This window comes from Nipponia nippon, unplaced genomic scaffold (assembly GCF_047370975.1).
Source record: "Nipponia nippon isolate SJK-2023a ecotype South Korea unplaced genomic scaffold, ASM4737097v1 scaffold_3, whole genome shotgun sequence".
NCBI classification, from domain to species: domain Eukaryota; kingdom Metazoa; phylum Chordata; class Aves; order Pelecaniformes; family Threskiornithidae; genus Nipponia; species Nipponia nippon.
In genome coordinates, this window is record NW_028262347.1 from 17,523,043 (window position 1) to 17,811,400 (window position 288,358).

A 288,358-nucleotide genomic window follows, 5' to 3' on the forward strand; every position below is an offset into this window, starting at 1 on the left:
GACCGTTTCCCAGGTGTGAGAAATGCCGCGGGTTTGGATGGAAACGCAAGGCATGCAGTGCTACCCTGTGCCAGCCAAGGGCACTGGGCTGGAAGGGGGATCGCGCGCGTGTCTGTCCGTGTCCACCCGGAGCAAACCCGCCCCGAGACACCGCCTGGGGCTGGAAGCATCCCGCAGGGAGCGGCACCGGCAGCTGATGCTTTACAGCCGCTGCTTCCTCGGCAAGTGCGGTGGGTACCCGTACATCCCCTCTCCTGCTATGTTCTAAACCCCGGGAAATGTCATTTGGACCCTCAGCATCTGTACTGCACTTAAAATAAACCACCAGAGGAAGGATACAAGTTCAAAAAAAATTCTTAATTTATTGTAAATTCTCCTTTCATCTGTGCTGCAATTCCAGTGTTCTGCACATTAATAAATATACATTTGTTAAAAAAAAAAACAAACAACCTCCAGTGTCTAATCTGCCATAAAGCTTTTAAAAAGTCATAAAAATAGGTTTTAATTTTTTTGTCATTAATACAACTGACCCTCATTTACTGCAACAATTCTGATCAAAATAAAAACTACCTACATCTCACTGGGACAAAATATACATACACAAATGTAAGAACAACTAGCATGGGTTATACACAACGCCTGAGCACACAGTCAAGTGCCAGACCCTTAAAACGTTCAAAACTTTTTTCAGTCAGAAAATGTCACACAGTATGTTGCATAATTTTTGAAGGAACAGCATCTTTCCTCCCTCCCCCCTTCCAAAGGCCTCCTCGATACATTTGAAAATGCATAGCAATATAATGAAACCAAGATTACAGTATGTATTATTTCATTTTTTCCTCAAAACTCCTGCATTTTATTTAGTCTGATTTTCTGTTTTTTCCCTTTCACACACACAGTTACACAAACGAAAGCCAGTATTTTCCCAAAAGGGCTGCTACGGTGCGCGAGGAGCTCCTGAAAGCCGTGGTGGCAGACAGCAGGCCACGGCCACTCCACTGCTGCCCTTTGAGTCGCGTGTTCCCACCACGGGGAGCCGCCAGCAGAGCTCTGCCCCATGCTGTTGGATGCAAACTTTTTCACATCTTATTTTTTCTTTTCTTGTAAACACTGCAGGAAGGTGAAGATGGCAGACAGGCCACGCTTAACTTTCCTATACTTCTGAAACCAGCATATTTTGTGGGAAACATGAAACCTTAAGCCTTCCATGGGCTTTTTGAAACACCAGGAAGGCCAGGGCTTTGTCAAAGCGCTAGGCAGTGAAACCTGGACATCCTTGAAGACTCGTATTTCTGCTTTGATTAGGAACGTGCTGACTCCAGCGGGAAAGAAATTAACAGTAAAATAAAATACTGCACCTGAGGCAGAACTTGCCCCACAGGAGGAGGAAGGCCCTCTTCTTGGGACACGCAGAGTGCTAGTTTGTCGCAGAGCCAGACCAAAGTCAAAACCTGCCATACATTGACACCACTTGTCTTCTTGTTCTTGGTAAGGGAAACATTGATTTAACTTCTTCTAGACAAGGACTGTCTTGAAGTCTCAGATGAAGATATGACTTATTTTTAGTCCTGCAGTTGTTGCTAAACATTTCAATGCACTTGAGAGAAGAGGTCAAAACACCAAGAAATGAAAAAACAAAACATTTTTTCTGGGTTTTAGAATAGGTTACAAAAAAAACATACTGTGTCCTTAAAGTGTTCCAAAATCTGTCAACAAAACTTATAAATTATAGTCATGGATTTCGATGTAATCTTTACTGTATTACTTTGAAAACTGCATTGCATCTTAAGGTGTCTTCCATGCAAACCTCAGTTACTTTATCAAATGCCAAATTCAAGTAAAATTGTGCAATGTTCATATAAAAAATATCAAAACCTCTTTTAATTGATTTCCTATTATCAAATTAAGAAGATCAGTATAAACGTAAAATATACAAAGGAGCTTTTTCTTTAGCAACACCATACAAAATATATAAAAGTATCTACACTTTTTATATATATATATAAAGGATTTTTTTTTTCTTAAGACAACGTGTCCATAGGGGGGTAGAGAGAGATGCTGGCATAGAAACAAAAGGACACTTGTAGGGATATTCCTTCCTAGAGCCCAGCAAGCCGAAGGGTTCACACCGTAGCCGGACAAAACTCCATAAGAGACGTCTCCTGGTGCTTGTCTTAAGGCTGATGGATTGACTTACTGTAGGTCCACTGCGATAATAACGTGTTTTTCCTTGGTTCTCCCCAGTAATAAGCAACCCCTGCAGCACCGTCCGCACTGTGAGCAGGTATCTGTCCCTCACAGTGCATCCCTGTGGCCATTTCCATGCGTTTTGGCATGGGTTCATGCGGCGCGGAGCGTATCACACAGCAGCCTTATCGGAGGCACAGCTGGGCACTGTGTCTCTGCCGTGAGCGGTCAGGAGTCTGCCATAACGTGAAACCACGCGGGAGTCAATGCCCACCTCGTCCTCCTCGCTACGCGGTCACTCCGACGAAGTCCGAGGCGGGCAGGCGGCACCCCGCGGTGAGGAGTCCAGAACCGCGCAGTAGCGATCACAGTTTCCTGATGGTTCAAATTGAAGTTTCGTTACTGCCTCTGTTAGTGAGAAGAAGTAATCATGCAGGCTTAGGGTTAAACAGGCACAGGCAAACCACTCCACCCAAAACCCCCTAATGCTTTTCAGTAAGGGCTCCTGCTCCATGGAGTTACCATGCCTTGCCAGTCCAACGCTTGCAAGGGGGATGCTGCCCTGGAGGGGAAGACCAGCTGGGAGAAACAATTCCAGGTAGGCGCACACAAGAGATGCACTCTTTAGAGGAAGCTCTACGGAGGGCTTGTGTTTGGCTAATGCTTAGATGAAGATGTGAGGTTCACACACAAATCTTACAAGCTGTTAGAAACCTGGTATTTCAGACAGATTCATGCATTTTGCTGTCAAACAGCAGAGTTTTACGGTATGCAAAAGGTGTGGAGATAAAACAGTTGCTTAGTAAAAGTTGGCTAGTTACTCTCCAGTGATGAATGTATTACCTGGTAGCAGCAAGTAGTTATTGCTTGCTAAAGACATCTCTGTTTCCTGGCTAACCAAGATGTATTTCAACAGCCCGTTCCCAGCAACCCAAGGATGTACTTTTACAGTGAGCTGGGAATGGTCCGTGCACCCAGACAGCATAGGTGTCTAAAGCATGGTGGGACAATGTCAGAGTTAAAGCTGGGTGAGAAATTTTCTCTTGGTTTGGAGAAAGAATGGGACTATTATTTTTGTTAATACAAGGAAGGCTATGTGTGTAAAATGTTTGCACAGACTTTACATATGGCTGTTGTCCTCACTTGAAATGTGAGAATTATGATGAGTAACGAGGTTTCTGAGAACACCCTTTGGCTGAAAGCTTGCTCAGCCTTTTGTTAATGTTTGATTTAGCTTACAAGGGCAAATACACACACCGATCGCCATGCAGTGGGTGCGAATCACACACCTGGTAATTTAGGGTCACGAGCTTGACATGGCACTTTCTCTGCAGCCTTTGGATCTCCTGCCCCAGCAATCGTTTCCCTCTGCCCAGCTCGACACCCACCCCATACCCCCCCCGCCTAACGCCTTTCCCCCCCAAAACACTGGGCTTCCTCAGGGGTCCTCTTCACTGGGGTCTTGCCCCAACCTGCCCTCCTCCATGCTGGCTGCCAGACACCCACAACAGCTCTTGCTGGCCTTACTGGACACACATCAAGAAGTGCTGCTCCATGTTTGCCCTGTACTTATCCTCTTCCTTGGGTGCCTGCTACTGGCCACATTATAATTACCTGTACCCCATTAGTGATAGGTCCCTAATGGCCCCAAACACTCTCCCTGCTGCAAAAGGGGAGGACAGGTGAAAAACAGAGGAAAAAACAACTGTTCCCATGGTCCAAGGGGGGTGAAAGTGAGGGGTTGGGGGCAGAGGAGCAGGAGGTAGCCCTGAGCAGAGCACCCCTGAGGGCATGCACAGCTCCTGGGGCCATGAGTGGGCATTGCTGAGCTGTCCTGGATGCCTCGCAGCATGAGGGAGCGGAAAAACCCCATCCTTGTCCTGGTGATGGGCTGGGGAAGGCGATGACTTCAGCAGCTCACCAGGCAAGGAGGGGATAGATAATTTGTGTGGACATGGGAGCCTGGTTTGCTGTGACCAGGGGTCACCACGCCAAGCGCAGCAAGTCCCACAGCAAGGGGATGGGGCAGAGCTAGGTTGCTCTAGTCCCCAGTGCCCCAGTAACACATCAGCTTGCCAATTCAGAGCACGCCAGGGTGACCAGCGACAGGTGTCTGTCACAGCACCTTGCTTATGATACCTGGTTTTGGCCTTCTCATCAGTGAAACACCGTGGCTTGTAGACATGGTATGGACAAGCACTCAGGACAGTCACTGGTGAAGGACTCTGGCCCAGTCACCAAATGAAATCTTTCTTCAGTGGGAGTTTGGGGCTGGAAAGTGGAAGGAGGGGCCAGAGCCACAGCAGGTCTGCCAGGGCATCCCGATGTGACACTTACTCTGAGTCTGAGGTGTCAGCATGTCCTGTTCCCACATGGACATTCATGGCTATGCCGTTGAGCTGGTCTCGAGACTGCTCCCTCCGAGCATTTTTTACTGTCACCCCCGAGTCTGAGGGAGAGCGGACCCCATCATTTGTCCCCAGGGAAGTAGTCCTGGATGAGATTGTGGTCTGATTGTAATCCGATAGCTTTTCCCGCAGTCGATTCTTCATATTCTTATCCACCAGCGGGGGAGGGTAGGTGACTTTATTTTTTAAGATACCTGTTACAGAAAAGAGGGGATAATGAGAATTTTGAAACGTATCAGTAATTTCATTTATCAAGCTGAACACATCCAAGAAGTGACATTTTATATTTCTTAATCAGACTTCTAGTTCATCACTTTATTTCAAAACCAAAATATTAGACTTAAGCAACTACCTACTAGATTCTCATGACGTATCTGGTTACACAGGTTGGAGCCATTTGGAAAGTGCTCCTCCCTGATAGAGCTACCATATGAACTAATTAATGCTTATTAACCCCCCCGGTCTCCCAGTCCAGCTGTGAGGCTGGGTTGGCCATGCTACCTTTCCTCTGCTCCGGCTGCTGGTTATTCTGGTGGGACAGAGGTCTGTTCTCCTTCTGCTGCCCCTCGTTCTCTTTGTCCTGGGGCGCTTCGTTGCTATGGTTCACCTGGTTTTCCCTGTGAAGCTCTACGTTGACCTTGGTCTCAACTTTGAGTTTCTGTTTCCCGCTGGGGTCCTCGCCATCACTGGCCGTTACGCACTCTGTGGGCCAATAGGGTTTCACATGATTGGGAAGGGTATCAACTGCAATGCAAAAAAACACTAGCTCGAAAAACACTTTTGACAGGTTTTCTCAAACGCCGCCCAGCCAGTCCTGTTCCCTGTGGCTGGGGAGGAGTTGTATGTCAAACCAGAGCAATGCTTCAGATGATCCTTGCTGGACTGCACTGCCCTTAGGGTGCAGCAACACCCACAAAACACGCCTGGTAGGATGGCAGGGTGTCCAAACCTTTCCCAGAGCAAGGTTTTTGGCTTCATTACTGAGAGGTGTGAGTCAAACCTGTGCTCTCAGCTCTCCAGGGCTGGCGGTCCCACTAGCTCCCGGCGGATGCTGGCTTCTGAGGGGTGGGGGCACCTGAGGCACCTTGTGCTGTGTCTGTGCAGAGCACCAGCACACAGCCTGGACATTTGTCACTCTAAGCTGACTTATCTTTAGGACAAGATGAACTGTGCCTAGAAATGCCTGCGCTCTGCCACACAGTATTGATATCAATGGCCAATGATCTCCCACTCTTTATGTCCATGACCTTCCCAACCCCACTAAATCCATATGCCTGTGTATTGCATGAGGAGAGGCAGGTATTTCTTCCCCCTGCCCTCAAAATAACCAGCTCCTTCCTCCTCTTCCTCTTCCTTCACGTGAGACTTTCCTGGCTGTGTAGCACCTGCCTGCAAACGCACTGACTGCTGTCTGTCTGAGCACTCTAAGTCGCAGATTTGCTCAAGCATCCTTTTACTTGCACTCAGTCACCCCCGTGAATAAGCCCTTGTGAGGAAGAAAAAGCAAGGCACAGCGGTAGGGATGCTGTCTCAATTGTACTGCTAGTCTAGCAAAATTGTCCCAGCTACTCTAAAGCTATTTTAAAGAACGGAATAAGCCCATTGCTCTCCCCTCGCACTGGGAGTACCTTTGGGTGTGCTGTGGAGTGGGCCACGTTCGTTATTTTTGGAAGTGGACGTGTTCCACTTTTTCTCCGGCTCGAGCCCATCCTCCTCACTGTCTGACGAATGGGAGGAGGCGTAAGAGCTGCTGTGTTCATCGAGGGACAGTTCGCTGTCAGAGTCTGAATCGTGCTCTACAAATGCAGAAAGAGGAAACACAGCGATGAGAGTATGGACAGGAGTTGAACAAATCTATCTGACAAATGCACAAGGAGAAAGGAAAGGCAGGCGTCTGGTTCAGGCCATGCCAGGGATGAGCTCTTACATCCGTAAGTGTACATAGGATTAATTCACAAGGACTGTGGCGTCCATCTAAGTAATTATGGGAAGCACGACTGCATGGCTCAGCTAAGAGGCAGGAACTTATATGTGCATGGGAGGTGCGGAACAGAATGGGGACACTTTTTACGCTATTCAATATGCAGAACAGTAACTCCACAGGATCTCAATCAACACAAAACACAGGCAAACCACGGTACCTAGAAATATCAAGAATCTGCAAATGCACTCTTAAAAACTGTTACAAGGCAACAAAATTTAACATCAAGACCCCAAATGAAAGGAAGTCAGGTAAGAGACACTTCTCGTTTTCTTGTACAAAACAGGTAGCAGTAAAAGAGAATATTGCCTCAAGGTCTCAAACATTAAAAGATCTCCAATTAAAAACCAAGAGCAACAGCACATAATCTGTGAGAAAGAAAGGGGACGCCAGAAACTGTCAACAGCCGTCACAGCTGTCAGATTAAAACCGAACCATCACAAGAAGCTGATACATGATATTTCCATTCCAGGATTCCCTAGTAAAGCAGCCATTGCATAGCTTGTTATGCCAAGAGCATAATGAGAATCAGACACACGAAGTCAGACTAACTGTTCTTCCTATTACAGAAGCCTTTGAAAAAAGTGCTGAGAAGGAAAAGGTGCACAACTGGGTCAAGGCATTTAGAAATAATTCTTACCATTGGATTTTGATGGATTCCTATGAAAAATGGAGGAATCTGCTTCAGTCTGACCAGCCCTTGCTTGACTTGAGGATCCACTGAGCTTATGAGCAGCCTCATCCCTTAGAGAATAAAAACAGGGGACAACTTTCTTTGTCACTTTACTGTTCTTAACAAGGCAGACATGCCAATGAGATTCTTCTGGTCAAATGCAGACAGCTGCAGTGGACACTAGTCAGCCTGTGCTTGACTGTCAATGTGGTCACTTTTACAGCAAGACATAGGTGATCCCAATGTAGCTGTCTGCCTTTGGCCACATGAATCATACTCTGGAAAAGCCTGAAGTTAATAAGCTAAATCCCACTCCTTGAGACATGACTGAATTTTAACAGGCAAGCAGCACAGCCCATATAGTTAACCTAATGTTTACATTAACCACTGCGCTGTTGGAACTCCCCACCGAAGATGCATGCAAAAGAAAATGCATGGAAGAAAATGACAGTCACATAAACCAGAACTGTTAAGACATAAAACATGTAGCATTTGAACCAAAACATTTCTGTTTTCCACAAGAGCAATGGAAAGGGGAAGGCAAGCACCTGAAAGCCATGCATCTGCCACCTGATTACCTGAGAATATAAGCAAGGTAGCTATTGTGGCTCTTGGCTGACCTGACGGTGCTTTCTAGGGAGACAGTGGATTCCCCAATAGTTGTGCGATACATATTTGGCTCTTCTATGTATGTGTTGTTACAGTTCAGAGATCGCTGAAGGAAAAAAAAAGACACAAAACAATAGTGAATGATCCTACCAAAAACCCACATTACCTACAAGTGCATTAAAAGTCTTGAAGGAACCAAGTGGTTTTTGATGCCGAGGAAAAAAAAATTATTTCCTCTCAAAAGTTTTAATTAAAACAGTAGTCAAAACTTTTGAGAGAGGCCATCAGTAATCTTTGTACAAGTCACTGAAATCAATCAGACAATTCACTTAACTACTGACAAGCCACCGATAAGTGTATTTAGGTAACTTCTACCAGCAAGAGGATGTTTTTTCCCAGTGTTTTTTCCTTACAGTTAATAATGTAGCTCTTGTTGCAGTGGAATCATCTGGAAGAGGTTTCTTTCCAGTTAAAGTGTTCTTCAAGTGCTTCCTGACTTCTTTGTTAAATACGCAGTGGAAGAAGAAAATGAACAGCCCCTGGATCATTTGAGAGAGAGGAAGGATAAATCTAATGATTCATTACTACCAAACTGCAAATGCAAACAGATACTAGAGAACAGCCTTTTTGAAATAACCCCTGAATTCTAGTTTATAGTCCATGATTTCAATAGCAATAACTATTTTCTGTCTTTGACTGAAATGGCATTGATTGATCTCCTAGGACTTCTTCATAATTTGCTTCCATGTTCAAATGTGCATAAAGGGCCTGGGAAAATATCCACAACGATGTGTTCCTCCAGGACTTACAGAGCAGAGCTTATGGTAGGTGTCACCCTCCCTCGTTGTTTGGGAGGAAACGTTTTTCTTAAAATATCTAATGGGGACCTCAATGTCCCACTGGAAGACACTGCAGGGTGTTTCAGGGTTGTACTTGCATTAAGATTTTAGAGCTTTTGCACCAATGATGAGATAAAATCCACAGCAGCACATAAAAATATCATAGCCTTTAGTGAAAACCTCTGGAAATGGGGAACTTCTGTGGTAGGCGTCCTTAATACTGTTGCTTAGAGAACTTTAGAAAGCCTTGTGAAACACGGAAAGATACTGGAGGCAGAGAGGTCCCAGCTTTTGCCCCATATGCTCCTTGGTTCAGGAATACCTCCAGGTGGGAAAATCGCTGAAATCCTCAGGGCTGGGCAGCTGTTGGCTGCCAGAAACACACATTAACAGCTTTCGCTGGGGTCAGGGGGCACACATGTGTGTGCCTTCAGATGTATTTGCTCTGAGGGAATTCATGCAGCTGCCAAATTGTTACCAATTTTGGTTGAAGATATAGTATAGAGAAGCCAATCACTCATGAAGTTGCAGCTGTACCAACATCACAAGATGCCTCCATTTCATGATTTCAGCCAAAGCAATTGACTTAGAGAAACTTTAAATTTCAAGCTCACTTTCTAAACCTTCAATCAAATGCGGTCTTAGCTGGCATTAGCACTTTGGGATTATTCATTAATAAAATTCACATAAATGTCTCTTTAAAAATACAAGTTCAAAGAAGGCAATGACGTGAAACGCCACATACCACTGTGCCTCTCTGGGCAAGTTTGGAGAATTCCAGCTGCTGACTTTCCTCCCTCTCATCAGGTTTATATTTAATTTAATTTAATTTTATTTTAGGCTTGTGGAAGCCTGGTTTTACAGCCTGAGTAGGTGCATTTATTTCAGAGCATACCGACTGCAGTGGCAAAATAACCTTGCTCCAGGCTGGCCTATCTGGTGTGCTCCCAGGGCATGGACAGTCATCTCCGGAGGAGACCCATCAGACTTCTTTTTCTCTTTGGTTGCAATTTGTGGCTGTTGTGCTGCAGCTGACAAGAGTGGCCTGCTAGCAGTAGCTGTTTTAATACTGCAGGCACTTGCTATGACAGTTACTGCCATCCTTGGTCACATTAAAATTGTGACCAACATGAAGCTTCATGACTACTTCCATGCCAGGTCTCCTACAAATAACTATGTTCTGCATCTTTAATGAATAAGTGTGCACACTAGGACAGGCAACCCAGTAAATCCCTAATGCAACGAGTTGTATTTGAAAATTATTATTTGGCTCATTTCCTTAAACAGTAACTTAATTTGTGAAAGCCTTGAACTTGGAGCCATCCACTCTGAGTGAAATAAAACAGTCTCTTATTTGCCGTAGCAACATAACAACTGTTAACAATGAGCAGGCAGAAGACAGTAACAAAGATTTTTGTCTCTTGAAAGACAGAGATACAATTGCCTTCTGTTATTTATCTGTCACAGGTTACAATAGTAGAGCACTTATCTTTAGAATGACTAAAAGTGAGAGATGCAATTACTCAAAGATATGTTTTTGGTGAAAAGAACCCCCTCTTTGAGAAAAGAGAGCAAAAACTGTACTTGACATCTCTGTTCGTCTTAAGTCAACTCATGTTTAGCGGGTTTTTGGAGGTCTGGGTGCAGCAGTGTGCTCACCAAGGTCTGCCACGGACAAGATGCCATCCAACTTACCTGCAGGCAGCTGAAAATGGCAAAGAGATAGTGAAACGTCATGACGTCGCTGTTCACCGCCATCAGCCCCAGCAGCCATGTGGCACTGATGAGCAGCAAGAGCAGGAATGCTGTTCGCAGCACAGAGCTGTAAAGCAAACACAGACGGGCATTTGCAGCATGACAAGATACAAGAGAATAGCCCAACTTCTCCACACAGGTGGTGGCACATGCCCAACGATTCACCAACTGGGAAGAACCTTTGGGAAAATTAGGGCAGTGTTCACCAGCTCCTTCACCAGCTCCCAGTTCCCAGCTCTCTCATTGCACTACTCAGTGACTTAGCATATTCAGGTAAAAAAAAGGTATTTTCTTTTCAAGTTCGTTTCCAAGGTTTTCTTCAAACAAACCAGGCTGTTTGCCAAGCCCACAATGTTCAGCCTTGTTGACTCTGAGGAAGAGATCTGGGCGGTAAATGGCCACGTCCGTCTCATTTCTGTTTGCTGAGCTCACTCTCACGTTCCTTCTCAACATTACAGCCCAAGGTTTTGGATCGAGGGCACTCAGGGGAGTATTTGTTTGCTTAGAAACATTATTTCCATAGATGCTTTCAAAAGATGGTCACAATTCTAGTGGCAAAAGTTTTGTATTATGAGTAAAATAGCTGCCATTGAGTAGTAATTATACTCCATCTGTTTAGGGAGATTTAAAAAAGAAACTTAAAAAAATTACCCAACAGCCATGGCTGGATAAATAGCTAGAAGCAGCCTTTTGAAATCTCATACAGCTACCTATTTGAAAAAAAAAAGGGGCTGTCTTGCCACTAGCTAATCACATTTCAGTTCACAGGTAAATTCTGAGCTTTGGGCAAAACAGACGTTAATGGGAACAGGCTGCCACAGCAGCTCAGGAAGGCGGCAGGTTGCAGCTTGTGAGGCTTTCAGCTTGTCCCACGGGGAGCGGGATGGGGGGAGGCTGGCCCTCAGCACAGGAACCTCAATGGGTCTCTGCCACAACATGGCTGATCACGCAGGCATTCGTGGGGAGAGACGTTTCTGAGCCACGGGCGAGCACAAGGAGACCCAGAACTATGTTTACCAGGGCATGCCACGGGTGGAGGTGAAGTGACAGTGTAGTAGGGAGTACAGTGAAAGATCTGGAAGGACTGTAACGATACCATCTGGGCACCAGACCTTTCTCTCTCCCCTCCCTTCTCCTGCCTACACTTGGTGGTGGTGTCCAAGGAAATCCCAGGAGTAGGTGCTGGTGAAGCAACTCCAACTGCCTCTACCAATGCTGACTGTCTCCTTCAAATATCTTACTTATTTCCGACCCCAACACTTGCTTTTAGGCAATTCTGTTCTTGGCCAGAACTTTTTCTACAGGTTTTTGAACCCAAACTTACATGACTCCAGTTTTTTCAAATGAACGTTGTCTTCGTCTGCATGATGCTTTCATTGCCAGTATAAAGATGACAGTATTTATCTGAAAAGGAAATTGAAATAACAGCATGGATTCCTTCTATAAAGTTGTTAGGGCTCAGTTTTCAATGACAATGTCATTTTTATCCTAAAATGGTTTGTGGTGCCAAGAATATGTTTCCTTCAATTTACACATCTCAAAGTTCCAAGATTCATCTCGTTTCAAGCCAACATAGTAAAGAACATCCTGGGACTTGATCTGGATGAAACCCAGTAAGACGGCCCTGTGCAAAGTGGCTTGAGTGAAACATAAAAACTCAAGAATGGCTGTCCTTGTCCAGACCAGAGTCCACTCAGCCCAGCATCTTGTTTCAGCTGGGCCAAGGCAGAATATAGTAACAGAGCAGGCAATAATTCCTCTGAGTACTCCTCCAGCCTCCACTGATTTCTAGAGCTGGGATGTACTAGGTGGGGTGGTGCATTTGTACTTAATCATTCATTGTGAATATGGATGCCGGGAATTTGTCCAGTTACTTTCTGAAACCATGCAAAGCTTTACCACCGCCATTGTCTTGTTTCTGTGAGTTTCTAACTTAACTGCCTGTGGAGCGACGATGTAGCTCGTCCTGTTTGTTCTGAATCTGTCACTTCCTACTACTAATTGTGCTGGAAAAGACACTGAACGGTTGGCTCCATGGTCATATTCTTCAGGCCACCATGCTGCCACAAGCTCCTCCCTATCCCTTTCTTTGCAGCTTTCTCTTCTCTAGGCTGAAGGCCCCTAGTCCACTCAGTTGTTTCTCCAGCAGGGGCTGTCCCATCTCTCTGACGACTTGTGACTCCAGTCTACACCACTTCCAGGTCTACTTCATACTTTTTGAGATGAGGAGATGAGACTTGGTATTCAAGATACAATCACACCATTGATAGGTATCTTCTGGTGCTCTGTTACTGAGGGATGTTTTAAGGGAGAAGTTAAACACCAGCCAATTCTTTTAAATTCCTGAAATTGGTATTATTTAATATTCCTTTAGGATTTCTGGATAAAGGGACTTGTTATGGCTCATTTTGTTGATTTGTTTTATATGCCCACCGACCAACCCTTTGAACATGGAACAAAGGAAATGGGAAAAAATAAATAGGTTTCTGGCCATACAGCCACTGCTCCACAAGCAATCTTCACACTGGCAAGCAGCCCTCTGATTTCCAGGAGCTTAGCTCGTGTCTTATCTGTTTAAGCAAAAGAAGCAAGCTCAAGTACATCAGTTTCAAATGTAAAGAATACAGTCACTTCACATTATGACTACTAGTTGATAAAACGTAAAAGAAAAGGTAGCAGTCAGGAAGAGACAGCTCAGGATGCCAACTCCACCGTACTTACAACTACAACAATTACAATGGGCCCAGCGAAACTCCAGATAAGGGTGTCATGAACAGACAACCAGCAGAAATCAGGGTTCCCATAGCCTTGTGGATCCAGACCAACAGCAAGCCCTGGGTCACAAAAGGGAGAGAAAGTACATCAGAAAGGTGCTGCTGAGATCTTCTATATAACCAGGCACATTTTCAAATTGCTGTCTGACAAACCAAACGATAATGGCAAAATGTGTTCAATAGGACAGTCTGGGAAGTCAAAATCAAGGCAAGTATTGAAATAAAACTTTTATAAATCAAAACCTTTACACTGACCACTCCATATCAAATGATACTATAAGTTTTACCTACCAGAACAAAGTTCAGCTGCATAAAAATGACAATAAATGGAAGTCCCACATTAATTTTGTTTCAGCACAGTTTTACAGTCATACTCACATAGTGTGATGAAGCCTTGAGGGTGAGTGACATGTTGAGGAATTTCAATAAGCCTATGCAGCAGAATGACATGAATCATAACTGAGGAGATGTCTATACTACGAAAAAAGTGCATTCTTAACTGCTGTGAGCTTGCTGTCACTAAAATAACACCAGAGACAAAGGAACCTGGGAACTCAAGGGAGTTAACTGCTTGAGCTCAGGTGGGATTCATTTTGAGCTGCCATCCCAGGTACCTCACATTGCTTTCAGTGCTATTTGAAATGGAGTTTGCTAATGCCCCCAAGGCAACTGAGTTAAGAACACACCTTTTATTGTTTTATTTTTCAAAGCCTGGACAATTCCAAGGGAGTCTCTGAGTTCAACCTCCACCAGCTGATTTACAGTGCCATCTGATTTGGTGACCTACACTTTGCCCATATGGTGATGGACTGGGATTGCTGCCTTTGACCTGCAAAATACTGCAGAGGTCTTCTTCAAGACACAGAAATTGATCCCTATGAGGCCTGTGGCCAATGACATATGGTAAATGGCTGCAGCATGCTGTCTGGGCATCGGGGGCACCTATTGCGTTGAGCGTATGTCCTGACTCAAGCAGGTGGCCAAGGCTGACGGCAGTGCCTTTCTCCAGAAGGAGAATTCATGTGCATTAATAAATGCCTTTTTTTTAATTGAAACCTGTGTGCTTTGATGAAAAGACACTGAAAAAGGGAGAGGTAGCTGTGTTTCACTCTCACTGCTTAAAGCTGGCCCACAGCCAATATTCACATCTGGTACAAGCCTACGGTCTATGAAAATTAAACTGGCTATTTGGCAAAGCAGTGGATATTGGATCTGTTTTCTCTGAAGTGTGGAATGAGATAGGACTGGTCTCCCTTCCTGCTCCTATTGGCCCTTCCACCACCCCTTCCGCACTTGCCATCCAGAAAGAATTAGCCATAAATGATTAAGGGACCATAAAGTATTTTATACAGATGTAATTCTATAGACACAGCCTGTTTCCCAGGACTTGATTTCCCCATTAGTGGGACTTAAACTACGCTTTGACCAAACATCTGGCTCTAAAAGTAATTGGCAGACAGCAACATTTTTTCACTCTCAAAATCCTACCCTGAAGTTCTCCATTAAACTAATGGGGCGAATTGCAGTCTTCAGGTACGTGGTTCAGATTATACTGGAGTCAACGATATGTGAAATAACACTTTACCCAAAGGCAGAGTTAAGCCAATGCAATGTAATACAGAGAATAATTTTGGCACATCAATTAAACGCTGCAGCCTGGTTGTCCTGAGCAGACTAAGCGTGTGGGCTGCATGGTAGGTCACTGACATTGGCAGAAACGGGGGTCAGTCCTATGGCTGAGCTGAGCGTCCTGTGGGGACCGGCACTCATCCCGGGAGCGTGTCAAGAGCATGCCGTGGGGAGGCGCTGCCAGAGGGGCACGTTTTGAACCTTCTGAGCTCCTGCAGGCTCTGTAGCTGCACGTGACTCAGGCGACTGTGGGTCAGCCTCACCTCTCACCTGACTCATCGCCTTGCTTAGTATTCATGGCAAATAGCAGATCTGGAAAGTGACATTTCTTGGGGGATACTGGTTCTAGGGCTATGTAAGAACCTGTTTTAACCTGAGCACTGCAGTCTCCATGGCAAAGCAGTTACAGCACACATATGCCAACCCGTCACCGTGTTGCCATGAAGACACATAGAACTGGAGGGGTCTTTCTGGGTGCCAAATCCAGCCCTTTGCTCCCGAGGCAAGCAAGTGATAAAATCCTTCTCCTAGATGGATCAAACTACATTTTAAAATGAGCAAGCTTAAAGCAAATTTAAAATGTTCCACTATCGCTCCCCATGGAGGAATATTCCAGATCCGCACTCTTTTGATGGCTGTAAGCCTTCTCCCAACCTCTATCCTACTTTTATTCATGGCAATTTGCTTTTCTATGTTGTGGTTAAATGTGGTTCTTCCCTGCTGGAGTGTTCCCTATGTAAACATTTTGCTAATTTTTTCCCCCACTAAAGGGCAAGGTTCCCTTCTGCAAGTAGCCTGGGCCCATCACAGATGCCTTAGGGCCACTGTGTTCCAGCTTGAAATGAATGTGGATTTGAGTATGGAAAATAGAAAAAATAAATAAACAAAACAGAGTAAAGCTGCTGCTACTGTAGGTCCATTTTTTTTTTCCAGGATAGCTATGATAAAGATGAAATGGGCTAGATATTTATCTTTCAAATAAAACAAAAAAGTCCTTTGGATGTTCAAGACTAAAATCCCTTCCCATATCTAGAGTTTTCCACTATTAAGAAACATACACAATCCCTCTCTTATAAAGCAACTTAAAAGAAATTGCATTTAAGACCATGTTATGAAGTTGGAACCTTCTTACTGTTTAGATATTAAAATTTCAAATTTATAAAAGAAGCTTATTTAAAATATGTACAGTAACAAAGTTTTCCAGGGGCAAGAATTTAACATTTTGCTATTTACAGTGAAATAATTTTCTCTTCAGATGATTTCTACACCTGGAAGGGCAAACTAAAGGCTTAGTTTTCTTTATCCTTTGTTTCACAAAATCCTCTGACTTGCTCAGTAATAGGGATCTGACTTCTCATTTAAATGAACTGCAAATTCAGCTGATTCAGAGTTTAAATTACAGGAGACAACCTGGAACCGTAACTCATAGTTTTAAAAGTGCAAAATAGTTCCATATCACAGAGACTGATATCTAAGTAGAAAAATGTAGTAAAAATGGTGTACTTGTAATATTTAGATTGCAAATAGTGCTGTTGAGAAGTTGTTTAGTTTGTCTCCTGAATTTTAAATTAATTCACATGAAACAGAAAATCCTTCTGACAAAGTTCTTCTAAAGAGTTTTGTCTTCTGAAACGCAAATTGTTTACTGCTATTTAATGATAATACTTCTTTTCTACCAGAAATCATAGACTCACAGAATCATAGAATTGTTAAGGTTGGAAAAGACCCTTAAGATCATCAAGTCCAACTGTTAACTTAGCACTGCCAAGTCCGCCACTAAACCATGTCCTCAAGCACCACATCTACCCGTCTTTTAAATACCTCCAGGGATGAAGACTCAACCACTTCCCTGGGCAGCCTGTTCCAGTGCCTGACTGCCCTTTCTGTGAAGTTTTTCCTAACATCCAACCTAAACCTCCCCTGGCGCACCTTGAGGTCGTTTCCTCTCGTCCTATCACTTGTTACTTGGGAGAAGAGACCGACCCCCACCTGGCTACAACCTCCTTTCAGGTAGTTGTAGAGAGTGATAAGGTCTCCCCTCAGCCTCCTCTTCTCCAGGCTAAACAACCCCAGCTCCCTCAGCTGCTCCTCATAAGACTTGTGCTCTAGACCCTTCATCAACTTCGTTGCCCTTCTCTGGACACGCTCCAGCACCTCGACGGGTAGTGAGGGGCCGAAAACTGAACACAGTACTCGAGGTGTGGCCTCACCAGTGCTGAGTACAGGGACACTATCACCTCCCTGGTCCTGCTGGCCATGCTATTTCTGATACAAGCCAGGATGCTGTTGGCCTTCTTGGCCACCTGGGCACACTGCTGGCTCATACTCAGCTGACTGTTGACCACCACCCCCAGGTCCCTTTCTGCCAGGCAGCTCTCCAGCCACTCCTCCCCAAGCCTGTAGTGTTGCATGGGGTTGTTGTGACCCAAGTGGCACTGAGCCTTGTTGAACCTCATACAGGTGGCCCTGGCCCAATGATCCAGCCTGTTCAGGTCCCTCTGCAGAGCCTTCCTACCCTCCAGCAGATCAACACTCCCGCCCAACTTGGTGTTGTCTGCAAACTTACTGAGGGTGCACTCAATCTCCTCGTCCAGATCATTGGTAAAGATATTGAACAGAACTGGCCCCAACACTGAGCTCTGGGGAACACCACTTGTGACCGGCCACCAACTGGATTTAACTCCATTCACCACAACTCTTTGGGCCCAGCCATTCAACCAGTTTTTTACCCAGCGAAGAGTGATGATGCTGCCAACTACCTGATGGCACTTAAACATTCCTAAATATATTGCAGTAGTCCTGTATGTAGTGATAAAAGTTACACAGATCTGATATGTTTTAGAAGCTCAAGGACAATTTCTATTTAAAATATCAGAGATATGTCTGGAGTGGCAGAGCCTTCTGGGCTGTACCGTCCACTGTATTCTGGATAAACTGATAGAAGCAGAAATTATTTATGCACAAGGTGATACGGAAAAAACTTACCAGCTCTCCAGAATGAAAGCTAACCTGTACTAACCTACATTATGTTTCTATATGACACTTTCTTAAGCCACATAGGAAAAAAACCCATATATTTTAAAAATTCTAACTTGTTCCACAGTATTTTTCCAAGTGTATATGAGTGATAGCTATTCGTTTGATCTGAGAGACATCTAAACCTCTGCCGTTGCTGACAGTATGTTGCTATCTGTAAAAATAAAAGTAATTGGATAAAAGTTAACTGTCTGCCTATGATCTGATTTCCCATATGGCAACAGATACATGCTGAAACAGTTGAACCAAAAAACCCCACTCCAACTGTTCTGTGAAGTGCACTTCCCAAGGAGCTGTCTGCCTGAATTAACGCAGCACCATGTGCTTAGGGTAGCACTGGAAATGTCTGATTGCAAAAATAGGCATGGTGAGGGCGGAGATGGATGTGCTCCTGTGGATCACCCTGGAACAGTTTAAAAGATTACTGCCTCCAGCTTTTCATTACTTTTCCTCAACTGGAAGTTATTGCCTTTGTATCTGAAATGAAGTAAAAGGCTGCTTGAGTATTCCCAGCTCATTTTTATGCCAAGTAAAACAGAACTGCTGAAATCCCCTTCAGGGAGCATTTACTGCTGGTCGAGGGTAGGCAACGGGAATGTCCAGTGAAGGGCACTGATGCCCTGTGGGCAGCATTGCCCCTGAAGCCACTGCAGCTACCTTCCTGAGAGACTCTGTGTCCATATCCCAAGGTACCAGCACAGGGAAGGAAAGGCTACAAGCAAAGTTGTTAAAATAAAAGTACTGTTATTCCCAAGCAATGCTATCAAGTCCTGTTTTAATCTAGGTGCAATTATGTTTATGCTATTGTAAAAGTCTCAGTATCACTTCAACTGGGGCAACAAGACATTTGGTATACAGATCTGCCAAATTCAGGCTGACTTCTCCTAGACATGATTTGGCATTGCTGTCATTCAGAAAAACACTGAAGTGACAGCAGCAGTTGAATGCACCCATAGCTGTCTTGGATGGGGTAACTTTCCTGAATCTGGCCAGCGAAGATGGCAGGGAATGTAAACGAAGCTGGTCTGGGGTGGTTGAGGGTACCTGTTATGATGGCAGGAATGCCCCAGCCAACGACGTAGTAGAACCGCATGTGTCCAAAGTTGATGTTCCTCACTTCAGTCAGCATCCGGTAGATGTGGAGCTGCTCCACGAACATCCATGCAAAGGTGCTCATGTAGAAATAATGCAGGAGGATGGCAATCACGGTACACACAAACTGCAGAAGGGAAAGGGCAGGGAAATTAGAGTTGCTCTTCTGAATCACAACCTGGTGAGTCACCAGCTCCCCCATGCAGCTAAAGGCAAGCGTAATAAAAAGGTTTTGGCAGAACAAATAGACTGCCATTAATTAAGTTTTTCAGAGTTTCAGAAAAGCTGTTCATATTGTGAAAGCTTTTTTTTTTTTAAATTATGTGGCCTGTTCTGAGTCTGGTTCAGCTTTACCCTATCAACCCAACATGCTTTTGGTCACTGCCGTTGCCCTCCATGTTCTGTGGTTAATTTCTCTGTGCATATTTGCTGCACAGGTGAGGATTTTGGCTATTCTGACCAAATTCCTTCTGCTCGCAGGAGGGGCAGGGCTTGCAGAGCTCCTGCCTCTTTCTCCTGGTGCAGAGCAGGAGGTGGGGATGCTCCTACAGAGGCTGCAGACCCTCTGCCCTGCCTCCTATATGAGTCTCGCCTGCACAATGCCGCTACACTGAATTCAGCCACAGCGTATTTAACTGCATCAGCTAAACTGGTCTCACTGCAAAGCCAACAAATTGCTCCTGAGAATGGCCACCTTCGGCCCTGCATGGACTCGGTGCCTCCCATTTCCACATCAAGGGCCATCCTATGGGTTTTTCTGCTACTTCATTCTTTCCAGAGACAGAGATATCTCTCCAAGGAAGTGTGCTATTTTGCTACAGTTTTGTTTTGTCTTAAAGTGGACCATGTTTTGTGCCTGATATTAGTAGATAAAAAAGTACAAAGAAATTCTTGTGTTTGGCAGAGGTGGAGGAGAGGTGTGAGACAGATCTTAGGTCTTCAGTTTAGGACTAGTGCCTGAGAAAATCCTTCTTGCTCTGAAAAACTTCACTTCTGTGGACAGAAATCCATGAAGCTTCAGCCCAGCAAAAGTGAACATGCTGAACATGAGCAACAGATGATCTATAGACCTTAACCAAAGAAATCTAGCCTTTCTTCGAGCAATTTTCTTAGCAGTTAAGTGAAATGTCTGTCTCACTAATAGGCAAAATTTGACGTGATCTTATGATCTAGCATAAGATCAGCAGACTATTTTGCCCCTGTGTGACTGTGCCATAGGTCTGAAAAGGTCTGTTCCATCTACAGCTGCTTTTCTGGGACTCTTTTTAAAAAAAAATTGAGAAGCAGAAGCATGGATGCATCCATGAGGTAAGGCAGTGGCTGTCTCTTTTGTTCTTGCAGCTCTGCCCTTCACTGACCTTGCACATCTATACTTCAACAAGTCATGGAGAATGCCTGGCCGTTATCACGGGATTAAATTGATGCACCCAGAAGCAGATCACCACCTACTCCGCAGATTAATCCAAAAAGTGGAATCAACCTTTTATCTAATGTCAAAATCAAAGTATTTAACTACAAAGTGGAAGAGTGGCTTCTAAGCCCTACCTGGCTTGAGCAGGGGGATTAACCCCCTTCTCATCCACTGCAGAAAACCACCCTAACCACCAGGCTGTAGGATATTCTGGATCCAGAAATGCTCAGCTGTACCCTCCTCTTGAGGCTGTGCTACTTGCAGTCAGGCACAGAAGTCATAAGGACAAGCAGAAAGCAGGCTAGTGCTGACCGGGGAGTTTATGTCTTCGGCTGCGAATATGGGGATCTGGAGCTTCCAGTCCCAGTTCTGGATTTGGTTTTTATCCTATGTCAGCAGTACAAGGTGGATCACTCAGCTCTGCCAGGCTGAGAGCAGCAAAAATGAAGGACCTGCTGAAACCAAAGACACTGAGTCCTTAGTGTGTCTAGGAGGAACAACTACGGTGGGCAAACTGGTAGCTGAAGTCATCTTTGTGACCCAACGGCAACCTTGAAACCTCTGACCTTCATTGACTTGCATTTCTGTAATATCTGCTAACCAGCTTTGCCTCCCAGCTTAATGGTTTGATGGGTGAAAACAGGAATGACCACAAGCACCCGACACCTCAAAGGAAATCTCACAATTAACCTTCTCCTTTCAGAAGCAAAGCAAGGGATTTTGCCAAGGATCTGTTGATAAGCTTTAATTAAGAGCACTTTGTGTAACCATTCAATTTTTGTTTCAAGATGTTTTACATTGTGTTTTGGATCCTTTTGTTCCCGTGCAGCACTGACCCTGCTTTCAGATTTTAGCATGACTTTTTAGTGTTTTTTCATGGTATAATGCTCAGAAACTTCAGTTTCCCTGTTTAACTTTGCTGAGTGAAGGAATCATACAAAGACCGCCAACTTTCTGGATTCACTTACTGCATCAGCTTTATTATAACACCAAGTGTTATTGAAAATGTAGCTCACCAAATAAAAGACCTTTCTTCCCTCTATGTAAGCAGGGCTTTTTTTGTTCCTACTGGCACATGCATATGAGTAGGCTGCTGCCCTGAACATTACCTTTTTCAGGTAGAAAAAGAAAAAAGAAAGAAAATAAATCACTTTCTATCAATAGTCCAGGGAAAGATTAAAACCTCGCCCAGAAATGTGACTGTTAATTTACAGAAACCCATAAAAGCCAGGCTGGGTGCCAAGCAGCGCAGCATTATTTGTGCTCCAGCATTCCTTCCCTCTTTATGTTCATCAGTGCATGACTCGTTAGACAACTCTCATTCCATACAGACAGATGAATAATTGTCTCAAGCAGACATGGCTTACAGCCCTCCTAACTTCTCAAATTGACTGGGTAGGCTGTAAGGAGCAGCTTTCTGCTGTATGAAATATATTCTGTAACTTAAAGATCTTTGTAAGTGGGTTAAAGGTTTGGGGTGTTTCACTGAGTCCTGGTAACAGTACAGTCCATAATCACACCATGAGCCCCAAAGCATGAAAATGAGAAGGAGCAAAAGAGAACAATCTCACCAAGTACGACCATTAGTATTTGTGGTATTGCTGTAATGAACTGTTTTACTACTCTTATAAACCTTTGCTTGGTGCTTCATGATACTATGAAAGGAATCTGGAAATGAGGAGCCATCATTTACAGCATAATTTTTGGTAAGATCCTGCAGGGATGTGGGCTTGGCCCCCTGCTCCTCAGTATTCATGTTGGAGAACTGAAAGAGTGTAAACTCCCCGCTAGTGAAATGCAGTGAAAAATGAGTGGTGTGCTCAAGAAGGCATGGGAAAGGTCAACTTACATGGAGTGCTGTGGCTCAATTGGCAAGGTGAGTTCATTTGGCCAAAGCTATTTTAATATACAAGCTCGTATATTATGAACCAAAGACATGGGTCACACATGATGTGAGACCATATCCCACAGGGCAGGTCAGTGCAGAAGACCTCTCCATAGCAGCAGATAACTGGAGTTCCTGGTGCAGGGGAATATTGGAATATGGGACTGGAAGCGACACTACCAGCTGGAAAGCTTCGTCCAGTTTAGCATTCATAATTTTTGGAAAGATAAAGTGGGGGAAGAAAGCCCAGAAAAAAGGCAACAGAATAACCTGAACCTTAGAAATGGAAGAATTTAAGCAGCTTAATTTTATTTAGCTTTCTGAAAGAAATACTACTGAACAGAGGCTTCCTGAGAAGACAATTTTTGTAAGAGAGGTCTCTCAAATTTATTAGGAAAAGGTCTTGACAGCACTCAGTTACTGGAAGTTGAAATTAGACAAAATCTGACAGCATGTTTAACTGGGATGAGCCACTACGACACCTTACACTAACAGGCAAGGGACTCTGCCATCATTCCAAACCTCTAAGTCAAGGTCAGTTACTTTCTAAAATGCCTGTTATAGCTCAAATGGATATCAGAATCCAGGGTGACATTTCGGCTTATGTTACACAGTAAGTGAGGCTGCATGGTCAGGCACAATGGTGTCGTTACCATAACGGTGATGATACCCATTGAACGTAGGCATTTTCTCCCATTTCTGCTCCTTGGACAATGTGGAATCAGCGTGGTTAATATTTCTTTTGTAATCTCAAGATTGTACTTCCCTCTCAATTTAGATTGAAACATGTACAGTAAAGGGTTTCTAGAATATAATTTTCTTCAGAGCGTTCAGATAATCCCTACACTAACATTTTGAATATTCTTCACATCTGTTAAGGACGTACTTTTTATTGCATGTCATCCCCCATCTGTCTACTGACCAGTAAAGGCGACTGTGAAGCTTGGCAGTGCTGGAACCCCTGCCTGCTTGTCTCCTACCTGACTGCATGGTAACCATGACTTGTGAGACGAGTACTACTAAGAATTAGCAGCAATACTACATATAATGCTACATAGTTAAGACAGTAATGAGGTCCTAGGTACAGAACATACACACTTCATGTGTGGCATCTATCTCATATTCAGCCCATTCATAGCTTGCATTTCTTGACGTGCACGATGCTGGAAGTGCCTGCACTAAGCTTTGGCAACAGATAAGATGGGCTGAAGCCAACAATCACTGTGGCTGGAAGGCACAAAGCCAAGCAACAGGTTTCCTACTGATTCTTGGGTGTAGCAAGCTGTCCCATGCCTGGCAAGTGGCTTCTCCAGAATGGCCATGGTGGGTGTGCAACATGCATATTAGCACCTGCACAGCAACACATAGTCGACAACCTACCAGTCAACACAAGGAGTCATTTGGGCTTGTGAGGTACCTACTGCAGGAGAAACTGGAGAGCCTCCTACTGAACAGACAAAGCAAGACAGAAAACATCCTGATGGAAAGGAAGGAAGAAATCAGTATTCAGGGTTCAGTTCCTAAGATAAGCCTTCAACAGGGCTGCTGTCATTTGTTCTCTGAAAATAAGATATAGTCCTATCTCTTTGTATTGCTATTAATCATGTAAACCACACAAGAATATATTAGAAGTCTGGTGTTTTTCAAATGACTGTTGAGGCCAAGCAGAAGTAGAAAAGAAGAAAAAGTGAAACAGCTGGGAGCAGGTAAAAGCTGCAGCATGAACCCCTTGATTTCAAGCTTGACAACTCTAGCAATAAGCACAGAGTAACTCTTACCGGGTTTTCAGTCTGGTTGATTCCAATAAGAAAGACGAGCTCAGAGAAGAAAAGAGCAGCCACCAGGTTTTTGTGGATACTGTGCAAGTTGGAACGTAGCGTGCGGATCAGGACCAGCAGTATGAAGGTGATCAGCAAAGCCACCAGCGAGATGGATACGGTTGTGTAAGTGACGATCTTCAGCGGAAGCACCTCCCCATTCTGTAGAAAGACAGATTGACAGGACCTCTGGGAGTTTTTAATTCCTTTTCCTCCAATTAAATCTACTACTGAGAAATTCAATGTTTTCATTACTACTGAGCCAAGGTACAGATTTGCTTTAGGACCAACAGGAGTGGACGATGCCACCTCTTAAGTCACTCAACATGTTGAGTGTGTACAGGCAGTACACAGAGGGAGCGGAGAGTTAAACAAGAATCCTGGTGAATTTGATGCTGGACTGCCCCTGTTGAGGCTATCCCGAGACGCTGAAAAACCTATGGTGTTTATGTCATTGTCCCTGCTATTGTAATTCTAGATGGACCTAATATCAAGTCATGCCACAACTACCACGCGTCTGTAATCCTTGTCTCACTACCGTCTCTGCACGGCTCTCTGCAGCACAGTCTGGCGCAGCTCTGCATTCTTAACTACACCGTGCACCAACCAGGTAAGAAGCTCCTTTCAGCAGACCCAACGGCTGGTGTTGTAAGGCACGAGGTAATGTGCTTCTGACACACTGCAACATGGGATCGATCCGCTGACGACGCTCTGAGTCATGTTCAAAGCTCAAGCTCAAGCTCTGAATCAAAGCTCTTGAAAACCAAGGCCCTTGAAAATCATGAGTCTGGCATCACCCACCTCTCGTTTCGAAATGTCCATCAGGACAGCAAAGCTAGTTATATGGTTGCACTGGCAAGCGATATGGCTCTGGTTTCTGGAAAACAGCTCACACCCTCTGGAGGACCAGGCACCTGTCCCACCAATCCTGCAGGGAAAAAAAGGCATTTCTGAGAGCCGTCCTCTGATCCCCCCTCACTGCCTGGTGCTATTGCAGCTCTTGCTCTGCAACCAAAGGGGACTGTAAGTACCAAGACAGAAATGTTTATAGCTGTCACCTTCCTGAAAGAGTATCATTAACTTAAAAACCCTTCAGTTGAAGTAGTTTCTGCTATGACACCTGGCTTTTCTGGCCAAATTTTGTGGTTTTATAACAATCTGCTTTGAGTTTCAAAAAAAAAAAAAAAAAAATCTTTGCTTTTGTGTCAATGACCACATAAGCAATATGGGGAAGTGATTGCACAGAGCAAACTGCTGTAACAAAGGTAAAAAAATAAACACAGAGATACACATGCTTTTGAGTCAACTCTATTTCCCTAGATTTAGACACTGCTTGTAAAACTCTTACGTGAAATATGTTTCAGCAGTAATATGATTTGATCATAGTGTTCCTCTAAAAAGTAGACAAGAAAAGGTTAAAAACAGTAAACAATATTTTCTATCAGGACATCTCTTTTATCAACATTGGGTTGAAACTGCTCCCTTAAAAATTGTTCCCTGTTCAGCCTTGGTTAACTCCAGTGACTTCAGACATTACTTTGTTTCAATACTAATTATTCTATTCTGAAGTCAATGAGCAATAAAAATACTCTTGTTGTTACTGAAAGAGTTTTTGATTAGATATTACAGGAGATTTTTTTCATTCAGCAATAAAATATTTGTTAAACAGTTTTAATATCACTTTCCCTTGAAAAGTAATCACTTTTTAAAAACTCCTTTGTTACATGCAGTTTAAGAGCTGCTTTTTAACTGTGGCTGTAGGAAGATGTAACGCAGACAACAATGCCATTGAAGTTGCCAGCAAATAGCTAATAGATGAATCACTTCAGAGCTAATGAGTTACTCAAGCCCATACAATGTTTCAAAATTTATGAAAAAGGACTTGCCATTCTCTCATAGTTGGCAGAATCATCTGTACATAGCAGCAATTACACTACTTTACATGCAGCAAATAGAGTAGTTTATTATTGCTAACATAACAGATTTCTGTTGCCTCTTCGATCCTTTCCATGATATAATTGCCCGAAGCTTTTGACTAGGAGGCAAACATTTCCTAGGTTAGTTTGCTCTTTTATTTCCAGCACAGGATATTGCCTTTTAATGGATTTTTCCATAGGTTTACTAGAGTTTTTGGATCATTAGGAAATGAGTAACAGCTATTCCTCTTACCCTGGGCAGACAATATCATCCTCTCACTATATACCTGGTTTTATGGTTGAAAATTGCATTATATATGTAACAGTTACAATACTGTGAAATCATAACATGCAGAGCATGTAGTTACCTCTCAACACATTTTCTTTTGTTTTATCCATACTCTTGAAATATCTCCAACAGGACTATGCTGTTTCCACAATGCCATAAACCCAACAAAACACGAGCATATACAGTTCTTCACATTTTTCACATTTTCAAGAAAAATATGTCCGTATCTTTAACTTTACTGAATACAAAAGACCTAAATGAGCCATTTTCAGAACATTTAATCTCTTCCCTCACACTTGCCTCCTAGAAAGTCGAATACTTCTTGCTTATGTTCTGCTTATGTATTAGGATTGCTTCCTAACAACTGCAAGAGGTCTAAGGTCCCAAAGAAGGTATTCCCTCTCCCTCCAAGTTTTCACTAAAACAAATGAAAGCAAGTCCACAATAGTTGACGGAATGAAAGATAAGTTGCTTCTTATCAGTGCAACTGTCTTTGGGTTGACTTTTGATTCAAAAATTTGAGATTCAAAAATTTATAATCTCTACTTATATAATTTTATCTGCAAAACCTCAGTCCTCCTTTTTACCAACATGAAGACTTGGTTTTGTAATTTTTTGCACTGGCCCTGGCTGAGGCACCAAGGGTGGGTGCCTGCTTGCCATGTACCCTGCCCATAGTCTCTGCAGTGGAACAAGAGAAGATTCAGCCCATGTAAGAACTGAAACATCTCCTGGAGATGCCCTCCTTAAAAGAGGGTGTGGGGAAATGAGAGTTCTGACTTATGGACCTCAGACAAGCCATGAATTCAGGCACTGGAGTCAGACTACGCCTGTCCAGATATACATCTGTGGGCAAAAAGCATGAGCAAATAGAAGGAAATTGTGAGATTTATTATTGCTGGGTGAAAATGAACCCTGCAGGAACACATGATGGCACTGTGTTTGTTAGAAACCACATGGCTAATCCTTTGTTTGAGGACTTATGATGATTATTTTCACTTTTCTCAGGTTGGTGGGAAGTGATTACATGGCTCTATTCCACCAGGAATCAGTTGCCAGTTGAATAAACTGAGTAAAAAGAGTTTTCCTCCAGAATTATCCTCCTGGGTGGAACTTCTCTGCCACTGAGACAGTTGCCACGCACCGCCCTAAAGCAAGCAGGATACATACGTGATGGAGTGATTCCAGAAGACACAGACGGGCTTCGTTCTCTCCTCCGTTTCCAGCATGGTGTACTCCACTATGATGGGCTTTTCCATCAGGTTGGGAGGAAGCTCCCCGTCACTGTGAATGGCTGTGCTCACTACAGGTGTGTTAATAATAGGGCGATTTGGCAATCTGCAGAAGGAGAAAAATTGCAAAATGATCTAAAAGTTAAAATGCAAAGCGTTGATTTGGTAGGTTCTGCAAATCAAAGATTTCCAGTAGCTTCCACTCAGAAAATGAAGTAGATGCACCATCAGCCTTCCACACAGCTGTGCTTCCAAAAGCTGCTGGCACTACTGACGTGGTTATTCTCCCACAGTGTGCCAGAGAGACAACTGCAGCACAGATGACAACTGGTCAGTATAAAAGCAGCTCTGCCTTCCCCGCACACTCACAGCAAGCTGAAGAAGGGATCTGCACAATTCACAAATAGCTTTGAAGTTTACCTCAAGCTCCTTCGGTCAGGATCATAGTTTTCAGGCAGGAGATGTCCCAGGGATCGGTATATAACGACCATGGCAACAGTATGATGTGTCGAGTCATCTGGGTGTCGTTTCTTTCTCTTTGTAAATGCACTCTCAGAGCTTAGTGCATCACTGTTCACCTTAGAGGATAATTTTTGATTTGAAGGCTTCATTGTAGGCACTGCTATGGGATTAACACAAATATTAAATTCTTTCCACACAACTTTGGAGATATCATTTAAACTGGTAATTTTGCTTTGCGTGATTGCAAAGATACATAAGTGTTACTGATGTTATAACTCTAGGCTTATAACATTAACATTATATTTGGTATTTTTAATAAAATTTTTAATCAAATAACCATAGAACCATGAATAACCATTTAGTCTAGCTAGAAAATAAGCCATTTCTAAGCTAGAAGATCCAGAAGTATATAAATATTCTGTGTATGATTTAAGGAGAACATTAAAACAATATGCATGCTATTAAATTGCATGTACCTTTATATGTGGCAAAGCTAGTGTTACAAATACAACAATTGGTCACATGGGATTTCTCTCTGCTAATTCTATCACATAATGGGCTTTCAATTTTGGCAGTATGTCTTAAAATTCACATTCCCTTTTTCCTTACAGAAAAGATACAAGTCATACAAACAGGTGCCCTTTTTTCTGAGGAAAAAGTCACAAAGATCTATTAGCTTATTCATTACTATGTGTTATCTTCACAAGTGTTACTATTTCCCCATTTGGAGGATATTCAGCCATGGTATGTGTATAATAATTGCACTTTGGGTTACCCTCTCTCTCTTCCCTTGCCCAAGGTAACTTGTGGTTCCTCTCAGCCATCTCCAGGTACTTCAGAGACACTGGGAAGCATGTACTTGCCTATGTATTCTCCCTCATCACCCATCTCCCTGCGCAGCTCGAGGCTTTTTATTTGCTGTCAGGTTCTGATAACACAGCTCTGCTCCCAGATTTGGATTCTCCATCTCTCACACTGCCTCCCCTCCATCTCTGCAGGGACTGGGGGAAGGTGGCCATGGGGCTGCAGGCTCCAGGCAGCCGTCCCATCCCGGTGGGAACGGAGGCAGAGCGTTTCTCCCGCATTGACAGGGCGGTTTGAGGGGCCATGAGTGAGACCTGACAGACAGGTACAGCCAGTTACGCAGCCCCCCATGCTTGTCCTTGCTGCCGGCAGGCAAAATGCCTCAGAAGTATGCACAGCTGCTCCATCCCTAAATAATGTTCGCTATTGTAGCCAGTTGCCCCGCTCTCACCCTAGTACCACACTCCGTTTCATGAGGATTAATCTCCCTACTTGAGAGTTAGTCAAAATTGCCCTCTGAGTGGCAGCAGAAGGGTTTTACCTTTCCTATCTGAAGGTCTGAACAAAGTATCAGGGAAGACAACAGATGACTCCAGATCCTTTGGATAATCTTCTTTAATCTCATGAAATCGTGGTATTCTAGCTCCCGTGAAATTAGACTTGTCAAAGATGTCAACAGCAATAACTGGGGGGGAAAAAAGTTTCCCATAAAATTAACTTCAATGCTTTCAGATACGATATTGCAACAAACCAAAACACAACTGAAAGGTTAAAATAATTCTAATTTCTCTCAATACTTTAAGTGACAACTAAAAGCTTACGTTTCAACATTATGTTACATTTATCAAGTTACAAATACATTTTGCATAGGCAGTGGAAAGGAATTCACAAGACGGTATCTCATACTAGGAAAACACTGCCGCAAACACTGGATATATAGAAATGGCATGTTCCAATTTCAGACTTGCTTCTTGTAGGGAAAGATAAATCTGCTGCTTCAGAAATATATTTCTTCTGCATCTGTTAAATTGCAACGTCAGCTAAGTAAAGAAATAACCTCGATTTTACCTGGGACTACTCCTTAGTCCTCCAGTTCTTCCCCTACACTAGCAGTTCCTCTCTGGCTCACCTCATTAGCTCTGTCTGTTGTCTAACTGCCAAAATATTTAAAAGCAGCTGAGTTGGCTTGAACTTTCCTATTTAAGAGAAGTCATTGAGTGCCAATTTAGGTGTTCTAATAAAAGTGAGAAGCTGGAAGTCCTGGGGGTAACCCTACACCGAAAGCTGTGATCCACTGCAAGTTTCAATATGAAGAAATATCCAAGTTAAGATCTGCAAATTCCCATTCCTTTCCTAGTCTCTAAATAACTCCCAGATGAGCCATTAGGAAACTCCATTAACACCATGTTCACCTGGAAAAACTGTTCAAAAGAAAACAGACCCCTTTCAGGCCAGAGTTGCCTCATCCCTCCCAAGCTCATGCCTTTTTACTCAGGAAGAGCTGGTTGAAAAAAAAATCACGATTTACAACCTGCAAGAAATTCTGTTTTTTGTTTTCATCTCAGTTCAGTTGGGTTAAAACACTGAGCATACTTTTTTCTGAGTGTGAAGATAAAAATGTTTTGATTCTGATAGTTCTGAATCAAAAGGAAACGTTTTGGGTTTGGTTTATTAAACAGAAATCGAAGTGTTTCAGTTTGGCTTAGTTCAACAATAATCCGTCCCCCCTGGAGTTGATGCAGGACTTTATAAACTTTGTAGTTTGACTGTCTCATGCCTTTGCTTTTTATGCCCCTGTGACTGTGGACATGAAGCACTCTCAGGACAAGGTTTGTAGGCAAATGTAAATTCACTTCTTATACCAATGGGTGTAGGTGGGAAAATAAGACAAGCTTTTGGGCACATAAGCCCTTCTTCAGGTCTGAAATAAAAACCAGGTAGCAATGCCTCTGAAGGTCACGCAACTCAGTCTCATCACCTGCTCAGAACAGGACTATCACCAACACCCGATCAGCTCAGACTGTCGGTACCTGGGGAGAAAATGATATAGAGAGGGTAGGGGAGAAAATGGGTAAAGAGGCCGACCAGGCTGTGGTTGCTGTGCTTCACTTGTAAGTGTACCGCGGGGACATCTGTGAAGTACGTCACAGTTCGGGAAGTGCAGGAACTGCTCTTTGCTTGTTAGAGGAGGCATTTGCTGTGATCGATGGGGAAAATATCTGGGTATGTCTGATGTTTCCTTCTCAGTTTAGATCTATTCTGGATATTTTGGACCCCAAGGATTTTGCTCTGATGATGGGTTTTGCAAGGCTGGGAGTGTGTTTGAAGGCTTGGATGGGTGATTCTGAGAAAATACCTTTCAGCATAGGAATTTCTACAGAAGATGATTTTCTGGATAGGTTCCAGGGTAGGAAAACGTATGAAAATCGGAAGTATACAATCAATAGTAGTTTTTTTCTTGTACTGTAGTAATTCTTCAGGTGGTGGTGGGGTGATTCTTTCAAAAAAGTGATGTACTTATGTTCAACCATACTAGGTGGTCTCAAAAGGCATTACCTTTACTTACAAACTTTGTCCTTCCTACCATCTGTACACTACTGTGACTGCAACAAAATGCCACAGGGAGCAGTGGCATGGCCCAGAGGGAAAACAGATCGGACACCTCCCAGGAGGCCCCCATGGCAACTGAGAGATATGGATCAAGGCTCAACTGACTTGAAATGAATGCACTGATTACATTAGAAAATCCAAGTACGTTGTTTCTCAGTGGGTACTATTAAAACAAACAGCTAGCATCTCTATCTAGCAAATTTTTAAAGCTCTAATACAAAACGGCTTTTCAACACAGATACTCACTCATGTTAGCGGCAACAATGACAAAAGGTCTCATGTAGGTTTTCTTCATGTTCTGGGCCACGTTGTTGAAATATGCCTCGTAGTGCCTGAGCAGGTGAGCAGTGCCACCCTCCGTTCGCTGAATTTGCTCCCAGTGCTCCTTGTTGCTGGGGTCCAGTAGAGCACTACCCACTTTGATAATATTCTGAGAAACAAAGTACAAGCCTAAATTACGAGGCAAACAAAGCACTGGGTTTCAAGCGAGGAATATTGAAAATGATTGGCACTACTGCCTCAGGTGAGTGTGTAATGAAATATTTTAATGTAGGCAAGTTCTACAGCAGCCTTATGAAAATATGCACACCAGTTACTCACCCTGAGGTTTTTTTGTTACATAAAGCAAATCCCTCCAAACTTTTTATGAGCAAAGTAAGCCAAAATTGGAGGCTATAAGAGAACTGCCTACTTTCTTTCCCCTTTAAGACAGGAAACCTAGCAAGAAAATGCAGGAGCAAAACCTAACCATATTTTCTTTGTCTCTGAGAGATGAGAGACAAGAAAAGCAGAGTGCTTGGTGTATACACTGAAGAATTCCCCCAGAGAAATCAAAATAATGTGATACATTAAAAAAAAATCAAAAGAAAGCTATATATAGCAATATCGCTTTCTTTTTTTTTTTTTTTTTTTTTTTTTTTTTTTTTTTTTTTTTTACTTTGTTGATTCCTGGATAACTAGGACAACTTACATGGTGAAGAATGACAAGAACGAATATTAACTTGCATGTACAAACTTGAAGATACATAAGAAAACTTAAATTATGTTGTTTCCCCCCCATTTTTCTGTTGCTTACAAATTGTGTTAAAACAGAAGTTCTAGCTGAGGACCTGCCCCTTCTACCCTTTCTTACAAGAATATGCAACGGGACCCTCAGGCTGAATGGAAGAAGACCCCAAAAGAGAGTGTTAAATGGCTTAAACAGGAAAGGTGCTAAGTAGTTTTTCATCTCGGTGTACATATGAACTACATTGTTGTGCCAAAACCTAACTAAGGTAAAATTTGCATAAATGATGGTAGGAATTAATCATAAAGCTCTAAAATAGCCAAGGCAAATATTTGGATACACGTAACCCTTCATTTAGAAGCAAATGGGGAAGATGCTATATTCTCTAAGTATTGTCTGAGGTTCCAAGCATGTATCTGAGATAGAAGAGGCTGCCAGTATGACTACCTTTATCTAGAGTGAGGAGCACTACATGGTTCCCCAGGAACGCAGGAGACACATGCTGTACTTGGTACCAGGCCTCCTCAGTGTTTGTGAACGTTATTTATGTTTTTTTATTATCTATTTTTCGGGCTTCTACCTGAGACTATTAAAAAAAAAAATCCTTCTCCCCTTGTGCTCCCTCAGCCCAGGATGTTACCTCCTTTTTCTCATGAGCTTTACTGATTAGTGCTCAAATCCCTGACCTATCCTAAAAATATTTAGGGAGTTCTTGAAAACATCATCTGTATGAGTGTCAGTGCCAGGTGCAGAGAATAATAAATTAAAGCAGAGGTTTCCAAACCACTTTTTTTGCTTACTGTTCTTATTTTTACTTAACAAAACATGCTAAAAATGAAGTTCCTTCTCAAGATCTGAATGGGGAAATCATTCACTCCACAGCCTCCAAGTACAAGTTTGTCAGCACGGTTTCTCCTTAGGAAAGGAAAAACGGAATCTCTTAAAATCTGGTGCCTCTAAATGTTCAACGTTTCAGAAGTTCTCCACTCTGTGTTGACTGTACAGCCCAAGACACTGCGGAATTTTCTCAGTCACATTTCCTCCTGCTCCCCCCTCCCCAGGGACGTCCTCTCCTGGTGCAGCTTGGCCTTGCACAGGGTCTCTAAGTTCACCCCAAAGTCTGCCTGACCTGGTTGGTCCTCCTGGAGTAGTGTGAGCAGTGAGCTGGGTGTAGCACACCTTCAAAGGGAACCAGACCACCTTTGGCCAGCACAGAGGCCAGTCTTGGCCCATGGAGGGTTGTTCCACCATCCCTATGCTGGTGCCCGAGCTCCGGGCTCTGCTAGCACAGGTCCAGCAGGATGTTTTAGCTTGGACTCTGTGCTTGCCATGGTTGGGATCTTGGAAACAGTATTGGCAAGTGTGCCCTGCAGCACATATGGGAACATGGAGAGATCTATGAGCCTGACATGGGTCATCCAACTGTCACATTTTCAGACCACAGAAAACTCCCAACTTCCTCCACATCTCACGTTTTTCCACCACAGTGGTCTTTGGTAATAACTGGGTCTTTCATGAGTGCCCTGACTAGCAGAAGCCCTCTGGCACACATTTTTGTATGTGCCTGCATCACTTAACATATCAATACAGTATGGAGTGTCTTTCAACGTACCAACTCTTTAGTAAACATGACTCAAGTGTTTCCAAACTGAATTATAAGAAACCTTCAGAGTCAGTAACTGGCTCAGAATTAGTTCACTGCACATTTAAATGAAAATGATCACATTAGGCAGGTTTTCCAACAAAAGTGAATATGGTACACAAAACTATTTTATCCAGGTATAATACATCAAGTTGATTATTTTTTCATTTGGGCATTTTTCCTTCTGGTTGTTACTATGATGATATTCATTCTAACAGCACTTTCTGCGACATTTGGATTACACATGTGTGTGTGTGCATACACACATGCATAACCAACTTTCCATTCTAAACTGAGAAGACTGACTCATTTGTGAAACAGATTAAGCAATTACATGATATTCACTCCACCTTGGTCAAAGACAAATATAATTATCTACTGCCATAAAACTTTTAAGGGGAACTGTAAAGGCTCAGCACAGTGTATAGTATCTCTCTTACTTCATTGAATTCCACGTCCCTCGTGGCTGCCAAGTCAAACCCTTGCTGCTGGCTCTCATATTGGAGGACCCGGATCATCATCTGGTAAGCTGTCCTCACATCGTTGCCATACAAGCTATGTGTGTATTTGGTGGCATTCTGCAGCACTCTCACGATACGTATGGTTTTGTCTCCATCCAACTTGGTCTCATTGTGGTGTAACTTCTCATTCTGAATCAGAGACAAGAAGGAATTAAAAACCCAATGATTATCTCTTTTTTTTTTTTTTTTTTTTTCATTCTAGTTACAAAGACAATCATCATTTAAGGATTTTTGGCACAAAGGAGTTGTTTGATCAAAATGGTGTTTGTCTTGAGAAAGGGTTGACACGACAACTCAATGGAAAATGTAACTGAGAGCCAGAAAAGCACAAGGGTCCTGCTGGGAAACGAGGGGGTTCAAGAGCTCAGTCAAAAGATGGAGTGCAGGGATATCAAACTGGAGTCTGAATTGATGATCATTTACAAAATAAAGGCAAAACCGAGAAAACATAGCTTACCATGATTTTTAGATCCACAAAAGTGCTGGTGGTGCAGTTGAAAAGCTCAGGAGGCAGCCAGCCTTTCTCAATGTTACAATGGCGAACCGCGTTTCCTGAAGGAAACAAAGTGTTAATGGTAAATATTTTTCTGAATTTGCTGGGTAAATCTTCATAGATTTCAAATATCCTAGACTTTCAGATTTCCTACATTTTCAAGTTTCTTAGAGCTACACACATATTTCACTTTCCAAACTGGGATTCCTGTCTGAGAAAAGTTAACGACTACTCATCTTCATGAATCATTTTCCTCAGGCTTTAGAGAAAAGTTAGGCAAGCTTCAACATCTGCCCAACTGCTCTCAGACTCCCTGCCCTAGTGTTCTCAAATGAATTCAGCAATTTATTTATACCAAATATAAGAAAGACTGTGCACTTCCTAAATATTTCTGAAAACATATCCCTGCTCCGATTCCTGTGCAATAGCCTATACAGGAAGACCTCCCAGATAAATGCTGTCTTCATGTCAAAACATGCTAGCACCTTCACACGCTGCATGCAGTAAACACTTCAGCCAACAGGTATAATTGCCTTTTGCCACTTGTGAATGGTCTGTGAGCAGCTTACTGTTTAATTTAGCCTATTATTTTGTACTATTTGTCAAACCCTTTTAAAATGTGATTCTTGGCTGTGGATCCTTCACAGTGAATTTCAAGTTATCAAATGCAAAATTTATATTGTGCTAGTTAACTTGCACATAACATATTGCATGTGTCTAAGCCATTCAACTACTAATAGCTAAACAAGAATTATATTTAATTGAACAATATTTAATTATATTACTTCCCTTCCATGATTAGGTGAATACAATTAAGCCTCAGGTTTTAAGCCTCAGGTTCATAGTCTGAATATTCATTATTATAAAGCTTACTGTTTTGAATTTTCTGTAAAATTCACTTAAAATGTGCAGTTCCTTTAAGTACCCTTGCCTGCTAGCCTATTTGCTAGAAGAGACACTGGGGTCAACCACAAGAACAATGCAGAAAACTTACTTTAATTCAACTTTATACTGTTCAATAATGTAAATATTCTTCACTTAAAAAAAAAAAAAAATCAATTCTATCTCCTAAAATCCTCAGAACAGGAGCTTGGTTGACCACAAATTTTCTGCACACCTACAGGCAGTGATCTCCCCCCAGTAATATTTGGGGAAGCCACATAACCATTTATAACTCATGGAGCCTGAGGAGCGCTCGCAGCAGAGAGTTACCAGGCCCAGAAATGAGACAGAGGTTTCATTTCCCACAGAACAGCCTTCGAAAACAATTGTGAACTCCGTTTTCAAAAATCTGATAAACATTTTCAGGGACACACGTGAAAAAGCACATTGCCATTTGCTTGCTGTACAAAACGACACAGCTCATGTGCTTCATAAAATGCATTTTTCAGCTGTCTGAATTATGGGTTAGAGAAACGACGTCAGGTGGAAAAATGCAAGTTCTGTTGTAACTCTTAGCTTTATTAGCCTGCAACGCTAGTAAAGCAATCATCACACAAATGATTTTCCTCATTTTATTTTTGCCCAAAGGAGCTGTATTGCTAAAGAACATGTACAAGTCGCTAGAAACTAGAAGTTACATGTGTAAGAATTGCTTGATGAAGTAAAGAGAAAATAGAAAATTGGACTGTGCTTTTTTGAAAATACAGATACAGAATTTCTGTTCTTCATATGTGTTTATCTCCTGCACTTTTGTATTTATTTTTTGCTCCTACTCCAAATGTATTTTAACAGTTCTTGAGTTTCAGCTAGCTAGACTTTTCTGGTTGTGATATGCATGAGCTATGCTGTAATCTCTAGACGCAATGAATTAATGCCATTCCCTATGTTCACTTTTTTTTTGCTCTTTTTTCCCCCTCAAACAGGCATGCAGATAAAATAGTTAATGTTTTACCCAGGGAACTTACCCACTGATCCCTTAGGACATGGCACAGCAGCTGGCTGGCCAAACTTGGTCTGTGGCCACCAAATACCAGCTTCGAAAGCTTTGGGACAGCCATTATAAATTACTGAAAACAGAAAAAGAAATGATGCAATTTTTCTGACAAGATAAAAATCACAACAAGGAGATATTTCAACCTGCCTAAAGGATCTTCCTGTAATTCCCAAGTCCTGTCAGGATACCTGCCCTCTGCAGTGCCTTCCAAGCTATAACCCATCAGCTGCTCCTTATCCATCAGCGTGGGCAGACAGGTACAGGCAGAGGAGAGCTCAGGATGATTATGGGGCTCTGGATTTTGGCTCTGCCTATCTCTGCCTTCTCCTTTATTGTGGGAAAATGTCTCCCTTTCATTTCACCCACATGCTGTGGTGAGATGGCTGCTGCAGCAGCTTTGTGCTGATCACAGGAGGAGGGTGGGTGGGTGAGAGGAAAGGCAGGATGGGCAAGACGGGGAAGAAAGGCAGAGGGCACCAGGCGTGAGGCACAGCCTCTGTGGGCAGAAGGCATGAGGGCTCTCGCCCGCCTCTTCAGCTGCAGCACAGCAATACAATGCTGCACTGGCAGATGAACTCAGGTTTCAAGTAAAATTGGGATTAGTGTTATGCTCTCCCCCACTAAGCTTGCTATATTTCCATTTGATGAAAATTAAAGAAATATGAGCTTTTTTCTTTTTCCCCAACCCCCATGAGTCATATTGGCACAGACGTAGGAGGGGGGGTGCATGTTTAGGCTGCTGCAGCTCCCATTGCCTGTGCTGGAGCCACCCCTTTGAGCTCACGTACACCCCAGGATGCAGCTGCATGCCCACCGCTGTGCACCCCGCCATGTCCCTGCTGCTAGCGGCTCTGATCCCACAGCTACAGCCCAGCTGATCAGCAGCGCTTGCTGGACAGGAGGTACCTTCACAGCCCTTCACGGTAACTTCAGCAAACGGGTTGTCGCAGCGGTTGCACTGCCGCCCTATGACGCCAGGTTTGCAAGGACACTGTCCCGTCTCCATGTCGCAGGCACGTGTGTGGGAGCCAGATGGGAAGCAGTCGCAGGGGTAGCAGGTGTCACTGCTCTGGGGCCTGTAGTAATTTGCCTACAAAAAAACAAAACAAGAGACACAATGTATTTGACTTATATGCCAAATTTCTTGTGTTTCTGAAATCCTGCTCTAGCAGCATGTGCATCATAAAAGGGCTAATTTTGCAAAGCACGGGATAATAATGATATTACCATTAACAGAAAACGTAATAGCTATGGGAAGTGTGCTGTGTGAGCCCTGGCAACACGGAGGGGCAGAGCTGAGCGCCAGGGGGATGCCTGGGCTGCCCTGTGCCGCAGAGACCCGGGGTTTGGACCACCATTTGCAGTGGGGGTCGAAGGCCCACGTTACTCCTCATGTACTTGCAGCCAGCACCCAGCAAACATATTCTTGGAGGATTTGCAGTTTTCTCTGCTTTGCAGTTCCACTCTTGTATGGCATGAACAAGCCAGTAAGGAAACTTTTTGCATCGTCCCTTTATGTTTCATGTACAGGGTAGAGAGCAACAAATGATCACTTATTCAGATCGCATCTGTAAATGCTTTTGATCTGAGGCATTACGCGATTACACAAGAGCATGGTGCTGGCGCCCCACTGACTTGATTTAACGCAACAGTGGCTGTGCGTCCTGCTGGCATTTTGGAAAGAAGTATGGGGCAGAGTCGCTGCTGTCGGTCTGCACAGGCACAGCTCCTCTGATGTCATTTAAGCCTATTGTAAAACCTATTGTGAGAAGTCCTTTGTAAAACCTTCGGGAGGGAGGCGTCTCCCCTCCCGCATCCCCTGTCTGTCCCTGCCTGTCCACAGCAAATTCCTCTAAAACTTGACAGAGCTGTCACTGAGGAAAGCATTTAGCCGCTCATATTATTTACCTCTCTCCAGCTGCTAAGCCTTTTGCTGGCCATTGCACAGGGGAGAGCTTCACCCAGCTGGCCCAAGCTGTTTCATGGCTGTTACTTACTTGGGATACAAAAAACACCACCGGCACTCCTCTGCGCACAGGTCTGATCTCCCCCGATAAACCATGCTGCACTTCAGAGAGATCAGAGCCAGGCTTTCATCCTCTCAGTTTTGCTTTCCAAACGCAAATAAGATAAGAGCTGCATAGTATGGTTTTGTGAAGGGCAGTGCCAGCAAAATGTTTAGGCAAAAATTAACTACACTGCGCACATATATATATGATACATAGCACAACTGTGTGTACTTCGTCTCAGATACCCCCTTGTTGTAGTTATTAGTGGTATAGTTACTTTTTAAACTAAAGAAATTTCGTGTTAAGACTGGTTTCTTTTGCTTACCTTGCAGTGGCATTCTCCATTGGTCTTATTGCAATCAGAATCAAACCCTTTACTAGTCTCACAATTGCATGGGCCACAGATGGGATTTCCCCACCAGCCTCTGGGACAAGGCAAGTCGATCCTATAAAAGAAAATCAAATTGAAAGAAGGTCTTAAAAGTTGAAAGAAGTTCTTAAAAGCTCTTAAAAGAAGCTCTTAAAAGGTGGGAAAAAAGAGCTTTGGGCCAAATCTGCACTCAACTCCATCAGCTTATAGAGTATAATGTATCTTACTGTAGCAGCCAACAATCATTACATATATAAATAAATATACACTGTAATAAAAGAAAATAAAGATTATCAGTGCTACGAAACCCTAGATGGAATGCTTGTCTACATGTTTTCAAGACCAGCTCCTCTATGTAAGGAGTATATGCACGAGCAAATGAAGTGCTCCTTCCTCTGGGAGAGGGTGATGGGGCCCACGCTGCCTAGTCCCACCTAGTCCCACACTCCCGGTCCCACCAGCTCCTGCCCCATGCTGGGGAAAGCGCTGGCCGGGGCAGGCTGGACAGCCTGTGTCGGGCTATGCTAGCACTTCAACAGCTCCGGCAGCTGCAGGCGGTGCTGAGCCTGTGCCCTAGTTTACCTACCACCACAAACAGCCTTGGGGTACAGCTCCCCAACACTTTATATCCCACCCCCCATCCCCACGGGTTCCTGTCCCAGCCCTGCTGTGGGCAGCAGTGCTTGTCCAGCCTGCGGGGACACCAGTGCAGATGCAAAGCTGGCTGCAAGCTCACCCTACAATGAAAAGTCAATACTTTCAGCCAACCTGGCTTTCTCAGCCAGCTCACCACAAGGTCTGAAAAATCCTGGTCTGCCACAAGGGAGGAGGATGAGAACACATGTGGTTAGGGTCATGGAAGAGGGAAGGGTGGCAGCTTTGACCCAGACTATGAATCAAAGACTATGATTCAGACTATGAGTGAAGCAGCACAGCTTGTTGGAGGCTGTGCAGCAACCCAAAAGCCACCCCTACTGAAGGATAACCCTCATTTTCACTGCTTCTGTTTCTTCTGGGTGAGCTTCTGAGCAGGTTGTCCCACAGATGCCCCAACACTAGTGCTGGCAAGGAGAGCTCTGGGAAGGGGCCGGGGCAGTGACCAGGGTCTCTGCTAGCTGGAAGTCTTCGTCAAGCAATAGCCTGAAGGATGACACTGCTGAGTCTGTGATCAGCATAACGCACAAGGAATCCCCTCCCTGCTGCTCATTTTAGGAAAGAAAAGCTGTTTGCCGTCTGTTTCAAAGACCATGCTGGATTTTGTTTATGGTAATTGCCAGGTTTGTACTTCTATGCTTTATAATATGAAAAACCACAATACTGCACTTGACATGATGGCAGCAGATAATGACAAGGGACAATGTCTCTGCATCGCTAATCCAGAGGAATGAAGGATGAATCTGGCAACAGCATGGCCAACATTTGCAAGCCCATACAACAAAAGGCGAAGGAAGAAGCTTTTGGTTTTCAAAGGGGGGGAAACATCACATGAGCTATTCCTAAATGGGGAGACAAATGCACTTCATTTGCACATCATGAATGGCCCATATTACAGTAAATCAAAGTGCCGTCTCTGGGATAAAAGGAGGTTGGTTGCTGAATGCTTATCTGAGACAAGGAAGCTGGTGATAGGGGAATCAGCATGTTTCCCCTACACACCAACAGGGCATAGGCCTCTCAGACTGTCCAGAAGAGATGGCTTTTTGCCAGCCCAGGGACTAGACCCAAACTGTAAAGCCATTTTATTTGGCCACAGGCCACCTAACTGGGTGCATCGCTCTGTGTGTGTGCTGGGGGAGCCAAAGGAGAGATGCAGAGCAAACTCAGGCCAAGCCCACCACAAGGTACAGGTCAGATGCAGTGCTGTGTAACACAGCACAATTGGTCTAGCCCCTGAGCTGCTGCTGAAGAAAAGTGGCCCCTGAGTATATGGAAGTTTGCTGGGTGTCTGGGAAGAGAGCTCAGGAGTGCCAAAGGATAGGGAGCCTGCAAATACCATCTACTACCAACACTTAAATTGTAACTGAAAAGCTAACTGAAGCAGAAAAGGAATGGGGAGGACTGCTGCCTTAGGAGAAGAGGTACCTGGAAGGATCAAGAAACCAAGAACAAAAATAATTCTCTTACTTGCTCTCGCAGTACTGTCCATAGTAGCTTTGTCCACATTCGCAGGTGTAGCCATGGGATGAGCTAGGTTTGTGCACGCACGTGGAGACATGCTCACATGGGTTCAAGTTACATACATCAACACAGTCTCTCCCAAAGTACCCTGGGGAGACAAGGTCATAAAATTACAGCAACCATTGTAATTTACGATTTGCATGTCTCCAAAAGACCATTTTAAGCTTATACACTAATAACACATCTTCAATAATCAGTAGATTCCCCCTGAGATACTGTCAGAAAGAAGGTACTCTTTTCCCTCTCAGCAAAAAAGATAGTGGGCTGTTCTTTTCGACAGTCTGTTAACATGCTTGAGGCACCCTTGTGCCTTTGGTTCCCAGTTTTATATTCAGGGCATGTGTTACAAATAGTTTTGTATTCTCTCCCTGCGTGTATGGGAGGTGACTGTGCTGGGTGCTGACAGCATGTGCTGGCTACATGCACCAAAACAGAGAAAACATTCAAAGTATCTCGATTAGGATGCAGGGTGTGAGACTGAAATCCAACAGCAGAAAAGGCTGGGAAAGAAAAAGAAAAAAAGAAAAAGAAAACAGACAAAAAGAAAAGGGGAGGTGCGTGGAAAGAGCCCTTTGGACCAGAGACCATCTTTCTGTTTGGTTGATACATTGCCTAGAATAAATGGTCCTTAGTCCATGACTGCAGTTTCAAGGGTGCTACAGTAAGACTGAGAAAGATAATACTGATTGGAAGAGGAAGAATCAGAAGATGAGCACTTTGCAAACATGCTGCTGCTGCTGCTCGTCTTCTGACGAGCGCATGAAGATGTGATCCAGCTCTTGGATGAGTGCATGGGATCGTCACTGGGTTACCTGGGTCGCAGATGCAGGAGTAGCTGTCCCAGTCATCACTGCAGTAGCTGTGCTGGGGACACGGGTTGGAATCACAGGGGTTATCCACTTCGCAACCCTCCTTCACATTGATCTTGATAGCCTGTTTCATGTTGAGTGTAGCTATATTTGTAGATGTCTCTCCCATTCTTACTCCCTGGTGACAAAAGACAATTATTTTTAAATTAAGAGTCTTCATTCAGAATACAGTACTATGTGTTTCACTACTTCCATTAATCCATGAGGCTACGTTTTAAAGAAACATCATCTGATAGGCCAAACCCAGATTATTTTCCAAATGCTGTTCCCCTGTGAGACCAGATTTGTACCTGGGAAAGTGGGTGAACTTCAATATTTTGATTCTTAGATATTTTGATGGAGGAAACAGAAATGTTCAGGGATGGATGAAAAAGAAAACACCACATTTTTACATGGGTATTTTCTTAAAAGTTCAAAGTTTGTTGCTACACTTTTCATTTCATACCTGCATACAGCCATAAAATCCCTGCTGAACAGAGACTTGGTCTCCAGAGACACCTCCCACAATTATGCTTTTCATTTTCAGTCCAGGTAGTTGATTTCCAATCTGCACAGTGCTCTGTTGAGGAAAAGAACAGCCAAAAAGATGCACTATCATCCTCTGTGACACAGCCAGCCTACTTTCTGTAGTGATGGAGTCAAGCAGTAGCTGACAGTAGATTACAGAAGAAATATCAAAGCAGTGAGGAGCTAGACATCTGACTGCGGCTTTTTACAGACTTGTTCATAAGATATCTTATCATTAGGCTTAATGAATTAATGTAACTTCATTAGGCACAAATCACTGCAGAACATGACTCACAGCACAAGTATTTAGCCACAATGCTTTATCCTACTTTCTCCTAAAAACATTTCTGGAGTACTTAGTGGCAAAGTTATGATGCTGCCTTACCTGGTACATCCCGTAGTCTAAGGACATGACAGCGAGGTACTTGATGTCTTTACCATCTTTAGCACTTTTCAGCTCTATTAATAAATGATGCCATTCCCCATCACTGACTCGCGACTGGCTCATCTTCAAACTAGCAACCTGGCTCAGGCCACTGTACACTTCAAACTGCACATAGTTGTTCAGTATCTGTTGAAAAAAAAAAAATCGTGTCTATTTTTGCTACATATTTGTATTTGATGCCACAGGGGGCAAAGGGCAAGATAGTAACGCTTCCTAAGACAACCCAAAAGGGGAGAAAGCCCAAACAGTAAAGAAGGAAACACTTGCAGTAACTCCTCATATAACTTTGGACATTCAGACTCTAACTTACCCTACTGACAAAAAAATCCCAAAACAATCAAGAGACACATCTTTTTTCATCTATATTAATGCATGCTACTACCTCTGTTTAAAAAATAATCTTAAACCAACAAATCTGAATTTTACAATGAGCTTTTGATCATTGATCTTGTGATCATTGATCTTTTGACCTTTGTAAAAGGCTGAAGAAATAATTTGTATTTATTGACATGCATTTAGCTGGGTGGACAAAGCTAAGTTCATGTGGCCATATCCACCGATGGGGGAGAATTTCTTAATTCTTTTCTAACCAAAGGCAGCCACATTTTTACCTGAATGTTGATCTTGGATGCAGTCCCAGCATTGGCTTGCATTAACATGCCATTCACTTTCCGGGTTCTGAACATTAGCCCAATGTACCATGGCACAGAGATGGTAATGTCGAGGTCGCTCCAAATGATAATGCTTTCACCACTGAAACGCTGAGGCGAAGGCATTGCTGTAAATCAAAAGACAGGAGAGAAACAGTTGATATCCTTCAGGACAAAGGTTAAGAGGACAGACGCTATGTTGCAGTGATGGCACAGGGTGGCTAGTCCCTCTTCCATTGAGCTATTTTTAATCTACTATGGAGTAAGAGCCAATCTAGGGGAATTACTATGAAGCAGCTGATAGTAGTGTAAATTCACAACTTGCCCTTGTTGTGGGGTAGGCACCTTGTCTCGGTGCCTGCAGGCAAAGGCAGCACCTCCACAGTGCTATGGCATTACACAGGTGAGAGGTGTTCCTAGAAAGGTGAGCTCAGGATCTCTACTGATACCGTTCTGCTGATGAGTGGGTGGACAGAGCAGGAAGTATGAGGGCAACACTTGCTGCAAATGTTTTCAACATATCCTTGATTACCTGCTTCTAATTAACAGATTAAACAGAGAGGAAAAGGCTGGGAGGCAACAGGAAATATTAATTAATTATAAATACTCCAAGGCCAGATTATTCAGCTGTCTCAGCTATGCAGCCTTTTCACAGGGAGAAAGCTTGTGTGGAATTGCCTAAATCATCTGCCTTAAATATCTCGAGGTGACAGCTGAAGAGTTGCCCTCCTCTCTAACCTTGCACGAACACAGCTCCTCCAGGGAGACAACGATGACAGCCTTCAATGGAAAGCACTTTACTGATGGAAAATAGGGTAACACCCATCCTTTGGACTTTTAAAGTAGTTAGCTCAGGTAACAGGAGCTACAGTACCACGGATTAGTTGATGCCACTGATTAGAAGCACAAATTAAGCCATGGGAACTCTGCTATTTGCAGCACATCATACGGCACCTCCACGATGCGTGGCACCTTGTAGGGGGATCTACAGTCAGGCCCTGCCTGATGTCCTCACGCACAGGCATGCTGGTGAAGTTCATGGCAGCTTTTAGCAAGTGGAAGCAGGCTTTAGAGACTGGGTACAACCACCACGGATTGGCACCCAGCCTTGTATCTTGTCATGCACTGAGCCCATGTGGATGGTCAGTGAGATGACAGAGGTTAAGTTTCCTTCCTCTTCTGCTCCACACTACATATCTGCTGACTCTTCTGGATTTTCTTGTAGTAAGAGAGATCATGTATATACAAATGTGTACCTGTTACTTTAAAATGGCAAGTCCTTAGAAAAAGGTAGAGGGACAACACCATTGCAGAAAATGGAGTCAGGCTGATACGAAGTTGCATTTTTTGGAGGTGAAAAAAAACCCCAAACCCCAAATTCTGATTTTTCTGCCTGGCTAGTCTCCACAAAAGGAAAAGCTGTGCATGCGAGAGCACAGGGGCTGGAGAAAAGTGCTGTTTGCAAGCCCTTCAGCTCCCTATTTGTGAGAAACAAGATGTTCGTGACTACTGAACTACCACTAGCCAAGCCAGAGGTGTAACTTGACTTGCCCTTCTCTAAGGTGTAGTTCCCTGACCACCCCACCCTGGGGTAAATGCAGGCAGTCCCCCCCAAAGGGCAGCCCCTCTCCCCCTTGCTCCAGGCTGTGATCTCCCCTTTGCAGTCACACTCAGTCCTCCACGAATGCTAGTGGGGGCATATGGTGGAACAACCGAAGCTTAGCGTGCTCTTGAAACCCAGACAGCAATTTAAATTGGTTTGCCACCAGACACAGGTGTCCCCAGCTTGCTTAAAACTTGAATCCAGTGCTCAAACTCTGGCTGTCTGGGCAAGGGCATGATGCCAGCTTGTACTGCACTACATCAATGTAAAAGTAACCGGGACATCAGTGTTGAGCACAATCATTTCCTCCTTCTGCTCCGTGCGTGCAAAAGTCAGCCTTCCCCTTCCTCCTCTGCCCTGCCGACCTTCATGACGACCTCAACTTCCAACTTCTTTGCTAGTGGTTTTCTAGACCATTGCTGAGATTTTTAAGTCTGCCTGCTTCTGGAGAGCGGAGCCAGGATGCAAAGCTTGTGGGCTTCCCACCTGCTGGAGGCTGGGAACGCAGCTTGCAAGCGTTGTGGCTCAGCTCCTGGGAGAACTGGACTGGCATGGCAATTAGCCACCTTCTTCCTTTTCTCACCAGTGGTGACTTTCAGTGCTTGCAAATACCATTCCCTTCCCACATCTCCTCCCAATTCCCCTCCCTTCCTCGGGGCCAGGGTGCACCTTCCCTTGCTAGTAAAACAGAAATCCTCATCTGTCAGCCCCCTCTGACCTCCCTCCTCCCCCCAGCCCTTCCCCATGCTTGGGACCGGGGGTCTCCATGGAGGAGCTGGTGGCCACATCCGATGTACCCAGATGGGACCTGGCCACCCCTGTCACCACTGAGGCGAGCACATGTGCTTCCAAGCACAGCATCTCCCTGACATCAGTGATGCAAACTAACTGTTTTCTCAGGTTTTGCCACTTTGAAGTGCTGCCTGTGTATCTACATACACTTTTAAGAGACTCCTACATTTAAAAGGCCATCAGAAAGACATGAGGGCTATTCACTGCGGAGACAGAGGGCCTGGGGAAACACACTGCCAACATCGGGATGTCACCTGCAGTTTGGGTGTAGGACACATGACAGCTTATGTTTTGGTGCAAACCTGTAGTGTTCAGCCCAAGGCTGGCACAATGACATTAGCCATCCGAGAGCGAGTTGGGTGCAGCTGCTAGGTCTTCACAGCATCGCAATATCTCAATTTTTAAAAGAATTAAACTACAACAAAGGTGAAACTCATTTTTCCCTAATTTTATCTCCCTTCTATAGGCCAGCAGAGGGAGATGGGAACTGTCAGAAGGTGAGGGAGCAGGTCCTAGGAGGGTCGTGAAGGTTAAACACCCCATCCTCACTAGTGCAGACCAGATCCCAGCGTTTCTGAAGAGTGGGCAATCGAAAAAGTTGAATTCTCAACTTGCCAAAGCCATTGCTGTCTGTGAACCTGAAGCAGATCCAGCACTGCCAAAGGGATTGAAGAAATGCATCAGCCAATCACTCCTACACAAGAATGCAAAAATTCTAGTGAAGACTTTTTAAAAAATAGCTGCCTAATAATGGCTAATGCTGTTAGGATCATATCTGAACACTCGAATGAGCAACCTGAAAGCCAGGAGTATATCAGTGATTCCTCCCGACTTTAACTTCAGGCTCCTGAAATCTTAAATTCTTTTCTTTCTTTGCTTTCAATTTTTCCTTAGGGACACTTTGCCCCACAAATATCATCAAAGAAGCAAGCAGCCTGCTGCCCTCAAACTATAAAAAACCCACACCAATTGAGGCACCAGCAAGAACACGGGGTTGCCGAATGACAAAGGGGACATGCAGGAATGCACAGCGCTGGAGGCAGAGGGGACCGCTGGGGCCCAGGGGAACAGTGGTGCTGTGGTTGTCATCATCTGTATTACTTGAACTTAAAATGAGTTTCCAGTGATGGCTACAGGGCAGTTCTGAGGTGATTTTCTAAATCCCAAACTTCATGTTTTGGTCTTGAGTTTGGGATAAGAAAATGATGAATAAGACACACATTTGATCGAATTTTGAAATTCCATTTCAAAACTAAGATAAAGACAGAGGGAAGGATAGTCTTCGCATGTGATAGCACTACTACCCATTTACCCCAGTACAGGTCACACCAGAGTTGGGCCCTGGCACTCTCTCAGGAGACATCAGCGTGGGTTTGTACCTCAGAGACCAGCCTATCATGAAGAAAACACCAGAACTTCACTGACAAAGATACTTGACATGAGACACATGGAAAAATTAGATCTTCATACAAACCTGGAGAGCTCAAAATACTTGACGAGCTGCTATAGAAAGCAGGTACCTTGCTAGGGGCAGTAATAGCAGTTCTGCGCTCTGCATGAGGTGGGACATAGGAAGAGGCCTCCATCATTTGTTTCCCCCATCCCTAACCCTGCAGACCCTTATTTCCAAGCCAGAAACTTAACTATGTGTCCTCTCCTCCTAAGCTGCTGCTTCTCAGGCAAGGGGAGAGCGGTTGCCACCACCTAGATCTGGCCCAGGCTGAGGCATACTGTGCTAAAGTGGTTTGCAAATCACTGCAGTGTGTGCACCTCAGCTTGGAGACCTGCTGTTCCAGGGTCCATGCCCTGCTGAGAGTAATCAAGAATGTTTGATTTGGGGTAGATACATCAAAAGAACAAAATCCTTGATCACACTGCAAACTATTCTGGGCTAAGTGTCACGGGGGGATAATGGAAACGAAGACCTACCACGTCTGCATCAGAGGCCAGAATTTGGCCTTCTGTTTCTAGGAAAGCCATGCCTAGTTTAAGCATGTTTTCTTTCCTGGAAGCCTCCAGGAAGACTCCAAATGAGCAACCCTTCACCAGATGTGGAGGTGCCACCTTACAGTGGGCAGCCCGCTGCTGCACTGACCCCCTGGGACCCCTAACGCAGATGTCTCCTCACTTCCTTGGGAAGAAACTAACTGCAAGTTCTTCACACCCTGTAAAACACACCTGCTGTTCCTTCCTCATCCTTTATTAATGAGGTTTTACACATATACGCACATTGTGTTCAATCAAAGAAAAACCCAATAAAACTGAAAGCGCTCATACTCAGCAGAGACTGCCTTCTTGCCAAGAAAGTGGTGATTAAAACTGCACATTCATCCCTGGTTTGAGTCAAAGCCCAATAAAGTCAGCAGGATTCTTCCCACTGATTTAAAGGGGCTTAGGATCAGGCATTTTTACTATAAACAAATTACTAAATACTGCCAAGTTCTGTGGAACTACTTTGCTTAGGTAAGTAAATCAATGAAAGCAGCTGTTATTCATGACAGTATGTCAGCAATCGGATTTATTATATAGGCGATCTCTAAAATTATTTCAAATAGATAATGGGTGATTTTTAGTCTTAATTGCAATCTTCTGTTACCTGTCCCTTAAGCATCACAGTTTGACATACGTGCTATGAGATGTTAATGACGGGTAATGAAACCTGCACACGTGACTACGCATGAAGAGGTCTTTGCACCCTACCTTGCTCGCAGTTTTTCCCTCCGTAGCGTACGGGGCACTCACAGATGTACGTGTTCCACTTGTTGACGCACGTGCCTCCATTCTGGCACCAGTTGGTTTCGCAGTAGTTCCGCTGCGCTGCACAGCCTGAAATTCAGGAAAACAGTTACTTTGCATGGTTTTAACAAGAAAAAGGCTCTGAATGATTGTATCTGAGTTTTTATGTATAAAGAAGACATGACCATTATAGGTTTGTGGGTTTTTTTTTAACATCCTTGAAGTCAGTGAAGCAAAATGTGGATGGCAAAACTTTATGTGACCTAAGCAAGTGTCAAATTCATGAAGACAAATCTATCAAAGGCTATTAAATACATTCACTGAGCTGTAAGTCTCCGGGGACTAAGAGAAAATTTTGGGGAAATATCACTGTATGCTTGTCCTGTTGTTATACTCTTCCCCTGGCACCCGCTGCTGCAGACAGGCAGATTGACTGGTGCTGTGACTCAGCAACACTGTTCTCAACTTACTGTCGTCTAACCCAGACACTAACCAGGGAAAGCCAATGCACAGTGTTACACAGTGGAGTAACACTACTATGCATCATTGTTTTAAACTATATGGAAACATGTTTCCAAATGAGGAAAAAAAATCCATCCTAAAGAAAACACTTCATGCCCCTCCTGATGTATATTTCCATAAGATAAAAACTCGTGTTTAACTAATATTAGAGACATAACTGTTAAAAAAGGGCCTCCAGACAAAATAGCAATTTGAAGCTTGTGCTACGACTCCCTTCTTAATCCATCAATGCAACATACCTAAGAACTGCAATTTAGCTCTTACACAGACCTTCAGCACGGTGCAAGGAAGGGACTTGCCACTCTTGCGTGTTTTATGATGCCAGTTTTATGATGATGAGAACATTTTGTACACCACAACTAATCCTGATCAGGGATCCAGGGACTGGAAACCAAATCAGAAACTCCAACAGGCTGCTTCATGAAGCAGGTTTCAGATTTGGAGGACTGCAGAATTTGATTTACAGAACAAACATAATTTATTAAAAGGTCATTAAAAACATTGTCTTTTTCATGAAGTAATCCCACTGGCTTTCAGAGCAAAGTGACATTTAAAAGGTAATTAAAAAAAAAAGAAAAAAAAAAAAAGAGGAAAAGTGCATTTAGGAGTAAATTCCTGGGTGAAACTCACAGCAATGCAGAAGGCCTAAACAAGCCCGGTCCTTTTCTGCACGCCACTTAATCCTGTAAGTGTGCGCTGCACCACAGGCTATTGTGTGCGTTCCTAGCATGGGCGCAGACTGCACCTTGCTCAAACCAATGAGGTGTGTTGAGCAGGTCTGGATGTAGCTGTGCTGGTGACGTGGTGGCAGTGCAATGCCCAGCAGCACTTCAAGCCCCTGCCACATAGCTCAGGGCAAATGCTTTGCGCTCAGCGGCACTAACGGGGGGACAGGGGCCATTTCAGACCCCTTTGTCCCCTGCCCCCTCCTGGGATTCCTCCCAGTGCCAACCTCTTTGACATCCTCAGCCCTGTTACACACACAGCTATGGCAGAGAGCTTCCTCGTGTTGACTTTTGAGGTGGTAGTCGCTCATACCTGGCAGAGTGCCGTTATTGGCAATGAAACTAGCCATGTCGATCGGCTTGCTGTCGATAGAGAGGTTCCTCATGCAGCCGATAAACTGTCTGTTGTGCACTGGGAAATCTTCAGGCAAGTTTGGGACACCGCCAAGGAGGAGAGGGCCAGTTAGGTCCAAAGATCTGAAGAAACAAAGAAATGCCCATCATTTCTTGCACATAGTTTTTTTTTTGTTTTGTTCTTTATCTTACTGTTTCCATAAGCACATTTGAGCTATTTAGTTTACCCATGTTGCCATGCACTTCCCCCTGCTACATCAGCACTTCCAGAGCTTGTAATCAAAGGACCTTCCAGAAACACCATAACTTTTAACTTAGCAGCTGTCACGTGCATACAGAATCCAATGACCTGTCCCTAACAGTAGCCAATATGAAGAAGAAAATGGAAATTACGGAAAAATGTGCAGGCGCAGGACACTTCTTTCTGACTCCAGTCACCCAGGGGCTGGCTTATGCTCCTCAGCACAAGGGCTGAGATGCTGCGGATTTTGATATAATGACTTAAATTATTATACAGTGCCAACCTTTTTAAAATCCTCTGAAGATCTTAGTCTTAATAACATTTGGCGGTGGCAGGTTCCACTGAGTGACGCCACACTGTCTGAAAAGCATATCATTTGGTCAGTTTGAATTAGCCCGAATTTTTATGGCCCCTCATTCTCTTGGGATTTTAGAGCAGCATGTGCATCTCAATGGTCTTTCTGCTATAGCTCATTATTTTATACCCCCACTATGTCCCTTGCTGTCCATCTTCTCTTTAAACCCAACAGTACTAATCTTTTTGGTCTTTCCTCACAGGAAAGTTTTTTTTTTTTTAATACCTAATGATTTTCCATGGCTTTTTCTGCACCTCCTTTATTTCTATCACCTTTTAAGACAGGACTGTTAACCTAAATGATGGAAGTAATAAACTCTTCAGCCATCCCCTTTATTTATAAAGTCTAGCATTTTATTTGCCCTTCTCTTTACATTTTCATACAGAGCAGATGCTTTTTGGGGGCCATCCACACTGACCTCCAGGTCTTTTTTTTTTTGCATTTTACAAGTAATTTGGGCACATGTCTGTATCCACACAAAACTGTGCATTCCACCCAGTGTACTGACACTTCCAGTAGCCTCCAACAAATTCCATCTACCAAACTAATCCTTGTTACTTTTTCTTGTTAAATTCTATCTGCTTTTCCAACTTAATTTGCTTAGTGGTTAATCACATACTGTTAACTCTCCCCTGGAAGAACAGAATGAGTGGAAAATGCAAATATAGGGAATCCTTACTTCTTTGAGCCGGTCTGAGTCCCCTGGGCAGCGCAGGTGTAGTTTCCAATGAGGCTCCCGAAGCGCACAGCCACTGCTGTGTCACAGTCGTCCACGGTCACCACGGCCACCTTCTCTCCTGAAGGCCCATGAGGAATTCCTAATCGCCCAATGTTGGGCTTCAAGAAATAAATGGCACATGTCCTACAGTGCTAAATACACATGGCATTTAAATGTTGGTTCAGCCAGCTCACCAACGTACCTCTTATTCCCCAAAGGGGACTAAAATAGCATGTGCAAATAAACTAGCAGAAGTTAAGTTGACCTGTGACATCTAGGCAAGAAAAAAAACCCAATGGATGACTTTAAAGAGGGTCTATACATGGTTAGTTTGATACACAGCATGGTCAGAAGTGGCTTTAGTCTTTTCCACTGCTGCACCACTTTGGCCCAAATCACTTCAAAGAGGTGTTTTCTTACTTGTGCACAGCAAACTCTAATAAATTCTGCTAATTTTGCAACTTTTCACCTCAAGTGAATGAAGTCACTTGAATTTTAATGTTGTTTCTGCCCAAAGACAGAAAAACGTAAAATGATGTAATATCACAAGTGAGGCTAAAGGCTTAAATCAAATTTTCCCTCATGGGGGTACTGTCAGGGCAACCACAAACTGAGTGCAGGTTCCTATAAAGGCTGTAGCAAAAGGTTGTCCGATGACCAGGAAGGAGCTTAGATGAAGACTGCTTGTGACTGCTGGGAGTGCCTCCCAGCTACAAGATGGAGGGCATAGAAACCCACTGCCTGTGGCTGAGCTGGCTGAGAAGCCCCCCGGTTCCTAGTTATAGGAAAATAGGGATCATCAACCCACAGAGTTGGACAACCAAAAATAAGGGATGGATCTGAGCTTGCTCACACAGCCGCTTTGGTCCAGGCATGCAGACCGACACCGTGGGTGATGCATGGAAGATGGGAAGAAAGTGTGTTTTAGAGTGGCAATAAATGCTCCGGCTTGTCCTGATCTCTGGCTTCACCCAGGCAGCAGGAAACTCCTGCCCGCCCACCCACCCACAAGTGCCCTGGTGAACATGGGCCACAAAACAAGAGTTACCACACTCAGCTTCACACCTCCACCGTTAGTGGCTCACTCTGGTAATCACCCTGCTGGCAGGTGTTGCTCTCCCCACTTCAGCAGCCACTGACAACTGGGGAAATTCAGTGATCCCAACAGGCAGGAAAGCCTACAGGACCACTGGGAATCCAACACCAAACACCAAATTTCTGTGCCTCCACCCCAAACACATCCTTCATCTCCTTTAATTTCCTGACAAGATGTACCCCAGTGCGACTGACAGGAGACGACATCTGCTACACAGAAACTCAAGAGACAGATTCCTCCAGTGGAAAAGTGCACCATGACTGTTAAAAAAGGGCACATGTACGAACACCAGCATATCAGCCTCAGTGAAGAACTAGTAAATTCTGTAAGAAAACCATTTTCCATGTTTAGTGTTCGTAGAGAGCTACAGAGTCGTAATCTACCACTGGTGCAGGATCTCTGAGGACTTTATGGGTACAAGAGAAGCAATGTGCTGAACTCCCCTGGCTTTGCTGCCGTTCCTCTATGGGCAAAGTGACACCTCACAGGAGTGAAGTCACCAGGATCTGACCCAGACACTCTGAAAGCCAAGAGATACTTTTATGATGTGTTGATCAACAATGGTTGTAACCATATGACAACAGAAGATGGCTGGGCATCCCACTGTAGTTTGCTGTACACTCGCTTCAAAACATATATTGCTCAACTGCGTACTGAAATCCCTTATTTGTACAGCAAACAAGGAAGCAGTAAGGGGATAAATGCCTATTCTTTCTGTTTCGCTTGTACACACATAAATTTGTTAAAATACCTGAGGCCACTTTCATCATGTGTAAAGACATACAGATTTATTTCAAAGGGCAATTATCCCAATGTATAAAAAACATTTTTAAAAGATGTTTCCTGGTGTCAGTTCCAGTTGGAAAGTATTTTCCACTTCCTCTACCAAGAACTAATGTGACCACATAGTTTGGCAGTGATACAGTATAAGGTTTTGACCTCTCTTCAGTGATATTAAGGCAGATCTTATTTTTCCCAGTACTCCCTGGACTTTGCCACTACCCAGCTTTGAAAGACAGGAAGCATACATATTTGCAGTGCTGAAAATGTTATTGTATGCAATGATGGCAATGTGAGCAAGCAGCTTTTCAAAGTACATGAAAAAATACATAGAAAATTAACCAACTGGCAGGCAGACTTTCCCTTCCAAAATTAAAATGTTTGCATTCTTGGGTGCTACTTCTATTCATTTGGAGGAATGATTCGATTAACATTTACGTTCTTGTGCTTCACTGAAATAACCTATTGTTTCTTACATGGGAGCCTTGACAAAGGCAGGGTATTTATTCTCGCGGCAGGGGGGATCTGCCCAATGTTAACCAAGATTGCAACCTGATGAGACTCAGCAGTTTGCAGCTGCTCCTTCACAGTCAACTAGCTGCAGTGGCAAATTGATTTTTTTCCCCTACTTTTATTTAACATAGAAATTGCAAAGTGTTTCTCTAGATGCCGACTGCTCATTGCAGTACAGACCTCTGGCTTCTCTTCGGCTCTGATGACCACACAGAGCCATAAGCTGATGAAGAAGAAATGGAATATGCCTATGAATGAAGAGACCTACTGGCTGTTCAAACCATACTTAGTTCAAACACGTCGTGATTTTCTGACCATGTTAAAAGGCCCATTTGAAAGAACAGGCTCTTGGCAAAACGGAAGAATATGTTGCTGGGAAAGGAAAGAGAGATTCTCTGAGTGATTTAATGTGACATGGGCTCTTTTTTCTCTTATATATGGCAAGAACTACACTACTCATCTTCTCAGCACCTAGCCTAGGGAATACTTTATAACTGAAATAATATGAAATAAATAAAAGACTGGAACAGAGGGAGCCTAAGTTAGGAGTTCCTTCAGAATTCACTCATGAAACTGATTTTATTCATTTAATATTTTAATTAATGCTAAATATAGTTTGCTGGTGACACAAAGGATATTTAGAGTATCATGCATTAAAAAAAAGAATCACTTTGAATAGCTGAGAAAGAGAATTAATCATGGAACATGAAACTTGGGATCTAATCACAAGAATTTCTATTGCAGGCTCAACAATCACCAGCTATAAATGAAGAAAAATAAGAAAAAATTAACTGTATTAATTGACTACAAAACAATTATGAACCATGGTGTGATTAAAATATAAAAAAGGCAATACAACAGTGGTTTGTTGCGAAGATGGGTATGAAGGAAATTTTATGACACTGAACAGGGTAGAATATTGTGAACAATTTTTATTTCATTTATTAAAAATAACTTCCAACTAGAGCAGATGCACAGAACTGCAGCCAGGGCAATGGAAAGCTTACCTTATCGAACAGAAAACAAGGACTTGCCAGGTTTAGCCTAGCAGTAAAGGCTAAGGAAGAGTTTTGGAAATGGGAAGATGCTATCACTGCAATGGACACAGTACAAGAACAAATGGGGATAAGATGCCCATGAGTAATGTAAGCTGGAAATCAGCAGGTGATGCCCAGCCATAGGAGGGGTCATCTTTGGGAAAGTAGCAGGGGTGCGTATTATAAGAAAGAACTTAATTTGTTTGTGATTATAGAAGCTGGTGTTACCAAGAGGACCGGACTACATTTGAAAGAAAATAAGTAATGGTAAGTAGTACGTGGAAAATACACAAGAAAGCGAATTGCCATCACTAAATGATAGCACACACATTTACGTTTCAGGCATCATCTCTGCTTCTGTGGAATCCTACTGGAGCAGGACTGATCCCTAACAGTAGGAACAGCGAACACTAACCAGCATTAATTCACACTATTATTTTCTGGAAATATGTTCAAGGAGTTAAAAGCCAGACTTTCATCTGGGTACTTAGCAGTCCTTTCTGCCTGTCAGACTCATCTCCTGAAACACCATGCTACCCGAAAGGCAAGTTTCATTAGCTGTGCCAATTCTGCACTCATGAATAAATGTTCAATGTGGTGTACAGGAATTTACCAGCATGACCCCCATTAATGGTAATGCAAGTCATGTAGCTGAGTTCCTGCTCATGGGGCTGAAAATTTACTTTGCGCTGCCTAACCCTAAAGGCTGCCTTTTTACTTAGTGCTTGTCCAGAAAGAGGTTGGAATTCAAAGTTTGAATTGCTGTAAAAGTGAGTAGCAAGAAGAGGTACCAAACAGTGCCACAGAGAGAACTTGGTCTCCCTTAAACAAACTATGAATGAATTGGATTCATCCTGAACTCAAAAAAAGAAAGGAAAAAAAAGGAGCCCTGAGTGTCGCAGTGTATTATCACCATCACATAGTGATTCTTCAAACATTCTGCACACCCCATATTAAAGTACATTCTGTTCATTGTACTGACACTTATGTTTGCTGGATATAATTGCATACAGAGTCACTTGGAGAACAGAAAGAAGCAGCCCTGACTCAGGAGCCACATGTGAGAGTAGAAGCCACCTACCCTTCTCTCTAACTGTGAAACAAGACGAACCATATTTCTGTTCCTCAAATTAGTACATAAAATTGTACACAACGTCACGAACCTTAACTTTGCCTCTTTGAGCTTTCATGAAGGAGATTAGTGGTTCCGATGTATGGGTGGACAGTCTCAAATCTCATGCCTAACCCATGACATTCTCCCTTGCCCAGACAGAGTCACAGGCAGACTGTGATTGCAGGAATGACAGCCTCCCAGCATGTCTTTTGAAAATTGCAGCTCCCTTTCTGACGATACCGGAGTTAACAGCGAGACTCATCTGCTGTCCTCAGCGGTGACCTGGACGAGTGACCTTCTCAAGCCGCAAAGGTGCGTGTAACTCCCTTTGGCCACCTGCAGTGACCTTCTCAGGTTGCAGTTGACAGCGGAGTGAGAGAACGCCACTGCAAAGGTATTTTACTACCGATGCCAAATCTGATTTTCGTGAAACCCAAGTATGGAGCAATGAACTGTTTGGACTTCTCCCCACAGCTTCAACAGAAAGAAACACATGTAGATTCTTCCAGGTGCATGTAAAATGCTGAGAGGCTTAATCTGTGAACTTGCGTTTTATAAATGGAGACCAGATAGAGGAGAGAAGGTCATCAAAACACATCTGCTTATAGTTTGCAAATCTACTGCACAAATCTACTCCCATTCCACTTAAAACATCAGACATGGATATTCTCATGTATCTCAGTTTCATTTGGATCCTCTATTATTTTAAAGTAAATATTTAAACTGTGAGAGCCCACACAGTTACTTATTAAAGACACAGATGGTCTAATGATGCACAGTGAATGGAAAAGACATACAGAATAATGGACAATGGAAGCCTTGTCTTAAATACTTAACGGTTACATTTTTACATTATAAATGTTGTTTTCAAAAGCCATGATGCAAAATTGTTGGAGATATTTAAGCAAACAGTCCGGTCTTTGGCAGACTTCTTTTGAATTAAACCAGACTAGATACTGTACCTGTAATAGTAATACTACAAAGTGCAAATGTTTGTTTAGTCAATCAGCAGCAGTGACGACACGCAGATTGCTGGATCTCACCCTTTTATTAGTTAATCCGCAAGATAATAGAGCTTTTCCAAAGGTCCCACAAGCATTTCCTCCACCAGAAACACCTTTTTCCAACTTCCATTCTTAGATAAAAAATTGCCACTTGACTTTTCACACAGATGGAAAGAGGGAGAGTGGTTTTGGTCGGCCACGGGAGAGTGTTCCAACTTCCGAGATATTCCCTGAACTCAAACTGAAAGCTGTGCTCTCCAGCCCGAACCTCGGCCGCGAGGACTTCTGTCTGCTTTAGCCACCCCATTGAGCCTTTTGAAGGAGCTGAGGGGACGACTCAGCAGCAGACTGCAAGCGTGGCCAAGACTTTGAGAACACAAACTGGGAACCCTTGCAAATGAGACACAACCCATCTCTTTATGCTTGGCACGAGGAGACTTGTTTTCTTAGTGGACAGATATAATGTTGCATATCGTAAACACTGCATTTGCTCAGCTCACTGTACACATTAAAAAATACATCTATTTTAGAAAGTTGGTCTTCTAGCAAAATGCTTTGTGTGGCATGGCTTAATATGCAGAGCTTGGCTTGTTTGTCTTTTTAATAAGTGCAAATGTGTAAAAAGAAAAGCCATCCTGAAGTCTGTGCCAGCCTTTCAGTGCTTCCAAGAGTTTGCTTAGTGGACAATGTCACCCTTCTGTTTTTGTTAATCAGTAGCTAATGATTTATTGACTGTTTGGAGTGGTTAAAGGTTAAAAAGAATCTGTTTCCTAGTTATTTTTAATACAAAAAAAGCACCCTTCTGCATTGTTAATGTGCTGGTTCAGACCCCACCGTCCCCAAAAGTGCTGGGTGGAAAATGCCTCACGTTCATACCCTTTGGGGCTCTTTGCTTCCCAACGCTTCCAGCTACAGTAACAATGGGAAAAAATGGAGCAACTGGCATCAGGTCCCGCTGGAGGCTGCTGCTGGGGCTCTGGCCACCTCCAGGGTCTCCCCTCGCTGGCTCCCTGGCGCTCATTAGGCAGCCTGCCAGCCGCCCCGGTTCCTTCGTTAACCTGCTGGCCTCTGCTCTGCTATCTAACACGGGGAAGGGAGAAACCCTCTCCGATTCCCAGGCGATGCTGTGCTGCTTCAGTGGTCAAAAAGCTCATTAAGGGCCGGCGGTGGCGGCAGTCTCCCTGGGCAAGTGGCCGGAGTCCAGCCCCCCGCAAGGAAAATAAATAAATAAACAAGAAAAAACAAATGGGGAAAGCACCGTGCTTGCAATCCCAGGGGGAGAGACTAGGAAATGCCGGAGAAGCTTAGCGCCGTGGCATGGATTTGCAGACCATTCTGATCAATTGGGAAACTCCAAATTAGGCCAGATTAAGAGAAACCATTAATATTAATCTCTGTTTTTTAAAGTTTCCCCCTGCAGCTTTCCAGAGAACCTTTAAAATAAGGTGGTGTGAAGAACTGAGAATCTTTTATACATCCTGATTACTCACCAGGGAAAGGCAGGACAAATCATTTCACATAAACCCCTTACTCCTTTGATGTATGTATCCCCTTTATTCCCTGAATATTTTAATGGCATTTCTTTATACAAACTTGCCTCGAGTCTGTCGAGAAACATGAGAGCCTGTGACAGTGAAAAAGAAAACCAAAAAGCTTCCCATCGGTGAGTCAAAAATGCAAATCGTGAAAAGCCACCAGACCAGTTCCCTTTCCTAGACAAACTCCCTGAAACATCGATCTCAGGATTCAGGCTGTGCCACAAAGTCAAGCGAGTTTTACTAGCCTCATTCGTTATCTCCTTCACGGCCGCATCCAGAGGCTAAACTTTGATATTTAAAGCAGGAGGCTTTCGGCACAGCCATGAGACCTGGCACACGTGAATGGCGCTGCCTGAATTGCTGCTGCTCTTTCAGTGGCAGGGCAGAGATGGGGGGCGGCCCTCCTGTCCCACCATCCAGCAACGGCATGGCGAGCCTGTGAAAAGCCATGGTTACACACACACGGCATCCAGACATGCGCCTTCCCTCCACAGAGTGTGACCAGTATCTTCACAAATATCATCCAGCTCCTGCAAAGGCTGTATACTTGGATTTGACTAATTTTGGCAAAGGCTGCTGCAGTACCGATGGGAAGAATGAGTTTTCCCTGCCTGCAAATGGAAATTTTATCCTCAAATTTGTATTCCCAGATGCTTCTCAGCTCTTCGATGCTGCATCAGTGACACAGCAAGAAGGACCTGTTTTGGCTGCCGAGAGACCGTGCCCGCTCCTTAAGACAACATCCACCTTTCCGCGTGGGAGACACCACTCACCTTGGTGCTCTGCTGCTGCGGGTCCCCTCATCTGCCCTCTGCAGCGCTCTCCTCCCCTCTGCTCTGCCCCTGCGGCTGGTATGCCTTCTCCCTGCCCTCTGAACCCTTTTTCTGCCTATTTTGCTGCCTTCTTCCCTTCCACCAACAAGGATGCTCTTCCAGCATCGCTGGAGAACTGGGAGAGGAGAGCACGTGAAGGATGCTGGAAGAGCATCCTTGTTCTCCTTCACGTGCTCTCCTCTCTCAGTTCAGCAAACCCTTCTCCCTTTGCCATTTGTCCCTATCTACCTGCCAAAGTACCACTCTCAAATATTTTCAGCTTTATGTAAATCTTGTATGTTTTATGACTTAATTTTGCATCCAGGACGCAAATGTTATCGATGTCAGAGTCCAAGAAATACCTAGAAATAGCACAATGTGACACTTTTCACAGCAACTAACTCCTTCTCCTTGGACTCATCCCTGGTGACACCTTGCCAAGCAAACTGCTGCTCAGTGTGGGTGATGGGGACACAACTGGGTCTACGAAGCCCAGGAATCCCACAATGCTCTATGGGCTAACCGCCCATGGCTGGATCTTTGCGAGGGTCTCCTGGTACACACAGATCTCCGAGTGGCCAGGGAATTGCAAAGTGCTGCTTCCCCTCACTCCACAGACAGATGCAAAATACCTGAAAAGCTACTGCAAATCAGCGAGCCACTGTAGATTTACCATGTGATTAAATGGAGATAACAGTGCACTTCAAAGCACTTGCACCAAATTCCTGAGGTGCCATTTCAATGACTCTGCTGGCTTTGCAGAAGCCCTGCCAGGCTGTGCTGCACAGCACAGCACGGCCCAGCACAGCACAGCCTTCAAGCACCGTCCTCAGGGCCTTGGTGAGCCAACAGCCATTCAGACTCTGCCAGCTCTCACCGAGGCCCCTCGCATCTCCTTAGCCTTCAGGAGGAGCTGAAAATCACCATTTTGGGAGGCGTCATTAAACCTCCCAGGAGTTTCTCAGCATGGAGGTGTCAGATGGCTCGAGCAAACCTGGGCTCAAGGAGCACTGCTGGGTGCCAGGTTCCCCAGGGTGATCTGAGAGCCCTGCACCATGGGGAAAGCCACGCAGCTGAGACCCAGCTCAGGTGCGGGGTGAGTGCAGAATTATGGCAGTGCTGTAACTGGGCACGCAAGTCAAGCCTTTTAAAACCTGGGAGGAGCAAGAGGAATAAGTGCTGAGCAGCCTTGCCGAGGATGAGGCTGCCAGAGAGTGGAGGCTCGGGTTGGTTTTGACACAACATGGTCCCTACTGTTACTTGCAGAGTGAAAGCCCTGGGGATGGTTTCTGAAAAGTTACTGTTTGCACTTGCGTATAAAATCACTGCCACAACGACGAGTGTTTTCAGGTGGTGTTTGCAAACTCTGTGAGAACACCACTTCCAAAACCAAGTGGGGGAGAGCGAGCGAGCCAGGCACTGGGTACACAATTGCCCTCCTCTTCCCCAGCCGACTGAGAGATTTCTCAAAGCTGTCACAGAGAGCTGAGCGACTCAGGGCTGGGGAGCAGGACACACTTTGCATCTCAATGACCTCCAAATGACTTTCACTGCTTTACACTTTCATTTCCCAAGACACAGATTTAGAGGCAAGTTATTTGTTATTTCGTGTCAAGACAATGGAATGTCGCTCTGCCGCCAAATCCTGATTTCCTTTCCCAGATATCAATCACTTTGCACTTACCCTCTACCAGAAAAAAAAAAAAAAATCAACAAAACCAATTACTACTAATTGAAATCCACGTGAATAAATATTGGTGGAATTGCAGGGAGGGGCTTTTAAAGTCCAGGCTCCCATGTGCCTGTTCTGGAAGGGTAGATCAGCTGCCCCCGTGACACCCACTACCACCTGCAAGGGCTCCGCAGCCACGTCCGAGCAGGACCAAGAAAAAGTAAATATTAGCCAGGCAGCCCTTCAACGCTTTTCAGGAGATGTTATAGGAACGTAAATGGTTGCCACAGGCCAGAACAAAGTCCCACTGAGGGAGCGGTAGACCCGGTGGAAGAGCGTAAGAACAGGGCAAATGTGCAGCAACACTTCTCCTGTCCTCCTGGCTCTCGGCTTCTCACCTGCAATACTGCAGGCTGGAGCTTGAGATGGGTTTTCACAGGCTCCTGCCACATTTTATGGATGGAAGGGACTCATGTTATCGTCTAATCAGCCTTTTGCCTTATACAACCACAGAACATCACCCAGTGAGTCCTGTCTCAATAACGTGGCTTGCACCTGAGCTAAAATTTTCCTTTAGAAAGGGAAATACTAACTTGATTTAAAGATTTCAAAGGACAGTGAGACCATCAGAACTGAGGGCAGATTATCGTGCAGATTATATACCTTCACTATTAACGATATTGTATATTATTTCTAATCAGAATCTGTCAAGCTTCAGTTTCTATATATCAAAACTATAGTCTTATCTAGACTAGGACTTTCATTGATGATCCTCTGGATTTGGGTGGAAGAGGATGAATTGGGCCTCAGCAAGGACGGGAGTCTCTGAATCTTCAGACAGAATGCCAGGAAATGACTCATAAACTGAACTATTTTTGCAGAGATTACCTTTTCTCATGGCATTTTAAAAATTGAGTTCTGAGCATGTAGGAAATCACATGTTTTGCATCCAGACACGAGGAACATATTTTATGTGTTTGACTAGAACAACATTTTGAACTTTAAATGTAAAGTCCTGGCATGCATTCAGCAATGGAAACTCTAATTTCTTTCCCTTCCTTTAGGTGCTTGTAATTATAATTGCTATAGTTTTTTTTAAATGACCATACCCACTAGCACCAAAATGCACAGTACAGACAAATAATACAGATGCATAGCTACAAATTCCTTGTACCCTTGTATTGTACATGTGCCTCCAGCACTACCTACCACCATGCTTCATAAGTATACAAGCCTGCCCACCAAAAAGCACAATAATCTGCTGATAGAGTAACTTTTGTTCTTGTAAGAAAATTGTGAAAACCTATCATAACCTGCATCTGGCTACCACTACTGCTGATTCTGTAAAAGCTCCCTGACTCCTTGAGTTGGAAAGTAATTTAAACATGCATGTCCCTCACGATGCTGGTAAAAATTCTGGTCGTGACTAGCAAAGAAAGTGACTTTTTCATTTGAATTGCTTTTTTTTCTTGCATAACTGAAGAAACCCCAGCAATTTTCTCTGTGAAGAAGAGGCCTTGCACTACGCAGGTAACCACAGGTAAGTCCTTCTCAAAACTAGAGCTGAAGACTTGACTGCGGTCACACTCCCTATGGTTTTGGTGTCCTGCAAACTTTCCTGTGCTTAAGCAGAACTTTTGATCCCATGCAAATGCTGTAGAAGGAAAGGCATCCAGCACAAATTGATGATCTGGTGAAGGATATCATCAGCGCTCCACTGGAAATTAGCACTGTCCACTGCCTCCTCCTCACTGTGCCACCACTGACCTCTACAACCTTGCAGTACCTTCTGCTATTAAATATTAAATATTCACAATGAGATGGGTGATAAGGAAATGACAGAATTAGAAATACGGCTAAATCTTAAGTAAGAATACGTGATTTATTTTAAGAAGAAGCACTAAACTTTAAGACACTTTCTACCTTGCACACTTGAGGGAGCCTTTAAAAGCTATATTGGCATTTCTTAGAGATACTATGAATTTAGGTTTGGAGCTGCAGATCCACAAAATTGTATTTCTTCCTGGAAAAGTATGCCCAGAGAAGTACGTTGTTCTTAACTGAATGACGTTTTCAGTATTTATAGTAGCTCCCCGCTCCCCCCCCCCCCCAATATTTGCTTAACATTGCAATTAATGTTCTGCATTTTTCTTTACCAGCCAATGCCAAGCAATGCTAGAGCGGGCCTGTGTTGATCACGGACACTGTAAACAGAGCAAGTCACTCTGAGCCAGCAAAATCCAAACTCTGGAGCGCCGACATTTGATCAACTGTGGCATTATCATAATCTTCAACAATTGCATTGTTTATTTAGAAAATCTCCTTCAATCCCTTAACAAATTAGTCTGGAAGCCACCGGGAGGATTAACTTCAGAAATTCTCCCTCAGATCGCAGTTATGTCTGCTCAGATGTCATGAGCGACAGACATTTGCATAAGTCATACCCAGCCTTTATTACTAATTGCATTTGCAGTGATTTGACTTCTGCTGGGGTCTGTCTTTTCCAACCAAGTTACAAAATGCAGCACTCGGCAGGGGCAACCATGCCCCGGTGCGAGGGGTGCTCCCCGGCACAGGGTGTAATACTTAATACCTATCTAAGAATTTAATTGCCAACCACTTTTCCTGACCATTCCGATTAAGAAGTAAATGACACTGGATGGTGTCCTGGATACTTTCAGGGTAAAGTCTTTCACCCTGGGTCCAATGACTAAAAGTTATGCCTGACTGGTGGCAGCTACGTGGCTTTTCTCCAAGGAGCTGGCAATCCCTATTCAGCTACAGGCATGTGCCTGCCTCATAAATCACCCGCGGTGCTGGCAGCCTCCTTGGCAGGCTCGGCAGGGAGACCGAGAGCTGAGCAAACAAGGCTTTCGTGCTGGAACGGGAGCCTCCCGCCCCACAGGCAGCGTGGCGGCGGGGTGGCATGGGGAAGCCTGTGCTGAGCAGCTGCACGATGTTCCTGTTCGCCTGGCAGTCCTGGGGGGACAGGGCACCACGGACTCAGCACTTCTAATGAGAATTAGTCCCCTTTATAGGAGAGGAAGCAGTAACCAGTGTCGTCAGTGTCTTTTGACACAGCTGTCACAATCAGAGTTTCACTAAAATGTTGGTATCTCCCTTTTTTTCTTCCCAGAGGCAAAGGAGCGAGATCAATTATTGTCCCTGAATAAAGGATAATTATATTTCCATAACAGGTGAATGTGCCATCATCAGAGAGGGTCTGTGTTTTCAGAAGGAAACGAGATAACCTATCTGTCAGCTTCACAGGCACTCGGCGTGGGGGCATGTGTGCTGCAGCCAGCAGGGCTCGTACCCATCTCTGCAGCAGACCATTCAGAGGTTGCTGTATTTCAACCCACCCTTTTCAAAACAAACTGCTACATTAACCTCTCCAACAGAGCAGCACCACTCCCACCGCCTGCGACTGCCCGTGCCGCATGTGCTTATGGAAGGGGTTTGGATTAAAGGGCAGGTTCTGCCTGCCCATGGCAGGGGAATGCAAGTGGCCACCGAGCTTCCAGGTGCCCACAAGCACACCAGCATGCAGCCCTGTAGGTGTTGACTTTTAGGGTACGGCTGTGTCACCCCCCCAGTGACTGGTGGATGGATGAAATGTGGTCTCAGCCGGCTCTTGGGTGGGAGAACAGGGGTGGACTTGAGTTTTCAAAAGGGAAGCTTTGCGTACACATCCTTAAGTCCTTCAGAAGTGCTCTGCCTCTGGCCACTGCTAGGTAATTGCACGACACAGACTCCCGGAATCAAAACAGAGACTCTAGTAAAACAAAGGCAGTGATGAATGTTAGAGATTTGCTATAAAGATAATCCTAAAGATAATTTGCTAATGAGTTGCAAGCATAATGTGTGTAAGAGAATGAGAAAACGCAGGGGTTGTACAAGACTGAACCTAAGAGCTTATGTTCACCACATGATCAGCTGAAGGACAGGGTAAATTCGTGCCATCCTTGCTGCAATGTGCAGCACTGTCCCCTCCGCAGCTGCTGGTGGGCCCTGCGGCCGCTGCGTACTCCCCGTTCCCACCAGCTCTGCAGCTGCCCCGCGAGACTGCTGCTTCCTCGCCCACCTCTCCCTTGGGAGCTCAATGGGTTCATTGGGCTTTCTGTCACGTCTGTACGTTTACCCACCCTGTCCTTTTGCTAGACCAGAAGCTGCCATTGGACTGAAGATCTGGAAGGCACCTGTGCAAAAAAGCCTTCCAAGAAAAGAAACTGGCTTGATTTTTCGCTTCGTTTAGAAAATGGGGACTCCCCCTGCAAAAAAAACCCAACAAACCCCAAACCCAACAACCTTCCCTTTACATCTCCAACTTTGCCAGGCAAGTGTTGCAGTTTTTATCTCAAGGCCTTTGCTCCTGTCCATTATATAAAGTCTTTATGCTGAAGCTACTAAACACCAGGCCTGTTGTAAAGTGCTTCTTATTTCTTGCTTAGTGTTGCGGTTTAACCTCGGTGGGCAGCTAAACCCCACACAGCTGCTGGCTCACTGCCCCACAGTGGGATGGAGAAGAGAATCAGAAGGGTAAGAGTGAGAAAACTTGTGGGTTGAGATAAAGACAGTTTAATAGGTAAAGCGAAAGCCATGCACGCAATCAAAGCAAAGCAAGGAATTCCTTCACTACTTCCCATGGGCAGGCAGGTGTTCAGCCATCTCCAGGGAAGCAGGGCTCCATCACGTGTAACGGTTACTTGGGGAGACAAACGCCATCGCTCTGAATGTTGCCCCCTTCCTCCTTCTTCCCCAGCTTTTATTGCTGATCACAACCTCATATGGTGTGGGATATCTCTCTGGTCAGTTGGGGTCAGCTGTCCCAGCCGTGTCCCCTCCCAACTTCTTGTGCACCCCCAGCCTTCTCGCTGGTGGGGTGGGGTGCGAGGCAGAAAAGGCCTTGACTCTGTGTAAGCACTGCTCAGCATTAGCTAAAACATCCCTGTGTTACAAACACTGTTTTGGTCACAAATCCAAAATGTGCACCATACCAGCTACTATGAAGAAAATTAACTCTATCCCAGCAAAAACCAGTACACTTGGCCATGACAAAAATTGCACATTGAGATGGAGAGTGTGCATGGAGTGAGGGTGGGTGGTTTGGAACAGACCTGCAGATGGTTTTCATTTTATTTTAACAGTAAGAGCACTGACAAATATTATCTTCCAATAGGTATACTCTCAATTTATGCCTCTTCAGACATCTACATTCACAGAGCTCCCGTACGACATTCCTCTTTCTGACCAACATATTGCCTGACTAACTACAGGAACAGCAGCAAATGAAGCCCTGACCTCGCCTGGGGCTGCTTTTTTCTTCCTGTCTTTTCCGCCCTGACCCTGTCCCTCCTTCCACTTCATTCCCCAAGTCCCAGACAAGTGCAGATGGGATCTGTTCCTCTGTTGCAAGCTGCTTCATCCCAAGCCTACCTGAGCTGGCAGCAGTCCCAACTCCACGTCGCCCTCAAGACCCTCAGCTGCCCCCAGCTCCATCCAGAGCCCAGCAGCCAGGGAGGGCACACAAACTCTGCACAGCAGTGCTGGAAAGATGCCACTCAGACTGCACTGGGAGCAAATGGGGCTCCCTGAGGTCTCCCCAGATACAGAGCTGGTTGGTTTTGCCCAGAGGTACGCCACTTCCCGGCATGGATGGTCAGTCTGTGATCCACAGTATGGAGGATTTGTGGATGCAGACTCAAAATGGTAAGCTCTGCTGGCGCCATAGCACAGTTGTAGAAGCACGGTTAAACAACCCTTTGGGATCAGCTTCGGCCGAGGAACCCACAGGCAAAGGAGAAAGCCGCCCTCCCGCCCACTGCCTGCTGGCTGAGCAAGCACAAGGGGAGAGCCGCAGCATGCACCCAAGGTACGGAAAATCAATTACAGTGCAGGTCTTGGCACCGAAACAGAGGGTGTTTTGGTACCTGGAAATAGCTTTCAGCCAGTGGGTGAGGGATAGATCCTCCCCGGGAAGGAAAGGTACTGGCAAATTCTAGTGTGCAAGTGGGCTGAGAGCTAAATCTCTACAGCATTAGCTCAGACTTAGGCGATACTCAAGCTCCAGCTTGCCCCAGATGAAGGCCAGTTAACTCAAGAGAAACCATCACTTACCACAGGCAGGCGATTTTTGAAAGCATATTGAGTCTGATTTAGAGCAATGCACCTCCTGTGCTTTGAATTCACAACGCACTGAAGATCAGCCCTAAGTAGCTCTCATTTCTTTTAAGTTTATCTCTAACTGAAGAATTTGCCTGTTTTCTCTGGCGGCTGTCTTCAGGCTAAACACAGGTCTGGGCTCTGCTGGGTGGGAAGTGCACAGGGATGGAAAGGAGCAGGTAACTGCTAACTACAACCGCTGTGAAAGGGTGGGCTACTCCTAAGACAGTCAAGCATGTGAAACAACACCCACGGCACTCTTCGGTCTAAAGAAATGCAAGGAAGGAGTAAAAGAATGGCAGCTTACTATCGATTATCAAATATGAGAAGAAACCTTAGCTCAGTTATGGAAAAAGGGTAATGTTTGTCTTGAATATCTCATCCCAGGAGCCTGCAGGCTCAAGTGACCAGTACAGCTGAGATACCCCCCGAGGCACCCATCATTTTACACCTCCTGACCATGGAAGAGGATCCCACGCACACACACTGCCTGGCCTTACAGTCGTGACTTTTGTGAGTCATTTGGGGATTTGTTCATCCCACCCCCCAGAATTACTGTACTGCACACCAGGGATAGCATGTTTCTCTCTGCTCTTCTCAGGTATTCTGTCATTTAGGTAAAATTACCCTGTGCTCCCTTAAACAGATGTAGAAGGAGCTTCTGCCAACAGAACAGTAACGTCCTTAAGTGACTTTGATGTCATATATGTATAAGTAACATATAAGATACACAGTATATAAATATACTTGCATATGCCCTTTCTAATTAAAGGAACATGTCCATACAAAAAACATTTTTATCTTGTGCCAAATGATGAATTCCACCCTGAGGTAATGAATCAGGTAAAACATTAACATAAATTTGATGGTATAGCTCAAATTCTGAACAAAATTGTGTTTCTGTCAGAAGTTTGAGAGAGTGGCTTGAAGTTTTCACTTAATTAAAAACACCACCCACTACTGGGCTCATTAAAATCTCCTGTCCCAAGCACTGCCTACAATCATACATGATCCTGCAGGTGCAATGAATGCCGGATAGTTCATGTGATATTATCGATACTGAGCATCGTTACCATCAAGCATCCTGGTGGTTTTGCTCCTATTCCCAACAAATATCAGCACAGCTAAACCTACTGACTGTCACTCATGCTGGCAGGCTTAGGAGAGCCAAAGGATAAGGACCAAACTCTATCAGAGACTGACTGCACTCTCATCATGTGGAAAGGAAGCACATTACCAAGGCAAAGAGGGCAGCTCACATTGCCGCTGCCCCTTACGCCAGCTATCCTGTCAACAAGCAGCAGGTTGCTTCTGCTATTTTTCATCAGTTTTATTTGGCAGGCTGAAATCTTCCCCCTTCTCCCACCTTTCCTTCCAAAATAATAAAAAATTCCATTTCTTCTGAATTTCTTATCAATATATAAACCTCTTGAGAAAGCAGGTCACATGCAGGTCACCTTTAATTTAATACCTCTCATTGATTTTAATGGCTGCGAGATCAGGATCCCAGAAGGTAATGTGTTTGAGCTAACAGAGTCAGCGAGTAGCTTTCCTCCGTGCCTTCCCCCCGCTGTCAGCAAACATCTATAACAGCAAGTAACACTGCTAACAGGTAAACTGACACCTTGCTACTGTATAGCTGACAAGACTTTTAATATACAACTGAAACAAGAGAATGGTTATAAAACACTCCTAGTTCACTTCTCTCTTATAGCTACTAATTCCTTCCCCTTGGTGTTTTGTCTTCCAGAAGTTCAATACAGAGCCAACACTTCCTTAGTACAACATCCATGTGCTTCCCTTAGGCACATCCACTGAAAGCAAGTGTGTCAACTGTTACCAGGGGGGAAGCATCCAATTCCATCACTACACGGTAAATGAAATGACATTGCTTCCCTTCCTCCTCTGATACAACCTCTTTCATTACTGCAGTGTTTTACAGTGCCTGTACATACTAGGATTTGTAAGAAAGCATCAAATACTTGAGCTGATAGAGAACTGGTTTGATGCTTCTCTGCAAACACAGTGGCGCAAAGCTGGCTCTGGACTCACCTCTTGCCAATGATGTTCCAGTGTTTGTCCCTAAGTGGCAGGGGACCCTCATGATAAGGAGTTAATTATAAAACAACATTTTTCAACAGCACTAAAGATAAATATTACCAATCACATCGCTTCTGAGCTGAGTACAGAAAATAATTTACTGGAGTCACTTCCTCACTTACTTATTTCATTATCGTTATTACCAAACTGACTTTGCGCAGGGTGGCAGCATCAGCAGGATGCCGCAGAACTGCGTGCTGCGGTAAGGAAATAGCTGCTGCAGAGGTTTCCCACCAGAGTCACCCCCCACATCCAAGTCACCCACTCCTGGAGTCCAAATTCCAGTGACGCTCAGCCAAGTATCATCCACAGAGCTGCAGGTGCCAAAAACCACTCAACCTTTGCTCGTATCTGGCCATGACCAACTCAGATTGCAGGAACAGCTTTCAGAGCTGTGAAAACTCATCTATGAAAATTTGCTTTGGACTGAAGTGATTTAGATTATATATCAAAGCCGTTAGTCATTCTCCTCAAAAACTAAAAATGAAAAACTAACCTCAGCTGTGATGAAATCTAATAATCCTTATGTGAATTACAGCATTATCTGAAAGCTCCAAAGACCAATCCCCTTTTTTTTTCTTGCTAGATACTGTACAAATGCAGAAAGAAGGAAATAACTTGAACAGTTTCTAGCTTAGTTTTTAAAAAGATACTTTAAAGAAGCTTAACAAAAAAAGGAACTGGGAAAGAAGGATGAAGCTAAGAGTGCCTGACCCCAAACGCTGGCTGTGAGCACAACAGGAAATTTCTGAATTGCTGTTTATTTGAACCTGCACCACGACATGGCTCACATTTCCAAGGCAGGGGGAAAGGGTCCAGCTCGAAGAAGCCCGTCACTGCCCGAGGGCACAGAGGTGGGTAGGAAGAGGACAGGCACAGCTGTAATGACCCCAGTAGCAGGATGAGCAGCCTGGCAGCACTCAGATGTAGAAGTGTGAATAATAAAAATAGTTTGAAATGCCTGTATGGGTTTCACTTTGCAAAAAAAGCACAGAGGCGACACAGGAAGGGACTGCTGAATGGATAGGCAAAAGTGATCCTATCCATTAAATAAAGAAAACCTGCTGAGAGAGCAAAAGGCAGAGGGAGGGAGATGAAACTCAACACGAGTGAGGGATAAGAAAGAGCAGGTATAAACACCTCTTTAAGGGTTTTTTAATGTGGGACACGGACAAATGAATAAAATGGATCTCTATGGGTATCTGGGACGACGGGTTACGCGTTTCCCATGGAGAGCATTGGGAAGAGATGTCCGAAAAGGAGCAAAGACCAGAAGCTCCCTGGGCAAGGAGCGGAACAGAAGGGGCAAGGAGCCCTGTGGGGACGCTGGCAGAGGCAGCCCCTGTACCCCGCAGCCAGGGACAGGGTGCTGCTGCAAAACGCCCGAGCGAGCCGGAGGGCAGAGGGAGGGAGGGGAGTCCAGAAGGGGCTGGAGGTGGGGGTCAAACATGAGCTGGAGGCAGGGAGGAGGCAGTCGGCTCAGGGGAGCTGTGCCTGCTCAGGGAGGCTGCGTGGCATCTGAGCGGAGAAAAGGGGCTGAAGTAGTGACGGGATGAGGACCTGACACTGTGCGGAAGGATTGTGGAAAGAGCGGAAGGATGCAATACCTGCAAAATAACATGAGTGCATAATTTAAGCAAACTCTTGAGTTTTGGGTCCTCTGTTATTCAAACACGTCTTAGCTGAGTCAAGTTTAGACACAGCATCCCATTTATCTTGGCACAATCCAAATCCCTGAATTATCTCTGTCTTTTCAACCTCCTCACAGGGATTTTTCTTCCAGCTTTGTTAAAACATGAAGTAGCCAAGGAACTGCTTTACAAACAAATACCAGCCGAGGCGAAGGCTTAACCCTGCTGCAGGGCGCGGTGGGCAGCCCGGCGAGCAGACCTGCAGAGCTGCCTCCGGCTGCCGCTGTCCCGCAGCACCTGCTCCTTCTTTCACTACTGGAGAGCTGGCGCAACATGCGCAATTCTCAGACATGCTGGAAAGTCCTGAGAGCACACTGAATACATATAGGTTAGCATATCCTAGTTGTGCCATTTACTCAATATTGTGAGCTCCCCTCTGCCAGCCCAAATTTAACCATTCTGGAATAAATACTGCTAAGGGGAAGGTGATGACCTCGGTCTCTAACATGGACAGCAAAGGGCAACGCGCTGCTCTCCACACAGTGACCTTGCTTTTCATCATTTTTACGTCATGTGAGTGCAAAGGTAATGATGTCAGTGGTGTTTCCTGGCACGGCCCCTCTGCTCTCCCTCTCTCCTGTGAGTTTCCTCCCGTGCAGTGGGGACTGGCTCGTTCCCCTTCGAAAAACTGGGGCAGAAGAAGAAAACGATGACAGGGAGCATGTGTTAACGATAGGAAAACACCACCTGCTAACATGGCTCACCTAACAGTCTGCTTGAACAGCAGTAAGCCCTGAAAATGAGGCAGGGGTTTATTTTTAACATCCGTGTCAGATCTCTTTGCCTTTTAAAGAGTGTCCTGGGGCTGCCCGGGCCCCTTATCTGCTCAGCAGCACTTCAGTGAGCTGCTGCAGCGGCTGTCCCCATGGCTGTGCCCTCCCCTCCTCATTTACTGAAGCGCTTGAAAGCTGGAGTGTCCCTCCGCTGCCTCAGCAAGTGCCGTTTACTCTGCTAAAGTGATTCACTAAGAAATATGCAGACTACGGAAACATGGCATGTTGCAGTTTGTAAGGAAGAGCCTTGCAGTGTCCACAGATGCACGCATGGCAGCAGACCAAGTTTCACTTTTATTTCTCTGTGCTCCGGATAGTATAGAGTATATCGAGAACAAAACTTATAAAGTAAGTTTTAAAAATTTATTTTTTAATATAGAATAAGTAATAAAAAAGGTTTTTATTTCCTCAATAAAATATCCTTAGGCTAGGAGACCCTATCTAGGAGTCCAAAGAAAATTTTAATCCTCCCATTCAAACTGCCACACAAACTGTGATGAAAGGATGCAGAGCTGGGAAATAAAGACCTTGCTGATCATATTAATCCTTCATCTTCCATTCAGCTTCCTACACCAGTATCCTGTTTCCTTTTTAACAGCCAACAATGCTCCTCTATTTCCTCACGCGATCCCCCATAATGCTATCATGTCAGACTTAAAAGCAACGCTTCTCAGTAACTAAATGAATTCTCTAATTTTTGTTATAGATTATAGAAGAGCTCTGACATCTATCTGTAAACAGTGACACCGTACACCCTAAGAGCCCACTTTTTGGCTCATCACGGAACGGCTGGTTTGCACAAAGCCCCCGCCTTTGGTTCAGTCAAAGTGAACCTGCTCCTGACAGCTACCAAGGGCGCCGCTGTGGGACAGGGACCCCGGAGCCCACCTCTGAGTGCCATGAACTGCGCGCAATGACGCTTTTTGCATTTCTCATGCGTATCTTTTTATACAGGAGACAAAAAAATGATTTAGTAAGATAGTCCTCAATTACTGAAAAGTGTCAACCATTTAATAACCGAATTTTCCAAACCAGAGACGCTTGCACTAGCTAAACTAGTTGTTTTACACAAAAGACAGTCATAGGGAAGAATTTGCTTTGCTTCAGAAAATTCTGCACTAGTGGTTTGTAGTTACTACATTTAAGGCTTCTGCAGTGCACAATTCTTTAAAAAGATCCAAATCAGTGAATCAGTTGTTTTAGATATACTGACACTTGTAAGGGTTTAAAGAACTGAAAACTAAAATAGTTCCAACTACCTGAAGGTTTCCCTGGTAGTACTTCTGAAAAGGACGTACTAGGTCTGATTTTGCCTTCCTGAGACAAAACTCAAAAGCCCTCAGAGGAAATTTTTGTACCAGGCAAGGTGAGCCAGACCAGCACCATTTGTGCAGAGTTGTAGCAATGTGCCTGGTTAAATAAATAAAATTCAGGTCACCTGCACACATCAGGTCAGAGCTAAGTGAACCACACCTCTATTACTTTACAAATAACAGGCTTATCACCAACACAATTAGTCTTACCTTATTGTAGTACTGCACCTGGACCGAGTGCCACTGCCCATCGCTGACCCCTCCGGGAACGAACGGTGCCACTGTAGTGGTTGTCTCCCCTGCAACGGCAGGCAGAAGGGAAAAAATTGGTCAACATCACTGCAAACTCTGCTCTGCACCAAACCAAAACACGGAAAGACCCTCATCGGGCACAGGATGCAGCCGTCTTACTTCATTATGGAGGAATTTGGGGTTTTGTCCTGTGAGAGAGTAAATATCCCCAGTTTCATGGAATTATTTTGGTGCACAAATATAAAAATAGCTTCTGCCACATTTGGGCGAATTACGTTATTTTTTATTATGCTTCTGCAGAGCGCGGTAGCAGATGCATTGGGTGGATACAACTATTGCTGAAGTGGTCAAATGAGGAAAAAATTTACATTAATTTTTCTGCATTTCTGCCAAAAGCAGCACTTAGAGATTTTTTTTAATATGATGAGTATCATGCTGGGGTATTTTATCAGGGAAGGGAAGCCCACTCCTCATCAGAGCTGAGAAAGTGAAATCCAAAAGTACTCTAGTATAAAACCCATGGATGGTAACCTTGGTCCCAGCAAAATTTTACCAGTGATTAATGAAATTATTGGCAGCCTTTCAGTATATAAATTTGAAAGCAAGTCCTTGCCATTGCAACTGGAAAGCTGAAGCTTTTAAGTCAGGTCTGAGTCAGCAGAACCAGCTCAGTAACCAGGCATATCTGTTCTGAGGTAGCAGCAAAATAAACATTCGTGTTGAAAGTACATAAAAGTCCTAGCATGGAGAAAGGATTGCTAGGTTTCGACTTTTTTTTTTCTCTTTCTTTGTTTTTTTTTAACAGTTGGAAAACTCTGCATAATAAACCACAGGAAAAATAACTCCCTCCCATAAGTTCACAGTACTGTTGAGCTTAAAATGTACTTTCTATTTGCAACAAATACTTTACCCTGTGTGGAGTATTATTCCTGTGTCCCCTACTCTCCTTTAACTCCCATCCGATATACTTCTGTTATTTAAACAATACAGATTTCAGCTTAGCATGTTTGACATCTTGCTGTGATGTTTTTTATCATTTAGTGATAAAAAATCTGTGGTAAAAATTGGGCTTCTTATACAGCTAGCAAGCTTCTGCAAAAGGAAGATCACCTGTCTCCAATCCTTTTGCTTTGCTTTCTGTGAAAAAGTTGTTGCGACAGGTAAAACAGTCAGATCAGATGTCCAATACTTGTACTGTTCGTAAAAAGCCACTTAAAACTATAAAACATAAACCATTCTCCTTCCAAAGAAAATACCATTTGCAATATACAGGACCAGACCTGCTCTCAGGTGCAGTAGTGCAAATCTAAATTTAGTTTCATGTATTTTAAAGGAGTTCCTTCACATTTAAATGCATATAAGTGCAAGTAGAATTTTTTTTTCTCATTCATCCTCAGGGTGCCTTCCGAGCAATTTGATTCAAGTTTAGACAGGCGGAGCAGAGCTACAGAAGAAAGCACATCTCTCCAACTGCAGCATGTTATTTCATTACAATAACCCATTCAAAAGCCTGCCTTAAAATCTAATTTGGACAACTTTGAGGTAATAAAGGGGAAATGAAACCAGATATCTTCAACTCAAAGGGCCTAGATATGCACTTAAGCATCGCTGGTAAATCGATGGGGTCACATAGGATTTACCATGTGGTCTGAGGGCAGCAACCATCACTGGCGATGAGTGTGCAACACCGCTGTGTGTTGCGCCTCTGCTTCTGCTGCTTTACTACTTGCAATGTCTCACTCTTCACAAAAATAAAGGAAGAGCTGACTAGAGCCTGCATGTCTATCCTGAATATGGAGAATGGGAAATAACAGGATTATTTCCTGAGTTACGTGCCCAGTACAAAGGTACAAACATCTCACTTGACCTACACGTAACCCCACTTGACCTACATGACAACAGCCCTTTCCAGATACTTGTTTCTGTCCCAATGGAAAACATCCCCTAAACCTGTGATAACTAGAGGTTGTCTGCCCTGCTGAGATTTAGTAAAGCCACCAAAGCCTTCCCACCGAACCCACAGACCTGCTCCTGGGCTGAAGCAGGAATGCAAGTGGTCCATCAAGAGGTCCACCAAAAGCCTCAGCAAGCCTGCTGAAATCCAGTGTGTGATTCCTGGTGGCTTCAACGTGCTTCAACCACGCTGTACAGCTGCGTGCTAACAGCTTCACCTGCTACCCCTGTCATGGAAATTAGCACAGCTGGGCATGAGTTTTTGGATGAAACTTTACTTAACTCAGGAGACACTCCTCTGCTAAGGCTGGAATGGTCAGGGTTTGTTCTGATCACACTTTTGTCAGGAAGAACTTTGGCACTGCCAGGAGGAAATCTCTCCTCTGGAAGAAGGCCACGGTGGCAGGGATACATGCCACCCTGAGCTTCACTTGCCTTCCGCTCTCTCTGCTCCCACGAGCACCAAAAGAAACCGGCTTTGTCCTAGCGCAGAAAGCAAGCAAACGCCAAAGCCTCTGTTTCTTGTTTCCTAGCCCACCATAGCAATGAGTGGGCAGCTTAGTTCTCCTAAGTTCCTTGTGGGTTACAGCTTCTTCCAAGGGGACATGCTTCTACTGTGCAGCAGTGGAATCCAGTGACAGCATTGCTCCTCACCAGTCCCTAACAAACGGCAGGTAGTTTTCACCTGTCTGCTAGCTTTTCCTTTGGCTTGCATGCATTTTTTAGATAACATTTACGCACCTAGTTTCACTGATGCTGTAGTGTAAAACCGCATAAACACATGACGTTTATCACAGCATGATAAAATGAAGTCTCGTTTAAGCAAACATTGGCTTGGAGGCCAACTTTCAGGCTAGTGACAATCTTTTACAGTAGTCATAAACTCTGGCTATTATAACTGATATGTTGACAAGCTCCTGCCTATGACACCGAGTGTTACCACCACAAACCGCTACAATCTGGAGTACTTTGCAACGCCCAGCGTCAGTTGTTCACTGTACAATGTCAGCAGGTTACCCAATTAACGAGGCAGCAAATAGCTGTATAAAATCATTGAAGTGCGTTTCCAAACGAGTTGAGAAGATCTCCTGACTGTAAGCAGAAACACTCGACTTGAGCAACACCTCACCTGCAGAGAATGTGAGCTGGATCTGCTCCTCGATGATCTCCAAGGCAATGAAGTCGTGCTTCTCGTTAAAACGCCCGTTGTAGAGGAGGAGAGCATTCCTCTCCCTGGTTGCAAACCTAGAACACAGAGAGAAGCGGTTGTTCATGCTTAATGGCTTACGAATTAAGGGCTGATGGTCAAGTTGCCCAGAAGAAAGATGGCATTATATTTAGCAGAAAAGCAAGCCTTTGAATCTTTCTTCAGACAGAAAATTATAAAATTGAGGAGTCAGCCGCAGGACAAATCTGTTCTTTCCCAATCAACAGAGGCAAGTAAGATGGAAATTACAGAAATCTGCTCTGCAGAGATCTGCTGCGGATGCTGACCCTCACAAAGGGTAAAATTAGGCAGACACATGATGCAGCACGAGTATCTGACACTCGCCAAACAGTAGCACTTACTACACTTTGCAAACAGTCCGAAAGCTAGAAAGCATTTTCACATCAAAGGGGGAATACTTGCTGCCTGCTTGCTGTCTAAATGCTACAGGGTACAAGGAGAGTCATCAACTGATGAAAAAGACCTGATGGGGAGGCAAGGGGGAAAGAAAGATAAGAGTTACTTTAATAATGCCGTGTAGACAATCAGGGTTCATCAATCAACAGGTCAGTCAATTGGAGGAAGGAAAATAAACACTTAAATGATTCCACTAAATCAGTGCCAATGGGTGTTTTTTGGTTTTATTTTTCTTGTGCTTCTAGTATGGGATGTATCACACCTTTCCTGCAGAAAAAGAGGCAACCCCGCTTTTAAAAAAGCCGGTGTTTTTTTGTCAGCACAGAACTTTTTTTTGCAAATTTCTGCGTGTTGTGTGTATTTTATAATTTTTAATTGAATCCTGTTATCTTTGGGGATTTACACACAGCTTTCATCTACTTAGAAATGCAAAAAATTTATTACACCTTACATAAAAATTTTTACAAAGATTAATATTATATAAAGAGAGAAAGAGAGAGAGAAAGAAACCATGGGAATTTCTTGTGTTTCCAAATGGCATTGTAGTTCGATTTGAATCTTGAAATTCAGGAAATATGCCTGATTTAAATTAACCCACTTTTCCTACAAATGAATCAAAAGCTGAACACAACTAGTGAATACTGCCTTCCACGGACAGAAGAAATGATTCTTGTGCCTGTCATTTCACATCTACTAGCAAGACTCTCATGCAATGAACGCAACAAAATCTGCATTCAGAGAATGTGAAAGAAGCAGTATTTTAGAACATCAAGGTCTGGTATTTGAAATAAAAAATTTCAAAACCAAAGAATATTATTTAACAAAAATTGTTTGTCAGACATATGTATGTTGTGGATCACAGCGAGTAGAGACCTTTCAGAACCAGGAGCCTGAATTCGAGCTACATGGAAATGGCAGGTTTTATTCCATACATTTTTTAACATTTTTGAAGGAGAATGAAATGTTCTGGATCAAAAAAAAAAAAGAAGTAAAAATTTTGACATTTCCAATAAAATAGAAACTCCAAAGAATATCCATTATAGTCCATCAAAATATTATACTATTGATTTGATTACTTTTAATCAGTTCTAAAATATATCTTTATTTCTAAATTTGTTTAACATAATATAAAATAATATTATAGAAGTAAAAGGCAAACTAAATGAATTAAGGCAATACCATTGAAATATTTCAATATTATCAAAACACCGATCTGGTTTTCACTTTTCACTATCAAACATTTCATCCAAAGGAATACAGTTCCTCTAAAGCATTTCCCAAGACTGCATTTTTCAGTCCATAACTGCTTCTTCAAAACTCTTTTGATCGGATCTATCTATCCAGAACATACATGAGCAAAAGCAATGAGAATAATATGAGTGACACCGCTTTAGTGGGCAGAAGGACTTAGTTTGATCAGCAACAACAGGAACCTTAGTTCTGTTTGAATATATTTTTCTGTTATGGTTACAATTCTCTACCATCATTTTAATTATTAAACTATTAAATTATTAAGCTATTTTTTATATTTCTTTACTCAGTGTGTGCCCAGTTCCATTCCTTGCCACTAGTCAAAAGCATCTTTTGTATCATACTAATAGTTAAAGCACTACTGCTTTGAAGTTGTCTGGTTATCACCAGCAGGGGAAAAAAAATCTATTTTTTAATAGAAGGGATATTTTTAATCTCAGGACATAGGAAACAAAAGACACTTTCTCAGAGAATTTTGAATAAATAGTGAGAAAAACCCCTCCACTGACAGTGTCTCTTGGAGTGAAGGAGTAGCAAGTGTTGCAAGGAAGCAAGGAAGATGCATAATGTTGGGAGCAGAAAGACATGCCTGGTCAGTACCCGGAATACTTTTTTTTAAAAAAATCACATTTTTGTTATGAGGCTGAACAATGCAAACATCCTGCTCTTTGCCAGGAGTGGGTCATGAGTCACTTGACGCAGAGGGAAGCTAGACACCCTGGGATTTTATGAGTGCTCCCAAATCACAAAATATGTAATGGCAAATCACTGTCTAGTCAAACTGCTAATTCTTGCTTATCTTCACATAATGTTTTCCACCTGCACTGAAGGACAATAAAAGACAAAGAAATAACAAGTGTAAATAAAAGTGAACTTCAGGTATGAAAAGTTAAATGTGTCGTTATCCCAGACAGCCTGGGATGAACCCCATGATGGTCTAGAATTTTTATAATCACACTGAGTGGACTGAAGAGTGTTTAGCTCATGACTAAATATGCCATCTTGGTTTTAAAGACAGTGGAGAAACCCTGCTGTAAGCACTACCTTGCTACAGTAGTTTACCATTTCTCAATAACCCCTACACAGAGCATTTGAGTCACTTTAACTTGAGCACCCTACACGTCAAAGATCTCTTCCTGAAAGCCTGAAAAATGACACCGCGTGGCTGCAGGGACAAGCCAAGGGTAGTGCAGGGAATTTATGCTGGCAGCCAGCCCAGGCTGCTCCCTTGTTTGCACTCACTGTAGGTCTGACAAGTCCAACAGAGCCTTTTGCTCCTCAGCTTTCCATGTACTTAGATCTGATGCTCTAAAATGATCTTCACAGACACAACTCTTCCTTGCCTCGACTTGCATGGAAACCATGCCTGCGCTTTCTGATTTAACCAAAATGTCCAGATTCCATAAAATTTCAGACCTTAGGATTAAGGCAGATGAAGGATAAAACACACAGAAGCTGCCTGGCTCCTGACAGATGTAAAACACCAGGTAACTGCTGGGTGCTGGATGGGACGTGTGCCTGGTGGTGTCCCCCCCGAGCACTTTCTCTGGACAGATGCACAAACACGTCTGTCATTGTGGCTGTTGTACCTATCAACAAATCCACGGCCTTGCCCTTTGGGTTCGGGGCTAACACATTTTGTGCTATTTACTCACAGTCAACTGTGAGGGAGAACCAAAGGTTCATCCTGACCAGCAAAACCATGGGAAAGCTGCAAACCCACACCTTCTCAGAGAAGAGGTGTGTGTGCACCTGGAGCTCTGGCTCCATGGCAGGCAAGCCCCGTGTCTGACCCAAGAAAGTCTTCTCCAGAAGAGGGTTTTTTCCCCCGGGATATGTGAGTTGAGGGAGGAGAGCCCTGGTCCACGCAGTGTGGCTGCCGTCATTGCTCCCCTCACCTCCCTGTGTGCCCCCACGGGAAAAGTGACAGCCAGCCCAGAAGACTGTCCAACATGGGGACATCAGGGCAGATGGGATGGGGATGAGGCTGGTTGTGCCTGGCAGCTGGGATGGGACCAGAAGCAGAAGCTGGGTGTGAAGGCCAAGAGGAGCGAGGCGAGGAGCTGGGACATTTGGATTTGGGGTTGTCCCAAGCCCAAGGCTGGGACCCAGCAGACAGCAAGGACCTGAGGAGGACCAGCCTGTGCTCAGCCATGGCCCGAGGAGACCAGGTCCTCTCACAAGGCCGGGAAAGAGGAGAGGGGAAGAGCGCTCCCAAGCAAGCAGCATGAACTAGCAGCCTGCGCCTGAAAGTCATGAGGCCACAGGCACAACTAGAAAAACACCTGATGCGCTCGCAAGGCGGCAAACCCGCCACCCAGCCTCGCACCTCTGCGGCTGAGGGCTGCTGAGAGGTGGCCAGAGAGGCCCTGGTGCCACCTCGCTCCACACCATCGCCCCGCGTTGCAGCAGAGGAAGGTCGGCAGCGAGCACCTCAGCAGCATCCTCAGCAGGGCAGAAACCAAGTGCTTTCAAAGAACACGACTGCACCCCACTAGCAGGAGTCACTGTCAGAAATACCCAGAGTGACCTCTATACGTAGATAATTTGGTTGGTGACAATATTTAACAAACACCCCTCAAGCTCAAGTGGAGAAGCCACCAGCCACAGAGCCCTTCCCCACCGGGACTTACATGAGGGAGACGGTGAAGTGGAAGCGCTGCCGCAGCCCCTTGAAGGTGATGAAGGACTGTGGTGGGAAGCTCCTGGTGGTCATCTCGCAGTATGGCCGCTCGTATTCGCCCGGGGGACACTCGCACTTGAAGCCGCCGATGAGCAGGTTCACGCAGGTTCCTCCATTCTTACACACCCCCGGAGCACAGCGGCCGGAGCGAGCGTTCACCTCGCAGTACTCTCCTGCAAGGGGAGAAGCAGACGTCAGGGAAGGCGACACCTCGCCGCAGCAGCAAGCTGTGACACTCAGCTACCCAAGTGTTTCTGATACAGGTTAAGCTGCTTCCAAACTTCTGCACCTGACCCCCTCTGCCATCGAGGTACGGGCCTGTAATTGCAGGGGGGTAAGGATGCTGCATTGTCTTTCAAGTCTGAATTTTCAGGGGGGTGCGTGATATGATTTGCTGAGCAATCCTCTTGCAAATATCCAACAATGTTGGCTCCAGTTTTCAGATTCAGACCCGGTGATAAATATAAAGCTGGTGACAGAGAGATCTATATGGGAGGATGTAACACCACCAGTTAAAAACTTGCACGCTCCCTGTCAACCAAAATATGCGTAAATTGTTCCGACGTTTCACTATGGGTTGGAAATTGTGTAAACAGATAAGTGTTTGCACTTCGCCTCGAGTGGAATTTCACTTTGCTGCCCATGGAGGCGGCAGGGCACGGCTGAGCTCACAACAACGCTTGCAGAATGTTTGCAGAAAGAAGAAGCAGAATGCCGATGACATACGTATTGCTTCCACGTTTTCCCATGTATCCTGCAGGTGACAGTCATTTTCTGAACCTTTCAGAGAGGTGCGCAGTAACTCTCCGCAGGAGTTACGGATTCTGCATACCGCTTGCTGAAGCTGTTTTCCCCCCAAATGCTTCAACTTTATTCTATTCAAAAGTCTGTATCAAGATGTGTTAAATGCAAGGACTAAAGGATCAGGTGTCTTGCTTTGTATGTACGCTGTAATTTTTCCTGCGTTTGCCTAAAATCTGAGAGTGAATCACAATTTAAAAAAATAATTCGTGATAACAATAATTTGTGCTCATAATGTAGAGAGGATATCCACTTAAAAAATCTGCGGTTGAGACAAAAGCAGCTGCTGAATTAATCATTGTACAGAAAGCTAAACCCTCTATGTGAGTTAATTAGTTAACATTTATGTTTTGGCATGTGTCTTCCTGAGATATAAAGTGTGTTCAGATCCTGCATGTAAAATTGTTCAGAGAAACTGAAGATGGCATATATAGTTGAATTTTATCCAGTAACAATGTCTGAGAAACAAATGTAGAGCAAAACGACACAACAGAGCCAGATGAAGGAACGAATACCTTTGCAACAGTTCGATATTTGCATGATTACTTGCTACCAGATTATACAATTACATTAATTCAAGCACAGTGAAAACTGTGCAAATGCGTTCCTGGAGGAAAGTAAAAGCAGCAGGAGCTGTGGGCAGTGACTCACAAACAAAGGCAAATTAAAATGGAAAGTTTTGCTCCAGTCGCTGCTCCCGCGGCCCTGCTCCCAGAGGTTCCCACGCCAAAGCCTCCTGTGCTGGGCGGCAGGCTGCAGCCAGCAGCATTGCCCCATCCAGACCTGCATCTGCACCTCTCTTCTATGCCAGGCTGTAAACTGCAATGGTTTGCAGCTGGTTTAGCCGCTGCCCCAGGGGCAGCGATCTCTGAGACAAGGTGAGGTGGGCAGCCCAGCCGCTTTGGCTCTCCAGCTTTGCTGCCTTTCTCCTCTCGCATCAATATCACGTGCCTTTCAGGCAGGTACGATGTACGCTGGCAGAATGCAGGAGCAAACACAGGAGTGCTGTGATCACGCAGTCAGCTAAATGCACGCCCCAACCAGGTGGGCTCAGCTCCAGAGGACAGACCTCCGGTCCCGCTCCATGCTCCCCACGACAAGCAGAGCCGTTGTACAACTGCCCCAACGAGCACATTTGTGGGTATCTCCTGGTGAGCAATATACTGGGGTGTTTCAGTATATGTAAAAAGGATGTAATGCAAAGCACAGGCGAGTTGAACACATCTCTCTATAATAATAATTCTCACATTCTCACAGTTAACAAATTATGAAATGAATCTTTCCCATCATCCTACAGGGAGTGCAAGCCAAAACCTCTGAAGTAATAAATCATATAGCTGAGAATTCAACTCCAAGCCTATGCTTAGAGCTTTTCTGATTCAGCACCAATGTTCCTATATTCTCACTTCAACATACTAAAATGAAATGCTGTGAAAACCACTTGATAAATATCTTCCTGTTTCCATTTATTAACTGTGAGGAAGGGAAGTATCAGACAAGATTATGTGAATACACCCTCCTTGATACTTTGAAATGCTCTACAATGTGTTTCTTTTGGGAGAAATTGGATCCAAGACAGAAAATTCTCTCAGTGTATTGGATATGCCAAACAAAGCACACACACACATCAGATGCTCTAAGAGGACACTACAGAAAGCAATTCTTGATGATCCGCTGCATAAGCACAGCCAATCCCCCTTAACACACACACACATCTTGTGTACCAAAACTCTCAAAAAGCTGGAAAACCACAATTCCTATAGAACGACTAAACACAGGTTTGTTGCTTTAAAAAAAGTAGTAGAATATTTTGTGAAATAACTCTCCAACTCAGAGGGGAATGTAATCTTCAGGGCTTTCTGAAAACAGAATGATATATTTGGCAAAAGCAAATAACACACAGGCTTGAATACACAGGGAGAAAAAGGAGTGAGCTAAAAGGAGAGATTCCTGGCACTGTAGCACGCTGTAGAAATGCCATGGCAATATGGAGGCAAAATACAAAAGCCTAAGCTGGAAGTCATTGATGGATCTGTATTAATTCTGTGATATAACAAGAATGTATAGACCATTTGTTTAGATACCTATACAGGCATAAAACTATTTAAGAGAAAAGAATGCTTACAGAAAAGTTCTATTGAATTATGTTTATTACTGCTTTTCATTATGATGCTTAAAGAAGTAATTTAAAAGAATGTAGTTCAACTTTAAATAAGATCCTTTGTCCTATATTCATTCAGCAGTAGCATTATGGATGTCCCAGTTACTAAAATTATTCTGAATCCTCTTTAGTCTGCAATGTAAATGAGAACTGCATTTGATGCATATCCTTTGATGTTGAATTTTCATATTTGATGTATATTTACCAAAATATATTAAAGTAGTGGCTTTGAAATCTCTACAGTAACTCCAAGACATCACTGTGCTTCAAGGCATAAAGGTCTACCAAGAAACTTGACCCTTTTTTCCAAAAGTAAAAAAAGTGCCTGATATTATTTAGAAACATGGCATATTTGGCTTTATGAAGTAGCCATCTGAGCAAGTATTCGAAGCAGGGCTTTGATCAGGAGCACCTAACCCCTTTTGGCCACACAACACACCTCTGTGTGGCTCTTGGGTTTGTCACTGCCAAGGGCGGCCACGTCATCCCGGACACACTGCCTTCCCACAGCACTGCCCCGCGGGAGCTTTGAGGCACGGCCTGAAAAGTGCCCTCAAAATTTGAACTGAAGCCTGCATGGACTTGAAGGATGGGCTAGTTGCTGGCTGGAGCCGGAGTCGGAAGGCCCTAAGGGAAGAGCTACTTGAGGAGCTGAAAAGGAAGGGACGTGCATCCGCCAGCCTTCGGGATGAAAAGCGCCTGTGTGCCTGCTCGCAGCTGAAGGTCGGAGGGCTGGGATGCGCTGTTGGAGGGGATGTCTCACAGTCTGGTGGGAAAAAATAGTACAGAAGGAGGGAGAGCTGCTGTGCAGCGAGGGTCTGGAGGGGCTCGGGTGATAAGAGCGCAGCCCAGATAGCCACTGCACACAGCCTGGGGACGGTCTGTGACACCGGCGATGCCGGCACAGCTCACCCCCTCACCCAGCCCATGAAACTCCCTTTCGCTCCTCACAGCATTCCCTTTGCTAATATAATTTAATGTTTCACGCTGGCCAGCATTTTAGGAACCACTTAAAAAATTAGTTACATATCACAGCTCTGTGAAATCCAAGCAGGAGATGTGAAGCTTAGTCCCTCCAGCTGCTAAATCTAAAGCATGCGCTGCCAGATAACACGGGCCATGGCTGCCTGTTATCTGCTGGGACATTCTTGGGCTTTGAAAAAATCCTGGCCCAAGCCAGCAAATGGTTTACTGTTGCAGGACAGTAGCTGATCTTATATGCTCTCAGCTAATACTGATGACTCCTAAAGCTACAAGTCCTGTGGCTTTTACACAGCCCTTTAGGTAGTGCTTCCCGCTTTTAAAGCTCTTGAGATCACAACGTGATAGTTGCTTTCGACACTGCTTCCTACTCTCAACCATCATATATCTCTTCTCCAATTTTAGGATTAACTTTACAAAGACGTTAATCATAAAATTTCTCCTATTCATTTTATGTAAGTGAGGACACCACAATATCAGGTGTAACATAACCAGAACAGGCAAAGCAAAAGATTTGGTCTTCCTCTGACCTATTCCAAGCAAAGTAATGGAAGAGATTAATGAATAAACAATAAATGATGATAAAAAAGTGAAAAGAAATACAAATAGGAGATCTGAAAAATGAAAAAATAATCTCAATTGCAAATACCTTGTAAGCTGAACATCATGGGTTTCAAACAGCACATTGGTGTGCATCAACGAGCCAGTCTTTGCAGAAATCTGCCTGTGGTTTTGCTGGTGAGGTGCTTGACCTTAAAACAACTGACGATGTATAACATTGGAAAGCTTGCTGGAAACAGCATGACGGTATTGGAATAAATACAGAATTACTCTACACTTCAGTTTACAGCAATGTGTTTCCACAATATCCCTGTTCAGGGACTAGTCCTCAAAAATTTGTACTATTCTCTGATTGTTTTCAACTGCAATACTACATTAAATATATATTCACATGAAGCAGCAGACCTACACTGATGTTCTTGTTTCTTTTTTTCCAGTTTCCCTAGACACATGTTAATTTTTCACTCAGTATCTGTAATTGTTTGACTTGAACTGATTCTTCTCTCCTTTCCTCCATCCTGCCATTTGCTCTAGATACATATTAATCTTCTCCATGTTTGCAGTTGCTTCACCAGAATGGAAAGCATTTTGAGAAGCTGATTTAAGCAGCCAGGCTAAAACGATGTACTTTAAAGTGGAAAGGAGAAACAACAAGAAATAGGGCAAAAGGAGAAACAACAAGAAACAGGGCAACTAAATTCTTCAAAGAATTCCCATTGACCCATTGCCCTAATAAAGAACCAACTATCATTAAAAATGTATTTGCTATCTCGTACTTTATGGGTAAATCAATCCTCCTTTTCTTCTAGTAACTAAACCGCTACTAACCTTAAATGACAACTGGTACTAAAGCAATCAGTGCACTAAGTAATAAGAAGGATGTTAAAAACACATTAGCTGCAGAATCAGCCTGGAAATCTCTACTGGGACAAGAGATAAAGAGGCTGAGATCCAACACACCCACTTTAGGGGTGGTTTCACCATAGTTTAGGCTGAGTGGGAGTTACCATAGTCCCCTCCTTTCCCCAAACTCATTGCACTTTCCTCCCTCTCCCTTGTGCTGGCATTCACATAATCCTGCCGTTGACTGGTTTGTGGAGCTAAGATGGCAAAACACCATTCATTTCTTTATTGTAGGGCTAGTGATCTTCTGATTAGGTCCCTCCTAGGATTGATGGGATGAATAGCACAGCAGGCACAAGGGAAGGAGGCAGGACCATGCATCCAGGAATAAGAATGAAGGAATGGTCTTAGAAAGGTTTAACTGTTATGGAAATACAGCTGTAAGCCATTTTAGGTGGCTCATGTGTGAGTGTAGTGGCTCATGCCTGACTTAGATGAACGGGATCAACACCTTCCGTGGATACCCACCTCTCTCCACTGACTGTGCAGGGATGTACTGCAGGAAAATCTGCCTAAAATGTAGGCGCAAGTCAAATAATAAAAATGAATATTGGATTTTGCTCATAAAGGGAAACTCACGACTTCAGTGGCTCTGTGGCGCATGAGCCTACCCTCAGAATCAAATGGGAGAAGTCAGCCTTATCTCCCAGCAAATAACACTTACCAATGAAACATTATATGAGCAAACAAACAAAATCTACTGGTTTTATGAGAGAAGTTAGAAAGCAGTTACCCAGAAAAAGCAACTAAGTCATTCTGAATGAAGGAGAAGCTGGATCAAATAGAAGTTAGAAGCCACTGATGTACTAGTGATGGTGATTAATTAGGGGACAACTATATTCATGTACTATTTTACGCAGATAACTCAGAAGCGCTATTTGAAGAGCAGAGGTAAAATCTGGGTCCTTTAGAAATCAACAGCCAAACCCCTACTGCCACTTCAGAGAGGCCGTGCAGACACTTTCGTTAGACTCAATACTGACACTGACGGTTGTCACTTTGTGAGGTTTCTACCTTACGCTGCTACTAAATGTTCAGATTCAAAAATATATTTTGGTCTTTCCTTTTACCTATTCATTTATGTTTTTAGAATTGGGACTGACCTAGGAAAATTAAATTCAGCCCCAATCCTCTTACAGGGAGAAACACCAGCTTAAAGGTCCACTTTGGGGTCTCCCTCCTCGCCTTTGCTTTCTGCTCCCTTTGCTGCTTCCTGCACTATAAAGGCAGATTATGAGGAAACAGGCTGAAGTAAAATAATACATAAATACATAAACACACACAAGCATACTCTACACACGGAGACATACACTCACACTGTTCAGGACTAAATCCCAGTGACTCGTAATGACAGCTGTCCTTCATAATTTACGTTGCTAACCGTTCCAGATTTAACAAGATGTATTTGCAAGAGAGTAACCTGAATTTAAAACACTAAGCAAAATAACAACAAAAACACTTATCTCACACACAATATATATATATATATAGCTTGCCAAGTAGCTCTCTGAGGTGATAGATAGAAAATGATCCTATAATAAGATACTCAGGAAATCAACATTTTATCTCTGGATCTAGTTTAATTTTTCTGTGGGCATAAGCAGTAAGCTCTGAGCTGGTGGGAAGAGAGTGTGCAGAATTATTGGTGATTTCGCAGCTATATATCATCATCTCTCTCCTTTACCATCACACTTCTCCCTTCCCTGTGCCTTCTTCCACAAAGTTCCCCCCAGGCATCCTTGATAACTCACAAATCAGATTTCCAAAAATCATAAGACTGGGTTAAATAAAGGTCGTGGGATCTTTAATCATGAGATGCTCCAAAATAATGAACATGGGAGGCTTTCTACTTTCTTTTATTTGCCTCTGAAGCTGTGCGTGGCATCTGCTGGCCCCAAGGCGTGTGAGAGCTCTTGGTGGTCAAATTCCAGCCCAAAACACATGACCGAAACCGGCTGTGCTGAGGGAGCTTCCATTCCCACTCGCAGCCCAACAGGAAGATGCTACCCGACCCTTCCCAGCTTTTCTTCCCACGGGGGTCCTTGGGGACAGCATCTGCGCTCCGGCTGCTCTGGGGTCCTGCAAGTTTCTGGGAGGAGGAGGACCACAATGAAAAACTCCCCTGGCCAAACAGGCAAGGGAAAGCCCAGGACCCCATCCCACCTCCTGATCCTTCCCCGCTAGCAACCAAGCTAAACTGTATTTTACAAAAGCAAGAGCAGGAAAAGCTCAGGTCTCCATCTCTGAAGCTGCTTTGGGCTGTGCCTGCCGATGCACTGCACACACAGAGCAGCCACTGAAAGAGTACCTGCCCCTTGCCAGTCCAAAATCAGGCCCAAGATCCTACGCGCAGCACCAGCATGAGCAAAGATGTTCCTCTTCTCCTCGCCTCCTCCCCTTCCCTGGTCACAAAACAAAGCAAAAACAAAAGACAGCCTGCAGGGATGGATGGGTGGATGGATGGATGATTTGGGATTTGGTCTTTTTTGTGGTTTTGCATTTAAATGAGAAGGAGTAATTGGGGAAAAAAAGAAACAATACTGAGGAGGATTAGTGATATTTGGGGCACATCTGTTGGAGAAATGAATTAGTCTGTAGATTCCAGAAATTATGAGCATGGTCTGAAGATGATATATGCTCAATCTGAATGGTCACTGGACCTTGTCCTCTCACGTAACCTCCACCAGTGCTGGCAGGAACAGAGCACAGACAAAAGTCGCAACTGAGTCTTTAATACCTGTGCTCTCTTCCTCGTATATTTGTTGAGGATTAAAAATTCTCAGTCATTAAGCTTGCACTCTGTCTACACCAGATAGCTCACCTTTCACCTTCCAGCAACGAGGCCAGGAGGGGTGCAAGCACCAGAAGCGCTACCAACACTTATCACAAGTACTGTGATTTTTTTTGCCTATAGCACTCTGATGAACAAGGAGCCAGACGCTACAGTAAAAAAGAGGTGCACGCAACGTGCCTGCTTCTGCCTGCTCCCACGGCACTGGACATAATCACCTCCAGGCTTCTGAGGAAATGTTGAGGAAAAACACTTTTTTGCAATGTGTTAGATGTGGTGGAGGAAAACAAGAAATAAAACATCCATGCCTTCAGCCTGCCACAGCTACCTACTAACAATTTTTGCTCTATGGGATCCAATGGCTAATTTCTTAATGTCTTAATCTTTACTCTTGGCTGATTTTACAACTATCTCTAAGCTCCGTAAATTACTAAACCATTTGTTGCAATGTACAGTGCCCTCACAAGGTGTCATCTCCCTCTGCATTTGACCGGTAAGTTGAAGCTTTAGAGACCTTTTCAGGTCCTGTCTCTCACTCAGGACTACACGCAGCACAAATCTGCACAAGAGAGAAATGCACCAAAATTTCCAGTTTATGTTGAGTTCTGTGGCTTGTTTATATGTAAGACTATTTATCATAATGCAAATTGCACTTATTTGGGGTAAGATACGGTGATGAAGCAGTGCCTTTCAAAAGCCTAAGCTTTATCTCTGGATGTATTTAGTAGGGGGAAAACATTACTGTAGATGTCAAAGATAAAACCCAAATTAGATTATGCCATTGTGTCTGCAATTTGCATTTTTCCTTGCTTGGAATAAATTTCTTCCTAAAAATCCCACCTTAAAACCAATGAGAAACCTGGAGGTGTAAGAACAAAACACACCTCTGCATAACATACTTCTATTCATTTACAGAGGAATATCCCTCCCTCCATTTATTTTTAAGAGAAACAATCATCCTCTACCTTGACTATATATACCTCTGATATACTTTTTTTCTCTGCTCTCTATGCCCCTTGGTTCGTCTCCAGGAGCGTTACTCGAGGAGGGGCACATGGAAGGAACTGAAGGCTGGAGCAGCCACCACGGCTTGCAGGACAAGCTCCCTTAGGGACAGCCTTTGCAGTCTGGTCTGTACTTGCATCCCTGTGCACCTGCAGGCATGGCAGCATAGGAACCAGCTGCCATGCCTAGTTCTCACCTCCTTCCACAGGCAGCAGTGAGAAAGAAAAAGGGCACTCATAGACTCAGTGTGCCTCTGCTCAGATGAAAAAAAAGACTATTTCATCACGCAAAGTTGCAGTTTTTACTGGGCACTGAATGCCACCACTGGCACCATTAATTCCCTGAGGCTGTTGTTCCACAGGCCACACCAGCCTTTTCAAAATATGTTAAACTATTTATGTGAATGAGGAAAGCAAGCAAGGCGTGGTGGCTGTGCCAGGGGTGTGTGTGCAATAACATCTTTTATCAACAAGAATTCAGGAGTCAGAAAACCAGACATGCTTTCAGGCACCGTCAAGCATCCCGCTTAGTTTCAGCCTGGTCTCCCTAAGCTGCTTCCAGAGAGGAGGACACCAAAGGGCTGCAACTCCCGGTTCCCAAATTTGTAGAATAGGGGAAAGCTCTAGCACTTATTTTTGAGCAAGTTAACATCTTGAAGCATTTGAAAAAGGGAACATACCTGCAAATAGACCTCAGGAAGAGAGGAAGAAAGAAAAGGGCTCAGGAATACGGGAAAAAAGAGATCAGGGTCTCCCTTTCAATGGCAAACATCACTGTTTTCTTGAGAAGAGGCCAGCCCTTATTCCACTAAGATCCTGTTTAATTTTCTCCATGTAGCTGTTACAGACTTGATGTTTTGGCTCAGAACAAGAGACAAAGCACAGAAGAAACCATCTGCCCTGGTCCCCAGCAGCACGCTGGGATTAACTGCACAAGCAGCTGACTCTGCACACCTCCATTAAAGGAAGATTGGCGAGAGCCTGCATTTTGTGTTTTCCATAAATTAGAACTTTTCACAGGAAAACCTTACTCTCACATCTTCTGTGTAATCCAATGCTATGGTAAAAATGATGGCATTTAGAAACAGGCAGACCTCAAACCAAATCATGCTCCTTAACATCCTAGGTGGTCCCAGAAGCTCTGGTGGAAAGAAGCATAATGGCCAATTAGTGAGAATAATTGAAGAGTAGCCATAAAATATTAATAAAGCAACTGAAAAGCATGCTTAAAGTAAATCTACTATTGTAACTACATCTTAGGAGGCTAAGATTGCAGAGCTTTATATTTTCATTTTATATGAGAAGCACTAGGTTAAAAGAAAGTTATACTTAAAAGTACTGTATAACTGTCTTTATTGTGGATCGTACGAGTTCAGAGGTTTTGCTTGACGGAGCAGATAGAACTGGCAAAAACAATCTGATGCTCATCAAATTTCCACTGTTATACGTTGAAGGCAAATTTTGAAAAAAGCAAAAATGCCCCTTTGCTTGTCAAATTAAAAAGATTAGGGTTAAAAAGATAATCCCATAATCTTATGTTCTGGTAGTCTCAAAAATATTTCCTAAACAGGTCAGTAAACATAAACTGAAAACAAAAAGCGACTTAATCAGTGAAGCCGACTTTTTCTTAATGACTCTTGAAAAAGCCATTTTAATGTCTCACTCAACTCACACAGAAAATCTCAAAATCAATGTATTTTTAAATCTACAGAACAGGTAGAAATTATAAAGTTGTTTTTTTTTTTTTTCATTTTTAAACAGACTCATCGAAAATGAATCCAGCCAGTTTCCACAACTTGTACTTAACTCTTGTTACAACAGTTTAGTAGATTAAAATTCAGCCTTTGTGTAAAATATGATTTCATTTTAAAGTCACGTCAAATGATTACCATCTTGTTAGTTAATATACTTTACTGTGTCATCTAGATTGTGTTTAATTATTAATATGAGACACTCATCTTCATAATAATGTGTCTTACAATACACACATCGGTGTGCTGACCCCTTGAAGCTGGGTGGCCCTATCTAATTAAAGTATGGGTTTTAGTTATTATATTGGAAAATGCTGTATAATAGCTCTCATATGCTTAGATATGGAGGATTTGAGAGACAGCCTGAAGTAAAGTATCTTCATCTTGGTTTTCAGAAACTGAAAATTGGGGCTGACGACTGCTCAGGAAGCTGCGATTCGAGGGCACCGTACAGCGCGGGTCGCAGAACAAAACCTGCCCCAGGAGGAGCAGGGGCTGGGATGCAGGCACTGAACCATGATGCTCTAAACAAAAGAGCATTTGCAACAACAATGAAGTTGTGGTTCCCACCATGCTCCGCACAACTGTACCGCAGGACTGTAATTATCTTGATGTTCAAGGCCAAGTGCCTCAGTCTGGTGCTCAACTGTCGAAACTTTCAATCATCGTAACACAAAGAACAGACACACAAGAAAATATACTTTTTTCCTCCCTAACACGACATCATCCTGATACCCTCATCTTTGCACCCAGCTGTCCTTCCTGCCACTTTCCTGTTGTTTATCTACTGATGAAAATAAAAATTACTATCTTGGGAATTATAAATATGTACAGAAGCCCAATATGTTCTTCGTAATTCAGTCTTACTGAATTGTAACGGGGCTTCCCAGTTTTGTTTCCCAGTTTTGTATTTACAGCCAGGAGAAAAGGAGCCCCGTTACCTTGTTCCTTGGAAGTCAAATTTATTTTTTTGTTTTGGAAGATCTAAAATATTTATTTCCAGCCTTCCTGGAATTTCCTTTTTTAGCCTTCACCCCTGATCGGCTGTGAAAATTGTGAGGGGCTTTCCAGAACATGAGGCATATTGGAAAAAATCTCATTATGATTTTATCTTCCCCACAAATACCTTCAAGGCAAGTTGCTGGTTTTTTCCTCCTCCTTTCTCTTCTCCTTTTTCCCTATCCGATTTGTTTTCAGGAAGAAAGAAACAACCAACACACCTAGCCATTGGCAAAAAAATCCACTTAAAGGGTAGTATAATATTATGGGCTACTTTGACACTTAGCAAGTGCATGTTTTGATGCATTAGAATGCATTTGTGTGGCTTACATTCAGTTTAAAATTTTATCCAGCTAACCTACCTGATGTAAAAAAACCCAAAACTATGAGAAAAAAAAGCCATGTCTTACATTACACAAGGCTCAACTTGGCTAAATTAATAAAAACACAGTTGCAAACACTTGTCACAGAGAAGTTGGATGTTGTTTAATAAACTGCTATTTAAAATATTTTAATTAAAACAAACCTCTGCGTGTAGTTTCTCTCAGGTCAATGTTCTGCAATGCATATATATGTTCATTATTATGAGAGTGTGTGGGAATTTAGCTACATCAGTGAGCAGGAGTTTTACGTGTACCTAGAAAATTATAATAGCAAATAGCTCCACTTTGTGTAATTATGCTCCACCTTCTAACTTTTTTTTTTTTTAAGTTATACCAACGAAGATAAGCAAATGCATTCTAACAAAGGTTTTCAAAAAGCCTGGGAGAATTGCGACTCCCACTTAGGTGTGGTAACAGAAATCCCATCAATATAAAACCAGGAGTACAAGTCAACAGCCTAAGAACTGCTGAAAATTGATGGAGTCAGATAATTCAAAAAGAAATATAGGTACAACAGGTTAAAGACAATTAAAGAGATTTCACATATGCTAGAACAAAGGGAATCCTAAATTTAGACTGGTCCGTTGTTAAGCAGAATGCCAAGAAGAAACCCGAGGTGCTCAATACCTACCTCTCTCCCACTGAACACCACTAACCGATAAGCTCATACTCGTAGGACATTTTCTTGCCAAGAGGTGGGAAGGAGAGGTCAGGTGCCAGAGGTAGGCAGGTACCCGCACCAGGTTAGCAGTCTGCCTTGCTCATGTAAAGCCAGCGGCCTGACAGCAAACACGAGCTTAGCTTGGCACAGCTTCAGGGTCAAACGTGTTATTTTCACGTCAGGGATTTAACAAGATTTGACTTTAAAGAAAGAGACTGAAACCAGTGTTAGCCATGGCAGGGGACTGGACGAGATGATCTCCAAAGGTTCCTTCCAACCCCAACCATCCTATGATCCTATGATTACACCTGGCCATTAGGGCTTGATATTAAACACCTACATTGTAGAAGAGCTGGGGCAGCACTTGTTCAACAGCTGCAACGCTGTCATGCCACAGTGTGCACTCACAGGCTTCTCATGCCTGCAAGCTCCTTGACTTCATACTGTACAGCCTGCAATTAAGAACCTACCTTCTCCCCATATTGTAATGTAATGTAACAGACGTCAATGGCATTAATAGCAAGTAGGTGTAAAAATGTAATTGTAAGCACGGAACTGTCCTCAAACAGGTTCAATGACATAGACAGCGGGATCAAGTGCACCCTCAGCAAGTTTGCAGATGACACCAAGCTGAGTGGTGCAGTCGACACGCCTGGGGGATGGGATGCCATCCAGAGGGACCTGGACAGGCTGGAGAGGTGGGCCTGTGTGAACATCATGAGGTTCAATAAGGAAAAGTGCAGGGTCCTGCACCTGGGTCGGGGCAATCCCCAGTATCAATACAGGCTGGGGGATGAAGGGATTGCGTGCAGCCCTGCCGAGAAGGACTTGGGGGTACCGATGGACAAAAAGCTGGACGTGAGCCAGCAATGTGCTCTTGCAGCCCAGAAGGCCAACCGTATCCTGGGCTGCATCAAAAGAAGTGTGGCCAGCAGGTCGAGGGAGGTGATTCTGCCCCTCTACTCTGCTCTGGTGAGACCCCACCTGCAGTACTGCGTCCAGCTCTGGGGTCCTCAGCACAGGAAAGACATGGACCTGTTGGAGAAGGTCCAGAGGAAGGCTACAAAAATGATCAGAGGGATGGAACACCTCTCCTGCAAGGAAAGGCTGAAAGAGCTGGGGTTGTTCAGCCTGGAGAAGAAAAGGCTCCAGGAAGACTTTATTGAGGCCTTTCAGTCCTCAAAGGGGGCTTATAAGAAAGATGGGGGCAGACTTTTTAGCAGGGCCAGTAGCAATAGGACAAGGGGTAATGATTTTAAACTAAAGGAGGGTAGATTCAGACTAGATATAAGGAAGACACTTTTTACAATGAGGATAGTGAAACACTGGAACGGGTTGCCCAGAGCAGTGGTAGGTGCCCCATCCTTGGAAATATTCAAGGCCCGGCTGGATGGGGCTCTAAGCAACCTGATCTAGTTGTAGATGTCCCTGCCAATTGCAGGGGGGATGGAGTAGATGACCTTTAAAGGTCCCTTCCATCCCAAAACATTCTGTGATTCTATGAAACATTCAAGGTTATTGCCCAAGTTCTTTGGACACCAAATTTCAGCTATATGTTGATTATCAACAATGGGAGAGAAAGTGTAAAATCATCAGTGATAAATTCTGTAGGTGACAAATAAGGGGAGTGGGTAAATGAAGAGAAGAACAGGCCAGCCGCACAGTCATCTCAAGGAGAAGCAAAAGATAAGCTGTAATCAGTAAGGAGGATTTCCTAGACCCTGAACTGTTTGGAAGAGCTGAATTCATCAGTGTATTGGAGATGAATTTGTAAGGTAGTTTCTGAAGCCAGGGCTAAGTCATTATACTGGTGTGTGATCTGCTGCTTGCTTTTACAAAGCACTGTGGGAGCACCCAGTAAGAACGGAAGTTCTTGTCAAACCGTTCTAAAACTAATTAAAAAGAACAAACACAACATTAAGTCTGTAGCTAGGTTTCCACAGGACACCAAAGCACTTTGATCAGTGCAAGTATTTCCACGGGCAAGGAGGACAAGACGCAAGGCTCCGGAAGAGGCATCCAAACCCCTCGCACTTGCAGCAGTTCAGCTGAATCAAAGATCATCCCATGTGCGGCATCTTGGGGCGGGGGCAAGGAAGGCTTCGTACATGACTGGGAAAACTTTCAAACTTTAAACAGTAGCTAGTTTATGCACATCAGGATGAGGGTAATGCGATAAAAGTCTTTGCTTGGGTTTAGGAAAAGGCATAGCAGATTGATGTGAAGGCTGCAGGCCATTTACACTGTTTGAGAACCAAACTGTTAACAAATACACCACAGTAATCCAATTAGAAACGGCTTTTTGCATCCTGACAAGTGAGCATAGGTTGAAGATTAGCTGAAGGACATTTCCTCCAGATAAAAACCCACCTATGGAAGTGGTAGACCTCTTCAGTGAGTCCTTTGAATCTGATGTAAACTCCAGATTTCCAACATTCATCTCCTGTGACTTGGTGACATGGACAGAAATATAATCAGCAGAAAGACGACAATATTTACAAGTCTAATAGACATCAGCTTTTGACTGTGTTATATAAAAATGTAACTCTACTCTGTTTTTCTTGTTTCAGTTATCTTCTGGAGCAAGCAGTCATGCAGTTGTGCTGTCTGGGCCATAGCCTCAGGTCCAACCCAGCATCACTTGGGTCCAGCCGTAAGGCTTTGGCATGCTGGCCCCATCCTTGCATGCATTAACAGCGAGCCTTGCCACAAAAAGAAGCAAGGACCCATTTTAACATGCACGATAAATCTCTGAGTTAAACACAGCAGGCGAGTGGGCACACAGGCTTCTCCTGAGAGCCTGTGTCAGGAAAGAAATGCCTTTCACGGGGATCTCCCCCAGGTTTCCAGCCGCGGGCAGCCCAGGAATGGTGCAGAAGAGCTGCCTCAGCTGCTCTGGACTTGTCACTGACTGCTTTTATGTGACCTGGAAGAGACGGAGATGTGGCTTTCCATCCCTTTGGTAAGGGGGACAACACCCTCTTGCTCAAAGGGGTGTCTCAGAGGGTTCCTTTGCTGTTAGTAACTTTTGCAGAGTCCATAGCAATCCTTAGATGAAGAGTTTTGTACAGGTACAGCTTGTAATGATCTGAAGTCATAGTTCTCTGACAATATATATAGACTCAAAAGCAAGATTTTTGCCAGGTGATGCCTCTTAATCTGAATATCCAAAACCAATACTTATTTTCAGGAATTCATGACACAAAATGGACATTGCGCTAAAAGGAGAGAAAGGACAGTAAATATCACAATTGACTGCTGTGCTCTTCAAATGCAGCATGCACTGCCCAAGAGCCAATGGAAGACTTATTATCCATGGCTAATTGCAAAGAATAGGTTGTACGGGTTCCTTATATGTTTAGATATCAAGTCAGCTCATGAGACGACATCTGGGGTTCATTGCTGTTTGGCATGGGAAAATGCAATGGTCATATGGGGAAACTTCAAAGCACTGAGAGTAAGATTTATGAGACACTATGTCTCACAGTACATAGCTGAGTGGTGAAGATCATAAAAAGAGAAAATGATAGGCTTTTTCAGCTTTTGCACTGGTCATGCTCTGAAAAATGTTTGGAGGAGTTAAGCTCTGCTTCTGGACCATCCACTGCACTGCTTACGGGGTCCCCAACAGCCGTCCAAGTGCTGCGAGCCCCTGGGGGCTTGGAAGAGGCCACAGGCTGGGAGGAAAGAGGCACCCGTCTGTATGCAACTGCTGCCGACCACAGGGACACAGCTTGCCACGTCTACACCAACGGAGATGTCTGCTTATTCAATAAAGGCAGAAGAGGGTTTTCCTCACAAAAATTTCATGCTGATGAGACAGAGAAAGTTGAAGATTGATGGAAAAGACTGTGTTGGGATATGCATAATATGATGGGATATGATAATGAAGGAGTACTAATCGTAAGGAAGGATCTGATAAGGAAAAAAGCATTCATCCCTCCATCAGATGTGAAAAACTTACCTCAGCTGCGGAGAGTGACAGGCCCACAGCAATCCAAGGGAAACTGTGTTGCAGTTATACAGACTTAGTTTCACTACAAACATCAAAGTAACAGCAGGGCATAGCACTGCTGAAAAGGAAGAAAAATTTCTAGACCTGCAACATTATACAGACCTTCACTGGGATGCAACCACCCTACATAAGCTTTCTCACAGTATTGCCATACAGAAACTGCAAGGAAAGGCAACCAGGTATTCTCCTCTGAGGCACCAAGAAGCAACAAAAGTTATTAAAAGGCTGACAGTCAGCACTTGACTTTTCCTGCATCCAGAATCAGCAGAAAAACTTCATAAAAAACTGTTAAAGACTTTTGTGAATGGGAAAAGATACAGCCTTTAAATTGTGAAAATGGTGCAAATCACCCAGTGCCCTAATAGCTGTAATTAAACTCTTGAAAATTAATATACTATTTTTAATAGTGTTAGACCTTGCCACTGTTTTTGTATGTTTATTATATAAATGCACCTGGAGTCCAGCAGCGTAACTTTGAAGACCTGGACTAAGGGACACTGTTAAGGCAGCAATGATACAAAACATTTTAGTGCCTTCACTGCATCGCCTTACTATTTGATTGAGGTATCTGAGAGATGACCCACAAAGCTGTCCCATACCGTAGACAATACCCCTAGATTTATGGGAGTGTTTCGGAACAACAGAATTTCTTTTTTGGTGTTTTGTGGCAAAGACAAACTTGGTCACAGCTGTTTGAAAGTGCCAGCAAAGCCCCACAACCCTGTGAGGATAATCTTTGTTCAGCCTTGCCATTGCAAAACCATGGCCTTTCATAAGCTAAACAAGGAGTTAAAGATGCAGTAAGGAACCTGAAAGAATCAAATGAAGGTTTGCTGCGCAAGATTTTGGCTGTTATGCACCTGTGATCCCACTGCTCCAATGGAGTTGCAGAAGTGTAACAGAGAGTGGAATTTCAGACCCTCTCACCCAAGATAAAACCCTCATTACGGCTACCCTGGCTGCCAGATTTCTCTACTTGAAAGCTGAAATTCTCCCAAATAAATCTCTCTGGCCTGAAAAATGAGAATCTGCTATCAGACCGAGCTGGGAAATTACTATCTAAAGGATGGATATAAGTAAAGATAACACAAAAGCAAATCTTCACATTTACTTTTACTGCTATGTTTGCAAGAGCCAAACGCTGAGAACTTACTAAATGGTATCAATAGGGACTTCTGGTGTGATGCTGTGAAAACAGCTATAATTACCTTCTCATGAAACAAAGTCAGAATTCATGGTGGCCAAGTTAGATGTCATGATTCCTCATATCAATATGGTATCACAGAAATAAATTAGGAGAAAAAATGTATAACACGTAGAAGATCTCTAATTGCTGTATTTGATTACTAGAAGATTTACAACCACTTAAGTTTTCTCCCCTCTCTGAAGTGAAATCCAAGGAGAGATGCAGAGGATATGGCAAATTCTCTGATGATCTTTTTCCCTAGAAATTGCTCCTTGCTAGGGGTTAGGTAGCAAAGGAGTCAGAGAGAATGCCCTGTGCTAAGGAGAACTGTGGGAACATTAAATCTCTTCCTTATTTCAGGGGTTGGGTTTTCTTCCCCTTCGGAGTGCTTTTGTTCTGTGAAAATTACATTTTACTTTTTAGGAGCACAACTGTAGAGGAGAGCGGTTGCGGTGGATGCTGAAAAGACGGACCGTGGTCATCGAACTGCGGCGAGAACTGTGGGAGGACCCAGCAATGGCAGGAGGTACCCGCACACAGCAGGGCAGGAATTGTGGGGACTCACACCCAAAAAGGTGGTGACTTATGGCCACAGTGGTATGTTGTAAAGGAGGCATCAGGATGGGGCTGGAAGTACAGCTCATTCAGGAACTGCTGTGGCAACCATGCCTCCAAAACCAGTATGGATGACACGATGCATTTGCTCTTCAGGTGTTTGCCCCTGGGGAGTACAGACAATTCCACCTCTGTCCAAGCCTCCACCTATAGTTCATCTCAGGTGCTTCTGCGGCGCTCCAAGATACATGAAATAAAGCTGGAAAAATCACACAGGCTTTCCACAGTGATCAAGTTCATTAAATTTGTTTCCTTAACTTAAATTACATTCTTTAACCCTTTAGCCATGCACACAGCTCCCGCCATTAATAGCACAATTGTTAGTGTGTACATTGTTCACTTCTCTACACTAATTTGTGTATAAAGAAAAGATGTTAAAGGGGTTGCTAGTCCGAAAAAAACATGATTAAAAATACATCCTTCTTCACTCCCATCCTTATACCACAGGAAGTGAAGGTAATTCAAAATCACCCCAAACTAGCTGGTACTCAGGTTTCAGAAATATCTTGTAGAAGCTCAGTTTACCTTTGTGCCCGTAACAGAAGACTCCTGAAGAGAGAGAAACTTTCATCATGTATAAATGACTAACAATTACATCAAAACAAATGGAGGGCTTCAAAGCGGGGTGGAAAAACGGGGGGAAATTCCATCTGCTTAAGATAGGACATAATTATCTTCTACAGGAAATAAACGCTATATTTTTAACAGGTGACCAGTCGGATAGACTCAGTACAGGGTTATGATTGTGTAGTGATTTCTCATCGAGTTGTAGAGTATCTCCCCAGAGGGATGACAGATCTTAATATTTTCTTGTAATTATTTTTCTACATAGGCTCTTAACTGGGAAATGGAAACATGAGAGCTCCCAGAGCAGGCTGCATTTCATTGATTATTACCATTCATATTTCATCTTTTACAATTAATTCAAAGATTCATAAGTACCTCATACTGGTATGTTACTACACTGAGTAATACTGCAGTGATATTTTGGTAATACCAGAATCTCCCAACTTTCAGCCTTAGCAATTCTCTGCTCATTCCGATTTACGATTGCTGTATTCCATGAGCCGATACACACTGCTGCTACTGAAACCAACCTATGCTGTTTAACTATTAAATAGATATAAAATCTGGATCGTTGTAAATGATAAATGTTTATATACAAGCGAAAAACACATATTAATAGATATAAACTGAACTTGCAAATGGATATGAACGTATTTAAAGAAAGGACAAAAAAACATAGGTAAAGTAAAAGTTCTTAAGGGAGATTGGGATGAGATTCAATAATGCATCTTTGTAAAATATTTCTGGTAATAGATTACTCGGTGATAACATTTTCCACCTTCTTCTGTAAAGGGGACGAAAATCAACCAACTAATGACCACCATACACGGGTAAGTATGTCAGGTTGATGGAAAAGACATTCTCGTGCAACATGGAGCCTAAAGACACTAATGTAACATAAACCAACCACAGAGTAAATACTAAATTTCTGCTGCATTCATTCAGCAATAAAACAGAAATATTCAATAATATTTGTATCAGTTTACAGGATAAGGGGATTCCAGAGCCCTCTTGATCACGATTGCGTGTGTTTTCCCCTGACCAACCTGACTGCGATCACAACACAAACTGTCCTTCCAAAGAATAATGTGTTTCACTGAAGTAGTTAACTCTCAAACCTAAAGACGGCAAGGCTATAAGAAGTGCTCGCTCCTTAACTTCTGATCACTTTAATATCCTGGCAGCAGGACAGTTAATTTTTAACTCAACAACTATGCACTGAAAATAAAATTACAGATCAAATCTTTCTTTATGTATGAATAATATGGCACCTCTCCTCTAAATATGTACTGGGTCTGTTCTGACTACAGCATTAATTATTAAATATATTCATAAATTATTAATATATGATTCTCTTTCATTTTTCAAGTATATTTAGCTTTTTTTTCTGAAGATTTCTAACAAGAGACCCTTGTGTGTGATGTAGGAATGCATGTCATTCCAAAACCTAAGACATGGATGAATTAACTCTATTTATTACGCATATCTTTGTTTAATGAAACTTGCTACTTCTAACCATTCCTTTTTACAGTATAATAGTACACAAACATGTTAAATGAAATCAGCTGGTCATAAAATCTATTTTGTGATGCCCAGTGCTGCACGTATTTCGCATTAGCTGTATGTCATGGATAATGGACCTTATAATGTATTTCACTGCGGAAGTCATTCATGAGAAGCCTGGTAGGAAAACCACTCCTCGAGAAAGACCAAATATCCCAGCCACCTCACAGCTCTATTCAGGGTTTCACCGGTCAGGTATAAAGTTTGTCTGCATCTCCTTAGGAAGGTCCTGCTGCCCTAAGCCCCGCTCTGATCTCGGGGAGCACCTCCTGTCCCCCTTGCTGGGGAAAGCCCAGCTCACTTGCTGCTGCCATGTCCCTGCTCACTGACTCCTGGCGCCTTCCACCGTCACATCTTTAATTACAGCCCTGAGCCAAAAGCCACGGAAAGTGAAGAAAAATCCTTCCACCTGGAGGGCTGGATCCAGCCCAGTAGGCATACACATCGTCTAGGTCTTTTTTTACACGGAGACTTAAATAATTTATGTTTTCGATTTTTTATAACTTCAGCAGTGAGGCGCAGCGTTGGGGACAGCCCCCTCTGCTTCACCCCTTGTTTGTGGCGGTCACAGAAGACATTGCTGAGCCATCAGCATGAATTACAGCTGGCAGCACGTCAGTGCAGAACACTTAACTGCGTGTGCAATTTCAAATACATAAATAATCCCACTGACTTTACTGAAGCACCAGAAAACATTCAGCTAATATTCTTCCATTACTTCTCAGGAGTATTTGAGAAGCAGCACTTTGATGTTTATTAGCTGTCAAGTCCATGATGAGGCAAAGTACATTCCTCAGCAGGCTGCTCGAGACAGGCCTGGAAGCAGCTACGTCCTTCTGGAGTTTATCTGGACGTATACAAACTGGAGCTGACTTTCAGTACTTCCCATAAATGTGTATTACCACAGTTTCTTGGGACCATGAACCATGCTTGTGCTCTGCGCTTGTTGACAACCAAGCGCTGACGACCTCCTACCGAGGGCGCGCACCCCCACTATACCCTGGTACGAGTGGATTGCTAAGGGGCCAGGAAGGTGTTAACATGCAAAACCATGAACGAGGGGATGTGTCCCACCTTCTTCCTTCCAGGTAAAAGAAATATGTTTGCACAAAGCATTTTGAGAAGAAATTCACACAATGTGAGTTGCTTCAGCAGCTGTTGGCCCCCGGCATGGCCTGGAGCAACGCACGGTTCCTACCACCATGTGTGCCCTAAGATACAGGACTTGCCCTACGTGACACAAGACTTACCCTAAGTGATGTGTGACACTCACAAGCCTTCTCCCGACCAGAAGGCAGCACCAAGAGTTTTTCTCCCTTTGACTAAGAATGTCAGCAATTTCAGCTTGACACAGAGCTGGCCTGGCTTATAAATAAGCTGGCCTGGTCTAACATATAAATCATGGGTCAAAGATAAGATAAACACATACCAGTGTAGTCCTCGTAGCATTCACAAGTGTAGCCCCCTTCTCGACTCCGGCACAGCCCGTTGCTCCCACAGGGGTTGGAGTAGCAGAGGTCAATCTCTGTCTCACAGTAGTCGCCCGTGAAGCCAGGGGGGCATCGGCACCGCAGCCCGTTGATGGGGTGGATGGGGCGGAACAGGACGGTGTTGGAGCTGATGAATGGGGCCGAGCTGTCAAACTTCAGGACAGAGACGCACTTCATGTAGTTCTCACAGGGCTCGCGCAAGCAGATGTTGTCATCGAAGGGCAGCACTCTCTGCGTGGAAATCATGGTCAGCAGGGTCCTGTTGAGGTAGATCTGCTCCTGCAGATCCTCGGAGGGGAAGAACTTGTTTCGAATGCCACCAGGGAGCAAAGCCGAGAAGGTCACGTTCAGAATATTAGAGCTGACGTCTGTGTCATTTTGGATGTTGAAAACGAAGATGCCATCCTTAGTGGTAGAAAGCACTGTTGCCACCCCCTCCACGAACAAGGACAGGAGAGGGGAAAGGAACCTCTCCTGGGACATGTTCTCCAGCCGCACCGTGATGCTGTTGGTGAGCATGTCGTCCGTGATGATGGTGACGCGCAGGGTGCAGACTGCTGTGACACTGTGGACACCATCTGAAGGCAAGAGAGAAAGATAACAGTGACGTCAGAGAGCAGGCTTCAACCTACAGACAAGGAGGTTCCCTCAGTCTCCTGGAAATAAAACAGACCTGCGAGGCATTTCAGGGCACTGGGATGGGAGAGGGAAATGTATCCACCTTCTGCAGTGATTACCAATGCCTTTACTCAGGGAAACAAAACAAAATGCCTTAAGGATTGCAACTCAAAGGACCAGAGACATCTTGAAGGGCCCAGAACACCTGGAGAACATTGCAGGCCAACAACTGCCAAGAGCTAGTGAGCAAATGGACAGGCTGAGAGCCCCAGGATGGCCAAGGGGAAGCCAAGGGGAAGGGGCCTCTCATGACAGTGACTGAATGCATCTTCATACAAGTCACTGCTAGCCTACAACTGGTGCTGGAAAGCTGTTGCTTTTCACAACACAACACCAAATTTACTTCTCCAGGCATGATCTCAGGCTTAAGGAGCCAGAACTATGCACAGACAGAGAATTGTGACCAGAGCGTTACATAAAAGTCAACGAAGGAAACAAGTCCTCACATTTGAACACCTGAACTTCTTCACTCCTCACACCTAACGTCTTCAAAATACTTTATGAAAATTGGAATAAAAATCAAATAAAATACATCTGTAGCGAAAAGCAGACATTTAAAAACTCTTCAATTTTATCCTTCCTTTAAAGCATTTCTGATATTGCTGTGGATGTTCTGCAATAAAACCTGTAAATACATAAATATAGCACTAATACCTGACACTGGACTGAGAGATGCCACCGTAAAATCTCAGTACACCCTGAGGCTTCCAGTAGTGCTGTGAATGTACAAACTCTAGAGCATTCTATCATTACGAAATGTAATTATGACACAGTGAGCGCCATAATTAATCCAAATTCAATGTGAGCATGCAATGGGAAGTTGCATCATCACTGAAACCAAGCCACTTGGTTCAATTCTGTCTCCTTGCTAACATTAAGGACTCATTAAGAAAATAGAGATCGCATTACAGAAAATATGGTTAGTATTACAGCAGCATCTAGAAATCCCAGGAGAGATCAGGACTGGCTTCTGATAGGAAATGTTCCTTCTCAAAGACCTCATAGTGTAAATAAACAACCAGAAATGGGGGTGAGTTCCTCTCATGAGAGAGATGAACTGGTTTGAGCGGCCAATATCAAGCCCACAGGGGGGTCAAGAAGTGAATCCACTTCCCTAGGTCCCAGCTCAATGCCACAGTCTTGGCCAAAAGTATCTCAGAAATAATCCTTTCACAAATGACCTGCTATTACATTTATTTCAATTAAACCGTAAGGTACGTGTGGAAATGGATTTTGAATGACTTCAATGTAAAATAGCAGCAGAAACTGCTATTGAATCAATCTAAACCAGTATGAGATCAAAATTCTAGTAGCACAGATTGCTAAAGGTCATTTTCCTAAGGTTTACTATCTCAAAGTGAAAGTTTATGACCCATTATGGTCTCTTATTAAAGGTCTTTCAAGAACAGAAAAATCAGAACAGCTCCTTTCCTATTCACTGTCACCACAACACCTCAAGTGCTGTTTTGTTTTAAAAGGAAATGTATTGTTGGAAGATTTTTCCTCCAATAATATAGCAACAATATAGTAAATTACAGCAGCATAATTAACCAAATGGCTTTTGACTCCTTCCCCTGATCAGGTTATCTGTAAAAGCTCAGCTGTTGACTTTTTTCCACACTGAAGCAGCTGTTAGGCAAATAGAAAAATCTTTTCTCCTGTGTGCTACTTTACTACTGCCTAGCTAAAACCAAACAGTGAGAAGAGGTCATTATTTGGGGTGATGTGTTTGATGTGCCCCTCACAGAAGCTCATGCGCCAGCTTTCACTTTCTCCCAAATTTGCAGAAATCTTTATCTCCTCTTCCTCAGACTCATTCTAGAAACGTGTAGTTTCAGCCTCTACCAAGACCCAAAGCAACCTTTAAAAATGATAGGTAGCCAAAATCCTCATTGCAACCTCCTCCTCCTCCTGTGCAGTCTGTGGACTCCTGGCCACCAGACCATACAGGATGCACCGTATTTTCATAAATGACATCCTCAGACGAGTTTACCCACTTCTGTCAACTGCATGGCTCGTTCCCCTGAAAGGCCAGAAGCAGAACAAACTATTCACATTTTTTTTTTCCTAAAGCAATTGACATTTGCCTGCCTGTCCCATAGGGTGCCTGAACTATTTTGCTATTTGTTGCACAATACGCTACAGAAGCTCTCTCATACCAGCGAGAATGCTGCACAATGGGTCCTTTTCTTAAGAAAACACTATGATCTATAGCCCATGGTATGTATAGTAAAAAGACAAAATACAATCCACTGTCTGACAACGCACTAGAGTCTACAAACTGTCATAATCAATATCAACTGTCACAATATGCAAGAGCTTCCCAGCATTCACAACAGCTATTCTGACACAGTTAATAAATCACTGGAAAAAGCCCAGTGTCAGATACCACACAGCCTCCTTGTTCTGCAGGCAGCACAAAAGAAAACCGGGCACAGACGTATAGCTGCAAAATGAAGTTGTGTTTTAAAAGCCAGTTCGGCTTTCTGCGGCCCTGTTGCAGAGCATTAAAATAAAAAGAGTAAAAAGGAGCTGAGCATGTGTACTACAGGCAACAAAAGAGCGGCATGGCTATACAGCCTGCTGGACAAGTGCCTCTTTCATATCACCAGCGAGTCTGAGAGCAGCATCACAGGATCCGATCATCTATTCATTCAGAAATTCATGGAAAGTTGAAACAGTCTGTGGTTTTATGGGACAAAATTAGTATCTATTCTACTTTCAACAGACAAGATTCGCTTTGAGGGCTGGAACAAGTGCAATAAAGAAGGTGGAAATTTTGTCCTCGTCTTTATTGGGAATCAAATTAAGCCCTAAATACATGGTAATATATGTGTTTTGAGATTCACAGGCGAAATACCTCACAGAAGTTTCAAATGTTTACTGCCAGAAATGTGAGAAAAATAATATTAGGAGTACTGTTTTATGGAGCAGTAACACTTTACATCCTTTCACTGTCTGACACGCCTACCATATGCAGCTATCAGATATACATGGACAACCAATCTGTTATTCTGCTTAAAAGGCTCTAACAACCTGATTTTTCAAAGGTCTTATGACACAGCTATGAAAAGTCCCTATCATGTTTTGGCAGATGCAAGATGGCTTCAGTCAGGGGTGTGAAACACCCTTCAAGTGATGCTACACAGTAGGAACTCTGGCTACACTTGACTCTTTGGAGCAGACCTTCGCACAAATGAATACATACACATATGCAAGGCTTAGCTGTCACTGGTTCTCACAGCCATCATCTGCTTGGCTTCAGCAAACCGGCTGGGTGCACAAGCCACGCTGGCAGATGGGATGCATAGACATCCTGCTACGAGTGGCTTGAGCAGACAGCCTGGATCTTAGCAGCCCAAGCCCCGGCCACCCAGAGAGCCTGAGGAAAGGGAAACACAGGGCGGACCAAGCAGGAAGATAGGATTTGATCCGTCATTTTGCGGGGTTGGCTCCTACAACCCTTGTACCAATGGCTTTTTTCACTCTGTCCTCAAGTTTATCTTCCATAAAGTGGGGATAATGGCTCTTACATGTGCATTGTGGAGTAGTGGGTGCAGATGCTGAAATGCTGAGATACTGGGCTAATGAAGGCAACATAAATATCCTACACAAATCATAAAAGGTTCTTTCAAAAGCTGTTGCAGCCCAGTTTATCAAAAACAAGGTGGAAAGATTAAAATAAAAGACTCCTAGCATCTCACATGTCAGTGAATGGACAAAGAGGATTGTGGACGGCCGGGTGGCCACGCAGGAGAAGAGGTATTCATTACAAACGCAGTCCCTGCACACTGAATTTATTTATATCCTGGCAATATTATTTTATGTATGCTTTCTACAAAAGAAATCTCCAGAAGGTGGAAATCAAAGCAGGCTGTTGTCTTTTGTGTCATTGTCATTGTCACTGCTGAATACGCTCCTTAAAAACAGAACTACCCATCTTCATCCTCCATCAAACTAATGAAAAGATGTAATAGCAATCACATACCCTGACGCATTACAAAGAAAAAAGAAGACAGTAAGGCTGACAAAAGCTTGAACCTCTCTAAAATACACTAAGAATTGATTAAATAGTAATTGTTTCATGATTACCCTTACTTCACGACAAACCCAATCAAATCCGAGACTTTAATCTCGGTTTTCTATCTTCTGGCAGTCCATAAACCAAAGAATTCTATTATCGAGAAATGTAAACACAGCAAAGTTTAACTGAAACGCACATTTGGCAATGGCAGTATCTGGCCAGAAAGGATCTTTTTGTTTGTTTTTTAAGTTGGCAGAAATACAATAATTAACACTTTTTTGGTTTATTATATACAAAGGTCTTAGGACTGCATATCAAAGCTCAGTATTTTATATAAGTACTTCAGCATCAGAGCTTTCTTTCATAGATAGCCCAACCCATATCTATTCTAATTCTGCTTTATAATGCATCTGGAAGTAACAGATGTCAGAGTTTATGACAGCCATACAAACTCCTTGGCTAGCAAAACGTACAATAAGGACACTCCATAGGTTCAAATAACCTCTTGCTCTTCCCAACTCATAAGAAGCAGGCATGCCCAGGGGTAGCAAACATCGCTTGGTAACATGCCTTTGAATGATCAAACCTCCATCCCCATTGCTTCCAGCCATGTCTTTACATATGGTAGTTAATACACACCTAGTTCGGTACTAAGCCTTGATTTAATGATGAGGATGTCATACTTTTAGCTTGGGCAGCAGTAGCACGTAGAGTAGCATCAGCTCGTAGCAATGGAGACCGCAGGCAACACTTGGCTGCCTGAGCAGAGCTGGAACCCAAACCAGGCTTCCCGCTGAGCAAACAGCAGTAAAAAGTCAGCAGACGTCCGTAAGTGAGATGCATGAGCTAAGCTTGTTTGCCTCAGAAAGTCTTCAAGTCTTGCAGGACCCAGTCCCTTCCTTACATTGTGCTTCCACCACTATGGAAACAGATTTAAAATGCATAAAATATCAGTATATTAACATCATCCCTTTCAAACCACTGCTGTAAGCATTACAAAGCTTCACTTCTATGAGTAGAAATGAGAAGTCTACAAGCATCCATGAGAAAACTCTTTAAAATATGTTCTACGTTATGCAAAAGTTCAGGGGCTTATAGCACAGAGAAAATACCCTGAAAGAAAGTAAACTGCACAAAAAATGGCAGGTGGGAACCTAAGTAAGATGCTTTGCCAAAACAGCAGAAAACATTACTGGAAAGGAAAATGAAAACAGGCATAATTGTGAATTTGCAGAGACCCTACCCCAGGGTCTTCCCAGTCAGTGAGCAGCCTCACTGGAGAAATGTTTCAGGACAGAAACTGTGTACGTGACCCCAGTTTGAGTGCCTTCAGGGCACCGTGGCAAAGGATGTGGGGGCTGGTGTTGGCCTTAGATCTCTGAAAGGCCAGAGCGATGGGCAGCGGCAAATGTCTGCTGTGCATCCCTAAGTAGTTCCTGTTTTTTGGTAGGAACAGATGAAATCACAAATTTCTCTTTTGCTAGAGAAAAGTGATACTAAATAATGCAATAACAGAAAAGTAATGTCCTTGAGATATACACCTCCTTTTGGAAAAACATAAAAATATTTTGTATAATGTCCTATCATTTCTTAGACAGGCACTAATGGATTCTGTCAAAGCCTCTCTTTCGTTGGGATTGGAAAAGCCTCTGATGAGCAATTCCTTCTTTATATCAAGTCAGATGAAATGACACGGAAATGATTCCCCTTGGCCACATGAAGCTTATGTCATTGCTTTTGTTGCTTCCTTTCAGACTGCCCGTCTCAGCTTCGCGCATTTAGGAGCACTGACTGCCGACACAAGTTGTGGACTTTGGAAAGGATATATAAAAATAATTATCTGTTATTCACACAGTGCCAAAGGTTCATGTTGGAATCACTGCTCTGAAGAACGGCGAAGCCCAGGTCTGCTCCAAACCCCATTACGTCAACAGGAAGATTCCCATTGACTTTGGTAGGCTTTGCTGCTGGACCAAATTGGGCCTAGAGACTAATTCCCTGAGTCCTTGCCAGTGTGCTCGTGCGGAGCTTCATTCCTGACCCGGCAGCCCCAAAGAAGAGCAACAGTCTGCCCAGGAAAAGACTCGGGGTTGAAAATCAAGATGGCAAGAGCAGAAAGCAAAAGACAAGGGACGAGCAGGGCAAGCATGCAGACAGTAGAAGCATGCAACATGGACTGCACAGCACAAGTTATAAAGGTTGTAAGGGTTTACCTAAGATCAGGTGTCTGAATCTGTACCTCGACATCTCTAAATTTCCAGGAAGGATGAGCAGCTGCAGCCCCCCTCTGCAGATGCTCAGTTTTGAAAACACTGGCCAATGTTGCCTGGTGTCCTTTGAAAGAAAGAGGATTCACAAGGGCCACAGGAAGGGGGAAGAGAAAGATGTGTTACATGGTGTTCTGGGGGGATTTTATATCACAGGGCAAGGTAAAACAGAAGGCCCGGCAGGGTATGCAAGCACACCAGCAATGGGGGCTCGGTCCTGACTGAGCTACATGGGAGGGGAGTGCCCTGGGGAAAACACGTCTTTGGGTGAAAAGAAGGTATCTGGGATTAACTAGTCCAAGCCTGGAAGATTGCCAGAGGACAGGCAATGGTCCATGCTGGCACAGAGCGAGTGCCTACGTATGACTGCACCAGTGACCAGCTCTCCCTACACCAGCATTAACCACACTGCCTCCAGCACCTTCCTGCTGCCACCGCGGCAGCTCAGAGCACCCAAGGGGTCTGCCCCGGCTCACCCAGGACACAGGGTATGTACCTGGGTTGCAGCTATGCCAGCCAGTGCCCTGCCGCTGCACTGCCCCATGACAGCACTAGCCACACCTGCACTTGTGAAACGATGTCAGGGTCAGCGCAAGCAAAGGATCCCGACAAGTCTGTCCAGACATTTCCAGGCAAAGCCACCTCTAATGCTCACAGGCTGCAGACACTCTTAAAAACACTTCAAGTCAAACTTTCAGGTACTTCTTTTTGCAAGATGAGTCATCTCTTCATCCTGACAGAGACGGGTATCTGGGACACCGAGGGAAGGTGGGCAGCAGGATTTGGGGCTTGCGACTCACAGCAGCTCTCATTCCACAGTCCCCTTGGCAGCAGCCAGAGCAGTACCCGCTAAACTGGACAGCTAAGAAAAAAAACAAGCTGTGGGAGGAGAAACTGTGCATAAAGCAACTGTGAATTCCCGATGTGTATAAGAGAAGAAAACAGACTAATTTTGGCATCATTAACTTTAACGTAGCCTGTGCTCTTCAGGATTATTTACTTTGTACACGATACTGAAAAGAAAAAAACATATTTCGGTTTGCAGCTTGAACAGGGGATTAAGAATAAACTGATGCCAACTGGATTGCTCAACATTGTACAAGACTGCCATTAGCTTTTCTGAAACCAGTACCTGCAAGCTGAGAATTTTGAAATGCTAATTGGGTTGATAACACTAGTCTGGGGGAATATTTCCAGAGGGTGGGAAGTGAGGCAAGTTGGATCTGCTGGCAGGAATAAGCACTCTTGAATTCTGACTGCAGCGAGGCTGAAAAGACACCTTACTTCCCCCAGCACCCTCCTGCAGCATCACCTCTTGCTCTTCAGGTACCTGGAGCACATGGGGTATAACTGCTGTGGGGAATGAGATGCAGGCAGGGGAAGCTGGCAGGGATGCAGCAGCGGCAAGGCAGGCAGGTGGAAACAAGTCCCTGTCCTGAGCAGAAAGCACAAGGATGAAGGATACTTAGAGGGAAGTACGGTATGTGGGAAGATAGTGTGATAACCAGCTCCTTCCAGACCATTTTACTGATGAGGAGATTTCCCTGCTTGCTAAAATGCAAACTGATTTTCATTCCCAGGCTCTGCACCTCTCTGTGTACCTCAGCTGGTTTTCCCTGTTGGCAAGGACCGGCAAGACTCCTTTGCCCGGCCATGCTCGGCAGTGGGGCTGAGCCTGCCCCCGCATTGTGGCTCAGGCCGGTTCCCTGCCTGCCATCACCGGCAGCGCTCCCCTGCCCGGCTCCCGGCCGCACAGGCCCTTGGAGGGGATGCACAGGCCAGGAGCCCACCCTGCTGCTGCTCCACAGCCAGCACGTGAGCTGCGACACAGCTTTTAAACTCCAGCTGAAAAGGCAGGTTTCCATTTCATGCTAATGTCCATGGAGACTGCGCGTCTTGTGGCACTCATCGGACCTGTTCAGATGAAAAACTCCGCTCCAGATCGCTACACCAGATAGATTCACAGACTGACTTGCTGGGGGCTCCACCACCTCCCACAAAGCTTGATCTTGTTTCATATATAATCAAAACTATTGCCTAATTACTGCGATAATTTTTAAGCCTCTCTGAACTTTAAAGGGAGACAGTTTTAATATAATTTACATTTTCATTCTAATTAAATGCACAGCTAAATGTCCATAGCTAAAAGACAAGCCTTGGTTTCCCAGCAGGCTTGCATTGCCTGCAGCCACATCTGGCAGCGCACCGCAGCAGTGGCCGCAGTGGCTTGGACGGGCACTGCCGGGCAGGGGGAGACGCCGCGAGCATCGAGGTGCGCGAAGCCCAGGCACAGGGAGCCCAGTCACCCACTCACCCCACAGCCAAAGGGCTATTCTTGGCCGCCTCTACCTTCCCAGCTGTAACCAGTTGTATATAGGACTTGAAACAGGTTTCTTAAAGATCCATGAAAACACCAGACAAACTAAACTGCAGTCATGGGATGCTCCATGATCTCCATTCCGGGACAGTCTTCAAGTAAATGATATATTTTGCACAGAGTAAGGTAACAGCAGTGTGTTTACCTCGAGACACGCTTTTACGTCACTGACCCCACTTCAAAAGAGAGAGCCCCTGCTCAGCATGCCCGGCTGTGCTGCCGGAGGAGCAGCCGATGGGTCCCCACAAAAGCCTGCATTCTCCTCATAGCTACGCATCCCCTTGCAAACATTTGTACTCACTCAGTCTGATTAAAGCAAGAACTTCCCCAGGCCAGCCAGGGCTCCGCTCAAATATCTCTCTGCAGTTTCAAAGCAGGAGCAGATGAAAACTATTTTGGGGATGGCAAAGCGGGTGGGAAGAGTTGGGGTGGGGGCCTGGGAGTTTCAAAACTGGGAGCAGCAGTAAGGAAACAGCTTCTCTGCCTCAGTGTTTGCACCCATACTGCGTATTAGTAACCTCGAAAGGATCCTTTCTGAACAGTGTCAGCAAAATGAAATCAGTCATGTTTGTTTTTCTAAATGTCTCCATATTCCTTTTGCCTGGAGATACACTCTGCTCCTTACTGCGACCCACAGTGAAATCATGGGGACACTTCCCGCTGGACCGAGTTCAGGTTTGCTATCTCAACTGGAAAACAAAGGAGGGAACAACGAGAAAAGACGATGGTCATGTTTTTCTGATGTCATTTCTGTTTACAGCCAAGCTTTCAAAACAGCTACATATCAGCTGAAAGAGTTATTGATATATTGGGCAATGCAGAAACTTGCCCAGCTCCCTGAAACAGAAAAACCACCAGAAAAATGCAGCTGTGGTAGCTCAACGGGTTGCTGATGGTGCTTCTGCTCTGCTGAAGCACAGCCTGGGAAACTAAGAGGGTTCTTATGTGTATTTTTTTTTTTTCAGTTTTCTGTAGCCTCAGTCATCGTAAGACAATTTGCAAATTAATACAAGGAAAAAGCAGAGGGCTATCCATCCGGGGAAGGGCAAGTAGTCATGGCTACGTGTCAGCTTCCACATGCACCGGGCACAGGAAAGGTTGGTTCAGCTGCTCCTTCTGCCCCAGGAGATTTCAACACGCTCGAACACAAGGGACCCACACAAGCAGGGTAATGCTCTCATGCTGCTTCAGTTCACATCAAATTTGTTGATGGGAGCAATGACTGGGGCACGGATGTCCCACCTGTAACACGCATGTCCTAAAGGAAAGGTTTCAGAGCCTTTATAGCTCTCTCTCTTCTCTCTTTCTCTCTCGAGTTCAATGTTTAACAATTTTTAATAAGCAGCAGATCAAAATCAAGAGAAGCGATGGGGAGCATCAAGGTCCATTTGCTGGATCCGACACAAAATACACCCATCTCCCACAGTCTGAAGAATTTAAACTTTCAATTAGCTTGACTTGATTAGAAATCCCTAGAATGAAAATACTTGCTTCAAAAAATATCACATTTTTCCCCTTTTTCGGTTTCAAAGGGAACAGGTTTTCTTTTTTCTTACCAGATTTTCAACCGACCAGTTTTGCTGATCTTTTCTGTTAACTGAGGTCTGCTGAGTTAAGCAGAATAAGAAGCAAATAAGCAAATAAGAAACTTAAGGAAATAGAACTTAAGCAAATAAGAAACGGAAATAAAAAAATATTTGCTTGCATCATGTGATTAAAATAAAGAAATAAGAGCAGAAAGATAAAATAAACAGGCAAAAACACCCTTACCAAACTTTTGTAGTTTTGGGAAAGACTCACCGGGCACTGGCAATATTTATAGAAAAAATTCTGTGTACTTTGTCCAGATTCTCTGTTGACAGGCAACCCACACAATCTTTTGAAAACACAATGTAAAAACAAAGAAGAACTTTGCTTAGCTAACCATCTACGTGTCACTTGCCACTGGCAATGAGATCATCGTATTTTTGGCCACACGGTCAACTGAGAAGATTATTCTTGGATCCCTGCCGTTAAAACTAGTATGCTGGACATGAATCAAGAAGGACAAAGCACTTGTTTCCTGTTTCTATAGTCCTGAACCTGCAGTGGGTATTTTTCTCTCCAAAACTTTCCCAAAGAGAAAAGCAGCCCCACAGACAAAATCAGGAGAATGCAAGAGCTTGACTCCTATCGCCGTACGTCATCTTGGGAAGCTGATGCAGAGAAAGGGCAGGTCAAGTTATGACAGATTAAAGTGGGTAACATCAGTGACTCGGAGCCACTGGTGAAACGCAGAAACTACACTGATCTTCAGAAACGATACTGTAATCTCAAATGCCTATCTAATGATTGCTATTCAGCTGAGCTGTAGAAATGGATTCAGAACTACATGATTCACTTCCTTAAGAATCAGATAAAATTTTCTGCCAGGCACTTTGTAAGACACAAATCTTGAGTGGAACAGGTATTTTGCGTTCTAAAACTAATATAAGGCTACCCAACAACTTCCGTAAGCAAAAGATCATTTTTAAAGGAATTTACTGCACTGGACAACAGAGGAAAACACTGGTGCTCTCAATGCATCCTTGACTTTACCACAGCATTAGCAGGGCAGCACCAGGAGGGTTAGACTCTGCCCAGCAGTCTCGTGTTTCTGGCCAAGGGCAGGGTGACCGCGTCTTTCTCTTCTGGGTGATGGTTCTTTCTTTCCTACTCCGCCAAGGCTGCAGGTGATCCAGACAAGCACTCATGACGGGCGAGTGCCAACACCCAGCAGGCACACACCCGCCACCGAGCCATTGCCTCGGCAGGGCAGGATGATTCCTCATGCCACCTGCTTCAGCACAAAGTTTTACTAGTGCAGTGACAATTTATCCACCATTTCCAGACATTCCATTGAGACTATTGCTCCTACCAAACTGCTGGACATCCTGACATCCAGTAGCAAAGTCCTCTTTTTCAACCCAGGCAAAATTTCCAAGTGGAAAAGAGGATATGTCCAGTGAAAGCTGGACATACAGTGACCTTAACAGTGCCATGGATGAAGCACTTTTTGACTCCCATTGAATAAACTACCCATGGAAAAAAGCGTCATTGTACACTGAGTTTTCTCAAGGCTGTTCGTATTTTCTACAAAGTCTAACGAATATATATCTTCCCTTCATTACAGTAGCAGTGAATTGCTATTAATATCTTTGAAGGCATTGTTTTAGTTGTACTTTATGGAAAAATACAAAATACTGAGCCTATGCAAAATATCCTCAAAAACTGTCACTGTTAATATTGAGCCTTAAAATGTAAATCATTCAGGGAAAACATGAAAATCCTCATTCTAGGAATCCTTACCCGTATAGTCCCACTGGTATCAGCAGAGCCTGAGCATTACGCAACTGTTGGGACATGAAGCCTTTAGCCCGAGCTCCCAGACTGTACTTTGGTATGACTCCAAGAGAGCGCGGCTTCCCGAGAAATCACTGAGTCAGAAGGGCGAGATTTCACCAAACATTAGTAGAGGTCCTATCACCTTTCCATGGAACATACCAAACCCCTGTGTCAGCCATCTGTATGCACGCAATGTGGGATAAATATTATCCCTGAGTGAGTATAAATACTAATTTTATATTTAAAAAATTCTCCTTTTTAAAGTTTTGTACTACACACTGTGAAAAGTGGCTGCCTGTAAATCAGGATTTTCTCTGCAAAGACCTTATCTGAATTCCTGCAGGATGCTTCATACTGTGGAGTCATTTCCCAAGAGCTCAGATAATTGGTGAAGTTTAATTAGTAGAAAGGATTTGCTGTTTCAGTGTCCACAGCACACTTTTTCACCACCTGAGCTCCTGGGCCATCTGTACAGACAGGACATCAGTTCTGCAGAGCATGCCCTTGGGTGCAGCCACTCCTCTCTCTCTCTCCACTGACAAAATCAGGCTTATGTCATGGCATCAATCCAGTGATACAGTTCTCGGAAGGAAAATGTATTTTAGGTATTTTCTAAAATTTCCTCCGTTTTCAGAAACCTCTTTAGTCCTCTTTAGATTTAGGCTGATATTACTATATTTGGCCAGTGCTGAGCATCTTCATGAAGGAGCTTTCCAAAGGCTGACAGGGCACCCAGTTATAGCACCCACAGTCACTGCACTGGGTCCACAACCCCTGCAAACGTCCCATGGGCCTGTGTGGAGACCCGCTCCTTCTTTCTGCAGGGCACACCAGAAACCCCTCCCTGCCTCCCAGCCTGCAAGAAACCCGCTGATGTCGGAGGTGGCCAAATCCTACCCATGGTGGTCCACAGCTGCAGCACCTCACAGCGCTGGCTGCTTGAAGCATTAATTTTCTTGAATGTCTCACAGGTGGACTCTTGGGAAAGGGAAGCAGAGATTCAGGATTTGCATGGAAAGAAGTATTTCTCTCTGGACGTGACAGCTGGTGACGGGCAGGAAGGCAAAGCAGCTGCAACCCGGATCAGGAGAGGTTTATAGGGCTGCTGGGGTGCCTGAGCAGCGCAGGCAGCAGCGGCACAGCATGGGGCAACCTTAGTGGAAAGGACAGAAAAATTCCCATACACGCATGCCGGGAAGGGAGAAGGCTTCGGCACGCTCCAGGTCAGAGGCAGCACAGGCAGAAGGGCTGGGGGCAGCGCAGGGGCCAGCAGTGATAGCTGGGTGTCACCCAACCCAGCTCCACAATTCGTCACGCAGACGTCATCCCTTGTGTCAAATAAACACAGAGCAAGATGCACACAAAGGTATCATGACAGCTGGCTGCAATGTCTGCAGAAAGCATCTAGAGGAGAAAAAACATTTCTACCAGAAATCTCCCAATATTGTGTCAGCGAAACCAATATAAATTAACAGAAACATATCCATTCCAGTAAGACTTCCATTGCGAATGACTCAGACAATTTCTACCATCCCATATATATATTTTTTGATACCCATATATAACTCAAAATCCTGTACTGGTAAGGATGACTGTATAGAGTCCCTGCTCTTGACCTCCAGCTCAGGCGGTCCCCATTACAGCCAACTCCCGTGCTAACAAGAGGTGGAAGCAGCTCTTCCTCCAATACCCCGACAAGAGCAGGGAATTACCCCAGAGAAGCTGGCTTTTACTCTTTTTATTTTCTTTCTTCCTTCCAAGCCAAAACAAACCTGCATTTGTAACTACAAGGAGGTGGAGAAGGATGAGAAGGATGAAGCAGCGACACAGAAGCAAACTTTGACACTGCATTTCGGGGAGGGGGGAGAACTGTTCACGGGCATGAAGCCTGCGGGGGTGGGGGGGTGTGTTTAGCCCGACTTGAGCCTTGATGACCTCTAACTTACTTTAATTTCATGACAGTAAAATTGAAAAGGGCTTCCCCAGTTGCCAAATGTATCTTCTACTTCAGTTTCACAAAAAAAAAAAACCTTTCTAATTAAGGATGGATGTGTAATTAAAAGTAAAAAAAAAGTAGTAAAATTTCAAAGAACTTTCAAGCTCAAAATAAAACATTCTAGCCCCCAAATAACCACCCATTTGTTTTTGCCTCTTTTTCAGAGACCTGTTTCACAAAGAAGACGTTTCATAGTCTCCTCTTAGGGAAACCCAACTCCATGTTCTCGCTCCAGGACTGCTGCCAGCTCCGTGTTTAATGGCTAAATCCCTTCACATTTGTCTTGAACGAGGCTCTCGTGAACAGGAAGCTGTGCTATGACACCAGGCTCCTGCGCTGGGCAGGAGCCTTTACTTACTCTCTAAAACAGCTCAAGCTCTGTAAAATGACCTCTCTTGACTCGCTTTCTCGGTTGGCTCAAGACATCTCCTGCATGTTGTTTCTATAGCAGTAACCCAAGGCTTCAGAAAATGCTGTAACAGGTGATTAAAGTTAAGTCAGCACCCAAAAAGAGGAAACATTTTAATATTACCTACGTAATACACTTTTTTCCTTACATCCACACTCTTAACCAGAGTTTGGAGGGGTTTTTTTTGTACAGGTCCATGACTTATATCCAGACACTGCCCAAGGCCAATAGATAGGATATTGCAATTTATTAATATATAGTATCATTTAACATCTGCTGCATTTCACTGACTGATTTGTCTGGGAAGTGGAGGGTGCTTTGGAAACCGTGGAAATACAGGGAGGCTCCTTAGGTCTCTGAGCGCATCTTGTACCTCTCTTTCAGAAATGTTTTAACTTGCCAATCAAGCAATGATGTTTCTGTAATTACTTTAAAAGTACTGATCTCAGTCAGTGCACACTGTGCACCGCTGTGTAAGTGGTGGGATTTGAATAATTATACCATCCTAGAAAATGCCAAATGTAATCCCAAGTTACCAGCAGAAACTGAGTAGCAAGAAGTAACGTGACACTAATGAGGTCATACGAGCATGAAACACAGAATAGTTCTCTACTACCACTTATCACTGTAAAATTAATATGGTGCTTCCCTCTCTCCGTTCTGAGTAGAGTAACGTGCTCAGCAGCACTGAACTCAAACAGTCTCTACTTGAAGGAGCAAGTGGTGAAGGGACAGGGATGCTGAATTGCCTCAAGCAAAATAACTCTGCTCTGCAACATCTTCGGTGTACTGGGGTTACTCCAGATTTGCACACAGGTACCAGAAGGCAGAATCTGATCAAATAACTTTAAAAAGACTGAACTGATTGCGATATTAAGACCTGAGAACCCACCTCTTAATATGCCATTGCTCTAATTTCTCTTCTTAAAGCATTTGCACCAGTAATCAGAGGTGATCACTGAGCTCCATCCTGCACCTTTAATTAAAGTCTGTTTCTGAAAGCCCTGTCTAGAGGCTAATCCCTCTCTACTCAGCTGCCAGATTTGCAAAGCAGGGCAAGGAGGCAGATGCACACTTGGGGAGGTGAACAGGGCCCAGTTTGGCATCCCAAACTGTCACAAAACATCTATGAATACTGAAGCCAACTACTTCAAATGCAAATTGTCAACAGTCAGTAAAGAAGTGGGGCAGAGAAGCACAAGCAGGGGAAAACCATGAATGCAGATATGAAAATTAATCATTCAAGGGTAACTACATATTATTTTTGTTCAGTACTACCGGTGTGGGCTCAGGTCCTGTCAGCCCTTGTCTGGAGCAGATGCTTCTGCTGGAGCAGATGCAGAGACCTGCAGAGCTTGTAAAGAAGAAAGCAGAACTGTAGGAAATCCTCCCTCCAAGAGCTCAAAGGAGGTGGGAAAGAAAGGAGAACTGGCACACCAATAAAAGCAAATTTAGTCCTCAAAGCAGTAGTGTAGCGGCTCATAGAATCCTCATGAGCCGGGGAACTGCATCAGAGAGCTCACATGTCGCTGTAGGAACGGCGCATTGAGATTTCCGCACCATCATGGCCACTCTGTTCGTGATGCGTTGCCACTTGCCCTCTGCTCTGCCAACATGGCAGGGCTCCCTCTCCCAATATCAGACTTCCCTTACGTTTCATCTCGTCTCACGTGTCTGCCCCTTCCTCCACCTCCCAGAGTGGCCACGAAGTCCTGCCTCCTGTTCTCACTGTACACTTCTCTCTTCTGAGGCACCTATGGGAAACTGCCTGCTGTGATGGCGGGTGAGAGCAGGCACAAGCGCCTTAGGTCACTGATGCCTTCTTCACACGCTAATGTGGATAAAGAAGGGTGCCAACTGCAAACACAGATGTAAATGTACATGGCTGACTGTTGGCCTTGCCCTTTTACCACCCCTCACCCTGAGTGAGCCTGACAAACTTTTACCGTCTCTTTTCTCAGCCCCAAGGGATGGATGTCTGTTCTGTGTTTGTACGTCTTGCTCTGGCTCTCAGCAGGCTACTAACATACAAGAAGATAACAGTAACACAGCAGAAGAGTCTGCAGAAAAGGATTTGTGGTCCTAATACACATGTTTGTGGAGAATTTACTGTGAGGGCTTAGGGACTGCTCAGACTGACTTGAGCTGCAGCTCCCACAGAGACCACTGCTTGGACAGAGAGACACGTACCCAAACCTCTCCAAACTCACAGTCAAGAAGCAAACAGGCTATGGGGGATGAAATAAGTGCCCGTGACTGGTAGCTTCATGGTGAAGAGCCAGACCTCTGGTCTGCAACAAGAAGAATGGAATGCCATGTTACCTTCTGGGAGCTAGGATGGGATTAATACAATAAATGTATGGAGGGAAAATAACCTAAGGAATACATGGGAATTTTCTGAGTCACTATTTCCAAGTGAAAACTAATGAGACGAGCAGCAGGCAAGTCAATGCTTAATAGGATCACGCTAGAAATGTGAGACTAGAAAAGCCAAGGGGAAGCCCCCTCCGAGATTGCTCTGGTACCCACTGCAGGTCAGCAGGCACCGCACAGCAGCCAAGGGATGCAGGAGTGCTGCAGAAACGGACCTGCATTGGCAGGGCTCACGGGTGCTTTCTGTGATGAAAGGTTAGTACTAAGATTAAATGGTCTTAAGCAAAGAGGGTGCTAACCTCCCTGTGTTCACAGCTGACAATTCAGAAGAGCTTTAAGATAAGTGGAAAAAAACAGGGGAGGCACTTGGCTCAGGGGTCTCATCACTGGCTCCAGCATAAAGGAAAAGATAAGTTAATTATTTTTCTTGCTTCCTAAATATATATTCTCACTTCGCAATTGTACACCACAATACACATTATAAGAAGCTCAGACACACACCATATGCTGATGGCTGGTGTTTGCTTCTGCTGCTGTCAGCCCTGCAGTATGTAAACATCATCCTAACACACATGTGCCTCTCAGGTCTATGTAATCTGGGTTTTCTGCAAGGCTGGAGGAATGGCTGAATAAGTGACTCTGCAAATCCAATTCTCCGCTGGCACTTTTCAGGGCTTAAAAAACCCTTTAAAAAAATACTAATTAAAAGAGGAAAACATAAACTCTTGGTGACAGCTACATTAATGTACGTGCACACAATGTAGAGGGTATGGGAAACAAGCAAGCTATGGTAAAAACGTTAATAAATGATGCAATTTGTGACCTAGGCAACATCACTAAACAGAGAACAATGATTCTTGGACTAGCAATGGAGAGAGAGAACAGAGACAGAGGCAGAGGGGTGGGTGATGCAATGATAGACATTGCTAACAAAAAAATCCCCAACCAATAACACAGAAGAATAAGGAGGTGAAACATTATGGGAGTGAATAAATGGGGTGAAAACCAAAGCAACTATAAGAGGCAACTGAATTCGGACATAAGGAAGAGATCACAGCACAATATAAACTTGCTTGGCTTTTCACACCATGCAAAGAGGTAGGAAATTCTAACACACTACGTGTTTTCATACTCTGTAACAAAAATAACTTTATTTTCTGCTAGCAGAGCCATAGAACAGTTCTGTGATACAGAAATAGTAGAATCTAATGACAAGAAAAGAGACTGGAGAGGTCTTACAAATGAAAACAAGAACTAGCTGGCGATGCAACAACATGGTTGCTTCAGTAATCATGGGCTAGTAATGAACACAGCAGACAGCATATTTAAAAGTGATTTGCCAAATACAACAAGAAAATCTTTAATTCTAGTGATGCCACTATCTCCAGGATTCAAACATGACACAAGCTCATTTAACCCAACACAAACTTTGCTGGTTACACTTGCCTTACGTAGACTAGTTACTGATTTTAATGATACATGATAAAAGTTGAATATCTTTAGAGTGGTTTTATTTGAATTACAGAAGTAAATTCCAGTCCATCTGGACCCAAGAGATGGCTGCAATATGTTGAGTTTGCAATGGCTGCATGTGCAAATCTACCTGGGAGTGACACAGCTACTTACTTTAACTGCCACCTCCTCTAGTGTAACTTCTCTCGCTGATGGTTGCAGTGCAGCATGTGGGCTTGGCTCTCGGCACTTCATGAAGTCATCCGGAGAATGCACATTCAACATTTCAAGCCAGGACTCCTCGCCAAGCGCAGGTTCCCCAGCCAATCCAGCCACCCCGCAGGCCAATGCTGCTCTTCCTCCAGCAGCTCCCCCCATGTGGCGCGGCCCCCCGAGGTACCGCTTTGTTCAGCTCAATTACACAGCCCCTCGTCAACGTGCCTTGGGAAAGGACAAGCTTTCCCTTCCAGTGAATGACAGAGATTGAAGCTCCTGTATTTATCACATTCTGGCTGGTTTCAGAAGGACGTATGCCCATATTTAGCCCAGTGACACAGTGACAGGCACCAAACAATGTTTGGGGATTCCAGGGGTAGGAAACAGTTGGCTTCTCTTCTTGACACCTTCGTTACAAAAAGATACTAAGTGGTTCATGTAAATCATAGAATCATTTAGGCTGGAAAAGACCCTTAAGATCATCGAGTCCAACCGTTAACCTATCACTGCCAAGTCCACCACTAAACCATGTCCCTAAGCATACCTACACGTCTTTTAAATACCTCCAGGGATGGGGACTCAACCACTTCCCTGGGCAGCCTGTTCCAGTGCCTGACTATCCTTTCGGTGAAGAAGTTTTTCCTAATATCCAACCTAAACTTCCCCTGGCGCAGCTTGAGGCCGTTTCCTCTCGTCCTATCGCTTGTTACTAGGGAGAAGAGACTGACCCCCACCTTGCTACAACCTCCTTTCAGGTAGTTGTAGAATGAATCCAGAAACACCAGACTTCCTACTTAATCTTGATAAAAGTGAAATAATAGATTTTTTTTAAAAAGTGAATATTTACTCAATTTCTGATTCCTCTCTAAGGTCACCTCTCGAGCCAGCTGGTAACGCTTTCAGATTTTAAGCTGCATTTTACCAGTAAAGGGTCTTTTTAAATGATGCCCACCAAAAGCAACACAACATTTTGCTGTTTCTCGAGCAGGTACACCCCGCGGTTGGCTGAGCAAAGACATGATCTTCTACCTTAAACCAAATCCCAGCCACCCAAAAGGCTCCAACAGGCATCATGTGCTTTGCAATAAGGCACACAGTAACCCTCCTGCTGCGGTGTGGCAGCTGTGTCCTCATCTGTCATCCTCAACCACGAGAAACCTTCTGCCATCCTACCTCCGACTTGACAAGCTCGGGAGCCTGTTCATCTTGACACTACTGCCCCGGAGGAAAAAAATGACAAACGCCGGCTTACTAGCTGGAAATTGTTTAAGTGTACTGCTCCTCCTTGCAGAGCTGAGAGCGAGGAGCTGAAAGGTGATGTGCGTGAGAGTGCCTTTGATAAGAGGCCAAGAACTGACACCAACAAGATAATCAGGCCTTCAAAGCAGGCGTGCGCATCTGGGATGACTATCTCCAGCTCCCATCTGACAAGAGTATAATCCTATTAATATGAGTCTTTGACACCAGGTTGAGTGCCGTGGCAAAAGACAAATATTAAATGAGTTTAAGTTGGCTTCTCTCTGGCTTTTGTTGGTGTCCCAAACACCGACTCACACAGTGTGAGGAGGGGGGGATTTTGCACCAAGGAGTTTTTTCATGGATAGGTTCAATCCCCGCTCTGTCACTCTGGAACCTTTTGCACTAAAATTCCAATGATAGAAATTTTTGGGGAAAAAAAGGTGGTCTCTCAGATATGACTGCGGGACTTCACATGGACCATCCAAAAAGCCAAGCCCTGCACGCTGATCCCCAGCTGCCCATTGGGAGGGAGAGCAGGCCTGTCCCCACGCCATGCTGGGTAGGACCGCCCTCAGCACCCAGCGCGGGGCAGGGTACCACACCTGGGTGAGGATGCCGCCAAGGCCACAACACAAGGCCTCTTGCCCAGTGTTATGTCCAGCAACAGGAGCATCCACCCAGGCCTTTCACTGGCCTCCCTCATGGTGGGCTCTGTGGGAGCAGCGGGTCATCGGACACAACGAAAAGAAGTATATGAAACATCTGTCCCCAGCTCGTATCAGCAGGGAGGGAGGGAGACAGCCTCTGGAGCGCGGACTGGGTCGGTCGGGAAATGCGCTAACCCCGAAAGAATGAGCGACTCGGCTCCCGCAGCTGATGTCAGCTGCTCCTGACTTTTCCTGCCTCAGGTGAGTTGATTCATGCATTTTATAGCCATGAAGCATGAAAGATGCCATTGTTCCTCGAAGATCCCCACAAGATGCAGCTTCCACCCTGTTTGTCCCTGTCCTTGCCTGCTTACCAATGGGGCCAAAACACAACTTTGCAGCCCAACACTGCCAGCTTTGGAGAAGCTCAGCTTCAGGTCATCCCTTGGCTAATCCTTCTTTTCCTTCTCCTGAATCCAACTAACCATATCCCTGAGCACACAAGATACAGAAGAAAAACTGAACACAGATGAGGCTTCAGCTCAGCCCCAGGTCTTTCAACTGTTTTCCTGATCTGGTTTTTGCTGCCGCCCCCGCCTTCATTTTTTTTCTCACCAGTCTGGTGTGGGTAATGAAGACAGAATATGCATTTTGCCTCAAGCAAGAGTTTTTTTAGTTCAGATCAGCTGCCTCTGACTGGAGTAGATGATTCTGGTACAAAAATGGGATGCAACCCACAGCAGACTGAAATAAGAAAAACCTGATGGGTAATTTACTGGCTACTTCAAGAACAGGCTATACCCTGACCCTTTCTTAACTACAACAGCTTGGTGCTTTGACGTACTGCTGCTCTCCTGCAAGGAGCAAGACCGTACATGCACCTATAGCTGTTCCAGAGGTTAATCTGGGGCTGTGATGCACAAAGGTCTGTGCTGCTGGAGACAGCTGGAGGTCTCCACACTCATCGGGTGAAGGTGATGGTCCCGCAGGACATGTGGCAGCCCGACAGGACACTGGGACACCCAGCCTGGCCTGGGACACCCACCCTGTGCAGCTCCGCCAAGCCCCGGACAACGGCTGAAATCAGAGTCGTGCATCGTAGCCTCCTCGGCGGAAAGCCAGCATTCAGGTGAAACCCATTAAAGCCAGCCCAGCAATTAACGTCCCACGGCTCTCAGTACAAGAAAATCAACTACTGCACCACTTGAAGTGTAGCACATGTACATACATGAAAATACTAAAAGGGAGCTTCAAAAGATGCACTGAGGAGAGAGGAGGAGCTGGGGAGGCTGAGTGCTGCCCAGAAAAGGAGCCTACAGCAGTTTTTGTCTTGCTGCCTTTGCCAGTTGCCTTTCATAAACAATGTTTGGGAGAAAAAGCCTCCATAAATGTCAACAATTGCAGTTTATTACATGCTCCATGACCTATTTGCAAACTGACTCAATTTCTTAATTATATTTGCCTTTAGATGGTAAGAACCATACAAAAAATTGGTATCTTTTGTGGAACTGTAAGTGAGCAAATTACCAGCTTCCGGAGCCTTCCTAACACCTCAGCGACTTCTGGCACAAGCTCATTCAAGGAGGAGTATGGAAAAAAGAATACGTTTGTGAGAAAGAATGTATATCATCTGTTATTCCCATATTGCTCCAAACCAGAGCAAACAACCGAGCTCAGGTAAAGCTCAGACACATGCAGCATGCCTGCCAACAGCATTGAAGAGGGAGAAAATTCAGCCGGTTAACTTGTATAGACTAGCATTTGGAAGGTTGTAGCAATGTTTTAAAACATGCTGGGAGAAGCACATTGATCTATCTCCACTGGACTAACGCATGTCAGCGCAGGGGTCGGCAGCCGTTCAAGGCTGGCACCCGGGGGATGTTCTTCCTCCTGGCATCAGAGACTGCCTTTGCCACGAGAAACGAAGCAAGTTCTTGGACAAGATGCTTCTGCGAGGGCTAACATGCTGTAGACCCAGTGATCACTGATCGATAGTGTTTAGGTCTGAGCAAGCCAGTGGCACCCAGCTCCTGATAAATTTTATTGATCATTACCCTATGTTTCTTCTTCCTCATTTTATTCAGTGGGTTTCCAGAGTTGTTTTACAGGATGCAGAGAAGTAGCATAGTTAAGCTGCAAATGTTGGTCATTGAAAGACTTCTTAAAAGCAAAGTTAAATAACTAAAAATGAAAAAATATTCGTGAGCTGACCTTTTGGCACCGAATTAAAGTTTACCTGGCAAATTAAAGAATAATAAATTGATTAAAATAATACCTTCATAGAACACAGCAATTAGGGAATTTAAACAATAAAAAGACACACCGAACATATTACAGCTGAAGACAAGAACACCAATGTAACATCCTTTCCTGTACAATGGTCGTTTCATTTGCCACCCCAGCTTATTTGGCTGATCTTCGTAATTCTACCATTTTTATCAGAATGTAAAAAAGGATTAAAAAAAGAAAATGAAACAGTTTGCAGATTTTTTTGTCTAGTCTGGAGTACACAGTTAATTATTATTATGAGGTGTAGTCTGCTCCTAAACTGCCCCTCACTCCCTGCCTCCAATGCTCCCAGCTTGGGCCACTTAGCTGCTTTACACTCCAGCACTAAATTTTGCTAAAATGTCCTACGTAGAAGCATCCCCGGGCAGGGCACAGGGCCACCGCAGTGGCGGCTCCCACTCCGCTCCCATCGCCTGCCCCGTGCCACGTCACTCAACGCTGCCCAGGTGCCACTTCTGGCACGCTGCAGGTTGCGCTGCCTCAGCGAACGTCTTTCAGAGCCCCCTCTAGATAAGATTTGCAGAAGCAATGTCCGTGCTTTTTGGGCCACCTGACTTCTCTGAGTGCCAAAATGCGACCTTAACAGCAAATGTTAAATTGAAAACACTATACAGTTTCCAAAGTGCACCAAATGGTCTCTCTGTGCTGTTTTGCAGACCACTATTTCAGAAACAGGAGCCTAAGAGACTTCAAACAGCCTTGTGTTCTGCAAATGAAGCCTCTACTGCAGATCTTTTTCAGTGCAAGGAAGGAGAAGACAACCAAGTGTTCCTCTGGTCTGCATGGACACGGAGAGAAAAACGCTCCTTTCTGGGATTTTTGTTTGACATGGGGGAAGACCCACAACTGCCGTTGGTGTAGAGCTCGGATACCCTCTTTGCTAAGGTCTGAGATACCCCCCCAATTCACACCAAGCCTTATTTTGAAGACTAAGAGGCAGACAGAGAGCTAGCCATATTGAAAAAAATAAAAGTAAGTAACAGGAAAAATTATTACAAGGTCTTGTATCCTACTGCACGATTTCAAAAATGCTGGAGAGGAGTCTCATCTTATTTTCCTTCCCAGTTCAATTTACAGCTGAATTTATACTTCTAGATCTCTTCAAGTAAATTTTTTTCCTAGAAAGATACACACACACTAAAAATGTCCATTAAAAATTTGGGGATGAAAGGTTTACAAGATTTTTTTTTTTTTAATGTGCTGAAAATCCCACTTGCTGCATTCTAACCTTTCAGCATTTTAAAGGGTCTTGTTGCAACCTGTTTTCGGTGCACCTCTGCTTGCTTGGGAAGCAGTAGCTAACGTGTACAAAATACAAGACTGGTGACTAACTAGCACGGGAATGGGTATCTTCAGGGCAGGAGTGAGGTATAGCCAACCATCAGCCCTCGGAAATAGCAAGCATCAAAGTTCAGAAACTAAGTCCCCCATCAGCAATCTACGCTGAGGAGCTCGTGGAGGAGCCAAAGGGCATTAGCCTCTTCTCAAACCTGTTTCAGAAACGCACTGCTTTGGGAGGTGGCTGATGTGCAGGCTGTTCCCCCAAAGCTTTTCTCTCCCTTCGCGCTCAGCTCCGCAGAGCTCATGGAGTCACCAGAGATGTGTTTGCAAACACGGAGGGAAGATCGGCCAGGATTCTCCTTTCCATCCTGAACAGGGTATTTTTACCCTTTTTTTTTTTTTTTTTCCTTTTTCTCTGCTCTATACATGGCAAACGGCCTTTCCAGTAAGGCCTTTGTTTGTGAAGGGTGGAGACATTTGTTTTTACAGTCCTTACACAGACTATTTAAAAAACACAGCTTTCTAGCGTTGTTATGTTGTGTAAATAGAGAGAAAGGTTCGCCTATCACTACTTGACTTCAGCTGTTAACAAGTAACCCACACCTTGATGAAGCCTTTTGTGAAGAAAAGGATTAAAAAATATTACTATCCAAACAAGCACCTGATTACTATTTGAGCTGTTCTGTTCTACTAAGCTTGTGTTCACCCACCTGAGAGGCCTCCCAGAGAGCATACAGGACCAGGGGATGTTTTTAGGCAGGTGACACCCCACACTAGCCACAGAAAGTTATCTGTCTCTCCTTTGAAAGGAGAAAGCAGAAAGCTGCCGGCAGTGGCTCTGCTGATGTCCCTGCAGCTGCACCAGCCTGGATCACACCTTCCCCCCAGCATTCCCTCCTCAGTGAAATCCCTTTGCGTAGCCCACAAACCTACTGCAGTCAGAGCAGACACAGATTTCTCTATACATGCATGTATAATGATTAAAAAAAACCCTGAAACTCTGTTAGAGAAATTCAGTAATGCTGTTTGGGGCTGCGTACATGGTACTGGGGCAGTACTATTTGCTGCCCTAAAGGAGCAGCAAGCAGGAGCTGCCCCTCATGCCACAGGTGCAGAAGTCACCCGAGTGCTGTGTAACACCTAAGATTTGTCACCACATGCCATTAAATAATGTACATTTACTTAAAAGCGGAGCCGAGAGACCTTTCTAAATCTGCAGGGAAAGGACAGTTTTATCAGCAACTTTGGGGCAGACTGTTAGAAGACCTTTGAAGAATGAAACCGCGTTGGTTCAGTGCACGTTTCCAGGCAAACCTGCCCGCCTGTGAGCATGTGAACAGAGCTGTTGCAAAGCAAGGGAGCACGAGAACTCGAGCAGAGCAGCTTTGCACCATGCTTCATGCACGATGAATGAAAGACTCAGGCCACCAAAACTCACTCAAATCTGGTTGGAGAAAAGCTCGTTGGTTTGTAGCAAGGCAAAAGAAGCCAGTTCCTTTTTATTCGTGTATATGAAGTCTGGCGGGAAGCTAACACATCACTGTCCTTGCCCCCAAAGATGCCAACATGAAGCAACTCCATCGATTTTGATGACGTTTACACGGCTGTTACTGAGGAGAGAACTTGGCATCCCTGATTTCAACAGTAAAGCTAACTTAGCTCTCTGAGTCTCAACCAAATGCTGAAACAGTAATACATATGCCCTGGGAATATGAGAATGATCTGAACGCCCATCCCAGCAAGACCCATCCCAAAAGTGCTTTTATAGTTCAAATAGGGATTTGCATGTGGGCTAAGCCTACCCGGCCTGGCGCCCCGTGAAGGCTGCACCCCCCGTCTCCCAGCCCTCAGCAGGCTGCGAGATGCCGAATTCAGGTTTCATCGTCCCCGCATGGCGCTCGTTCCTCTTGGCAATTCTCATTCTGCTTGAAATATATGTAGAATAAAATGTATGAAAAGAAGGGGAAAAACCTAGGTGTAACGTGTCTCTAATATTTCCATTAACTGGATTTATCTAATCTACTCTTCTTTTCTTGGTCCAGCCACACAGGGAAAATGCATGAACCTGCTCATGCTCCCTCATAGCCACCACAGATCCAGCACTGGGTGAACGTGACAGGCTCCCTAGCCCCATGTTATCGCTATTAAAAAGCTGCCCTGTCATAAGGACAGCCAAAGTTTTGGGGGCCGCACACATCTGCTTCATTAACCAGCATATGTACTGGCCTGAGCTTCACAGGGAGCAACAGGCTGCCGGGACTGACTTAAGACTCTGCATCTAATGCTTGTGTGCCTTTATGTACAGAAGAGGGAACGATGCCTCTTACTGTACCACTATTTACTCAGTGTCTGTATGTAATGTAGATAAGCGGTGGAAATGTCCCAAAACAGATTCCACTCCCGGCAGCTCGCAGGGAGTTGGCACTTGCAGAACTTCCCTTGTCTGCGTCAGGCACTACTACTTGGTGTAATATGAAAGCTGTACTGCGTATTAACTGTGGACAAGAGGCTGGTCTATTCACAAAAGCTCTTTCAAATCTGAACAATACAGTAAATTTTCAAACTGTCTTTAATTGTCTGTAGTATTTGCCAAATGCAGTGGTAAAACAGTACAGCAATGCTCCTACAGCTATCCTACGCAGAAGCTGGAGGCAAATGAACTCACATCATGGAGATCCACAACCAAAACGGAAGAAAACGCTTTGGTTCTCCACCACAAACATTTTAGGCACAGTATATCAATTTTTTTCAAACCATATCTTTGTATCATATCTTCAAATTTGTATCAAAACCATATAAACAAAAATAAATCATGATCAGTCTGAATGACAGCAAAGTTGCACACTGAAAGCCAACAGCAGCTCCAGTTAATACCCCTTTATTTCTACAGGCAAATTCTGAGCCAATAGTGTTTAAAATGAAGTTTACGATTTTTCAGAATTATGTAAATACATAATATGGAAGATCTCCATATTGAGATCACCTGTGACTGAATTTATTACGTTGATATAGACTAAGGACTATTTACTTAGATCTACATATGGTCCCAAAATAAACACCTTTACCTCAGTCCTAGAAAAAATGCCAAAGCAAATGAAGAAGAGATGTAGCTGACCCAGCATCCTCTGACACTTGCAGCCTCTGCGCTGCCCCTGCTCCCAAATCTCTGCTGCAGCAACTTCTCCCAGGGAAAAAAAGCATGGTTCAGCCTTTTTATTTTTGCTTCCTTGCAGAGACTCGATAATAGCAACTTCAGCTGCTGCCAAAACACAGAGGGCAGTTCTGTGATCTGGACTGGTCTCCGTCCGTTTGGGGCTGAGCGCTGCCAGGCATACTCCATAGAGGCCACTGAATAAAGGCCACTGAATAATAATTAATTGTTTTAATAAAATAGCACATGCATAATCTGTTTCATTTTTAATTATCCAAGTACTAACTGTAAAACAACCGAAAGACCAATTATTTTCAATTATTTTGATACTCAAAAAACCCCTAAAAAAAAAAAGACAGTGAACAAAAAATTGATTAGCAAGTGAAAAGAACAAAATATAGATTCTATTGTTTGGTGTAACGAGAGAACTGCAATGATGTGAATGAGTTTAAATTTGTACCATTTGCATAATAATTCAGGTGCATTAAGTTATTTTTTCACTGAGTTTTATTATACTGTGTTTTAAATCTCTAATGGAACTGTAATGGAAAAAGTGATTGTCAAGATCAAGATCAAAAGAAGGTATTCAGACTGGCATGATATCAATAAAAGTCCTAATCCAGCTCCCAGTGAAAACAATAGGAGTTTTGGCATTAGCTATAATGGAAGCAGATCTGAGCCTAAGTATCTGCATTTTAGGACTTTGCATAATTTCTCCTTAGCTTTCAACTTTAATGGTACCGTTCCACACATTCATTTTTTTCCCTTGTGAATTCACACTTTCACAGGAAAATATCAGTGTGTTTTACCCGTGGATTTGAGTTCTGGTGAGGAGCTAAAACATTAAGATCACAAGCCAAATATTATTCTCACATTCACAGATGCCAACATGAAGTAATCCCAGCGGTTCTGATGAGGTTTATACTACTGCGACTGAAAACAGACACACGTGTATGTATACTGCAAAAAGACAAATGCCTTCACCTTTCTTAGAGTGTTAAAGCTCAAATTTCTAAAATTGAATGTACATCTCTGGGTTTACAATTTTTTTCTTTTTCTCCAACTCCTTCATTTTAAGAAGTTTTCACTTTCAGGTTTGAAGGTGAACCATTTCCAGCTGCAGATGCTGAATATGATAATTTTTAATTTATAGGAACGTTTTGTTTTGTTTTTTTAACTCAAATATTTTTGTTCACTATTTTCCATCTAGTCCAAATGCTACTAAGTAATTATATAACAATATAGGCAATTTCTCACTCAACGCTCTCTTTACAGAACTGGAAGTTGCATTGCCATATAAAATCCCAACATATCACTATATATTACACAGACAGACATATACACAGAGAGAGAGAAAGAGAGATGTATTGAGGACAAACACATATATTGACAGTCATATCTTCAAAGCAGTGAGTCTAACTCCTGTGTCCTTCGCATGCTGGGAAACACAAGACATTCCCTAAGACCCATCACGTATTCCTCCCCTCCCACTCTCCCCTTCCATGCATGCCCTCTCTTAATAAAGCTGCAAACAGGACTCTCTCCACCTTCAGAGATGGACATTTTGCCAGGCCCAGGGTACCCGGTACTCCTCACCCAGGAGGGCTGGGAGGGAACTCTGGGGCAGTCAGAAAAGGTAAACCTTTAGGATTAAGTAAGCGTGTCCAACACCAGCAGCTTCCCACAACAGCCAGCCTTCACCTTAGTTCTCACCCTCGCACCTCGGGGGGCCGCTTTGCTTCACAGCCAGCTCCTGACTGCCTGTGGTTCCCGTTTGAAGGAAGTCAGAATTAGACTGGCTTGTCTCTCAAAGGAAGTGTACTTTCTTTCTTTTGCAATATAAACCCAAAGGCCCTGGGACCTCACCTTCTCGAAGCTCCGTATATCACGACTCTTCCCTCCAGGGCCAGGCTGCTGTTTCTCCCCCCATTCACTAAGTAGCAAAGGTTTTCACTACGTTATTCAATACCACTTTGGTGAACCAGAACAAAATACACTGCTTGATTTCTTTTAAAGAGGCTTTATCATGACCCAGGGCTGGAAACACTTCATGCATGTGTTTGTACAAAGTAGTCCATCACAAACTTCAAAAGACTATCACCCAGAAAACTATGTACCTAAACACAGATAAGTCTTCACAGTAGTGTTATCTTCAAAGCCAAAGTAGCAGGCGTGCTAGTTACTGTTCTGGTTCAGGACTGAAGGATGCAGTAGAAAGTTTTCATCCTTTTAAGCAGCTCTTCTTCTGACATGACAGTCAAACAAATGTGGAAGGTGGGTCATTTTGCATTACTGCTGTATGGAAATGTTCAGTGACTGCTTAAACCAAGATGAAAAACTTAAGCAAACCTAAGAGCTGTACATTACGGCGAGGTTCACTCTTTAGAATTACTGCTGTATTTCTTCTTGCTCCTTTTTCTTTCTTTCTGTTTATACAGAGAAAGAACTTCCATAAATATCTTTAGTGAATCTGCCCTAGTGCTTGCTTTTAATTAGCCTAATTATCAAATACCCCCTTAGGCAAAATTTTCACACAGTTAAAAGTACATATCTAAGGGCCTGACATACCCGCTTTCATACAGGCAAAGTCCTGTTTTTCCTCCTGGACAAAATTGCTGGGAAGAGAAAGGAGACTTGTCCAAGAAAACCTAGAAGTGTGATGGCTTTGTAGATAATTCTTACTGAATTCATAAGCAAATTAGAACAATTTACAGCCTATCTGATTTGCTAGTGCTTTCCGAAAGAGAGTGAAGTTGAGACAGCACTTCACATATTCCTTTTACAACTACTGTATTTAAATTAGCCAATTTCTACTACACAGTATATGCAGTAGAATAAAAAAGAGGCTTAAATGCAAGGTTTCTGCTATGAATAACTCGGCAACATAAGATCAGATGTCCCATAACTGACTTTGGATCTAATAAAAGGGGAATCTCAGTAAAGTACGCTGTTTTCTTTCTCTCAGCATCACAGAAAGGGAGTTCTTCATTCACCAGGACAGCACAATCAATGAACTTAAATCCTAGGTTGGAGAAGACCATTGTTATCAACACAAAGATAAAGACCTCCCACACTGAACAAAGTACCCAACATTTTGACATATTAAGCCTTCACAGTCTTAATATTTTTCCTGAAAGCAAATCTCTCCTTTTTACACTTTTTCCCATTACTGCATTATCAAAGTTAACATGCATGTATATAATGCCTGTGGTTTCAAACAAGAGTGCACCTCTCCAGTATGCAAGGCTGTCACTATTCCTATTTCGGGCTTAAACAATCGTATGTAAAATAACTTTCTGGGCTTACACAGCCAGTAGTTGTTTAAGGTCTTGTGTCCCTTTACTGGTGGAACAATGATAAATCATCTGACGTTAGCTCACGCCTTTCTGCCTGATCACTTCCCAAAGCTAAGAATGTGTGGAATTACTTTCCCCCAAAACACTCAACAATGCCAAGAATGCGCTCCTGCCCAAAGGTTTATAAAAGCAGCACAAAAAGAAAAAAAAGAGGGCCAACATTTCGAGTTGAAGACAATGAGCTGTGACCAAAGGGGACAGTTGCACTGCCCCACGCGTCACAGCTGGGAGATTGATACGTGGCTCTAACTGTGTAACATGCCATTTGTGATCACTTTAGTTCTTAAACATCTATCTCCACGTGCGATACAGAAAGTTCATCAATCTCCATATTAAACACTTTTCTGTTAATCTACTCTTTTGATCCTAGAAACCTTCACACCTCTGAGCAACCTCACTGCAAGGCTTAAACTGCAAGGAGCTGTGGCCTATGCCAGAGAAGTCAACTCAGGTCCACCCTTGTAAGAGTTACTTCTCAGAGAAACACTCTGCAACGACCTCTGGTCTAAGATGACAAATCTGATGAAGTAAGGCTTGTATGATCAAGTTCTTACTCAAAGTGGCATAAACCGAGCTCTTTTACTGCAGTGTGCATCAAAGCAGCATGGCTGCCACCAGGATGAGAAGTCAAGCAGTGTTTTCCCCCAAGCAGCTCCCACCGACACCTCAGGAACAACGGGCACCTACTTGACGAGCCGCCCCGAGCGGGCCCGGGGCCATCCATCTGCCACAGCGATGCGCTCCGCCAAAACTTTCATAGTTTTCACTCATCGTCTTCAGGTGAAAACACTTACTCATCAAAACAGCAAAATACAATTCATGGAAGAGATCTCTATTAATAATTGAAAGCGGTACATGGCACATCATTAAAATCTTTACATAACTTCCTGTATTATGTTGTTCAAATAATCCTATTTTAATAGATGGAAGTTTTAGAAGGGAATTTATAGATTAATTCTTTCTCTGTTTACTTTAGTAGACAGAGATTCCTGCTGTGAAGGGGAACATATTTTTGTCCTTCCATTATCATCTTCTTTTCAACATTTCAGCGTTGCCTGCCACAGACTTCTCAGTCAATACTTTGGAAAGTGCAAAAGTAATGAAATAACAAGTCTGTTTCCCTTGTGTGGGAACGAGAACCACCTGAGATATTTCTCTGGCACAGGGTAGGAATCTGCTGCATGACAGTCGCACTATGCAGAAGGTACAGTAGACTTGGTGTCTACTGTATTCCAGCAACCTTGCACACACATTTGGTGATATATACCGCAAAGCAAACATACCAACACTGCATATGAATCCAACCACATCTGCAAGTCAGGCAGTAAGTCACCTAGGTTAATTGTAAGTACATTATGATGTAATTAATGGTTAATTGTAAGTACATTTTTTCTCTGCATTTCTCTGAAGGCCAAGGTAAGACACTGATAAAAATCCCATCCAAAAAGGCATAGCATCTATAGGGACTTATGGTCTACAGTACTGCAGATAACTATTTGCCAAGATAAAGTCAGAGAAGTTAAACAAAATTAATGGGCTGATATTTATGAATAAAGAGAATGTAGACAATGAACTTGCCTAGTCAGGCAAATTTTTCAGACAATGAACAAAATGATACACTGTGTAACCTTCAGGATGAGTGACTTGGGAAGCAAAAGTGACTCTAAAGCTGGACAGCTAGTGGCTGTCCCTGCTCTTTGTGGGCTCACGTCCTGCCACAGCATTTCCAGGCACTCTTTCTTCACCCCGGCATGTGCTACAATGCTAGCTGCAATACAGTCAAGTGGAGAAGACGACAGGCAACCTGGCTTGTCTGCAAACCAGAAAGGACTCAGTGAGGACAGGAGGCAGATCCTGATTCCTCACCCCATGCAATCAACTCTTTAACTATTAGAAGATAAACTGTAAAATGCTGTTGGCTAATGCTGCTGCTCTAAATCTTTTCAGTGCACCAAATAAGTTCCATTAACAGAAGCAAACCACATGTAATTTGTTTTTTTTAAAGGAGGGAGCACTCTTCCCTCTGAGGCCAAAACCTCCACCCTATAATACCCATTCGTCTCGTCTCTCCCAGGTTTGCTTTCTGTGGCTCTCGTGACCTGAGGTCAATGTAACCGCCACACCACGGCTACACCCAGCGCACCCAGCAACTGTCCTGGTCGGAGCCAGCTCTGTGTGAGCATACACCAAGATCATCTGCTCCCTTGGCTTTCAACTTCAAAACCACCATCTGAGGAGATGCACCTCCAGAGTCAGAAGAGAGCTTAGCTGAGAATCCAGCTCGACAGCTTTATAGCGACAAACAATAGGGAAATCTACAGGGCAGCAAAACATCTTTCAAACAAAAACACTACGACAGTCAATGAAGAACAATCAAAAAATTAAGAAAACCATGTGAGCAATGAGTGGGTTTTCTTTACGTCAGTCTGATGAGAATAAACTCTACGGCATGTAACTCCCTCCTTTGAGCTACCTGCAAACACAGCACAGCAAGAGTTTTGTCGTCAGAAATTCTTGCCGCTCCCTCTGAAAGAAAATCTGATGAAAGGTGATTAGTGTATTGTATCTAAATAGACTTGAAAGGAGAATTTTGATAATAAAGCATAGACTGATTAATGCCCAGTTAAGACCCCTAAAAATAAGGTATGTGTAAGATATGCTTGCAGACTGTTGCTCTCCTCATTGGAGTGCATACTTCACTCTTCTGTTATAAATCTCTTCAGATCCCAACATGCTAAAATATGGCACACAACAGACATTATTTACAGTAAAGGATTAGGTTAGTTAATTTATCAGTGTTAATTTAGAGGCACTTGTTGAAGTAGTTTCAAATTTAGTCCATAGGCTTACCATGAGAATGCGACCAACACCAGAGTTGTTTAACTGGTCCCTCAGAGCTCAGCAAACTGATCTTTATCTTGCTTTCTGCCAAGGCAAAGGAAAAATTCCCATCCCTGGGAATGGTGCAGGCTCCAGCCTGTACCCCACTTCTTCCAGAGCTGTGCCCAACTTTTCCCATCACATTTTTACAAGGAGTTGCCAATGCTCAATGATACTTTTAGATAGAAAACAGCTTTATCTAGTTTTGCTAAACTTCAGGTATTAGACTTTGGAAAGGTCAATATGTCTTTTTACACAAATGAGAATCTTCCACAAGGTAATTAAATCACATGCTTACTCACGGTGTGCAGTAACATACTCCTGGTAATTGCCATATGACTGCTCCTGGAACAAGGTGTTGCTTAATGCAAACACGGCAGAATTAGGCCCTAGGACTCTATTAAAATGCAGCACAACTGTCGGAGTATGGCTTTTTCATAATAACATGTGATTTTAAAATGAAATTGCAGCAGGTTGGGAAATCTTGTATTAAAGCTATTAAACGTTTGCTCATTAAAGTGGTTTATTTTTTACACCCAAGCTCTCAGTCTCACCCAGGTCAGAGTCTTTCTTACAAGGGATCACAATAGCAGTAATACCCAGGAACAACAGGCAGAGATAATGATGCCAAATCCTCTTGTTTTTTGAGAGTTTAAGTTAGACCCTTAACAGTAGCTTAACACTGTTTTTTTCTCCCCCCCCCCCCTTTTTTTTTTTAAATTTAGTCTAAGATGCTCAAAGTGATCTAAAGGATTAGGATGTGCAAGTCCCATTAGCTGTAACAGTACTTCAAATTGTCAGAGGAGCTTTACAGCCAGGCTTAACCCAACTCGTGCTGTGCGTGGAGAAGAGGCACCGCAGCAAAGCACAGTAATGCTCCAATAATGATCAAAGTTGCTAGTTGCCACCCAGCCCGTCATGCCCAGAGCTGGTAAAGTCCCCTGACCTTCCTTTATTGTAAGGGGACGTACACTTCTAGTGATACCCACGTAAATCACGTAATTCTACAGATTTCCATGAAGAGAGGTGTCAGCTGGACTGGTGTAAACTGAATGTGATGGCTAATTAGCAATGTCTCACCCATATAAATCCAGACTTAATGAATCTAGAACCTGACTCTAAAGATGCTTCAGATGGTATCAATAAAGGAGAAAGGAGAAAGGCCTAAGGCGCTTCCATGCTAATGTAAGAATATTAGTTCTCCCTGCTTGCAGCCCGAGATAATTAATTTACAAAAGTATTTGAATGTTTATGATTTTTTTTCCAATGCTGCGTATTCAAAAATCAGGAGCTAAGCCCCAAAAAGAACAAGGAGGTTTATCCAAATAAAAATAAATATTGGTATCTTACTATTTGTGCTATAAAATTAAGCCATTAAATGAAACTGGGGACTGGGGGCTCCTGAAGCTTCTCTAGAAAACCACGTTTCTTAAAATGGGAAACAGATTCCTGTGAAATAGCAGAGCTCCAGGTGTCAGGGCATTAAGAAAACCTGTAAGTGTGCTTGCTTGCGAGAGTTTCACGCCAGAAAAAAACTGGTAATGTTGTCTCCAGTACTCTCCTCTGGCTAAGGAACCTGTTTTGCCATCCTGACCGTGCCGTGACTGCCCAAGGAGCGAAGAGCAGCTCAGAGGGAGGAGGAGATGCACAGTCTGTGTGCAGGAGGCACCTGCGGCCCTTTGAGGCTGGACAGTGATTTGTGCCAATGCAAATATCCTGGAAACCTGAACATCAACTTTACCAAGAAAGGACTGGAAACTGCTAACTAGGAGTCTACAGTTACCAAAATGCGTTTATAATAAGAAATGTCCATACTTAGAATGAAAACAACTTTTTAACTATTAGCAAATTTGACATATTTTAAAAAAGGAAAAAGGAGCTGCTGAAAGGCCAATAATTCATATACTTCATGAATTTGCTGGCTCTGTGAAATCCAACAGACTAACTCAACAAGTCAAAAGTTCTTGGGCATGAGTCAGGATTTGATTCACAAACTGATTTTTTAAGACTGCTAATGCACTCATTACCTCCTCAAAGCCCTACTAAATCACTCTCCGCTCACTGTAATTTTGGGCTAAATATAAGAACAAGGCAACATGTTCGTGTCTTAATAACACCATAGTTTATGTCATTGCCTTAAAAAGCTCTAGGGAGTTTTAAACTTCTTATAGGAGAAATATATATAGATATTGATACATTCACAAATATAGAAAGATAATTTATACAGAAAAATACACAGAGGAAATGCAAGCTTGTACACTACGTAGAACTGGGCCAACTGCATGCCATGGAAAACAGACTGACCTAAAGCTACAGCAAAAGAACAAAACGGACTCTCCTGTGAGCTATGGTTACAGTCCTTTGTCTTCTGTATTTGGGTACACATAAGGATCCTTCTCCTAGATTGCCATCCACATCCAATGGGAAGGAGAAAGGTCCCATGAGGGTGCACCAGGAACTCAGTTAGCAAGAGCTGTGTTAGCCCTGGCAATATCAGCAGAAGCACAGGAAGGAAGTTTAGGAGAGTATTTGGCATCTGAATTCATGGGAGGGAGGTTTTTGTTTTATTTTAACCGCAGTTAACTAGTGCATGTCACCTACCCTGAGGGAACTACAGTCAAGATAAAACACTCATATTTTCTGTAAGGTCAGCTTACAGGGCTCAGGTAGGAAAACTCTACTGACCTCAGCAAATTTGCAAGAGGATTACAGAACTCCCTCATCTTCTTGATCCTGTGCCTTGGGTAACTGAAGTGAATTGTTTGAACCAAGTCAGAAAACATAACATACTTTCCATAGTGAAAACAACCCCAAGAAGTAGGTATTTTAGGCAGAGAAACTATGCTTGACATCGCACATGATTTGGAGGAAAAAATACAGAATTCATTCACTAATAAAGTTTTTGCCTCATTTCTGAAGCACAGGTGCCACGTATGTGTGGAAAAGATCCACCCCAGATGGGGCAGATGTGGCTCCTGGTTGCCCCCTCTTCACACCCTCCCTGAACTCTATCTGACAAAAGAAGCACTAATAACTGCTATCAATCACCGGTTATTTGAATTATGCTCAGCCCAAGGAAGCTGCATTTCAAAAAAGACAAACCCCACCCCAACAGGGAAAGGAGACCTCGTATTTCAGGGCAGCTCTGCCTGATGCACAGGTCTGGGCAGCCCGCTCTGCATTCACTCTGCAGCCAAAGCCCCGCAAGCCTACCCTCTGGCTTCCTACCCGCACAGCGGAGGTCTCATCTTCTCCTCGATGTATCTCCTGATTAGAAGGCATATTCCATCAATGCACCTTTTAAAAAGTAATTGTACCCTAAGGAAGAATTGTGTCTACTACGTTTGTTTGCCTTCTTTTTCATATGGGCACCACTGGAAATGGCACTTGAAGTGCAGGTACCAAGAGCAAACTGCGCCTCTGATCTGTCCAACAACCTATGATGCAAGTATAAAATAAAATTAAGAAAAGCAAGAGAACTCATTGATTCCCTCAAGTGATCACACAAAAAAACCCCACCTAAATAAACAAATAAAATTACCAGGACCTCAAATACCTTTCCACCAGTAAACCACAATGCAGAACAGAACCTGGGAACGTCCTGCAATAACAACAGCCAGCAGGACAATCTGGCCTTTTTAAAGTAAAAAAGGACGTTCTGGAGATTAAAAGCTTGACATGGAAAAGTCCGAGTTCTCTCTACCCCAATGACCTTTGTGGGAGAAGGCCAGTTCCAAAACCCTTCAAAATGACACCATGGATTTTCTGCTTTTTATGAGTACCAACGTAGTATCTGTGTTATTATCACTCAGAACTGTAGCTGGTTAAGCACTGGCTAAGTTCACTGCATTGGCCAAGAGAAAAGTCAGAGACAGCCCCAGCCCCAAGGTGTTTACATGCGTTTGAGATCGTTAATGAAGCTGCCAGACAGCACAGAAAAGACTGACAGATGTTCCTGGTGGCATAGCAAGAATGGTTAATCCGACAGGGAGACAAATACGTGAGACACGGAAACCTAATGGTATCACTGTACAAGCGACCTCAGCATTTTAGGTATGCAAATCATTGCAAGCGTATGGCTTTTACCAAAATAATGATTCTAATAAGAATAGATCTCAACAGAGGAAAATGTTACAAAATCCCCAGGCAGGCAAAATCCATATGAAACGAGGACAAACAACAGGGTCTAGACTGCTTACCAAAAATAATCTGTCCGCTTAGAAATTAATTGAAAATGGCAAAAATCAGTTTGTTATAATAAACTCTAGCACCCTGTGGGAAAGGAAGTCAAACCGTTGACCTGGTCTTGCAAACCTCTTCCTACCCAGGCAGTTAGAGTGAAGTTAATGAAATTGCTCAAGGAAGAGAGGACAGCTCACCCAGGGAAGAATTTGCGGTGTCGGTGCCCGGAGAGATGTTTGTGAGGGATAGACAGAATTTTTAGACCTAGAAATTATTATAATAAGCTTCTGTGTCTCTGCGCTCTATAGTGAATTGACCTGTTTCTACCTGAAAACTGCTTTACTGCTTGCAACCAAATTACACGTATTCTAGTATTTTAGGAAGAAACAGCGGAGGCCATCATTGCTAGCCACATTGAATCGTGCCAAATATCCCTGCAAATTTATCCTCATTAGCACTGTTCTAAACTGTCTAATTGCAGTAGTCTCTTTGCCGACAGTTTCTCGAAGCAATTTATTCTGAGCGTCAGCATTGGAGAGTCCACTTTCTGCAATGATGTGTGATGGCACGACTAATTACAAGCTGTTGGTATCTACACAGGAACTAAAAGGGCTCCATCAAAAAGTGAAATTAAATTAGTATTTACTTCTCACAGCAGAAGGACCACTCAAATGTAATTCAGTGAGATTATAAACAGTTTTAAGATACTTTTACACACAAAGGTTTTTCTAATGCAGACAAAGCTACTAACATAAGAGTGATATTGCCTATTATCTACTATTTTAATTTTGATGATACAACATTTGGATATTTTGGGTGCTCTTTCAATTAAACTAATGAATAATTTTTCTAACTTACCATTTCATATACAGTAGTTAACATTTGGAAGCAAGCAAATATTTTAACAAGCTCCTAGTCCAGAGCGACGTGACATTATAGGAACTAGAAGGTGCACATAGCCAGTATTATAATGTTTATAACACAGTAAGACAGTTGCTTTCTCAGTGTATTCAAAGGGAAGAGGTGGGGGATTTCTGTCTTGAAAATGGTATAGACGTTCAAAAATAACAGGAAAGGAGAAAAATATTTTCTGTAGGTCAAACACCTCACAAAAATTTAATCACTGGGTACTGCAATGCTGCAGGCTGTAAGGCATCACACCCCAGACCACTTGAATCAATTTGATGTGTTTAAAGCCCCAAGATTGTGCTGGACAGGCTGTGGTCACACCAGCAGCCAAATCCTGCTCATCTCCCTGCTGGCAACAGACCCATGGAGTCAGGCAGGACACCCTGTGTGACTAAGGCTCGTAGGAGCTGCTTGTAGTGAAGTGACGGACTTCACTGTAATGTGAGCAAATGTAAAGAGATGCGTTTTAGAGCTAAACCACATAAGATGCACTATATTATGCTAGGTAACTAAAATGTACTGCCAATGGACAGGAGACAGGTTGCTGAGGAAAAGAAAAGGCTAATGGGATTCTTGGCTGCACTAAAAAGAACCCTTTATGCCACAGAACAAGCCCCGGTGAAACTGTATCTGGCCTATCATCTCCATTTGGGGCTGTAATCCCACAGCGGCACACAGCCCCTGCCTGCTACACCAGCCTGGCTGCCTTCACCTGCACGTTTGCCTTGGGACGTCTTTCCTCGCAGCACCCCTCAAGCTCTGCGTCTGCAGCTCCCAAGGCGGCTCAAGGAGAGCATCTTCCAAAACCCAAATTGTTGGGCCCCACTGAATCGTATCCAGTTTGGGAACTTCCCACAGAAGCAAAGAGCGACCTGAGAAAAAAACCGGATACAGGTTCAACTGCATTCACTCCCATGGTTTTGTTCCTGACACCATCCAAAACGGAGCGGCTGTTCACCCCCTTCCCACGACCGGGAGCCAACGCAGCGCTCTGCTGTTGCCCCTTCTGCTCCTCTGACCCAAGGGCAGGACCTCCACTGTCTGCAGCAAGCTGCCGTCTTCCCCCTGTAAGGGCTGAGGATCCGCTCAGAGCCATCACCCAGATTTTAAACTCAGGCAGGCGATAATTTCTTGGGTGTTTTCATTAACTGCACACGTGCCAGCATATTTTCCGTGTAAGCATTGAAAGAATAAAGGCAGCGAAGACCTGAACTCTGGGGAGGTACTAGGAGTGATAAGAAGCAAGGACCACTCCCAAAATCCTAAGCAGAGCTCGGAGTGAGCGTCTGAAGCAGGTAGGAGGGGGGCAGAGTCCCAGCAAGTGGGGGCATCTCAGGACTTACACCCCTTGCGCTTCCCCTTCTGCCAGAGCACCACTGGGGAGCACCAGCCCCTTCCCCTGTTAAACCCACACCTGGAACTAAACGTTTTAAGTAATTCAAGTAAACAACCACGCGATGTGGAATAGATACATAGGGTCTATGGATACAAAATCCTCTGAAAAATAAAGTCATTAAAGTAACATAACAGTGAATGTAAGACAAAGTACAAGGGTAAATGAAGCAATATTATCCCGTCTCCAGTGCTCTGGCCCCAATTTCTGTTATCCAGTGACATATCTTTTTGCAGCAGATAGGAACAAAATAAAAAAAGTCTTGACTGAGAACACCCTCCCACAGGCAGGTGACTGCAGCCTTTCAAGCTAAAACACATTTATTGTGAGATCCTGGAGAAACTTACAGTTCAGTCGCGGTTTTGTTGCTGTGACTACGCGGACAAAGTCTTGAGCTTACTTTCTGTAAGTTCAGCCCCTAGCTCAGGGCATCCAATGCGCTAACTCTGCTGGGCCAGATGAGTGATAGCCTGGAGCAGATATGATCTGGCTACTACTGACGAAAGACTCATTAAAATTTTCTTGCTGCAAACATACAAGCACAAGAACAATTTTGAGTGACCTCATACATCTGCAAACGGCCAGCGACCAAACCCCTACCACCATGCACGACCCTTGTACCAGAGCTAGAGAAAACAAGTTTAACAAGACCATAGCTGCAAGGGAATACGCCTGAAACTTAAAAACCTTCCAACATTTCCCTCATTGCAAGGCAGATGGATTTACTTTTCCGCAGAACAAGCCTCCGCTTCATCCGCCTTGTATCAGATAACCTTTTACATCCTGACTCCCGGAGTTCTGTCTTCTCCGGGAGCTGTGAAAATTCCTCTGGAGCGGTGGCTACGGTCAAAGATCACATTTACAAGCGCAGCACGATGCCGCCAGTAACCACAGTAACCGGGCGCCCCCCGAGCCCTGCCAGCCCCTCCGGTTGATGAGTAACTCGGGGACAAAGGCGCGCACCCAGCGCTCCCGCCAGGTCCCTAACGCCGGCCGGGCCGGCAACGAGGGATGAAAGGCTGCAGCACGAAACAAACCCCGGGGAAGGCGGACCAGGAAAGTCGCCAAACTGAAGCTGCAGCTGGAGAGACACCTGTAGCTGGTGGGAGTTGCCGTAAAGCAAATATTAAAGCAAATTTCTCCAAATGCCTTTATTATTCTTCCTAAAGGATTCCTGAATGAGCGTTTACAGCAATTTCTCATGTGGAGAATAACATGTAAGAGGAACTTCAGCCACAAAACTCTGAATTGGATCCAGATTTTGGTCCTCCTTAACTTTGGGGTTTTCAAGAAGAAAGGGCAGACAAAAAATTGTTTCAACCGCAGTTCACCTGTAGAAACCGCTTTGCCAAGTGTAACTCCAAGTCAGACCATGTTGCGCTGCTTTAAAAATCTATTACCAAATATATTTCAATTAGCCCAGGAATATCTCTTAAGTATTTAAAGCTTATCTGAAAGGAAAAATTTTCTATGAAAACAGTAACCCTGCTGCAGCATCGCAAGGGCAAGAGAAGGTAGACACTGGGCGAGCACCACTGTGTGCTGAAACAACACAAACCGTCTCTCGCTGTCGAAGGTCTTGCGAGCTCAGTGACCCTCCTGTGGATTTTCCTCACCCGAAGAGAGCCCGAAGACTTGCTCCAGGCTACAACCCAGGCAAGGACGGGCAACCAGGAAACTCGGAGTTGAACACATATTCCCTTCCAGGCTGCCCTGGCAGCACAGACGCGTGATGTAGACACGGCAGTGCAATAGGATCTGTAGGGTGAAAGAGCGGGGGCTGACAACCTCTCTGTACGCATTTCAGGGGTTCCTGGTCTCGCCTGCCCTGGTTCCGTCCCAAGGACTGTCTGACAGCGGTTACAGCGCATCCTCTGGGCTAGTTTCATCTGGGAGGAGCCCAGTTTGTGTGCTCCCAGGCGACTCCACAACGCACATCAAAGTGGAGTAAGTGGGAATGATCAGCAGATCTGCTTCAAAAGCACGCTTGTGATACGAACTAAAATGGTAATGCAGATGCACCCACTGTGAGCCAGATTTAAACTACACCGCAGCTTTGCCCAGTTCCCCGGACACCCTGATGCAACATAAAAAACGAGCCCCTGTTTCTCGCTCAGATGGATTTTCCCATACCCACAAACCCCAAAGTCACTATTTTAGAACTGATGAACTCTCACGCAGGGGATGAAAGTAAAATAAATGGCTCCCAGGTCCTGCTCCTTTCAAGTCGATTGCAGAAGTCCCTTTGACTTCAGAGAGAACAATAAGAACAATAATAGGTTCTCATTAGGCCCCGTTCCCAGCAGGGCTTTGGGTACTTCCAGAAATAACAAGATCTTCCCAAAGGTCTCTTTCTTTGTCTCTTCCTTTAATCCCAACAGGATTGGAATTTGGGGTTAATTTTGTTGCAGGAGCAGGCATTGAAATCCAGTGCAGCTCACATCAACACCTCTCATTCTGCCACGGTCTCCAAATGTCTCAGGATTAGACCTTTCTTGTTGGGCAGCCAGGTAAAAAAAGTGGGTTTCTAACAGATGGCTCTGGGCTAGCCACGAGTTTAGTTTTCCTCTAATTAATATTCCTTGCATGTGCATCTGTTATGAAAGAATTGAAAGTAAGCGTATGGAATAAGGCACATCCAGAGACCCCGAGCACTGAAAAATGTAATCGCTAGGAGACTTCTACAACCTCACCCCATCCCCTGCGCATATTTCCTTCCTAGCTTAATTCTCTTCTGATCTTTTCCCAGATTATCCAGCATATATTTCGCTTCACTTTAGAGTGAAGACCCTACCCTAGAAACACATGCTTCCTCATTTTATTTTGGTAAACAGAAATATAACACAGATATAACAGTGATTCAAAGGAATAATTACATCTCTAGATAAAAAACATACTGATTAAATGCTGTATTTCTAGATTTAGTATAAAAATTATTTGTTTATATTCCAAATTCTCTCTTTTTTTTAATCTGCACACAGTTCCCTCCAGACCCAGATACACCAGTTATACATGTGGATCTGCCTGCTCGGGAGATAACAGTGAAGTCCCGACCTTTTTTAGGTCTTTTCAGGCAAAAACCCAAACATCTACAAGGACAGATTTCCCAGGCTGTTCTTTTCAAGCCTGCTCAGAGCCGGTCATTCAGGGCTCAGTTTGAGTGTCTTCCTCGAATCTTTTCCTATTAATCTAGGGAACCAAGCTGTGATCCTGGTTTAGACCTAAAAAACCTGGAGCCTTGCAATAGCAAGAAATTGGAACTTAATTCCCATTGAGCCATTTCTTGTAGAAAGTAATTAAAATAAGCATTGATACACAAACAGCACTCCAGAGTCCTATTGTTTTACAAGTGACAGAAATCTGCATTTAGACAATGAAATAGGCTCTTCAATTTAAAGGGTCCCTTACTTAAAAAAGGGACTACAAAGGTGCATCTTGCAGCCTACTTTTCCTGAGGAATGTCTATGAGGAGGTTTCAATCACTATGACAACCTCTTTTTAATGCCAATGCTTTTCTAGCCCAGACAACTCTTTCCTGAGAAAGGGCATGTTTCAAGGCTCTGCCAAAACTGTGGTTAAAAGCCTTACTGACAAGAAGATAATCTATGAGGTTACCATTTTGGCAAACATCAGCTTTCAAAAAGAAATGGGAATTTTGCATTATTGCTGGCCAAAAGATCGCCGCTGTAAAGGGAAAAAACAATAGAGAGAATAAGGGAAAAAAGAAAACAATCTGCCATAAGCATCATTTGTGTAAAACATGGGCGTTCTGGGGTCTAACAGTTTTGGCACTTGGGGAGTTTGCAAACCTATAAAGATGCATTGCATAGGGACAGACAAGGAGAATATGAGGTACCCTCTCCAAATGTGCGTTTTACTTCAATCCACATAAAGATTCTTTAACATTTGTCAGTCTTTATCTGCTAAGTCTCTGCTACGTCTCCATCAACAAAATCAAATGCAACCATTTCTTGCGACTCATATTTACAGAGCATTTCTTGTACTATATTGCCATCTCTCTCTAGAATAAGCAAATAAAGGCTTTCCTTTTCATCAGTGATTTGATGTTATTCTGTAGGAATTACCTCATGGGGAATACGATAAAAGAGACTCTTCAATATTCACAGCACAGTCCAAACCCGGTGTCAATTTAGAGGCACATTAGTGCAGCCCCATACAGGCTTTGCATTCCCGCGGGATGGTTTGCAGCCATGTGGCCGCCTGGTTTTCCCGTTCAGTGAGGCTTTCCACCCACCCAAGTTCCAACGAGCTCATTTTCTACTCTGATTTCTGACCTGTTACTATGTTCACAGGGAAATAAATTAACACAGGTTACATGGCACAGCTTGCAGTAAATCAGTGGCAGATGCTGGAGTGCAAAACGAGGATTTTGGAGTCTCACCCTGTACGAACGGCCTCGCCACCCAGAGCTTGCCACAGGCAGCCTGCTGCAGGGGTGGCAGATCGGCATGGGAACAAACAAGCAGGGAACAGTTTTGCAATCATAGCCGGCACAAAAGCCCTAGCAGCTGTTGCTATTGAATCTGAGGGATGGAAAGGCTATACACACACTCAAACAACCGCCTGCATCGGCGGCCATAACAACGCTTTGCAAGATTTGTTCGCTTTTACCACAGTGTTCTTCACACGTGTATGTATGCACACAAAAAAGAGGGTTTCAGTGTTATACAATAACAATACAGTGGTATAAAATACACAAGAGTTAAAAGAAAGGAGGTAATTTTATGTAAGATGTGCCTGAGTAGAACGTACTCCTGCAGGGTAGCCTTTGACTTGCTAAGAGTACAACTACTGTACTGAGCCTTCTCCTCCAGAAGCAGCACATACATTACAAGAAAAAGAGATGTTACAATGAAAAACATAACAAACAAAGGGGTTGGGGAAACACCTTTGGTTCTGGAAGATCCACATAAACCTGCATATTCGTGCCTGTGACTCTCACTAGGATCTGTTGCTTCAGATTGCAATTGAAAGGGTCAAACTAATACAAGATCTTGCCTCATGCTGCTGCCACTATTTACAAGTTATTTTTGACCTCAAAAATAGTTGCAGCGATATACTGGGATACAGTCACACACAGAAAACATGAAAAATGTTGCAATATAAGGATATTTATAGACCTCTCAGAGTATACAAACCACCAAGTAACTGGTAATACTTGTGTTTGCCATGCTATCATCAGAGAAAAGGAAACTAAGCTTCGAAGTGTTCAGCCAAGGGATCTGAGGAATTTTTCTACAAAACATTTATGAATGCCTATACATTTGGCTAATGAAAATAAGCTTTGTCAGAAAAATTACACCAGTGTAGGGACTGGCAGCCAGATCCTACTTCAAGACATGACATCCAGCTAAGGCTGTGTGTCCACAGCCCCCCAGACCGAGCAAAAAGGCCCTTTAATGAGGACCTCTGGGAGCAGGCAGGACATGCCGACGGGGCAGGACTGGCGATGCTGCTCTCCTCTGAATTATGAGAGCGACAAATTCCTTTCCTGAAATGCAGCCTCTTGCTCCAAGGGCAGCAGAGCTATGCGAGCATACATTTAGCCCTGGGCTATCTATAGCTTCCGTACATAGATGACATTGTCTCTCAGCTAAGACAAAGGCTGGTCCTTGTCTAGTCCTCCAGGACGGATGCTGGCCAAGCTGGGAGTAGCTTGAACAGTGAACAAAGTTGTGCATCCATCAAAGTCAACGGAGGCACAGGTGCAGAAAGGCAGCCACAGCCCCACCGATCTGCTGACAATGATGGAAAAAAATCAGCCCAGAAGGCACCACCTCCCAAGCTAAAGCTGAAGACACAGACCAATCAATCTAGAAAAGAGACGAAAAGGCAAGAGAAGCCGAAAGTCACAAATTTTGCTGGCATAGTGCCACCGACCAGGTTATTTCAACAAAATGTGTTCATGTTTGGAGACTCCTGTCAGGATACCCTACCCACACAGCACCAAGCTCCACTGGCAACAAGGGTGTGCAGGTCTCCAGCTGGTCCTCTCATCATCCTCCAGGAACACATGGGAAAGCCGTGGTCACATACTCAGGGCAGCCACTGACAACATATGGCTTTGGTAGATGAGAGCAGTTGGGCAACTGACGGAAACCCCTCCAGTCCCCACTGCTCTGCCCTGTAACTGGCCTCTTGCAGGCACCACTTAGACATTTCCCATCGCAAGGTACAAGAGTACAACAGGTTTCAACATCCTCCAGTTTCCTGGACAGTGATCTCAACCTCTCCAAGAGCTGACAGTGAAGAACAGTTCCTGATTCTGCCGACTTTCTCTGTCTCCGGGGGTTTAGCAACCTAGACAAGTTCCTCCTGAAATGATCTAAAATCCAGATGTCACAGATATTGGCATCAAGGACATCACTTCTACAGTGCAGGATGCTTTAAATGACAATATGAGAAACAGGGGTTGTCCAGCCTCCCAACTCCAGTTCGATTTGATAAGAAAGGCTTGGCCACAATGCACTGAAGACCCTGTTTTTGATGATATTTCAGGCTCTTCTGCTCCACAGGAGCTACAGCACTGCAATGTCTGAGATCCCCCAGAGCAACGCAGGCTGTTCAGAGGAGGAATGTGCAACGGAGTGGGCATCTCTCAACAACAGTGAGGAGGGAACTGGTGGCCATGGAGACTTGTTCCCCAGACCTCAACCACACAAGGTGCCTTGCAGATGTCTCCAGCACAGCTTTGGTTTGCTTAAAAAAAGATGTGGAGCCTCATCCGGACTGTCCAGGGTCCAGAGTATTGCTCTGTTTCAATGATATATCAACCTGGCACTGCTCCCTGTCAGCAGAGATGTCCAGCTCAGCAGCGATGACCTTGGTGCCAGCCATATGAAGGGGTCAGCCAGCAGTATGTGGTGAAAACCAGGTTTTATGATTCAGGTAAAGATTGAGGTAGTCCACAAGACTACAGGAGTTTTGTATTAAAGCTGGGAAGACCTGAGTCACACCGTTACCAGGTTCCCTCCTGAAGTCTTTTGGAAAGACACTGATAATCAATTTTAATACCCAGACACTGAGGTAGGGGAAGGTAACTAGGCTGTAACTCTGGAGCACAGAGCTAGCATTGCTCAGTTTAAACAAAATGGGTTTTCTTTGTGAGCCCTGCCTGAGGTGGTCAGCGTCTAACAAAAGACCACTGACAGTCCTTTGGCACGATCTCAAGCAATTTGAACTTTCCACAGCTTTTGCAGTAACACAGTTCACTTAAAGCTGACACAGGCAGGAACTTTCCAGTAATCCTCATGTTTGCTCTTATGCTAGGTTAATAATTCCCTGCTCAATCAGCTATGACTGAGACACCACCAGTAAGATTCCGGTTAAGTCTTACCTACTAGAAGTGGAGTCAAAAACATATACGGAAAACTTTAAAAAATTAAATAAAGCAAATGCTCTATCATACTTGCGTGCAAGGCAAAGCAGAGCTGCTGGCTTTTTTCATTATAGTGATTTATAATCCAAAATGGGACCAAAACCAAGACCCTATGCTCTACAAACATAAACACAAGAAAAACAGCAAACACTTTCCTTTTGATGTCCTTTGAACAATGTTGCTGAAGATTTTCTGGTTTTTGTTTTTTTGTCTTTTTTTTTAAACCAGTAAATAGAGACAAATTTAAACCTAACACCTAAAAATAATACGCATCCAACATTGTTACCCTTGAGGCAAGTTCTGAGCTCCCATTTTGGGTAAAGCTGTTCTCCAATGGGCTGGTGACAGAGCCCCCATGAAGAGCCCCTTCCCCAGCACCATAAGGCTCCCAAAGCCCTGAACTCCTTATGCTATCTAGATAGTATTCTCACTGCTTTGGTCTTTTTTTGAAGCCTAAAGAAATCTTCTTTCCTGAACTGATTTTGGCTCAGTAAAGAAATTCAGCGTGTTCTGATTTTAGTGGAAAGAGCTCTTGTAAAAAAATTTGGCCACATACACTTGCCTTGGTCTTTCTATCAAAGGGGGCTCAGCAAGGGGTCTAAGAAACCAGGCAGCCGTACACGTCCCACCTCAAAGCAAAATCCCAACCAGGAAGGCAGCATTAGTCGTTAAAGGAAAATACAGGGATTTTCCTTAGCGATTCAAAGGCAATTCATATAGCAATTAAAGTATCAGGTTCAGATGCACTCACAATTAATGTGGTTATAATAGCAAAAGTATCCAGACAAATAAATAAACTGACAAATGGAGTGAAATGTTTAGCTTGAGTCGAGCTCTTCCCCTAGGGACGAGAGAGCCAGGACGGTCCCTGCTCCCAGCGCTGCCGCCAGCGCAGGGGTCAGCTCGGCAGGTGTGATACGCACGCGCTGGCTTAAGGCGAGCAGAGACCCTGAAGTCATGGGTATCTCCCGCCCTCCCCTTCTCCTGGTTGTTTCTACAACCAGCAATTACCTGGAGACGGGCCCGAATGAAATTAAAAGTCAAATGGGGACAAACATCTTAATTTTGACAAGAAACTCAGCCCAGGTCACAGCTATCCTGTATCACCTGCAGCGCGGGGAGGAGAGCAAACCCTGCTCGGCGCAGCTCTCCTGCCCACGTTTGTGTTGGCAATCTGCAGGCTAAAAGGCTGCCAACAAATACAAATAAAGATGTAAAAATACATTGGCTGCACCTGATTCTTTATTCTTCTCTGAAATATGTGATTAAGCTTTGCTCTAACATGAGTGGGGAGGCAATATAGCTACTATTTGTGTATTGAAATGGGTATTAGCTGTATCCAAAACACCCCAGTTAGAGGGATGAGCAAAACGAATAACAAAAAACTAGATAGGGCACCCCGCTGCTTTTCAGACAGCAGCCAGCAGCCACCAGCAGCAGGGTGTTTCTGTGGCCGAAGCTTTGCAAGTTTTGCAAAGGAGTTTTAAAGAATGATGTAAACACAGTAAAAATCTTGCAGAGAAAAACGATGCTCAACGCATCTTAGAACACTGCAGACAGTTACCACCTCTGTAATATGACTTTTCCCTGGAAATGGTTTGGGCATAAATACACCCATTTACAGTGGGATGCTTTATTTACACCCTCCTGGGCAAGTCAGGCACATCTGGAGAAATCATCTTCACAGTACGTTACAAGACTAGGAGCACGCCTTGTAGGATGGGAAGACAGATGGCTAAGGGGAGGCATGACAAGGAAATATAAAATCACAACAAAAAGGGGAACAAAGAACAAATAATCCCTGTTCCTCACAATATAAAAACTAAAGATTACCCAGTGAAATGATCAGGCAACATGTTTTAACAGAAAAGTGTGTGCATCTGAACAGTGGGGACTGTGATCAGGCACTGCGGAAAGCAGAAAACTCAGAGAGGGATTACACAAATCGGGAGATGAGGGGGCCATGGATTGCAGCACTGACTTGCCCCATAGCAAGTTAACACCATGATCCAGGGGAATCCTGTAGTCCCAAAAGCCCTTAAACATCTGCCTGCAGGGAGCTGGGACAGTGCAAGAAGGGAAGGACCAGTCTGTACTTGTCCTGTTTCTCATACTCTTTTCTCAATACTTGTTACTAGGCAGAGCTAGAGTAGGGATATTAGCTTAGACATCCCTTTGGCCTCATATAATTTAGCAGGTCTGAGAGGTGATGCTTATGGTAGTAAAAAAACCAAGGTGCCGCATACGATCACCTGCAGCAGCGTCAGCGCTGGACCGGGTGCAGTTTTTGGCCAGTGCAGTAGCGCCCTGCCAAGCTGGCTCGCTTGCAGGGACGGATCCTGGCCACACCGGGATGGGATGGTGCAGAGGGAGCCATGCCGGCCCAGCCAAGCTCTGCCATTTAGCCTCCGGAGCAGGCAAGCATCCCTGCCTTGCTTAATGAGCTTCTGTAAACATTAGCAGGGCAGGTCTTTTCTAACTTTAAACTACTTAAACATGCAAAACAGTGGTTAAAATCATCCAGACTCTTTTCTGCTATCTGTACGGCAGTTGGGCTCATTGATCTCAGACATCAGTAAAAGGGCTGCTTAGGCTAATTGGAGGGTATACCTTAATTACCTACACATGGTGCTGAATCAGGCAGCCCAGCTAAATCCCAGTCCCCGTGTGGCCTCCTAGCCCCAAAATGAGCCGTGCCAGGAGATCCTCTTTCACTGTTTACCTGCCTCTCCTTCAGACTCGTTTCTCCTGAAACAGAAGGAAGGCAGTGTACTTTTTGACTAACAAACACATCCAAAAAGGGTGTGTTGTACCTCACAGAAATTGTAACTCACAGAGCAGGATACGCCCAAAAAACTTCTCCGGTGAGCACCAGCTTTTCCCAGAGGCTGGTTTTCTGCATGTTACATTCAAGACAACATTTTTATGAGAGACTGTTCCTGTCTGCAGAGATCGGTGTGAGGGAGCCCCGGGGCTCCGGCCTGCCGAGCACAGCTCCCGGCCGCCACACCGGCTCTGCGTCCGCAGGAGCACTCATCTGCAGATCGAACCCAGTTCTCCTCCCAGGGCTTCGCAGCTGCGTCTACCTTCCAGTTCACCTCTTAAGGAAGGTTTCTCCTGTAGGAGAAAAGCGTCCCTGACTGGATTTCTTCCGATAAATCCCAGGGTGAGGAGCACAGTAATCCTGGTGTCCATCTGGCCATGCTTCCTCTGCCTTTACCTGGCTCCTCCGAGTCCATTAAGATGAAGACCTGTGACTTTATGCCACAAGAGAGGTGGGGATCTCTGCATGTGGTGAATATCTTTAACACAAGGACGCTCGAGAGAAGAGTGAGAGGGAGGATGGTTTTAAATCAAAACACAGCTCAGGAGACATGAAAGCAGCTTTCCTCATTGTGCTACACAAGCCTGGCTTCAGGGAAGCAACTGCCACACTTTCTAAACCAAACCGATGAATAATTACAGGCCACTTAACCCAGTGCTGCCTATTGTGCAAAGTCCTCTGTACACGTTTCCACACAAACGAGTGGTTTGAGCTTTTTTGGTCCCCTTCGATGATAGAGACGGCAAAAGGGAACCCCAGGTGCAAGGACACAAGCTCAGTCTCGGCAGCTGCCTCGCAGTAACGTAAGCGTCCCTGCCCAGAGCCCCGGGGAATTAGATATCAGCCAAGCAGTCAACCTTTTTCTGACTGTGGCTCACACAGACTTTACAGGTCTTCAGCAGCTCTGAAGAGCAGCAACCCAAAGGCAGGTAATGATTTCACGACCATGACAGCCCATTTCCCAACTCCGAGCGTTTTTATACACACAAACCATTGCATGTGCCCGATTCTGATGAATCACCCTGTTTCGTTTGACTCATCTCCTGTGCTCCTCACCAAACGCAAGCCAGTACAGGCCAAATCCTACCCAGTTGATACTGTCTCGTGAAAGCAATTACAGCAAGCTGCTTCTCAGATTGTAAGGCCTTTGGGTGCAGCGGACAAGCGCAGTGAGGGAACGCGTGTGGATGCATCCTGCACACACGGTTTGTCTCCATCCAGTTTTTTTCCCACCCTCTGTCTTTTTTAAAAACATTGATTTCCAGCCCTGTAGTTCTGAGGAGACAAAGTAGGGGGAAAGAGAAAAAGGGAACAAGCATGGACAAGGCTCGAAGTAGCTCTAGATAAGATGAAATCCCAGCAGCCTCCTTGGAGCCACCTCTCTCTCCCCTCCTCTAGCAATGTGCCTACTGCTGGGGCTGCACCTGTCTTTGCAAAGATAGAAATTTGGTGGGGTTTTTTGGTTGGGTTTTTTTGGTTGGTTGGTTGGTTTTTTTGTTTTTTTTTGAAGTATAGGCAGCGTTATGAGCCAGCAAGGTTTCCTAAAGCGTGAGAGAGGCCAGAGACCAGCCTTTTCTACTCCCCCTCTTTGTTCGGATCAGGAATTTGCAATCCAAATCCCAGCCACACCAAGGGCAGGCAATGAGCCCAGCCACTGTGAGTAAGAAGCATCTTAAAGAGTTCATGAGGCTGATTGCCAAGGAGCTGCTGCAAGACAAGGTGAACAGAGCTCGAAAAAACTGTATGTATATAACACCATTAAGATAGCAAATAAAAAACCTGTCCTGCAATGCAAAGGAATGTGATAGTTACCGACTGCTCCCCTATAGTTGCAAAGAGTCCTTGAAATATTAACAGGGTTATCAGCATTCACTTATCAGTTACAGTAGTGCCTAGATAATTCAAAGCACTAAGCCAGAGCTCAAATACACTTTATCAATGCAAAATTCTTACTACCAGAGAATTTCTTACCTTTTGTAATGAAAATTTGTTAATTTTTTTATTAACAAACCTAGAAAGGCAGCAATCTACAGGGAATGAAGAACTAAAATTATTCCAGTGTTTATCTTTGCATTCATTTATTACAATATTTTCTTGCGCTGTGTGTTTCCAAGACAGGTGTTTTTAAACGTGTTTACTGAATCTCCTATGGTTTTGATGTTAGCACAATGCAGCTGCATTTTGCATCACAAAATCTGTGGTAGGTTCAAGCTGTAGAACTTCTAGGTCACACAACTTCACACAAATGAAAGTCGGGAGTTTTGTACCCACAGAAGAGAGTGGCGAGTGCCGACACAGTTGCCTACATGGGTTAGGTGCCGAGTATTGCGCACAGAGCACTGGAACAAATTCTCCCCTTAGTTTGAGTCAATGTGGCGACGCAGGCCTAAGGGAGGGAGAGCATAACCTTCTTATGTGTTGAAAGGACTTTCTAGAGACTTTCTACCTTCCAGAAGGAACAAAACGCAAGCATAGGAAAACATATATAATCTCCTCCAAGAAGAAGCAGCAGAGAACCCACCAAGCCAAGGGCAGAGCCTAAACCCACCTAATTACTGCCTCCTCTTTTACACCATCCCTGGTACCTGTCCAACCATGCTGAACTGTTCCAGCACAAGGTAATAAAAATCCTGCTCAAAAAAACCCAACAAAAATGAATATTTTTCTTTAGGCTTTGGTTGCAAATGCACAGCAGCCCTAAGCTAATCTAAGGGCTGGCTGAGACAGTCCCTCTCCTCCTCTGTGCTGGCACTCATCTCATACTGCATTGAACTGTTTCTTCACGTTAAGTCAGAACTTTTTTTGTTTGTTTGTTTTTTATTGGTAGTTTGGCTTTTTATCGACTTTCATCCTCCCTTGCACTGTCTCTGATACTCGTTTGATGGACTGAGCTGTTTCTTCATGCTAAGTCAGAAGTTTGTTTTGGTTTTTTTTAATGGCATATTGGCTTTTTAGCAACTTTGTGCATGGAAACAGCCCAGCACAAGGTCATACAGGTGTTGGAAGGGAAGGACTGTAACAGCCAGAAGCAAGATTGGCTCAGATTTGCTGCAACTTGCAGCCTGTGACATTTGCGAATAACTTCCAGCCCCATTCATTTATCTGCCGAACCACACTGCCTTGTGGATTCTTTATCTTCTTTTGATACCAAGTTTAGGAGAAGATAGCAATGCTGTTATCAACACACAACAACTTACACAAGCTCAGGCAGTTCAAAGGGCTAATGCATTTACAATTTGTTAATATGTGTGTTTAATTTCTGCAGCAAAAAAAGAACGGGAAATAATTTTCCCACCAACAAGTTCAATTTTCTATTCAAGGAAGCTTCTCAAGGAAGTGTGTTGTATATACATAATACTACTCATAAACTATCAAGCATTCATTAATTCATCAAGCTTCATCTTAAATCCAGCTACACTGCTTTGGATCCCTTCACAGAGAGGCTGTTCCAGAAATTTGCTTCCCTAAAGGTTTCAAACTGCCTTCTAACATTCCACCTAAATTTATTGATAGTCAGTTCACTTACAGATTTTTTCCTTTAAACTGCCCTGCTCTTAGCTTTGTTTTCCATAAGTACTTCAGAGTGGTAGGTAGCAATCATAGGCCTCTTTGGTTTTCATTTTGCAATATGAAAGATGCAATCTTCTACCATAAATGATACCTCCAGTGAAACAAATTCTCTGTTCCCCAACTTGTCCTCTTTACAATATAAATTAACTTTTCTTGACAAGGAACTATGAGAATAGTACAGAGATGAGATATTTACAGTGCTTTGTACAACAGCATGTAATACCTCACTTTCTTTAATAAACCCATCCCACTTAACAAACCCCTGCGGCGGAAGCCCCGTGCACCGACATATTTTTCAGCTGATCTGTTGCTTCCATCTTTCTGAAGCAACTCATACACATAGACATTGGCTGGAAAGAAAAGTAAGTCACCCAAAATGGAATAATTTTCCATCCCAGTATTTGATAAGCACTTTAAATACCACTGAAGTAGCTGGAGAGCCTGTCTCCAACGAGAGGGCAGCGTGGTCCTGGCACATCACACCCAGATAACAAGCTTTCCTTGGGGAAGCAGCAGCATTGCCTCTAAACAAGCAGCAACACATGATCCAACCGAAGGAAATGCAAGAGGTGCTGAAACACCATCACTCAGAGGCTAAACTCTTCCAAGAGATTTCATGACTCGTAAATCATTGTAGAGAAAATTAAATGCTATGAAATGCCTAAGAACAGAAATGGAAAAGAAATTAAGATGTCTAATAAGGAACTGAAGCAGTGGAGGTTTCTTAGTGTGGGATTATTAACTATTGTGCTTTCCAAGAGTGATTAAATTACCCTGAAGCTCTAATGGATCAGCATCTCATGTGCTAGAGGACCAGCTCTCAGCTGCGAGCTCGAGCCCCTGCCCCAGAACCTGAGCATCTCTGCAAGGTGCCTACACCCATTGGCCTCTCCCACCGCACCACGAGGATGGAGCGGGTGTTCAACAGCAAAAAACCCATCCCTAGGACAGACCACCTGTAAAATTAGCTGCTGACTGCCCAGAGCGGGAAGCAGGGAGGGATGACACTGATTACAAAACGAGTCAGAGCCCTGCTTTTCATAAGCACTGTACTGTAAAAGGGAAAACTACTGCAAAAAGGAAAAGGCACTGGAAATGCAAACGCAGATGCATGGCCATAAAATCATTAGGCTGAGCTCTCTGCTGAGTACATGGAGGGATTCAGTGACCCTGAGGGAGCCTTACCTGCTGAATGAGCCAAGAATACTCTTTGCTGGGATTAGGCAATGTCGTGTAATATGACTACAGCAGTAAGCACAAAGGCTCTACAGTGCAATGAACAACACTGCAAATTTCACAACTGCTGAAATCTCAGAATGATTTCTTTAAAGTTCAGTTTCAGCACAGGAATAAAATTTAATTCATCTTTTCTTATCATTAGTCATTTATATAAGTTCATTTAAATACTTGAAAACACACAATATCCCAACTTTACGCAGCACTAAGCCAGTAAAATACCATCCTACATGATCAGAATGGGATGTGTGGAGTGTGACTAAAGTTGTTTACCCCATGGGACACTTTCCGTTCTAAGAAAGCTTTCAAATTGGCCATCAAAGTTGTCACTTTACTTTCCCTTTAGGCCTTGAAAAGAGCAATTGGATCTTTTGAGAGCTAAAGTCTGATCAAGGAGAAGCAGAGCAAAAACCCAGGGAGTCACTGACACCACCTCAGAGCATGCAAACAGCCTCTCCTGGAGGACGTTCCCCCAGGAAAAAAAAGGGATGGATGCTCAACTGCCACCGGTGGTGTGAAGAATTCGGGTAATTTTATCTGATCATCTCAGCACCTCAGCTTCGGTGTAGACTGATGTACGTTGGCTGAGCCAAGGAATGAATCAGTCATCTCAGCTTAAGAAATCCCCAACCATTTGGCAAGGGATATATTTTAAAAGCAGATCGTACAAAAGTTCGTAAAATTCATTCATACAAAACAAACAAGTTCACTGCATACAATATAAAAAAAATCCTCATCTCTCAGGTCTCACCTGAGTTTATTGCCATTAATCGGTCATGTCCATCAATGCTGTTGGTAGTAAATACGAATGTCTTAGTTTAAAGCTTCTTATCGCTGAATAAAGACCCAGACACCGTTATTAGCTGAGCCATAAGGGGGCCATGAAGGAACCAGTCAGTAAAGGCGACTGCAACTTCTCACAAGGGATAGGAAAAAAAACAAAGTCACCATTTATACCCAAACTGGGCCAAATTCCAGTTCATGGGTACAGGTATTGCTCCCATGGACTGCAGAGACAACAAGCACCAATACTCAGTGTGCACTGTGCCCCGCAACCTGGGGCTGGCCACAGCCATCCTGCAACTGCCCGTGCCAGGCAGCAAAACCTCTGTGGGACCATCATCACCTCATGCCATGGCCCCTGAGACACTGTGTAAGGACAGGGCCAAAGGATTGCGGCTGCAAAACCTCTGGAAGCTGCACCTGACAGCCAGCACCACTGAGGTCACAACCCCACAACAGCCACTGGAAGTATGAGGGCTGCATGGGTGATGAACCGGCTGTCACCGGTTCACTGGGGGCATCTCATGGGGCATCCCTGGAAGGGACAGACCCTGCCCCTTGCCTTGGGCCAGTGAACCCACCTAATAGCAAGTAACAGCACAGTGGTCAGAAGAGGGCGAGGGATGGATGAGAAACCTGCCCTGCCTCCCCAAAGGCAAGAGGGAAGGCTGTCAGAAAGGATGCCACCACACCACTGGCAAGCACCATGCCTGGTGGGCAGGTGCCAGCCGGCTCCCAGTGCCTGCCGGACACACCTGGGGCGGTCCCCAGCACTGCTGTCTGTATCTGGCTATCTCACAGGGATGTTGATCAGTCGATGTCTGGTGGTTATCCTAATTATTTACAGCAGATATTACAAAAGCAGTCCCTGCAAGGTCTCCGCTGTGCACAGCCCTGTACAAACTTGCAGCAGGCAAACTCCACAGACGCGGCACCTCGCTGCAAAACAGCACATGGCGAACAGATCCAATGAATGCAAAGGCAGAGGGGAGAAGAAGATAAGCAAGAAGGAAAGAGGAACACCAGCGTGTTTTGTGTAACAAGCTTTCAACATCCACCAGGTCCTAAAATGTAGCCAGGGTTACCACTTTGCATAACCAGTGCAAACAACCAGCGCCTGCTGTCAGCAGCTTGGTCAACAAACACAAGCGTTAGATTGCCAAACTCAATGCAGAATAATGTTGTGTAGCTTAGTAAAGGGGACCTAAAAGTTAACCTGTGTTACCTAACATTCAAAAAAACTCACAGATATCTGCCCACATTACTTTAGGTCATAGCGAATCCTTTTGCAAACAGCCTGCAAAACCAACCAGAAGGCACCAGCAGGTTTCATGATCTCGAGAAACTGAAGTTAAGATGGGATTTAAATTAGTAGGCAATTATCTGCCAGATGGAGAGCTCATAATGCAGAGCATACATTGCTAAATTACACTGTGCCAATAAAAGGAGGCCAACAGCAGAAATACACCCTGTGAGAAGGGAAACCGAGTCAACCGACAGGATAGTTCAATCCAGTCATTGCTGCCAAGAGACCTTTACCGTATGTGTCAGGACAATGTCAGCTAGTTGTAGCGTCAACGAGCACATTGCGGGAAAAGCCACAGGATCCAAGCGACAAGCGGCAACATGTTGATAATTACTAGCAAGTCTATCATCATGGCAAACTGCAGTGAGAAAGAGGATTAAACAGTAGGTGAAGACGGGACGAACTCTGGATATTTAGCAGCGTAATTTAAGTCTGAGCCTGTGAATCCTTCCATAACTGACCCTTCAGCTCATCTTGGGGCTGCTCCACATAAAAGCAAAATACATTTACAAATAGTTAAAGCCAGAAGACAAAAAATCAGCTCTGATCAATAGGAAAGTACTCCCTGGAAAGCCCTGGGGTTCTTGTTTATTCTGCCTTTGAGTTCCCAGGTGGGAAGAGCCAAGTCCCTGGCTACAGACAGAACTGACCTAGTCCTGACGTGGCCTGAATGGTTCATGATCCAGCTTTTATTATGGCCTAAACAAAATCCGGCAGCTGAGGGTCAAAGCCAGACTGCCCACACTGCTGCTCAACTGAAGCGGAGGTGCCCACATACACGAATGTGAGCCAGAAAGCCTCCTCTCCGGCGCCCTGCAAGTATGAGCATGACCCTGTAGCTTATGGCACTTACCTAAGAGATGGGAAATGTGAGTCCCACAACAGCTTCTGTACCTTATTCGGCTCCTCTTTAATGTATAGCACAGTAAGAGCTTTGAGATCAAGGGCTGGAGCCCAGCCCATCTCTGCCCTCGCTAAGTGTCCTGATCGCTACGCTGAGTGAAGTGCGCAAGCTGTAGTGGGATGGTATTTCAAGTACTCCCACTTTATAGGACACTTAACTGCCTAAAACTGGATACCGCTGCAGGGAACGGGCGCCTAAAAGTGAGGCGCTGTGGCATTTGATGGTTAGGTATAACTCCTCTACTGGACCTAAGCTGCGAAAGGTGTCAACTGCCTCTTCCTAGCCATGCTGAGCTGCGCCTGCAGTGGCTGGTGGCTGGCAATCACGTGCTGCCAAAACAAGCAATGCACTAGTGTCGGATAGCTTTTACATGATTTAAACGAAATTCAGACAGCTAAATAAATAAATACATTTGAAAAATAAAAATCACAGCTTGAATGTTAAAGGGTCTCCTTCAGAATCAGACCCAGCATGAACATGACTGCAAGCACACAAATAAATGAGAGGCTGGGCTGGGCTGGTTCCTGAAAAGTCCAAAAGTGCTATGACACTTCAATCCAATAAACTCAATGACTTGGGAACATCAGTTTTGAATAGGGTCAAGGAGTCTGATGTGGAGCTTGTGAAAGGAAAGAGCAAACCCAACCGATTCAGCAGCTCTTTGCACCCACGATGTGTGCTCCAGTGGCATGGCAGCTACAGAGAATCATCTTGAGTACATCTGCTTCCAAACCTAAGAGCCCGTTGGGATTTAACAGCAAAGACAGACTGCTAGGTGCTGGCCATCATGTCTGTGAAACTCAAATCTGATAATATAGTCCCTGCTTCGCCCCTTTTGGTGGGGTCCAGGTGCTTTTGCTTCTCCCTGAAACTGGACCTAGCCCACAGATTCCACAGCAGGCAGGAGATGGCATGTTGACAACGGTTGTTGATGATGGCCTCTCCTTCTCCCTTCAGAAAGCACTGAAATATTTTGACCAGATGCATCATTTCCAAAAGTGCTGGAGACCTGATGGAATGTAGCATCTATCACACATTCGACAATGGTGTTGAAAACAGATTACTTTCCTTTGTATTTGATAAGTGTAACATGTCTATGTTTATTATGTGGTCCCCTGAGGATTTATTACAGGTTTACCGTTTCATTTATTTGCTTTTTTTGTGCTTGTCAAGTGTAAATACTGGAATAAATATGAAGGTGGTTACAGCTTAGCAGCATTAACGACTTGTTGAAACAAAGCCCAAGTTTTCCTTTCTCTCCAGCAAATCCCACTTTTCTGTCCAATTGCTTTTTTTTCAAGTGCAAACATCATCTTTCTGAAGGATTTTAAAATTTTATTTCTTTGTTGAATGCCAAATCCCCATAAAAGCATACTTTCCCCCCTCATTCACTCAAACTCTTGACAATATTTGAAGTCTCTCCTAACATTATTCATGACAAAACATTTTCCTGTCTGCAGATTATAGCCTCCCCCATCCTTTCCATCTAGTCTGCTAAGCCTGTTACTACAGGTAGTTTGCTGTAACAGAAATAAGTACAATCATCGCTACAAAAGAAAACAAACCCTTCTGTCCTGGCACACACATTCAGGGTGGGTTCATCCCACTGAACTTTAGCCACCTAGCCCAAGTCTGTAATTTATGTTCCCTCTTTAATCAGTGGGGTGAGATGGGCATCTCCAGCCAGCTGCCCTCCTGCCTATCAACCAATCATGGCTGCAACCTACATGACCACCTTTGCAGAGATACCTGATTTCTTGGGCAGATCACGGTAGGTGATACAAATCTTTCTGTAAGAGCCAAGCTGTGCCTTTGATTACGCTGTTTCAATCCAACAAAATCAACACATTGCAATGAAATCTCAACTGAAGTGTATGCACCCGGGTCTTACAAAAAAAGGTGTTAGGCAAATCCTTGCCAAACAAACAAGAGATCGCTCAACGGCAGATTTCAAAATTTTCCATGAAGATTACATCCTGCCCCTTTTGGAAACTTGTGTTACATCTATAAATAGTTCAGTGTTTTTCAACATTGGAAAAAGAGTTGCACTGGGGTGGGGGAATAATAAAACTGTCACTTGTCACAGGAACACAAAGTGGCAAAACTGAATTTAATCAGGGCTCAGATGTTCTTTCTTTCAAGTGGACCACTACTGTGAACACGGCTTTGAAGAACTGAGCCCATCATCAGCTCGTTCTGTACTCTGATTTACGCAATCTTTTGGCCAAATAGTCTTAAAAAAGGAGCAGATAACAAGAAAAGTCTATCATTCATAAAAGGCAGCACTGCTGTACTTGTTTCTTAAATGGCAAAGTCGATGTCAAGAGAAGCTAGAGTACTATTTTACCTAAAAAACATCATCGTTCCCACAGAAACCAGGACAGAAAGACTATAACATGGAAGACTGCCAAAAAGCATCAGTAGATCTGATCTGAATATCTTCAGCTCTTCTAACCCTCCTACATTTCCTAGAGACTCTCCATAGATGTTTTTGGAAATACAAGTCAGTACGCCAAAGGAAGCCAAGAGAGACAGTTGCCCAAATCCTGCAAATTAAGCAATACTGAGGTCAGCAGATAAGTTGTGTTACCTCAAGCACTCAAACGTAGTGAGTCTGTCCCCACTAACTGGCTCTCAAAATCCTGAGGTCTTAAAAAAGAGAGGGAGAAGGCATGGAGAGCGCAGATCATGTGTCTGACACTTGATCCTCCCCTTACTCATCTTCCATGCATGAGCGTTACAGGTAGAGTTGCCTACGCTGCTAAATATTGAAAAGGAATTTGTAGCATGTAGGTTTAGAAGAGGTTTCTACTTCACGTTTCCTTGTTTCCTGCCCAGAAAGTAATTCTGCTCCCAACTTCAGAGGAGACACGTTCCCACAATCTTTATATCAGTCTCACCTGACCCACAAGGGAATCGAGGGGCCCAGTGAAATTGCAAGCCGAAGCCATGCTACTGTGCAGTCATCGCTGCCTGTACCCAGAATAACCAGATGAAAGCGAGCTCAGCTATGCCAACGTATGCAGCAGCTACACATCTGGCTGAACTGTAAACACCGTCATAGATGTTGCGTGCTATCACATGCCCCTGAACGCATGAACCCTGAGCACCCAGCCAGCCAAGACGCCGGAGACAACCCGTCAGCTGCAGGGGTGTCTGGCAGACCTGCAGCACACCCTGAGGAGTGGGCAGGAGACCACGGATGAGTCTCCTCAACCCTCCCTTGAAGATGCTGGGAGACACCAGGGCCACGCTCTGACCAGACTGGTGGAAATGTGAGGATGCCTGGGTTCCCATCCAAGCATCCATTAAGGGTCCCACCAGTAAGACCCCTACCAGAAGAGTGGTGAGTACGCTACCTACCTTCACCTAATGTCATACTTTAAAACCCAGCAATTACTTTCCTCAGTCATGGGATGTCTGAGAAAATCCATTCAGCTCAAAGATGGGAGTCAAGAATGAAAGGGAGTTTCAAGATACTAAGTATATACACTGAAGGAAAATGGACCATTCAATGAGCAAATGTAAAATAATACACGTTATCAGGAGCCAGCCACTTCCTCAGGTAGTGCTTGGATGTTGGAGATAATGAAGTACAAAATCCCACTGCTTCACATCACCTACTTTCCCCACCACTAATTCTACTGCAGGTTTACTATCATCCTAACATCCAAACCTAGAAAACTGTTCCTGTATTCTAAACAAAGGCTTCTTTTGTCATTAGCCTTGGCAACAATTTCATGTTTATTCTGTATTTGGCAGCTTGCAGCAGGCTCCACAACCCTAGCCTAAACCAATTCTGAACTGCAAGGAAACGTGCGACCAGAACAACAGAACAAAAGAGAATTCTTCCCAACCCACAAGTGCAAGTCAGAAGTAAGAGCACTTCGGTGACTTCTAAGAAGGAAGCAAATCACAGCAAGACAATACACCAAGGAAACCAATTCATTAATACACCCTGAAGCATAAAAAGTAATCAAAAAATATAAAACAATTACTAATCCAATTTAAAAATGGTTATTACAACTGTCTTCTCATTTGCAAATAATTTGAAAACAGGGGAAAAAAGTTTTCCAGGCAATCCCACCATCATACTTCTCTAAATTTAATTTCTATCCCTTGGGATTTGGTTATCAAGTAAAGCCTAGTAGATCTTTCTCCCTCTCACATCTTCAGTCTCATTCTTTTTACACCTTCTCCTTGTTATCCTAAAGTCTCCCTCTTTGCCAGAAATCACTGAGAAAAGCATCAATATTTAGGCAATAAAAAAATAAAATAAAATTATCGGTACACTGAGCGAAGTGTGCACAAAACCAGCCAAAACCCCCTGCAAGCTCAATAAGGCATTTCTCATACCCTCTCAATCAAGGCAACCCAACGGCTTGTACAGAAATCTTAACAAGAAGATGCTGCAAATACAAACACACGCTTGGGTTTTTAAACAGCACTGCTGAGTTGGGGTTTATGTAGGGCTTTGATACACACTATTTTTTTTTCCTCCAGGAACCGACTGTGACCTCTAGTATTTATCATTCAAAGTTTCACTTTGTGGGATGAGGTTAAGTGCCATCTCTGTATGCTTCAACCACCAAGACATACTAAGGTAGAAATATCTTGCTGAAAACTGTGTAACAAAAAAATGGGAATATACAGCCTGCACTGCACACAGACAGAAACAGGGAGAAACAAACATTTTTAGTGACAGCTACACTGCACAGTGGCATTTTTTGAAAGAAGCTGACTGACAAAATAGCTTTTATCTGAGATAAAACATCTCGTTTACTTTCTAAAGTGTGCTGTGGTAAACATTTCTTTTTTTATTACTGGGAATAACCATTTTAGCAAAGAAATTGCTTATTTACAGTAGCTTGAGCTGCAGATAACTCCCTATTTTATTTATTTCCATGCAGAAGATAGCTTTTATCTCAGTAAAAAGTTATTTTGTCAGTCAGCCTCCCACTAAATATTTTCCTCTCCTAGCCACAGACATTTTCCTGTCTTTTGAAACAAAAATACACCACTCCTATGAAACCCAGGGATGAAGTGGAAGGAAGCACGTACAAAAGCAACAAGGCAGCTGCAGCTTTTTATCGGCTGGAACAGATCATACAGCTGAAGAGGGAAAGTCAAATTCCTGCAGGCTGGAGAGACGCACATCTAAAATGCATCTCACCTACAGAAAAGAATATAATATAAAACCTAAATGGACACAATAAAGGATTTAGGTAGCCACAGCAGATCCAGAAGCTACCCTAACTTTAAAATGACGGGCACTATTCTTGCTTTTGTCTTTTAGGAAAATAAACATCAGTGTTCAAAACTACTGCTACTGACCATTCATCCTTCACTTCAGCTCCACTTAATACACCAAGTAACAACGCGGGCTGCAATCTGACAGCTCGCAGTATCACACCATCTTTCCAAACAAGGTCCCTCATCATTGCCTCCCTGGTCTTTGCAGCCTTCGAGCTGCTGCTTTCTCTCCCCTTAGCGCAGGATGCACGCGCGAAGTGCAAGCGCCCAAAGTCACTGGGAACAGGAGCGTGCAAAAGCCCTGCAACCACGTGACACACCGACACACCTCCTTCCACCCGGAGGGAGGGAGAGAGGAGCCTCCGTCCGTCTGCTTCCATCATCTCCTAATTGTATAACCCACAGGGATCCCGCCGCAGCCGTGTGCGGGAATGTGTTTCCCTGGAGAGAGGTCCATGGAGAGCAGTTCGGGTGCCAACTGCCCCTCGATGATCCTGAAAGCAAGTCCTCACAGGCAGCCAGAAGCATCACCCCTAAAAGAACTGGCTGCCCTGTGGTTCTGCCCCCCAAAACTCACAAGGCCCCAGCAGCCCCATCCGCCCTGCTCCCCAAAGGCAGGGGCAGGAGGGCAGGGCGCACCCCGATGCTGCTGAGACGCCCGGCCCGCATCCCGAATGGTCGCCCTGCGCTTGCCCTCCGTGCCCAAAGGTGCCCCTGCGCTTACAGAGACGCCTTTTCCCTCGAGCTTCTCTTTTCCCTTTAATCTCAAATCTTCTTCACACACACAAATACCCACCCCCCCCAATGCCTTGTACCCTAGGCACTGCTGTGGCCTTACCTCTTTATTAGAAGGGCTAAACCAAAGTATTCCATCTTCTGTTACATTTGTATGGAGAAGGCACAGAGCTGGAGATCAGGATCGTTAGCATAATGACTTTTAAATTACAATAATAATGAAGATCCTTTAACAAGGCTTGAGTAAAAATCCCAAGTTTACTGCAGCACAAACGAGTTCTATCTTAATTTGTATTTGCTGATAGTCAGTAACCTCACTAAATGCCACTAGACATTAAAAGCCAAAGAAATGTAAAAGGCGATACTTGAGCTTGCATGCCCTCAAAAATGCTTGGGTGTCTATCCCTCACTGCTGAAACCAGCTCTCCTGAGGAGCACTACCCTCCCAAAATTGTATGTTATACCATGATACTTTACATTTAGGTGGACCACTCGAAAGCTGTAGCATACAGTCAGGTTGGGTTTTGTCTGCACTGGTGAAGTAGGCTGGGTTCCCAGAGGAGTCTGCGCACACATCTATTGTATCCCAGCGAGCTGGCATTGATGATAAGTGGGACTGCTTGTGGCAGCACAGCCAAGCAGGTGCCAGCAGCGTTTGCAATGCGATACCTAAGCAAACCTGTGCAACATTTGTGCAAGGTTGAGGCTAGCACCAGCCTTCCCCGCCAGCACCAGCGGACACCGCAGTATAATGTTTAACATGGGCAAATGCAATGTGACTTGAGCAATGTTTAACCCGTTTTTTTACCAGATCAATCCCAATGTGATTTGATTGTGAACATCACTGTGGACAAAAACTGACTTTTTAATGACCCTGTGAATTTAAGCCATATATTTATTAATAACACTAAGAAATCACAGACTGATCGACTCGTGACCACCTGTTTCAGAAGCCCAGAGTAAAATCCGGCCCCCCTGGAAAGCAAAGGCAGGATTTCAGCAGGGTCCAGACTACACCCCAGTTGTTAAAACAACGTAAACCTAACAATGCTATGTGCAGGCACGGGAATACAAAGCCAAGCTCTGCTTTTCTGTAGGAAAGCCTTGAAGGTACAATGGAAAAAGGAAAATGTGTCTTTTTAAGGGACCCCTTGGGGCACCCCTGGAGAACATCTGGATTAGTTTCATTCAAAAGGGGTCCGGTTTGCTCACTCAGACGGCGCCATGCAACAGGCATGGGCAGAAAGGCACCCAGAGAGATCCACTTCAAAAGAGACCGACTTCAAAAGCTCCCCCCCCATCCAAAGCAAAATGCTCATACCCACACCACCCACACTCTTCCCCCTTCGGGTGGGCCGGGTCCCGACCAGCTGCGGGGGCACAGCCGAGCAGGTACCGCGGCACCAGGGCGGAGGCAGAGCCACGCATGGGCCGAGCCTGCCCAGGGCTGCCCACCGTCCCACGTAGCTTCTGATTATGTTTCTGAAGATGTTTACACGGTTAAGGTAAGTTTTAAATGCTGAGCGTGCTGTTCTCAGGTTTTACGAAGTCTATTCTCTTCGTTTGCTTGGTTTTAGTGATTCTTAAGGCTTTGTGTATATGCAGAAGGCCAAAATTACCATGCTTATTTAAATAATCCCCAAATCAAATGAAAAAAACGCTGGGTTTAGCCAAGTATCAAAGTCCCAAACTAATTTAATCGAGTAGCGCGGCTCCTCACTAACATACATACACTCCCATGCCTCCACAGCGCAACACATCGCTAGGTGGAAATAAGATTTTTATAGCAGCAGTGTTACTTCCGACTCCTATATAGATCAAATTCCCCAAGTTCCTAAAGAGCTCCAATCCTTCCCTGACCTATGAGCAGCTGTGAGTAGGGAAGGACTTTGTGTTTGTCTGGGTTGAGAGGTTAATGGCTACTCCATAGACACGTTTTTCAGTTAACTGGCAGGTCATTTTAGCAGATGATTTGCAGGTATTTTGCAACACTTAGAGATAACCCTGTTGGAGTACTTCTGTCTGAGCTGCTTCTCTTTTTTTTTTTTAAAGATTGCATCAGATAAACCATAGAAAGCAGGCAGGTGAGACTTTCCTGGACAGGATCACACACTGCCAGACTCTGTCCTTTCAATTTCCAAACAGCGAACTTCTCCAAATTAATGTCAAATGGAGTTCAGTGCTTGTCAAAATTATTTTAAAATCCTACCCATAAAAAGCTTTAATCTTTCAAATATCTCCAGATGTGCAGCGGACAGCCAGTTTTGATCAACATCACAGCAGAGTTTCAAAGTTCACACCTTCACCAAACATGAAAACGATGCTTGAATGATCAAGCTCCTGTTACTTAAGAAAACAGAGGTCTTCATTCCTACCTGAGACTTCATCCACTTAAACTGAGTAAATCATTAGATTGAGAAAGGAATAGTTCATGTCATCTATTTTTCTGTTCTGAACACTCTCCTCATCTAGTCTACCGAAACATCTGTTCCAAGTCCAAGCTTCTTGCTCCAAGTCGAGTTCTTATCTTCTGCTACTAGATAAAGAGCTACTGGTTCAGACAGACAATGACCACGCAATCACCTGCACCTTAATCCGAATGTTTTTCTTTAAGGTCACAAGCCAACTGTCTGTTTTTTCTGCAAGTCCTTACAGGACATGGAAACGGCATTTATGAGCTACCTTACCACATTAGGTGCCCCCCAGCATTTTGGAAGAAACGGGAGTGGCTTGTCAGGTGACACCACAGTAAATTAAATCAGTTCAGTTATATCACTTTCATTTTCCTGAAGCAAAAAGGACCTCAAGCCTGCGAACACAAGGGAGAGCACGGCTTGCTCCCCTGAGGCCCCGCTGCACGCCATGACTACTTGAACAAGTGCTGCCAGGATTACGCCACAGTTTGATTATTAATTTTTTAATACAATCATCTGAAATGAAGCATCTCCCAAAGCGTCATTTTATGTACCTAGTACTTTCAGCTATTTTTTTCAGAAAGAATACAAATATTAGCTTTAGGTTGCAGAGAGAGGTGGCAAGGAATGTATCTGCTTAAACGTCTGAAAGTCAACAGAAGTATGGGATCAGGTCCACAGTAAACTTTATAGAGTGGCACCTGCAGAGGAAATTACTCATTGCATGATTGATGCCACAATTAGAGGCATAAAAAGTAATTCCATGATAAACAAGCAACAGAGCAGAAAAAGAATAATATCGTAAGAGCATACACGTGCTCATAAAGCAGTATATACTGGACAATACCGAACAGTCTCCACACACACGGAGACACAAATTCTCTGAGGAAGTTAATGGCACAGTACCTCTCCCCTCCTCTCCCTTCGCCCAACAGCGCTGATTTTGGGGCTGCATTTGGCCCGTATCTGCACCTAGCTTGACTAAAGCAACTCCAGTGCAATGAGCAGCGTTACACAGCTATTACACAGCCATAACTCCTTGCTTTCAGCACCGCCATTCCCACAGGAACACACGCCAGCAATGCAAACCAGCACAGCCCTGCCAGTGTCATATCCACCCGGGCCACACCAGCGAGAGACTGCTCTGAGGTCTAAGGATCTACCCGCCAAACCTCCCGGTACGCAGAAAGAAACAAACGTGTTTTGTTGCTAAAAAAGCAGAGATACCAAATCTCAACTTTTCTTTTTTTAAAAGGAAAAAAAAGAGGGAGGGGCGACAGCATTACAGATACATGTGCATTCCCTACATCTTTGCCAGTTACATCATTTATTACCTGTATGCAACCACATCAGAAAAGCTTCAGCCAAGGTACTGCCTCAACTGAGGGAGTATACACCCTTCCATGCACACTCCTATTTATTTACCCTGGTGATCCATGTTTACTAAACAACTTCCACGCACTTCAATCCACAGCACATGGGCTTGATACATTTTTGTGGTTCCTCTCCAAAAATTTCACAGATAACCTGCTGCCTCAGGAACCGAAAGCTGCGCACTAAACTGCAAGCGGGTTATTTCTGCCCATGCCCCCGTACTGGTCTGACAAGCAGAATTACGCACTTTATGAGCCTCGAACGCTTGCTTACCTGAGACCGACACTTTCATGAGGGCTTCCAGGGGTCTGTTGTTGTCCAGATCGCGACTGAGTTTGAGTTCCCCAGTGGCAGAGTCCAAAAGAAGCAAGTTTAATTCATTGCCTTGCACAAAGGTGTAGGCCAGGCTGTCAGACACATCGGGATCATGAGCTGGGATCTTGCCAATCACACCGGAGGGGAAGCTGTTAGACTTGTTGGTCACGTAGTTGTTGAAGAGGATCTGGAAGTCCTGCAGCATGGGCGGGTTATCGTTCTGATCCAGGAGGCGGATGTGCACTGTTGCCCGGCTCACAAGAGGGGCAGAAGTGGCCTGCACCACGATCACGTACTCTGTCCGGCTCTCATAATCCAGATCCATCAGGGCTGTGAGGTCTCCATTGAGCAAGTCCAGCTGGAAGACCTCAGGGATGTTCCCCTCTACAATCTGGTACATGATCTGTGCGTTGGTCCCCTCGTCGGGGTCAGCTGCACTGATCCGTGCCACAATAGAGCCCACAGGGCTGTTCTCCTCCACAAAGATGTCAAATTCATCCTTCTCAAAGACAGGAGGGTTGTCGTTGATGTCCAGCACAGTCACTTGGATATCCACAGAGGCTTTCAGCGGTGGGCTGCCCCTGTCCACAGCAAAGGCCCGCAGGCTGTAGACAGCCACGTTCTCGCGGTCCAGCTTGCGCAATGTGCGTATCACTCCAGAAGTGGGTTCGATGTAGAAGTCTCCATCTCCATCGTCACCACCTTGGAACGTGTAGAGGAGACGGCCATTGAGACCTGAGTCGCGGTCGGTGGCAGACAGCTGCAGGACGCTGGTGGAGAGTGGCACGTCCTCGAAAACCGAGCCCTGGTAGCGATCGCGCAGGAAACGGGGTGCGTTGTCATTGGCATCCAGGATGAGGATCTCAACATAGGTGGTGTCCGATTTCTGGGGGATGCCATTGTCATGGGCTGTAATGGCCAATGTGTAGGAGGCCTGGTCCTCGTAGTCCAGCTCCATCAGGGTGGTGATGGTGCCTGTGTCAGGGTCGATGCGGAACTGGGGGATGTTATCATCCAAAATGTAAGTGATTCTTGCGTTCTCTCCCGTGTCTTCATCGGTGGCACTGATGGTGACAATAGAGGTGCCGATGGGCTTGTCCTCGCTGACGCTCACTGTGTAGTGGGAGCTCTGGAAGACTGGGCGGTGCGTGTTGGCATCCGTGACGTTGATAAAGACCTGGACGGTGTCAAAGCGAGTGCCATCAGAGGCAGTGACTGTGAGCACATACTGCCTTTCCTGCTTGTAATCCAGGGGCAAGGCCAGCGTGATCAGCCCCCCTCCGCTCTGACTGGTGATGGCAAAACGGTTCCTGGTGTTGCCACTGGTGATCTGGTAAGTCACAACACTGTTAACATCCCTGTCCACTGCTGTCAGGGTCAGGACGCTGCTGCCCACAGCCGCGTCCTCATTCAGTCTGAGGTGATACACCTTCTCTGTGAAGGTGGGGTTGTTGTCGTTCACGTCCAGGACAGTGATGGACACGCTGGCTGAGGAGGTCATGACTGGCACGCCATGGTCCCTGGCTTCCACCCCAAAGTGATAGTTCTCCACAGTCTCTCGGTCCAGCTCTGCAGCCACCGTGATCCATCCCGTGCTGTTGTTGATCTGAAAAGGGAACCCAGAGTCACCTGCTACAGGGGCACCTCCGGTGGAGGGTGCCGTCTCTACGAGTTTGTACTCCAGGCGGGCGTTCTCCCCAGAGTCAGCGTCCACGGCCTGGATATGCAGCACCGAGTAGCCCAGAGGAACGTTCTCCAGCACCGTGGCCTGGAAGGGAGTGCTCACAAAGATGGGGGCATTGTCATTCACATCCACGACCTGCACCGACACCATGCCACTGGAGTTGATCAAGGGAGGCCTGCCCCCATCCTGGGCTTTGATCCGGAGTGTGTACTCCCGAATAGTCTCATAATCCAGAGGGTTGATCAGGTCGATGGCGCCGGAGAAAGAGTGGATGTAGAACTGGCCTTTCAGGTTGCCGCTCACGATGCTGTAGTGCACCTGGGCATTGCTGCCCCGGTCCCGATCTGTGGCCTGCACCTGCAGTATCTGGCTGTTCACTGGGGCATCCTCTGGCACCTGGACCAGGTAGCGTTTCTCGCTGAACTGAGGGTAGTTGTCGTTCTCATCCTCGACGGTGATGTGCACCATAGCCGTGGTGCTGCGCGGTCCCGGATCCTTGCCCTGGTCGTTGGCTTCCACCACCAGGTGGTACTCAGAGACCTCCTCGCGGTCCACCGGGGCTCGGGTCCTCACAACCCCGGAGCGCGGGTCGATCTCGAAGACCCCGTCACCAGCTCCCGGCTCCAGCAGGCGGTAAAGCATGTTGGCATTGGCTGGGGCATCGCCGTCGGTGGCGCGGATGGTCAGCACCTCGTAACCCACCTCCAGGTTCTCCCGGATGCTCTCCCGGTACTCGGGCTGCTCAAACACCGGCTCGTGGTCATTGGTGTCGCTCACGGTCACCGTCAGATAGGTCGTGGCCGAGCGGCGGCGTGGGGAGCCGTGGTCGGAGGCGGTCACCTTCAGCACGTGGGTGTCCTTCGTCTCCCGGTCGAGGCTGCGGGCGGTGACCACACTGCCCGTCTCGGCGTCGATGGAGAAGTAGTCGTTGGAGCGCTCGTCGAAGAGCGCCTCCATGGAGTACGCCAGCCGGCCCGCTTCCCCCTCGTCGGGGTCCTGGGCCCGCAGCACGATGACCGCCGTGCCGGCCGGCTCGTTCTCGGGGATGGAGACCTGGTAGCTGGGCAGCTGGAACTGCGGGGGGCTGTTGAGGCTCCGCGCCCGCCGCGCTCCTCGCCGCCCGCCGCCCTCCTCCCCCGGCGGCGGGGCGCAGCCGGCGGCGGCTCCGCGGGGCTCGGCGGCCGCCCGCCGCCGGGCGCGCCGCGGGCAGGGCCCTCCGCCGCCGCGGGGCCCGCGGGGGTCGGCGGGCGGAGCGCGGCGCAGCGCGGCGCCCGCCGCCCTCAGGCGCCCGGCGGGCGGCAGGGCCGGCGGCTCGGCGGCGGCGGCGCGGCGCCCCGCGGCCCCCGGGGGCAGGTGGAGGAGCGGGGCGGCGCGGGGCGGCCGCAGCTCCCCGCCGGCCGCCGGCGCCAGGGCGCAGAGCAGCGCGGCCCAGGACACGCAGGCGGCGGCGGACAGCCGCAGCATCTCCGGGGCTCAGCGGGCAGCGATGCCGGGCAGAGGGCTGCCGCACAATCCATCCACCCGCCGGGCTGCCCGCCCGCCCTCATCCATCAGCCGCCGGCTCGGCCCCCCCCTGCCGCCCTCGCCGGCGCGGAGCCCCGCGCCCCGTCCCCGTCCGCGGGCAGCGGGCTGGAGAGCTCCAACTTTTCCACCTTAAACTTTGAAGTGAGTTCAAAATGGCTCCTCTCCTCCTCCTCCTCCTCCCACCGCCGCTCCCGAGAGGGTGATTAGCATAAACCTGCTGCTCGTCTCCTTCGCCAAAAAAAAAAGAAAATTAAATACCGAAGGCGCCCCCCCCGCCGCGGCGGGGCCCACCCACGGGCGGCGCGGTCCCGCGTGGTTGCGCGACGGAGCGGAGCGGTGCGGTGCGGTGCGGTGCGGTGCGGTGCGGGGCCGCCCCGTCCCGTCCCGTCCCGTCCCGTTCCTGCCGCCCCGCTCGGTTCCGCGGCGGCGCTGAGCGGCGCAGGCTGCGCGGAGCGCGGCGGGCGCTGCCCGGGGCGGGGTCTGCTGCCGGCCCCGCCCGGCCCCTCCCGGGCGGCGGCGGCGGCGGGGGCCGGGCCCGGTCCGGCCCCGCGGGGCTCCCGCCCCGCCGCCCGGCGCCTCTCGGCGGCCGGCCCCGGCCCCGCGCCCCGGCGGAACGCGGCCGCTGCTGCCGCCCCCGCAGAGCCGGCGCTCCGAGGGGCCGAGGAGCAGCGGGAAGGCCCTGCGCTGCCGCTCCCCGCCGCTTCCCCGCGGAGCAGCCACCTGTCGCCGCGGATCCGTCCTCCAGAGCAAAGTTAAACGGAATTATTATTTTTAATTCTCCCTAGGGAGGAGGGGAAAAAAGTAAAATTACTTTTCAGGGCAAAATCAGCATCACCTGCCCGAGTTAGGGGCTGCCGGCGGCAGGTTCTGCTGACGTGCTCACGCTTTGCTCCGAACTGTGCAAAACAGCCGGTAGGGTCTGCAGCCTTGAATTAAAGATTTCTTTGGGGCAATTGCAAGCAATTACATGCAAGATGCAAACTTAGGTAGTCTGTGGGAAGGAGCAAAGCCAAACCCCGCATGTAAATGTTGTACTGGTGATTAGAATGTCAATTCTATGAATTTATGCTAAACACTTGACATCGCTTTACTTTTTCCTTCCTAAAGCATGCGTTGAAGCGGTGCTCCCGCGCTGCGCCTTCATCCCTGCGGCTGCAGTGTCCTCTTGCGGGAGCGGGGAGCAGGACGCGGGCCCCACGGCACGGCGGCCGAAGCAGAGGTGGGCTCCCGGCCTGCGGCGCCCATCAGGCCACCGCCGCCCAATCCCGATGCTTTCCCGGCGGAGACCTGGCGTACAAGGGCTTTAGGTACGAAGAAGACCAGGGGGTGGCGAGCGATAAACCGCCAAAGGTTGCCGACTGGGATTTTGCAAAGCGCTGTGCCGTGTAGGAGCTGGAAGGCAACTTCTGGAGCAATCTGTTACTGCCAGTTCAGGCTCTTCAGCACTTACAAGAAGACCGTGAAAAAAACAGATTCTTTCAACTGCTTTCATCCCCGGAACTGCATTATTGAAAGGAAAAAAACCCCACCTGGATTATTGCCAATATGTCTGTCAGGGAGGGAAAAAAGCTTTATAAATTGCAGTTTTGGAAGATGTTTAGCTGATTCAGCTTTACTCAATCAGATTTTTTTTTTAAATGGAATTTAGAAGCTTAGTTGGCTTTTCAGATCCTCTAATGAAAATGATAGTTCATGAAAAGGAAGAGGAAAGAAATAGGTTAAAAAAAATTAACATAACCTCCCCTTTATCAAGTTTGAATGGATGCGGTGATCTGTTTTATCCTCCAAAAATCAAGCAACTCACTCTGTAGCTGGTTTAAGTCATATCAGTGTTAACTTGGGATCTGCATAAGACAACCCTCATTTAAGTCCGTATTTTTGTCACCTCTCTCTACATTTTCTTGCTGAGATGCTTAATGCCCATGTTTTGAAAAATAAGCTTTTGTTACAAATGAATCCTTTTCTATGGCTTTTTAAAAGTGAGATCCAAGTACCTGTTTCCAGAGTTTTTATTAGATGAAATAGATCACAGGAAAAGACAGTTTAAACTTTTTTCCTTTCCATTTTATTGCAACAAGAGGCAACATCCCTGAATCTGGAAAGGGAAGATATTGTAAAGGCATCTGTATGAAGCCAATTACGTGCATAATTACACAAAATCCTCCATCCTATTCCTGTTTGTATGACTTGTGCTCTATTTTCAGTTAATTTTGTCTTGTTTATCTGATGTGTTTCACTGTTTTCTCATTAATTGTATAATCCCTATTGTTCCTTTCATGTGTTACACCACTCGTCATATAATTTTACTGTAAAAATAGATTTCAAATGGAAAATGGTGAATATAGTATTGAAGGCTGACTTGTTCATAGAATCATAGAATAGTTTGGGTTGGAAGGGACCTTTAAAGGCCATCTAGTCCATCCCCCCTGCAATAAGCAGGGACATCTACAACTAGATCAGGTTGCTCAGAGCCCCATCCAGCCTGGCCTTGAACATTTCCAAGGATGGGGCACCTACCACTGCTCTGGGCAACCCGTTCCAGTGTTTCACCACCCTCATATTGTAAAAAATTTCTTCCTTATATTTAGTCTGAATCTACCCTTTTTTAGTTTAAAACCATTACCCCTTGTCCTATTGCTACTGGCCCTGCTAAAAAGTCTGTCCCCATCTTTCTTATAAGCCCCCTTTAAGTATTGAAAGGCCACAATAAGGTCTCCCTGGAGCCTTCTCTTCCTCAGGCTGAACAACCCCAACTCTCTCAGCCTTTCCTCATGAGAGGTGCTCCAGCCCTCTGATCATTTTTGTGGCCCTCCTCTGGACTGGCTCCAACAGGTCCAACCGCGTTGCATGATCCGTTTCTGCTGCTGCTCCTGTGGGTCCAGAAGAGTCGGAGAAGGCAATGGCGAAACCAAACGGTGGGTAAAGGCAACTCAAGGTGGAAAGGAAAATCAGAATTACGCGGTCTCATGTTTTATCTGGCAAGTTTTCAATGAAGACTGATCCTTCTAAGAAAATCAGATAGCCCCTTTGGGTCTGGTTCTGCAGATTTTCTGGTAGAAGGCTGCCGTTTTCTATAGAAGAGATCACACTGACATCACCGTGATGGGCGACGTCCATAAAAATATGCGAGTGGGCGAGGTTTTGCCTGACCCTTTGTTTCCTTGGTACAAATCGATGACATATTCATTTCACAGTTCAAAAAATGCTCTGTTTCGACTTGTCCGGGAGTGAAGTATTTCAGGTTTCTTTCCAAAGTGAATTTAAAACAAAACTGAGAAGCTAACAAAAACCCCCTAGCATTGTAGCCCAGCTCCATTCCATGCTCAGCTCTAAAAAAAAAAAATAAGTAAACTTAAAGGGATTTTCTTAAAACACGAAGTTTACAAGACCAGGGAAGAGACCAAGAATCATTCCTTAATTGAAACTCCGCTGTGAGGTCTGTAGGCCAGAGGAAGAGGAATGCAGAGCTGGGGTTGCCTGCACCTAGATCCGATAACGTTTTTAAGGTCAGGAATGAAGCGATGCAGTGTAACATCCATCCCTGCGGAAGACGGGGTTCTCTGGAAGGAGACGGAGCTTTTCTCATCTCGGGCCACCAGTACTTTGAGGAAAGACTTTAAAATTCACATTCAGTAATGCCGTGTTACAAATAGTTCACTTTTTTCTTAAGAACAAGAGTGGTGAAAAGCTTTTTGTCATGGGATTTGTGAAGTATGTTGCAAAAAGGTGATATGCAGTGTGTCCCCCACCCCACCAACCAGTGGTTTTATCTTCTAAACTCTTGCTTGGGGGGAGGTTATGCACGAGAAGAACAATTATCCTCAAATTTAGGCATCCATGCAACAAAAACTATATCTTCTACAGGATCCCTGTATACGTAGTGTTAACATAAATTGGTACATGTAACACGTATTCAAAACAGCGTTTATTTACTTCACAAATGCAGCAGTGATCTATTCCTGCTAAAGTAACGCTTTGAGAAAATAATCTGCGAAACCACAACAGGCAGCAATAAAGCAGCCTTTAACCACACTTTATTCTTCAACCTTCCAATTTTCCAGCACCTGGAAAGAAACTGGAAGTTTTGTGCCACACGTTAGAAGTGAACAAGACTAGGTTCTGGAGGGGAACGTTATTTATTATCCATGATTTCAAATAAACTGACAACATATTAGACATGAAAACAAAAACTGAATAACAAATAACTTGCTAGTTTTTAGGCTGCTGCCTGTGCTGGCTGGTGTTACGTCCTACCTTCAAGTCTGGGTCTCTCCGTTGTCTGGGACCGCACATCAGCAGAGATCAGTACGCTGTCATCCCAGACAAAGTCTAATAAAAAGTCTAATAAAAAAAAGAGAGGGGCAAGCTAAGAGGAATTCCTCAGTTTTGAAGGTGAGCCTTGCTCTGATGTTGTTCCCCCTGCCCAGGGCAGGAGGCAGGGGGGAGCCCCAGGCTGCCGCCGGCTGACTTGCCCCTGGTTCCCCAGGGCTGGGCACCGCAGAGGGGTCCCCGTCTGCCCAAAGCACCCGCAGGAGACCTCATCCCAGTGCAGCGTGCACACTGGTCCGAGGACAGGAGCTGAATCCCAGTGTCACTCTGGAGAATTTAAATCAGATAAAACCAGGATGTTAGCCAATATGTCTCCAATCACTACAGAAAGCAAGCATGATAACAAGTTGCTCTGTGAACAGGCGTTTGGACTTCCAGTCCCCATACGAGTCTGTTCCACGTCCAGCCCAAGAAAGCTCAAACGAACAAAAGTAATTTTTTTTTTTTCACATTTCATCTGAGTTTATTTTAAGAATAGAAGAATTAGTTTGAGCTCCATAAGGTGAAACTTGAACCTTCACCTATTGCAGGAACCACACGGGTTTGGAAATGTTTCAGAAAATACTTTTATTGCTAACATTCATTATTCTTAAAGCCAAGAACGGATTCCAAAATGCTGGGATCCTTAATGCAGGAACGATGTTCAAGGCTTCTTGGCTGTACATAGCTTCTCTTTTGTAGAAAGAGAAGAAACAATTTAGAGCTCTTAGACAGCAAGGTTCTTGTAGCCAATCGTACTGTTGCTTCTTTTAAAATCCTCAGCAGAGATAGCAGCGATTCGGTGTTGGAACTTGTTTATTTCCTTAGACTTAATACCATCAATTTATAATTTACCCTAAGGAGCTCAGCTCCACCCTTCTCAAACACTGCCTGTGAATTTCCTCACTCTAAATTGGTTTGGGTATTTTTTTCCCTCCTCACTTACATCATTAGCTAAGGGCTCTACTAGTTACAACATGCAAATAGACAAATAAACCAATAGCACATTTCATGCCCAAAAATTGCACGGTGGCCAAGAACAAATAAAAGCTGAATATGGCTCGACTTTTATTTATGGGAAAAGTGATGCAGAGGCTAATGCATCGGAAATGTAGTTCTACAAACTAACAAGCTCTGTAGCAAATTCTGTAACAAACTCGTGTATGAAACCCGAGACTGATGACCCAGTGCAAGTAAGCAGAGTAGACAGCCCAGGTCTATAGGTTCATGTGATTTTTCTTACTTTGCAGATCTCCTATGCATTAACAGAGGTACTGAGTGAAAAACAAACCCTTGGAAATTACCTTTTACCGTTTGTTTTGCAGGACTTGCCCTTTCTCTCTCACAGGGTCTCACCCTACGTTGTACAAACAGGTGAAAAAATCAGCTCTCGTGGCTTTGCCTGAGAGGTTCAGGTGAGTTTGCTGCAACTTTGCTGTCAGCCCATCAAAATAAAGGTGCAGCAGGGCACGTTTCCTTGCTTTGCCAGCTTCTGTTATTTAATCAGGGGATTAGGGGACTAATTAATAAGAAAGGAGTGCAAAAGGCAGACACATCTAGCTTGGCTAAGAGGCAGGTTAGGGACTGGGGTGGGCTGCAGTCTAACAACACGTTACAAACATCCAGGTGTGGTCACCAAGGAGCAGTTACTGCTGGTGGTCCAAGAACATGAGGAGCAAGGAGATGACATGGAGGACGAGTAGATTGAGTAGCAGGGTTCAGGTACTGACAGAGATGTTTCTGGCTGTGGAGCAGCCTTCCGCAGGACTGCGGACCATGCTCACAGGGTAGGCGAGCTCTGGGTTTACATGGGATTATGGGGATAATGTTCTTGTACCACCGTCAGTAACTGCTCCTTGGTGACTACGCCTGGAGGTTTGTAACATGTTGTTAGACTCCAGCCTGCTCCAGTTTCTCCCCAGTAATTTCTTAAGCTCTCTCTACTCTTTTGACACCCATTTAGTATTGAAATGTTGTTTTCCAGGGATTTTAATGCCTCCAAAATATTTATTTCTGGAATGAACTAATATTTTCTGAACTTTTTATGGTTTACATAGAGACAATATTAGGTTTTTTCCTCCAGTCTCCATTACTTTGTGCTTATCAGCAGCAAGCATCATCTGCCATTATATTGCCCGCTCGCTCAGCACCACGAGATTCTTCCTCACCCCTTCAGAAGCCGTTTAGGTTTGATGCCATTAGATTCAACAATCCTGGCTATTTTTGTAACATCTACGCACTCAGTCACCTTTCTGTTCAGCTCTTTCCCAGCAGCGGGGCTTTGTAGCCTGTTTTCCATGAACTTGCCGTGGGCTCCTTGGACACAGCAACCTTTGCACAGGAAAACCATGGAGGGAAATTCTTTCAACTGCTTATAAAAGAGTATTCAAAGAGCTTCTGGTGGATGGGCATGAAGGCGGAGTGAAAGCAATGACACCGTGACTTTGGTCTAAACTGTTCCTTTTCCAGAAGTTCAATTACATTCAAAGCCAAGCTAGTTCAGACTCTTAGGGGAGGAAAGACACAGCTCTAATGAAACACTTGCAGGCAGGGGATTAGTTGACCTGTTGGAAAAATGAAAATGTCAACTGAAATGCTTAACATGGGAATATGAAGTCAGTGTAACAGGTTGCTCGGATAATGGTGGGGTTTGAGGCTCTGTGGCTGTCTCAGCAAAAAGACCGAGAAGGTGACATAGGTCTTCAGCATCTCTCTTAATCACTGTATTTTTTGCAGGTGAGGTATTATGGCTATCGCTATTTCCTCCCGTTTCTTAGTGTTATTTCACACCTAGAGTTCGATGGGAAGATACAGTCTTGGTTTCTAGTCCTGGTCTGGAAGCACACCATGCACCACAATTACTTTTCATGTTTTCCCAAGAGGCCTAGGAATAGTAATTTTTTTCTCGTAGATGTGTTTTGTAACATATTTCTGAACCTTTGTCATCATCCCTGGGGCTTGGCACCTCTGAATGTGGAAAAATAGAAAGTGTTTGAAAAAACAGTATACCAAATCACTTTAAAAACCATCAGTAAGACTGCAATGGGCCCCAGTTTAGGCTCTCTTTGGCTCTGGGACGGGTACACAGAGACACCACGTACTCCTGCAGACATCCAGAGGGACCAGGCCCGAGGGCTGGTGCAGGACCGGTGCGTTGCACCGCTGCCATGCTCTCAGGCTGAGCTTTGCCCTGTGCCAGCTCACCCCCTTGGCCAGCCCATGCCAGGCTGGGCTTAGCACAGCCCTGGGACCATGCCCAGTGAGAAATTTGGATGGGGTTACCCTGTGTATGTTGGGAAAGTTAAAAGAGCTTTTCTCTGGGTGCCAGCCATGCTCTACCATTTGGCCTCTGTGCCAAAGAACAGCTCCTGCTCTGCTTTATTTCCCAGTCTAAACAAAGTGAAAAGATAGGTTTCACTTCAAATGCATTAAACATATTGCATTTTCAAAATGCAATGTTTTAACTCTCCACTTTCTGCTCCTCTGCTAGCTATACAGCACCAAGGCTCTTCCTGGGGGGATCGGTTGTCCTGCCTCTCCAGCAGCCTTCACCAGGCTCACCGTTTATTAGCAGATCATGTCTCTGGTTGCTGGATTTCTTCAGGGATCACTCAATATTGTTTCATAAAAGAGAGGAAGAACATTTGCACTCTTAATGAATTTAGTTGTCATCACTTGTCAGCTTTGTGCTCCAAGGTCTCGGTTAAGTAGCATAATCATCATTATATTTATATATGGGTAATTATGATCTGGGAAACGGTCCAAATTCTGCTTTTTAAGTAAAATTGGTCAAGCCTATGTGCAGCAACTGGAGCCCCTCTGCACACAGCGGTCTCACCGGCAGCGCCGCGGTGGCTGTGGGAGGATGCATGGCGTGGAAACAAGGGGACCCGCTTTCTTGCTCAGGTACAGCCAGGGGTCGTTTCTTATTCTGCCTGGCATTCCCTGAAACACCATTTTCTTCAGAAATTCTAGCCTGGAAGCTGTAGTCAGGAAAAAGGACAAAAATAATCACTGGTTACACAGTCTGGGGAGTAGGAAGGTCATTAGGCTGTCAGGCTTGTACTCCATCTCTACCGCTGCTGCCAGGATGATTTTCCCTATACCGACAGACACGGGTCCCACTCCTCAAAGAAACAAGAGTCACACAAGATGGTTTCTCATGGAGTGGTTTTGGTTTCAAATCCCACCGTCGCTCTTGCCACAGCAGCTGTTCCCGGACGAACAGCACAGGGCTCTGCAGAGCCGAAACAGTACCATAAGCACCCTGCCTGCTTCTCCAGACCTGACCTACAGCTATAAATGCTGTCTTGATGATTTCTTTGTCCTCAGGGGCACAAAATACATTTTCAGGTGAAAAAAATCCTCTGGGAATACCTCTAGCCATTCCTACTGGAGTGTGCAGCATCACCCCTAGCTGCTGTCTCTACAGTTAGTTGCACCTTTTGCCATGTCACGTTAGGAAAATGCAGGGTGCCCCTGGGTTTTGCAGGCCATGTGCAAAGTGCTGGGACACCCACCATTGTCTCTGCTTCTCACCCAGGGAGCATCACTGTAACATTAGAAAGCGCTAATCTCCATTTCCACCCACAGTGCAAAAAATGAAATATTTTCTGAACTATGAGGAGGTTGAGAGACTTGGAACTAAAAATATTCCTGCAGCTGCCACTGTCACTGATGAAAAATGTTGTCAAAATTGGCTTATTCCGAAAATTTTAAACAGCAAACCATGCTGTCAGCACAGGCAGGGCCAGAGGAGGGTCCGGGGTTAGTCACGGGGCATAGTGCTGGGGTGCTGCACTTATGGGTGGATATCACTGGGTGCTAATGGGTTGCTTCTTGGGAAAGGGGATGAAGAGAAGCCCTCAGTCTTTTTGTTTGGAAGAGAGAATTCTCCTATTTCCCCTTTGCTTTCTCACCCAACTGTGTGTTGCATATACCCTGCAGATGCCAGAGCATCTGGGAATAGTAGGGCTGCTGAAGGCATATTGCCCTGTACCTGCGTCTTATTCTAATACAACCAAGACTGCTTCCTGTCCTAATCCATGATCTCCATCTGTTGTACAGCCATACGGCTCTCTTGGAAAGGCCTTGCTTTTCTCATATACTGTAACTTCTGATCAGATGGTTTGTTCACCCCTAAGGCAGAATTTTTCTAAAATACAGAAGGGGTCAGCCTTGCTAATCCATTAGGTAGGAACTTGGTGGCTATTAGAGTACATTCAATGAAGCCTCTCTTCTCAGGTGAGCTCTGCAGCATTTTTCTCCTGGTCCTGTGCAGTGAAGGGATGTGCTGTTTATCAGGTTTTCTGCTCATTACTTTGCAGAGTGTTTCTTTGCCTTATTTTCCTTGCTACTTCTGGTGAGGAACAGTTTGATTTTGATGAGGTTGCACAAGTCTTTTCAGCCAAACCGCAATACTGAATGTGTCTGCCATGAATGAGCTCAGAGCAAAATCTCTGCTTTTCTAACCTGCCCTGTTGTACTGACCAAGCTAATGGAGCCAAATTCATTCTGATCCAGAAAATCCCCTTAAATTACGGGAACAGCTGAAAGCAGAATATGGCCTACTGTGCCCAGGGCCTGGGTCAGGGCCAGGACTATGAGCCAGTGATGTGCCCTCATGCAAAGCAAGCAAACAGTACCCTGGGCTGCATTAGGCAAAGTATTGCCAGCAGGTGGAGGGAAGTGATCCTTCCCCTCTGCTCAGCGCTGGGGAGGCCACAGCTGAAGTACTGAGTCCAGTTCTGGGCTCCCCAGTACAGGAGAGACATGGACATACTGGAGAGAGTCCGACAAAGGGCCACAAAAATGATGGACTAGAGCATCTCTCCTGTGAGGAAAGGCCAAGAGAGCTGGGACTGTTCAGATGGAGAAGAGAAGACTCAGAGGGATCTCATCAATGTATATAAACACCTGAAGGGAGGGTGCAAAGAGGACGGAGCTGGGCTCTTCTCAGTGGTGCCCAGTGACAGGACCAGAGGCAAGGGGCACAGACCGAAGCACAGGAGGTTCCCTCTGAACATCAGGAAACACTTTTGCACTGTGAGGGTGACCGAGCACTGGCACAGGTTGCCCAGGGAGGTTGTGGCATCTCCATCCTTGGAGATATTCAAAAGCTGTCTGGCCATGGGCCTGGGCAACCTACTCTAGGTGGCCCTGTTTGACCAAGGGGTTGGACCAGATGATTTCCAGAGGTTCCTCCCAACCTCAAACATTCTGTGATTGAAAACAAGACACTGAACAGTGGAGAAGAGGCAGGATAAAATGGCAAGAAAGATGGAGCGAAGTGAATTACTGAGGTGGAACAGAAGAGAGGGACAAGACTGCCAGGCGGGATCACTAGTTAGCGTTCCCTCTCTTCTGGCCCTGTCTGAAACCAGTCTCTCTTAGGACTTAATGAGATATAATGCTGCAGTAGAAAGTGGCTGCAAACTGGAAAATGGCAATAATCTCACAGCTTGGCAGGCTTCCTACCTGGAACCGAACTTGTCAGGATGGTTATCAGTGGTTTGTGGTCAGCCTGTGCCAAGGCAGCCCATCCTCCTGAGATACGGAGCCAGTGAAACCTGGAAGTGCCAGAAGAGCTGCCCAGTATCTGCCCCGTCCCTGCGCTTCATCACCTGGGTATGGACACAGAGGTTTCCTGTGGATGTGCAGAGGTGATGGCGGGGTGATCCAAGAGACGTGGCTCCTAATCAAGCATTTTTCTGTGGTTTTCCCTCTACCTCTGAATCCCAGCAACTGGAACTGCTTTGGGGCACGAGCTTGCAGCACTGCAGTGCTCAGTCGGAAGCAGCTGGCACGTCAAACACATGCAGTGCTGGGTGAACCTCCCCGGCAGGCCTCACCAACAGTGTTCATTTAGCTTGCTAAATTATCCATTGACCGTTTTGCTAAGCGAGATATGCTGGGATGTGACAAACATAGCTGACGTGTTGTCTGCTGGCAGGTCTGAGCCCAGCTTCCTTGCTTGGGCTGGATTGCCGCTGTATTAGTGTTATTAGCACTGTCATTGCAAGAGTTTATCTGGCACTCATCGGCATATCTGAAAGCCATACAGACACATATTCTTGCTCTTGGTGCTGCCAGAGGCTGGTCACGCAGTGAAGACCATGGCTGCAGGGGGGGTGGCCATGGCAGTGGGTGCTCAGCATCTCTCAGGCTGAGCCTGCCAAGCACCAGTGCTCACCATGGACCGCGTTCAGGGTTTCAGTGCTGTGGGAGCCCTGACTGCCCTGACACACGGTCTGACTGAAGGCTGCAGGCAGACAGGACCCTCCAACGGGTCTGCGTCCGCACTTTGCCTGCACTTACAGGAAGAGAGCAGGCAGCTTGAGCCACACCGGGCCTGATAAAGGAAAGTCATCTCAAAATGAGTGCAAAGGCAAAGTGTTGCTGATTTTATAAATGATTCCTGTTAATTATTCACACAAAAACACACACACAGACCAAATGAAATGAACATTCCTGCCTTTGCAAAGTCAACTGCTCAAGAGTATGCCAGAATTAAGGTGACCTATGCATGCTGTACGGCCTCCTTAAGTACAGGCATTATGGGAATATGTTGCCGTTTCTCAGTGTAGCACTTGTTGTACACTATGGACTTAATCACAGAAAAGATTTTAGCCCTCTTTCACCTTTAGTTGAGGCTTTTCTGGCTATTTTTATCCATTCCTATCATGGACCCTGTAGATAAACAGCTCCTGCTGAGGTTTGAAATGTAATCTAGTGGGAGATGAGATTTGCTCCAGCAAATGCTTAGTAGCCTTTGGGATTTTTCCTCATATGTGGAAGGTACTGGATGTGAGTGGTACATTAAAATCAAGAATAAGCAGACCAACAGGCTTCCTGGCTTGTTACCCTGTCTCTGGTGGTGGCCAGTAAAAGGTCCTGCAGGCAGAGCGTAAGCAGGGGACAAGCAGGTACTGGTGCCTCCCGAAAGTGCTTGCAGACTGCAACCATCTGTGGTCCAAAGGCTTCCTGACCAGAAACGATGCCTTCATTTTTAATAGTGCCAAATGGATTTTTCTTCCACAAATTTGGCCGATTGCTTTCCGAACCATGTAAACTTTGGCATCCTGCCGCAAACTGTTGTGAAGCTTCAGCACACGTTGTGTGAGAAACCCTCCCCTTCCCTCCCTGTAGCATCTGCCACCTGCTTGGGGTCTCAGACACCCTCCGACAGTGCCCTCTGCTCCCTTTCTTCATACCGCTCATGGGCAGCCATCACAGTCCCCCCTCAAGTATTTATTTTCAGGGTTAATGGCTGTAATTTTTTTCTGTACCTGCTTTTTCCATTATATTTGCCTTGAGATGGGGACCCAGAACGGCGCATCATGTTTTGATTTGCAATAGCTGGTTCAGGTCGTATCTCTGCATATTGGAAGTTGGAATCGGGTTTGCTAATGGGTTTGACTTAACTTACCTACCTTTTATCTGCAAATCTCACCTGCCATTTTACTGTCCAGTTTCTGGGTATTCTGAAACCCTTTTGCAACTGCTGAAGTAACTTTCATCCTTATTACTTTGGATAGCTGTGTAGAGTTGACTGATTTTACCCATTATCCCTGAAGGTCTATTATTCACCTTTGTTTGCAGATTTTTTAGAAATTGGTTGCTCAGAGCAGGCGCAGCACGTGTCAGTGTAGGACTCCAGGTGGGACGCCCCTTCCCTGTGAATATTGCTGGTGTATTCCTGTTTTTTGCCAATTGCTTGCTCACATGAAGACACTCTCTCTTAATCCACGGCAGCTACTTTACGAGCTGCTGTTGAAGGATTTCCCCAATGCCTTTTGAAAATGGAATTGACTGTATCTGTTGGATTTTGCTTGTCTGTTGACACTCACTTGTCAATGCTTTCAAAGAAATCTTACACATATGTGAGTCATGACTGCTGACACTAACTGTGATGAATACATCATATTTATTCACATATCCACACCACCAATTCCTTCCAATAGTTTCTTGACCCGACTGTGGAATGGGAAAAAAAAAAAAAAAAAGGAGTCCTTAGATAGTGGTAGCTTAGAGTGTTTTTTGTGTTTCTATATATATTCTTATCAAAAAAGACTGCCTGCCTCCCATCGAAGAAACACTGGGAATCATGCAATTCATCTTCCAGCCACCAGGTAGAGGCAAAAGCCATTGCAAAATAGCTACCCGGGCGATAATATAACAGTATTTCCAAAATACCAGTCTGACTGACATCGAACGAAAGCTTCTAGCCAACCTGTCTTCATGGTTCTTAAAATAGGTCTGGCCAAATTCAGATATAAAAATTAATTTTGAATCTCATTAGCTCTGTAGTCAATTAGTTAATTAGAAAGCAGTTGCAGACAATTGGTATGAAACACTCTCTAATTATCCCTTCCTACCCAACGCATGAAAAATTAATCATGGTAGGGTTGCTCTGCCTTTTAAGACAATGATAAAAACAGTGGAATAAGTGTTTGCTCTCTCAAAGAGCATCCAGTGAAGCTCTTTAGAGGGAGGTTTTTTCTTTTTTTGTAGGAAAACGTAATATTTTGCGTGTTAAGAGTTTTTAAAATAACAGATTTTTCAAGTCTGGCCTTATGAAGGGAGTCATCAAAAAAAAAAGGGGCCAAATCTTAGCACCAAAACTCAAAGGTATTAAACACTAAATATGCATAACAATATCTATATTATATTAATGTTTTTTTCATGAGTTTTCAGGGGTTACTTACAAGGAGGAGAAACATAAACAAATGTAAGTTATTGGGCTACTGAGGACAAAATTGACATGTATCATTTATTCTCTGTACAGGAGCAGCATCAATCCTCATCTTTCAAAGACATAAATCTTCTCTTGGCCTTGTATATCAGCTGTACCTATTATTCGCATTGCAGCAGCTCAGTGAAGCCCTTCATGTGGATCAGGACCCCATTACACCACAGACTATGCATGTATAGGCTTCAATGAAACTACTCATAACCCATGCCTGTCTTGGAGCAGCAGGGTTGTAGATGTTCGGCTCTCCCCCATAATTACAGCATACAGAACTGCTCATTCACCAGTAAAAAAAAAAAACAAACAACAACCCCCCAAAAAACCCAAACCCCAAAAATGTACTTTTAAGTAAAAGCGTTTGAAAACCTTGGAAGTCTATTAAAACTGAAATTAAAGTACAGCAATATTTCAATTTGGTGAAATTGATAGATACTTTAAGATTTTTTCAGATGTCATAGGATTTTGAGCTTAGAAGTACTGTATGAAGAAGAGTGAAATGATACGCTTGCTGGTTTCCTAAAATCTATCAGAGGAGCAGAATTTGATACATGCAAAATAGTGCCTCTGATGATTAATTTTATATGAATATAACTGAATACAAATGACTGAAATTTTATTATTAATAAGGAATATAAGATTACGCATTTTGGATAGTCTCAAGGGCCCTGGGCAGAGGGTGCCGGCAAGGGGGAGCGGTGGCACACACCTCCCAGTGTCCCCTGGCACTCCGGAGGCGAATTTCCCTGCCTCCCCTTGCAGCACTGCTGGGGCTCAGGAGGGGAGGACACCGTTCAGCTGGCTGCTGATGGTACGGGAGGTGATGGATTTCTCCCTGCTGACAGCGCTTTATTCTAAAGATTTCATCTCACCTGAAGTATTTGCTGGTTTTACCATGTAAAAAACTGAAAAGACATCCAACTACATCAGGATGGGTTTTGGCTATAGGTGCTAGGAAACTTCTCTCAGCAACCCAAAATTCAAAGCCTAGACACTCTTTGAGTCACTCATTTGCTTTTCTCAGAATCAGCCCAGAAGGAAAAGTCATCAGTGGGCAAGCTTTTGCCTGAGAATGTCATCTCTCAGCCCCACAGAGCAGAGGGTGTAAATGCCGAGCCCAGTCCCACATCTGGAGGGTGCTGAGGGTGCTGTAGGACACCCCGGGGGTGGGGACATGGGTCATGGAGATGTGGCTACACCAGCCAGGTGCTGCTGCGGGAGGTCCCAGCATGGCCACACAACACCCTCTCTGCCATCCGAGCATGGCGGGCAGCACTGGGAGATGCATGGCTCGGCAGCACACTGGTGGCACTCAGCTGGCTGACACTCCTCTCAAAAAGCAGCCTCTGTGTTTCTTTTCACGCCATCCTTCTGCTGCCATAGATCCCTGAAAGCTTGGGATCTGGCACTTACTGAGGTCTGGTCACCTCCCTGCAGTGCAGTGTGGTGTTTTGGTCTGACGCCCCGGGACTGGGCCTTTAAATGCATTTTATTCCATTTGCTGGTAATCACTCTGAAAACCGACCGTGCCTTCCAGGGTGAGACCAGCCTGCTGGGTCAGCCCTTCCAGTCTCCTCACTGCGACGTGTTTACAACAGTAATTTAATGTGTTGAACCTGTTTTTTTCATCATCTGAAAGCTACACAAGAAGAGCAGAAACTTCTTTTTTGTCTGATTACTTAACAGGAATAAACCAGAGAAGGGCCCTGTGAGCCAGCAGCGAGCCAGTGATGCCAGGCAGAGCAGGAGGACCATGGGGAAGGGGTCCAGTGACAGCCAGCACGAGAGGTAGAGCTGGCAGCGCCTTGGTCTGAAGAGCATGCTTCTTTAATTTTAGCTTTTGTTGCATATTTAGTAGCGCAAAAATAATATCTGGCATCTAATAATATCCCCAGGATAAGGGTGCTGCTTCAGACGTAGCATAGTGGTGCAGGCCAAAACTTTGGTGAAGATCCACAGCTGGGGCCCCAGGTCCTGGAGTGATGTGACTGTATCCATTTTTGAGCTATCTTCTGTACAAGTTTCATTACATTTCAGAGGAAGCCCCTTCCTTCTCAAAATGGAAGAGGGATCATCAGCGCTTACTTCTTCTACATGAGCAGGAAGCTCTCTTTTTCCTGATAGAGTCAGAGATGAGATGATGTGATTTACCACTAACAGCTGAAATTTGATTAGTCTGAAAAGTGGATTCAGTAACAGGATGATCCAGCACTTTTAGGCTTTGATCAAAGCAGAGAGAGGCTTAATCTGTCTTCTCAGATGAAGGAGAGGGGTGAACACATGATGAGGAGGAGGAGGACAAGGAGGAGAAGAGCTGTTGGGGAGCAGGAGCAATTTTTGGGAGAGCCTGGGAGGCAGAGGAGAGCGCTCAAGGTCCTTCACAGGCGAGGAGCGAGGTGAAGCAGTGGGAGCCTGCGAGGTTGGTCCTGGCTCCCATGGGAATTTCAGCATTGAGACTTGTGAGGGATGAGGTCCTGGAGGGAGGGCAGGAGAAGAATAACAGCGATGTACAGGAAAGGCAGCCCGGAGGAAAGACCAGAAGGATTTTTTTTTTCAGTTTTTCCAGACTGATAAGATTAACTGAGCCTCAGGAAAAGACCTGATCAGCCTGAGGACTTGCTGTCTGAAGTGGACACATCCCAAAATGGGAGCTGTGATGCAAAGTGCCAGCTGTGGTACCCTGGGGGGGCGGGGGGGGGAGGCCCAGCATGGGCAAGTCCCAGCTATGCAGCCTCACGGAAAAACCCTATTTTTAAGCCCCTCAGTGGGACAGCAAGGGGTGAGGGTCCTGTGCTGGCAGCCACTGGGTCAGCGGCGTGGAGATGCAGGTGACAGCTGCCTTCACTCCCTTAGAATCATGGAATGGTTTGGGTTGGAAGGGACCTTCAAAGATCATCTAGTTCAACCACCCTGCCACAGGCAGGAACATCTATCAGTAGCTCAGGTTGCTGAAAGCCCTGTCCAACCTGACCTTGAACACTTCACTGATGGGGATGTGCCCTTGCTCTGCTCAGATGAGCTTTTTGCGCCCAGAGGGCACGTGGGTCACAACAAACCATCCTGCTTCAAAAAAGGGGCTGACATCCCTCCGCTCCCTGCTGGTAAGCTTTTTTCAGTAATAGCTACATCAAAATTCTTCCCATAGATGCCCAAATGAGCCAGATAGATGGACGAGGTAGTTATTCTGCAGCTGTCAAGTATGGCTTTGCCTTCACCTCATGGAGTGTTTCAGAACTGACAGCAGCTACAGCCCTATTCCTTTCCTTTCTGTCTGGCTTTGGAAGAACTGCAGTGAGGCCTCTGAGCTCCACAACATCTAGAAATCCTTCAGTGACCAGAAATAACACATTACTTCCCTGCTTCACCTGAACCGTTTGCTAGGGGTGGACCTTCTAAAAGGCAAGTGGAGGTAAGAAGGCAAGAAAGGTTACTTTAAAAAAAAAAGTGTAAAAAAGTGTAAAAGGGTAAAAAACTGGCTGCATGGCCAGGCCCAAAGAGTTGTGGTGAATGGAGTTAAATCCAGTTGGGGGCCAGTCACAAGTGGTGTTCCCCAGGGCTCAGTGTTGGGGCCAGTTCTGTTCAATATCTTTATCAATGATGTGGATGAGGGGATCGAGTGCACCCTCAGTCAGTTTGCAGACAACACCAAGTTGGGTGGAAGCATCGATCTGCTGGAGGGTAGGAAGGCCCTGCAGAGGGACCTGGACAGGCTGCATCGATGGGCCAAGGCCACCTGTATGAGGTTCAACAAGGCTCAGTGCCAGGTCCTGCACTTGGGTCCCAGCAACCCCATGCAACGCTACAGGCTTGGGGAGGAGTGGCTGGAGAGCTGCCTGGCGGAAAAGGACCTGGGGGTGTTGGTCAACAGCCGGCTGAACATGAGCCAGCAGTGTGCCCAGGTGGCCAAGAGGGCCAATGGCATCCTGGCTTGTATCAGAAACAGTGTGGGCAGCAGGACCAGGGAGGTGATAGTGCCCCTGTACTCGGCACTGGTGAGGCCGCACCTCGAGTACTGTGTTCAGTTTTGGGCCCCTCACTACAAGAAGGACATCGAGGTGCTGGAGCATGTCCAAAGAAGGGCAACAAAGCTGGTGAAGGGTCTAGAGAACAAGGAGTGGCTGAGGGAGCTGGGGTTGTTTAGTCTGGAGAAGAGGAGGCTGAGGGGAGACCTTATCACTCTCTACAACTGCCTGAAAGGAGGCTGTAGCGAGGTGGGGGTCAGTCTCTTCTCCCAAGTAACAAGTGATAGGATGAGAGGAAACGGCCTCAAGTTGCACCAGGGGAAGTTTGGGTTGGATGTTAGGAAAAACTTCCTCACTGAAAGGGTAGTCAGGCACTGGAACATGCTGCTCAGGGAAGTGGTTGAGTGCCCAACCCTGGAGGTATTTAAGAGAAGGGTAGATGTGGTGCTCGAGGACATGGTTTAGTGGTGGACTTGGCAGTGCTAGGTTAACGGTTGGACTTTATGATCTTATGGGTCTTTTCCAACCTTAATGATTCTATGATTCTATGATTCTGTGATTCAAGTTCCTTACTAGTACTTATAAATAAAGTGCATGCAGTCACATTACAAGCCTGTGATGCCTGGTCCAAAAATCAGGGTGGATTTTATTTCTGTGCCTGCTTTGCTCTAAGAGCAGGTGGTGTTGAAGCTGTCAGAGTGATGGAGGAGGAAAGCTGGAGGGAGCTGGGCTGTCCTCCCGTGCTACACATAATTAAAGAGAACAAATATTTGTCATTAGCTTGTGACTCTTCCAACCTGCGTACGAAGAAGACTCATACTACTCAAAGAACTGTGTAATTAAGTGCTTCTAATCCCCCAAACTCCCACTGTAGTAGAATCATGTTAGTTTTAGGGAGAGATGCAGCATGTCAGATTCTGTTCCCACAAGTACCTTATGAAGTAAGTTGTAAAGTATGGGATATGACTTGTAAGAAGAATCAAAGGAACACAAATCTCTGGGATCTAAACGCAGAAGAAGGAACACAGACTGCTCTGCTGCCTGAGGAAAGCACCGTGCTAAGGTGCTAAGGGAAGCCAAACTCAAATGGAGCCATCTTCTGCCCCTCTGCCCCTGCCACACTGGTGCAATGGGAGTAAGCCCTTCGGCATCAGGAGAAGCGACGCAGGCTTCCAATAACTGTCCCTAATCCTCCCGCTGCCTCTATGCAAGTGCACAGATTTGTCTGCCTCAGGGCATCTCCAAGACACCAGTAGAGGAGAGAACCTGTGCTCCCACCTTCAAAATGATGACGCCAGGTGAAGCTAACGCCGACCTCTCAAAACAATCAAAACTCTGCTGCAGAATATGCCCACGAGGGTATGCCCACATTAGCACCGTGGGTTTGACCAGTGCTGTTAGGCAAAACAAACACTGGAGGGAGAGTGGGGATGGCTGAATACAACGTTTGGTCAGCCTGTGGCGATATTTAACCACCCTCCATAGGCTTCAGGGATCTGTGCTTTCCTTATCCCTTTTCTTACAGGAGGCAGGATGAGCGGAAGGATAATTTTCCTGTTTTATTTCTAACCAGAAGATGAAAGGGTGTGTGTAGGCCACTCCATGACCACTGGCAGTAGGCATGAACTGAGTCCCTGAGAAACTGTTGGCTGAATTTGGCCAGCTTCATGCCGCTCCTGCCATGGCTCAGTGCAAGAGAAGCACAGCCAGGTGGCTTAGGGATTTCCTTTTGGTGTCAACCCTATGCCGTAGGCAGGGAAAGCTGAAGCTCCTGAAGTCTAAGCCTGTTCTCAAGGTCCTGCCTGTGCCCACGATCTCTGAAAGCAGAGAGACAACCTCTTCCAGGACAGATTTGGGAAGGGCAAAAAACTACTGGCAGCAGCTGCAGGCAGGACAGATGTGCACGACTGAAGCCAGGTGTCTGCGAAAGCTGCCTGCAAAACTTGCATACTCTATTTCTTCTTTTGTTCCCACAGGTGGATTTGTCTTGTTCTCCATGGGTTTCAGAAACAAGCACTGAGTTTTTCCTTTCAGTGGAAAGGCTTCCCGTGGGGAAGGCAGGACAGCTCTGCCGGCTGAGCAGGTGACTGAGAGCAGAGCCACGGGCATAATCTTCTCAAGGGGCTCTCCACTGCCCAAGAGGGCATGACCTGAGTCCCTGACATGCTGCTTTCAGATAACCCTGCTGAGAGGTGGCTTAGGCAGAGTTTCTGCCTTAAAATACACAAAGGTGATAAAGGGAAGCCCAGAAGGGCTGTAGCTCTGGAAGGGCTTTTGGCTGGGGTATGTCCCTGGTCCTGGTAAGCATCGGGTCATGCTCTACATGCTGAGCTGGACCAGATGTAGTTCAGCATCTCTCAGCACAGCAGCTTGCCATGGCAAACAGTTAATAGTCTACATATGACTGCTGGTGGGAGGGTCAGGGATGTGACATTCTGGGGGATGCACAGCCAGCAGGCACTGCTGGATGGGCCCTTTGTGGGTCTGTGTTCCTCCTCTGCCACATCCTACCTATTACAAACTTGCCTAGTTTCAGATATTGTTCCTCAAGGAACGTTTTCAGGCTCCCTCTATTGTAAAATGAGAGAAGTGTGCACTCCTGGGATGTAGGTCACTTCATCCTAGTGCAGGTCTGCTGGCTAGCACCATGGAAATTGCTCTTCGCTCCAGTGACGAGACACACCAGCGCCAGCACTAGTCATGCAGGCAGAGCGGAGTAAAGCAAAGTGATGTTACTTCATCAGTGCTGGGTTTTTGCAGCTGCCAGCGTGTGTGGGGACTGCAACTCCCCTTTCAACCGTACCTTAAGTGCTTGGCCTGCTCCATCATGGCGGCATGATGAGCAACCCTTTGAGGCCTTTTCACCTCTGTTTTGTGGTGAGGGACTTTGAGACAGACAAAGATCTCATTTCTTCAAGTTTAATCTACTTCTGGAGACAAGGGCTCAGACAGAGAGGGAAATGGTACCGCCTTGCCTGTTAGGGAAGAGCTGGCCAAAGTCACCTGCAGTGAGGAGCAGAAGAAAGAGGGGGAGGCTTGAGAAAACTTTGCAGAAAGGGTTTTGAGTGTGACAGAGACCTGACGAGGCCAGCACTTGGCTGAAGAAGCTGCAAAGCTGTGGGGGACAAGGTAGGATATAAGCAGATATGTTGACTGAACAGCCTGCAACAAGGGGTGCCATGCACGTGTCTGGAAACAACTAGAGACCTGCAGAAAACAAAATGGAGGCAGTCACCAGGATCTTCTCTGAAAACTTCCTCAACATGCTGGGATTGTCAGTACTAAATCAGAGGAGTATCTGTAAAGTCTAAGCTAGAGGTGGCCAGGTTTAGCTCCACGGTCCCTCTGGCTTTATTCTTGAATTGAAACAGCCGCCAGCCCCTGCCTGCTGGGTCCTGCCTACAGCCTGCTGCTATTGCAGACCATGAAATATGGGAGTAGAGGTCATGGACAACACCCTATAGAGCCAGTTTTGCCTAGAAAGCAGCCATTTTCTGTGCTGAGCAGACCAAAGCATCAGGCGTAGATCACCACTATCCAAAGTCACCTACAAATGGCTGCACGAGCCCGGTGCATGTGTAGGCTGTGCCTCATCAACAGGGCACCACTGGGACCTGGCGAAGACTGAGCAGATTGCAGAGTGTCGGTAAGGGGCTGGGCAGGTCAGCGGAGCCAGGGACAGGCACTCGCCTTTGCTCCCCCGGTGCCTGGCAGGGTTCCTCGGCGCGCTCCTCCCCACCGTGCCCGTGCTGTCCTGCCAGCCTGTCCTTGTGCCTGGCAGCAGGTTCTCTGGCACAGAAGCTGTTTTCTTTGCTGTCGAGACCTGCTCTCATTTGAATTATTTTAGCACTGCTGAAATAAAAATAAAATAATTGGGATGGATCACTTATTCTTTTCAGTTTTATTTCAGCCCTGACAATGAGTTGGCTGAGTTTCAATGAACTGATTTATACCAAATACTGCTCTGCCATACACACAGCTTATCTTTATCTATAAGACTGAAAATAACTGTCAGCAGCAGGCTTAAGCCAGCTCACACAGGAGCTGCTGGAAGGAGCTGTGTCTGTGTTGTCCTTCAGGGTCAGGGCTTTGGACTGGATTGCAGGTGACTGTATTTGCTGCGCCCAAGGCCTCTCTCCCTGTGGTTGTCTCAGTGACTCAGCTTGTCAGCACGGCACGGGCACTGTTTCAGCTCAGGGTTCAAAATCCAGATGATATCACACCCATTTCTGTAAGGACAAGATGCTACCATCTTAGCTCGTGTGACTCAGCACCCTGGTGGAGGTGTCTTAGCTGGCTGACTCGAAGGAGAGAACTGACTCTCAGAAGATGAAAAAGGACTTTTTTCCCACCTTGCTAAAAATAAGTTCAATTCTTAGTGAAATCTCACTTAACTATAACCTGAGAATCTAAGTAGGATCTCATACTGGAGCTTACTGAGCACAGGGACTGGGCCTCTAGCAAGGCACACAGGATATAACACATGGTATGGTTTAGACTACGCACATCCACATCTTAAATCTCAATTGTGAGTGCTCAGTGACAGAGCCAAGGAGATGCCGGTACAGGAGAACAGCAGCCCTGCACAGTGAAACACAACCTGACATGTGCTGTGTCAGGAAATCCCACAAGTGATCAGAGATGTCAGCTCAACCACATATCTTCTGATAAATCTTTTATAATACCCAGTCAAACCTTATACCTGGCTGACTCTGGGGGACTGAGAAGACTGTCTGGTGTGGCTTCTACCTCTTCTGGGTCATCATCTGACAAGTGCAGGAACGCGAGATAACCAAGATATGGAGAGGACGCTATTTTCAGTAATGAAATAATACCAAGGGTTTCACTGTTAAACTGCCTTCAGGGACAGGCCAAAGACCTTTTATGAAGGTTGATAACCACAACAACAGATGCTATTATTACTAGTGCTCAGATCTTCAGACCCAGCTGAGAAGATGACTTCTGTTTTGAAGCTAGAATGAGAAGCAGAGGTTGGATTTCCCCCTGTGTGCAGGCACTTAGCTGTGTTAAAGAGATGTGGGGGAGATTTAAGGAATAATACCGTTGTGCCTAATTTCCAAGGAGTCCTCACCCTGGTCCCCCTCCTAAATTGACCCTTTGTCCAAAAATGTTAGAAAGTGAAAGTGTACCTGATGCCGAGCCTGGAAGAGATGGCACCCGCTGGGGAGAGGGCTCCTGCTCCAAGTCACGGGCACTTTTCTCATTAACCATTTAAGGGATAAAACCAAACAGTTTCCAGGGTACTGATCTCTTACCCCTTACTTCAGAAATACTTGCTTCTTCCTTCATGTATTTTCCCTGATTTCTTTTTTCCAAATGGCGGCCCAGCCTCAGCAGGAGGGGTAGAAAGGCATGCTCTGGGTTAGGAATAGAAGTAATTGCAGGGCTAGGAGCTGTGAGCTGGGAAGTGGGTGGCTACAGCCAGCGATTCCTGTGCTCCTCCTCACAGCCAGCGGTCTTATTTCAAGCCTCCTTTCCCACTCACCCAAACAGAGGGAGGAAAGAAACCAGGGAGCTTTTGTTTTCCTGAGCTATAGTATTAAGTGAGCAAGCAGTGGCTCCATGCTCTTGCTCTTCCTAAGACAGCTTCCTAGAGAGAAACTGGAAGAACATCAGGGTTAAGTATCAGTACAAAGTTGTTCAGCCTAGTATAGGCACAGGTGCTTTGGCATCTTTGTGCCCAGAAACAAAACTGCAGTTAGTTAGGCTGACTTCACATTTTTCCAGGTCACTTCAGAGCTGTTCACTGTTCAGAGCTCTGGCCTTGGCAGGTGTGTAGCTGGGTGTTGAAGTTATCCACAACCAGGCTAAGCCCTGAGATTCTGAAGAAAACATGAAAAATGTGATCCAAATGGTAAATTACAAACTAAAAAAAAGAGGGAAAACTTGCAAAAATTGAGTATTGCTGTCCAAACAGTCTGAACTGACTATTCAGTCATACAAACAGGGACCTTACAGCACGAATTTCTGTTCTGCCTCTGCCTAGTGGAGGCTCCTTGCCAGGGCTGACAGGTACGGGCTGTTCCTGCCGATGCTGCAAGCCCCTCTGCAGCTGGCAGGGTGGGATAAGACTTGTTCCTGCTGTTCCTTTGTATCTCGTGTAACTTTGCAATAAAGCGGAGAGCTCCTGTTGCTTGCAAACTTGCATCTATTTAGTCTTTTGTTATTAAAATTCTTCTTGCCATCTATGCACTTCTAATCCCTTTAAAATATGGCTGAGCTCTTGGTTGCTGTGATACCCTTCGGCACGGAGGACCTCCTGTTCATTTTTCATGACACGCAGCTGCTTGCATCGAACTTTCTCCTGCTGCTGTTCCGTGTTATTTGGTATCCTGCCCTACAAATGCAGAATATCACAAGTGGTGATTAGCTTATGCCAGAGAAGGTGCTGGCTCTGAGAGAGAGAGATGGTGCATGTGGTGTCCCGTGATTCCTAAGAGCTCTCACTTTTCCATTTAAAGATACTTAAATGCCAGAAACAGCATTACAGGCATATGCTCAAGGAATTGACAGGGGTTTACAAGAACTTTTGTCCCCTTGTATTTAAAACCTGAGAAGAGGCGTGATGAGAAGAGGTGCGAGATGCCTGCTGCTGAGCTATAAAGGCTTCTTTGTGCTGAATCATCTAGGCTAAAAAGAGCCCTGGCTCTTTCCTGCTAAGTGGCCAGGGGCTGCTGGTGGACCCCACGGAGACAGCTTTTGTTAGCCGAGATCAGCTGCGGTGAGAGGTGTTTGGGTCCCCTCACCATAATGCCAGCTGCAAAAGGGGTGGGGGGACAAATCTGTGTTTTATTATATTGCTCTCCCACTGAGCTTTCCACTTAAAGCTGCAGTTTGGGCCAAAGTGCAAGTCAGTATGGGAGCAGCATGGGCTTAATGTGAGTTCACGCGGATGTGACCGTAGAGACGTGGCATTGCAGGGAGTTTGTGAGAAGAGAGGGGAAGGTGCTGCATCTCCAAAGTCAGCACTCAGATGTGACTTTTTATTACCTTGACGACAGGAGGAAGTAGCTGTGGGATAAATGCTCATCCCAACAAAGTAACCTCTCAATGAAAGCAACCATCTACCAGCAGCCCCTGCCATCGCAGGCTTCCCACTTTGCTAGAACTGAGCCATGCCTCAGAAAGCTTCCTGCAAGGGCAGGTTTTATGGAGATGGAGCAGTTCAACAGCCTGTTTCCATCAGTGCCCGCAAGCGCAGGCTTCCTGGGAACCCTTGAATACTGCAGCACTCCAAAGAAACAGAAGGCCTACAAAAAGAAGATGGTAAATAGCAATAGGAGCCTCAAATCTCCTCAATTTTAGTGAAATTGGATGTGGTGCACTTATGTTCTCTCCTTTTGTTGGTCTTCCCAGACAGTCTCAGGTGAAGAGAGGAGACTGAGTGCTTTTATCGACAGCATTTATGGCTCTCCTGTCTGTAGCTATGTTCTTCAGAGGCAGCCTGGTATTCACTAGGACGTGCCCTAGCCCATGGGGCAGGCTAGGTCAGAAGCACCTGGTTTATTTAAAAAGTTGTGCTGAACACTTTCTCCAGTGTTGGCAAATATGGATGTACTTTGTATAAAGAAAGCTCTCCCACACCTGCACAGGAGGAGGTTCAATGGGCAATAAATTGGAGAGGCGCACACAAGCTGGATGTAGGTGAGTAATCAGTGAGCAGCCACAACGTAGCAAACTCAATGCAAGTCCCTATAGGAGGGTGACTTTATCACCTTATAGGCAGGTGAATTTATTTTAAAGCAGTACTGATTTGACTCACGTTCATCTTCTCGTACCTATGTACTCACCAGATGTCTGACCAGCACGCAGACACCAGGATGCCTGTGTCCATCTTCGCGATGACTTTGAGGATGAGTGATGGTGTCATTGCACCCTCATCGAATTTCCTGGGTTCCCCTTAGATAGGTGACCATGTGCTGTCTCTGGATGTGCTTTTTCTACCCTTTAGTTGCTGGCAGCGACTCCACTGTCCGTCCTGCTCCACCTCTGGGAGTTATCAGGATTTACTCCCTGCCCTTCGTTTCCTGACTGTGTCCCGAGCAGCTGCAGGCAGGGTGTGCTGGCTTCTTCGTGGGCTCCTCGCTGAGGCCCCACCAGCACCCACCACTCTTACAGCATTCACTCACAGTCGCCTGCCTTTGGCCCCTTCTGGTGCCTCACACCCAGCCATTGCCCTTCCTTCCCCACTCTTACCAATGTCCCGTTTCTGTTCCTACTACAATCTCCTTCTGTCTTTAGGAGACAGTTAAATCCGTAAGAATTTTTTTTCTGAATGAATTCTGTAAGAAATTCTGTAAGAGATTTTTTTTTGTGGGGGGAATTAGCATTATGGACATGAAAAGGCAGGAAATGGTGTATTTTTTTTTTTTTAATCAACTGCTTCAAGGGAGAAAATGAGAAATATTTTTGAGAACAGCTTTCCTTTATATGAGAAAGCAGAAACTCCATTCCTCTCTCTTTCTCACATCATCTGTGTTTATTAACTCTTTTAGAAACAAAACATCTCTTACATCTTTCATGTAAGCCAGGCTAACACAATCCACACAACCATCAAGGCAAGTGCAGGAGCCTTGTAGGGAAGGAAGATAAAAAGCTTTCTTTTATGCTTTCTTCTAAGCATCAGAGGCCTAAGAAAACTGCCTGAAACCCTCCACAGTTCATGTGTAGTACAAGGCAGACATTGCATGAATTTATGCAGACAACCTGGATCAGCCCTTTGGTGCATCTAACCCAAAATCTTGTTTCCAGCAGTGGCCATGAGAGAACAGGCAAGGAAGACTGTAGGAAGAGGGCAGACACGTATAGTAACATCCTCCTCCTACTCTCCCAGCCTCTAATCATCTTTGACATAGTTTATATCTGTTTAGCAACTCTCAATGGATTTCTCTTCCATTAATTTGTTCTTGAACCAGACTGTAACATCTCCAACATCTGTTGGCAAAGGGCTCAATAGGCGGACTGCTTGCTGCACGAAGTGCTGCTCCTTTTTATTTATTTTAAACCTCGTTCTCTCATAGTTTTTTTTGATGCTCCTGAGTTCTTGCATCTGGTTCTGCCAACAGCCTCAGCCATGTGGCACATGAGTCCAGCTAATGGTCTTTGAATAACCAGTCAATAATAACTAAATAATAACTGAATAACTAAAAAAACATTAGAAATCGCCCAGCACCCTGAAGAAGCATGACCATAGGCTATGCTCTACCTTTTGTAACCTGGTTTGGGTGTTTCTGAGGCCCAGGTGTCAGCTCTGTTACGAAAGTGCATTGTGGGTGCTGCTCTGCAAAGGGGTATCAAAATGGAAATAAGCATTAGATGTAGCATAATCTATTTCTTTGGAAAGAAATACTTCAGATCAGTTAGTTATAAGGGTTTTCTTTCTCCAAATACTGTTTTTCCCCCATTATGTTAAGTTTATGAGTCTATCTTTAAAGAGACTCTAAATCTTTTTAGCTCCGATTTGTGTTATATGCCGTATCCGAAGTCTTAGCTTGTTTCTCCAGCACGCAGCGTCTAGCACGGCACATGCATTTCACACTCCAGTGAGTGCATTATAATGCTGATGTCCAGCAGGTAAGTGTTTCACTTGAGTGTATTTACCAATTATTCTTTAAAAGAACGATCTTTTTCTTCCTGAGTTTTTCAGATGCTACATCTTATTCCATGTTTGTTGCCTATAAACTTCTCATAATCCAAGGAAAGATGTTTCTAGCGGCAGCAATTGTTAATTCAGATAAACAGAAATTCTGAACGTGCATAAAGCACTTTTCCAGCCACAAAATCTCACAGTGCTTCAGTCTATGCAAGTCAAAAGTGGTGAAGTGCTGGGTGCCAGGCAGAGGGCACCCCAAGCAGGAGTGTGGCAAGGACAGGTTGCAGGCTCGGCTCTGCCCGGGGCAAGCTTGCTGGAAGCGCTTGAAAACACACACAGGTTGCACTCCTGTTTGGGGTGAGCCACAGCCCCGCGAGGACTCGCGGTGGCAGCCTGTGACACCCCCTCAGTGGTGGGGCTGCTCTGGTTTTTGACTGACCCTCTGCCAGGAGCAGCTGGGCTCTCTCTCTGCTGGAAGGGCAGCTGCTCTCACCCTGGGTCTGGAGAAAATATGAAGGAGAAAGAGAAATGTAGGGCTTGGGGGGGCCCTGGTGATATGGCAGAAGCAAAGACATCCTGACAGCTGGGTCTCATCTGACTTTCAACAGGTTGGCATTTACATTTTATTTATACATTTAACAGAAAACAGGTAATTAGCTGTAAGATAGGTCATAAAACAGCAGTAATATAACATAGATCATACTTGATGTAACACTGTCAGAAAAAACATGTACATAAGCCCACAAGATACCATGCATGGAGAGTAAGCATGAGAGACTGCTCCCCAGGTGCTGGTCCCAGGGAACTCCCGAAATTCTGGCAGCAAGTGATTTTTATGGTTCAGTTCACATTCTTCCTTTCCCTGTAAACAATTTGGTCTGGATGTAAACTGTTAGGAAATGCTAAGACAGGACAAACACTCAGGGCTGTGCAGAGGCCATGCCAAGCTGGACTCCAGAGGTGGTTGGGACTTGGGGCTACCTCCACACGGCTGCCTGTTGCCAGGGCAGAAGGGCACACAGCCATGTGGCTCCTCCGGGCAGGGCTCTTCAGCGGTCTCAGCTCAGGCATCCCTTCCCAGGACACGCAGCAGCATCCAGGACAGGCACTCATCCTCCATGCTTGTTTTTACTCTTGTTTTCCCGGTGCCTGACTAAAGACCTGTCCGTCCTGAGCAGGAGCAAACCTCCATGCACATGGCCACTCGGTTCTTCTGTAGGTTGAGGTCTGCTGCGAAGGGTGGGTGGACTTTAAGCCCTTCTAGGGAAGCAGGGTGAAAAATCAGGAGTAGATCTATAGCAGCTAATTTTCTCTCTTAAATTGTACCTGAAAAAAATAACTCAGTGCAGTGACCTCCATGGGGTTACTATGAGGTTAATTTCAAGGCTGTATTATTCTTTTTTAGCTCCCTTTTCCAACTTCCAATCTGCAGTTGATTTTTTTTTTTTTAATTGGCAGAACACAGGAATGTCCCAGAGATGCTTCTGGGATTGCAGTAGGAATCAGGTAGGGACAGCGGGGCTTGGTATATTATCTTCATTTTTAAAATGTTTTATCAATTCCAGAGCTGAAAATACATTTTTAAAAGCACAGGCCCTGAAGTGCAGAATCCCTTTTCTGCAGCAAATCCTTTCACCAGGGAACTGTGGAATATGCCACACCTCAGGTAACTGAGTGGACAACCAATGCTTGAACTTTTAGTCCATTTTATATTGCCTCTACTTTTAAGGCCCAGTCTAGCTCATCACAGTCAAAATAATTGCCATTAAACTGCTCTAAGTGTCTGCCTATACAGTAGCAGGCGGCCACGGGAAGGGCATGCCGTTTGCCTGCTGAACAAGGAGCCTCCAGCCGATACGGTTTGGTGGCTGAATGGGAGCAGAGTCCCTTTCCCAACCTGCTGCCCTTCCCTTGTGTAACACTTGAGTCCTCTGGGGTCTGCAGAAATGGGATGTGTCTGATTTCCAGCATGAGGACTGTCAGAGAAACTGCCTGTGGGACACCGCAAGGATAACACCCGTAGTGGTGTATTTAAAAGCCACATCTTTTCTGCTACCTGGACCACTGCAGGAGACAGAGATTTCCTTTCTTGATTTCTCCATTGAAACTAAGGCCGTTAATTTCCCAACTGCTTTCTGTGGCAGTCCTAGCTTATGCCAGTCTTGCCTTTCCTGGATCAGCCCTTCCCTTGGTTGGCACAAGTGTCTATGTGACAGTGACAGATCAGAGCAGCCACCAGAACTGGGTTAAAATGAAGCTTGCAAGAAAAGAAAAACAAAAAGGTTCATTTTAACCTTGATCGGTTCCTCAATCCTGTGCTCCACATTGTCAGGGGCAAGTAAAAGAGTGATGCCATGGGAGAGTGAAGAGCAAATGATGTGTGAAATGACAGCCTAAACTATAAATGGATGGAGATGACCAGTCTCAGTCACCTGGCTTTAGACAATATAAAAATCCTCTTTAAGTATTCAAGTATTTTTATATCCTTAAATTGCTGTTTCTCCCCTTTCTGAAACAATATCTCCACAAATGGAGAGTGGCAACTGTGGCAGAAGAAAATGAGACCGGTTCTGTGTGCATGTGTCTGGGGCCAGCAGCTCTCGGCCGAGGGCCCAGCCTTGTCCCTGGCTCCCCCAGCTGCCCAGGAGACCCTGGAGGGACAACATCTCATTTTATTTTCCTGACTTCTTGCAGCCTGTGGAGACTGGAACAGGACTCTGCTCTCCTCGAAAGAGCAAGGATTTAGAGGCCGTGCCAGGTAATCCTGGGAGATGCGTGTCCTAGCTCGCACACACTGCTTGAACTGGAGCGGATTTATTCCACTCTGAATTCCTACCTTCAGGAGGACGCCCCAAGGGGATGAATTCTGACCTGCAGCTGATAGGGATGGGAGGAGAAAGCTCCAGTGCTGCCAGCCAGCCCTTCACCCCTTATATTCCCCTTATGCATCAGCCGCTGTCCTATTTCTGGAGGGAGAGGGGCCAAGGATGGTGGCTATAGGCCCACTGCAGGTACCTTTTCATCTTTGGTATCTCATTTTGACTATTTGATTGGAAAACAAAAGGAGGCGCTAAGCTGTCACCGCCGAAGTGTCCTGGACAAGCGGTCCAGGTTACCAATGCTACCGAGTACAGGTACTGCTGCTGGCAGTTGCTCCTTGTGGGCACGGACACCTGGGGACCCGGCTTTTGCTCCTTCTGAAAGATACCACTAGGGATTCCTGCTGGCATTACAGTGCGAAACGTGGCTGGAGTGTGCTATCACTGAGCAAAGTATGGGAGGAAAGCCCCTTTTCGGGCGTGGGGTGTTCAAACTCCAAGCTGCAGCAGGGGGATAGGAGCAGCCCATAAGCAACTTGACCTTTGCTCTTGCACAGAAGTGGGACCCCACACTGCTCTCGGGTTTCTAAGGTGCTCTTGGTTGAGCAGGTCTATGTGGTCCTTTCCTCAGACCAACTGGAAAATGACTGCAACACTGTTATAAAAACAAGAAATAAGTGAATCTTCTGGAGCTGCAGAGTCCTACAGCTCCAAAAGCAACATAAATTTGTCAAGGGTCCCCATCACTCTCAAAGTGTAAAGAAACAGGATAGAGATAAATGTAGGGGAAAGTGAGAGATGTACTGCAAGGTTGTTATTTTGGGGTATGAATTTACCTTTTCACTAAAAACAAGGTCTTGGAGTTTGCCAAGAGCCTGCACTTAGTTCTGGATCCTGTGTCTTTGCTGCCCTTTTTATTTACAGAACACGCTGCAGAAAACAGTTGTTATTTTAAAGACATGAATATTTTTTATCTGAGTGCTATTGCCTACCAGAGATTTTGCTATTTTTTTAAAATGTTGGCTAATTTTGTGTTTTGAGTAGGAAGCTTCAATTTCACACAAATTCTACACATGCTCTTCTTTTGATATCCAGCAGTTTGGGCAAGATAAACCTGCAACTGAGACATCCCTCCACTAATCTCTATGGCTTTTATCAGGATTTTATTATTGCTCACCTTACTGTGGACTTTGAGAAGACGTGGGGAGTATCTGAAGTAGTTTAAAATCATTTAACCTTTAAAATATCACTGGGATGCAGGCAAGTATCCCTATATATCCACCCAGCCCCAGTTTTTGATTTTGGTTTCTAACTGGTGAATAAAACAGGGAAGGCAGGGCCAGGTGAGGTGCTGGCAGCGATCTCTGTGGGGAGCCTGTCTCTCCCCCGCACTGTGCTAACCACCTCTGCTCCCGCTCCAGCTGCCTTCCCAAATCCTCAGTCCCCTCCCGACACCTCTGTGCTGTTTGTTCTGCACCACCCCAGTGCTCGCAGGAGAGGGGACCCCCTCGGGCACCACCCCATCTCACCCACGCTTACAGTGGAAGGGAGCACCCAGGCAGCGTTGAGGGAGGAAAAGTCTCTGAAAAGCAGCAGAATAGAATTAGCAACGTCTTGCACATCAAAGCAAGTCCTAAAGCAGGCAAAGCAGTGGCCGGGGAAGATAGCGACCCAGCCCCAACATCCCCCCTTGTCTGTCCATCCACCTCGGCACAAGGTGGGAGGCAGCGGGCAGCTCCAGTGCCGGCACCCTTAGCCTGCTCCATGGCTCATCCATCAGGAGCGACGAGGAGGAACTGCACTTGGTATCGTCCCAGGCATCTGCCTGCCAGGCTTGCTCTTTAAAACAGGCTGTCAAGCACAGATAGCTGTTGAATCAATAGAGACTTATTCTACAGCCCAAGCCTGGTAGCTGTCGATGCCACTTCTGCCAGCACGGGGTGGGCTGTGCCGCTGTACACCAGGACGGATCTGGGCTACGAGGGAGAGGATACCAGCACTGACTGCCCAGTGCCTGTCTCAGATGACTGTGAGAAAGCAGCCAAACAGGAAGACTTCAGAGACAGCGTCTCTGGGTTGCCGCTGCCAGTCTCCCCCGCCAGCGCCAAACATGCATGTTTGCCAAGCACAGAGGAGAGTTTGGATTTACTGCAGTCAGTCAGTCCTTCGGATGAGATGTGAAAGCAGAGGCCTCCTCCACCAGCCCCGCAGAACCTGTCACATGTCCCGAACAGACTACGAAAATCAGCCGGCATCCAGATCACCGTCTCCTCTTCCACCAGACAGCTTCTCATGCCCATCCCAAGGCTGTAAATTGCTGTGGATAATAGCTGTGACGTTTATCCAGACCGTGGCTGCCTACCTGTGCTTGCGCGGAGGGTCCGGTGCTTGATGGTCCCATTGGAGAGGTGGTGTCCAGCTACTTGGAGCTCGTGTACTTGGTGACAGCCTTGGTGCCCTCCGAGACGGCGTGTTTGGCCAGCTCTCCCGGGAGCAGCAGGCGCACGGCCGTCTGAATCTCCCGGGAGGTGATGGTGGACCGCTTGTTGTAATGGGCCAGGCGGGAGGCTTCTCCAGCGATGCGCTCAAAGATGTCGTTGACAAAGGAGTTCATAATGCCCATGGCCTTGGAGGAGATGCCTGTGTCGGGGTGGACCTGCTTCAGCACCTTGTAGACGTAGATGGAGTAGCTTTCTTTCCTGCTCTTGTGTCGCTTCTTATCGCCCTTCTTCTGGGTCTTCGTCACGGCTTTCTTGGAGCCCTTTTTGGGGGCAGAGGTGGACTTCGCTGGCTCCGGCATCCTGAGAGCTCTTTCTCTGGGTCTTGGAGCTGCTTGGAAAGAACACCAAAAAATCAAATTCTTTTTTATTCTTCTACAGTATAGTTTTACTGAAAGATGAGAGCATCTGAGTTGCGGACAAGCGACATCTCTGAATCTGAGACAAACACCCCATGACACCGTGCAAGCATTTTTGAACTGCCAGTGAGAACTGCTCTGGTTTGTGTATGGTTTTTTGTTGTTTTCTGTTTAAATTCCTGTAACACCAGCCTTGCAAACATTGCTGAACCCAGGCCTAGTTGGCATCGATTTAGTAAATATGGGCTGGGGGGGAACATATTTCTGAGAAGAACATTGCAGTTCCAAAGAAAACACTAACTGCAGCATGGATTAAATTAAATCTTTCTGGAATGGGCTGGAGACTGTTGCAAGATATCACTGAAGCCACCTTTATATGATGGTCAAAATGATTTTATATGGTTATTACAATCTCCAACAGACTCTTTTTTTTTTTTTTTTGCATGTAGGTCAAAGTTTATTTTGAAAGTGCTTGTGTTTCTGTGGCTATTGTTTTACACCATGTATTCCAGTGGAACATAAAAATTACATAGTTTTAACCTGGCTAGCTGAGCTACTGGAATCTCTCCATATTCACATTAGCTAGCAAAACCACCAGAACCGAAAAGCTCAGAGGAAGTGGCAGGAATCACCTGAGGGAGAAACAGGAATGTGGATAGGAGGCAAAAATCAAAGTGCTTTCGGGCTACGTGTCAATGGAGAGAAGCTACGTGGACAGAAATTGTTTCCTGCTATTTGGTGCTTTTTGCTTTCGGGACAGCAGGCCTCCACCGGGCAGGTTACCTCAAAGATGCCTGATCCCCTCTCTGAGTGTTTCTTCATTAGGCCACAACCTGCAGAGCCCCGACCTGCAGCTGACTGCTGTCATCCAGAAGTGCCGCAACAAAAAGATAGTATGTAAACCTGTCATAAAACTGGGTGCCTCCCCTACACTACAAATTTACAGGTGTTTTACTACGTGCATCAAGGGAATAACTCTGTTGTAACTGTAAACAGATTTGTGTTTCAGAAGACACTTTGAGTGCTCCCATGAAAGGCAAGGCTTCTCCAGGCTTTGCTGGAGGACCAGCTTCCAGCATCACCGCAGGGCACGGGCTTTTATTGCTCTGTGCCTCCTTTGAAGATGACCTATGAATTACGGTCTGTTGGCCAAGAAAGACTAGACGAGAAAAAAGAGCTTCAGGGCTGATGGCACATGGGAAAACGGATAGAAGTAAACAGGAGAGAGAAATCTCGGATGTAACATATGGTCTGCACACAGAGAGGGACCTAAATGGTGTCTGTGCCAATGCGACGGCTGCATGCTCAGCCCTGCCTCTCCTCCTTCAGAAGGAATGAGATGCCACCCTCCATGCCGGCCTGGTTTCTCCACTATTGTCCACATCTGCAACCAAAGCCAGACACAGCAGCTGTCTTGCAACCAAGTCTTTAAAAAGTTCCTGGTTGCTCCTTGTGGGAGCAGATGCCTTCCATGCCGAGGCTGGATTTACACACCCACATCTCGGTGGATACCAGCTCCTGCTTCCAAACTGTGCAAGAAACCTCTGCAGCTCCAAACCCTCGGTACGTGAGCTGCTGCCTTCCACCTGCAGCAAGCACCAAGGCTGCTGCTGGCTGCTTTACCCTAGGAGGCAGCAAGGCTGGGCTCTGGCAGCCGCATGGTCTGGCAGGTGATGGGCAAAGGGCGACGCTGAGCATTTCAAGTGGGGGTAGGCCCAGCCACAAGGGCATGCTCGGGATGCTAGGGAGCAGGGAGGCAACGTCTCCACCACAGCCCTCCAAAATGCCCACCTGGTTAGAAGCGAAAGTTGCCACCAATGTCCTTAGCATTGAGTTTTTGGTCAAGCAAGGCAATTTCTTCCTTGCCATTAACGGCAGTTTTGCCTTTGTGAGGCCTGAGAGACCTGTCCAAGTTTCCTTTGCTTCATCTTGCAAAAGGAAGTATTTTGTCAGTCCAAAATGGGACATTGTCTAATTAGGCGGAAAAGGCCAGCGTACAGGAAAACTTCATGTAACAGGCTGCAAGCACACCACTAACTCCTCCCTGCACCAGAACCTCAAACTGCTCATGACTAAAGCATACAAACATTAAAAAAAACCCACCAAAACTGGGTAAATACATATAAATCCCTCTCAAATCCTTGGAATAACTAGCAATCTAACATCAGGTATGGAGGATAGGAACAAAAAGAAAAGAAAAAAACAAACAAATGTATTGAAAGCTGTTGATGCTTTCTTCTAGTTGTCTTTGGTTTATGAACATCAATATCTTTTCCCAGTTTCAGGAAACCTGTAGTTGTAACATATGCCACCTGGCAATCATAAACTAACATATTTTGCTGACTCTTTGAAGTTAAAGGAAAAGCAGTTTCATAGGAAGAGGAAGGGGATGGGCACATTGTGAGAGTAGTTCTCCTTCAGGTGAACTGACCCCCTGGCAAAGCTTCACAGCCCAGTGAGCTGATCTAGATGTAAAACCATGGACAAAGACCATGCCCAGACACATGTGGGATGCTCAGAGAAACGTGGACTCGAAAGACACGGCGTGGCAATACGCTCAGTTTGAGCATATGAAAAACAGTGTCACAGAAATGCCAGAATCGTGCAGCTGGAAGGAGCTTCCAGAGCTCCACGCTTTGCTTGAGGGTACCCAGGCGTGCCCTCCTAGATCAATTTCTTAGCTCTTCTTTAAAACCTCCAAAGACATGATTTTCATCGAACTATGTGCTCAACTCTGCCACCTCATCCCCTTTATTAATTTTTCCAGGCATTCTTCCCAGTGGAGGCATTTGGCAGGGCAGGTGCTGGGCTGCCCTGAAAGTCCTGGACACCCTTCAAAACTCTGACATCTGCCCCCTTAAACACCACATTTTCTTCCTCTGGTGAAACCACAATTTTTCTTCCTTTCTTCCTCTACTTGGGAAGCAATATCAGGAAAAGAAATCCCCTATCACTCTTGTTTGCAGACCTGAAAAGATGTCTTTTCAATGGAAAGGCATTTTTCCAAGAGAAGAACTAACTGTGCACTTGCTTCTTTTTCTCATGAGCTAATTTCCTGACTGAAAAACACCACAACTGAAAAATGTAAATGACCATTTCTTAGACTTTTAAAAAAGTGTGTCCTTTTAAAATATGTATTAATTGTTAAACACACTTGTACTGTGGCTTTTAAAAAATGAATACAGCGCCCAAGAGGCACCAGAGTGATTTCATATGTCTCCAGAAACGGTCACACCTACAGGACATCTTCGTCCATTTGACTGGCTAACGCTCTCGGGTAGTGCAGCCAGGATCTCGCTCTTCTCCCACGTATGGCTGCGATGAGGGAAGCAATGATGACAAAGTTCAGAGATTAGCGCAAAAGCTTTGGTGCCCTTGCTTCCCTCCACCCATTTCTTTGCAGACTATTTAACAGGTAAATAACACCTTCTTTGGGAACAGGTCGTCTTCCTTCCAGTTTGTTTGGGCAGTGCCTAGCACAGAGCCTGATTGTGTTTGCCAGGTGCTAAATAAATAATGTTAATAGTGGCCAACCGTATCACCAACCCTTCTGTCAACAGTGTAATGCACTCCACAGGCAGGTGCTGTTCTTGTATGAAGATAAAAGCAGTGGGATTATTCTCAAGGTAGCTGTGTAGACAGTTTGTTGAGAGAAAACTAGGTGACCTTTAAAAAATGGGTGGTTTTGGATGAAGATAGTTGCATTTCTTTCTTTTTCCTTAAATAAAGGAGAAATCCAGAAGAGGTTAATAATTATTAGTTTTTGCATTTGGAAGCGTTGCCATCGTGACTGACTTCTCTACTATGAGGGTGACTGAGCACTGGCACAGGTTGCTCAGCAGAGTTGTAGGGTCTCCATCCTTGGAAATACTCAAAACCCAACTGGACATGACCCTGAGCAACCTGCAGCTGCTGACCCTGCTCTGAGCATGGGCTGGACTAGATGGTCTCCAGAGGCGCCTCCAGCCTCAGCCATTCCGTGGCTCTTGGAGACTGAAGCTGGGTACCTCCCACCTAGAACATGCTTTATGAGCTGTGCTCCCCCAATGGACACTTCCTATGGGATACTGCAGCCAGAGACTCCCACAAGGACCCCTAAGGAGGGGAGATGGTGCTCATCTCGAGGCCCAAGCCACCGAGGTCCCTGGGACACAGGGTATAGCCATGCAAGAGGAGGCACTCTGAAGCATCACAGTGACATTTGGAAGGTTTCAGGTTTCTGAGGAAAATCTTTGGACACGTTTTTTCTTTACAGCTTTGTATGCTCTGAGTCAATCAGTTATCAGTGCTGGCATTTTTTTCCCTCCTCAGAACACCAACAACAAACCCAACCACTGTATTTTTTCTTGCTGGCTCTGAGCAGCAGCCTGCCTGCTGCTAGAAACCAGAGCGGTACAGAGTGACAGATACATCTTCCTTTGTGTTGACACCCCTTTCTTCAGCATCATTAAAAGGAAAATGAACTGAAAACATATTCAAAGATACAAATCACCACAGTCTCTCAGATCTGAGATGGGAGAGGAGCCCTGCTGAGAAATCCCACATGAAGCCTGATGCTGTCTCTGTTTTCCCTAGGCCTGATGTATTGATGGAGAGAGAGACAGACAGGGAAGATCCTGCAGCATTTTTATTTGGTTTTGGCCTTGCTGCTGAGTCTGTAGGACGAGTGCCAAGTTAGGCCAGCAGTGTGCATGGGTGACCACGGGTGGACTATGAGCTGGCCTTTTGGACCCCTCCTGATGGAGGGGTGGAAAGAGCACTTGGATCTTTCCTTCTTTTTCCTATTAAAAGCTGTCCTTGCTGTGATGAGCTCTGTGGCATCCACTGTAAATCCCCATACCCACCAGCCTGCTCCCTTGCTATAATTTCCTAACCAACCATAAAAGTTACATTTCTAGAATCGGTACTTTGTTCTTAGGAGGTTTTGGTGAAAAATTAAACATTTGTAGGAAAAACTCAAGCTCTCATCTTTTGGACATCTGATATTCTGATATTTGCTAATCTTCTGATGATCTATTTTAATCCTTGGTAGAGTAAATGAGAGCCAACGGGCATTTGCTGTTTATTCTGCCCATTAAATAGGAATGTCCTGTTAGTTCTGTTCAATTATTGTCCCTTTCCTTAGTTTCTCTTGCTGTACAAAATAAAGAAAACTTGGTTTTACTCCTACACATCAAGAAATGTAAAGTTAAATTAGCTGCTGCCTTTTTTTACTCTCTCTGAAACACAAAGAAGGGCAACAAATTAGGGAATGTTTCCACCAAAAGGAAAAGGCTTTCTAATGGCTTCATCTGCTCCAAAATGCTTCTACGAGGACAGACAGCAGATCTGGTAAACACAGTTTACAAACTACCAGATGTCAGCGAATGACTGTTGTTTCAACAGCCTACTTCTGCAGACTGCAAATCCCCTCCCTTTTATAATGTACAGCGATTTACCTGGAAGTTATTAAGCAAGAATTTGCTCATCCAACAGGTGCCGTTAAGTAGTAATAACTGAGAAAACAAGCAGATGTTTTATGATTATTTGGTAGCAAGCTCTGCCTTAGGTAGTAAAGCAGACCAGAAGTATCATGAGTCACCATGAGACATCAGTGATGCTGCCTCATGTGCAAAAACTGATAGTCATATTTTGCACTGGAAAGAATTTTTCTCTCGGTATGTTGTCTAGCATGTGATGATGAGGTAATATTTGCTTTCTTCTGAAGTAACGAGGAGGAGAATTTCCTAGAATAAGGTAAACCAGTCTGAAATGCCCAATTTCTTCCAATGGTGGAGGGACGCAGAGATCAGTTTTGGGATCCCAGGTCTCCTCCCAGGTAATCCAGTATCAATAATAAAGCCCCATCCCCAATCCCACATGCTCTGCTGTGTTTTATATGATTGCTCCTGTAACATTATCATCTAAATAGCTAACTTTTATCCTTGGATACACACATGCAATTCTTCTAGTGAAGAGATTCATGCTTGCATACTGGACCATGAAAATATGTTAAAACTGAAGCTGCCCCCTCCTCCTTAACACAGAAAGAAATGCTACAAACTCACTCCCTGACACAGATACACTATGTTCAAAGGGATCTTTAGATTTCTTTAGAAGAAATACAAGCAGAACAGAGCACTGAGATACACTGACATCCTAGCTCTTTGACTGATCCTTATCATTGCTTGTGTTAACACATTGCCTGGGAGTTCAGTACAGGATACTCCCTACAGTAATTTTTTGTTTTCTCTTCTTTTCTTTTCTTTTCTAGCATTTCCATTTATGAATTTAGAAAACACATTTTTAATCACCAGCAACAGCTTTAATTTCTTGTGCTACCTCTGCCCAAGCTGCAAATACTTCTCAGGGTTGTGGGGGTATCAATCAGAGATGCTTATGTACAAAGTAAGGAGCAGGACCCTAGATCAGAGCTCTCTGCAGAGAAGATACACTGAATTTTTAAAGAAAAGAAAATCTTAAGCAGAACAACAGAGAGACACAGTGCTGCAAGAAGAATGACTGTCAGGAGGCTAAATACTCCTGTCCTTACTCTGATTAAAGGAGTGCCTGAAGTCAATGGGGGTTTAACCTGGGTCTGAAACGACAAATACAATGTTTAGAGATGCTTAGCACCAACAGCCAACATTGATTTCCACTGGAATTCAGGAGGCTCAGTACTTTATAAAAATCAGACTCCACATTTTATCGTGGTTTTATTACTATGAATAAATAACTGAGTACTTAAAGAAGCTTTAGCATGACTTTTACCTGCTCTTTATAAGAGCACTCATTAGCTACCTGCTTTGGAATCTCTCTGATCTACACGCTTGACCAACAGGACCTAATAAATGCGAAGAGGAGAAATGATGTTTTCTGTAGATCAATAGCCATTACATGTTTAAGAGAGTACACCCAATACCAGCATCTGCTACAATTACACTCCAGTCAGCTTCCCCACAGAGTGCCAGGGTTTAAGAGAAACGTGTATTATCCCAACCACCCTCAGAAAGCCCTCAGCACTAACACAGTCCAACAGAGACCACAACCAGGCTCACTCCCTTCCTAGGGTTTTATCAGTAAGTTAAAACTTTAACCCAACATCATTAACTTCAGCACAAGCTTCCTCTCCAAGTTTCACAGTTCCAGTGCCTGACTACCCTTTCTGTGAAGAAGTTTTTCCTAATATCCAACCTAAACTTCCCCTGGCACAGCTTGAAGCCATTTCCTCTCATCCTATCGCTTGTTACTTGGGAGAAGAGACCAACCCCCACCTCGCTACAGCCTCCTTTCAGGCAGTTGTAGAGAGTGATAAGGTCTCCCCTCAGCCTCCTCTTCTCCAGACTAAACAACCCCAGCTCCCTCAGCCACTCCTTGTTCTCTAGACCCTTCACCAGCTTTGTTGCCCTTCTCTGGACACACTCCAGCACCTCGATGTCCTTCTTGTAGTGAGGGGCCCAACACTGAACACAGTACTCGAGGTGCAGCCTCACCAGTGCCGAGTACAGGGGCACTATCACCTCCCTGGTCCTGCTGGCCACACTGTTTCTGATACAAGCCAGAATGCCATTGGCCCTCTTGGCCACCTGAGCACACTGCTGGCTCATGTTCAGCCGGCTGCTGACCAACACCCCCAGGTCCTTTTCCGCGAGGCAGCTCTCCAGCCACTCCTCCCCAAGCCTGTAGCGTTGCATGGGGTTGTTGTGACCCAAGTGCAGGACCCAGCTTCTTTTGCCATGAATCCTTTCCATAAGCAACAGGCTTCTGTTCCCTTCATAACCCACTTCAACTCAACTGGACCCACTGGGGGTCAACCTGTCAGGAGCAACTCTGTGTCCTGGTGCGGGGTTTAGCTCCTCTCCTTAGACTAATTCAGTAAAGTTGCTCTGAAGACAGGGAGAGGTCAGAGCCTGCTAACCACTTACAGGCAGATGATCTCCAGCTGACCTGGAGCAATCCTGCTGGGCAGGAGAAGCAAGCAAGGCAACGCAGCTGCTCAGCTACTCGGCAGCATCACAAGCTGGACAAATCTCAGCAATTTGCAAGTACAGATGATCAGAAATGGGTGTGAGAACAAAAATCACAGGTGACTGGGTCTGTAATACTAATGACCCATTATACATCAGAAAGGTGTTTTACTTATTCCATGACATCCTATGCTACTGAAAATAAAAAGCATAGATTCAAAATAAATTGCTCTGTGCCTAACAGAAATGAAAATTGCTTCATCTTTGACCACATCATTTCAGTTTCCCTGGAAAAGCAGAAGACCATATACTTACTTAGTGTGCTGTATCTAAATAACTCCTTCTCCAATGGAGCCATGGTCTCTAAACTAATAATGATAATAAGCCTTAAGAACTGCTATGGCATTTAAGCAAACTATTTTTATGGATTTTATGGAGTAAAGGAGAATTATCAAAATTCTCGACTATTTTCATTGGTGCTGAAAAAGGCATACATTAAAAATGTACTAATTCAGCCACAGCCAAAAATACAAAAAGCTATAGCCCAACACCTGCAGGCCGTAAGGTGAAAGTGGGTGGGAGAGGGAGAAGAAGAAGCCCCAGCAGATGAGAGCTGCTTCCGAGTCGAGACAGGAGTTACGTGGGAGCCAACGCAGACACGCGTGGCACCTCTTCCTCCCACACGCTCCATCCCCAGGTTTCAGTAGGTTTCTGTGACCTTTTCCAGTGCTACAGATAATTTGTGTAGCAAAAAGAAACAAAAGCAGGGATCGTACCCCCAAATGTTTACTCTGGCCATACCACATTGACTAGGAATAATACGTATGGATAGAAAACCATGCCCAAGTGGAAAGCTGACTGAAGATCAGACCAAGGTCATTAAGGCTTTTAAGAGTGATGTGATGGGTACATCACAACACAAGTATTACCATGTCCTCAATGACTAGGGTGAAACAAGCCCAGCAAAACTTTTTAACAACCTTCATGCCACGTGTATGGGACTAATGCACGTACGTTCAACAGACCTGGGCAGCGAGCACCACCAATTCTCCTCCTACGTGCGGAGAAAGAGCCAGGCGAGGGCATGATGTGTGCAGCTGTAATCAATCATGACTGACATTCCTTCTAAATGAGAGTCTCTAACTTTAATCATCGTTTCCCAGTTACACTACCCACATTTCAGCAAGTCCTGAAAATGATTTAAAAAAATTAGCGGAAAGCATGCAATTAATGAAAAAGTCAGGAATATGTGAAAGCTGCTTTATCATGGCTGTAAAGCATGGGTGCCCAGGAATATGAAGTGTAAATGCAGGAACCGTGGGTACTGCACAGGTACATCCGAAAGGACTGCATGCCATGCCACAAGCTAAAGGGCAGCGAGCGGCACTGAGTCAGATTTCATTGCTACAGGATACTGAAAATATTGTAATGTGTGGATTAATAATTAATTTGGCATGGTGATAGCAATTTTACTGTAAAATAAAGATGCAAGGCTATTACTGGAGCCTACAGGGAAACAAAGATAAATGTCCTTCCCCAGATCTCACATCATCCAATAACCGGATCAGGAATACGATCCAGGACTGCTGACACCTTCCTCTGCTGCAGCCACTAGATCACATTACCACAGGCGGAGCGTCCTCTGAGCGGTAGAGGTCATCTCCTCTAGGAAGCAGGGAAATGGAGAGCCTGTCAGATGGAAAGAGAGGAGAAAAGCATGGCTGGGACAGCACGGCAAAGGTCCGCCAAAGAGGGGAGCTGGCTGCTCTCCAGAAATAGACAGGGGTGCCCACTAAGGACACAAGAGTTCTTGAAGGTAGAAGTAAATTCTGGCACAAGAACTGACAATAAGCCATTTTAAAATGTTCATGGATAAATTTACGCTGCAGGTGAGAAGAAGGAACCTCGCTTACATCCTTACATGGAAGTGGGAGGATGAGGGCAACAGAGGAGGGGAGAAAGACGAAGTAACCCGTACCTTCCATAGTTCAAAAACAAAACCTGATTTTTGTTTTTTAAAAAAAAGATTTCTAGGATATGGCTCCAGCAATAGCAAGTAACTGCTCTACATTAACCAGACAACATCTTTCTGTTCTGTGTTACTGTCCTACTGAAGAATTGTTATCAAAATGCACAGAGGTCCTTCATTTTGCACTTCTCTTTCCTTTATTCTTTTCTTTATTGTTCCTTCCTTCTTTCTCTCATACCCATTACAAGTGCCAGGAGGTTCAAAGCCCCAGCAGCCTTGCTGACACTTGGTCCCATCCACCATGTGATATTTGTACAGAGACTAACACATTACTTTGAACAGCCACGGGGTTGAAAAGCTTGCATTCCTCCAGAAACGCTGAAAAAAATGGCTTTCAGGTCAGGTTAGCCCATGTCCAAATTCCACATCGTAGAAATTGCCTGTGAATGGTGTTTTCATTTAGCTCTAATTTGTGATAGCATCATTATCACATGGACTTAGTGTGCTAGTCACTATACTGATACAAGCTAAAAAAGGCCATCTCCCTTCCAGAGAAATCAAAGCATAATTAGGGATACATCAATATTTACGTCAGGCAGGGGTGGAAATAGCTCTCTGCTGAAGCCTCGGTTGCAACCACTAGACCAGCAGTGAAGAAAATGGGGGTTGCTGGACAAAATGACAGCCCCAAAATGCCAGGGGTCCTGGCTGGTCAGTAGCAATTCAAACAAGTAAATGTAAGGCTTGCTTTTCTGAACACAGAAGGGTTTTCAAAGGCAGCAAGTTTAAAATGCCAGTGGAGTGCCACATTATCTGTACCCTACTGTTATTTTTAACCATCCGTGGCTCTATCCTCCTACACTCACTTTCCTCCTGAGGCTTCCACACCTTTAGTTTTCCCTACTGCTATGGTCTCCCAACCCGTTTCTTCCTCAGATGAAGTCCTCACCCTTTGCTCTTCTTCCTCCCTGCTGGTGCCTCTCTCAGCACGCACCCTCCGCAGAGCTCATTAGCACCTCTGCTTCAAGAAGCACATCTTTGCAGGTGACTCCTGAGTCCTTATCTTGAGTTGTGCCCCAGTTATCAGGCAGGCACAATCGATAAGAAGGACGATCGGGGCTGGGCTGAGGACCCGCAGTGCAGGAGAGGAGAGAATATGGGATTAATTCTGGCGTGGGAGAAAGAGGAAGGTGTGACAGGAACGGCAAGACAGCTGCAGCATCCGTATCTTCAGGGCAGAGCTGCTGTATCTGCAATGCATTTTAAGGCTTATACACATGAAGAACGGAAATAACCCATATTTATATTGGGTATGGTCAGCTTGTTCCTGATGGGATGCTCCCTGCCTCCTGTCTTGCAGCACCCCACTTGTTACCCAGTTATTTTCCAGGTCCCACAGAGGACCCAAAGAGGACTTCTCCCTTTCTGTCAACATGGCAGCAGCTTCCCTACCCTTCCTTCATCCACATTTGTCAACAGTTCAGTTCTTTTGGTTTTCCCTTTTCCTTCCCATTCCTTGATTCTGCCTGCCCTTTTGACAGAGAAATGAGGAGACACTTACCAAACGCTTTCCCTAGCCCTCCTTCACACTAAGTGCCGAGCTCCGGAGCGCTCTCAGCTGTTCCTTCCTCTCTGCCCACCCTGCACCTCATTTCAAGAATTTCTTCTGCAAAAATGTCACGCACTTTTCTGCTCAAGCTTCCTCTCACTTTCCAGGATAACTCGTGTCCTCTTTGTAACTCCCAATAACCTTCCTGGAGGTGCACTTTCAGTTCCTCCTACCCCTTCTTCCACTGCCTCCTGCGCACGCTGTATTTATTGTATTGCCACCTTTGCGTTTCGTTCTCATTCCTGTCTTCTTTTGGGTGGTAGTTTCTGCTTGACAAATATCAGCCTACTACATACCATCTCTCTCCTCCCAAGAGACAGGGTCACACAGGTTATACAAACAGGTTATAAGGAGAGATTTTATGTGCCCAGAAGCATGTCCATTTTTCCTGACTCTGTCTGTTGGCCTAATATAAACATTGCCTCTGCTGACAAAACTTTGCCCTCTTAAATCCCTGATCATCGCGGCTACAACCCCACAGTTTCCTCCTCAGCACACACCTCCTGCAACGATTACCTGGGGGATGGTCCTCTACCTTCAGCTGATGCATCTCAACTCTCCAGGTGGCACATCTCATGTCCGAGATGAGTCCTCTGCAAATGGAAACTCTCTCTTCCCTGACCCTGGGGTAAATGCCATTTTTTAACAAATAACACAGAAAAACTTATTGCAATGGACCGCCTGTGTATTTTCACCAAATTCAGAAAAAAAAACCCTATTCTACAAGAAGTTTTACGGCTGATTTGAAAGATAAACAATCCCCCCTGACAGATCGTATCTTCAAGAGGGTCGGTGAAATAATATGACAAGGGTGGTGATTAACTCTCACCACAAAGGAAAATGTTGAGTTGATGTAGGTGGCATATAAAATCCCCACTCTCTTTATGAGTCAGGTAAGCTGCCAGAAAGTGGAGGTGGAATCCGTGGGATGGAGGTGTTTTCATTCCAGCCAGTTAGTGGTATGCTTTTTGAAAGACAAAAAAAATAGTTTAATTATTAAATCAGATTTTTTTAAAACTAAGAGTCTTATTTAAACAGCAAAATCTAACGTTTGCCCTTGATCCCCAATGATGCTGTTTGTAGTCAGTGATAGTCAAGGGGAAATATTATGAAACAACTCCACCCCCACCCCCTGAAGTTAATGTAGCATTTTTCGGTTATGCATCTATTCTTCCATCTCCCACCCAATGCACATGATCCTACAGTCACAGCTCTCTCCTCTCCCTCTGGCTCCAGAGAAAAAAGGGAAGCTGAGATCCCAGCCTCGCACCACGGAGAGCCCTCTTCAGAGGCAGAGCTTAGCTCTGACAAGGAGAAGAGCATTTTTCTCCCAATAGCTCCACAAAAGTGGCTTAACAGATGTATAAATCAAAACAATTGGCAAAAAAGAAAAGCATTTTGTGGGGTCTTATTTTGGATTAGTCCAGGATTCAAGGGATAATTTAAATAGATGGCAGTGTCGCTTCTCTAAAATTATAGACTTTTTATTACCAAAAATCAGAAATTTAGAAATGTGAAGAAAATGCCATCAGGTCCTTGGGGTCGGGGGCTTACAATCCTCCTCTGGTACTGTCAGTGGGAGCACAATAACTGCTCTGTTCACAGTGCAGCCTGAGCGAGCTGCTTTCTCAAGTCTGCTTCTGAATTTAGGAACATTTCCCACATACTTAATTCTTCAGTCTACCCGATACGTGTGTTTGAGGATGGGCAGGAGCAGCGTATTTCAGGTGCTGAGAAACGGATGCCATAGGATCAGGCTATTGACATGAGTCATTTCTTTGCTTCAGCTGGAGAATGGAAGATATGGAGTGGAGTAGAGATATATGTATACACACACACACATATATACATATATATGTAAATGTAAGTCAAGAGAAAGGATGGAGGAGGACAATGACCAAAGGAACAATGTGGAAAAAATATGTCAAGAGATGATAGAGTAAGGCAGTGAACTCAAGTGAGATGTCAGAAAAGGAGACATAAAGACAGGGTATAAAAACTGAGACAGAAGAAGAGAAATAAAAAGATGGAAGAAGGAGAGGATATGTGAAAGGGGACAAAAATGAGAGAAAAGGTGAGAGTGGACAAAAAATGGAGAGAAGGGGGAAGATAAAGTAACCAGCCAATGTTTGGCAAGACAGAAATACTGAGGCATAAATAAGGCACAGAGAAGAGAGATGTAGAGGGTCATAAGAAGAACGACCTTGCGCAGGAGAGAAGATGTGAAATAAGCAGTTGGAGAAAAAAAATCACCTGCCAGAACAGCACTTCGGAGAGTCACGGTGAGAGGTGCTGCTGCCCCAACGAGGGACAGAGTCGAGCCCTGGGAAGTGAAAGGCTAAACCCAAGGAGAACAAAGGTTGAGGCCAGGAGAAGACAAACGATACCCTTGTACTACCTTGCTGCCTTTTGTCTAAAATAGAAATCATGAAGGTCATTGAAACTGCCACTTGGATCTTACATCTGAAACTTTAAAAAACCTAATTTTTTTCCCAATACAACCCATCTTCTTCCTTCTTCTCTCCCAGTGTTGGACTAAATTAATTACTGCACACTCCACAGTTATACCTCCCTAGCAGGGAAGAAAACCCCAGACACCATTATGCCTAAAGCAGACCTTGCTCTCTGGCTCCCTTTGCGTATAGAGGCTTCTGGAGAAATGTTTTAGTAGACAAAGCTAGATTTCCTGCAGCTCCAAAATTACCGTGATGGAGTTGGGTATTATTAGCAGGATGAGGAAAGCAAGAGGAAGCAAAGAGGGGTATATGCTCAGGGAAAAGGCTTTTTTTGTTTTTATAATTAGGAAATCTTACCAGTATAGAGGGAAAAAAATTGCTGCTGGTAAATAATCTGTCATTCCTTTGCAGATCAAATAATAGGAACAAAAGGGGAGGGTGTGGGAAGTACATTCTTATCAGATTCTTTCTGTTATAAACATGTGTTCAATGTAATAAACACATAATCAGGAAAATAACAGACTATAACAAAAATACTATGGAGGCTAGAGAGTAAAACCCCAGGAAGATCAAACAGTGTTCCCAGGATAGCACCAGTCTGAGAAACCAGAGCTTTATTAGTAGTAACAGGAGCAACATATGGAGATGAATGAAACTGTGTTTGTAAATGTGATATGCAATTGCACACTCTCGCTTGGCTTTCCTTTTTCACAATCTGACTCAGCCTCCACATGGCTCCACTCCCCCATCTTTTGATTCATAAATTCTGGATCTCAAAAAATAAAGAGTTACAAAGACAGCAAGCAAAGGGCACGAGATGACGTGAAATACGAGGACGCTGGCGAGCGCAGAACGTGCCGCCAGTCACCAGCCTGCAAACGGACAAATCTGCCGGAGAAAAGCAGTGGAGCCAGGGCCATCCCCTCCGGGGGCTCGCCGGAGGACGCCGCACAGCAAACCACGGCTCGTCTCCGTTGCGCTAGAGGCAAGCGCTGAGGTAGACAAATCTATTACAAAATTGTATAATATTGCTTACGCTGCATGGCAGCCGCTCCGTTAGGCAGTCCCTGCATCGCCAGACCCAGGAGATGGGACATGAGCGGAATGAGAAATAAAAGGGTTTCTTATGGCACATACTCCCTGTGTTTCTTAAGCTACGAAAAAGAGATCAGGGTTAACAACGCGCAGCGCAAAACACAACGAACGGTGCATGAGCAATGGTGTACATCCCTATATGCTTACTAAATAATTAACAAACATACACAGTGTTGACATAGAGGTGTCTACACACAGGAATGACCCCATCCCTGCAGGCCTGGGCTCCTGAGCGTGTGCGGCGAGGCTGTAGATGGCCAGCCCAGCCCTTGGCACGGTTGGCCCGCTGCAGCCGGTGCCACGGTGCGGCCCAGAGCAGGTACCCCGGGCTGGACTGCAGCCCCCGGGCCGGCCGCCGCCTTGCCCAGGCTCGAGCATGTGCTTCACCTTCAGCCCCCGGTTAACCGGAGCGCAATTAGCTCCGGCCATACGATTCCTACGATTACAGCAAAGCGCAGGCAAGGCTGTGTATCTGTCAAGCCCGGAGCACAACGCAGCCCTGATCGTGCTGGGCTCAGGATCTGGCCACAATGCACGCCACCGCTACCCATACATAGCATTACGGTATAGGCTGTATAACAAATAGCATACTCAGACAGCGCAATCCCCGCTGCAGACTGCTCCGGTGTGCAATGCATGTAGCAGAGGGCAGCACGGACTGCAGCACAGCCAGCCAGCGCAGTATGGAGGATCTTGCCTGCTAGGCGTCTGGACTCCTTCGCAGGCGAGCTCCAGGCGCCGGCGCGGCGCAGGGCAGGTGCACGCCGGGCGCGGCGGCGGCAGCGGCGGGGGGCTGCTCGTTGCCGCTCCGCGCAGAGCCTGCGGACGCCGCGGCGGGCGGACCGCGGAACCCGCCTCCGCCGCCGGCCGCGGCAGCTGAAGCCGGGCTGCGGCCGGCGGGCGCCTCGCTCTGCGCCGCCGCCGCGCTCCTGCGGGCCGGGCCGGGCCGCGCCGCGCCGCCCGAGCGGCCGCCCCTGGGCCGCCCATAGGCCACACCGCCGGCCCCGCCCGCCCCCGCCTCTGCGGGCTCCCGCCGCGGGGCCGCCGCCGGCCGGGGGCGGGGCGGGCGCGCAGCGCGGCCCCGGCGAGCGGCTCGGGCGCGGCGGCGGCGGCGGCGGCGGCGGCGGCTGCGCAGGGCGCTCGGCACGGCCTCGGCGGCGGACGGGCACCTGCTGCCGCCCTCGCCCGCAGCGGGCAGCGGCGCCGCGCTTTGTCCGGGGCTGAGCGGGGCGCGCCCGGCCCCGGCGGCGCCCGGCCCAGCGCAGCCCAGCGACCGGCGGCTCTCGGGGCGTCGCCTGGCTCCGGCGGCCTGGGCACGGCGGGGAGCGTGAATGAGAGTTTGCTCCGATTTACGAGCAGGGTGAGTGCCCCGCCGGGCCGCCTCTGGCGCGGCGGGGAATAATAATAATAATAATAATAATTTTTTTTTTTTTTGTCCGAGCCTTTCCGCCCCCAGCCCGGTGCCGACTTCCCCGGGCCGGGGCGGCGGGGACCCGCGGGCTGGGGGCCGGGCGCGCCCCCTCACGCCGGGGCAGGGCTGCTGCGGGGCGCGGTGCCTCCCGCCGGGCCGGGCCGGGCCGGGCCGGGCAGGGCCCGCCGCCCCCCGGGACGGGGCTGCTGCCCCCGTTCCTTCCCTCGCCTTTTGTTCGGCTCTCCCGGGGCTGGGGGCGGCCCGGGGGGCGGCGGGGGGAGCTCGGCCGGTGGCTCAGCCTCTCTGGGCCTTCTTCGTCCCTCCGCGGGAAACGTGAGACCGTCCCCGCGGGCGCCGGGGGTGCCCGGCTGCCCCCGTCCCTTCCTCCGGGGGCTGAGGGGCCGCTCCGCTCTGCTCCCCGCGCCCCCCGGCAGGGAGGCGCCGTCCCGGGCTGCGGGGCCGGGCGTGCATCGCCGCCGGCGGCCGGGTGAGATGCGGAGCCGGGGGTGACGGGCCGTAGTAAACACGGCGTGTGTAGGATGGCGGTGAACCGGGTAAAGGTCACATCTTGCTGTACAAACGCAGCTCGTCCCAGCTGGCCTCCCGAGTTGTCGTTGTTTTCTCGGGGACCGTGTTGTGGCCGCCGGTGCGCTGTCCCCGCCCGGACCTGCTCCTGCCTTCCCGCCGCCCTGCAACGGGCTTTGATCGTGGTGGTGTTTCCTACAGCTGCTTGCAGGGATCTCCCTTGGCGGGGGGGGGCAGTGCGAGCTGCCCCGCACCCCTCCCGTACCGGCCGGGATGGCGTCTGGGTGGCATCCGATTTGGAAATAAGACCTGGGAATGTGGTTTCTGTTGTGAGGTTTGCATTTTGAGCTTTAGCTGAGCCTGGCTGAACTAGGGGCTGGCCGCATGTTCAAATTAAATGGTAGCCGATCCCTCAAAGTGTGCAGTGGCTGGGTGCGTCTTGATGTGGAGCGATGAGGCACGGGAGTGTTGGAGGAGTAGGAGCAGAGAAATGCTGCTGGAGAGCTTACTTTCAAGGAGACTGGGAGGATGGCAGAGCCGCGGTGCTGGCTAAATGGCTGATTTACAGTCCAAGCTGTCAACCCGGACTCCTTCAGAAAAGCTCAGGTAGGTGTGCATGTGTTTTGTGAGCCTCCTGCGTGCTTCTGAGGGTCGTCGCTGGGCTTAAATGCACATATGGGGAAAACGGGAAAATAACAGCTTTTTGTCATGTTTTTGTGTCATGCTTCCTTGCTGCAGCGTTTTAGATTGAATAGATGTGGTACTGTTAAGCTTGTGTGAATGTGGAATGAATGACGGACAAGTTCTCGGGTATCGCATTTCCAGTGGTGGTTGAGATGTGGGTGGGGAGGGGAAATATTTAATAAAGTAGGGATCCCAGGTGCCTGTGCTCTGCGTTATCTGACAGTATCCTGCCTTAGTTTTTAACATGTGATAAGTAGTTTCGTTCCTCAGAATTAGAAGTGTGAGCTGTCTTAAACCTTTTTTTTTAAAAATGCCATGTCTAGTTACCAAGTGCCATCTAGTTATCTAGTTATTCAAAAAGGGAGGGCTTTTTTTAGTCCTAGTCAGTGTTCTTCTGAAGCTGACATTTCAGCTGCTAGCTGTGAAACTGGTAAAATATAAAACTAATTGATGGTGTTATGATACCAAATTGTGCAAATATCCCTGAAAGCCTGAGTTATGTTTTACTCTTTTTCATGTGGTGGCCACAAGTATGTTTGGCTCATCCCTCTGCCATAATAAAGGCGGTTTTGGGTTGAGATGCCAGACTGAGTTGAAGATGAGCCATGTCGTGTTTCCAGCTCTGCAGGTAAGCTCTCGGAGGTGGTTTTGGCAGGTGGGACTAACCTGAGCTGAAGTGTCAGACTGATGGGTTTGGGTTTTTTTTCTCTTTTAACTGTGGCACTAGTGAGACCTGGTCTGCTCAGCACGTCCTGGGTCAGGCGGTGGCTGTTGAGCGGCACGGGGGAGGCGGCTGCTGCTTGGACGTGTGTGTGCCGCTCCTTGGCACGGTGCGGCTTCTGCTCTGGGTGAAGGCATCACCCAGGCTTTGACCTCCCTCCCGGCCTGCCCGCCTTGTCCGCGTCGCTGTGGCCTGGTGACCTGACGTCAGTGCCAGTGGGGGAGGGAGGAATTAAGGGCAGCAGCTGGGAAAAGCCTGTCCTGGCTCCGCTCTTCGGTGGGACCCGGTGTTGGAGAGACTGGCAGAGGGGAGATTCCGATTGAGGAGGCAAAATCAGGGGGCTGACACGCAGCCCTGTGATCTTCCTGGCTGGAAACTAATTCCCGGTGATTTACAGCAGGTAGCCAATGCAGAAGCTGTTCCCTGGCCCTACCCCTTCTCCTCCTCCCGGTGTGTGATAGTCACAGCTTGTAGGAACTGAAGTTCGTTATAAGAGTGAATGGCTGGGGCAATATCGAATGCTAAAGAGATTCAGTGTTGTTTGAGACCTGGGGAAAAAAGAAAGAAACAACTTTAATATTTTATTTTGTGAAGGTAACTTCTGCAGTGTCTGAGAAGTGATTAGCGCTGCTGTTAAAGGTCAGGTATACTTCTGGGGTATGGAACATTGTCTGTGGATACACATGGCATACATACATGTGATACTACATATATGTGTTGTGTCTTCAGCATCGTTCTGATACTTAAGTGTTCACTCCTTAATACAGAGACTTCAAAGCTAAGGAGGACCGTTAACTGTTTGATCCTCAAAGCGATGACAGATCTGTTGGAAAATTAACAAAGACCCCATTTCACCTCATTTTGTCTGCTGAATAAGTCATGCTTTGGTTTTTGACTTGGTCACCCCCAAATCCATAGGGATTCTTGAAGATATGAGACTGTGTTTTGTGTAACAGATGGTCCTCCTATTTCCTGATGTTTTGTTTCTTACAGGTCTGGAAAATAAATGCTATTCAGGAATGCCTGAGTCAAGGGCAACATGTACCTTGCTGAATTTTTTGGGTTAAAGCTATGTAGCTATTCAATGACTTGTTCCGGTCCCTTCCTCCCTCTCCTTACCCCCAGTATTTATCAGGCCTAGCAGTGATACTCTCTAACTTCGAAGTCCCCAAAGCCCTGGCTATTACCAAAATACTCAGTCTTATGTGCAGAAAAATCTGCCGTCCCGAACTGGAGTCTCACTTGTCCAAACCTGACCATGTCAGGCCCAAATAAAGTACACAGTTTTCTAGCTTTATCCTGTAACACTGTTTTCTTTTCTTTCCTACATAGATTTTTCTCAGCTAAATAATATCTGCATGGCAGCATCCATGCTAGGAGGAGATACGACTTCCTCTAATGTGTTATTTTTATGACACAGAGTTTGATCAGAGGGAAAGCTTTTGACAGTAAGTGCTTAATCAGGGTCTTCCAAAAGAGGTTCTCTCTCTGCCCACTGCCCTGGCCTTGCATGGTGGCAGGTTAATCCGTGAAACAATCTGTGCAGAGAAATACAGCCGTCAAACATAGCTTTTGGGTCGTAATGTTGGGTGGTTCCAGGGTTTATGTGTTCTGATCTTTCAAGTTTTTGAACAAATGCAAGTTTTCTCCTTTCATCTTATGGTCATTGTCATTGATATGGGACGGACACACACACACACAAAACAAAGAAGTTACGCCTTTTCCTAGGAGGTCAGAATTTATTAAAACAGTTATAGTTCAGTGGTGAACTCACCTTAAAATTTAATGAGTTAGTGCTGCTTTTTGTTATGACATAACAAAATGAAGTAAGGAGTCTTTGAAGCCACTTCAGACTTCATAAATATTAACAGGCTCTGCAGTCTTCACAGAGAGTAAGTTCTGGATGTTTTTTCTTCACCTTAATAGTGCAGTTTCTTCTGCACAGTAAATCTTCTTGTCTTGACTAAACTGAAAGAGCAGTTATCAGAAGCAAACCAAAAAAACTGTATTTGTGGTTAGGAGCGCTCTTGCTGGTTTTCCCCTCCTCTCCTTCACACCCAATACTTTCTCCTGGTGCACGCTCTGGTAGCAGTAAATTTAATTCCATGACTTACAAGACCAGATCTTCAGAGGTGCTTAAATGATTGAAGACGCAGTTTTTTGCTTCTGAGAATAGTGGAAGGTAAAGATTCCCAACGTGTTCAGCTGCATTTGAAAAATCTTTTCTACTTGCATCTTGGGTCACCATACGTGTTTAATACTTGCCTGTGTTAATGAGGAAGAAAAACGCTGGCAGTGTTTTCTAAACATGCCTTGAGAACACTTAAAATCGTCTCTTTTAGTTTAAAAGCTACGTCTGCATCTTAATGGAAACTGAAATACTGTTTAGTTGCAGCTTCTTACAAATCCCAAGTTAATGCGGCAGGTTCCTTGTGATGGTCTGTGAGGAACACATCACCTCTTCTAGATACACAGGTTAACAAGAATGCATCAAACTTGTAAAACGTGTTGTAGGTGTCTCATCAGTGACTGAAGAGAACTTTTATTTCACAGAATCACAGAAGGGCTGAGGTTGGGAGGAATCTCTGGAGATCATCTGGTCCAACCCTCTGCTCAAGCAGGGCCACTTAGAGCAGGTTGCCCAGGCCCGTGGCCAGACAGCTTTTGAATATCTCCAAGGATGGAGATGCCACAACCTCCCTGGGTAACCTGTGCCAGTGCTCGGTCACCCCTCACAGTGCAAAAGTGTTTCCTGATGTTCAGAGGGAACCTCCTGTGCTTCGGTCTGTGCCCATTGCCTCTGGTCCTGTCACTGGGCACCACTGGGAAGAGCCCAGCTCTGTCCTCTTTGTACCCTCCCTTCAGGTATTTATATATATTTACAAGATCCCTGCCTTGAGCCTTCTCTTCTCCATCTGAACAGTCCCAGCTCTCTTGGCCTTTCCTCACAGGAGAGATGCTCCAGTCCCTTCATGGCCCTTCATTGGACTCTCTTCAGTATGTCCATGTCTCTCTTGTACTGGGGAGCCCCAGAACTGGACCCAGTACTCCAGCTGTGGCCTCACATTTCTCAGTATGCTGTAAAAATAAGAAACTTCTAAAGTAAATTTTGAGCATGTTGTTACAGGATGCAGGACCGAAAGGTCACTTTGGTGCTGTAAGTCACTGGTGCAGCTTCTCTGGGTACTTTTGCTCTTCCACAGGAGCTGATGTTCCTTGTTAAAAAACACCAAACGCTTCAGCGTTTTCCTGATCCCATCAATGCAGGCTTTGACAACTCTTTTGACCTGTGATTAAGGGATTTGTGACGAGGTTTGCTGGCTACACATGCCTAATAAGTGTAGTCATTTAGATGCTGAGTCACATGGGTGCGTGTGTTTCTTGGGGTGCGCTCATACAGACTACTGTCTGAAACAGAGCTCGTTTCGGTTTTAAGTGAATGCTTGCTTCCATTTGTGAGGGCACGTCCTTGCGGTGGGCTGGTTCGGTTCTCCAGCAGCCGTCCCGTGCTGCGTTGTGCTCCGTCGGGGCTGACCTGCCTTTCTACGCTGCACTTTCTATGTTACTGTGGTTCCCTTGTGACGTGCCTGAAGGTGAGCATCTGTCTTACAAACTAAAACTGAGTGAAGTTCGGATGCTTTCTTATTCTGCCACATCTGTTTTGTATGCTTATATGGGTAACTCCGTAGTTGATGTTAAACATAGAATTTGTAAACAGGGTTTTCATTTTTAGGTCAACGCTTCAGGTGCAGAATAAAACTGTTAGTGTAATGCCCGTAACACTGCTCATGAGCAGGAGAGAGGAGAATAAGAAAAAGGCATAAAGCACAAAATATCACTTTATCCTTGGGATTCTCATCACACTCTGTGGGAGGGGACACTCTCATTTCTTGACCATTGCGTGTCCCTTCCTGTATATCTAGATGTGTGTAGTTGGTTAAGATTTTTTTTAAGTTTCTTAAAGAATATGGCAAAATTATATGGAAAAAGCAGTTAGCAGTTGATTGCCTTCTCTATGTCCAAATACAATGGTTAATAGACGCATTTTAAATTTCCATAGTACTCCCCTGAAAGTAACTGCACAACATGAGAGATCTATACTTACCTTAATTAAAGAGAACAAAGCCGTGCACTCCATGCTGGCCTGATGTATGCAATTAGTGACTGAGTGCAATTAGGTTCCAACTGCTAAAACTGTCTTAGAGCTCTCGATAGGACTGTCAGCAGTTTGTATTAGTATCTGGCATTACTAATGCTTGGCATTTTTTACCATGTTGTAAAAGCCACTTGTTCCTTCAATATTCATTTCGGGTATCAGGTTACTTATATACAGAACGCTTCAAATTCACTGGTTTGGAAACCGACCAGTTCTCAGAGACTGAAAATCAGTACCAGGTTTTTCAATGAAGGATACACGAACGGCTTTAGATGCTCAAAGCAGGGTTTATTTCATAACCTGAAGTTTATCATTAGCTTAAATTTTGAAAAGCGGCTTCTTCAATTAGAAATGTGTATGCAAAAGAGAACTTCTTAAAAGAGTTTTAGCTCTAATGCTGTCTTCAGAAAAAAGTCCTCCAGCCTTTCACCGTGGATTTTACTACCTGAGGTTCTACGTTCCTTCTACATTCAGGAAATGGTTTGTGCGTTTTTCTTCCCCTCTCTCTGGATCTCATCTCTGCATTCCCAGGTGTACACAGTAACTGCATTTTAAAATAACTTGATGCACTTTTCAAGGTTAACAGCGTGTTGTAATTCCTGGGGAAATGCAGCAGGGCTAGAGAGAGGCATGTGGATTTATAACCGTCAGCAGTATTTAAGCAGTGTCATAACCATAGGGCTGGGGAAATGTGAAGCCTCTAGAGAAGGATCTCTTAAAACGTAGTTTGAAGGCCATGCATAGCCCATGATACTGCATTATGAGCCTGACGGGGATATCTTTTTTCCATCTTGCTTTTCGTAGAGCCAGCTGATGTCTGTAGTTGTACAGCTTCAGGGTCCTTCCTGGTTATGTTAGGACTGATGGGAGTGTCTAAGCCCTGTAATTTACTCAAGATCTGAGTCTAGGGAGCCATACAGTTGTGTGCTTTGGGCACAAGCTGCTTTCCCAGACACTCCTGTAGTAGTGTGACCAGTACCAGTATTGGGGTTTGTTCCAGGGACAACATGCTCCCAGAAACTGCGTGAGTTTATGCTTTCTGGGTTGGCTGGAGGGGCTGGCATGCCTAATTCGAGTCATAGAGATCTGAGCAGCAGAAAAGAGATCAGTCTGAAAATATCCATAACCCTGTTCTGGGAGTGAAGGGACCAGTAGCCTGGGCTCTGAGCATTTTGTAAGGTACATGACTATTGCAACAAGGTACCACATTGCAACGGGAGAAAAATAGCATGTTCAGCACCTGAAGATGAAATGCTGTGTACCTTCGGTGTGATGTTCGTTGCACTTACGTGGCCTTGATGAACACAACTTTAGCTACCTGATCCAAAACCAAGCTGCAAGATGATCTGTAGTCTGGGATCCTATCTCTGAACTCACTTTTGGGTTTGGGACTTTCTTCATCTTCCCTCTTGCTCGCCTTTTCCCTTGTGAGACAGGGAGTAATGCCGAGGGAGTTGCCTGCACGTACCATCCTTGAAGATCCTGGCTGCTTCCCCTTGCTGTGTGTAGCCGAGAGGTTCAATTCCCAGCAGCTGCCATCCTGTTTGTGCGGGCCAAAGGTAGCTGTGAAGCATGGGACCTGAGAGCAGCAAAACGTCCAAAGCATCCTTGTGTGACTAACACTAGGGTGACTTCGGACTGTGATCATCAGATACTAGTAAAAACCAGCTCTGTAGACTACTAAGTCTTACATCAGCTTGCAAGGATCACGTCATCGGAAGGAGTAGGAATAAGTGGAGTCTATATAACTATGTTCTTTTTGTAGTCTGACTTTTCAAAGCATTAAACCACTTCTAGGCCTTATTCCAGTTTGATTAACTTCATAGTTCTTTGCACTTCTGCAGTGCTTTTATCCAAGATCTTCACGCTCCTCTTAATAGCTAATCTACAAAGCAACCCAAAAGATATTGCCGAGTGTCTGAGATCACCTTTTGTACGAAAACGTAGTGCGGCTTGGTTTTGTGTAAGACCCTGCGTGGTCTCAGCAGCTCCACGGGATCACCTGGGATCATGCAATGAGGAATGTCCTTCCCAACAAGCCGTGGAGCATCTGGCTGGAGACACTGATCCTTTGAGAGAACTGCCAGCTGCTACAGGGCGCTGTGCTCCTAAGATTTTCCTCAGCTGTGAGAGCTTCCTGGAAACTTGCAGTAATTAAAACTAACGTCAAGAGTTTGCAAAACACTGCAGAAATGAGGACTGTGGTCTCTTTCAGATTATCTGGATCTAGCCTTGTTTTGCTTCAGAGAAACATTCTGAATATAAAGCTTTTGATACTCCTAAAAGGGTCTGGGCCTACTTTGAAGGATTTTGCCTTCTCTCCCCAGCGGAGTTGCTTACCGGACAGATGAATGTACGCACACTCAACAGCTCTTATTTTTACTTTCTGTTATGGGAATAACCAAGCAAAGTGGGATAGTTCTGACTTCCCCAGAAAACTGTGTTAGGAAACATTTTTACAGCAAATACACTGTTTCTAAAGCTACTTCTGCTTCTTTCCTGTTTCTTCCAGTAGCAACCTTTCCCCAGTTTGAGGGCTCTGCCAACAACGATTTCCTCTAACGCTGGGTCACTTATCCCTCTATAACAACACAGTGAAAACAAGTGAGGCACAAATACCATTTCTTGGACGATTTTACAGGAGGAATGTGGAGCTCACTTTGCGTAGCAGTTTGACTTTGCCTGGTGAAGCTCTCTGGCCCTCGGCAGTCCTCTTTGAAGCAGAGGCAGGGACAGCATATGCTTTTTGAATGAGAAGCAATAATCGGCATTTTCAGTCCGGTTTTCCTGGTGGAATGCAAGCCTGGCTGTGTGCAGTGTCCGCTTCGGATTTCACTTGGATGCATACAGCTATCCTGGTTGGAGACAATGGGATCTATTCAAAAGTAATTTTCTGTTTTGTTGTTAATACTTTGAAATTGCATAAATATTTTTGTCTTTAGAGATAAGCTTGAAGTATTAAGCTGCTGTCTGTGACTCATTAGTCTACTGTTGGTGACAGTTTATTGTCTTTGTTAAATCATGGAAAATCTGTCCATGCAGTTTGTATTCCTTATTGTCTGAAGCACACTATATCTGTTTATCTTCCCTTGAAGGTGGCTTTCTTCTCAGCTGGCTGAGAGCTCATCACAATATCTGAGAGCTAGCATGGAAGTACAGCAGACCTCACTCATTGTGCAAAAAATTTCATATGCGTATTTAACTGTTGAACGATTGTGTTAGATGAGTTTTGGAAAGACTACATGGACTGACTGATTTAATTGCTATGAAGTTAATACTGCATTCTTGTAAAAGTCAGAAGAAGAGTAGGTAAAGACGGATGTACTTACTGGAAATGCTAAGGAGGGGCTGGACCTTGAAGATGACTGTCTGACCACAGATTGCTTGTTATCTGAAATGGGAGATGGAAACCGTGTTTAGGAAGCAGATGCATCACTGGTGTTTCTGAAGGGTGGAGGAAATGCCAGATGCCAACTCTTGAAGTAGATTAGCTACAAGCATGCAGATTTTCTTTCTTACAAGTTGATAATCATTTGAAATAACTTCTTTTTCTTTTAAAATAAAAATTAACCAGTAGATTCAACTCTTAAAGTAAAAGTTTTTTGCAAAATGCAGTCATAACTAGTAACCTGAGTATTTTCACTGGGGCGTGGGGGAGAGCAAAGCACTCTGCCTGGCAAGGTGGAAAGGAAAGCTCGCCTGGTAGCCAGTCTGCTAAAGAAACCACCTTTATTTAAAGGTATTCAGTTGCGTGAGGTTCAGTAGTTCTGTCATTCCTGCAGGGAGACAGCTTCTTCTGTCCCCTATGTGCTCTTGTATGCATCCTCGTGTAGGAACACCAGTATGAAGTGGTCTGACCTCTTCTGTAGCCTTGTTAATTTGTATACCAAATCCCAAGACTTCTTTTTGTATGCGTTTGGGCTCTTAGTCAAAGGTCTTAGGGCTGGTTATATACAAATCAGACCCAGCTTTCCCATCTTACTGTTTATTGTGATTCCTGGGCACCCAGAAACCTTTCCAATTACTGGAAAACAGTCTTCTAGTTCAGAAAAACTTGCTTTCATGTCTTCTGGGTTGTGTGGCTGCCTCTTCTGAAGGAGAGGTTGTAGCAGGCTGTGTTTTTTATTCTGCTTGTTGCAATACAGCTCTTGGAGGCCTGACGCCTCTGATATGCTTTGGGGCATCAAAGTTGAATGCAGCAATAAAAACCCATAACAGTCCTTGATTAAAACTGCTGTTTAGTTTCTGAAGATTTTGGACTACCCAATAAATGGAAGCGTTTGTCAGGAGTATCGGTAGGATATGAACTATCCCTTTATTGTGTATTTACAGATTTTCTTTTCACCCTAAAGACAGCCTGTCCCTGTTCCTTGTCATCTCATCTTCCATGACTTAGGTCTTGCTTAGAACAGACTCCCATTTACAGCCATCCAAGTCCCTGCTAAAGTTTAGTCAGCCTGCCTAGATCTGCAGCTGAAGGCCCCAGATGCCTGCAACAAAGAAATCCAAAGATGTCATCAGATGTCATCTTTCTTTTTCTTTTCTCTACCACTCCACCCCCCCCCCCCCCCCCCCCGCAAATTTGATGTTCTGTAGTTTGCTTTTGGGCACAGATGGGAGCCTCTTGGAATCCCTAAAATATTCAAGAATAATGTGGTATAATGTGGTTGGTTTGTGTTTGTTTGTTTTTCATATTTTTTTTTTTTACATCAATGGCAATTATATAAGCAAATCAGAGGTTAGTGGGAGTTCAGTGCTTGCTGGTCATTTGATTGTGGTCCTCTGGTCTTCAGCATGCTTCTGTCATTAATGCAAAAAAGTCTCGGAATTCCAAGTTTCCATGACTTTGAGAGACTGTGTCTGTTAAAACATTCGCGTAATGTAAACAAAGGGCTTGATATCCCCAAACCAGAATTCGAGCTTGATTGGTAATTAAACTTTTATGAACCTTCTTGAAAAGTGAAATCCATGCTTTAGTTTTAAAAATTCCAAGATTTAAATATGTGAATATTAATGAAGTAATTGGGAATAAGTTAGGGGTGGAAGAAGTCATGGTTAAGAGACTGACAGAAGTGTCAAAAATGTTGCTCTCTGCCTTCATTTCTACTCCTTCCCCCAGATTTTTTAGGGAGTTTTTGGGAGGGCTTTTGGAGGTCTGCGGGTGGTCTCTGGGCTTCAGCTGGTGACCTGGCCTCTCAATTTTGCTACGAGGCACTGGCTTCTCTCTGGCTTTGACTTGGAAAACAAACCATTTCTTAGGTGTGGGTGGATGAGAAAGGTGTGATCTCTACAGAAATCTCCTTTGTGAACTTGGGAAGCTTTGAAATGGGCACAGCTGAAGCGGTTTTACGATGGCAGGTGGGTGCGTGTGAGGAATAACGCTCCCTGCTCCTTCCTTTCCCACCCCAACCATAACTGATCAGAAAGATATACTGCATGTATATGACTCTTTTTCTTAAAGTACTTTGACCTTTGGACCTTTATCATTGCTAACTGAAGTATCATCATGGCATAAATAAACCCGTCAGCTCAAGTAGTGTAATTCTGGCCCTCATCCCAGTCTTAGGGGCAGACGTAAATGCCATTCTGTAGCTGGCTTTTAAGTTACTTGGTCTGGTTGAAATGACGACTGAAATAATCTTATTTCTTCTCCCTTGGTTTCTTCACTTCATTACTAAACTCTTCATCCTGCTATCTTTGTGTTAATTCAAATCTATTTCAAGTCTGAAGGCTCAGCGATGTGCCAGGTTGCTATTTACTGTCATTGGGTTTGTATCATTTTAGCAGCCTGACAGGCTTCGCAGTGTATTTGTGACATTTTCAGATGAGAAAATACTTTGTTTTGAAATAGTGCATGCAAAAAGTATGGTAGATCAGAGTGCTTGTACAGGCTTGGTTAATAAACTGAAGAGCTTAACACCATTGGATTCATAGGTTACCTAACGTTTGGGATCAAAAAACCAAACTGGCAGAGACTTTTTTTTCTGCCTCTTCCTTGTGGCCAGTACATCTCATGTTGAAACACGGTAGAAACCTTACTCATATGGCTCTATCAAGAGAGGAGCTGGCTTTTCTTGGAAGAAATGTCACTTAGCATGTAACTGTACTTTGGTGATGCTACCAACAGCAGGCTCCCCCTCGGCAGAGGAGGGGAGCTGGGTATGTTGATGTGCCCTGGTTTATTTAAAGGCTTGGTCTAAGATATCTTGTTCCAGTTGTTTTGAGCAGCTTCAAAAAGGTAGTTGTTAACTCCTGTATATATATATTTTTTTTTTTTTTTGCTATCTGCAGTTATGAGGCAATAGGATATAACAAGCACCATTAAAATGTTAATTTCCTACAAATATGGCCAAATGAGCAAGAGCTGGGCTAGTTTATGGTAACAGCTGGCTGGTTTACTTGTTAGGAAGAGGCTTTGTACCTTCCTTACAGACTTATGTAGTGCGTCATTTCTGTGTTTTCTTGAAATTGTGCAATTTTTTGTTTAGTTTTCCTCAACTCTATGCATGCTTTAAGGAAGCCTCAAAATTGCTCATAGAATATGGCTGCATATCTCTGTCTTTCGTCCCCTTTCCTCCATCAGTCACGCGCGCAGCCGTGTATGCCAAACTGCTGAAGGGGGACGGCCGAGCCGCTCTGTGCGCGTCTGGAGACGAGTGGGTTACGATTGCTGGCCGGACTTCATTTGTGGCAGTGTTGAGTGTTTTGAGTGATGAGTTATTTTGGTTTTGTTTGCAAAATGAAATTGGTTTCATGAACTAAGAAAATTTGGGAGAAAAGACAAGAATGCATGGGAAACTTAACTGGAGTAATGTTTTTTTTTGTTTGGGTTTTTTTTTTCTTCTTTTTTCCTTCCCTCCCATGTATTTCCCTATGAGTGTCTGACTCGCAGGCTCCGTCATTCTTTCTGAGGTTATTCCCCTTCCTGGCCTAGACCCACGCTGTCGTCCCCAATCTGTGACTGCTGGTGGGGTGCGGGGACACCCTCTGCTCAGCCTCACCTTCATACTTCTCCACCCGTTGCCTGTTTAACTGCCACAACTGCTAAGCACATATGGCAGCCTTTTTCTGGGCTGGACCGGGGTCCATCTTCGATCCTCTACTTAGAGCAGTTAGAGGTGTCACCAAAATTGGCTTTTTTAACAGCAGTTGATACTATATACGGAGTACATAGCACTGTGTACAGAGGTTATTGGGAAAGAACGTGGAGGAGATGCCCAGACTGCACGTGCTTCTTGGAAGAATCAGATCTAATAGCAAAGATTTCCACTTATTTTTGCTGTCCAAAGCATGTTAAAATCAACATGTGAAATGGAAGATCTGCAGTTATGGCAGAATACCCAAGCAGTTTACTAAACAGAAGAGTTAACTTTCAGGATTGTGATTATATTCCTTACGGCCCTTCTCGTTTCTCATAGGGTTGGATACTCTGCTGCCTGGTGTGGCTATACCAGCTTGGGTTTTGTGTTGATTTGGTTTTGTTTTAATTCAGGATTACTGTTGTAAGCATGGGGACAAAGAACAGATATTCTGCCTACTGAGGGAATGATGCAGTTTGACATGTGAGGGAATAGAGGTTTGTTCCTGTAAGGGAGATTACCTTGAACAACAGGGCCTTTCAACCTTAAGCCTGCCATTTCACTACGTTAAGAGTAGTTAGTTAAATAGCCAAATTATCTAAACAAGTAATTGCAGTCCAGAAATCAAAACTGTCTTTTGGGTACTGTGATTCAGTCCTGTTTATAGCAAATGTGCCAACAGTGCAGACGGCCTTACGTAAAGAGTTGCACTCTGAAGAAATGGAGGAGAGGTCCGTGATACCTAGAGGACAAGTTTGCTGCTTTCCTGTGTCACGCAACTTGCTCTGCTATTTCCAAACTCTGCTACGTGGAGAAAAATATCCCTCTCATCTTTTGACGAGCTGTGTGGGTGGGACTGGTGGAGGCTCTTTTCCAGAGTGCCGCTTTCCAAGGGAGCTGCTGTTCACGTTTCTGTCGGTCTGATGGGAGCTTGACCTTGAGTTTTTTACTCTGTGATAAGATTTCAAGGAATAGTTTACATGGCTTTTACAAGTGGCTGTGTAGTACAGACAGTGCCAGAAATGAAGCTGATGCCTGAAGCCAGACTTAATGTATGAAGCTTGCTGTTTCTCCATTACTCCTTCATGTAATTTGGATAAATCCCTCCTTTGTGCATTGTGCAGCATAGCAGTCTTTCACACAGTGTCCTTTTACATATTATCTATGCAAGTTTTTACACAATCCTCCATGCCCCTTCATTTAGAAGTTGACATGTTGAGGAATTACAACACTACAAACTTGTGTAATCCACGTAGTAATTTTTTTTTCCCTGCCCTATACCTTCTGTGCCCATAGCACCAACTTCAGCAACATTTTCAGGTTTTTGTTGGGAGGAAGGGAGAAGGAACACAATAAGCAGCAGCATTGCTTCTTGCATGGAAATGTGTGGGATTTGGGGATTATAGACATTCTTTATAAGCTCGAGGCCAGTATATAGGAAGGAAATTAAAGATTCTTAATTATAGTGGTGGTTGTAATTTGTTACATGCTAGCTATGTCTTTGTAGTTCTTCATGTACCAAAAATGTTGAACTTCTTTACTCATGAGGGGAAAAGTTAAAGAATTTTTATTTATTAAAATTATTTTTATGACTGTATGGGTGTTGGTGAGCTACTGGTGTTTGGTAAAAGACTCAATTCCTTCCGTCGGCTGTGTGCTGACTACAGAAATCAATGATGGACAACTCAAACATCTGGTTTTTTACGTGGTTTCTTTTTGCAACGCAACATAGATATTGCTGAGCCTTAATGGCTTAAAGCTTGCAGAAACAAGTTACAAAGTGTTATACACAAAATCACTGCATCCTGGGAATCTTCCTCTGAAAACTTGCATCTAGGTAGTTTCATGATAGCTTTTGTTACTTGCTTACAGAGCTGTTAATGTTGGCTTCTGCTGAATTGTCTCCCTAAACAGAGGGAAGCCCCTCAAGACAGACCGCCTTGCTGTACGCTGACTGTTAGCCTTGTTCTCAGTGAGGTGCCCTGATAGCTGAATGATTTGGGGACTATGAACGTGGCCCTGTGGTTGCTTTGTGAACAGAAAAGTAGGGGAGTTCATTTTATCATTGCATATGTAACACAGCCGTTGCAGGTCTGTGGTCTTTTGCCTGATAGCTTTAGTAACTCCTCCTGTATGGTCTTGCCATAAGTGAAGCTGTAACGCGTAGGTAGCTTGGCACTGTGGCACATCTGAAGTGTTGTTCAAACTTGCAATCAATCTGCGTACGTGTGGTGCTGTGGATCTTTGTTGGTAAGGGCTGGGGCAGGCTTCTCTTTCAGCGATGGGTTGCACGCTCTCAGCTGCGCTCAGCAGAGGTACATGCATCGCAGGGAGGTCAGCAGAGATTAGTCAGGCTACAGTTGTTAGCCACAAGTCGTGTCCTGCTTCAAATGTTTACCTCTTATTTCTCTTTTTTTTCAATGAATGGCAAGGTGAAATCTTTGTTTATCAAAAAAGGAGTATGTCGTCATTCTTCAAAACTAGACCGTGTTTTATACTTTTGTTCTGTTCCTGAAGATTGCTGGGTGAGCTACGAGCAGCCACCCTGAGCAGATGAAGTGCTTGCCTGCTGCTGAGAGACCTCTTCAAGACGTACTTGCTAGGTCCAAGACATTTTGCATAGACCTTGGAAGGCTGTTCTCAAATTGTCTTTCTCTAAGCCTAGATTATGGTTTGTTTCCACAGTGTCTTTTTTTAGCAGTACCCCCATTCTCTGATTTATATGTATTTATCATCCAAAGATGATGAACGTGCAGCTGAGATTACGAAAAATGCAGTCAGCATTGAACAGGTGTAACTGCATTGGTCTCAGTAACTTGCACTTCTTTTGCTTGAAAGCATAGAATTAAAATTCTTCTTCAGGGCTGGCAGGGCTCACACTTTCTAAACAGTTTAGTGATCACCTTCCATAATATACTTATTAGTCTGAGTAAGATGTTCCATGCTAGTACGTGTACTTCTGACTTTAAATGTTTATTTTAAAGCAGATTGTAAAAGGCCAACTTTACTCTGAGTGCTATGTTGAGCTAGGCTTCTTACACTTCCATTTGAACAGTGGAAGAGGAGATACATGCAGTGATAGCCTAGTCTTACCCTGTGTTGGTCATGTCCCGTCCTTCCCCCCCATCCATCACCCCCATGTCTCGTTGTTTTTAGAGGCAGAAGTTGTGGTGCTTGGTTATGGCAGCACTTCCCTTGAGCCCCGGCTTCTTACTTGGTTGAAGACCAGCCAGACCTGAGCTGCCTGAGCCTTCTTGAATGCGGAGGCTCTTGCTGAGCTGGTGGTGCTCATCTTGCCGTCTTCGCCCCCAGCTCCCCTGCTAGTAGACAAAATTCAGAGCGAGGAAGCAGAAAAAAGCCTTTTGTCAATGTGACAAGCTCTTCCCCCATCCTTCGGAGGAGGGACTGAAGCTCTGGCGTGGGACTGATTTCTGAAATGTGCCTCATGGCAGCTTCATAAATGCTGTCTTTAGGGTGAGGCTTTGCAGTCGTTTAACCTGATTTAGGTGCAGGTGGTTGCTGTAAAAGGATGCATTCTCCCTCTGCCCACGACCAGAAACATTTTCTGTGCAGGAGGCACGACAGCTCTAATAGCTTGTGCAACCATGGGTGAGGCTGCATAGCTGTCTGCTCCGATTAGACTGACCTTGCCAGAAAACAAACACAAAAATTAGTTGTATCAGCAACAAGCTGATAATCTGCATGAGTGGTCAAGTGACATAAAGGCCATGGCAGAAATGAGCAGGGTTGCTCCCTTTGGTGTCAGCCTGTGATCAGCTGGGCTTCAGGCTTGGCTGGGCTTGTCTGGGATTGGGATGGGTACACAGCAGGGGGGACGAGGATGGCGAGGGGGACCCAGCGGGTGACCGGGAAAGGAGGGTTTCACCTGGAGGGTGATAGGCTTTTATTACTATCACGACATGCTACCACTTTCACAGGCTATCTGCCAGGCAGAGTAGCTGGCAAACATCAGTGCTGAGCAGCTACTTGCTGCCCCGTGGCTTGAACTGGTGGCTCCTCCAGTCCGTGTGTGCTGCTTGAGCTCTCCTCTGCAGGCAAAGTCATTTTCTTGCAGGGTTTTTTGGTGCTGCTCTTCAGATGGTATAGTGAATGTTTCAGTATTTTTTTCCACACAGCTGTCTTGAAGAAAAAATGAGCTTTATCTTCCTGTTTTGGGAGTTAAAATTTCTAGTTTAGCAGTTTACAGAGGAATTAATTTAACAAAGCTTGCTAATTTTAGGTTTCATGATGAAAGAGAGACAGAGGTGTGTAGGGTGTCAAGGTGTTTGTGGAAGGGGTGCGTTTTTGGAGGTGTGATGTTTCCTGTGTGATGTTAAGTGGGGGATTAACTACAAAGTGCAACTCCCACAGCTACTCAGCTAAAATAGTCACTGCCCTTGGTTTCTTTCTTGCCACACCGGTGTGTGACCGGTGTAGGTACATGTGTGTAGTATCGTTTTTGTGGGTTTTTTTTGTGACCCCCTCCACCCACAGTTTTCCAGTGATGATCAAGCCAAGGCTCCCCAATTTAAGCTGGCTTGGATGCTGTCCCTAGCAGTGGGAGCAGCAGCTCCCCCTTCTCCGTTCTTGCATGGAGGGTCACTCGAGGTGCCTCCTCCTCTGGCTTGCTTAAGAGCCTGTCCCCAGGTGGTTGAGGGATTAAGGCTGATGCCTTGCCCAGGCCTGAAACTTTGCAGGGACTGAGCAGCTGATTTTGAGAACCTCTGCTTTAAAATGTTTGCCAAATATGTCTGAAGTACCCCCTGGCTGAGGCAGGTACAGAACAGAAGAGAGTCCTACAGCCCCAGGCTGCCATCTTCTGCGTGTCCCCTCTTCCCCCAGCCCCTCCTGTCTGCAGCAGCCAAGCTGAAGGTTTTGAAGACAAGTCACTTTTATTGTACAACCCCGATTCGTCTTCCAGGCAGCTTCATGTTGTGAGCTGAATGACACGTTAGTCTCTTTTGGGGAAAAAATAGATTTTAGCGTAATGCATATTCATGAAGCTGCATTATGGTTGCTGTGACAACCTCACCACTGGCAGGCAAGATCAGTACGTTGAACTTCTGTCTCCAGTCCCCGTGTTGTACCGTAGCGCATCTTACACAGCTTTCCACTTTTTTTTCCCCTCCCCTCCTCCCCCTAGTCGGTGGACACTTTAAATTTTTTCAGAGTTGATGCTTAATTAATAGCTTCATCTAATTAAGCCTGCAACACCGAAGCACAACTTTCTGCTTGTTTCTGACCCGTGTTAATCAAGTGTTGCTTCTGCCAGCAGTCCATAATGCAGACAAGATGATTCTGGTGGGATTTTCTTTGTTCATCTCCCTTTAAATGCAAGGGAAAAATAAACCTGAATTACTAAGCATAATATTTCTCTACACCATAGGTAGCCTAACTGACAACTTCATCTCTCATGCAAAAACACCTTAACAAAGTCTATCCCCCTAATCTACCCCTATCTAGTCTTATCTATCTCTAGAGTTTTAAGGACTCCTGACCCTGAAAGTGTTGGGAGCTTTTAGTAGGTGTTACTCAAAACCAGAAAGCAGTTTGCTCTGTATACGTGTTACATCATGTTATGACCCTGGGGCCAAAGGTGACGTAATTGGAGGAAGACTTTACCAGGCTGTGACTAATTTCAGGATGAACCTGTGATGGGTTGAGCGTGGGGAGAGTTTGTTGATGTCAGAAATTGAGGGTGCTTGCGCAATACTTGTAACTTCTGGAGAGTGTTTGTAAGCTGCTCTTGGCCAGTCCAGCTGGATGTTTGGCCCAAAGTATTGCTGTTTCTTGGTTTCCAATGAGAAATGATGACATCATTCTATACAGAGAACTGAACATATTGTGTAGTCCTGGGTGATATGTCTCACATGGGTGCTGTTCATGAAAGGGCTGTGTTGAGTGAGGTTTGTGTCCCTTCTGTGTGCTTAAGTGTCTTGTTGAGTTGAGCTTATTGTAAAGTTTTCTTGAAAGGTGCCAACTTTATCTATACAAAACCACTCGCTGTTGCTCAAGAAGAGACACTGTGGGTAAGGTTTGGCTTTCTTCACAGATGTGAGTCTTCTGGAGAACGGATTGGGAGAAGTATGTGAAGAAAAGCTGAGCAGACAAAGAGCTCTTGAGTGCAGTCGATCTTTCTCTGGTTAGTTTCTTAAATATTAATAAATACAAAATGTTCAGACAGTGACTTGAGATGAGATTCTGTCCATTGAAATGAGAAATTGGGGGGAAAAAAATCATGTAGCAAGAGGGAACTTTTTGCACAGAGCGGAATATAGAGCTGGGCCGTGAATCTGTTGTAGGCTTAGATAGTACTCACTGAGGTTTCCAGTTTTAGTTAGACAGGTCAGGAAAAGAACCACACCAAGCTTTGTTTTCAGTATCAGTTGGTACGTGGATGGCCTGAGTGTATCTTCTTGTGTTCCTGCTCTCCTGTCAGCTCTTCTAGGATAATAGGCAGGAGCATTTCAGTGAGGAAGTAATGAATACCTAACGTAATCCTGATACTTTCCACTCCCTCAATTTGCACGTCCTTTCTTCACAGTAAGACTGAAACATCCTGGTGTTGACACCGTATCTGTATTTGTTCATCCACACGCAGCCAGGCTGCTCTTGGATACCAGAGCTCTTACTTCGGACTTCTGCAGAAAGACATTTTGAAATTAAAAGGGGAATGTGAAGGAGATGGGGTGTAAAGATGAGAACTAGGGCTATGCTAGATTTGCTTCAACTCTAATGTCATCTTCAGCTTTCTGAAACACCATTTTTCTAGCAAAAGGAACACAGGTGCTTTGGAGGTTACTTTGCTGTGTCATAGTCTTATATGGCCTTTTTGACCTAAGATGAAATTCATCCATGATGTTTTAGTGGGGTTTTTTGTGTTCCCCCCCCGGATCCAGATGAACACCTACTGAGGTGATTCTGTTTGACTTTGTGTAGCTGGTTTACATTTTGTTAACAGCTAAGGAAAACTGAATCACCTTGTTGCGAAGCAGAGTCCTTTCTCTGACAAAGGGCACATGAAGACTTATCTGTTCAATCTCTGTCTGACCTACCAGGCCACATACTCTGGGTTCAGCGTATTCTTGTGTAAACACTAGCTGCAGCAACAGAAAATCAAAACCTATAAGCCACTTGTAGGAGACTGGGGTGAGTTAAGGCGGATTTCTGACAGCAGTGGTGTCTGCCCTTCCCAGAGTTCCCTCCTGCCTTCTGCATCCCAGCCTCTTCCACGTTCATGCAAGAGCGGAGCATGGGGGGAGCAGTGGCACCAAGGGGTGGGGGGGATGTCCACAGGAGCAAGCCCCGTAACTGATACCCCTCCAGGCTCTGCTGGCAGGCTGGCTCCTGTCATTCCCCAGCAGCTGGTTGTCTTCTTGCTGAAGCCTCTCTGTAAACATAGGGAGAAAAAGCTGTCCTAGATCTCTGTGTGATTTTTATGTGAGAGTTTGGGAAAACTTGATTTTTCTCTAGTTAACGTAAGTTTGGAATGTGTGCGTGTGTTGGTTTGGGGTTTTGGGTCTTGATGTATTCACTTAAACTGAATGTCTGACAGTTACTTGGGGGTTAATTGAGGGTTTTCATATTAGGTCCAAATAAAGTCACTTCTCTGTCCCTCTGTAAAAGGAATAAAACTTCAGCCTTAATGGATTTGCTTTAGCAACTAGATATTAATGGCAATTTAAAAAGACACCTTTAAAGATGAATTTAGCTTGCCTTTTTTTTTTTTTTAAGTGAGGAAAATATAGACCTTTTTCACTAATCAAGCCCTGTATACATAAACTGTTGCCTAGTCTTTTACTGGATGGTTTGGGACTTCAGGGTAATTTTTACAGGCTGCTGTTTAACTTTTTCTGGTTTGACCTCTGCTACTGCAACAAGAGAAATAAAAGCCACCTTCTTAAAAACCTGGGTGCTTGAATAGCCTTGTTTGTAAGCATGTTAATGTAAGATATCCTTACTATATTACGACAGAGGGCCTGCTAGTATTATTAGATCTGGCTGAGGTGCAACGAAGTTGGACCTAAATCAGTCTTGCAGAGTCAGCGTCTGCCTTGCTGTGTTCTGCAGCACTTTCTGTTATAGCGTTGAATGTGGGTAAGATCTCCTGTTGCTTACACTAATGGTAGGGTGTTTGTATGTACAAATAAAGTTGATTGGGGAGGGTGGATTTGATTTTTATTTTGCTTAAGTTAATAATTTGCAACCATGATACCAGTCTTAATTCTTATTTATAGCTTGTTTTTTGTATGGTAGTGAGAACAGTTATTGTCACATGCATGACAGTGTTGGGAAATGAGAGTGGTTACAATGCATGGAGTTAAAATAGTTGTATTTTTATTATAACTTCATAATATTTGTTTATGGTTATTTCGAAAGCAGAAGGAGATGTGGGTCTACATTCACACTCTGAGCTCTGCATATGCAAAACTGCATGTTGCTTTTGGTGTTGCTGGTATGGGGAGTTACTAGAAACAGCCTGAAACTTAGAGCTGAACCAGCTGAGGCCAGGATGCGGATGGGTAGTTGGGAGAGGGCAAGAGGATGAATAGCGATGATGGTGAAGCAAGTGTTTTTGATATTTAGTTACTGTATTTTACAATAAAACTAATTCTAGGTCAGATTCTGGTCTTGCGTTTTACAAAAGCTTCTTCAAGCTTATCTAAATCTGACCCAAGCCACTTGGAATACAAAGTCTCTGAGAAACTTTTTTTTCTAGTGAGCCTGAAACTGCTGAAATGTTGCCATACTTATTGATCTTTATCTAAAAAAAAAGTCGCTAGTTGCAAGAACAGGCTGCTGACATAAAAAGCCTGTCTTAGATCGCACAGTTGGCTGGAGGCCAGATAATGAGTTTCTATAGGAGCTTGTTGGCAAGCTTAGGTTTTTGCTTAGGTTAATCGAATGTAACTGTAAGTAATCTGGGAGCCTGGTACACTCAAAATAATTTTTAGACAAAATGATCTTATTATTTTTAAATTATAACTGAGCTGTTATATAACAGCTTCTTGTACTTAAAGCACATAAAAAATGCCTAGGAACATGATTCTTTACTATTTCCTCTTTTAATGGTCAACCTACTGAAGAATACTTTAAAAGTATTGACACTGATGACATTTCTTTTTGCTAGCCTCTGTGTTACAGAATTTAAGCTGACTGTGTTCAGTGGAGTGATCTGTTAGTGCTTTAAAGAAAGGCTTGCATTTTTAAAAGACCAAGTGGTAACACACTTAAGGGCAGGTACATCAGTTTTACTAGTTAAAAAATAACGGTAAATGTGTTCATGGGTACATCTGTTGGCCAGGTTATTCTGTGACTAGGGCTGAAATGCATGAGCCATCCTAGGAGGACGCTAGAGTTGAGGACGTCGTGTTCCCAAAGGGCATCCAACCCAGGCAGATACAGCACTGGGCCTTTCCACCGGCCTCATGGGTCTTTCATTCTTCATTGCCTGATGGCAAAGCTTGAAGAGGAGGGTTGGAGATTGCTGTCTCAAGATGGTTTTGTTGCTTCTCACTTCTTTTGTGTGATAAGTGAATGTGAATCCATTCTAAGGGAAAACTGAATTCAGATCTTGAAACATCCATGGAAGTGCTTTGTATGCCAGACTATAAAAAGAGGTCTCGATCCAGCCCTGGTCTTTGGGGAGCGGTGGATAAATGTGGCTTTAACAGGAAAACGCTGAGGACTCCTGATTCTGCTCAGGACAGCAATGCTCATCTGCAGCCTTGAGTTAACTGCTCCATCCGTAAGAGGGATGGAGAAGGCTCGGGATGCATGCTTGTCTTCTGTTGGTGTGGGCTGATGAGTGCCGACCAGAAAAGGGATAGCACTCTACCATCCTTATTATTTCTTCGTATAGCTGTATCATTAGCAGTGACAGCATGAACGACAAACAAACGGGGTTTGGTTTACAACTGCTTTGCTGTAGGTCTGACTTACATGGTATGTAAAACTGGTTGAACACAGATGGAGATCTTTGAGATGGGAGGGAGCATGATACAATTGTGCTGGTGCTTATCAGAGGTTTAAACTTCCCTGATAGCATTTGTTCTCTAGTTGCTATTAATAGTAGGGCCTAGAGATATTTCTGGATGTGATAGCTGACAAGCTTCTTCATCAAATAGTCAATGAATGAGCAAGAAGTGTTTCTATTTTAAACTTAGCTTTGACAAGTAATAGAACTTCAAAGAAAAGCTGTTCATAGAAAATAACCTTGGTGTGAGTTACCGCAGGTGGTTCTCTTTAAGGAAAATATTAAATACAGGGCTACAACTTTAAGCATCTCCAATAAAGGAAGAGTTTTGTGGGGTTTTTTTGCCAGCTGCGCTATAGGGGATTTGTATTAGTTTCAAACTTCTGTGTTTAAGTGAAGGGTGCTAATAAACCTTGGCAGAGGGGCAAACTAAGGCAGATTTTGAAGCGAACGATCTGGTTTGAACTTGGTGTGAATAGTCACTGCCAACGTGTTAGGGTAAGCAGAGAATCTGCAGGGAAAGACGAAGAGCTCTCTTGAAAAGAGGTTTGTGTTAGGAGTGAGAATTGCCTCAAGTGCAAAGGCTGTGGGAGCCAGTAGCAAAAGGCACTTCTTTCTTGCTCTTTATTTATATGCCTGAAGTGACACATGTCTAGATCTACCTTTTGCTTTTTCATCTTGCACCCAGTGCCTGGGATGATGTGCCATGAAGCTAAGCATGGTTTTTAATGAAGAGGAGGGCAATGTTGACCATAGGGAGAAAAGGATAGTAAGAGGAACAAGTGCCTCAAAATAAACTTTTACCACTGCAGAAGTCCATTTGGGAGAGCGTTGCAGCAACCTCCAAATTGAAGTCTTTGAGCTGAGGAATGGAGAAACACCATTGAGCTGAGGGGAGAAAATGGTGTCTGGTTTGTTATAAACTGCAAGAGCAGTAGCTTGCTGGAGTGGCAGGATCAAGGAACTAACTAACTTTTTTTTTTAATAAGGTGGAGCTTGGGACCTTTTGGTACAGAGTGTGATATGTGTAGAGCATTGAATCGGGGCGATTTGGCAGGTCTGGTTAAAATCAGAAATTATACAGTGCAGTGTCTTGGAAAGCTACCATTTCAATGAGTTTACATACATCAATTAAGCTTTCTTCTATTGTCTTTTAAAAAGCAAAATGCTTCTCCCAGTACAATTTATGATTTATAATTTAAGTATTGCTCCTGTCAAATACCATCTCTGGAAGCGAAATGTCCTGGACATTTCTTATTCCTCCAGATGCCATGGCACCTGCATGTTCTGCAAAAATACTGGCTGTGCTGTTTCTCTCACAGTAAAGTTTTGGTCATGCTAGTTTTAAAAAGAATGTGAAAGCATCACTAATAAAGTAATTCTCCTTTGCGTCTCAAAGGGAGTAACAGAAGTCTAGCAAAGGGTATGCAAGATTGTCAGTAGTGGTAATTTTAAGGATCTTGGCAGTGCATTTGAATGTGGTTTATAGTTGGCTTCAACAATCTCTATTTTTTGGTGGGATCTTCTGCATGGATTTGTCTGGTGGCTTTCTTCAATAAACCCTCGGTACTTTCTGTTTTCTTAGCCTGAAGCATTAGGGAGATATGATAGCCTTGCTACTTTTTTTGCTCTGTTTTTTTCCGGGAATTTAAAGATTGGCTCTGAAGCTTAGTGGATTTTCATGTCTTTGATTAGAAGTATCAGCAAGTTGAAGAATGTGGACTTATCAGCTAAACTTTTTTTTGTTTCAAGTAACCAGCTAAGCACTGACTTCCTAATCTTTCTTTGGAGTGCAGGTTATTAGCTTGTGCCCATTCTGACTTGCTTTAAAAATAGCCATGAGAAAGAGGCCATAGTAGTGTGGGAAGATGGTAAATCATCAACTACTGAAAAACAAACCATGCATCTGTTACACTGTGGAAAAAAATGCCTGTTAAAAAGCTAAGCTGCAGCATGTTTCTCCTCCAGTGGCAGGAAGGCCCTTGAAAGATGGCTAGAAGTAGTTAGTGATTAGAATGCATGTATTTAGGTTTATTGCAAGCTTTCTAAAGTATTCTTGATTCTTGTTTCTTGCAGAGACTCCAACCGTCATGTTAAGGTAAAGCAGAAAAGTGCAGTGCTGAACATGCTAAAGAAGTTGGACAAAATAAGGTTCAGAGGTCACAAGAGAGATGAGTTCCTTGATTTAGCAGAGTCTCCAAATGCTTCAGACACTGAATGTGGAGATGAAATCCCGGTCAAAATACCTCGAACATCAACTCGAGACAATGAAGAGCTGAGAGACCCTGTAAGTACTCGATTTAATTATTTTTATATTATGCTATATAGTTGTCAGGCAGAAAAAGAACAGAAATTAATAATTCTTTGTCCCTGTATTTTGGATTCAACACTTGAAGATTTGTGGACTAGGAAGTAAGCTTCCAGTAATAGGCTTCCATTTTATGGAAAGATGAAATTAATTTCTTAGTATTAGGGTTCCTTGTCCCTCTTACTGATTTTAGATGTTGTGTGTTGACAGGTTTGTTAACCTTGAGGGTGCTTCTGAATGCTGTCTGGTTTTTATTTGTTTTGTTGAATTACCAATGAACAGATCTGAAGGAAAGACTTCAGTCTGAGAAGCTCAGATCTGCTCAAACGGCACTGGCCAGGACTGTAGGGATAAGACTTCTGGTGGCTTCATTAGAGTTAGGGGGTCACACCACCTTGATCATCACTACAACGTTCTATCCAGTAATGCTTCCATACTATAGAGCTGGTTTAAACCTATGCAGGAGGTGAGCAAGACTCTTCAGGTGCTAAAACGTTTTGGTGCTTGTAAGCAGAAGCATTCAAACAGACCTGCCTTTTTAAAAGACACTGTTTCAGGAAAAGTTAAATATTGGTTTAAAAAAAATAAAAATCCTACTTTAACCGTTAAAAAACGGTAGTGGATCCTTGAGCTTGGAGTGCTACAATCTAAATTATGATATGTCCATTTACTTGTACTCTAGAATGTGACTTGGAAGTCAGAATTTGTACTGCCCTATTTGGAAACTCACCGTGCAGTTTTTATCCCCAAAATGTGGTCAGGCTGTTGTCTGAAAGCTCATTTCTAGAAGCACTGGGCTTGCTCACCACAAGTGTTAAACTAAAAGACTTCAAACTGTATGCGCTTAACCATCTCGTTTGGGGTTAGCAGCTTGTATCCTGTTCTGTAGCTATTAGGGTTTTTAAATTTAAGTGGGCTTGTATGGTACCACATACAGTCCTGCTTATATGGAGCTCCTTTGCCAGAATTTTTTCCTATGATCGTGGAACAAAGCAGTGGTAATGACAGAGCATTTTTTGGTCACAAAAAGTCTATTGTATCCAAATCCTCAAGCTCCTCAGACAAAGAAGGTCTGTTGAATGCCTTTCCTTTGCTCTTATTCTACTGAAGACATTTGTCATTTGTCAAGACGTATGTATTGTGTATACTGGGACTAATCTGTGCTGCTGCCCTTCCAACATGGTATTTTCTGAGGTTTTTTTTGTAGGTAAATACTGGCTTATTTTCATTAAACTTAAGGCATTATATTTACATGTGGAAAGCAGGGAATGTCCTTTGTATCTAAGATGTCTATAGATGTACCTATAGAAGTCTTTAACCCTAGATACTGTTTTCTCTATTTGTTCAGGAGGGTAGTAGCTCCATGATGGTATGGCTGAGGGAATAGCAAGGGAAACCTACAGTTTTGACTAGTTATAAAACCTTACAGCTACACATCTGCAATGATGGTCTCTGTTTTCTCAAATTGTTGAGCTCTGTGTGCTGAGAAGGTAATTCGAAGAGAAACACTTTGCTTTCTGGATGACTACATACTGTTAAGTAGGCTGTCATGATCTAAGTCTGTGAGATACAGTTGAGTATAGTTCTTTAAAAACAGGGAGAAAGGGAGAGAGGAAAGCAGCAACAGCATCAGACTTGCTGTTTTGCCCTGCTCTTGATGTTTGGGAGCTCCAAACCCAGTATGATGCTGGAACAGCCTAAGAGCAGCAGCTGTGTTACAGATATGAGCAAAATAAGCAAACTTGTGAGAGGAGAGAGGTCTGACACACAAGGGACGAATTTCAGATGCAAAGTTTAGGGGATTAGCACTTGGCCCTCACATACATCTGCCCACTAAGCGCTGCTGCCTATCCATAAAGTGAAGGGAGAAGAAATAATCCCCTGTGCTGCAGAGGTGCTGGGAGTAAAGAAAGTAATGCTTGTATATTTAAGTCAATGTTAAAATAGTGGCTGAGATCATGAGAGCAGGGCAATTCTGAATTATGTCTCTGTTTCTTATTAAGATTGTATGGTTGAATTGTGCCTGAATTGTTTTTAATTCAGTGACTAAAACTCAAATCTTAAATTGCTTATACAGGGCGGTTTTCTTTTATAGGCTCTGTAAGCAACTTAGTGTTATACTTCTATTACACTGATCGTGAGAAGACCAAGTCTTATTGGTTTCTTCCTGTTTAATACCTTTGGGGGACTGTTGAAAGCATACGAAAGTCAATGCAAGTCTTGTGCATAAATTGAAGTTAGGCTGCATCTCTTTTCAGATATATTTGAGCTGTACTGTGCTTCCACTTCTGTTGCTTCACTGTTTCTATTAAAATCTGAGTACAGAACTGATGGGCTTGAAAGAGCAAGATTGGTGGCTTGGAACTGAGCATAGGCATGTAGAATTTGAGCCCTGGTCCTCTTATCTGCATTTTCAATATGCAGATGTCTCTGACTCCACTGTCAGCCATTCCCTTGACAAAGGCTTCATCTCTGCCCCTCTCTACTTCTTTTTTTTTTTTTTTTTTTTTTTTTTCAGTCTGATGTATTAATCATTATGGAGCCATTAAAGAAAGATCTCTGTCTATTACAACAGTACAGCACAGTGATATGAATGAAAGGCCGTTCTGTACTGTGCCTCTAGGGTACGTAGTGCACTTAGAAATCTGCGCATTAGGTGCCTCTTCTTTACGTATGTGTGTGAACTTGACAAGCATATGCAAAAACTTGCCACAAATGGTGGTTTTAGAGTAAAAAGCCTTGTCATAAAAGCTTGTGATTGCAGAGCCCTGACCGTCCGCAAAGAAGAGCATCCTCTGTTGCACACCTCCAACAGGTGACGTGAACGTTCAGTCCCAGGCCACGGATACAGCAGTGGGACTTAGTCCCAACACTTCTCCTGTCTTACTGAAGTAGCACGTGCAAAATTTGCACCCCCTGGAAGGACAGAAAGGATGGCCAGATGAGGTCATCTTACAATCTTTATCTTAAAACTGTGAGCTTTACCTATTTAGTTCAATAATAAACATCCTAACTCATGTTTGGATACGGCGCACAGCTAGCTCCTGGTAGGAGAGCCCTGAGGTTGGAAGGATGTGTTATTTCCCTTTGAGTTCTCCTCAGTGGTTTCTGAGACTTTTTGTTCAAAAGGTGCCTTACTCTTAATTTGAGCTAGTTTGGTCTCAACTTACAGGCTGGCTGTTTGCTTGTGTGCGTTTCCCCCTCTTATTTAAGTGCCCTGACTACCAGGTATGTCTTGGATAGCAGCTACTTTCTTAGGTCTCTGTGGGTACTTGGACACTGTGATCAGATCATTGCCAAGACAGCCGTGTTGGTTAACAAATTAACTCTTTGCTAAGCATCTCTTTCAGTTCCTGAATGGCTTCCCAGATTTCTTCCTCCCTTCCCTCTTTACCATAGGTGGCTGGCTGTTGTTTTTTTTTTTAAAGCAAGGACATTCAGCACTGTATGCAGCACTGTTATTTCTGCATTGTTTTGTAAAATCACCACAATCGTGAAATACGTAGGGGGGTAACCTGGCCCATAACTATTTCCTAATAGCGAATGTATTAGCATTAGTCTTGTTGTGACATTGGAAATTCAGGTAATGTTGCTTGCTTGGTAATTCAGGTCCCCTTTATTCAGTGCCATCGTGGTTTCCTATTCTGTAGATGCAACATGGGTTCCTTCTGCTAGATCACAATTCTGCACCTAAAAAAGCTTTAAAACATTGCTCCAGCAACTTGATTTGCTAAGATGCAAATGTTCAGGGATGGGGACTGTGCCCTGAAAATCACAGATCGCCCTTGTATTTGCCAGTTTTGGCTTGATTTGCCTCATTTCAACTTATGTCTCATCATTTTGTGCTATAGATGAATTTAAGTACTCTTAATGTGACAAATGTCCCGTTTTTATATAAAGGGAGAAAACGTTCAGTACTGCTTACACGTATACGAATGAACTCGGTGCAGAGGAGAATCACGTCCCCTTTGGCACATTGGGGAAAGATCAAATTTGTGTTTAAACCCATGTAGGATCTGCACTAACCTGACAGCAAGCATTGCAAATCGAAGCGCCCTCGTACCTGGCATATTGTACTGAAAGCAGTCTAATCTACTTATGCAAGTTCCCTGCCAGTGTGCTAGGATTAAATCCGAGTTATTGTGGTACAGAAAACATTGGTTTAATTGCTGTTCCAGTACAGTTTGGCTTTTCCTGAAACATGTCAATTAAAACCTTAAACACTTCTTTATCGGTCACCTCATTTACAATGATTGGAAGGTATAAAGCATCGTGCAAACATTACAGTTAAGATATTGAAGTCTCTAAACCTGGTTAGCACTAGACTTTTTTTAAATTCGTGTAAAATATAGCTGTGTTTTAGGAGCTTGCCAATATGGGTATGCTTCCCAGAATTGCTACTAAGGATCAAGTATTCATGCAGATGCTTTTGGTCTTGAGCAGTGTTGTTGGGTTTTCCCTTTTGGTACAGCAGGTAAATGCAGCAGCTACAGGGAACCCTTTTGTAATTTGAAGTAAGAAAATGCACACGAAATGTCAGTTGAGAAACTTGGGAGACTATGACCTCTCTCAACAAGCGCTGTAGTTCGTTGTGTTACTGAAGAATCATAGAATAGTTTAGGTTGGAAGGGACCTTTTAATTTCATCTAGTCCAACCCTCCTGCACTGAGCAGGGACATCTTCCAACTAGATCGGGTTGCTCAGAGCCCTGTTCAATCTGACCTTGAATGTTTCTAGGGACAGGGCATCTACCACCTCTCTGGGCAACCTGTCCCAGTGTTTCACCACCCCCATCATAAAAAATTTCTTCCTTATATCTAGTCTGAATCTACCCTTTTAGTTTAAAACTATTACACCTTGTCCTATTACTACAGGCTCTACCTGACTTTTTTTTTCCCCCTTTGCTGCTCAAATGAATGCAAGTTAAAATTTTGTATTTTAAACTACCTCTTCCCTGTGTCATGTCCCGGCCCTTGCTAGGCCCTGAGGAGTGGCTTGGTGGATGGTTATGCCCCTTGGGCTTGGCACGCCGTGTCTTTGCTGCTCCCCATCCTCCGTGTTTGAGAACTACTCCTCTCTAAGTTAATTACAAACTTAGAAATGAGACCAGCATTTTGTTAGATATTCCTAGAGAAAAATCATCTGCGTATGATGTTGTGCAAGTAAAATAAAAGGAGGGAGTTGGCCAGTTATGTTTCTGTGCGATGCTGAAGATGTGCTGTGCTGCGGATGGAGAGGACAGATCCACATCTGCTCAGTTAAGTACTGACTTAGACCTTTTCCGTGGCCGTACAGTGAAGGTGGCATCAGTGCTCGGTGCACAAAACAAAATCCCAGGGCTTGCAGGATGAAGGGAGTTTGGGGAGGGAAGGCAGAGACCTCTCAGGTTGGGAGGTGCTGTTATGAAAAGCCTGAACTGCAGATGGCTTGAAAAACATGTTTGTGGGTAGATGTGGTTTTTCAGGTCCGGAGCTGGATGTGGCTTGGAGCAGCAACTCTGAACTCTGATAGCGGGTTAGAGGCAATCTGCCGTCACCAGATATCTTCCTTTAACCCCTCTGGTTCTGACAGTCCATGCTCAACTCTGGCATTTTGCTAACTTCCTAGGCACCGCCAAGCCTTGTGCGCGGTCTTCGCTAAGTAATAGTGATTGCCAACATTTTAAGAGGGCTCCTGTGTCGAATACTGTCAAAGCTGGAGAGGCAGAAGGAAAAGCAAAAATCTGTGGAAGCCTTCAAGGCTTTTACTGTGAGTCAAAAGCAAGAAAGGGCATCTGTAGTTTAGTTAAAAATGTAGTTAATCCAGCCCGAATCCCAGCACTAGCCTATAGAGGCAGCAGAAGAAACATTACCCAGTTAATGGTGGAATTAATACAAGATAATTTTTTTGTTAACTTGTGAGTTGAGTCAATTATGCAAACTTCAGACAGAGGTGCTTTTTGAATTTAGAGGCAGGCAGTTGACCTCCAGCAAATGTATAGACCTTATTTCTTATCTTTTTAGTTCATTAACACCTCTTGACACAACGGGGTGTGTTGGTGTGGGGAAAAATCTTCTGGGACAAAAGAAGCATCTGTGAAATGTCTCCCATGTTACTGTCCTGGACATGCTCAGTTTTCTGAACGCTTCTAACTTGTATTCATTAATATGTTATGTTGTCGCTAATTTTGGAAATTGCATGCTTTGTTTTCCACCAAACTTGTATCATTGTATCTTACTACTCTGGTTAAACCATTTTATTATTACACAATAATTGCATGATCTTGCTTCTAATATTCTTAGCAAACAGCCTTATGTTTCAAATTAGTAGATTTTTTTTTTCCTTTTTTTCTCTAACTTAGAAGGTCACTGTAACCTTTGGGGTTGGTTTAATGATGTGTATCTGCTGATTTTTAACCCATTAACTGACGTCAAACTTCTTGGGTCCAATGCTTTAGCAGATACGCACGTTTGGAAACTTTCAGAAAGAGTTCTGTTCACCCATATCACTCAATCCTCAGTCCTAGGCATCTTTTGCTTTTTCCCACTTCCTAAGAGGCACAGTCAAGGTATCCTGGGCTTTAATTAATGACTTAACATCTCTGAAGAAGCAAAGGTGGAGGTGGGTCTCTAGATGGATTTCTGAAATGTAGCTCATCTCTTGGTGAAATACCTGGAGTATCTTCAGTGAGGATGGAAACTTGAATATGCTTAGGTATTTGCTAACCCCTTTCTTCTTCCTCTCCTCCCTCACCTCAATCTCTGTGTTCCTGTCCCCACTGCAGTGCATGGGATTGGGGACCAGGGACTGGTTGGGCAGGAGCCAGGTGCTGTCTTGGGTTGCAGCCAGTTCATCATAGAATCATAGAATCATAATGGTTGGAAAAGACCCTTAAGATCATCAAGTCCAACTGTTAACCTAGCACTGCCAAGTCCACCAATAAACCATGTCCTCAAGCACCACATCTACCTGTCTTTTAAATACCTCCAGGGATAGAGACTCAACCACTTCCCTGAGCAGCCTGTTGAGTGCCTTCCAGTGAAGAAGTTTTTCCTAACATCCAACCTAAACTCCTGGCGCAGCTTGAGGCCGTTTCCTCTTGTCCTATCACTTGTTACTTGGGAGAAGAGACCAACCCCCACCTCACTACAACCTCCTTTCAGGTAGTTGTAGAGAGCAATAAGGTCTCCCTTCAGCCTCCTCTTCTCCAGGCTAAACAAACCCAGCTCCCTCAGCTGCTCCTCAACAGCACTTGTACTCTAGACCCTTCACCAGCTTCATTGCCCTTCTCTGGACACACTCCAGCATCTCGATGTCCTTCTTGTAGTGAGGGGTCCAAAACTGAACACAGTACTCAAGGTGCGGCCTCACCAGTGCCGAGTACAGGGGCACTATCACCTCCCTGGTCCTGCTGGCCACACTATTTCTGATACAAGCCAGGATGCCATTGGCCTTCTTGGTCACCTGAGCACAGTGCTGGCTCATGTTCAGGCGGCTGTTGCCCAACACCCCCAGGTCCTTTTCCGCCAGGCAGCTCTCCAGCCACTCCTCCCCCAGCCTGTAGCATTGCATGGGGTTGTTGTGACCCAAGTGCAGGACCCGGCACTGAGCCTTGTTGAACCTCATACAGGTGGCCTTGGCCCATCGATGCAGCCTGTCCAGGTCCCTCTGCAGGGCCTTCCTACCCTCCAGCAGATCGATGCTTCCACCCAACTTGGTGTCATCTGCAAACTTACTGAGGTGCAAACACTACTTGTGACCAGCTGCCGTGTGTTGTCTCTGCCGCTCCTTCTTCCTCACACTCTTCCCCTGCTCCAGCCTGGGGTCCCTCCCACGGGACGCAGTCCTCCACAAACCTCTCCAACATGGGTCCTACCCACAGGCTGCAGTTCTTCAGGAGCTGCTCCAGCTTGGGTCCATTCCACAGAGTGCAGTTCTTCAGGAAGAGACTGCTCCAGCGTGGGTCCCCCACGGGGTCACAAGCCCTGCCAGCAAACCTGCTCCAGCCTGGGCTCCTCTCTCCATGGGTCTACAGGTCCTGCCAGGAGCCTGCTCCAGCGTAGGCTTCCGTGGGGTCACAGCCTCCTTCAGGCACATCCACCTGCTCCGGTGTGGGGTCCTCCAGGGACTGCAGGTGGATATCTGCTCCAGTGTTAACCTCCATGGGCTTGCAGGGGCACAGCCTGCCTCACCATGGCCTTCACCATGGGCTGCAGGGGAATTTCTGCTCCGGCACCTGGAGTGCCTCCTCCCCCTCCTCCTTCACTGACCTTGGTGTCTGCAGGGTTGTTCCTCTCACATATTTTTCACCTCTCTCTTTGGCTGCAGTTGTGCAGGGTTGTTTCCCTGCCTGCCCCTTCTTAAATATGTTATCCCAGAGACGGTACCACCATTGCTGATGGGCTTGGCCTTGGCCAGTGGCGGGTCCATCTTGGAGCTGGCTGGCATTGGCTCTGTCAGACACGGGGGAAGCTTCTAGCAGCTTCTGACAGAAGCCACCCCTGTAGCCCTCCCCGCTACCAAAACCTTGCCATGCAAACCCAATACATGCACAGAGCTCAGGAGCATTCCTGATGAGTACAGCATCTTGCTCTTTGACCTGTACGTGATTTTATTTATTTATCTATTTATTTATTTTTAAGCAGTGGCACTGTTTCTTTAGACAGCTCTGTATGAACTCCTGCATGCTAGGGGCAGAGATTGTCCCTTTGTACCAGATGTGGATATACAATATAGACAGTCATGCTTTAATGCCTGTGCAGCAATCTGTATTTTAATAACGCTTTCCTTTTGCCTGTCCGTAGAGCGTGTTGTAAGGGTGCTGCTGTTTGACTTCAGCCAGACCTTCCTCCTTGGGGCTCTCCAGGCATCTGGCAAGTGATAACACTAAATCTTCTGGCGTAAATAAATATGACCTAGCCCTATAGTTAAGAAAGCAACACGGGTTAATTGCCATCCCATGCTCAGCTGAAAACAGACAGCTGTTACTCTTCAGCAGTGGCTGGAGTGGTTGCAAATGGCACGTCTTACTGCACCTCTGGCTAAAGGCAGGTGTGAATGAGAAATCTGGAGCACGGGGAGGAGGATGCTGTGCTGCAGCTCCCTGTGTGAGGACTGCCCTGGGGTCTGTCCGTCTCTGCTATGTCATGGTTCGTGTTGGCTCCAAAATGGGAGGCAGTACAGGGCTGCTGCTGAGCGAACGGCTTCTGCTCCTGGTCGGGGCTGGCAGCGTTGGCAGAGTGCTGTGTGGGTGTAACTGTGCTGCTTTCGGGACTGGAAATAGCATCTCTGCCTGGCACTGTATTGAGCAAGCCCAAGTGGGAAGTTGGTACCAGGTAAACACCATGCAGTAAATGCCTACAGAGTGCTAATTTGCCTGTATAGACAAATTCTGAGGCTTAAACTCAGCATCTGTTCAGCTCAAGCAAGAAAACAGATCTTTAATAGGTATCTCCACACTGTTTTATTTTAAAAGTGCAAATCATTCCCAACAGTGAAAGTACTTTGCTGTCAGTGAGCTTTCAGTACCTCTTTCCTAAACCATAGAAAATGTCTTTTAATTAACTGTCTTGTAAATTAGTTGAATTTATACATGTATGCAATTTAAGCTGCCATGGTTAAATGTATGCAAGCTGACTTTGGAAAGCAATACAGCTCCTGTATGTTTTCAGAGCTCAAACGTGGGGTAGGGGAATGGTTAGGATAGGTAAATAAATCCCTTTTTGTCCTGAGATCATGTCTTAGATGTAGGCTTCTGTAATCTAACACTTTGGTTTTGAGTATAAGCTGCTGGAGAGGCTCCTATAATTCTTATTGACAGACTTTTTGTACATGGTGGGGACTGCACACAGTTCCTGAACAGCCATTACCTGGGAGATGCCCTCACCCATCTTGCTGTCTGAAAACGTCCACTTTATGGGAGAAGGACGGCATCACCTGCCTTCTGCTGTGTGGGCTTGGGGTTTCTCTGTGCTCCCTTCATGGAGGGGGCAGTTGTCACTGCTCTTCTTAACTAATCAAGTCGCTTTTGAATTCTTGCGTTCTTCAGTATTTCTAGTGCCCAGTTTGTTCGAGGGGTGCTGCTAAATCAGTCGAGACACATAATCTTCTGACTCCTCCCTCTACTGGCCTGCCAGGATGAGCTTCTGGGCACCAGCCATGTCCTTAAGCAGTAACTGGGCAGTACTGGAGGTGGGGCAGCGCCGTCCCCTGCACTGATCTTCCTTGCAGAGAGACCATGCTCTTCAGAATTACACATCCATAAATGGATATTAAAATATACAATATGTGTTTTCTAATAACTCAGTGAATGTCTGGAAAAGTATTACTTTTGCTAGCCTCACAATTTTATGTGTAAAGTATGTTACATTGACCACTCATTGAATGGGAAGGGGTGAGGGATAGTGTAAATATGCCTTTAAAATTAGCAGAAGGAAGGCTAAATGATGATGCAGCAGAACTGGTAAGGGGAAGAAAGAAATCTTTGTTTTCTGTAACTCCCTCGGGTCTGAAGAAGTGCATTTGTAAACTCACATGGGACAGATGCTATGCATTTGATTAGCTTTCACTCATTTTGGTAGTTTAATGCTGAATAAGAGGTATGCAGAGTTGTTGATACTTGCATGCTTCTCATGTGGCTGTTTCTTTACTGCCCCAGTAGTAAGTTGATGTATTTAAATGACAAAAAAAAAAAAAAAATGTGCCTTTGAGCTGTCAGTGTGTTCTGGCTTTCTTATAGGCTGGTCCAGGGACCATCATCATGGCTTCAGGAGTCCAGGATTTTAACAGAACAGAATCTGACAGACTGAATGAGATCAAAGGTCACCTGGAAATAGCCTTACTGGAAAAACACTTTTTACGTAAGTATAAAATTAGTGCTCTGTGGAAAGGAATGGTTTAAGCCTGCTGAAATAAGGCTTCTCTAAACTGCAGAACTTGGCATTAGAATTTTGAGGCGGGCTGATGCGCAGATAGCACGTGGGCTGACACTTCTCTAGGAGGAACTTAAAAGCATTCCCAAGGTTTATGGGTCACTTGGATATTTTTTTCCTCGTTGCATTCCTCAGAAAATACCTCACTGTATGACAAAAGCTGCTTAGGTGAAGTCTTGGTGTTGACATCTTCAGGTTATCTTAGAATTAACTCAACCTTAATGTGGTTGCAATAGGTGTTTTTTGTCTAGTAGTAATTGTAAGAAGGAAGAGATTTCTGAAGGGGTGACCAAGACATTTTCTTGGCAGCTGTTTCAACAAGTAATATGTCTTAAAACATGTTTCTTAACAGTATATGAATTACTGGTAAGTGGTGTAAGAAATACAGATAAGACTATCTGTAGCTTTCAAGTGTTACTTGTTTGGTTTTGTGTGTGTGTATATATATATACGTATATATATGAGACAAAATTGTCATTCATGGCTAGAGGCACCCATAAGACTTTTGGGATTTTATCTCAGCAGATTTGAACTGCTGACTTCTAAGGCAGGATAGTTAAAACTGAAAAAATGGGAGACGAGCATTCCTTTAACTTGATAGAATTAGAGATCCCTGTAATAAATCAACGCGAATTCTTGCTCAGTTGTTTCCCCAAATGGTCATTTCAATGGATTATTTTTGAACTTCAGAATATGAGGGTTGTTTTTATGTGTTCAAAACTTGCCAGATATTTTCTAAGGGGTAGAAATAACAAGGCTATAGATTCTATTCAATTTCTAGACTATAATCTAGCAATAAGACTTGTGTTTTATCTTCAGTATATTCTCAAGGATTTGGAATTAATTTTCTGTGACTTTTTTATCATTTGGCAAGATTTCTTTGATATTTTTTTTCCTTGTGTATGAGAGGGAGGCATGATAAAGGAGACTGGGGAAGAATTTATAGCGAGCTGCTATCAGCTTCCACTGGTATCTGGAAGAGGTATCGTGATTGGAATATCAAGCAAAAACTGAAAGCTCTGTTTGACTTCCTGTGTTGGTTTCAGTGATTTATTTGAATTCTTATTTAACTGTGCAGTACAGAGTTACCACGTTACTCCTTCCATCCCCAAAGACATACTGCTTAAGCTCCTCTTATCAAATTGTTTTTTAAACTAGATGGGACGTTTGTGATTTCCTGATGTCATCTGGTGTGTGACAGAAACACTAGGACTTCCCAGAACTGATTTCTGGTTTGAATTAGGACATGTTTTTTGCTATAAAAACATGGTATGGTTCCCAAACACTTCCATGGCTGGTGAGTCCTTTATCAGTCCTTAGGATGTGGTTACAGTAACTACATGGAGCACACATTTTTGTGAATATTTTTACTCTTCAGGTTCTTGCCATAGTTCGAAGACCTTCTGACCAACTATTAACTGAATCATTTTCCTTTGCACAGACCTTTGTAGCGAACGCCAAGGTAAAGGGTGAAGAAGCTCACCCTTTCACGTAAACTTTGAGCAGATGGTTGGAGGTTCAGGCCAACAGGGCAGTTCAGCTGAGTGGCGTGGGTCAGTCCTGGGTGTCTCAGCCCTTACTGCTAGGTCAGGAGCTCTTCACCAAAGCCTGAGGGTTGCTGTAGCTGCAATTACAGTGTTGTCCTGACAAGTTGGTTGTAACTCTGTGTGTAAAAACAAGAGAAAGAATGATAAACTGGTAGAGAAATAAGTGCAGTAAAGCTTATCCCTTATTCCCCTACACCCCATTCAAAATTTTGGTCTGAAATATGTAACTATGTTTGTCAGCTGGAGTGAAGTAGGAGCTCACTTTTTGCATATGGTTCCTGTATTCTTCTATTTTCTTCCTCCTTCTCTTTGTTGTTTGTTTTTTTTTATACTAGAAATTCATCATTACTTTTTTTCTTCCCAGAGGTGAACTGATGGTGAGCAGAAAAACATTCTTGAAATGTGCAGTTTGTTTACTTTAATTTGCCCTTGGAAGAAAGCCTGATGATTATTATTATTAATTTTTAAATCCTATTGCTGCAATAGGTGTTTTTTAAGAAGGCTAGTCACTCAGCTGTATTTGCATACTATTTTTAATTATGGAATTCCTTAAGGACACCTTGCTATAATCGTATTTTTACATAAATTGTTTGCTACTTCCTCTTACTCTATTTTCTCCAGCTGGCTGTGCAGAAATCAAAGCAACGGCGAGTATGTGGGGGAAAGTTCCATGGATTTGCTTTTTAATGTGTTGGGTTTATAATCGCTGTCAGCCTGATCCTGTCACTGTATTTTTGCCTCTTCTATACCTCTTATTTGTATAGGTGTGTTATTAGCCAGGAGGTTTAAAGAGGAGAGATTTCTTCCCAGCTATATGTTGTGTATAATATACACAACACAGCTACAAGTCAGTGTGGGTTTGTAGGTGCAAGTGCCTGGCGAAGGGAATGGCAAACTGTTAGTCCTCTCTAAACCCTATTCAGCACAAGTAGGCACAAGTAAAAGGTGCAGTTTGGCTCAGTAGTGTTTTCAGTGAAACACATCCCAAACCTAACTGTAGCCTCCACAAGCTGCAGAGGAAATCTGGAGCAAGTAGTTACTGGAGACAAACGTTGTTAGTAAAGGGAGAATATCTTAAGCTAGAATGCCAGATGAATCCCCTCCCTAGCGAAGAGATAATCTAAACATCCACAGAGGTGAAGATGGAGAGGAATTGCTTAGTGTGTTGCATAGCTGTAAATGCAAATAAAATGTGACTGGAAGTGAGAGGGGTTTAAGCTGCAGACTGACAGGAGGATGAGGCACGCGGAGGAAGGGAGCTTGGATAATGACGTCTTAAGCAAGGGAGGGATCAGCTGACTCTTCCAGCCAAAAGGGCTAAAGCTGCTTTTCCCGTCTGTGCGGGAATGGTCTTAATCTCTGTAATCTAATGGCTCCTTCTGAGCCGTAGTACAGGAATGCTGAAAACATTCAATGCCTGTTGGGTCTGGCAAGACTGCAGTATCGGGGTGGGTTCCTGCAGAACAAGTCTTGAATGCCTGCTCAACGAAAAGTGCAAAGAGCTCAGTCTGCTGGACCTCCGGATGCACGTGGATGGATAAAGTTTTTCTTGGAGCTGTCGCCATCAGAATCATCCATTGCTAAAGGACTTTGTCTATTACTATAACCTTGTTTTCAATGCATGTGAACAATTGGTGCTAGCTGAGGGTTCAGGTTTGGAAGGCAACTACTAGACTGGGGGAGCTAGATTAACATGCTAAGGTTAGTAGTGGTTGTAGTGCTTCCATTTAAAAACCTAGTTGTATCTAAACAAGGAATAAAAACTTGCTTGCCATTCTTGCATTTGAAAGAGAAAATGATAGGCAATACCCTTTGGGTTTGCACCTCATTGAGGTTCACGTTCTGCTTTTCTTTCCATTACTGTTTGTGCCTGCTTATGGAGGGCAGTTTTGTAGGTATCAGCACTCTGGTCCCGGTGCTACAAGGTGCTTTGTAAGCACGCGTGTATCCTATGGTTTATACGAAGTATTAGCTAATTCCCATTCAGGGATATTCAAGCCTTTTGCAATGCTAATTTTAGCAGCTCAGGGAAGAGGAGTTGGTGGTAGCAGCAGCTAAGAGTAAACAAACCAGGTGGCTGTTAGAGAAGAGGGTTAGTCATGAACTGGTAAATGGAGGAAACGCCATGTGAGGATCAAGAGCTTTAGGAGGAAATAAAGTCCTCTCCCACAAGGGTTTTGCATTCCGCTCTGTACAGCAGGCAGGAGTCTCTAGGGGCTTACAAAACTGCTGGTTTCGGTTATGGTTTGTATACCAGCATTACAAAAGAAGTTGGGATTATACTTCTTTCCCTTTGAAATTTCCGCTCCCCCCCCTTCATTCTCATGTGCTTTTTTGAATCATGTATGTGACTGACTCCAGTGTTTTCTCTGGCTTCTGCTTTTTGGTATAAATGACCTGACGATTCTTTGTAAGAAGAGTGACCTAGGGGAATACAGACCTCGTGAAAGTAGAAAGCCATACATGGTCCTCAGGCAGATCTGGGATGTTAGAAAGTGGTAAACCTTAGAGGTGAAGTATGTGGTGGTGTTTGTGACCAGCAAAAGACATGTACTACAAAGTTCTGTTCTGCACAGAAATGCTAATACCTCCTCAAAGAGCCCTAGTAATTATATGCAACAAATCGACTGTGAAGCTGAGTCAGAGTCCAGTTGCCAGCTGTGTCAGAACGCCCTTGGTGTAGTTTCTCCTGATATGAGGGTCAAACACCTGCAGTAGCAGAGCTAGAGAAGACCAGAGGAACAGTTTCACTGCATTGGTTTTGCTGTCTTCTTACTGACCTGGCAGCCTATAGTCACCTTTGGTTCAGAAATCTGGAAGCAGAATGAAGAGTGGATTTGTGTAGCAGGTGAAGACGCTGGTAAGAGAGTAAGTAGCTGCTGTGTATATCTAAGGCACCCAAATACCAGCTGTGGGCCATAGTAGCCATTCCTTGCTAGGTGGTCAACCCTGGCCAGGGGATTCTGACGCTGCAGCACTGGCTCCTAAAGCGTGCTGATGGTGGTGAGCTTACCCTGGGCTTCTCCCACCCTTTACTCCTCCCTCTAAGCCTCCTTTCTTTCAGCTTAAAACCCTGGACTCGCAGACACTAACAGAGTATTCTTGGGAGATCTGCACGTGTCCCTTGCCCTTGTGGAGTTCCTCTGATGAGAACTGTGGTTTATGTGTGGTGACCCATGGGGAATCTTCTTGAATGTTTTCCCTGGGCACCCAGAGAAGCTGCAGGAAAAAGACATGAGTCCAGGCTTTGCTGCAGAGCTGTCTGTTCGCCAGAGCTGCTCTCGCTTGCTTTGTACTAACAAATTTGTTCAGAAGTTTTTCTAGGTCTGACTTCTGATGGAGAGGCTTCTCATAAAACTAGGGACAGTTTATTAAGAGGTGTAGGAAAGGTTTTGCTTGTACTCAGAGATACTTACATGATGCACCATGTATATTGAGTTCATGTCTAGCTTTCCTGGACAAAAAAAAACCTGCAAAGCTCTGGCTCAGTTTTCCTGGAAACATTGTTGGAAGAGGCAATCATGAGCAGGTTAGAGCACTTGTCTGGGGTTTAGGAGGCCTTAGTACAGATGAAGGAGGATTCAGACCTCCATTTCTCATATGCAAGGACTCTGCTCTGACTGGTGGAGGATGGGTTGCGCTCTTGCTAGCTCTCAACTTGACTTCCAAAAGCACAAGCTTCCCGAGACCAGGGGAGAGGGAAAGGGTGCGACTCCAGCCCAGTGTGGCAGCAGGCTGGAGTCCGGGGCTAGTCCTTGTTTCAGGACCGGCTTGTGCAATCTGCCCTCGTCGTTGGGCAAAGCACATGAATGGTGGTGGCGTGAAGGTGCCAGAACGCTGGAGGGCCCAACCCAGGAGGATCACGTGCTGTCACACCGCCTTTTCGTGGGGCGGACTAACCGAAGTGCAGCACTGCGCTGACAGAGACGTATTGTTTTAGCTCCTCCACCAGCTCAAACAGATGCCACCTACGCATTGTGTTATGTAGGTGGGGTGTGCTCTTGCTGGTCCTGCCTTTTTTTGGGTGCCCAATTTGGCTTAATGAATTGTGGGGTTGGTGTGAAAGCTCAGGCGGGGCAGCAGTCAGCACTGCGGTGCCTGTCCTTTTTGTATAACTGGGCTGGAGATTTCGGGAGCCCCGTGTGGAACCTGCCCTTCCCGGCTTAGTAGCAAAAGCCTTGGAAGAGCCTACTGCTGTTCCTGAGCCAGACGTTGAAATGTTTATAGCCTGTTTCACTTCTGCCAAAAACAGGGAGTGAAAACAGTTCCTGCAATAATGACTAAATTTTTGCAGTTCTCTTCATTTTGAATGGATTCTGCAACTCTTCTGGCATTTTTAGTCTCTGAAATTTCTGAAAATTCATAGAGCAGCGGTACTTTTCATGACTTTTAGGCTGTCAAAAGTGTACCTAGTAATAGAAAACTTCCCACTTGATGTTTTGAGAAGGGGGTCTATCTCAGTAAGCTATTGATTTTTAAGATAGTTCAGATATTTTCAGGAAGCTTAATTTAAAATTCTTCCATAATGAAGGGGAAATGATCCTGTGTCTGTTATAACACAATAAAGCTCCACTGAAAACACTACATGTCAGTGTAAAGTTACTAACTGGTTGTTATCGTAACTATTCTGTACATACCATAGTAATGACATCTTAATTCTTTCTAACCTCACCTACTCGAAGTGGGAAAAAACGGGAATGGTGAGAGAGGAGACTAGACCACTTTGCACAGAGGAAGATCGTCTTGTCAAATATGATGTGCTTCGTAATTCAGTCTCCCTCATCACATGAAATAGAAGAACACTTCACATGAAACTCTGCTATTGAGGTGAGGAAAATAGTACCAGGGGAATGTTAATTGCAGTAAAAAGCAGGATGATAGTTCAGACTTAGCCTTCCCTCCACTGCTTCTGGATCAGAGTTGGCTTATTTTCTGTCAGCGTAGAGAGAGCCCATGCTGCTCCCTGCCCTGCAGGCGTATGCAAAGAGACTAAAAAATTGGTCCTCAGAAGCTATGCTTATTGTAAGTACTGGAGCAGGAGCTCTGCCTTTGAAAGAGCAAAGAGAGGCACAACAGAATGATGGAAACAAAAAAGTAAAAAGAGGGATTGTTTAACTGCCAAACCTGTGGTAGGGATTTTTTTTAAGGCAAATTGGCATGACTGTTTCTGAATATGACAGGTCACTTCTTCGTTTTGATACGTGCAGGTAAACCAGACTGAGCTGGAGAAAGGTTATAGTGAAAATGTGGGTTTTATATTTAACTGTTTCATTTCTCCACTCTACCAAAATGCCTATATAGAACAGGGTAAGGAGGAGGAAAGGATATGCACTCAATCAATGTAGTTCATCTTTAATGTTTCTGTCTGTTTTTTTGGCTTTTTATGACACCAATATTCCTATTAGAAAATCTTTTTTCCCCTTTTTTTCCTATATGAAAGACTTATGCAAACAAGCAAGAGGCCTTGACCACAAGGGAAAACCATTAAATTGACAAAACAAGGTGTTCTCAAATGCAAAAAAAAAAAAACCCAAATAGTTCTTCCTTCAGTTTTCCTTCTTTGCTGACTTGTTTTTGTTTTGGGTCATGTGTCCCCATCGTCCCCTGTCCCGTCCTGTGCCCCATCTGATTAGCATTTGGATGTCTTACTTTTTGTCCCCATCCATAGACTGGTTGGGTTAAAAAAAAAAAAAAATCTTCGTATGTTGTTAGCATTATTTTCTTCTACACAGTGTAGCTGAGCAAAGATCAGCTGAAGATAAAGTAGTTCAGGAGGAGTCTTTTGGAACAGTAGGAAAAGAAGTTTTTGAGGAAGAAGGAATGAGAGTTCATTGAGGATTATTTGTGTAGCTGACATGTTGGCAACACATTTTGATCCCTATATAGTAGTAGATGATGTGAGATGTTGGATTTGGGATGGTTTGGGTTTTATTTTTTTTTTTACTTTTGATTTTATTTTTTGCATACAGGGGTTTCTGTACTCACCTAGGGCTGCTCACCACTGAATAAATAAGCTGTTGAATGATACAAAAAATATGACAGAAGTTCACTCTTGCTGTGAGGAATTTCGCTATGACACTAACTGCTAAAGGTTATGGAGGTGAATTGGGGCTTGTAGATGGTTCTGTTCCTTCTAAGTAGCTAATGCTTTCACTGGCACCTTGAACTGTGCTCTTAGAAAGAGGAAACTGTAATCGCAATGTATTGGGAATAGTATTTGTGTAGTAGTCTCTGCGATGCTGTAACATTGGTTGCCGTTCCACTCCTTAGCACCGCAGAGGAGGGCCCTGCACTGCAGGTAGGTGGTGGTTCGGAGGGTGCTGCCACAAGTCCCTCTTCTTATGCTGGTGGAAGAGGACCTCTTCCTGACCATCACCAAGCAGGATGCTCTGTCATTTCACTTGATGTAGCTGCCTGATTTTTTATATACAACACTTACCCTCCTCAGTGTTGCTTCACAAAATACCTATGGCAAGATAAAGAGGAAAAAAAAAGATTATTCTTGTCTTTGTGCCTGAGTTGTCATAAAGAACCACCTCTGAGTTAGACAATCTCTGAGAGCTTCTGCCTTCAGTTTAACAGGACCTGCCCTTAATCTACTTCTTTTTTAAAACTGAATGGTATAGCATGGAGTCCATGTAAAACATAGTTACCAAAACAAATTCTGAGGAAGCACTTGGCAAAAGAGGGATCAGCGATGCTGAAACCCATCATTATGCCTCGCCGAGTTCACTCGTGGCTTTTCTGAATTAAAGGGAATAGAAAAATAAAAATCTAGAGTATGAACATAGGTTGGCTTTAGTCTGTTGGCGTAAAAGGGTTGCTGGACTTAAAGTCAAAATAATGTGAATTCCTACTTTTCCAACAAAGAATGTGAGGCCAGTGCCAGAAAAAAACAGCATGAAGAACTCTTGCTTAAAATGCGGTCAGTTTACAGTGCTGTACTGAATCATCTTGGTAACAGTATCTGGTATTGTAGTAGGAAGGAATTTCTAAAACTGTGATCAGTTAACTCCACAGTCGGGCTGCATCTCCCACCCTCTTCCCACTGTTGCTGCTGTGTTTCTGCTGAGATGACTCTCCAGACCATTTGTTGTCCAGCTCTGGAAGAGCTATGAAGAACAAGGGGGCTGGTATCTGTTTTGGAAGTAACCACCTCACCACACAAGGCAAAGGGAAGGGTTAGACAGTCAACCTGGAGTTTGGGGCTTGAGAAGGGAGGTTTCTAGGTTCTTCCTTCCTAAAATGCTAAGAGTAGTCCTCCTAAGCAGGTGAGCTTTGTGCTTCCCAAGTGAAGTGTAGAAGTCCAAGTATGAAGGAGGACATGAACTTAAGAGGTAACTTAAAGAAGAAAGGACAACTAATGAAGTGGAGCTGCTAGAGTGATGGCTTAGACAAGCCCTTTTCTTTCCCAAGCAACCGGCATGCAAAGAAATAGAATGTCTTGCAATGTCTGGCATCAAAGGCTAATGTTTTATCTGAAGTTTGGATAGACTTGTGGTAAGTCTTTGGCAGTCTCTGTGGTTCTCAAGTCACTGTTGGAAAGGACATAAGCCCTGGGGGAGGAGAGTCAGAGATTAGAAGAACGGGTAACAAATAGTACGCAATTAAGCTGTATCCAGTTATACCTATGAATTGTGAACTTGTCTTCAGAGGAGTTTATGAATTACAAAATAACTGTAAACAGGAAAAAAACAGATTAGGGATTTCTGTTGTAGGTCCTTCCTCCGTCACTGCTTGTTGGTCAGAGAATGTTCTTTGCATGTCTTTGCTTTATCACAAGTGATGGAGCCGTTCTGTGTCTTCCACAGCACTGCCATTTGCTGGTGGTGTTTAAGGTAAAGACTAAAAGCTCTTCAATGTCTATGATGATGAAAATAGACATGTTTTCAGACTCCCAACATCTTAATAATGTCATATAGTTGGTTTAATTAGGACAAAGTTAAAATATTAGCTTTCAGTAGGAGTTGGAAGTCTGGCAAGGGTAGAAGCTGCCTGTGCTGGAGAAAACTCCCAATGTCTGGCTCCGTCAGCGCGGCTGGCGAGATCCAGTTTGACGGTGTGCGGTTGGGATTTAGTGTGTTTAGTACCAATTAAACAACATACTTGAACTCTGGTAATGTTCAAAGGGTTGTAGAGAGATTTGCCATAATTAACATAGATGTAGAAGGGTTATTTCTGTCTTGTTAAGTGCTGGTGTTTCCCCATGTAAATATGACAGAGTGCATGTATGCTTTTTGGCATTTCTAGTTTTTAACTGACTCCTTAGATTTAACACTGAACTGATTTGGTAGCTACAAAAAGTGGTCTGCAGTCTCTAGCAACGCTCTGAAAGATTTTTTTTTTTTGGTCACTTTGTCCCAGGAGGGGATTTTGCAGCGTACCTGTAGGCCTACGAAGGAATGCTATTATGTAAAACAGCTACTAGGAGAGTCCCTAATCCACCTCCAATCCCCTTATTAAGGGAGACATCCGCTTTACTGCACATGCAGTATTGAATTAGAAATCCAACCTGCTGCCACGCCTTCCCAGCCTGATATATCATCCTTCTTTTCTAAACACTATTCAGTTACTGTTCAGTCTCACCTGAACTAAATACTTTGGTGTTTAAGAGCTTTTTATCAAAATGTTTCGTACAAGCTTGTGTATTCTGGGGAGCAAATTGAAATTTTTCCGTTGCTCTAGTGGCTGATGACATATGATAATGCAATGAAATGCTTGTCTTTTAACAATTACGTGGTATCAGCTAAACTTTTTGAATTGTTAAGTCTTTAAATTTAAATGATAAAATCCTTAAGAGTGCAGGTGTGTCAATTGTGTTACACCTAATAGAGGATAAAATGGTGTAGAACACCTGAAATGGATATATTTTTTTTGGTAACTTGAGATGCATTGCTGATGGTGGTCCTTCCTATGGGGTCAACTCTCCTAGGGTTTACAGTGCAATAATATGCAAGTTAATGTAGTTGAGACACTGTTGTTGCCTTTTCCTACATTTTTCTCTCATTTTAAAAAGTGCAATGTTATCCAGATATTGTCCTGCTTTTCTACACAAGTTGACTTTGTTAGAGAGATTTTTAAAACATTTTTTTCAGGTCACACCTGCTGTCATGACCTAAAGGGTTACCCAGCCTGCGGGTATATAGAGATTGTGACTGTGGGTTGGTAGGATTCTGTAACATACAAGGACATGGAGGTTTTTTACTCTTAAATTTTTCTACTTTATTACAGATTTCCACAAATACCGCAAAAATCACTGCTAGCAACTATGCCTGTGATTGATAAAGCCAATATATATATGAATGAAAAAATATATATTCATATATACATAAAGATGTTATAAATTATTGGCAGCAATCAATAGCATGGCAGCAACCAAGTAGGTGTATGTTATTACAGGTTACTACAAACTTATCACTAGTGAAGCAAACTTATCAATAATATAGCAGCAGAAATACTTATGATAGGTTACTTATACGCACATATATGTGTATGTTCACAATAATATCAGTATCAAGCTTAATAGACAGATATCAGAATGTGCTAGATCCTCCCAGAAGGGAGGACAAACCAAACTCTCCCCGGCGAGGGTCCAAGATCTTGTAGAAAGTTTGTGTGGAGAGTTCAACCAATTTAGGAAAGGAAAAATACATGCAGCATGGAAAGTTCTCAGAGTCATTTTTATATCCTGGAGAAATAAGGAGGTGTAGGACACCACCACTTCATCAATCACTATATACTGTTAATTTCTGTTTTTCACCCGGAATAGCCAATAGATGTTGATGTTTTCTGTGCTCTCAGACCAATTTTTATTTTTCCAGACTGTTTTCCTGTTCTTGCAGATAGAACAGCCAATGGCAGTTACCCATTCTTACTTTCTCAGGGTGTTTTCCCCCTTTTCCAGACTATTTTTTATCTTTTCAGATGATAAGTTGCTGTTACAGTTCCTTGGTTTTGCGCTTACCAGTGGTATCTCAGGATGTCTCCGGTTTCTAAGTACTCAACTGTGTACTTCTCAGAGGCCAACTGCACTTCTCAAGGATGCTTCTGGTTCCCAGGGTGGCAGGCATTTTCTCTGTCAGCATTTCAGCAGACGTTTTCTTCTGTTCAGTAACTTTCCCCTTCTAACCTGGTCACCTTTATGGCTGCTCACGTCACCTGCATGTCCAGTTAAGACGTGCACTGCTCCTCTTGTAATATTTCAAAGTTTCTTGCCCAGCGGAAGATAGGGAGCTGAGATTGATATACCTGGGAGGGAAATTATGGAAGGTGATTAATCTTGGACCTGAAGCTTGACCTTTTATGTTTTACCCTTTTGTGTGGGTGTGGAGGGGGAGGATGTTTGAATTTTCACTGTCTGAAGATGAAATCCAAGGAGCACTCTGTCCTCATTGTCAAGGAGGATACTCATCTGTAAAGCCCAGTAGATAGATACCATGGTGAAATGTTCTCACATGCTCTTCTCAAGGGTCCGTGACCTCTGCTCTTTGTAGCCAGCTTCACTCGTTCTGCAGGAGGACCCCTCAGGGCTGGAGAAATGTTGTCTCTAAGTTCAGTTCAGCTTGGCCAAATTGTAGATTATTTCAGAGGAGAGAGCAAGGAAGAACACTTCTTATCCGCTCTGTGGTTTCTGTTGCTTAGCAAACGTGAAGTATTTAACTGAACACAGAGGTCTTACAATACCAGACCACGCTGCTGCCAAAGTAGCAACAAACGCTGCTTTAAAGAGTTGGAGAGGCCAGAGCAGTCATAGTGGGGTGGATTTAAATTGCAAAGTCGTGTACTCCAAGGTTAGGAAATGCCATGAAATGTGAAGCTGTGACAATCCTTAATGATGAGATGCTGTATTTTTTGTTTTGTTTTATAGGAGTTCTACCTCGTTCGTTGTGTACCCTTTAATTCTGCCTCTTTGCATAAAGAAATTCTGCATCTCTGGCACTGCTTGTCCTCCTAGTGGTCAAGTTTCTGGGGATTTTGTTCTTTTTTTAATAGCACAAGATGTAGTGCAATCAGAACAATGAGAATTAAGGAAGCTGGAAGATCTGAGTAGACTTTCAGGGGCATTGAGGTTAATTTACACTACTTGTGGTTTTCTTATGTACACACAGTGCATAGTCACTTCCTCTTTAAAAAAAGAAGTGCTTAATGAAGAATTTTTTTCCCTTTAATGGTCTTGAGAAGAAAACATCCCTATCAAGCTTTGGAACTTTTTGTGATATCTTCATGGTATTGCACAAGCTCCAGTGCATTTGAAGTGCAACAGATGTTTCCCCTCAGCTGTGTGCATGCTCTTGTTCTGGAACAAGGCGAGCCCTTGAAAGTAGGGTGAGCTAATTATAAATGTAGTTTTCTTGTTGGATTTAAAATTCCTTGTGGACACATAATTAGGAACAGCTCCATGTATAGGTATGCCCTTATGTCCATATCTTTCCATTTATTTACAGGAAAGACAATACCTGCTGCAACAGTGAAAGTTCCTTACCCTACCCGTGGGGATAAATTTCAGTTTTAGTTGCTGGAGGATAACGTGGTTTCTGTGCCCCAGCTCTTCTTACCAGGGTCACTAACAAAGTATCAGGGCGAGATGACAGCACTCCTTTCAGTCTGGTGCAGTTCAACCTGTAGCCTCATGGTGGAAGCTGTCACGTTGTACTGTCCTCTCGATTTGTGTATCTTTTTCCCATCTCTCCTAATTCTGTGCTCTAAACCTCTTAGTGCTGCAGGAATACAGATAATCTACCATCACCTAACTTGCACAGTGGATAAAATGATTGGAGATACTGCACAAGGGCCTTCTGCAGAGGGGGAAAGTTCATCAGGTCTTCTGAATATTTGCACTGGGGCTTCGGACCTTCTCAAAACACGTAATGACTGGAGTCAGAGAGGCTCAGATATCAAAGTTATCTGATTATCAAAGATTTACAAGGCAATATGTGAAAAGAAACAGAAGAGGTTGCTGGAGGGTAGAACATAATGTATGAATCTTGTAAAACAACATGAAGTCTGAACCCCTGTATCTGTGCTGATAGTGGAATTAGCGAGTATTTTCTGTTCTGATTTGCTTTAATCTTGAAATACACCTGCTGTTCTACTATTTATTGAGATTGAGCTTAAAAAACAGCCCAGAGACCAAAATGTAGAGTAATTTTTTTTGTTTAAAAGGGGAAAGAAACAAAAAAAGAGATTCCCAGTCGTCTTTTTGTCCTGTCTCTTGTATGCCTATCTGGGAAAAGTGATCAGTGATAGTGACCCCGTTGTAGCTCTAGAGTAAAATAAGGTCATGAACAAGGATACTGCCAGTGACAAAAAGGCAAGGCTAATTAGCTGCAGAAAAGCCTTATGCATAGTTGATACTAAGTTCTCACGACAAAAGTTGTGAGAGTGTGTACATGTGCTTGTATAAGTAAATATATGTGTGTGGATGTATATATATAAGTTATTATATGGAAGTTAGTAGGGCCTACTGAAACCTTGGAAAAGGGTAAAAATCTGAACTTAGTTCCTCGTCTCATAACCCCTTCTTAAAACTGTAAGATACTGAAGTCCATAATAGGGCTATTTGACTTATATAAAAATACAGGGGTGCCAGAAATTGATGGATAGAGGGTTATATGGCATCATATAACTTTATATGAGTATATCTTTGGGGTTTTTTCTACCCATAGACATGGGGGAAGAAAACAGATACTTTTTTTTTCTTTCTTGTTGTGACCACTGGATTTAGCAATAGACAGCCTTTCCTGCAGATTATTTCTTTGGGGAATGAAGAGTACGTCACGTTGTATTTAGATAAAGGTAGCTTGTACCAAGGGCTTATTTTTGATACATTGCATCTTGAAAAGAAAACTTTAATGTTGTTTTTCTCCTTGCTTTAAAAATTGTAACTAAACATTTTCTACGTGATACAGCTGTGCGCTTTTTATGAAGTCTTTCTGGCCCTTGATTACTTGTTTTTTCAGGTAAATATATTTGGTGTGGCACAGATTAAAAAAAACCCATTTAATCTGTCATAATTAGGTTTTAATTTTCTTATAGAAGTACTTCAGAGTAACTAAATCTTTTTCTTCTCCCTTAATTAACAGAGGAGGAGCTCAGGAAGCTGAGAGAAGAAACAAACGCTGAAACATTAAGGCAGGAGCTAGAAAAGGAACGGCAGAGGAGATTAGAACTAGAGCAAAAAGTCAATGAAGTACTTAAAGCAAGGTAAGAGAAATATCTAAAGCAAGGTAAGAAAAATATCTTCACTGGAAAGCTGAAAGCCACTTGAGATCTCTTACTGTCTCTGAGGAGTTGTGGTGAAAGCATCCATTTCTAGCCTAGGCTCTTTTAAAATAAATTAGTAGCTCACAGAGAGAGAAGCTGCCTATGTTCTCCTGTAAAAGTACATCTTGTACACCCATGTACACCTGAATTATTTGACCATACATACTGCCCTAGCTACTGAGGTGTCCAGGCGCTTGTCTAGTTGGGATAGTCTTCATTTCACCTTCTCTGATGCCCTCCGTCTGGGATCTCAGCTACCTGGAGTTATCAGTGTGTACTGTGTGCTACTGAATGCCAGAGCCTTTGGCATGCTGTTGCATATGCTTTGCCTCTTCAAAACCTGTGTCATCTCCAGACTGCCCAGTCCTTGTTACTCCCATTCTAGCAGCAGCAAGGACATCCCAGTACCACAGCACAACCCTGAATGTATGGGAATGGCTGGAGTCTGAGCCTTCCTTGCCACTGCAGTGACAAATGGAAACGTGCCTCCCTATACCCCTAAGTCCTTTCAGCCTTGAGGACACTTACCTTGATGATGCAAAACATCACATTTGATGTTGTCTCTCCTTAGTCTGCCTAGAGTTTAGATCTAAAGACCGTAGCAGCTGCTTGGTGGCCTTGTTGGTCTAGACCACTTGCATATGTAGCTGCCTGTGTTATCTTCCTCCTTAGCAGTAGCTAAGATTACTTGGCTAAGCAGTAGGATCTGTAGGAAGGGCGTGAAGGAAGGGCACTGAAGATCAACCAGGGAGCAGTGGTCTCCACCCGGCACAAAGCCATGACCTTGCTTAGCTCTGCACCCACCATGACTGATGCAGGTTCCCCAGACAGAGCTCCGGCGGGAACATGCTGCCACCCTGGTGTCAGGCTGCAGGGTGTGCCCTGCTCTTACGCCAGTACCGGATGGCAGCAGTGCAGCAGTGGGAGGTGCACCCAGGGAGAGGAGCTCCTCCGCTTAGTGACAGAGCTCTGGGAGGAGGCGAGTAGGCTGAGTATCAGGGAAAGCGAGAGAGGGAGAGTGCTGGAATTGCACCGTGCCTTCCCTGGGACAGGCCCAACAGGCAGAGAGGACGCATGATACAGAGGGTTCCCTGTCCTCTCTCCGCCTGACAGAACACGGTGACTTAAGGGATATGGGGTAATGGCAACAAGTTCCTGCCCAGCACAGCAGGCGCATCTCCTCTGTGACTGCTCCACCTTCCCAGGTGCCCTTGTGTGGTAGGTACGAGGCTCTGCAAGTGGAACCGAACTATGACAAGCCAATGGTTCATCTAGCTCGGAGGTGTCACTGAAGTTAAGTTGGCCTATGCCCTGCATCAAAACTGCTTCCATAAAGAAGAAAAGACGTGTCATTGTCACAGGAGGCTCCCTTCTGAAGGGAACAGAAGGCCCAATATGCAGACAGGACCCACTTCTTAGGGAAGTCTGCTTCCTCCCTGGGACCCGGGTTAAAGATGTGAAGAGGAAGCTTCCTACCCTGGTACAGCCCTCAGATTACTATCCATTATTGGTTTTTCAGGTAGGCAGCGTTGAAGTTGCAACAAGAAGTCCGACAGCAACCGAGAGACTTCAGGGCCTTGGGACAACTGGTTAAGGGATCAGGAGCACAAGTAGTGTTCTCCTCTGTCCTTCCAGTTGCAGGAACTGATGAGGAAAGAAACAGAAAGAGCCAGGAAATCAATACCTGGCTCCGAGCCTGGTGTCACTGGCAGAATTTTGGATTTTTTGATCATGGGTCAGTCTACACAACACCAGGCAACAGATGGGGTACACCTGTCTCAAAGGGGGGAAAGGATCTTTACACAGGATTTAGCAGGGCTCATTGAAAGAGCTTTAAACTAGGAGGGGAAGGGGGAAAGGGATAAAACCAGGCTTGCTAGCAATAAGCCTGGGGGCGGCACGCCAGTGTTTGAGGGATGCTGTGCTAGCAAGGTCCTTTGGTCTGCCATCTCAGTGGAGGTAGGGGATGGAGATCCATGCACCAGCAAAGATGCAAGGGTTATGGATGTGTTAGAAACCATGGAAGCGCCTGAGAATGGTCATGTAGGAATTTGGGCTTCTCTGCCCCAAAAAGGTGGCGGGATCAATAGCCCAACTGAAGTGCATCTACACCAATGCACACAGCAGATGAACATGAGCCAGCAGTGTGCCCAGGTGGCCAAGACAGTCAATAGCATCCTGGCTTGTATCAGAAATAGTGTGGCCAGCAGGACTAGGGAAGTGATAGTGCCCCTGTACTTGGCACTGGTGAGGCTGCACCTCGAGTACTGTGTTCAGTGTTGGGCCCCTCACTACAAGAAGGACATTGAGGTGCTGGAGTGTGTCCAAAGAAGGGCAACGAAGCTGGTGAAGGGTCTAGAGAACAAGTCTTACGAGGAGTGGCTGAGGGAGCTGGGGTTGTTTAGCCTGGAGAAGAGGATGCTGAGGGGAGACCTTATCACTCTATACAACTACCTTAAAGGAGGTTGTAGTGAGGTGGGGGTTGGTCTCTTCTCCCTAGTAACAAATGATAGGACAAGAGGAAACGGCCTCAAGCTGCGCCAGGGGAAGTTTAGGTTGGATGTTAGGAAAAACTTCTTCACTGAAAGGGTAGTCAGGCACTGGAACGTGCTGCCCAGGGAAGTGGTTGAGTCCCCATCCCTGGAGGTATTTAAAAGACATGTAGATGTGGTGCTTAGGGACATGGTTTAGTGGTGGACTTGGCAGTGCTGGGTTAACGGTTGGACTGGATGGTCTTAAAGGTCTTTTCCAACCTAAACAATTCTGTAATTCTGTGAGTCTACAGGAGTAGGTGGTAAACAGACCACAGAAAGCAACTAGGCTCACGCTTCCTATAAATGGCTGCTGTTTCCATTGCTACAGAATACCAGTGGATGCAGTAGTGCTGGAGCTGTCTGCCACTAGAAGTTATGGCGGCAAGACATTACAAAAGTCCACTCTTGACTCTGAAGAAGCAATTTATTTTCTTTCCTTTTTAAGAGATGTCTTAGTGGTTTCAGGACGTGCCCTATAGCTACGGAATTGTGAGATTTGGTGAATAACTGTTCAGCGTTCAGCTTATTTACCACCTTTGATCAGTCCTTTCCTCTCTTACTCTTCTCTTCTCCAGACTGAAGAGTTCCAGCTTTTCCAGTGTCTCCTTAAGAGTACTCCATCCCTTTCATCACTTCAGTTGCCATTCTTTAACTGTTGTGTCTTAAGATGAAGAGGCTGAGTTCATGCAGTATTCAAACTGTGGGTTTGCCAAAGCCTTATATAGAAGACAAATTAGGCCTTCCCTGTTATCCTCAGTACACAGTACAGTGGGGTTTTTTTGGCTGATGTTTTGCACTGATGGTTTTCCAAAATCACTGGTTCTGTACAAGGTCAGTCTATGTACAGTCTTGACCTGAGCTGCCAAGTTGCACGCTTGGAAGGGGCTCTGTGAGGTCCTTGTGGAGGAGTCTTGCCCCAAGCAAGCCCTGTGACCATGCACTAGGAAGGAGATCTGGACGGCTCTGATCTGGTTTTTTTTTTTTGGTGACGTTTTACAGTTGCTCTTACAGCTGGGAAGTGGGAGTGCATTTTTATCGCCTGTGCTGGTTGGCCTGGCTGTGTGCACGTGTAACTTCCATTTTGTGTCTAGACTGATGTTGCCTGGTTGAGTGGGCTACTGGGGACAGTGGAAGAGGACAGACTTGGACCGGTCCCATGCTGAGTGTCCGTTAGGTCCATAACAGCAGTACAAAGCAATGAGTATTGTTTTCTGCTATTTGCAGATAAAGCTGATGCTTCAGGATACTGTCTGTCTCTGACTTGCTGCCTTGAAGAAGTCATTTGAGATGCAAATTCCCCATGCTTGTCGTTGAGCACAGTACAGGTTTTATACGATTAACGCTGGTGTAGGCCTTTAGGCTTTCCCGTGAGAGCAGGTATGCCTGGGCTCTAGGTCACGCGCCAGAGAAGGGGGAGAGTGATCCCATCATTGCTGGGATTCCTGGAGAAGGATGAGAAGCCGCCTTCTTCTGCCCGAAGGTACCCATCATCCTGCCCTATTTCAGAGTAATGAGGATGGTCCAGGGTCTGATATGGCCTACTGTGACTTATGAGTATGTGTGTTTTACAGAAAAAAGAGTTTGAAGGTCTTTGTTTATCAATATTAGTGTCAACATCTGTGTCTTGTTGGATTGTGGACAACAGCAAATCTCTAGCAGCCATGCCATTGCTAAATTAAGGTAGTGTGACCTGTCTGCTTGAACGCTCTATTCCCATTTAGATATCCTAAGGATTACGCTAGCCCTTTTAGCTTGGGTATTGCACTTGGGGATTACATTCAGCCAATTATCCCCTTTATCTGAGTGTTTTTCTAACTAGTCTTGCTAATATTCCAACCTTTTGGGGACAGTCAGGTATATGTAAGGTGACAACAAAAAAGGACTTTGAAGACTTTCCAGTTTCTACCCAGAAGAAGAAAAATCAGGTTGCTTATGGTTTTTCCTTAACTTGTGCTCCGTTGTGTGAAATTCTTTCTCACTGCTTTTTATCTTTTTGCACTTTGCTGTAAACATTTTAAAATACTTTTATTAGGACTACGGGCGAAGTATTGGCCGACACAATCAAATACATAATAGACCAAATTTACGCCTGATGGAAACTTAATTTTATTAAGCAAAGTTACCACAGAAAGTCATCTCTGTGTATGTCAACAAAACCAAATTTGCCCTACTTCTCAGCTAATTTTTCATATGTTCTTTAAATAGATATGCATATAAACATGTTTGCACGTATTCTTCTTTTTGCTTACAGAAGTGAACTACTAATGAAAATCAAATCATGGAGTGGTGTAAGAAGGAAGAAATTATTTTAATAGTTGCAGCATTCAAAAGTATTCGTGAAGTAGATCAATACATGTAGCTATATACATGCTGCAAAGGGTTCAGCAAGGAGAAAACAGTGAGCTGACAATACAGTTGGCTTTTTTTAGTGAAGAACATGGGCTTCTTTCATTGAATTGTTCACAGGGAGGAGGGAGGAGTGGAAGAAGAGGATATTTAGTGGTTTTGTTTGTCATGGTGTTCATTGTCTGTATGTCTGTTAAGAAACATGGTGGCCTCAGCTGAAGTTTTGCACAGACGCACTTTGGGACAGCCCAGCATTTGGTACAACAGCTGAAGCTTATGACATTTTGCTAGTGGAACAATACATAAATAATTTGGAATAGTCTTTGTGAGCAATGCTTGTTTAGTGTAAATTGTGGGCTGTTGCTGCCTTATTTTGCAAATTGTGAGCTAGCTCCATCACACAGAAAAGAAAAAAAAAATAACAAAAAAAAAAAGTTTTGCAACAACACCTACCAACAAGCTGTGACTTATGCAAACCCTTTTATTAGTATCATTGTGAGCTGTTTTTAAGAGGAGAAAATAGACAATGCTTCTGCATAAGCCACTATTCCTTCTGTGCCACTTATCTCGGTTAACTCTTCCTGGCCTCTTGTTAAATGACGTCGTCTTCCACGCATGCAATGTTTTGAGCATGGCTGAATTTGTCCATTGAGAAGATGCCTCAGCTTGAGATTGCTCTGGAAGCTGGAAGCGTTCCCTCCTGGAAGGACCCTGCCAGGCTGGGACTCCACACAGGTGGCAAGAACCTGAGACCCGGGTCAAAAGTTCCTCGCCCGGCTGCCGTGCCGTGCTGGGATTGCTGACATACATATGTGATTGCTGACGTACCCAGTTGGCTGAACTTCGTGTATGCCTTTATTTTTAACTTAGTAGATTTGGTGACAGGCTGCTGCTTGTAAAGTAGCTCCTGTCAAGAGTTTGTTTTTAATTTTTTTTTTTCTGCCCATGAACATTTAGATCTTGTACAACTTTGGGTTGATGATATTTCTTCTGAAACCTTTTCTTTTGTTTCTGAAACTACCAGTTTAGGACACTGGCCATGCAAAGTGTGGAAGTATCTGGTGAGGAGGACAAAGGCTTCTGAAATGTTTGGTGTATTTTAATGGGAAGGAGATGCAAAACACATGAAATTGTTTTAACTCAGTTTTGTGACAGCTCCTCGGGCTAAGAAACCATGTATACTCGAATGATTAGCCTTTAAACTAGGCTATGAAGATACCTTCTTTATGCTTATTTTTGCATTTTTGAGGTTGGAAGTTGCTTTTGATGGCAGCGCATACACATTCACGTTGCTTTGAGCAGTAAAAAAGATATAACAGCCTTGACTGGCTTCCACAACAGCTGTCAAAAGAATGATGATGAGTTGCTTGTGAACTCAGTACTCAGAGTCAGCCTGTAGGAAAATTGCTTTTAATATGTCTGAGAACATCCCGGCAGCGACTGGACCTGTTGTGTGCAGCGAGTCCGGTCCTCACACAGTTGTTGGGGAGAGTCTGTTGATTCACAAACGCCTCAACTCGCAACTGTGTTCAAGGCCAAAGATGCACAAACCCAAAATGTTTAGTTAAGGTAAATGGCCTTCAGTGTCAAGGCTCCCTTAACTTTTGTGTCATACTTGCAGCTACAGAAATAATCCTTTGGCGTTATTCTGTGGGGCTGCATCAGTGTGTGCTGGTCATTTTTGAATGCTACATGTCTATTAGTCATCAACAGCTCTAACAGTCATGCTTCCCTGACTTTGGTATATATTAAAAAAAATAAAAAATAAAAATCGGCACATTTGTGTTTGTCTTCTCCATTGGCTGTACTTGCTCTTACCCGTTTTAGTCAGCCTGTGCTTTTAAATGGGTGCAGTCTCTAGTCGCATAAACATGACCTAGCCTCAGATTGGGGATCTGTTGGTGTTACAAATCACACCCTTGTTTCCTGGGTGGAAAGCCTGGTCCCAGAGGAATTCATGCAGCTTGTTTTCTTTGATGCAGGCTGCAGTTAGGAAGCCCACATAGAAACACAGCCTTTTGTGTTGTTTTGGGGACCATTTATGTTTTCCAGCCTTTTAACTGATCTCTGGCATGAAGAGTGGTTCAGAAGCTGTAGGAAAGATAATTCCTCCCCTCTGTCAGTGGTCTTGATGTACTGGCTGGTTCAACATGACCTGGTTTTGGAACTGAGCTTCCCAGTGGGTGTGCAAGCCTAAACAATGAATTCTGAGCTTCCTGGCCCAAATCTGTCTGAGGTGGCTAATTATAACCTGATTCACAGGTGCAGTAATGAGCTGTCATTAACCTGATGATTCGTAAAGGTCAGGTTCTTCATGGGGAAGGAGTACCAGGCAGATGGCAAGTAAGATATTGCCAAAAAAATGAAACAGAATAGCACCAAGAAGAGCCAAAGCCAAACCATCATGTGCTCCTGATGGAGCCCAGTGAGGCTGCTATCCAGAACTGCTTCTTGATGAGAATTTTTTGATTTTTTCCCAAGAAACATGGGGAGTAATGACGCTGTGCTGCTTCTGAAAATATATCCCAGCATGTCAAAGGAAGACCCAGCCTGAAGGCTCTGATGGTTGGCAGTGGTGGGATCCCATCTCGGCTCTGTCACTTTAGCTGTTCAGGTGTAACACCCCCCAGTGCCGTCACACGACTGGAGCGGGTTGAGTAACTGGCTCCTGCCTGTGTGAACCTGCTTGTGAATGACTACCTCCTGTTCTTCCAAAATGTGTCTTCAGCTTCAATGAAACACGGTGGCAGTGACAGATTGAGGATGAAAATGCCCACCTCTATGGTGTAACTGTCTGATGTGCTGATAGAGGAAAACAAGACGCTGCTATGTAATAGTTTGTGATGCAAATTTGCATCACATTAATTGCTGTCTGTCTTTGAAGAGACAGAGCTGGAAATGGAGGAGATGCAAGGGTGTGGGGGAAAAAGTAAGGAGAGGAGGAGGTTTTAGGTGGGGAACCTGTGGTTTGTATAGAAACTGGGGAAAAACAGCACAGAAACCAAAGTTAAAGTTTAAATAGAAAAAATAAACTGGTGGAATTTCAGGTGGCTTTTGAAAAGAAGAGTTGTTGCAAATACAGAAGCCATGTGGAAAAATCCCGAAAAGGCATGAAAACAAGTGGCTTTGAAAGCAGAAACCATTGAATTCAGCTACTGCACACTGATAGATGTCCAGTTATAACTGTAAATCAGTAGATTATTTCTAAATGTTCCTTTTAGAAATGAAGGAGGATGTGGAAAGCTCATTAACTATGGGGAGTGCTTAGGAAGGAAGGGAGGTAATTAGCTCTGTAGCTTCTCTGTCATACTTGTTCAGGCTGCACAAATTCGTAATGGCCTTTTCCGTGTGTAAACAGTAAAGCAAGATCTTTCCCTAAAGTACTTTCTAGAGGAACAACAAGAGAGAGAACTATGTATCCATTTATCTCGCTGCAATCTGCCCAGTACAGTGGGATCCCTCTTCCCGCTCTCCATTTGCTGACCAGCATCCTGCTTGGTTCCCTTCCTGAGGAGCGAAAGATGAAGGGAACATTTGAAAGCACCTATATTGTCTGATAAATGAGTGATAATGAAATCGCACAACCGACACGTTTTTGTTTCAAGCAATAATCTTTTCAATCATACAACTCTCTATCAAGCGAAGCTTGCTGCGGCTGGTGTTATGTTGTCAAAGCTGCTGCTTCATTAGAGAAATCTTTTTGTAGGATATCTGCATGGCTGGCTGAAGGCTTTTGGACTGAAGCCTGAAGTGTTCTCAAGACAGGTTGGCAGTTGGAGGCTGTGGATAGTGCAAATGTAATTTGAAGCCTTGCACATGTGCAGAATGGCAAAAGCATTTGTGTTTTCCAAAATCTGTTCACTTTTAATGGATGAGACTGTTATTCTTGACTCATTTTGAAAGATGAAACCAATGATGCCTGCTACTTGCCATCTATTTTTAGAACATTTTTGTCTCAGTTTTTCAGACCATTATTTAAGTTTTGCAAGTTTTTAAAAATATATTGTTAAAATTGGTTGGTATCTGTGCATTTCAAGAGCTTACGACATCGCATTTTAAATAATTCTTGGCACCTGTTCCTCTTATGGTGAAGATGAGTGGTGTTTCGCTCTAGTGACGATGGCAGAATTCAAGGTTCATGCATTAAACTGTGGGTTTGTTCTAGTATTGTGGTTACCAACTTGTGATACGGAATCCCTTTTCATTTATTACTGTGGGAAAAGTCAGCGCTCTGAAGAGTTTTCCTGGCAGGCGTTGTAATGAATATACAACACAAAGACATAAGTAATGCAACAAATTTGATACTAAATTATTTAGTAGTTGTAAGATGAAACTGAGCTGTCAGTGACAGGAAACGGCTAAACAACGCTTCTCCTTCCAGCGGATGGTATTTCCCTGGATCCGAAGTGCAATGTGCAATGAATATTTTGAATCTTGTGAAAGGGCATAAGTTTGGTTTTCTCTTGTGGTTGTATTATCTCAACTATAGAAACTGTGGAGGTTCCGGTGCTCCCTTTACCTAAAAGGGAAAAAATTCTTCATCTGTAGCATTTCACATTGTTTCCGTTTCCTTTGTAGGACAGAAGAGGTGCCTGCAGCTCAGCAACCTGCAAAGCCACAGACGCAAGCCAACGGAACAGGTAATCTCAGTCAGATCTCTACTAGCAGTTTGATTCAGTCGGATTTTTTTATCCCCTTTCATTCGATCTTTAGAAGATCAAACCTTGCTGAAAAACTTGCTGGGTCTTTAAGCAGCCTTCTGAAGAAGCCGAATGTGAAAGACCGTTTGAGCAGCTTCTTACCTCTCTGTATGATTCTGCATTTACCTTTTGTAGTTGACTTTGTACACCTCAGCAAGGAATTTATTTCGTATTGTAAAGCCTTTAGGAATGTTATGAAACCTGTTGCCTGACTTCATCGTTCTTGCATGCCTTGCTGATCCTTGACTTAGCAGAAAACAGATGTAATACATAGAAAAGATATTCTGTTTTGTTCTCAACTGCAAAAAGCTCTTTTATGCCATTAACCATATTACTTCTTCCTTTTCTTAAAAGAAAAGACATTCTAGAGAAGGAATATGTTTAAGAGTTACTGATTTTTTTTGGACACCTCCACTGTTGTCTGTATTTCTCAAGCTGCTGCTTATTAGGAATTCAATAATGTAGTGATTTCTGGAAGAACTAAGGCCACAGGCAGATTCTCAATCTTTGAGTACACTTAAGCTTTCCTCCCCACACCTCTTGATTGAAACAACCACTTGGGATTTTAAATCTGTGGATTAAATTTGAAGTTGCTCCTCCTGTACTCCCATAATGTCAATATTTTCTGTTATGTGAACTACAACCTGCCATTTTTTTCTGTCTTGTACACTCAAAATTTCTTTCTCAATACTAGCTGAAGCATTAGCATGTGGGAAGCTACTTCGTATTTTTTTATTTTCAAATGTAAGTATTGTCTCAGCTGTAAACTGCCACTAAATTCCTTGTTTTTCTAGGTATCACTGCTATTCTTTAATAAATATTTTGATTCTATTTTCTAAGCACCGGTTGCTTTTTCTCACATGCTTAAAAGCATCATTTTGGCTATTGTAGTTGGCTGATTAATCTTTCATGCCTCTGTTTAATCATATCTTAATTTTATAGAGTTCTGTACTAAGTTTGGTCCTGGAATAGTTGTGACCAGTGTCCTCTTCGTGACATTGCTGTATTGACCTACCTTTCCAAAGAACAGTCAGTCTATTCCTTCTAGACAGTGATTTTCTGAGTTACAGGTAAAGCAAAAGGTGATTGTTTTGTTCTCACCTGTGCTGCCTTAAGGCTTTTACCCTTATAATATTTCCATATACCCATATATTTATGTTATATTTTTCCACTGAAACTGACATATAGAAAGTGTGCATTGCTTCATAACTTTGCCGTATAAGGCTTTCCAGGCAGTATTATGGCTATATATTCTATATATACAAAGTGGCATATACTGCATAACTTCTATAGCGAGGCTTTAGAAAAAAGAAAGTGAACCTTATATGTGTATATATATACACAACCACAGAGTCTTTACAGCCTATAAATGGTTGGAAAGTAGTAGTAAAAATGCCTCTTGAAGAGTCTTGCTTAAGTTTCCACCTCCCTTTCCTGTCAAATTTGTGTGGCTGCAAGGTGGTTGGCCTGCTCTCTGCTCCAGTGTTTTGCTTTACACTTGCTTTTCTCGAGGTGACCCTTCAGCACAATAGGATTGCTGAGATTTATGTCAGTCTTCTGTTTACAGGAACCTCTTAGCCAGAAAATGCTTTTACAGTGTTTGCTAAAAATTCTCCTTTGTTAAGATGTTTAAGTAATCTCTGTACTTCTGGTAATAAGATGCTTCCATGCGCCATACTTGGAGCAAAGCAGGAGTCATCTTTAGTCTTATTTTACCAGCTTAGTGCAGTCATTGCACAGGTTTCTGTGCAATGGCAGAAGTAAATTGCATAGTGACTTTCTGTGAAGAGTGCTGGTGAAGGGCAAAAAAGCTGTACAAAGTCTGCTTCCCAGCGAAGCATGGTGTGTGGAAACAGGAGCAGACTCTGTATGAAGATGTATTCTAGTATGATCCTGATCCTTAGTGCTTCTGTTTTATAGATAAGCGTAGTCACACAGTCTGTTCGAGACTCCAGAAGTGGTTTTGTGACAAATTTGGGGAGTATGTTGAGGACTTCAGATTTCAGCCAGAAGAGAATACAGTGGAAACAGAAGAGCCACTTAGTGCTAGAAGGTAAATCTCTAATGTGATTGTGAGAAATTGTTGGCTTCTTTACAAGTTGCTTTTTTTTCACTTTCTTTTTTTTTTTTTT

At 44.7% G+C, this 288,358-nt stretch overlaps 3 protein-coding genes across 8 annotated transcripts in view; 1 reads left to right on the forward strand and 2 right to left on the reverse strand.

Annotated features, from left to right (window-relative positions):
• Positions 1–458: 458 nt before the first annotated feature.
• On the reverse strand, positions 459–175,920 carry CELSR1 (cadherin EGF LAG seven-pass G-type receptor 1). Its single transcript, XM_087764364.1, has 35 exons — positions 172,435–175,920; positions 103,821–104,459; positions 81,400–81,622; positions 77,021–77,136; positions 73,897–73,985; positions 52,043–52,200; positions 50,727–50,890; positions 49,131–49,256; positions 43,997–44,163; positions 43,326–43,511; positions 42,879–42,992; positions 42,377–42,551; positions 41,511–41,652; positions 39,342–39,462; positions 37,914–38,097; positions 36,979–37,080; positions 35,036–35,130; positions 34,498–34,707; positions 31,656–31,839; positions 29,341–29,484; positions 27,954–28,155; positions 27,472–27,639; positions 24,898–25,024; positions 24,058–24,258; positions 18,936–19,110; positions 13,174–13,286; positions 11,777–11,856; positions 10,393–10,519; positions 8,272–8,397; positions 7,828–7,964; positions 7,217–7,320; positions 6,224–6,391; positions 5,097–5,339; positions 4,525–4,789; positions 459–2,595 (listed from the first exon to the last, which is right to left on the reverse strand). Exons 1-35 carry the CDS (start codon positions 175,622–175,624, stop codon positions 2,571–2,573), a joined length of 8,790 nt encoding a protein of 2,929 aa, XP_087620490.1. The 5' UTR covers positions 175,625–175,920; the 3' UTR covers positions 459–2,570.
• A 27,985-nt stretch (positions 175,921–203,905) lies between these two features.
• LOC104010714 (histone H2B 5) lies at positions 203,906–224,889 on the reverse strand. 5 transcript variants are annotated; one of them, XR_015706362.1, is made up of 3 exons: positions 224,008–224,057; positions 207,674–208,963; positions 203,906–204,641 (listed from the first exon to the last, which is right to left on the reverse strand). XR_015706362.1 is itself a non-coding variant. In XM_087764837.1 (2 exons), the coding sequence occupies exon 2, from the start codon at positions 208,932–208,934 to the stop codon at positions 208,554–208,556; it is 381 nt and encodes a 126-aa protein (XP_087620963.1). In that variant the 5' UTR covers positions 208,935–208,963; positions 224,764–224,889; the 3' UTR covers positions 203,906–208,553. The 5 variants fall into 5 exon arrangements, 4 of the variants coding, with proteins under 4 accessions (XP_087620963.1, XP_087620961.1, XP_087620962.1 ...); XM_087764837.1 differs by lacking the exon at positions 224,008–224,057 and adding an exon at positions 224,764–224,889 and having other exon boundaries at positions 203,906–208,963; XM_087764835.1 differs by lacking the exon at positions 224,008–224,057 and adding an exon at positions 224,658–224,883 and having other exon boundaries at positions 203,906–208,963.
• A 345-nt stretch (positions 224,890–225,234) lies between these two features.
• Positions 225,235–288,358, forward strand: part of GRAMD4 (GRAM domain containing 4) — an 84,888-nt gene continuing 21,764 nt past the window's right edge. Inside the window, exons 1-6 of one of the 2 annotated variants that reach the window (XM_087764832.1) lie at positions 225,235–225,426; positions 250,695–250,905; positions 261,644–261,764; positions 276,466–276,586; positions 286,105–286,166; positions 288,147–288,279. In XM_087764832.1, coding sequence (XP_087620958.1) covers positions 225,398–225,426; positions 250,695–250,905; positions 261,644–261,764; positions 276,466–276,586; positions 286,105–286,166; positions 288,147–288,279 — 677 coding nt within the window. In that variant the 5' untranslated portion in view covers positions 225,235–225,397. Of the gene's footprint in view, positions 225,427–244,735; positions 244,785–250,694; positions 250,906–261,643; positions 261,765–276,465; positions 276,587–286,104; positions 286,167–288,146; positions 288,280–288,358 lie in introns of those variants that run through there. The other variant, XM_087764833.1, reaches the window with a different exon arrangement.

What these genes read in the sequence shown, in the direction of transcription:
- CELSR1 (XM_087764364.1), bottom strand. Translation starts at nt 175,624, where the DNA reads ATGCTGCGGCTGTCCGCCGCCGCCTGCGTGTCCTGGGCCGCGCTGCTC. An exon ending in CATTGTTGCCGCTAACATGA is followed by an intron (nt 29,485 to 31,655) that starts GTGAGTATCTGT and finishes TTTCCCCCCCAG; the next exon opens with TTATTGCTGTTGACATCTTT. An exon ending in TGGACATTTCGAAACGAGAG is followed by an intron (nt 24,259 to 24,897) that starts GTGGGTGATGCC and finishes GTCTTTCTACAG; the next exon opens with AATGGGGAGGTGCTTCCGCT.
- LOC104010714 (XM_087764834.1), bottom strand. Translation starts at nt 224,044, where the DNA reads ATGCAGGGACTGCCTAACGGAGCGGCTGCCATGCAGC. An exon ending in CGGAGCGGCTGCCATGCAGC is followed by an intron (nt 208,964 to 224,007) that starts GTAAGCAATATT and finishes CTTTCCAAGCAG; the next exon opens with CTCCAAGACCCAGAGAAAGA.